The sequence below is a fragment of the Mirounga angustirostris genome, unplaced genomic scaffold (genome assembly GCF_029215605.1).
Source record: "Mirounga angustirostris isolate CCGP_5_RB_7025 unplaced genomic scaffold, mMirAng1.0.hap1 SCAF_7, whole genome shotgun sequence".
Taxonomy (NCBI): domain Eukaryota; kingdom Metazoa; phylum Chordata; class Mammalia; order Carnivora; family Phocidae; genus Mirounga; species Mirounga angustirostris.
This window is the reverse complement of record NW_026991715.1, coordinates 18,306,284-18,594,641: the sequence shown is the minus strand read 5'-3', so window position 1 is coordinate 18,594,641 and position 288,358 is coordinate 18,306,284. Positions and strand designations below refer to the sequence as shown.

Genomic DNA, 288,358 nt, shown 5'->3' with positions numbered 1-288,358 from the left:
AAAAAGACAGTGGTCAAATGTCTGCCAGGTTTTATACAGTCTTCTCTGGGGTTTCACAAATCGAACTTACCTGAATCTGGTAATAATGAACACAAGAGCAGGCATTTATTTAGTGCTTATGAATGTTGTAGATACTGGGTCATACACTTGGTATTTAATCTTCGTAACAGGCTTACAATAGAAATCTCCTTATTTCCATTTTATAGATGAGTAAACTGAGAGGCCGGAAGCCAATGGCAGAGACAGCGATGAGACACATATCTAACTCACTAACTCACTGTACTACAGAGCCTCCTATGAAAAACATCAACAAATCCTCCCCACTGTTGGCTTACAAATGACCTGTAAAGGGAATTTTTTTGGAAATTAAATATACGCTTTTGGTTCAAAGCAAAGACTCATGTATTTTATGCATGACATGGGAACTTTGGTGCAGGTTAACGTGGTCCGCCTGATATATACAGACGTGAGAAATACACATCAACTTGCATTTATTGCCAGAAATACACAGAGAAACTCTGAATACTCAGGGGAAAATGTGAGACTATGGCTGTGTGCTGGTGAAAACCACATTGTCTGGACAAGCCATCTCTGAAATAGGTTTAAATTACACTGTCCATGTCTATGCTGGGATGGAATGGTGCCATCTGGCTGACGGCTGACAGTTCTCAGTGCAGAGCCAAGGACTGGGTCCAGCACAGGGATTTAGTAACGCAGGGAGTAGGTTCTCTCTAATATAAGGACTCAGTGCCCATCCATCTCCTTTTTAAAGTTTTCCTTCAATGAAAAGGACACAACAAAGCACAACTCCCCACAATTCTTTTATGACCCCCCACCTCTACCATTCATATGTTCTTTTCTCTTTTTAAAAACAGTTAATCTCTTGCTGGTTGAACCAACATCCTATACTTTTTCAGTGTTAATTTGGTATACGCATCTTCCTGAGACAAGGCTGAATTTTGTGGCAATGTAAGCAGCTAGAGGTTCTGTTGCTGTTTGGCTTTGACTAGAGTAGATTTTCTAGAGGTCCATTGCTTCACACTATAATTGCTTTAAGGGTTTAGCATACACCAGCTCTTACCTTTGCCCCATAGGACCATATATCCCAAAAGGCTAGACATTTGTACCCCCAGCCTCCCATCGGTTCCATGTCTTGTATCAGGGACCAATAAATGGTAAAGGACAGGTACAGAGTAATTCCATCCTGCAGTGAAATTTAGCTCACTCTCTTGAAAATAGTCATACTATTTTGGGATTTTACAGTAAACAAAATCCAGACAGCAGACCAGAGGGGCCATTTATGAGTTATAAAATTGCCTGGGTGAGATAAGGCGGCTCATAAATGATTCAGCGAAGTGCACAGGATAAATCTTGCTTCTCATGCACACGAATCCAAGGAAGTTTCTCTGATGTTCTTAGCCCCTGATAATGTAAGAGTAGAGCACACGTCACATTAAGAACCTGACATGGCATTAGAGTGCTATAAAATGTTCAATTAAACATGGCAACTGCAGGACAAATGGTACCCTGGATACAGTTCTTTGTTTGCCTTTAAGAACGTTAATGCGTGTTATTTATTAAGGGCAGAGAACATAAGGATAGTGAAGTGACAGGCTCCAACCCATCTGAAAATATTTGTGTTCGTGTCAAGACAAATAATAAATGGGCCTGCCTCAGGATCTTAGCCTTTTCAAAAGATGGACAGAGTTGCGTTTGGTGGATTGCACCTTATGGAATTAGAGCCAACTTAAGGAAAACTGCTCCAGCATCTGTCTTCTTTCAAGCTGAGTGTCAAGAGGAAAAAAGACTGGGGTTTGGGGGGGGGGGGGGTAGGGTGGGGACGTAATGGGGGAGGGGATGAGAGAGGAGTGGGAGAGGTGGGGTTGGGGAGGAGACAGAAACGAGCAGGGACAGCTTGCATGTTTTAAACCCTCAAGATAAGCTGTCGCTTAGAACCTTGACGGCTCCAGAACTTGACACACGCGTTTGCCCTCTGGGGGACCTTTCTTGCTGCTCTGCGGGCAGATCACGGCCACTGAGCTGTGACGTCCCGGCACTTGCCTGACCTGATATAATGGGCAGCTATTTACTGCAAACAAGGTAGATGGAAGAACATAGGCTTAAATGATGCTCTGGTGTAAGCAGGAATCCACTGGGATCCCTTGCAAACCAGTCAATCTTCTGGGTTCCCCCCCACTTCTTCTAGGTGGGGACTATTTATTTCTTTCCCTCAGGACCAAACCACAGAGGCCGGACTCTGAGCAATGCCCCTCTTCCTTCCAACCCCCCTGCCTCCCACTCAAGATCAATAGAGTGGGTTAAAGAAGCAATTGCATGACAATAAATAAAAAAGAAAACTAAGTTTGGATACTACCATTTCCAAACTGACTATTTTCTGGGCTTGTTTTTATCTATTACTAAGAAGAAAAAAAAAAAAGGAGAAGAAGAAGAAGAAAGAACAACCCCAGGAGGCTTCCTGGTTAGGCTGTCAGATCGCTTCAATGAGAAACCCAATCAGACTTGATTTGTGAAGAGTGTCAAAAGCTATAGTGAATCATGCAAGCTGAAGGCTCCTCATGCGTGTTTCTGAAGCTCGTGGATGTTTATTTTTCCTGCATCTAAGAACACACATTTGCGCTCTACATTTTCTGATCAAGGGGAACCATCAAAACGGGAAGCCTTGGGTAGTGAATGTGAGTGAACGCACACCTGGGGGCAACAGGCAGTTTTTGCTTCTGTCTCCTGGATCTGAGCCCATCAAGGTAGAGGAAATTATCTAAAAAGTCTTTCTTCCGTGGCTTCTTGCATTTTCAAAGAGCCAAAGGGATTTTATTTTGGGTATAGAATTTATTTCCTGTTAGGTGAGGTAAGGCAGGCAGGTACCTACAAAAAAAATCTGAAGGTCAGCGACGTTGGTCATGGCGCCAGGAGCGCACATTGAGGTTCACATTTTCCAGCTTCCAAGTTGGTCTCTTTCTCCCCTGGACTGAAAAAAGAGAAGGCAAATCCCTCCCTTGAATCTTATAAAGATTTAAATGGCACAAGTCAGTTTAAAAATCCTTCGTTTGGTCTCGGCACCCGGAGACTTAGTGCATACCCTTCTGTCTGTGAATTTCCTTACATAATATAAGAAGCTCAAACCAAGAGTCTCTGCTCCTTGGATGTTTGCCATGAATGGAGGCCAGGTTCCTAACGGAAACAGATACTGGGTTTTTTCCTTGTAAGTAAAGCCTACATTAGCTGTAAAGGAGAGAGACACTCGACAATTTTATTATCAGATTGTAATAGCTGTGTTGGACCTTTACACTGTGCGAAGTATAAGGCCATACTTGGTTTCCAAACAATCTCATTGACCAAGAAAAGTCATCGTAGAACTCTGCTAACTCTCCTTACTCGTTCTTCTGGGTACTTTTACAAAACTTTCATGTCTCTTAATGATTACTTATGATAAAGAGGAACACGAGTGAAACAGACACTTGAAATCCACAGATAACCTCTACCTCTCGATTTCATTTCATTCTTCCCAACGCAACACTTCTTTCCCCAGAACTGTTTCGTGACAATGAAATTTCTTTGCTTAAGGATCACCAACTGCTCCATCACCTGTGGGAATCAGTGCAGGCTGGAGGCAGGGGATCGAACAGGTTTTCCTTTCCTTTCCTTCTTTTAAAAATTTCTCCGTGTCTGATTTCTTCCTACAACCTTCAGCCGAGCTCTTGGAAGGCTGGGCATGGTTTTGCACATTGTGAGCACAATGGTCAATTCTGTTTCTTTTTTTTTTTTAGGCTGCCAAGAGTGATCTCATGTGTTGGGCGACTTTCATATTTTCAAATCAATTATTTCCAGGACTCTTATTCTCCTATGTGCTCTGAGAAATTTCACTCTTGGCTGTGAGAGTGTTCTATCATCTCAGAGTGTATTTTCACAGCTACAATTTTGCCCTGGAGAAAGGGAATAAAGAAGACAGTGTTTGGGCTCCTTCCTAGGAATGGAAAATGGGGGTTTTGTTCCCCCACCACCCCTAAACTAAAAATTGTGGAACAATTATGTGTTAAATTAGAATGGTAACCCTATGAAGAATATGGCATGTGTTTCATGGAAAGATACAGTTGGACTCTGTTTTCTTCTCTTCTGCCAAAAAATTTATCATTCCTCCACCGCGCAGTCAGTGAGAACGATACATGGGACTTCTATACCAATGGCTGGTCGACGAGGCAGGCGTCCCGGGTTTGTGTGGCATTCCGCCTCCATGCTAGCTTCTCAATGTGTGTGTGTGATTTATTTCACAGAGATAGGAAATGAACAAGGTGCGAAGGTAGAGTTTTGAGCTTACAGGGCTGTCTGATGAGCAATGACGAACCACCTGTGTTATCTGCTGGCCCACACCGACCACCTGTGTTCTTTTATAAATATGGTTGATGTTTTAAAAATCTGTGGCAAAGTAGTTTTCCCCAACATGAACATTACTGACTTTTGAAGCTAGGTAGAGTTCTACTCGGGGACTATTGTAGGTTTGGTCTCAGATCACTGCCATAAAGCGAATCTTGCAAGAGTGAGTTGAATGAATATTTTGGCAAGAGCCAAGAGCCAGTGCACATAAAAGACATGCTCATACTATCTTGTAGTCTAGTAAGTGTGCAATAGCATGTCCAAAAAAAAGTACATACTTCAATTAAGAATACTTTATTGCTAAAAAATGCTAAGCATTGTCTAAACTTCCAGTGAGTTATAACCTTTTTGCTGGTGGAGGATCTTGCCTCGATGTTGACGGCTACTGACCCACCATGGTGGTGGCTGCTGAAGGCTGGAGTGGCTGTGGCAATTTCTTAAAGTAACACGACAATGATCTTTGCTGTGTTGATGGACTCTTCCTTTTGGGAAAGATTTCTCTGTATCATGTGATGCTGTTTGGTAGCATTTTACCCACATTAGGACTTCTTTCAAAACTGGAGTCAATCCTCTCAAAACCCGCCACTCCTTCACCAACTAAGCATATGTCATGTTCTAAATCCTTCGTTTTCATTGCGACAATCTTCACGCCATCTTCCCTCTCAAGGCACCTCTTTCTCTGCTCATCCATAAGAAGCAACTTCTCGTCCATTAAAGTTTCATCGCGAGATTATAGCAATTCAACCACATCTGCGGACTCCCCTTCTACTTCTAGTTCTCCTGCTATTTCTACCACATCTGCAGGGACTTCCTCCACAGAGGTCTTGAAGCCCTCAAAGTCATTCATGAGGGTGGGAATCCACTTCCTCCAAAGTCCTAGGAGTGTTGACATTTTGACATCTTCCCATCAATCATGGATGTTTTTAACAGTGCCTAGCATCGTGACTCTTTTCCAGAAGGTTATCAGTTTACTGAGCCAGCAGCTGCCCCAATTTAGTGTAGGATTTTCAGAAATGGTAAATGAGCTGTGAAGTCACCAGCTGCTTTAGCCTCTAACAAGAGAGTCAGCCTGTCCTTTGAAGCCAAGGTACCAACTTCTCCTCTCTAGCTATGAAAGTGCTAGGTGGCATCTTCCTCTAGTTTGAGGCTGCCTTATCTCCATTGAAGATCTGTTGCTTGGTGGGGCCACCTTCATGAATGATCTGAGCTTGAGCTTCTGGAGAACTTACTGCAGCTTCTACATCAGCATGAGCAGCTTCCCCTCCCACTTTTGCATTACGGAGACAGTTTCTTTCCTTAAACCTCATGAAGCAAACTCTGTGAGCTTCAATTTTTTTCTTCTGCAGCTTCCTCACCTCTTTCAGCCATCACAGAATTGAAGAGAGTGAGGGCCTTGTTCTGGATGAGGCTTTGGCTTGAGGGAAGGCTGTTTGATCTTCTCTCCAGACTGCTAAAATTTACTCCCTATCAGCAATATGGCTGTTTGACTTTCTTATCATTCATGTGTTCACTGGACTAACATTTTTAATTTCCCTCAAGAACTTTCCCTTCGCTTTCACAACTTGGCTAACTATGCAATACAAGAAGCCTAGCTCTCAGCCTATCTTGGAATTTGACATGCCTCCCTCACTAAGCTTAATCATTTCTAGCTTTTGATTTAAAGTGAGAGTTGTGTGACTCTTTCTTTCACTTGAACACATAGAGGCCACTGTTGGGGTATTCACTGGCCTAATTTCAGTCCTGCTGTACCTCAGGGAACAGAGAGACTGAGGAGAGAGGGTGAGTGAGAGAGATAGGGGAATGGATGGTCTGTGGAGCAGTCAGGACACACACCACAATTTTTGGTTAAGTTTGCCATCTTCTATGGCTGTGGTTCATGGTGCCCCAAAATATTTACAGTAGTAACATCAAAGATCACTGAGCACCACAACAAACATAGTAAGGATGAAAAAGTTTGAAATGTGAGAATTACCAAATGTGAGACAGAGATACGGGCAAATGCTGTTGGAGAAAGGGTACCAATAGACTTCCTCAACACATGGTGCCTATGAACCTCCCATGTGTAAAAAATGCAGCATCTGTGAAGTACAATAAAGCAAAGCCCAGTAAAACAAGACATAAATCTAATTCTTTGTTGTGGAGGGCTATCCTGTACACTGTAGGATACTTAGCAGCATATCTGGCTTCTACTCACCAGATGCCTCCCCCCCCACCCCAAACACACTAGCTGTGAGTCGAACTATCTCTAGACATTGTCAAATATCCCTCAGGGTGGGTGAGTGGGGGAACATTACCCCCAACTGGGAACCACTGAAGTCAAGTAATATAGCACACGTACTTTAAGATTCCCTCTTCTTGGCAGATTGGCACTGAGTTGCTCTTCCAAGGAAGTTCTGAGGCCACTATGTCAGCTAAGGAGGGGTGCCACTCAGATCTCCCTTCTAGAGAGAACCTGCTGGCAGGGGGCTCCAGCTGTTACCACAGTCATGCTGAGGCCATGTTCTCCCCCATGCTGCTCTCAGCTAAGGACTCAGCATGTCAGGGGCACTGGAGCTGGGCCATTTGTGCCCCACACAGAAGCCCTCAAATGGGTACTGTCTTCCCAAGACCCCCACAACCTGGCTGCATGGGAGTCTGAGGCTCTTCCCTCTTTCTCCTCCTCCTTCCTTCTCTCACTCCTCTCCCAGGCATCAGACCTGCATCATGATCTGGGGAATCCCACAGCCTCCACCTGCTTCTTCTCCACTCTATATTTCAAGGGCAACACCCGCAATAAAGATCACTAGACCCATCGACCTAACCATCAGCTGACCGCTGTAAGTGCAGTAGAGATCACCCAAGGCTGGCCCAGACCCACAGAACCATACCCCTGACCTGCAGACTTATAAACAATGGTTGTTGGCAGATGGTGGTTGTTTAAGCCACTAAACATTTTGGGGTGGTTTGTCATGCAGCAGTAGCTAACTTATCATTATTCCACTGTACTCTCTGTTACACTTGCAGTCCTGTTGGGGAGGTCAGATGAACACGCTCTAACCAGAAAGGAGCAAGGAATTAGAGTAGGCTGGGTAACGAAAGGATATACCAAGGAGAAAGGGATTTGGGTGGACCCTACTGGCCTGCGGGGTCTAAGTAGGTAGGAGGATGTTCCAGACAGAAAAAACCCCACATAAATACATGCAGATGGGAAGGAGTACATAGCGTGGGTGGTGGACAGTAATGAGTTAGGCTTCTCTGGAATGGGTGGCTTCTGAATACTGGAATGGCATGACAGGTATGGTGTGTGGAGGCCAACATCTGAAATTTGACCAATCATATAGGACACCATGTGGCTTGCTGCCAAAGGTGTGTTGCAGATTGAATCTCTGTTGAAAGTATGTTCTGATAATTCAGTCTCCTTCTGAAATGTCTTATCAGGCAGACTTGTGAACTGTCAGTTCCATACTCTCTGGTTGGAGGATGTGGGGGAGCTCAAGCCCCATGCAGCTCACTAACTCACGGCCAAGGGAGGCATGACTCTTTGCACCAGGAGGATCCCCGCCACGGGGATCACATTCATGTTCAGTTTTCTTTTTCAGGACTTAATTCCAAGTCACAGATGACTTCCATGCCTTTACATTTTGCTTTTTGTGGGTATTCAAAGTTGACAGTGGGCAGAGCTGCTGGTGCTAATAAGCAGCTTCTCTCCAAGGTACTGGGACTGTCCACCACCCCTGCTCTTTCTGTTATTGCTGTCATCACAGCCAAGGTACCAGCAATCAGTGATGGCTGAATCTTGTTCTTCTGCCAGGAGAGCCTTTCTAGAAGGGCATCGGGAACAAGGATTCCAGAAAAAGTCTCGCTCCTTATATTATTTCTTAAAAACCAAAAGGGTTTTGCTCCTTGGTGGTACGGAGAACACATCCAAGATGGCGCTGTGTTGCTGCAGTAAAATCACACCCATCTGGCAAATTTCTTCATTGTCCAGTTAATCTGAATCTTTTTCCAAATTGAAATGAAGGCAGAAAGTCAAAGCTGTCTAATGATAAGGGTTCATTTCACTTTGAATGGAAACAGCGGATGCATTGCTAGCCAGGATTCCCTGGGCCACTGAGAGCATGCGTGCTCCAGTTCCCTTTCAACCTCTATCCTTGCTCTGCCTCAGGCTAGAGCAGGTGTTTTTAGGATGCTTTGGGAAAGGCATCCTCCAGACTTCTATTTGGAAAGCCTATTACCACTAGTCTAGATCTCAAAAAACAACAAGAGCAAAAGGTCAATAAGGAAGGGAGAGCTTGGGAGAGGACAACATACCTATATGGTACCGTTAGTTTAAAGGTGTTGGCCTCAGCGTGGTCCAGCTCCTGTCTACCCTGTCCCTAGCTCACTTGGCTCCTACCACAAGCCAAGGTGTCAGCCTGAATGTCAGCCATCCTGGGTGTCAGCCACCCCGGCTTAGTTGAGTTCCTAGAACTGAAGTCATCCCTCTTGCCATGTGTTGGTGACTGAACTGTCCTTTTCCTTCCTGCCCCAACCCCAACTCCTCATGTGTAAGTAACTCGGTTTTTCACACTTCAGGTCAGTCATTATTTCCTTAGTGAAGTCTTCCCTGAACCCTCAGTTCAGGTAAAGTTTCCCAGTTATAAACTCCCATAGGACCACTTACTTCTCATTCAGAGCACTGCCTCATTTGAAACTTATTTTAAATTTACTTACATTTTCTCATCTGATTAATACCTGTGTCTTATACTAGACTGAATGATCCAGGAGAGCAGAGATGACGTTTTTTCCCCTTAGGGTTATACCCCCAGTACCTGGCACATAGCAGGTGCTCAATAAACATGTGGCAGAATGAGTAAATGGATGCATGCATGAATGCATGATTTCATGGATTTTCTCTGAGAAATATCACGAAATACCCACTATGACTAAACCTTCTAGATATTTCTCCTGTATACTTGCCACAACCAACTACTGATGCCTGGAAAAGTAGGAAGATTATCTGGATTTGTTCTGGAAAACTGAGTTTTGCTTTTTGCTCAGGAAGTATTATGGAAATTCTTCTGGATGAGGTTTATAAAATGCTTTCTTGAGACATTCTTGGAACAACAGTGAAGAGTGGGCTTCCACCCTCTGGGAACTATGCATTTAGCTAGAGATAATGGACATTTTCCTTTAATCCTTATCCCCACCCTCCCACTAAATTTTATAATAGTGAATGATGCAATCCAACATTTAAATGACAAACAACAGAAGTTATGGAAAGTGCCTGATGGATGCATTCCATCAGCTAATGGAATTAAATGTTTTAATTAGGTGGATTTTCAGAGTGTGAGCGAAAACACAGTTGCACTGTGCATTCAGGATAAACTCAGACAACTCAAGGTGATTTACACATGGGAGATGATGCAAGCAAGACTCAAGCTGATAGCGCACAACACCACGTATCTCAAATGAGCACAGAATATTTTCGCAACCTTCTGGTAAGACTTCTGCAGACAAAGAAAGGACTCCTTCCTCTGGGTCTCCCTTTTTCAGTATTCAAGATCCTCTTTGAAGAGCTCTATCCATGAGTAGTCAAAGTAATTTCAGCCCTGGCACGCTCTTGCTGAGCCATGTGGCTCTACTCTAACGCATCATTGCCACGGTCACGGACTCTGAGAAATGAGCATCCTGAAACCTAGAGCTCCCCTTGCCCGAATAATTTGGCAATACTAGTCCCAGGGTGCCCCAAAGCCTGCAGGGTTCCCTCGGTCTTCCATCCTGGCACATAAGCACTTGGGACTTTAAGAAAACTCTTATAATCATTTGCTGCTCTGGGCAAAGGAATTAAAAAAACACACACACAAACTGGGGCAGAACCTCCTCAAAGGCAGTAGGAGTAGGGGCGTAGATGTTAAGTTCAAAATTTTGAGTTTGGCTTTGATTAAACGTTCATCTCCAACGTAGCCTTGGCACCCTTACAAACGGCCACCTCCAGGCTCTGCCTCCTTCAGGTGCTGTCTTACCTCTTCTTTTGTTCTCTCTGGCCACTGTTCATTCCTTGCACAAACAAGCGCTTATGCTAATAGCGAGATATAACCCAACCTTAAAAAGGGTGCAGTGATCAGTATCCATCATCTTTCCAAGTGCCTTGTCACTACATCAATTAATACAATTGAGCAAAAAATGTCACGGCCGGGTGGAAAAACCTTTTCACAGCCTTTCAGGGGGAAGTTTACTTCCAGCTTTTTCCCCTTGCATTAGTTCCTGTCATCTACAAAACAACAGAACCCAGTGGTGTCAATTATATTTGATTGACTGAGTAAAGCACACACACAAATAAGCGAAAACAATGGACACAAAAATCTATATATGACTCCCCTTGTCAGAGAGAATGCCTGTCTCCTCCATTTTCATGCGGCACGGTGTCCTGCCAGTGCAGACTTAAATGTTTCCTTCAGCCCCCAAACTATCACCAATTAAGTTAGCAGGGTCTTCAAAGGTGTCAAACGACTCCCTAGGCAATCGGCTCTAACTGCTGTTCAATAAATGAGGTCTAATTTATCAGTTTAACTTCACTTCTAAAAACCTAATGCTTCACAGTGCTGGGCGCCATCCCCCTACAGGCTCTGCCCCAACCAGCTGTGTGGGCAAAAAGTTAGGGCGCATCTCCTCACAACCGCGCGTTTCGTCGGGTGCGTAGTTTTCCCCCTTTTCCAGAGGTCAGTGTGCCCGCGCCAACTTTGTACCTTTTTGCATGTATCACTTTGCACACATGCACGTGCAAAATCCCCATGGGCCAACATGAAACCTGAGTCTGGCTTATCTTTGGGGCCGGCCCGTTTAATAACGGGTGAGGAGAAGCAGAACCCTTTTTTTATGTTACGCCTTTGTGTTGTCGCTATGTAGAGAGACTCACATTTTTAAAAAACTCCAGGAGGTTAACTTTGGCAGCAGAACAGGAAATTAATGCAAAGGCTCTTGTTCTTAAATAAACTGAACAGGTACAGATGTGGCAAAGGACTATTTAAGTAGAAAATCTTATAAATAAACGGGCCAGAAATTTTAATTAACAGCTCATGAGTGGAAATCATTCAAATCCATCGATGAGACAGAAAAGCTGTAATTTAAAGCTCAAACATATTAACCACATTAGAATGGCTCATAATTAATCTATCTCAATATCAAATAAAGACAATGAGCAAGACAGATTAAAATACATTTCTTGATGGATATGGACAGAGACTTAAATGGAGACTTTAAGGTTATATACATATCCTTATACAGGTGCATGTATATATCCATCCTTATAGAGGTGCATGTATATATCCATCCTTATAGAGGTGCATGCATATATATCCTTATACAGGTGCATGTGTGTGTGTGTATGTATATACACATATCTTTATATAGGTGCATATACATATCTGTCCTTATATATGTGCCTGTATATATCCATCCTTATATAGGTGTATGTATATATATCCTTATATATGTGCATGTGTATATATACATATCTTTATATGTGTGTGCATATATATATTCTTATATACTTGCATGTATATATATCCTTATATAAGTGCATATATATCCTTATATAGGGGTGCATGTATGTCCTTATACAGGTGTGTGTGTGTGTCTATATCCTTATATAGGTGCATATATATCCTTATATGGGGTGCATGTATGTCCTTATATAGGTGCGTGTGTGTATATATCCTTATATGGGTGCATGTATGTCCTTATATAGGTGCATGTATGTCCTTATACAGGTGCATGTGTGTATATATCCTTATATAGGTGCATATATATCCTTATATAGGGGTGCATGTATGTCCTTATATTGGTGCATGTGTGTGTATATATCCTTATATGGGTGCCTATACATCCTTATATAGGGGTGCATGTATGTCCTTATACAGGTGTGTGTGTGTGTCTATATCCTTATATAGGTGCATATATATCCTTATAGAGGTGCATGTGTGTGTCTATTTCCTTATATAGGTGCATATATATCCTTATATAGGGGTGCATGTATGTCCTTATACAGGTGTGTGTGTGTGTGTGTGTATATCCTTATATAGGTGTGTGCATATATATATTATTATATAGGTGCATATATATCCTTAAATGTGTGCATACATTCTACATACATGTGTGTATATATATCCTTATATGTGTGTATACATATATCCTTATATATGTGTATGTATGTGTGTCTATATAAATCTTTGTAAGAATCTGGGTTTATTTGTGGAGTAAAGCTATGAATAAAACTGGGGCTGAGGTAAGCAGGCAGCACCACATATTATATTGAGAAAGTGTGACTCAGTATATAGCAACTGTGGAGATGCTTTCATTTTAATGGGAAGACACGATATTTGCAAATATTCCTAAATCTGCAGCTCCATCCCAGGGAAGGGGTAACTGGAATTTGGATAAAAATGACATTTTTAAGTAAATTTATATCATTCGGGAGTCTTGGCATTTTTCCATGATCCTAAAATATTTCTTAAAGACACCACCCATGATCGATACCGGGGGCAAATTTTTATAATTAATAGGCTTTCTTTGCCACATCTGTGAGCACATTTTCCCCTAATCCACCTGAGGAATCCATCTGCCTAGAGGAAGATTAAGATTTGGTTACAACGAGAAAGCCAGTAGAGACAATATATTCATCTCCCAACATGCACAGAATTTTCTAGCAGGAAGGATAACCATATCAACCAGCTTGGGATGGTAATTCATAGATTTTTTTTTTGTTTCCCCTTTAACATATCAAAAACCAGGAGCTTCCAGCTCACAGAGGTCTCCCATGGCATAGATAAGATTCCTACCTCCCAGTCCCTATTACCTTCTCCTGCCCCCTCTCCATTCCTGGTTAGGGAGATGGTCAAAGCAAGAAAATCTGAGAAGAGAGCAAGCAAACCCTTGGACCAGGACAGGGGGCAGTGTGGGAGATAAGAATAGAACAGCGAGGGAAGACAGCCGATACACAGATTAGGCTGAGTGGGGCAGCATGGTCCACGGGCTTTAGCACTCTTGGATTCAGTTCCCTCAAGCTATCCTCACCTTCCAACTGCAGTCCCACACCAATCCCATTCCTTCCATGCAGAGGTCTCTGGCTGCTCCAGCCTATAAAGATTCCCATCCCCACCTACCACCTCTGTTGTTCTAGTCAACATTACACAGCATGGGGCTTGGTTGCTGGCCATTTGCTTTATCTATAGTAGACCTAAATCTCTAATTAGCTTATTAATGTATTGATGACAGATTGGTTTGGCTCCAGACTCTGCCACTTGTTAGCTGTGAAACAGTAAACCTGATTCCTCACCTCAGCATTGGGATACTACTCATCTCATAGAGCTGTTTTGAGAATCAGGTGAATCAATTTATGTAATAGGCTTAACCCAGGAACTGATGCTTTCCCCTGCTCAAAAACATTTGACGGCCTCTCATCAACCCAGAGGAAAAGAAGTCCAAAAACATAAACATGTGAGGTCTGGCCCCTGCCTACCACTCCAGCACCATCTGCCTACTTCTCACAAAACTAAACTCCAAGCATATTAAATTTCCCATAGGTCTGTGAATATGACATGCTTATGGCATGCTTCTATTCCTTTACTGTTCTATTTCATCTGTCTAGAAAATCCTTTAAGAAAATCCTCTATGTTGGGCACCTGGGTGGCTCAATCAGTTAAGCGTCTGCCTTTGGCTCAGGTCATGATCCCATAGTCCCGGGATTGGTCCCACATCAAACACCACATTGGGCTCCCTCCTCAGGAGGGAGGAGAAGAGCCTGTTTCTCCCTCTCCGTCTACCCCTCCCCCAGCTCATGCTCTCTCTCTTTCTCAAATATATAAAATCTTAAAAAAAAAAAAAAAAAGAAAACCCTCTATAAAACTGCAGCCTCCGCAAGAGAGAAGAGATCCTCCTTTTTGGGAGCATTCCTGTAGCCCCTAAATGCTTCATAGAACCTGATCACATTACAGTTAGTTACATGCCTTGTTCTGGTAAGTTGTACCTCTTTGAGGGCAGAGACAATGTCTTCCTCATCTCTGCATCTTGAGTACACAGTACCTGGCACATAGATTTTCTGTAAATGTTGTTTGCGAAATGGTCATTCCCCACAGCTAGAGTAACCAGAGCATACCAAGTTCCCAGTAAGTATTTGATGGACAGGCAGGTAATCCTTTTTATTAAACTTACAACTGAGCTGTGTCATCAAGAGGGACATAATCAGACACTTTTTTTTAATCAGACACTTTAACAGCTCAGATTTCAATTTCCTAGTATTTACCCTCTATCAGTATTTCAAATATTTCAGGGATGTGCACCTTGTTCCTCCATAAATCAAATGGCACTATTTGAATAAATTCTTATAGGAGACCGTTAATTAACCAAATAGGTTATTCATTTGGAATTCTGATTTAGTGTCAACATTAATCATTTTTGGGTTGGTGCTCTAGTTTTCTGCATCCTCTGTGTAAGGATAAACTGACTATTGGTTAGCACTGGACTATGAATGGCAAAACACAAGGACGCAGCTGTTACCCATTTTCACACCTGTATCCAGCGACTTGAGATCATATCTTCTGTTTCATGAAAGCACAGCTTTCATGGAATTTTAAGCCAACGGCTGTCTTCAGAAATGTTCTGCACATTTAATAGCATGTCCCTACTACAAGGCCAGCACAACCCAGCTAGAGATGATCCCGGTGCAAACAGGCTAGAGGAGGACCATGTCGACATTAGAGATTTTTGTAGGCAAACAGTAGGGTATAAAGCAAGAGCTCAGCTTTAAGGGTCCAGCCTCCATCCTTTCTATGGTAGAAGAAATGGGCAGGCCCAAGCCTGGAGGGATTTAGAACTACAGAGACCTTCAGGCAAAGATGCTAGCCCAGAGGAGCATGGCTTAGGCTTAACCTATAAAAACCAATTCGGCGCCTATCAGAGATAGAGAGATAAAGCAGAACTTCCCCAACTTTAATGCGCCTGCAAATACCGTGCGGATCTTGTTAAAACAGATTGTGATTCGGTAGTAGGTGAGGCCCGAGGCTGTGTGCTTCTAACAAGTTCCCCAAGATGCAGATGATGCCAACGTTCTTTAGAGGGACAAGATGATAAAACCCCCACTGCGGCTTGGGAAAACCTGAATTCCCCTATCTGCCTTAATTCAAAAGGCAAAGCGAAGATCAGAAAGTCAGAACTGCTAAGAATCCTCCAAGAGTCTCCTGGCAGTTCTAGACTTGTTCAGGGAATTGGAATCTTCTTTTTTTTAATGTCGAGGGAAGGGGGTGGTGGAGGAGAGAACTTGCTGCAGGTTCTTTTTGGGTTACGTGCCAGTAAGGTGCACCATATATGGAGCTTTAAAAAAAGTATAGATTCTCCTAGACCAGGAATCAGAATATGTAGAGAGAATATGCATGTTTAAACAGCTTCATGGACAACTCCAATTACCAGGAAGCCCCACCCGAGTAGGGACACCTGGAGCTGAGGCCTTGGTCCTGATGCTGGGGGAAAAAAGGGTCGGGGTGAGCGAGTAAAAGGCAGCCTGGTATTGTAGTATTTTTAAATTTTACTTTATGCACACTATCACTTAACGCCTGCAAATAATTATTGCAACACTTGGGTTTTACTGTTTTTTTTTTTTTTAAAGATTTTATTTATTTTTTAGAGAGCGAGCGAGAGAGAAACAGCATGAGAGGGGAGAGGGTCAGAGGGAGAAGCAGGCTCCCCGCTGAGCCGGGAGCCTGATGTGGGACTCGATCCCAGGACCCTGGGATCATGACCTGAGCCAAAGGCAGACGCTTAACCATCTGAGCCACCTAGGCGCCCGGTTTTACTGGGTTTTAAGACTGAGTATTGCCTGTTTCAGTTTCCTTCAGTTCTTGGTTGGCGTGTGTATGTGTGCGCATGTGCGTCCTATAACCTCACCTGGATCCTATTTCAAGCTCTAGCCAAATGACACTGGAAGCTTCTCATTTATAGCTTCAGGGAAGACTCTGAAAACCTAGAAGTTACCACCACATCCAAACTCTTTAAGGAGGAAACAACGGATCCAAAAACTTCCAAAGCAAAAGCATGGAGTGTCTGGTTTGTTTCTTACCTGCAATTCCCATTGAGTCCAGAAGCTGATTTCCTGGGTCATAACTGAAGCCTAATTGAATCAAAGGAAAAAAAAAAAAAGCCCATCACTGTGGAGCAGCTCATGTGAATTGAGGCTAAGTTGGGATCCAGGAGGCATTTTCTCAGGACTTCTTTTTATGAAGCCATTACTCAATTTTTCACATTAAAAGACATCCCCTAGACAGTCTCAGCAGAGACAGGAGAAGACGAAGAAAAATGACACTGCATTTCTCGAAGAAAACAAAACCCAATTCCAAATGCTGCCCATCAGCTCAAGCCATTCATCTTCTCTGAACTTTCCTGTCATCCGATTTTATTGCCATCGAAAATCCACCAGGCAGGGATATACCTCTTGAGTGATCTGGCCAGCACTGGAAATCCAACTGTTGACCAGTGATTCTAGGCTCTTAGCCTCTTAATAAAACCGAAGGAAAGGGAAGATCCAAAGACCTGGCAAATTAGGAGAAAGGTCACCAGGTGCTTATTGAAGCAAACAAAGAGTAGATGGGGCAGGAAAAAGAGATAGAAGCTGAATTGCTCGAAGATCGAAATATTTACATTTCTATGCCAAGATGCAATGTGTTTCAGATACGACATTGTACTGCTTCCGTTGCAAGTCAGGTGAAAACTCAAACCAACAGAACATACAAAACCTCTACTCGTCAATCCAGTAAATTGAAGGGAATGTCTACTCTGTGTTCTCCTCTTTAAAATGAGAACTCTGAGTGTAGTCTCAAGGATTAAGCCAGGTATAGATAGCACTTAGCATGGTTCCTGGCTCAGGGTAGGTACTCAGTAATTGCTATGATTGAAGCCATTCAGAAGGACTGCTTCAATGCACACAAATAACTAGCAAAGATGAATTTAAATTGCCAACTTTTTCAGTATTATAAAGCGTAATTATGCATAGTTCAGATATATTCATACATTTTTAGGATCTAGGAAGCTAAATTGTAAACCTGTAGACAAGTATTCTCAATTCGTATTTTGAGCACAAGTTATTTTGTGGAGTTCTGACTCAAAATGCCTTGTATCCACTCATATCATGCCCTGTGCTTTGCATAGGTTAGTAAACTAAGATGAAATATATAGTGGGATACAAGCAAAGAAAGACGTATGTGTGAGAGGATAGGGGACCGTTGAGAAGGGGCGTCTTATTCAAGTATTTCTTAAAGAAAACTTAAGCTGAGTAAAGTCTTGACAGGAAAAAAAAAAACAACTTACGGGCTGAAGAATCAGCATGTGGAAAACACAGAAGCATAAAATGCACGATGCGTTCCAGGAAGCAAAGTAATTGAGCACGGTGAAGAAGAGGCGGCAGGAGGTAACAGTGGAGATGTGGGGGGGGGGGTGGGAACATGCAGCAGTGGGATTCCTGAACCAAGCCACAGTGCTTGATGCCTTTAAGTCACAGAAAGGACCCGTTCAGGTTTCTATTTCAGAAAGATCACCTGGCCACAGTATGCAGGGTGGGTGGGTGGTAGCAGTCCCCGGTATGAGAATTTAGTTATGTATCTGCGAATTGCCATCCATTTGTATTGTGGCTCAATAGAATATAATCAGAGTGAGTGTTTCTAAGTTGATTCTTTAGCAATATAGTCAAAGACTTCCACATAATATGAGAATTCAGCTGGAGACAAAGACATAGTGTTTAGGCGGGAGATGGTACAAAGTCTTACCCCACATACTCTTTTCTCTGAGATGTAGGTGGTGAGGTCGTTCATTAGTAGTGAGGCAGGTGGAGTTTCGGTTCTAATTTCAGGGTTTAAAAGTCTGATTAAGTCAGTGAATTAATCACACCGGGAAAGTGTTCTATCATCCATGGTAACAGAATTATGGGGGATTTCAGTGCCATTATCATCAGGGTTATTCTTGAGTAAATAGCCCAGAGTCCTCTGGGGATAGCCTGAACCCTAAGACCTTTAGGAGGACCCTTATGGTTCCCTAATCCTGAAGTGGACTGCACAGCACTGAACAGGCCAAGGGCCTGCTTTAGCAATAAGTTGAATCATTTGAAATCGCTGATGTTGACAGATGGTAAACTTCAAAACAGGCAGTTCTGGGCACCTGGATGGCTCAATCGGTTAAACATCTGCCTTCGGCTCAGGTCATGATCTCAGGGTCCTGGGATCAAGCCCCATGTCGGGCTCTCTGCTCAACCGGGAGTCTGCTTCTCCCTCTCCCTCTGCACTTCCCCCCTATGTGTGCTTGTGCATGCTCTCTCTCTCTCTCAAATAAATAAATATCTGGCAGTTTTGTATGGTTCCATCTCATAACGTTTTATACATATTAAGGGGCTCGATATCTTGAAAAACGATTTGAGGCAAATTCACACTGAGAGATGGCGACAGCCCATCTCATCAGCTGGGGGAGCTGGGGGTTTCTGTCAGAGGCCCCTGTTCTGAGATTGGTGGAGATATGTCTACTGACAAAGATTTTCTCCTGCCCCAGAGTCTCATCAGATTCCTCTGGGCTCTTTTTAACTAGGCTTCAACTGACGGACTTCCATGTTTGCCTCCATATTGTCCAATTTTAGCAAGAATCCTGCTAAATCAAGGTAGGTAGAATCTCATGCCTTTGATTCCTGATCACCTGGTTATTGGATGAGGTTCCTCATTCCTTAACATCCCCCCGCTGATGTGTGATCATCCTGGCCTACCTTCAGCACGAATCCTGTCTGGTCAATTTAATCAGAATGTCTTCTTACTTCTCGTGTTTCCTTAGTGATTTCCCATCTACTGACCCCCATTCTGCTCCTTGACTATAAATTCTCACTTTTCCTTGCTGTGTTTGGAGTTGAGCCCAATCTCTCTACCCTATTGCAAGACCGCACTGCAGTGGTCCCTACACCTATCCTGATAATCTCTCTAGTCTGCCTTACTGCTCTTTAACGAGTGTCACGAATAATTCTTCTTTACACTGCTAACCGTGGAGAAAGGCAATCCAGCCCAGCCAGCAGCTGCTGCCGCCAATCCCACAGTCCCCCGTGAGAATCACATGCTTCTGGTTAATTGTTTTCTGCTGTTGACTCTTACTTACCCTCCTCAATGTGGGATGCAGAACCAGCCAGGGTTCATTTGCCTCCTGCCTGCCCTCAGCTGGACCCTCTCAGGCCTGGGTGCAGAGCCCTAATTTTTGTTAAAGTCAGACCAAATTCATTCTGCCTCTTATCTCTGTTCCACAGTTGACTACAAGCCTCTCAGGTCATCTGTCATTTCCCAGACTCTCAACCTCTCACGTTTCTGCCCTTCCCTCCATGTACCCATGTCCCTCCCCTCCCCTCTCTCCCAGACCCTTCCAGGTGGCTCTGGGGAACTCCCTTTCAGACAAGTCATCCTGCAAGTGGATAGACAAGTCAGTTAGTCTGAAGCAACTTAACTGGCTGTAGATCCAAGCTGTGTTTCCCAACCCAGCTTGATTCGAAATTATTCTGATATTTGAAGTCTATTTCTTTTAAGATTTTATTTTTAAGTAATCTCTACACCCAACGTGGGGCTCAAACTCATACCCAGAGGTCAAGAGTCACATGCTCTATCCAGTGAGCCAGCAAGTTGTCCCTGAAGTCTATTTCTGAGCCTGGTTTCCCTGGTAGGAGAAGAGTTAAACCCAGCACCTCCATGATGCCAACACAAAGGGCCAGCCCATTGGACATGGCCTCACCTCCTGCCATGTTCTATCTTAAACCCCCCTCGGACTTCCCTTCTTGTTCTGTTTAAAGTCCATGGTACATCATTCTCTTAATTCTTGGTTAAGGAAAGATTAAATCTAGGAATTCTATTTCTCCCTCATTTGAGAAAGAGAAAAATAGGCAGATGATCAGAGACACACATGGTAGCTGAAAGTCCCTTTTTCTTTCTGGGCGTCGTAGCTTTAGATACTATTTTCCATCTTCACACCATCTACTTGACGATGGGTGGTTTCACAATTTCCTGAGGTATTGTCTTTCAGTGAAACACCAGGTGCTGCAGCCAAGACTGACTTTCTTCCTTCCCAATGGTCTCTCCACTTCCAGAGCAGTTTGTGGCTAAGTCAGGGATCACCTTCCAGAATGATGAGAAAAGTAGGGGCATAACTTAAATTGGTTTTGGGCCCAAAGGTCTCAATGTCTAGAGTTCCTAAAACTCTCTGTGGTTGAAAATTGTGCTCATTGAAAATCATTGCCAAGGTATATAAACTTTTCAAACAAAAAGTTCTAGGAAGCCTATGGATCGGTCACAGGGAGTGGATCTGCCCATATTCTGGCCAAAGACCTTTCTCTAATGCTATCAGAAGGTCAGGAGACCTTAAATGGATCCCTTCTGCTATTAGTGAAGTATGAGACAAAGGATTTGCCAGTGGAGTAACACTCTATCCCTAGTTCATACTTTGTCAGCTCTGTAAAAAACTGGGGCCTCTGTTGGGCACAAGGTCGCAGAGAAATCTATGAATGGAAAGTGGGTCATTTTGTAGTCCATGTCCCTTCTTTGTCTTGCTTCCAATCTACTGCTGGTCCCGGTACAGAATTTAGGTCACTAGAAATCTTATCTGTTGCAGACAGTGCTAGCTGTTTATAAAAATTCACGCTCTTCTTCTCTTCCCAACTACAGCACCTTTACCAGACTCTTTCGGAGTTGGGCATGGCCATGAGCTTGAGTGCCAGACAAATGAGAGGAAATGCTGTGTTGTTTCTGGGCGATGGCTTACTAAGAAAGCCTGTGTTTCCTCCAGTCTTCCCCCTTTTCCCTGGCTGGGTGGGCTGGATGGCTGGATGCAACTGATGGCAAGGCTGTAGCAGTAGGCGGGGCCAAAGAAGGGAGTCCCTGTGCCACTGTGTGCAGATCTCCCACATCCAGAAGCACCTGCTTAGATTTTTCCATGAGCAAAATATACACCTCTGTTATATTTGTCCCTGCAAATGTTTGTCTCTGTGGCCTAGCCTACCTGACCTCATTCAATATGTTCACCAGATTTACTTAACTCCTTATAAAGGTTTTGAAAGATCTCTTGTATTTATTCAGTAAGATGTCCAGCTTGCAAACAAACACTGGCCCATCTGCATAGGGCTTTTCAAGACTCCATTTCTTGCCATGTCAGTGCTGCCATTTGCAGGGCTCATGCTAGACTCCAATCTGTATGACTGTGCTCATTTGGAAACCTCAGATTTCACTCTCCACTTTAGAGTCCTTGTTTCAAATGTGTTCATGTATTCCTGAGTCAATGTTGCTGAACCTGTTTAGGTTTATAGTCACCCCATCTCAAAATGGAAGACATTTGTGTGACCATGGCGGCTAGTATCTTTTATAGATATGGCCTCCTCAGCCCAAAGTGGAATGTGTGTAAAGCCCTAATTTTTGTCCACTGCCTAATTACCATCTGTTATTTATATTTGACCTCGTGAATTCTGGGGGATCAGAGAGGGGAGGAATAGAGACCTGTGAAACCCGAATCAGGGTCCCCTGTATTCAACTCAAAAGGGCATGGAGAATTTTTGCCATGTCTACATGGTAACATTAGACCTTTTTCCTTAGAACATGGGCTAGGCTAGTGGATGTGTCCCTAACAACAACAAAATCTACAAAGCCCTTTGTAGCTTATGTGATTTTATTTAATCTTCATAACAACCCTGGGAGACAGTCTGGAGGGTCTTATGATTCTGGGATTCCATTTGAAGAAACTGAGGTGCAGAGAAAATGTGCCTTAGGAACTCTGCCCACCACACAGTGGTGCATGTCCATGTCCTTTGTTTTGTGCATCATATAATCCAGTGATTCCCATCCTCCAAGGGCACCATTCATATTTCTGTCCTGTGGCATCGTTTTCCCTGAGATGCAGCATCTGTACGAGCTGACTTCCAAGGTTCCTTCAGCTTACATATTTTATGACTCCTGCTCCCTGCTTTCATAGAAAAAAGTTTCTAGGTGCCCATGATGCTGAAGGCCTGGGGTTTTTCTCTTCTGCGAATTCTGTCTTCATAATGTTGAAAAGGCTTCAAGTTTTATTTCCTGAGGAGTCCCTTCTTCATTTCTCTTCTCTCAACGTTGATTTCATGCCCTTAAATACATTATGTTTGAAGCTGTGATTTGGCCCTGCAATCAAGCCAGGAACGAAGTTAATCTCAGCCCATTACACTACTAATGCTTATCTTCACCTCAGGATGTTTTCCAAAGTACTTAGAAGTCATTATGCCTTATAGGACCTAGCGGTTTGCTAAGTTTCCAATTTGTTTAAAATTAGTGTGACCATATAATTTATTACCTTAACTGGGATACTTTTAGTGGGAAAGTATAATTATTAATAATTACACTAGGACAGGTGGCATTAAATGGGACTACCCCAATCAAACGGGCACGTACCTTAGATGCCCAGTGAAAAGGTATCCTTTGGTGGGCAGAGGGGTGTGCTCTGGCTTTATAATCCAACACTGGTACCATTTAACCAACCCCCCCACCCCCTGGCTTATTTTCTACTTTAACACCCAATGCATTTTTTCTCATGTATCTTATCACAATGTATAAGAACACATATATTTACATACTTTAAGAGTATCTGAATTCCTCACTCAACTTTTTTGTGCCGTAAGGCAGGATCTGACACAAAGCACAGCATTCAACATGCAGCAGACTCTCAATAAATGCTCATTGGACGAAGGAATGAATAAGCCTACCACTCAGAGGCATCTGACTGATGATTCAACAAGATCCCCAAATAAGTAAGGTTTTTGCAAAGGAAACAAAAAGCAGAGACTGGGTTACTTTGGTAGAATTCAGACCTAAACATGGTGGCTTTGTATTTTTGCTCTCTGGGGGTAAATCCCACCCTTTTCCTGGCCAATGGGATAGGAATAGATTTTGTGTTGGGAAACATTTAAATTTAATGGCATTCCAAAATGTTTTAATAGTGAATGAAAAGGTGTAATGAAGTTGTTTTTTTTTTTTTCCTTCAAGTGAAATGGAGCCAAAGAGTGGTTTTTTGGTTGCTCTGGGAGCCCACAGGGGGCAGACTTTTGGGTCCAGAACAAAGGCTTTAGGGGCCATTCATCACTTGCACATGATCAACAACAAAATTCTACCAGATCATTAAATTGGTAAGGTTTTAGAGAACTGACTCATGTGATTCAGACTCAGAAGAGAGCAATAAATGGGCTGGAATGACAGTCTTTAACATTTACAAAGAAAATTAGGCCAAGCATCCCAGAAGACTCATGCCTACTGGTCAGCACAATCTCCCTGTGGAGCAATGTGAATTAATGCCCAAAGGCTGCTCAGGAATCTAGACTCTAGATAGGCGGTCGCATGATCTTAATGCTGTTGGAATCGAGCTTTGAGAGTCTAGAGTGCTCAGGTTCTCTAGGGATGTGAATAATGTCAGGTGCTGAGAGTCACCTTACAGAAATACATCTGCTCTTTAGAGAATCCCCCTTCTGTATAGAACTGGATAAGCACGAATGATTGTAATTTTAATGGGTGATATTAAATTGTTTGTCATAATGCATACAATAAACTATGAGAAGATTTTTAAGATTTTAAATGGTGTAAGAAATAAGAAAATAAGAAAGAAAGAAATTAGAAATATGGGATTCAAGGAAGAAAAAGAAGAGGGGAGGGAAATAACCTGATTTTTGCATGGAAAATAGAGTCTGCGAAGTCCTGTATGCTTGATGGTGGAAGATTGTAAATCTGAGTTTAAAATTTCCAGTAGCCAGGATGGAGAAAAAAATGGATCGATTCTTCCTCTCCAGGTTCCATTTATCATCTCCTCAAGCCCAACATGTTACCAAATAACTGGGTGATTAAGTTATATCCTGGTTTTAAAGATTAGATTGGATGGGAAACTACCTAGTTTTTCCACGTGTAGATTTAGATATCATCTCATTGGGATGATACTTCTACATATGGATGACATATGGTGTCAAACATAGGGTGTTTGTTTCTTAAGCTTATTTCCAAACTTTGTAGGATGTGTCCTACTTGGAAATAGAGTGCTGTGTACTAACTCCAATATATCACTGAATAATAATCATAAAGATATGGTGTATTCTTAGGTTAAGTATGATCAACCAAACTTTCTAATATGTAAATCACAGATTTTGTTTTTTAAAGAAAGCAACACTTTTATCCCCCTGACACATACATATTATGGCCTACTATAATTGAGGCAATACTTTCACTCATTTCCCTTTCATGGCATGGCAAGGAAATGAAATTCCTTCCATAATTAGCCAATATCTTATGTTCCTTCTTATAACATGGCATGGACCACAAGAAAATACTATTTTGCTACAGAGTAGTGATTCTTAACTGATACCTCCTCTATTCTCCACCATCTCCCAGCCAGATGAGGGTCACTGTTGGGATGCTGGACACGTGTTGTAGTCCTCAAGTCACAACTGGGTTGGAAACACTGCCATAGAGAGCACTATTTGAGCAAAGACTGAAATTTTTCATAACGAAGTCACCTGAACTTAGCCATTAGTTGGAACATGGTAATGTTTTCATTTTAGTGACCTTGTTGTTAGAGCCATATTTATTTTATTGTGATCTGTGTTGGAAAAGAGAATTACCAAAAATTTGCATTTGTCCAAACTTTAGGAGACTGAGTTTTATAGTTGTATATACATACATATATACACAAAGAACACAAGAAAAGTCCAGCAGCAGAAAACTCTATGGCATGAACATATTTTAAAAACACCATACATAATAAGTCCTGTAGAAGGTGACATATTGCTAACTTCCCTAGACAAGGAAAGATAACAGCCTTCATGGTGCTCAGGGATTGCATTCAATTAAGCATCCAATAATTCCATCCCTCATTAGAGATAATCAGTGTCTAGAAACTAGATTGATAGATGTTTCAAAAAATTTTGGCTACGATTACATAGAAGAAATTATACTGGAATTAGAGAAAAATCATAAAGAAATTATTTAGTAAAATATTCACAACATGTAAAAATACTTCTTTCTTCCTACCTCACTCCAAGATTAGGTCTTACTTATTTATCAGGATTTTTTTTTTTTTTTACTCTAAAACATACTCTTACTGGAAGCAAAATGTAAAAACATCTTATTTATAAAAAATATAACGAACTCACGGGCCAAAATAGATTTTTACAAGTTTAATATCCTGATTTAGCTAATGTTGATACTACAGCTTGGATAAATAAAAAAATGTTTTATCTTCAAAATTTTAAACAAACATCACTTTCTTTTGCTCCTGGCTGGAGTCACACCTGTTCCAGGTGAGAATCATCCTGTTTGTTACAGGCCACATAACAGGCCCCCCCCCGGAAGGGATAGAACTTGAAATTCAAATCTTTGAACCCTAAGCTCTGAACTAATCTATTATATGGCTATAATGAATACAAAAGAGAGAGAGAGAGAATGTGTGTGTGTGTGTGTGTGTATTTTCCTAGAACTGGGGTCTTTGTCAGATTCTCACAAGGCTTGTAACTTTCAAAAGATTAAGATTTATTTTACAGGCTAATTTTGAGCTTTGTATATAGCCACAAGGTTGATAGGATAAGGTAAGAGCAGGACAAATATAATTTAAACTTCAGAGGCTTAGCTTACTAGTAACAGAGACAGATGTGTATTATATAAAAAAGAAAGCCCGATGTAGACTTAGAAAATAAGACTTAACAGAAAGTCCTTGGTTATAATTTCATTAAGCCCAAACAGGAAATTAGTGAGTGAGAATTAGCTGTGGAACTTCCTAGATTTGGAATAAAGAACTGTAGGGTTTCTTATAGTCTGGAATGTTTCAGTTCATGACAATGTTCTGCATTACTCTTGTTGAGATTGGGATTTGCAAGCACCATTAGAGCATCTGGGTAGATATTAGGAAAATCGGGACCTTGGAAACCTGTCAAATTACTATCTCTTTCAGAGTCTCACTTGAAACTGTTTGGAACTCAAAACTCTGCAAATATTTATTGGCCTCTGATTTACGTACCACAGAATAGGACTAACATTTTCAGAAGCATTTCTGTAAGCGAAGAGTTACAGTGGCTACTATGTTCTGCAGGTGCAGTATTTGGCCTTGCTGATGCAATAAGCAAGAGGAATTTGGAGCCATAGGAATTAGGTCTGAAGTATGAATTAACTATGTCTTTGATTCATAGACTCATATCCGCATCCAATATTTGTCTTAGGTGTAAGTGGGATTAATTAGATGAGAACTAAGTGTGATTTGGGCACTAAGTACTGGGATACTAATTCCACAATGAGATGAGGCTGAGTTGAGACTAGAATTCCATGTGTTGGCCCTTGTATGGGTTCCTTGTCCTCATGGTTTCCATGTTCATGCTCACAGATAAAAGGGGCTCCAAAGAGATTGATGTGTCACCGTTCACAGTAAAGAAAAGCATCAGGTCATCTGCTGGCTGATTATATGGGGCCAAGCCCTCCACACATCAATTTGTGGGCCCCTCGGACACTGTATTAATTCAAATCAGTTTTTACAACTGAGACTTCTCTTTCTAGTTCATGGGAATCCTGTGAGTTACACCTTGCTTCCCCTGCTGGGCTTCCTTTTGTAGGGAGTGAAAAGTAGACCTTCTAGGAGAATAAGAAAAGCCAAGATCTGCCATGGAAAATATGACTTAAAGAAAAGAAGGTGGCGGGAAACCATCACCTGTATACATCCATATGCATGTGTATTACCCGTGTGTGAATTGTATGGCTATACGATATACAAGCATATAATTTATTAAATGATTATTTTTCATTAAGAGGGAAGTCAACTTTTAGTTCTAATTTTTCTGAATTCTTTTTCATTGTATAGTTTTTTTAATTAAGATTTTATTTTTTAAGTAATCTCTACACTCACCATGAGGCTCAAACTCACGACCCCAAAATCAAGTATCACATCCTCTGCCAACTAAGCCAGCTAGGCACTCTTTCATCATATAGTTTCAATTCCATCATTTCTGAAGGATTTCTTTGTTCATTATGTATCATAAAGGTAACATTGCAAATGGTATTTAGCAAGATGTGCGCTTTAATGAAACTCATAATATTCAATATATTAGTAAGCATATACAAGAGCTACACATATATAGAGCAATAAAAAAATATTTTATCTTCAAATTTTAAACAAACATCACTTTCTTTTGCTCCTGGCTGGAGTCACACCTGTTCCAGGTGAGAATCATCCTGTTTGTTACAGTGCCACCTAACAGGCCATGAATAGCTACACAAAGAAAAAGATGCTATTGTTAAGGAAATAGGCTTTGTGTTATGTTATGAATTTATGAGTTACAAAATTTTTTGTGATTTTTTTTAAGGATCTGTAGTGAAAAAAAGATACACTGAGTTTGTATCCCTTATATACTGTAGATTTATGGAATAAAATTAGTGAGGAGGCACTGAAATCATCATGGGTGTTAAGGGGTCTATTAAAGTTCAGATAACTAAACTCAATTTCCTGTTAGAAGCACATCAACACAAATTTCCTACAAAAACATGTAATGCAATAATATCATTTCATGCCTCAATGGATAACGTACGGTCTAAGTTTAACGTTACTCTCTATAGTAGATAGGATTAACTCTTTCTAAAAACGCAGAACACACAGGAAAATTCATCATCCTTCTCAGCAAACAGACTAACTGAAGACCAGATTTTTTGGTGACAAAATATAGAGTATGTGTAGATGTAACCCGAACAGGACCTTCCTCCCACCTGGCTAGTGATCTTTAATCTTTATGCTTTTATGGTAACTGGTTTGTAAATAGTCACTAACCCTTGGTCTTACATTTACAAAATTGGTTAATGACTAGCCCAGTGCTTTGCACTGTTAAAATATTTGAGTCTTCCAAAGTTGCTCATTAAGTACCGTGATGACTTGGGGCTATATGGTTTCACATACAATTTTAACCCTGGTGGAGTCAAAATATCCGGGCTTACAATTTTTGTTTTTTACACTCTCTGTCTTAGAGGAACCCCACAGAGTAAATCCTCAGGTGATACTGGCATTTGCCGTACGGAATCTGCCATCATAACGCTGGTTGACCTCATGGAAGCCCAGAACCAACTGAACAGCAGTTACAAAGGAGTTAGACCAGTTTACTATTGCTGCTGTGACAAATTACAACTTAGGCAGTTTAGAGCAACACAAACTTATTATTTTACAATTCTGGGCGGCTGAGGTCCAAAATGGGTTTCGCTTGGCTAAAATTAAGGTGTAGACAGGGTTGTTATTGCTTCTGAAAGCTCTAGGGGAGGATCTGTTCTCTTGTCTTTTCAGTCTTGTAGGGGTTTCTGACACCTCGGTGGCTCGATCAGTTAAGTGTCTGCCTTCGGCTCAGGTCATGATCCCAGGGTCCTGGGATTGAGTCCCACATCGGGCTCCTTGCTCAGTGGAAAGCCTACTACTCTTCATTTCTTGTCTTACAGCCTCATAAGCTATGTCTTATCCTCAAAGCTAGAAGCACAGCATCTTCACATCTCGGACTCACACTGCCCTACCTCTCTCTCATTTTTAAGGACCCATGTGATTACATGGAGCCCACCTGGGAAATCCAGGATGATCTTTCCATCTCAAGACTCTTAATCATATCTACAAAATCCCTTTTGCCAGGTTAGGTAATAGGCATTGGTTCCAGGGATTAGGCCATGCCTGTGTTTTGGGGAGGGTCATTATTTGACTATCACAGGAGGGTTGACAACATTAAATTATCTTTAAAATTAAAATAAATTTATCTTTAATTATAAAAATAACAGAAACATCCACTTATATAAAGGACTATAGATAATTAAAATTCCTCTCTTCACTTTTTATTCTCTTCTTTTTTTTTTCCTCCCTTTCTTTCAGTCCTTTAGGATTTTGATATAATTACTTTGGGATTAGAAATGAGTTCCCTACTGACATTAATATCTTTACAATATTTAGTCTTCCCATCTGGAACATAGTTTATTATTCATTTTTTCAGATCTTATTTTAAAACTTCAGAAATTTTTATACTTCTCTGTTATACTGTTATCAGATATTGTTGTTGTTTATATGATGAATGTAATTATTTTTTAAATTGCATTTTCTAAAGGATTATCACTGGATTATAGGAAAGCTATTGCTTTTTTTGGTATATTATTTCTATATCTAGCCCTCTTCAATAAACTCTTTAGGTTCTAAATGTTAAATATATTCTCTTAGTTGTTTTACAGAGCCAAGGAATTTGCTTGAATGATGAGAATTTTACCATTAAACATACCTTACCAGAACTATATTCTTTAATAAATGCATTTAAGAGTATAAATATACCTGTGGGCCCCATATTAGCTGCATCTCACAAGTTTTAATATGTAGTATAAGATTATTGTTCAGTTCTTAATATTGCAGTCTACATTTTTTTTTTATTGTGCTAAGAACATAACATGAGATCCACCCTCTTAATTTTTTAAGTGTATGGTATAGTACTGTTAACTATAAGCACGATGTTGTACAGCACATCTCTAGAATTTATTCTTCTTGTATAACTGAAACTACATCTGTCGAACAGCAATTCTCTATTCCCTCAGCCCTTGGCAACCACTTTCCTACTTTCTGCTTTTATGAGTTTGACTATTTTAGAAACCTCATAGAAGTGGAATCATATAGTATTTGTCCTTCTGCGACTAGTTTATTTCATTTAGCATAATATGCTCAAGGTTCATCCATGTTGCCCTATATGGTAAGACTTATTTTTTATAGCTGAATAATATTCCATTGTATGTATGTAACACATTTTCTTTATCCATCAATGAACATTTGGGGTATTTCCACATCTTGGCTATTGTGAATAATGCTGCAACGAACATGGGAGTGTGTAGATCTCTTCAAGATTCTGATTTCAATTCTTTTGGGTAAATACCCCAAATTTCCTACAAAAAATATGTAATGCAATAATATTTTTTTATTGTGCTAAAAATATGTAATGCAATAACATTTTTTTTTGAAATGTTTCAAATGAAATGAAATAATATCATTTCATGCCTCAATGGATAACGTACGGTCTGAGTTTAAGGTTACTCTCTATAGTAGATAGGATTAACTCTTTCTAAAAACGCAGAACACACAGGAAAATTTATCATCCTTCTCAGCAAACAGACTAACTGAAGGTTAGTTATGGTAATTGATTTGGATCTTATGGTAATTCATTTTAGATTTTTGGTAATCTTATGGTAATTCATTTTAAATTTTTTAAGGAGCCTCCATACTATAGCAGTTGACATTCCCATCAACAGTGTGCACAGATTCCAATTTCTCCACATCCTTGTCAACAATTATCTTTGTTTGTTTGTTAATGGCCATCCTAATAGGTATGAGATCGTATTTCATTGTGCTTTTGATTTGCATCTCACTGATGATTAGTGTTGTTGAGCAATTTTTTTTTTCCTATATACTTGTTGGCCATTTGTATGTCTTCTTTTGAGAGATGCCTGTTTAAGTCCTTTGCTCATTTTTCATTTGCGTTCTTTGGGTTTTGTTGTTGTTGTTGTTATTGAGTTGTAGGAGATCCTTATATATTTTGGATATTAACCCCTTACCAGATTCACGGTTTGCAAATATTATCTCCTACCCCACGGGTTGTCTTCTCACTCTGTTGATGGTTTCCTTTGCAGAGCAGAAGGTTTTTAGTCTGATGGAGTCCCAATTGTCTGTTTCTGCTTTTACATTTATGATTACTTCTTCCAGGCCCTCTGGGGCTCTTATTCTAGAAACAGGTGGTGACATTGAAACTATCAAAGATGCCGTCACCATCCAGCAATTTCTGTGTCTTGGACTAGGTCTTTGTCCTCCTACCTGCTCAGCTGCAGCTCCAGACAAGGTACTTCAGCATCTTTTTCCAGCTTCCTTTGCCTCCTCAGATGAGCCGCGTAATGCCCCCTGGTTTTAAGGAATAAGCCTAGTTTGGACCCCAGGGAAAGCATAGTTTCCAGTACCTCACCAGAGCTGAACTACTGTGTTTCTGGTGTATGGAGTTAGAAATACTGTTTTTGAATTTAGCTGGTGTTACTTTTTTTTTTTTCTATTTGTTTTATCTATCCATTGGAGCTGAGAGGTTACATTAAGGTATGACTTTCCTCTCTGCTTCTCTTGGTCAGAGACTGCGCTTCCTGTATGCCTTGCTGGTTCTCCTGCACATGATGTCATCATTACTCTGGATGTTCAGAGCTCCTTGTTTCTTGTTTTCAGAGGAAGGCACACTCTTATGCTGAATGGCTGACTTGCTACCACTATTTCTAAATGTAGTTCTTTCTGCTGTTTGGGGATCTTGCTCTATCAGTTACTCTCTGATCTTTGAACTCTTTCTCTGCTACCTTTCTTTCTGAATGAAAATGTGCTAAGGCTTCCTTTTGATAGGAACAAACAAACAACACAAAACAAACAACAAATATTCCTTTCATTTATTCTGCTACTCCCTTGAAAGATAATGGCTCTTTATTTTCCTTTAGTGTTTAAACATTTTGGAAGAAAGAATATTACACATTAGCTAAGTCTCGTGTTTCCTTCCCATCTCATTATGCTGCTTGCAATCTGGCTTCTGTTTTTACTACTGAAAGCAAATCACCCCCTCAAAAGTCACTGATAAATCCTTATAGACCAAATACAATGGGCATTTTTCAATTTCCATCTTTCTTACCTTCCCTGTAGCATACCAAGTTGTTGGCTACCCCTCGTGGCTTTTAACTCTTCCCTCTTTTGTGTGTCTTCCCTCATAATATTTTGCCTAATCTTTAGTGACTTTCCCCCTTGGCATCTTCATTTGCTCCCATTTTCACCTTTTAACAGACGATCTCAAAAATTTCTTGGTAAGCAAGTGCTTCGTATCTTTTTAGAGGAAGTGAGTTGCTTTGGAAAAAGTTTTAGAGCCAGAAAGATCCTACTTCTCTGCCACCAAGCAATGTTCTCACTGTAAAATGTAGCTAAGAATATGTGTTGGTGGGTTGTTGTCACAATTAAATGAGATAATATGTAAAGTGTTCAGCATATTGCAGGCACTGGATTGGAGCTCAAAATGTTAGTTCCTTTTTTTCGCCTTCCTTATACAAAGAGGCAGATCTTAAATTCAGTAAGCTCAAAATGTCCAGTCCCATATTGTCTATACCCTATCTCTATCTAGTATTTCCTACTCTCTGTTAGACATCTAAGCTAGGTGCCCCAATAGTGCCTCAAGCTCAGTGTCCCTAGGTGAATTTATTATCCTCCCCCCAAATCATTGTCTTTACCTGAAGTTATGTTTCTAGTAATCATGGCAGCCTTCTCCTGGGGTGTTATTTGACTTGGCCCCACTGTGTAATTTGGTCCTGATTCTATACCCACAATATATTGTGTACGCATTTATTATTTTACTTCTAGGAATCACCATCCTAGTTTAGAGCTTTATAGTCCTTTTCAAGGCTACTGCAATAGATTCTTATCTACTTTCATTTCTTTTTTATTTTATTTTTAAGATTTTATTTATTTAATAGAGAGAGAGAGAGAGAGACAGCAAGAGCAGGGGGAGTGGGAGAGGGAGAAGCAGGTTTCTGCCAAGCAGGGAACCCAATCTGGGACTTGATCCCGGGACCCTGGGACCATGACCTGAGCCGAAGGCAGATGCTTAATGACTGAGCCACCCATGCACCCCTCTAGTTTCATTTCAAGCCCTGTTGCTAGATGTATCTTCTTGAAGCATTGCTTGAAACTCTCTCTCTTATATAAAAATCTTAAGATGCTCCCTATCCTTTCCTAAATAAATCTCAGAAGTCCTTTTAGGTTGGTGTTCAAGGCTCTTGACTAGTGTGGCCCAACATCGCTTTCAGAGTTAATATTCTCCAATGTCTCACTCAGGGGTTATGCACCCAATTTGCGTGTGTGTGTGTGTGTGTGTGCATGTGCTTTGTTTTTAAGCAGTGGTCCCACTTTTTCAAAGCTAAATCATAATATAGGGACTCTCCCCACCAAATATGAACTAGTTAAACTAGGTAGGACTCTTGCTCCAGTCTCAACCAATTTTACCCTCATGCTCTTGGTGGCTCCCTGGAGTGACAAACCCTCTGAGTTCTGGCACAGCCAGTGTACCCCTTCATTCCCCAGAAATGTCTCAAAGTTTTCATCCCCTGGGCCATTACTCCAACTATTGCCTTTACCTTCAAAGAGCTGCTGAAATCATACCCATCCTCTGCGACTACCCATCTCAGCTGTGGGATTTCCCCCAATTGTTTTAGTCCAGTGGGATCTTCGCCTCTGCCTCCAGCATCCTGTTAATATCCAGCCTAAGGGCACTTTAGATTCTGCTTCATACTATAGTCATGTATGTTTACATCTGACTTTCTATCATAGATCATAATTTCCCTGAGGATAAGTTTTATTCATTTTTAATTTTTTTTATAGAGTGAGAGTGTGAGCAGGGTGGGGGGCGGGGAGAGGGGTGGAGGGAGAGTGAGAGAGAATCCCAAGCAGTCTCTGTGCTCAGCGTGGAGCCCCATGTGGGACTCAATCTCACAACCCTGTGATCATGACCTGAGCCAAAATCAAGAGTCCGACGCTCAACTGACTGAGCCCCCCAGGCACCCTATGAAAGTTTAAAAATTTAAAACTCCTTTGACGATTCCTTTGATACAAAATGGTTTGATAGAGAGGACACTCAATGAAACATCTGTGTGATTAGTTTGTATGTATTGCTTACAGCTTTGAAATTCCTTGAAACTCTAAAGAAAACTGTGATTATCATACTTCTAATTAATTTCATATTTATTATAGCTGGAAAATACATGTATGTATGTATATATATGGATGTAAAAAAATCTGAGTAATATCAGAAAATATATAAAAATTTCAGAAGGAATTATTCATTTATAACAGGGTTCATAATTAGACTTATCTTTAAAAGAAAAATTTTCACCTGGAAAACAAGGAATAAAACCCAAAGCAGGCACCTGGGTGGCTCAGTCAGTTCAGCGACTGCCTTCGGCTCAGGTCATGATCCCGGAGTTCCAGAATCGAGTCCCGCATCGGGCTCCCTGCTCGGCAGAGAGTCTGCTTCTCCCTCTGACCCTCCTCCCTCTCATGCTCTCTGTCTCTCATTCTGTCTCAAATAAATAAATAAAATCTTAAAAAAAATAAAAAAAAAACAAACAAACAACCCAAAGCAATACCCTACTTCCATAGGTTAATCAATTGCTCCGTTTTTGTTCAAGTAGCCAGTTGGATCCTGCGTCCAAGGGCCTGTGGGTGGTGCTTTTGTTTTGGTGAGTCAGCAGCCCTGCATTCTATATTCAGAGGGCACAGTTGCTCCTAACTATGAAGAGTGTTGATATTTCCTAAGAAGTCCCAGACAGTTTATGGTATTCTGACTCTCTGTGGTCACAAAGGCTTCTTCAGAGAAAAAGCTTAAAGGCTTATTAACTGCCATTTGAAAAATCGCTTTCAGTAATATGTTTAATTACATCTCTACCTTAAGAATTAAATTTTGCTCTTTTTTTTTTTTAAAATGCAATCAATGCTCTGCTGCTTTTTAATGCACAACCCCTAGTTATTTTAGTGTCATGTAATACAAATAACTTGGCTTGCCACCAAAAAATATCGTTTTGAGGAACCCGAGGTGCTCATCTTTGATTTTCTCATTTTCCCTCCCAATACATAAATGAAAATGAGTTCAAAGTGGCTGCCTGAATTCCCAAAGTCTCTCAGAAAAAAATGAAATCTTCTTTTCCCAGACCACAGTGTGGTGAAATAAATTAGTATAATGATTTATGTTTACTGTTTTAGTCAATTCTGATAGAGATTATAGAGACAAAATGACAAACTGCCTTAGTGGTAAACTTAAATCATGTCAGCCAATCTTTAGTTTTTCCTTACCCTAATTGCTCCTCCTGTTCATTTATCTTCCCAGACAATCTTTGGAAGAAATACTAGTTCAATCAGTGCGTGCGCAAACCACCCGAGATAAAAAAAGTTTAGTCTAATTTGTCTCACTGCATTGTAATGCCTCTCTAGTAAACAAATCTTGGTTTGAAGGAGACTAAAGAAATCTGAATAATTATGGTGCAAAATGCTCTCTCTTTGCATTTCTAAAGATACCATTTATATACGGGTTGTTCATCTCTCTGCTCCTCCCTCCATACTTCATTTCCTTGTGTCTTTGAAAACACTGACAATTTCCAAATTAGAACCAAGAATTGCATGCAATATTTTTATTCACACAGTTCAGGACCTGTTCAATACAAAAGTAAAAGTTATAGACTTTTTAAAGGAAAATATCCCTCCGTACTATCCACACTGCAAAAGAATATGTTGAGAAATGACTTTTAGAGGGATAATGAAGAGATTCGTGTTTAAAATGGAGATAAAACCTCTAGCTACACAGAGAAGGCTTGGAGGCATGTAACCTTTCAGGTGATGAGAACAGGTTTAAGAGTTTCTGTTCTTTGTTTCACCAGCAAAACTTTGTTTATTTTTATTTTTTAAAAGATTTTATTAATTTATTTGACAGAGAGAGACACAGCGAGAAAGGGAACACAAGCAGGGGGAGTGGGAGAGAGAGAAGCAGGCTTCCCACCGTGCAGGGAGCCCGATGCGGGGCTCATTCCCAGGATCCTGGGACCATGAGCTGAGCCGAAAGCAGACGCTTAATGACTGAGCCACCCAGGCGCCCCTCACCGGCAAAACTTTAGAATGGGTGTACTATGTGCCCCAAACAGCTAGGTAATCCAGGGAAATTGGCTTGTATCAAGTCTCTTTGTGTTTCTTTTGAAGAGTTTTTGTTGAAGAGAATGTCATCTCCATGTTAGAAAACCTATCAAACTAGGGTGATTATGATTACAGTCTTTTAATTTTTTTCTTCCAAAACAGGACGAATCTGACATCTCTGACTTCTCCCTGGATCCATCAGAGAGTAGATTCTAAATCTGAGCTGGTAAGTGATGCCAAGGACAATCTGGGTGCCCTTGTCAACAAGAGTGGGGGAGAAATGAGCAGCAGACCCAGGAGCCCCCATCACTCTTGCCTACATAAGAAGGAGAAAGACCACTAAGGCCCTTGGTGGTCTGTGGAATCACAGCGTTCACTTGGATGCCCACCATCCAAATGTCTGATGTGATACCTTAGGAGCTCCAGATGAGGGTCCCTTGTCAGGCCGTGGCTCAGCAGTATCCCTCAAACCCACAAGATGGATTTTCATGCTTGTCATGAAGCGTTAGATCTAAGGGGTCTTAGAAACCATCTCTAAAATGACACACAAGAATATAATGGAGACACTGTGGTCTAGAAAAAGTAAGGCACTTTCTTAGTATCATACGGGAAAGAAGGTGCAGAACTCGAATGGGGAGTTGGGTCCTACAAACCAAGAGGACTGCCTAGACTCTATAGACCAACCCTCAACACAGAATAAAAATGAAGCGAACCAAAGAAACACATTTAAGAAAGAGAAGACTTAAAATGTTAAAGCAAACTTGAGTCTTTCCTGGTTAGAAGAGTCACTTCTATGCCAACGTACTTGGACTTGGGCACCTAATAAGGCTGCTTTGAGTTTTCTCTTTTAGAAGAGTGGCAGAGGGGCGCCTGGGTGGTTCAGTCGTTAAGCGTCTGCCTTCAGCTCAGGTCATGGTCCCAGGGTCCTGGGATCAAGTCCTGCATCAGGCTTCCTGCTCCACGGGAAGCCTGCTTCTCCCTCTCCCACTCCCCCCTGCTTGTGTTCCCTCTCTCACTGTGTCTCTCTCTGTCAGATAAATAAATAAAAATCTTAAAAAAAAATAGAAGAGTGGCAAAGTGATTAATTAACCACTGAGCACAGATCACTGTGCTAGGAGCTTTGCAGAGAACACAGAAGACCACTGCCCGACCCCAGGAAGCTCACACGCTGGGGATGAGATGGGTGGGCAAATGACCTTCTGCAGTGCAAAGTTGAGTCAATCAAGAGCATACCACAGGTTATTTGTAGCTCAAGAAATACCGTGAGAGAATAGATTACTCGGATATAAAACTTCTCTTCATTAGTGGATCTTAATTGTGAAGGGGGAAAAAAAGAATGGTTCTATATGGGTGGACAACACAGCTGGGTTGAGGTGTTGCAGTTCAAGTGACAGTCAAGTCATACACGTGCAGTCCTGGCCTTCCTTTTCCAAACTCAAAAGAGAAAATAATGTGCAATTTGTACAAACAAGAAACAAACAGACCCATAGTTTTCTTGTACTTTGCAATTCAAGTGACCAATTTAATATACATGTAATAGTGTTACCATATTTCTCCTCTGGGGGACTTAGTTATGGGGAGAGGCATGTGCCCGCCAGGGCAGTGATTATGGAGGAACTCACATTGATCAAGTACTACTGTGTGTCACGCGTTGTCACGGGCACTTTGATGTATTTTATTTCATATCCTCATCACAGCGGTCCTATAAATAATGGTGACTATCTCCATTTTAGAGATGAGAAAATTGGATTTTAGAGAGGCTAAGCAATGTGCCCAAGATCCCATAGGTAACAAATAGCAGAGCCAGAATTTTAACCAGATCCGAAGACCCTGGTATCCATGCTCTTCTTGATCCCACTACTAAAGCATGACTCTTCAGAGCAGAGAAAAGGAAATGAATGATTTCAAACACAAGGAAGAAGAACTTTCACAAAAGAGGAGTACATTTTGGCAGTCAGAGAGGCCAGAAGAAAGAAGGGACAAGGGAAATGGTGTGGCCCTCAGAGGCACACACACGATGACTGACCACGCTCCTGTCTTTTTCTTTCTCTGCCAAGACCCTCTGTGCTACCTGAGAACAACGTGAACAAAGGTGGATTGGAACTCTTTCCTTCTGCAGGCTCCAGCAGGAGAAAACTGTGAGGGGGTAGGTTTGAGTTAGAATCCACGTTTGTGTGCAAGCTGAGGACTTTGGCGGTGAACATACTACCCAGTCATGCTGGATTACAGGGAGAAAGGGAGAGAGGAGCCTGGAATCTTTACAAAGGTAATTCATGCTCCTGATGCCGGTGTTAAGATGGCAATCTGTGCTTATTTGCTACTTTGGTAACAAAGTATTTCTATTACAGGAAAACAGCTTCAATATTTAATGGGGAATGTTGGCTTTCACAGAAAACCCCATCAACAACCACAAAAAGAACAAAAGAACAAAAAGTCATGAACAAGGAAGGGATCTGAGAACAAAGTATTTGGTATCAGATAACAGTCACAAATATTTTTGGGAACTCTCTCTGTTTAGATGCAAAATATTTTTTTTTGTAACTAAGAAATTAAAGAGAAAGATAAGAGAATCTTGACTTCTGTATGAGCGAGGACATAACTCACGCCAAGCCTTTGAATTCTTATCACTTTTCCCATGATCCTCATTTATCATGGTCATCTAAGTGCTTATCAGGCCTGCAAGAGGTAAGACATCAAAAAACACAAGCAATCTCGAGCCCTTGAAGAAACCACGATATTGGGCATGACCCTTCAAAAGGCATCCTCATCAAACAGAAGCTATGTCAACTCTTTCGCATGGCAAGAGGTTATAATGCTGAAGATTAAAGACTTGATGTTACCAGGAAAACAGAAGAAGCTACATTTTAAAAAAAAATGAGATAAATTTCCTCTTTTTTTTTTTTTTCTGAGCTCTTTTCATGATTGTTCTCTGTAATTCGCGTTATACAGAATTGCTTGGCAACAGTTTTCCAAAGGAAAAAGCTTAAGGGAAAAATATGTGGTCAAAAACTTTAAAAGAATTATTTATTTGTGTCACTTTATCTGGGATCTCACAGCCTGTCTGCCTGGCTGTGATGCTAAACTTCCAAGACACCAGAATGAGAAGGGAATTGGTTGGGAGAAAAGGGGTGGATGTAGGGATTCAACATGGCATCCCTGGACACGTCGTAATAAAATTTCACAGCCTCAAACCAGTCCTGACATCACAGAAACCAACAGGGTAAGTAGCTGAGATTCTCAGCTTTCGTTTTAGGGAGCACCTACCTGAGGCTATCTGTGCATAATCCAGATGGACAGTGAGTAGACAGTCATTGAGCGGCCACATTTGAGCTGTTGTGACAAAGGGAATGTTCTGCGGCTTCCCTCAGGAAGTACAATGGTGCCGCAGATTTATCCCTAGATTTGGCTCTAAACAAAGATGATAAAATCTTTGCTCTTTCCATTAGCCTATGGAGGAACTCTCATCCTGCAGTGAGAGATGGTGGGCACAGCCTCACTGATGGGAATGCTGCAGATTGGCGTTTGCAGAATACACTGGAAGGAAGCTTAGCCTTCTGTGGATAACCCCTGTAGGAGCTATGTATTCACTAAGTGCACAAGCAAGAGAAATAGTATGAAACAACAACGGCAGGAAGACAAAACCTTGGACACAAAGGAAGATCTGGATTGAATCAGAATGACCCAGAATTATCCACTGGTCATACTAGGCAAAGGTCCTTTGGCAGGCTCTTTAGTGCAGAGGAAAGGGAATCTGATATCAGCATCGCTCTCTCTCTCTCTTAGAGCATGACGTTCACAACCAAGACCTATGAAGCCCGAAGTTTCTCAGATGGGCTCAGCGGGACTAGAAACCTTTAAAATTGCTTGAAAAATTTGTGATGGTGTATAAATGTGTGTTTTTTTCCCGCAAGGAATTGATTCTCAGATGAGGGTTGAGCACTGCTTTTGTACTTACCATATATGCAGGTAAATGCATTGCTCTTATGCATGGTGGATGTGTCCTAACTCAGTAAATCATTCTCAACACATCTTTCTGTTGTCTTAGTTTTCACAGTCTTTCATTCAAAGACTCTTCTAAGTTTTTCCACATTGCTACATGAAGTAGGGCAGATGCTGCCATGTTATGGGCGCCAATGGTTTGATTCTGAGTGTGTACAAAGCCAAATAAGCAGCCTCCTTCCGGAGTTGACCAGATGAGGTTTAGTTCCGTCTGGATATGAATAATCACAGACAGAGGCTTCAAACTCAGATGTCTATAGGGGCCAGCCGCTCATAGAAGGTCAAGCCATAAGGTGATAAAATGCACTGAAAACTCATCCTTTCTCTTGGGAGACTGTGGGGAACTAAGGAGTGTATGTCAGAGGAACCACAACTCAGTTCCGGTGAACAATTATAGTAAAGGATCCCATGTCCAATATATTGCCAGATCTTCCCAATTTCTGAGAAGTTCTAGAGATCTGCATTTTTCACAAAAATTTCTGTTATATCAAGAATATCCATAAAAATCACTATTAAGATTTACTTGATGCAAGACTGAGCTATAAACCTTAGTTTTAGGTAACATGGATTAAGTGCCTTAAAGTCTTCTGAAATGTATCTTTAAGATTTATGAAACTCAAAATATTTTAATGTAGAACATTAATATGTAAGAAGAGGTAGACAGTTGGAAGCTCATTCCTCTTTGAAGATGTAGTTGATCATATTTTCCCCACGTATAGAGTGTCACTAGAAAGAAGCCCAAGAAGAATGAATGTTCTTCAGGTGTTTGGGGGAGACATGAACTTGAAGCATGTTGTATGCAGCGGACAGATGTAACTTGTTACTAATATTGAAGAGTGGCTGATATTTGAGAAAGGAAATGTTACTGCATATGGCTAGAGAAATGAGGTAGCAAAGACGCAACACAGAGGGCAATGAAAGTTTATGGAGCCCAAGCTGCAGGTCCATTCCTTCCCTCCTGAGATGAGAAGAGCTAGTCACGAGTCAGAGCAGCGGCATCCAGGCATCGAGGGCTCGCCACCTGGTGGGCTACTTGTTTCGGCAAGAGAGACGCCTCTACTGAACAGGAGGGTTGAGTTGCTATTTTGCCCTGGGACACATACCAAGCTGGGAGACTCAGATATACCAAACCTGATTCAGACACACCCCTGAGACACCGACTCTCTCAAGCACAGTAGCTAATGGGCAATGTTGGACAAGAGCCCTCAGGGATCACATGAGGTTTACGTTCAGTTCTTGCAGAAATTCAATGCTTACCAAAAGGGCTGATTTCACAGTTGGCTAACTTGTAATCCCTATTGCTTTAGTTCCAGCCACAAGAGTCAAAGGGCGTTTAGTGTGTTCTAAAAGGCTTCTCTTTATGGAGGGAAATAGGGTATTATTTTATATGCATTAGATCTCTATTCTTTATATATATTTTATTTATATATATATGCACAGTTGACACACACTATTACATTACGATGTTTCAGGTGTACAACAGTGATTCAACAACTCTGTATGTTATGCTATGCTTTCCAACTGTCACCATTCAAAGCTATTAAAATACCATTGACTATATTTCCTATGCTGTACCTTTCATCCCCATGATTTAGTCACTCCATAACTAGAAGCCTGTATCTCCACTCTTCTTCACACATTTTGCCTATCCCCCCAACCACCTCCTCCCTGGCAACCATCAGTTTGTTCTATATATGGGTTTGTTTCCACTTTTTTTGTTTTATTTTTTAGATTCCACATATAAGGGACACCTGGGTGGCTCAGTCGGTTGAGCATCTGCCTTCGGCTCGGGTCATGATCCCAGGGTCCTGGGATCGAGTCCCGCATTGGGCTCTCTGCTCCACGGGGAGCCTGCTTCTCCCTCTGCCTCTGTCTCTCATGAATAAATAAATAAAATCTTAAAAAAAAAAAGATTCCACATATAAGTAAAATCATATGCTATTAATCTTTCTCTGTCCAACCTATTTCACTTAGCACAATACTCTGTAGGTCCATCCGTGGTTTTGCAAATGGCAGGGTTTCTTTCTTCTTTATGGCTGAATAATATTCCATCATATATATGATTATATATATATATATCACACATCTTTATCAATAGAAGCTTGGATTGCTTCCATATCTTGGCTATTGTAAATAATGTTGCAGTAAACCTAAGGGTGCAGGTATCTTTTTGGATTAGTATTTTCATTTTCCTTACAGAAATACAGAGTAGTGGAATTACTGGGTCATATGGTAGTTCTATTTTTAATTTTTTGAGGAACCTCTGTACTGTTTTCCACAGTGGCTGCACATCCCCATCAACAGTGCATCGGGGATCCTTTTCCTCCACATCTTCGTTTAGGCCTCTGTTCTTAAGGATACTTACAGGTGTCCATTGTGAGGGCCATGCCTAAGAGAAGGATACTCTTTAAGATTACTCTGGACTACCATGAAATAATCAAATGCAACTATTTGAAAAGCTATATAAAAGCTCAGCATCAATTTTAACTGCTCTTTTTCTTAAAGATTTTATGTATTTTTTTTAAAGATTTTTATTCATTTGAGAGAGAGAATGAGATAGAGAGAGAGAGCATGAGAGGGGGAGGGCAGAGGGAGAAGCAGACCCCCCCCACCGAGCAGGGAGCCCGATGCGGGACTCGATCCCGGGACTCCAGGATCATGACCCAAGCCAAAGGCAGTCGCCTAACCAACTGAGCCACCCAGGTGCCCCTATTATTTTTTTGAGAGAGATAGATAGTGAGAGAGAGAATGAGCAGGGGGGAGAGGGACAAGCAGACTCCCCACTGAGCACAGAGCCCAATGTGGGGCTCGATCTCAGGACCATGAGATCATGACCTGAGCTGAAATCAAGAGTCAGACGCTTAACCAACTGAGCCCCACAGGCATCCCAATTTTAGCTGCTTTATAAGCAAAACTAAGCTGGAAAATAGGCAACCCCATTAGTTTAGTTTCTATGTAATTTAGCTGTTATCACTTCAAACTCCAATGTGGGTTTCAAGTTTTCACACATTTCTTTCTGCCCTATCAAGATGTGATAGCCAGACAAAATCTTTCTAATAGTAAGGTTCATATTTTATTTTGCCCCCAATGGCTTTTTGCCTAAAATTCGTACCCTCTTAGGAGTCTCAAGTTAGTAGAAAAAGAGAGATCATTTATTTTGTGACTTTTAACAGGAGAATGGTTTGGAATGTTTATTTCTTATCAACATAAAATTAAGAGAGTTTCTTCATTTTGTGTTGTCATTTAAAGGAACCATTCCTTAGAAAAATAAACATTTTACAGGGCTCCTGTGTGGCTCAGTCGGTTAAATGTCTGACTCTTGATTTCAGCTCAGGTCATGATCTCAGGGTCCTGAGATGGAGCCCCACAGTGGGCTCTGTGCTCAGTGGGGAGTCTGCTTGTCCCTCCACCTCCCCTTCTCCTCCTCCCCCCACTCGCACTCTCTCTTTCTCTCTCTCAAATAAATGAATAAATAAATAAAATCTTAAAAAAAAATTAAGAATTTTAGATCTCTGAATGTACTGTATACCCAGATTAACAGAGAACACTTCTTTGAACTCTGAAATACAAAGACCATTATTCATGATATGGAAATTGATGGATTCTAAGAAAATTTTAAAGAAAAAATAATCTATTTGTAGAAAGAAAAAGTAAACCATTAAAAATCTGTTTATAATTATCAGTCTTAAACTTTCTACAGAAATTGGAGAACTAGCCTGACTTTTGGAGGGCCTTTTGTGTGAGTGGATGTATGAAATTCTGGAAAGAAGACCTGCCATGGGAGAGGAAAGTCTAAAGGAAAAGTCTATGGCAGAAGAGTTAAAAGCATGGAAGTCAGAAATCAGACTGATTCTAATCCCAGCTCTACCCCTTATTATCCCCTCTGTAAAATGGGAAAAAATTATAGTATCATCTCATAGGGGTTCTGGGAGGGGTTTAAATAGGATAATACCTGTAATATACTTAGAACCATGCCTGGCACATGGTAAGAATTCTTTTTCCTTTTTTTTTTTTTTAACATTTACCATTCCAGCAAGTGTGTAGAATGATATCTTTTTGTTCTTCTAATTTGTATTTTCCTGATTAATCATATTGAGTGACTTTTCATGACCTTAATTGCTACCTGTATGTTTTCTCTGGTAAACTGGCTGTTCCAATGTTTTGTCCATTTTTTATTCCAGTGGAGGAATTAAATCTTCTCCCTTCACCATGGCCTGTAGAAAGAATAGTCACCCTGCACTGGCAGGGCAGTCTCAAGAGATATGGTAAACATGAAACGTTCACAGAGTGACTCAGAGTTGCCTCGTCGCCAGCCACTAACGGTGATGATGTACAAGACTGGAGAGAAGTTGGTGAACTGAATCTTTGTGCTCTTAGGACTTGCTGTTGACTTGTCACTGGAGAAGCTTCTAGGAGAATTTGGTTATGGTGCTGGTATCAGATCACAAAGATAATATCCAATTTGGGGGGCTAGTGTGAGAGAAGTGACCTCCAGCTTCATGGACAAGGAGACACCTGCCTTGACCTCCAATAGTGAGAGATCTTGCTCACTGTGATGATCTTTTTGATATATCACAGGCCCCAGTTATTCAATCAAACACTAATGTATGTGTTGTTCTGAAGGTATTTTGTAAATGTGCTTAAAGTCCATAATTAGTTGACTGTAAGAGAGTCTCGTAATTAATCTGGGTGTGCCTGAGTCAATCAATTGAAAGATCTCACAAGCAGAGCTGAGGCTTTCCGGAAGCAGAAGAAACTCCCCTTATGTCCAGCCTGTGCCAGAAAGTTACACTTCCTGATGTCCTGCCCTATGGATTTTCATCTTGCCTAGTTAGCCTTGACAATTGCATAAACCAACTCCTTGTAATAAATGTCTCTCTCTCTCTCTTTTTTTTTAAAGATGTCATTTATTTCTTTATTTGAGAGAGAGATTGAGAGAGCACAAGCAGGGGGAGGAGCAGAGAGAGAGGGAGAAGCAGACTCCATGCTAACCAGGGAGCCCTATGTGGAGCTTGATCTCAGGACCCTGGGATCACAACCTGAGCCTCAGGCAGATGCTTAACCGACTGAGCCACCCAGGTGCTCCAAATGTCTCTCTTTTAAAAAATAGCATTTTATTTTATCTTCTTATCATTATTATCATTTAAGTAGGCTCCATGCCCAACATGGGCCTTGAACTCACAACCCTAAGATGGAGAGTCACATGTTCTACCGACTGAGGCAGCCAGGTGCCCCATAAATCTCGTAATATAGTATCCTACTGGTTCTGCTTTTCTGGTTGAACTTTGACTGATATAGTCACCCACTGACAAGCTTCCTCTTGGACTATGTAGCCTCAACCTCATTTTTCATAAACCCGTTTTAGCTCACACAACTTTAAAAAAAAAATTAGTTTCACGTTGTTTCTTTTAAAAAAGATGTAACCACCTTTAAAAAATATATATACTTCCATAAACGGTCTTTTAGTAGAGTCAATAACCTATTTGAATTTTTCTGTCTAGTGATGTACCTATTTATACCATCTAATGTTTTGTTTACATTTATTTTTTCATTTGTTTTTCCTCCTCTTTTTCTGCATTTAATTAGACTTAAAATTTTCAACATTTCTGCTGTTCTTTTTTTTTTTTAAAGATTTGTTTGTTTATTTTAGAGAGAGAGAGTGCATGAGCTAGGGGAGGGGCAGAGGAAGAGAAGCAGACTCCCTGCTGAGCACAGAGCTTGATGTGGGGCTTGATCCCAGGACCCTGAGATCATGACCTGAGCTGAAATCAAGAGTTGGTGGCTCAACTGAGAGAGCCACCCAGGTGCCCCTCCTCTACTGTTTTCCTTTGCTGGTTTGAAACCTATACAATACATCCACATTCTTTTAGTGGTCACTATTATTTTATAGCCATATTTATTTATATTTTTAGTAATAAAACATCAAGTTAGTCCATACCTATTCCCAAACATGCCATAAAACTTAACAGGTTTAAGCCATATAACCCCAAACAAAATATTATTTCTTTTAGAGCTTTAGTATCACTCTTCTTATATATCCTAAAATTTATTTTGACTAATTTTTATAGTAGATTGTTCATTCTTTTCTTGACCATTTCTGTATGTTAGATGCAAGAGAATGTGTGAACCTAAGGAGCCATCTTGACCTTGAATTTACTTTAACTTTTTATTGTAAATTTTCAACATTTGATATGATCTTAGCAAATTAAAATTTTCAAGAGATGTCTTAAACTGTTTAACCTAGAGATACTCTAAAATTTCACAGAACACAACCAAAACATGAGGAAACTAAACTGTAAGAGTAATTCATTACATTTTCCATGGGGCCTCTTGTCCCTTTTTATGAATTTCTAGAATCTTGTGCCATCAAATAAGAAAAGAATAATAAGGCATCCACACATGCCTTCAAAATACCTGGAAGCAAAAGGTTAACCTCTAGTGGTATTAGATAAAAATTTAATATAACTTACATATGGAGATATGGATTATGCAGCGCAGGAGAGCATTTAAGATTCCAAAAAAAGCCTTAAACTTTTTTTAGACATATAAAATTGCTTCTTAATTAAGAGTCAAATTTTTACACTCCTACTAATTAAACCAATGTTGTTATTGAGAAAGATTGTGGGTCTCGATCCATCGATTCACACAAAGTAATAGCCATTATTACACTGAATTCAAACCTTCTGGGAAAGCAGAACACAAACCCTGAACTTAAATAAGATTCAGAGTGGTTCTAAAAATGTTGTAAGTCAATATTTAATCAATCAGAACAAATGTGTTTTTGTATAAAAATTTAAACACACAAAATGAACACCTTGAGACACTTTTGGAATATATAAAAGCAAAGAATTTCCAAATAAACACAGTCTTTGCTTATGAGTAAAGCCCTCCGTTGTTATGGGCTACAGAATAGCAGGGCAGTATAGACAAAGCGTGATAGGGCCATAGATCACAGTAATAACATTTGCAATAAACAATAACAGAACAAAGCAGACATCTATAAGAATCCCACGAGGAATTTACGTTATCCATAATTTTTCTTTACATTTGAGAAACTATGGCAGGAAAGGCCATTACATTCAATGGCACCAATTAATTTCTGCAACTTTTAATGACATCTTTCTGAGTAAAAACCTCACATAATGCCCTGGGCACATGATTGATAGCAGCTTATGTTTGATTTGTACTGGATTCCTGATTTTTTTTAGTATTTTTAAAGAGTCCCTCTGCAGCCAATCAAGCAATCAACATGAAATACTCAGATTCTCTCTTGAAAAGTACAAGAAAAAAGAAAAGACAATGTGGCTTCTTTCCTGGGCCAACAGCTGACTGGTGATGTTATTTAAGTAGTTTTGTGGATGATGGATCACAGAGAATTTTATTCCGAGAGAAAATGATAGTCAAGGAAAGCATTTAATGGTTGTTCCATTCAGGGTATCAGAGTATTTAACACTACTCTTAAATATGGGTTTGTAATACAGAATTCCCCTTTATTGAACTTCCTAAACTTGAGCAGAAAGTGTTTCTTTATATCCTAGAAAATATCCAGAGTTTGTAATATCAATGAAAGGATTTAAACCGAACAAAGAGGACCACACAAGAACTCACATACGTCTTTAGTGGGTCTGATCACAGGAAATAAATCCTTGATTAGCATGGGGTTTGGGGGGAGCCTCTTTTCGTTAACCATAAAAACTCCAGTTAAAATTTGGTTGTGTGGTTTAAAAAATAAACATGCTGCCTAAGATAGCATGTCTATCTGTGGTGTGCTGGTAAGTGCAAGTTTCCTACCCTCAAGGTAGGTACGTACTGAGAAGGGTCTTCTGAATGGAAAACAGAGAAGCCTAGAGACAGGCAACATTACATGTGTGCAAGCCACACCCTACAAAGGAAAAATGGCCCCATGGAGACTAAATCCTGCTCAGAACCATTTATTGGTGATGATCATGAGGAGAATATGGAGTGTCTAGGAGGCAAAGACCTTGACTTCATTCCATAAATAGTCATTGTCGATTTTAGTCTGGATACTGAGACAAGTTTAGAAAGGCCCCACATGGGTGGTAGAGTTGAGGTATCTAGCTCGATTCCAAATCCTAGTTTGTTAACACTTATGCTTTAGTACGTCATGAAAATAAACAAGAATAAACAAGAATTAAAGAATAAGCAAGAAAATAAACAAGAATAAACAAGACATTGGATTTCATGATTTAGTTGATTAAAATGAAAATTAGTAAAAAATTTTCCTATTAGTTGGTGGCTTAGACATTAATCTGATTTTAATCATAGATTAAATTTAATTGATCAGATTTTAATCATATCAAAAGATGATAGTTCTTATTCAAGCGCTCTATTTAACTGTTAGCATACTTATGTTCAAAGTGAAAGAAGAATAATGCCCAGGTACTGAGGGAATGAAATGCACCCTGGCCTTTAAATTCTTACAACTTTGCCAAGATTTTCCACGGTTCCCAGTATGTTCTTTAACTAAAAATTCCAGATAACCCAGAAATCACCCACACTCCATAACCACTGCTGAGAAATAGGGTTTTGGATGAGAGGAAAGATGATAAAATTCAGATTTTTCCACTATTATTAATATTGTCACAAAACAGTTCTGTGGTTTTATACCAGAGCAAACCATGGGCTATGTTCCAATGTGTGTCTTATGTGATCTCTCTTTCAATCCACAGAAAGCTACATATGATGGAATAATTTCTTCTTAATGAATGGATTCATCCAGTTCTACTTTTTACATTGCTTTGACCTATAAGATTGCTGCCTCTTTACTTCTCAAATGTTATCCCTGTAGATAACTACTGAAGATGATCCCATATTAAGGGGGGGGGAGTCCCAGACCTGGAAGTGACCTCAGAGGTAATAAACTCAAATATACGCCTTTTACAAATTCAGAAATTGAAGCTTTGAAAGTACTTGCCTGATACCACTGGGAATGTCAGTGGCAAAGCCAGGACAGAACCTTAGTGACCACAGTCCTAGTAAAATGCAGTGGCGCTCCCTGATTACTGTTTGTAACATCAAAATCAGGGTAAATAACACATAGAGCATTGTCCTGTGTTCCTCAAAACACTCTGTGAGGCTTGTCAGAGACTGGAATAGTCTTTTGCCTCCCCTCTCAAGGAGACACAAACTTAACCTTGCTCAGAAAGATCAAGGTCGCACTTAAAATTATTCCCCTAAGTTTAAGTGCAAGTATTCTGAACATTCGATACTGGTCATTGTCATTCCTCTTAGCAGAGACTGAGAGTTATGCATTGCCATGTACCGGTCCTCCCTGTGAAGCAAAATGTACTCAGTGTATTTGAAAAGTCTGTTTCTTATTCTACTAAAGAAAACAGGAGAAACGGGAAAGGAGCGTGGAGAAAACCAAATAAGAGGCGAAGTGGGGAAAGAAGATAGGGCAAAGTGAAATGTCTAACTTAGCCCTGGGCCACCACTTCAGTCTCATTAGGATGGCGATTATAAAATAAGACAGGGGGCTGGTTGGTTGGCTTGGTTGGTAGAGCATGTGGCTCTTGATCTTGGGGTTGTAAGTTTGAGCCCCCTTGGGTGAAGGGATTATTTAAGAATCAAATTGTTTTTTAAAAAATGCATTTAAAAATAAAGTAAAACAGGAAATGACAAGGTTGGTGAGGATGTGGAGAAATTGGAACATTTGTGCACTTCGGTGGGAGTACAGAATGGTGTAGCATCTGTGGAAAACTTGATGGTGATTCTCAGAAGTACACAGAGAATTATGATATGATCCATCAATTGCACTTATCGCTATATACCCCAAAGAAGTGGAAGAAGAGACTTGAATAAATATCTCTACACCTATTTTTCACAATAGCATTATTCACAATAGCCAAAACATAGGGGCAACCCAAATGTCCATTGATGGATGAATGGATAAAACAAATATGACACATACATGAAATAGGATACTACTCAGCCTTAAAAAAGAAGGAAATTCTTGGGGTGTCTGAGTGGCTCAGTTGGCCGAACATCCCACTCTTGATTTCAGCTCAAGTTATGATCTTAGGGTCATGACATCAAGCCCTGTCTCGGGCTCCATGCTCAGCTGGGAGTCTGCTTGAGATCCTCTCTCCCTCTTCCTCTCCCCCTCCCCCGCAGTGCTCTCTCTCTCTCTCTCTCTCTCAAATAAATAAATAAATTTTTAAAAGAAAAGAGAAAAGAATTCCTGAGGAAATTTATGAAAAAATGTAAATGACCCTCATACTTCGTATCCACTTAAAAAAAAATCTCTCCAAAGTAATATTCATTATTTTCAGCAAAGGCAATTCTTTTCATTTCCAAAAGAAGCAACTGTTTTTCAATGACAAGTAGTTATTGAAACAAGTGGTGATTCCACTTTCTTTCCCCATCTGCAGTGTTTAGAGGCAGGTAAGCTAGTGTGCTCTTTTTAACTTAGAAAAGGTATCAGGGATTTCCAAAGTATATATTCTATGGAGCCAAAATATTTTTTTCCTTGTACAGTACAATATTCGCTTTGATTACTTCTATTTGAAAATAAATAGCCAAGTCTTTACTTTTCAATACTCTTTCTGATCGATCCAAAGGCAGCAGGAATGAAATATTTGTTCTTTCTACTCCTTTACAGTTAGTTTTTCTTTAATTACAGGAAACTCTCATTATAAATATGCTCTGTGTTATCGGGCAGCATCGGCTCTTGGATACTTAGCTTTGCGGCCAAGTTTATTTTAGTCTTTACAGCTCCTACCTTGCAAGGACATTCCAACTTCTCCCATATTCTTTTAGAGATTGGGTAAATGGCCAAACTGCAAAGGATCATTATTTATTCAATAATAGAATACTTCCCATGAGCACAGATAATATGAAGCAACTAATTTAAGATATTTAAAGCGGTGCTCATTTTTATTGGCAAAATATGTGGTATCTTGAGATGAATGTGTGCTTAATCACCACCACAAGAATGTCATGTTATTATTACTCCTTGAGACTTTAGGAAGCTGTTACCATGTGCTAGGTCATTTAGGATATTGTGATACAAATGGCCGACAGATACGGTTCTTGCTCCCTGGGATTCTACCATTTATCAGAGGCACTCTATGGATCGACCTTGGTTAACTTACTTTACAGAATTTTGTGGTTGGAATGGTTCAAGAGCTCTTCCGTCCCCAGTATTGCCAGAAAATGCATCCTTTCGAATGTATCTCCCTCTCTTGTAGTGTGAGGACTGCACAATTTAGTATCTATATTAACATGACTTTAGGATTCCATTGTTGTCAAGAGCAAAATTTTACTATTTCAAGAGTCTCTTGTCCAAGTAAATAACTGGATTGTTTATTACAGAAATTTCCCAGAAAGATCCGTCAAATCTTCAACTGAAAGCGTCAACGGGCAGTTCACAATCCTAAGACTCCTTAAGCTTTTGCTTCAAAATGTTTGCCGTTTCTAGCACTCTCCAACTACTATACAATAATCCTCACCCAGTCCTACTCAAGTCCTGGCTTTGAAAAACCAGCCTTGAACCCAGACTTCAAAATTCCAATAAACCAGAACTTGCCCTTCCCTCAAGTCTGTGGTATTCACAGCAACCAAAAGATGAGACAGCAACAACTCAAAGTCAAGCGTCTATCAATGGAGAAACAAAGTGTGGTATAGCCATACAATGAAATACTATTTAGCCATAAAAAAAAAAATCAAAGTACTAATATATGCTGTAGTGTGCAGAAACCTCAAAAAGATTATGCTAAGTGAAAGAAACCAGACACAAGAGATTACACGTTGTATGGTTCCATTTATATGAACTATCCACAGTAGGTGAATCTATAGATAAAAAAGGCAGATAAATGGTTGCTTCAGATTTGGGGTAGCAACAGGGGAATGGTTAGTGCCTGCTTAATAGTTAAGGGATTTCCTTTGGAGGTGATACAAATATTTTGGAACCAGATAAGGTGATGGTTGCACAGTATTGAGAATTTATGAAATGCTACATAATTGCACACTTGAAAATCGTTGACTTTATATGTATAACTTTATGTTATATGAATTTTACCTCAAGTAATACAATTTTTTAAGGATATGGAGTCATGTTCTTTCTTAGGTTGATAAGGAATAAACAGGTTGTTCCATTGATATTTGGGGAGCCAGCATTTGACAGCTGTAATTTAAACCAGAGCCTTGTTTGGGTTTTGAAAATAGATCATAATCTCCTTGGTTGGGACCATCAGTGACTTTCAAAGCTGGAATTCTGTTTCCCTTGAGTTTACTCCCCTGTGAGTAAATGGTCCCCCTTTTGCCAGCATGTTTTATTCTTGTATGTCTCATCTTCTTACACTTCAGTGATCTTTCAGTTGTCATTCATTTCAAGGCACTCTGACTTGTAAATTCTAACCCTGTTTGTTAGCGCTGCATTTCTCCGGCATCATTATGACGTCTCAATCCTTAAAAAATTTGTAGTATTTATATATATCTCCATTTTTTGGTTTGTTTTTGCTTGTTTGCAACCTTTGAAAGAACCAGTATTTTTTTTTTTTTAAGTTTAGTTTCTTATGTTGAGAGCACAGAGACTCTCTCAAGACATCTTAAACGAGAAGATCTGGTGCAAAGACCCTACATTCAGTTGAACGGGAACAGGGCTGGAATGGCAGCTGCTGGGCTTGGGCTAGGCTATGTTTCCCTTGGTGCGATCATGAGAGGTGTGAGCGTGTAGGAAATAGTCCCCATCCCTGTCTTACTTGTCCAGGTTTTGTTTTGTTTTGTTGTTGTTGTTGTTTTCTCTGCAGATATGCTTCTCCTGACTCATTCCATTTTTTTTTTCCTGTTGGCTTTCCAATTTAATCAAAATATAACACAGCCAGCAATGAGTTACCAGTCTGAGGATGCCCATGCCACAGGTTTGGCTGTTTTGCTGTCCATTTCTTCCCACCCTGCAGAATATACTCCGATCTAAACATGTTCTAAGTCACGGATAATTCGTATAAGTGTGTGTCTGCTTTGTTCAAAGACAACTGTTTCATCCTAAAGCCCCAAATCACTAGATTTATCTTCGACAATTACTGGGCTTTGATCACTCTGGAATTGGTGGTGTCATGCGGTATGTAGCTGTCCTTTTCCAGGGCACTTCCCTTATCAGGATACATGTCTGTTGATTTGTGGGAAGCTGGCTGTTTTTCGTTCCTGACAAACCCCAGTGATTAAAATGTAGTGCTTGCTCTTGCGTTCCTGATAAAGGTGACAGCTGCAGAGTTTCCAGTGCTGGTGGATGGAGTCCATGCAGATTGCTTTTTAATGAAAGCAATATATTATCTTACCTAGAGACCCCGAAGCCTTACCTTGTTAATGTATTCTGGTTTGGCACCACATTTATCTAGAAATTAGTTGTATTAAACACACTCCTTACTACTTATCCAGCCTTAAGGAGTTTTTCTAGCGGGAAGATTTTGCCCCTTTTCTTCACCTCAAGTATTGTTATGCCCAGTGACAACCCCACCCATATTTTTAAAGTGGAGTTTTGAATAAAACGTTCCCAGGAGGGAAAAGTATTCCTACCACTGTGCTCAATAACTTGATAATCCTTCTCCACACATAGCCATGAAAATAAAAGGGAAGATGGAATTCATTAGAGAACACGCCTTGCAGGTGAGTCTCCTAAAAATGTGCAATAATTCTGAAATCAAAGCCCACTAAATAAACCAAAAGGAAGACGTCCATTTAAAATTGAGATTGTTGCCTAGGATATTAATTCAATGTCAGTAAAAACAGAAGAAAAAAAATACAATTGAGACTGTAGACATTCCAAGGTTGATATTATAGGAGCCCTCCTATCCATAAGGAGAAAAAGAAAATCCTGTCATACGTTCAAAGTCAAACAATCCCCCAACATGCAATTCTTTGTCATAGCCATCTCTCACAGGGGGTGTTTATAACAGCGTCGGGTCTACTGCAAGTGGTCACAATTCTGCGGGAAGTAAACGCATCTATTGTCCTTTTGGATGAAGACCCCACAGTGAGGTACAAACTTCATGCTGTGGCTTTGGAAATAGTTACAACGCCCAGGCCTTGTAATGACCCATGAACTGAAATTGGAAACAAACTATTTTGCTGAACGTGTCCTCTCTGACCTAAACCCGATATTAAACTTTTTACAGAACTATAAATCAAATCCATTAAAAACAAAAAACCCAGTGAACCAGTCCGAGCTAAATCCAAACCTACATATTATCTAAAACAACTGAACTGTAACAAAACTAAAACATCAAAATATTCTCCAACCTGAATCGATATTTCATTTAGTTCAAGTCTTGGAACCATATTTTCTATTTCAAGATAGGATTATTGTTAAGTGTTAACCAGCACTTTCAAGAGGAAATACAGAAGGGAGGTTAAGGCCATAGTTAGCAATGAGACTGAATAAGAAAAGTATACAGTAAGATGTGTGAAAAACATCCATTTTATAAATTATTGAGCTAAACACACAGTCATTTAAGAAGAAGCCCAGGAAAAAATTGTTGCGAAGAAGCCAATGCAGTAATCAAATTTGTGAACAATGGAGAAGATATGGAGGAATCAATACAGATCACCTTTAGGAAGTGGTCAGTTCAATGGGGAGTGAACTGATTCCATGGTGTGGTAGAGGAACTCAGCAAGAAATTACATATTAAGCACTGCTGACATCAACTTATTTTTTAGATTCCAGGGAATTACATTCATTCTTGTTAGAATTTTCCTTATTTACTGACTACTTTTTTTGATTATGAATTGTAGAGAAATAAATAGTGAGTGGAAAATAATTTTAGAGTAACCTTTGGTTCTGTATGAATAAGAAACTACAAAATTCAAAAGTGAAGTATTTGAACTTTTAAGGTATTCTAGACAGGTAAAAACGTGGATGATTTTCAAAACAAATTTATGTTTCAGAAAAGATTCTCCAACATCCAAAACTTTTGTGAAATGTCCTTTTGTGGTATAAAAACATGAATGTCTCTAAAAATAACCCAAATGTATTTTCACATTATCTTTAACTAGGTTTTGGCATATACATACATAAGTATGCACACACAAACACACACACATGCACACATTTATCTAGAAGGTCTAGCTTTTCATGAATGGAATATCATCAGGAAAATGATCACAGGACAGAGAGCCTGTGGATCCATGATTTTTCCAAGTAAAAGGAAACCAGGGTCCCCGATAAGGATACTAACATATCCAATCTATCCATCACTTAGGGCTGCATTGAAAAGCTAGAAGGCTAACATCTTGCTCAAAATACTTATAAAATATTAAGATGACTCTCCATTTCTGGAAATTTCTCTTAAAGAAATAATCATGAACATGAGATTTACTCATAAGGATTATCTACAACCACTATGTGGTAGAAATTATTAACTAATCACCAAACCCATTTCCTCATCTTCCAAAGCACATGGCTAATGCACATTTCCCAGCCTCCCCTGTAGTCAGAGGTGACCATCTGATTAAGTCCTATCCAATGGAATGTGAACAGAAGTGATATGTGATGAGTGTCACTTACAGTCTCACTGCTGATTGTTTATGCTCTTTCCCTTTCTATGTTGACCTTGAAAGCCACATGTTAAAGATGGTGGAGCCTTAATATGGAAGGATACTGCATCCCTGAATCACTATTTGAAGATGATCAGAAACACTGGTTTGGATTTTATGTGAACAATAAATAAGCAATCAATCAATAAATAAGTGTGAAATCTATGGAGATTTCAGGGATTTATCTGGAGTAGTGTCACCTATAATATGCATCTTTTTTTTTAATAATAACAAATAATTGGAGATAATCTAAATACCTAACAAAATTGTAGTGACTATTTTATTTGGTGATCATTGATAATTTTCATTTTCTTCCTTGAATGATTCTGGATAATCTTCATTTCCTATAATTCATACATAAAACATTTATAATTAATGCATAAAATTTATAATATTGCTTTATAAAAATCAAATTAAATGTGTATAGTGATGGTATATGGTATTGATGGCATCCAGAGTGATAGTTTTAATAGAAGGAGAATATATTGTTATGCTCATCATATGTTGTAAGTAGTTGGGAAGAAGAAAAGAAATTCTTTTTATTTTTCTCACAGCTTAATTTGATTTCATTCAATGGAAAATTTGTGATTTTAAGCGGAAAAAATGTTATTGGTTGACTCCTGCATACATATTGTTAAAAGTCTGTGTGTGTGTGTGTGTGTGTGTGTGTATGTGTGATATCTACTAGAAATCAAATCAAGATATGACCAAGCAAACGTCCCCGGGATGAATGGATTCTTAGTACTCCTAAAGATCATATTGAATGGGAGCTTAACTGCTGTGGAAAATATAATGGATCATTTACCATTAGGTGACTAATAAAAGGATAGGAGAGCATGTTGAATTTTCTTTTATATTCACTAACTTTTATTTTAGGTATCAATTATGTTGTTTTTACCCCTTTCATTATTGTTATTATGTATATTATATAATCAGCTTTAACTCATTACTTTTATTAAAGCTAGGTGCATGTTGTCCTTTATTCACATAGTATGTGCTATCTTTTTTTTTTAATTTTTTAAAAAAGATTTTATGTATTTATTTGAGAGAGAGAGAGAGAATGAGCATGAGTGGGGCAGGGTGGGGTGTGGGAAGAGGCAGAGGGAGAAGCAGACTTCCTGCTGAGCAGGGAGCCCGAGGTGGGGCTCAATCCCAGGACCCTGAGACCATGATCTGAATCTAAGGCAGACACTTAACTGACTGAGCCACCCAGGCGCCCCTAGAATGTACTATCTTAATTGACTTGTACATAACCAGCTTAACCAAAATATCCATGTCCTCTTTGCACTGAAAAACCAACATTCTGATTAAAGTTCATTTCATATCCTATGCATGTAGTTAAGTACCTTTGCATATTTCCAGAACTAACAGTTGAGCGGTATGCTTACTGAGGGCTGTTGGGTCTGAGATTTGCTTTTTATTCTACTTACAAGATAATAAATCAGCCTGTTATTATTTCATGGATGCTGGCAGAAGACAAAAGACTCTTGGGCCAGAGACTTTAATTACTCATGGTGTAGCAAGCAACAGGAACATCAGCATATTTACAGGAGTTTTCATTCCTTCCAAGAGTCAGCAGGACAATGTGAAAGACTATACATGCAGTCAGTTTGCGTTAAAGCCAAGAAGCATTAGAGTTGGGGAATCTACCTGTCTTATAGCAAGCAGTAAGCAAACCTCCTCTGTGTCTGGGGAGCGATTTTATCTCATCTCCCAGTGTTGCTGCAAAAACAACCCTAAGCAATGATCTGAATGGAAGACCAGTCAAAGTCTTTTGGTCTTGGCAAAGTAGTTTTAAAAAATTGCCCTCAAATAAATTGCGAGGGAAATGGTTATGAAATACTGGTAAATACCGCATACAAATCTAGCTGGCTCTTACACGAAGATGACATCACAAATTTTAAAAAAGCTCTCACTGCATTTTAAAGAAACTGGAAATAGAAATCATGGATCATGCATTCTCGTTTCTGAAACAAAGAATTGCAATTAGTACAGACACACTCAAAGTAAGGGCATTAAGTGAAGAGATTGGCAAAATAAATGCACATTTATGCCTTAAGTTAAAGAATATATTTAAGAAAGGTATGTACAGGCATACCTTGGAGATACTGTATGTTCAATTCCAGACGATTGTAATAAAGTGAATGTTGCAATAAAGTCAAATAAATTTTTTGGTTTCCTAGTACATGTATAAGTTGTGTTTACACTGGTGTTTGTTAAATGTACAATAAGCATTATGTCTAAAAAAACAATGTACATACCTTAATTTAAAAATACTTTATTGCTAAAAAGTGCTCTCCTCTGAGCTTTTAGTGAATCATAATCACTGATCACAGATCACCAAAACAAATACAATAATAAAAAGATCCGAAGCATTGTGATAATTACCAAAATGTGACACGAGACACAAAGGGACCAAATGCCATTGGAAGAACAGCTCTGACAGACCCCTACACAACACACAGTCATCACAGACCTTCAATCTGTAAAAAAGGCAGTGTCTGTGAAGCACAAACTAGTGAAGCGCAATAAAACACGATATGCCTACCAATGTGTTTTTGACTCGGTCAGTTGCTTTAACCCATCTTTTCAGTTAATTATAGTTCCAACTATTCTACTGCTCTTCCTTTCCAACAGTTGTTTATTATCAAATAATACCTACTGATGGCCTCTGGCCTTGCTAGTCGTAAAGAACTAGACTCTCCCTGTGTATTTCAAAGAATGTGTCTAAGCAAAGAGTATGATAGTTACACAATGCCCAGAGCTACATTACTCACTTTTCTAAGGGATTTCCTTTCAGAAACCATTTTTCCTCTCTCAGAAAACATGCACCTTTCAGGCTGTTGCAGGTAACGGCAAACCTAGCTACCTTAAGAGCTAGATTCCAGTTTATGAATCACTCATGAGAAGACATGTGTTGATAACCAGACAATTTCCAGAAAGAAGATCCAATGCAAATTAAAAGGAAAGAAGGGGTCTTAGTGGCTAGACTATGTATCCTAATGCAATTATTTATGAGATGTTTTTCCAGAACTTTTCATGAATCACCAGCTACCTTTGGCTAAGCTGCTGTTTTTCCCTTGGACGTATGATATCAAGGTTCACACCTATCCTGCATGGGGCTTGAAGCCTGGGACTGAGAAAAGGGGTGTGGATGGCCACATGTAAAGAGCCCCAAGCCGCAGTGATCAGTATTATTGCATTTTAGGAGCACCTCAACTATGGCAAAGGGTATTTTTATTTTATAAGCCTATAGGTCCCCTAATGGGGCAGTAGGCCCATAAACACAGTGACCCATTCACACTAATCAAGTTCAAAGCTTTTAAAACTTAATCTAGTGTACTACATCAAAGTGACTGGCAAATAGCTTACTCTCAATGCTTATGGAAAACAAATTGTGTTGAAAATGTTGCAACCGGGTCTAAGTTTGACAAATTAGTGCTTTGACCTGAGTTTATATGATACTAAGAGGTATTAGGACATAACAGAGCTTGCTTTGTGAGAAACAAATTTGGCCGTGCCTTCTTCCAACAATTACAGAGTTCCACAAAACATATGCAAGCAGATCCCTGAAAACCCTGAGGAGCCCATTTATCCTGTGCACCTGTAACCCCAGTTCTCACTTTCTGAACTGTTAACATGCTGGGACGCTTCCTTTCTTCACCTCTGTTTTGGGCTCCGTTCCTGTTGCACCCGGATAATGTGATTGACAAAAATGACCTCCTGATGCAAGAGGAGTGAAAAATTTCCAGATTCAGATTACTGGGGAAAAAAAGGAGATTATCAAAGATCTAAATAATGCAACTGATAGCAACACAACCTAGTAAATCATGAAAACCCAGCTAAATTAGATAGCACTGTCCATATACAATTACACTGTTTGGCTCCCATGACAGCCTTTAAATGTGACATGTTATTTGACATGTTTGCAATTAGAGCTGAGAAAAAAAAAATCAATCTTTTTCTATTCCACTTAAAATAAAAAATGTACTGTTTTCCAATGAAATGCACCTTTTTTAAATTCAAGACAGACAAAAAAAGTAATACCAGAACAAACATATCACAGCTGCATTATGAAGATAGACATTTAAAGTCCGATTTTATTAGATTTTATGAAAGGGCAGAACCTAGAAGTAATTACCAGCATGTTGTATTTACTTTCACATCATTATCCTTATTCACCTCGCCCCTAGACTCTAACAGGCATTGAGGCAGACAGTAACTGGCTGTTACTGGGCTGTCCTGGGCAAGCTTCTGAAAAGGCTATGGGAACTGTGCCTTTTACCATCTCAAACAGGGGCATGTTCCTCCTTCCATCAGCCTGAGACCCATTAGAGGACCAGAGAAAGTTGCACTTTCTCCTCCACCTTCTGCATTCCTTCAGCGTTGGTTTCCAACCACTCTGAATAATCCATACATGTTGGATATGGATATTCGAAGGTGAGATTCTTTTTTTTTTTAAGTTTTTTTTTTTTTTTTGAAGATTTTATTTATTTGACAGAGAGACACAGCGAGAGAGGGAACACAAGCAGTGGGAGTGGGAGAAGGAGAAGCAGGCTTCCCGCTGAGCAGGGAGCCCGATGTGGGGCTCGATCCCAGGACCCTGGGATCATGACCTGAGCCGAAGGCAGACGCTTAACGACTGAGCCACCCAGGCGCCCCTCGAAGGTGAGATTCTTAACAGAATGAAATGCTTCCAACTTCTTGTTATTCTTCCTTCTCCTTGCTCCTTACTGCTTCTTGTATCCTCTGAAGATCTAGAATCAACATTTGATATTTTTTCTCTTTCAAGGAGACATTTTGACCTTCAACATACTTTGCCCCATCATTAAGTATCAGATAAATAATAGTAATAATAACAATAATAGGAGAAATTATAGTAACAATAAACTAACATTATTTGTGTAGTTTCTATGCACCAGGCACTGTTCTAAGTGATTTATAGGAACTGTCTCAGCTGATCTTTACAGCGACCCTATAGTTGTTATTACCATCATCAATAAATATATCTGCCATTACCAATAGATTAAGGAATCCCAGCAATCATTCTGGGATCATATAATTCTTGTTAGTTACTTTAACACAAATGGGGGCTTATGGTATTTATATAAACTCTGAGATGAACTTTAGATAAAATAAATCAAGCATTATGGTAGGCAGAATAATGCCCTCCTCCAAGATAGCCACCTCCTAATTCCCAAAAACCACTGAAGGTTACCTTATATGGCAAAAAGGATGCTACAGGTGTGATTAAGTTAAGACTCTTGAGATAAGAAGGTTATCCTGGATTACAAGAGTCCTTATAAGAGCTGGTGGGGGCTGTCAGAATTGGAGACAATGAAAGATGCTAGACTTCTGGTTTTAAAAATGGAGGAAGAGGCCACAAGGCAAGGGATGCAGGTACCTCTAGAAGCTGGAAAAGGCAAAGGAACTGATTCTCCTCTATAGCCTCTGGATGAAACATGGCCCTGCTAACACCTGATTTTAGCCCAGTGAAACTCAGTTTGGAAAGGTGACCACTGGAAGAGTAAGATAAAAATGTGTTTCTTTCAGCAACTAAATCTGTGGTAATTTGTTGTAACAGCAGTAGGATGCTAATACATATAAGAATCCTCATACATTGTATTATTATGTGGTATGAAAAAATGTGGAGCCCCAGAGGAGGGCCTGGAGGAGTCTAAGAGTCTCTTCAGAGAAGGTCCCTCTGCAAGAGCTGGTCACGTTAGTGGCAGCACCAACCACAAAAGATTGCTTTCCCTTCTGACACCAACTTTAAGTTCAGGGAGTTCCTAAAACCACTCTCAGTCTTAATAATCCTGCAGAAGGACTCACAGAATTCACTGAGAGCTACGATACCCATCATTGCAGTTTCTTACAGGGAAAGTATACGGATTAAAATCAGCCAAGGGAGGGCAGAGTGTGGGCAAGTACCCAATGCAGATACTCTATAGTTTTCTCGCTGCTGCCTTGGGGACAGCCTCACTTTGCTGACATTGATGTGTGACCAAATTGATGTGTAGCATGAAGCATTGCCAAGCAAGGGCGCTTACCCAAGGCTTGGTAGAGTTTTCACTGGGGCTCCATCCTGTAGTCATGACTGACCGATTAACTGATTGCTCACATGGTTAACCTCAGTTTCCAAGTAACTGATACCACTTTACTCAAAACCTCCACTTTATCTTCTATTATTGGTCTTTCTGGCCAGTACCCCACTAGCTACTGTGGACAGCACCCATCTTAAGTCAGTGTTAGCCTATCTGGCATGACTGAAAACCCCCAGTCCAACCAAGACCGTCCTAATAGATATGGCACTTACAAGAGCCCAGAGATTTCCTCTGAGAACTTGAGGGCAAAGGCCACACCTTTTCTTTGGGCAAGGCTAAATTCCTTATAACATGAACACCAAGCTGTGTTTAAAGCACGAGTGGGATTGTTCCCATTGGAGCAAAAGAAAGGGAGAGAATGGCATCCAAGATGTAGAAAACAGCATGAACACAGGTACAAATGTTTGGGGCATTTCTAAAAAATACCACAGACTGGGTGGCTTAAATAACTTTTTCCCTCACATTTCTGGAACCTTGGAAGTTCAAGATCAAGGTGGTGGCAAATTCAATTCTTGATGAGGGCCCTTTTCCTGGCTTGTAGACAGCCACCTTCTTGCTCTGCCCTCAGTGGTGGAGAGAAAGAGCTCTGGTGTATCTTCTTCCTCATATGACGGCACTAAGCCCATCATGGGGCCCCACCCTCATGACCTTATCTAAACCTAATTACCTCCCAAGGGCCCCACCTTATAGTACCATCACACTGGGGGTTAGGGCTTCCACATACGGATTTGGGGAGGGACACAAATATTCAGACCATAACACTCAGCATTTTCCTCTATTTAGTTGAGAAGGGCCCATAGGGGCTTCCCATATAAAGGCACACCATTATCTCATTTGCTTTTAACAACAGGCTTGTTTCCAGGTAATTTGAACGTTTCTTTCTTCCTTCGTCCTTTCTTCCTTCCTTCCTTCCTTCCCTCCCTCCCTCCCTCCTCCCTTTCTTTTTCTTTCTTTCTTTCTTTCTTTCTTTCTTTCTTTCTTTCTTTCTTTCTTTCTTTCTTTCTTTCTTTCTTTCTTTCTTTCTTTCTTTCTTTCTTTCTTCTTTCTTTCTTTCTTTCTTTCTTTCTTTCTTTCTTTCTTTCTTCTTTCTTTCTTTCTTTCTTTCTTTCTTTCTTTCTCTTTCTTTCTTTCTTTCTTTCTTTCTTTCTTTCTTTCTTTCTTTCTTCTCTTCCTACTTATTTATTTTAGAAAGGGAGCGGGGTTGGGGCGGGGGGAGAGGCAAAGGGAGAGGGAGAGAGAGAATCCTAAGCAGACTCCACACTCAGTGCAGAACTTGACACGGGGCTGGATCCCACAACCCTGAAATCATGACATGAGCTGAAATCAGAGTCCGACACTTAACTGACTGAGCCACCCAGGTGCCCTGAAGGTATTTTTTAATTGAAAAAATTATACTACGTGCTTCCTGTGGTAAGGAAGGAACGCAGGATTTTAATGCCTGAGAATATGACTTGAATATCTTTGTGTGATCTTATGTATATCTTCTTTCTAATTTTAACCTGTTAAATAGGAAGAGCAATGATTTTTTTTTTTTTTGAGGAAGCTTATTTCACAGAGTTTTTGGGGGACCAAGGAATACTGAGTTAGTTATATGCAATCGTACATGTTACTTTTCATCTACAGGACACAAAACATTGCTTTCATTTTCTGGGAGCTTTGTGGCCATTCAGGGTGTGTTCAAAGACCCCTCAGTTAGAAAGCACTGCTTCCTGAGGAGCCTCCGGGGAAACAAAAAATTTGAAAGCCTGGGGCCTATATTCTCAAGGACCTCATGATCTAGTTAAGGATTTAAGTTACATGGGCACAAAGATGACCCCAGAAATAAGTTGCTAGACTTAGCAGATAAAAATACAAGATTTTCAGTTAAATGTGAATTTCCGATAAACAATGAATGATTTTCTTGAGATAAGTGTACCCTAAATGCTGCCTGGGACATACTTGTACTTAAAAATTACTTACTGTTCATCTGAAATTAAAATTTCATGATGTATCTGTTAGTTTACTTGGCAATCCCACTCAGAAGCCAAATGTGTAAATGTATTCTCCTGGGAATCAAAGGAGGGCACGTCTGGGTAGGCTCCCCAGGAAGCAGATTGAGGTGGAGCTGGGAGGACAAAGGTTTCAGGCACACTGAGGTCTGTGAAGGGACAATCAAGAAGCAGGGCTGGACGAGGGAGACATCAAATAGTGATGTGGACCTGGCCAAGTCTCTGCCAGCTCACCAGGAGCTCTTCATGGAGTGTCCGTTAGAGGAGTCCACGGGGGGTAGAAACAGAGAGGCTTTTCGCACCAATGAGTATCTCATTCTCCTCTCATCTCCCACTCAAAGCAGCTTCCTTCTACACTAGTCACTGATGCCCCAAATTCTAGAAAGAACATGGCACTGCCACCCAACAACAGAGCCCTGGTTAAATCCCCTACTTTGCACATGGGCATTCTATGGTTTTATTCAATAAAATCATAGAAAATTGTTTACAAAAAATGGGTTAAAACTCAGGTGTATGTGACAAGACATAAAGTATGATCTCATTTTGTTAACGCATGTATTGGAGTCCACGTTTATACACACGTAGACACATGCACACACACCCATGGCAGGGGGATGGAGAGAGTAGAAAGAGAGAGAGAGAGAGAAAGGGAGAGACAAACTGACAGGACATGCACTAAAATATTAACAATAATTATCTCTGAGTAGTGGGATGATGGGAGATGTTCATTGTGCTTGTAGGTGTTAATATTTTCTAAAATTTGTACAGTGAGTTAATGTTCTTTTTGCCTTATGGAGGCTAAGTCATTATACTTTTTTTTTTCTTTTCTCAAAGCCACTAGAACACTTCTTGGCCTTTCCTTCCCTTCTTGCAAGAATTAAATTTTTTCTACACATTATATTTAAAGCATCACTGGAAGTTGCCTTAGGAAAAGATGTCACCCCTTACTTCTTTCTACTGGAGAAAGTGATCTAAGTAGTTTCCAAGATTCTCCTTTCTAGAACCCTATACATCCTGGTAGTGACACCAGGCACTCCTGATAAATGCTGGTGGTCACAAGAGAGATGATCTTTGTCTACAGAAGAAGGGAAGAAACAGCAGCTTCCCAGTACTACCTTCCTCTGTCTTCTTTTTACATTTCATCTCTTCTTCCTTCTGGGGAGCAAAAACATCACTTCACTATTAAAATACCTTGTCCTCATCAAGAAAGCTTTCAGAGTAAAGAGCTGGAAGTGGAGTTGAGGAGGTTACAACAATTTTATTTATTGGGGATGTGGATGGCTGTTTCACAAAATACCAACACTTTGACATTTGCCTTAAAGCTACACTGGTTTTCTTGGACCATACGAACTACCGCCTTCGGCAACATTATAGGAAGGAATTAAATACTCTTGAGAAGAAGATAGAGAAAATAAGGTCTTATTGACTTTGGATGTTTGAAGTTACTTCTTTGATACTGTGAAGCCTGTGATTTTTTTTTTTTTTCTCACTTTAGGCAGAAGACGTAAGATAAGACACAGTGGAAAGAAAGAAGAAAATGCCTAATTCATTCACAAAGGATATTTTCTTTTTTTTTTTTTAAGATTTTATTTATTTATTTGACAGAGAGAGACATAGTGAGAGCAGGAACACAAGCAGGGGGAGTGGGAGAGGGAGAAGCAGGCTTCCCGCTGAGCAGGGAGCCCGATGCGGGGCTCGATCCCAGGACCCCGGGATCATGACCTGAGCTGAAGGCAGACGCTTAACGACTGAGCCACCCAGGCGCCCCACAAAGGGTATTTTCACTGGAGAGATCAGTAGAAGAAAAACTGAAGATCTTTTAAAAGCCAAAAAAATCTCCTAGCCTCCTTTTTCCCTGGAGGAGAGAGGCTAAGTCTTCCTAAGGGTCCGAAGAGAAAGTTCTCAACCTGCCTACTCTTGATTTTCTATTCTAACCGGGGTGACAATTGGAGGAGACACTGGAAGGCATCCTGCCAGAGGGAATGACTTGTCTGAGTCTTGCAGGGCAAGAAGGAGGGGACAGACAAAGGACAGCAGAAGGGGCAAGTGCGCAGAAAGGCCCTGCCGCAGTGTAGGAGTCCTCGGTGAGTTTAGGAACTGGAAATGGGTTGATAGAGCTGGAGGGTAAAGATGGGTTTGCCAGAATGATCACCATGAGCGCAGAGGTAGAGAGGAGCTGATGTTGATGGCTTGACACAGAGAATTAAGGCATTTGGGGAGCCAGTGAAGGGTTTTCAGGAAAAGGTTGTCTTATTCCAATTTGAATTTTAGAAAATGACCCTGATGGCAGTTCAGGGAATGGGTTTGAGGCTGGGGGTGGATGGAGAGCGGGAAGCCAGAACAAGACAGAACTGAGGCCGTGGGCATAAAAAGAGATGTGTCCCAGATACATTTAGAAGGCAAAATTGGGAGAACTGGATCACAATTAAATGGGCTGGGACTAGGGTTCTGTGTGATGGGGTATGATCCAGGATGCTGGATTGACTCCCAAGGTTCTGGTTCAAGTGACTGGGGGATAATGGTCTTAGTCACTAAGGTAAAGAATAAAGGGAAGGCAGATTTGGAGGGCAGGAGAGATGATGATTTGGGTTTTGGACACTCTGAGTTTTTAATATGTGGTAGATAGTATTTTCCAGAGATGATCCCAACCTTATCTCCCATATCACATGCTCTTATTACAATGTGACTTTGATACGTCCACCATCGAGAGATGGGGGTCTATGTTCCTTCCCTCCACCCCCACCCAGGACCCACAAAACCTGGGTGGGACTTGTTGACTGCCATGACAAATATAGAATATGATGGAGTTGATGCTATGTGACTTAGAAGGCTATATCATAAAAATTGCACGCACATCTACTTGGCCCTCTTGAGAGGCTTACTCTCAGAATACAAGCTGCCATATTGTGAGGAAGTCCAAACTAGCACCAGGTGGAGACACAGCATGGAGAGGCCATGTGCAGGTTTTCCAGCAAATAGCCCCACCGAGGTTCCAAGCAACAGGTACGTCAATGATCACACATGTGAGTGAAGGCATATCCAGATGATTTTAGGCCCAAATGATCAAGTTGTCTGAACCTTGAATCATCCCAGTTGAGGTGTCTGACATGGTGCATCACAGATCAGTCACCCCTCTTGTATCCCCTTTGAATTCTGTGAGCACAGTAAAATAGTTGTTTAATACCACTCCATTTTGGGGTGGTTTGCTACTTTGCAACAGTCTGTGGAATAGGATGCATGGGAGATATTCATATGGACATGTTAATGCAGATCTGACTGCATGTACTTGAGCTCCCAGTTTAGGTCGAGGCTGGAAAGGCTGAACTGGCCATCATTGGCATGAAGATTAGGACTGAAAACACAGATGTAGGTGACATCCCAGAAAGTGTCATAATTAAGAAGACAGGAAGGGAAGATCTGGAACCTGAGAGTGCACTTAATGTTAAGGAGGATTTAGAAGACAAGAAGCATGCAGAAGGAGCTAAGAATAATACTGGTCAGGGTTTAGGCAGGAAGCTAGAAATAACTAGAATTATTTCAAATGCAGATTCAGGTGTTTACCAAAGCACTGGCAGGGCTAGGCATCTGATAGAAGCTTCTAGGCTCATTGCCATAGGTGTGGTCCAGAGTCATAGCTGCTACCACCACCCAGGGGACAGGGACCACTGGAAACCGCACAGAGCCACCTCAGCACTGAGCTGATGACAACTAGGGGGGTGTGGAGGCTGCTCTGCTCCGTAGCCCCCACCTCTGTTGCCACTGTCGGGGGAGAAGAATAATTTCCACCTTCCAAATGCAACGCAATGCCTCTCACTGCGTCCAGAACACAAATTTTACCCAGAACCCTGGGGCAAAGGGATAGAAAGAAATGTATCCCAGGCTACTACTGGGTAGAGAGCCTACAAGGCGGGTAAGAATGAATGCTTATGACAAAACTCAACCAAACTGAGCCAGATTACAGCCCCATGACTTTCTAAAGAGATGAGGTAGCTTGAGGTGCAGAAGAGAGCCCACTTCTGAAGCCAAGCCAGGCAGTGAAGTGGAGCGGCAAAATGGCAGTGGAATTAGGAATCCAACAATCTTGAGTTCACATCCCTGTTCGGTCACTTACTATGGGGTTCACCACTCCCCCAGGCTTCTGTGTCCCCAGCTGCCCAACAGCGAGGAAAAGACAAACACTGCAGTGTTATTGGAAGAACAGAGAACAGGACGTGTTGGGGGCTGAGCACAAAATGGAGCCCAGAGGCAGACGTCAGTGGTGGCTTGTGTTATTCCTAAGGCGGCAAGTGAGGTGTGAGGCAATCCAGCAGTGGGAAGGTCCTTGTCCGTATTAAGGGGGAGGGTTCCATCCACGTTAGTGGATGAAAGGCAATGAATTGGTGAAGCAGGAACTTCCTGAATAGCGTTTTGTCAGACTTTATTCAAGAGCCCTTGGTTTAACACTGCTTCAGAGATCTTTAGATAAAAGGTGGCTTCTATCCCCTTAGAGAGTTAGTTCCAACACATATTTTGAAGGGTGGAAGAAAGTGGCCCAAACAACAACAAAAACTGCTGAGAGATCAGCTTAAATCAGCTGGTACCAAACTGGTACCAAACTGGCCAGTTTCAGTACCCCTCCGTACACTGTAAGCTTGTTCTGATCCTGGGTGGGACTGGCTTAGCCTCCCACAGCTTGTGAATGCCCGTCTGTCTCCCATTCCACCTGCAGTATTTCCATTTGCTAAGTTAGAGTCCAAAAGATGTTACAGTAGAAAATACAGGGTGTAAGATCTAAGAACGCTTAGCATAGCGTAGTGGAAAGATCACAGATGGCTTTTGATCCAGGTGATGCTCCTTCTGAGCTGGGTTGCCATAGCTACATTCCAACCCTCTCTGAGCCTCAGGGGTCTTTACCTAATAGCAAAAATGGACTCACTCCCTAGCAGGGTGGCAGCGAGCATGAAATGAAATCAGTAATTGATGATAGCTGCCATGTAACTTGCCCCAAATCACACAGATGCAAAAATGCCGCAGAGGCAGGATTTGAATCCCTGCTGATGGAAAGGCCCAGCACGGGGGTCTGGTATGCAGGAAGTACTCAGGAAATGGAAAATGGTATTTTTTACTGGTCCAGCGCACCCCCCTCATTTGACAGACCCCAAACTGATTCACAGAGATTTACCAAGTGTGTAGGGCTAGGGTTGTATCTTATATCGTGTATCTTCTGATTAAGGGTTAGGGTTGTATCTTATATCGTGTGTCTTCGGGTAAGTCCAGTGCTTTTTAGGTTAACCTAAGCCGCCTTTCCCCGTATCAAATCCCATTCTGGGAAGACTGTAACGTGAAACTTGGATGGGCTGGCGATGAAAGGAAACATGTGCATGCCAACAGCGCTCTCTGCTGGCCTCTTGGGGAACTGCATGGGAGTCTGCCGGACGTTGACTAATAAGGAAAGGTTTATGTATGGTAAGCTTACTGTCTCAGTGGACTATGTTGTCCTCCTTGACTTTTTAAATTTAAATTTTTTATTTTTATGGGAACCCTTGTGTCCTTAAATCTTTTATTTTACTAGAAATTCATCCTTGGTCTTTGAAAACCCTCCGATCCTGCCCAGAAGGGGCGGGACCCAGTCTTAGGGAGTTCTGTGATTTTCCTCTGAGATTCTAGCATGCTCGCGCCAACCACTCCCAGCTGCCCCTTACTGACAATCACTACTTTGGTGAGTACTCTAACCAATGCCATTAGTTTCAGGTGTGCTGGTGAGTGAGCGTATCATGAGCACGAGCCTTGCAAAGATAGGTCTCTCTCCTCTCAACACTGCAAAAATCATGTGGGAGAACCAATCTGCGCCTACAACACTGCATTCGAATCCAGCTTTGGTTTTGTGCTTCTCTGTCCGCCAAGCTAAATGAATGTTTAGGAATATATTCTGTAATGAAAAAAACCCAGGATCTTTTGGCACCTGATTCCGGAGATCAAATAGATGATATTCAATGACCACGATGTATTCAGTTACTAATATTTGGAGCAAAGGCTGGTGTTTCTAAATGATGAACACACTGACAGTCAAATCCCTGCTCTCACTGAGAGTTTAAGGGGACGTCGTAAGTTATTTGCATTACATGGTACCTGCCACTCAGAAAGCAATTAATACAGAATTGCCAGAACAGACAAAATGAAACAAAACAAAGCCATTATGTTCACAAGGCCAGCACAAACTCTCTAATCTCCTAAATTCTTTCTAGAGATTGGGCACTGACAGGCTCTTGGAATGAGAATCTGATTGCTGGGTATTCCATTCCGAGCGCCAATCTGCTGCCCTCATCAGCCTGCTGCTGGCATTGGAAACAGTTCCTTCCTTCCTTCCTTCCTTCCTCCCTCCCTCCCTCCCTCCTCCCTCCCTCCCTCCTTCCTTCCTCCCTCCCTCCTTCTTCCTTCCTCCCTCCCTCCTTCTTCCTTCCTCCCTCCCTCCTTCTTCCTTCCTTCCTTCCTTTCATTCATTCATTCATTCAAAGTAGGCTCCACGGCCAGCTTGGAGACCACTGCGGGGCTTGAACTCACGACCCTGAGATCGAGACCTGAAAGGAGATCAGGAGTTAGACACTTACCAATGGACCGAACCACCGAGGTGCCCCACAAACCTGTTATTTTAAACATCTTCCCCTTTAATCCTCCTGCAATTACTAACAGAATTTGCTTTTCTGCCCTTTATTTTCAAGTTAAAGATAATGCATCCAAACTTTTCCTTGATAGCTCTCTTCCAGAAAGAGAGAGAAGATGGGGCTGCAGGGAGGAAAGGAACTCTCAATTATAGCACTGACAGAACCTGCCGATACTGGCCTGGATGTCAGTCCCTGTCTTATCCACGTGGCATTTTCACCAGTGGGGGCCAGGCAAGGTCCTACTGACGTATACAGTGTGACAGGAGTTTCTGTTAGTACCTCAAGGCTGACTGTTTGTATAAACATTTCATTGAAAGAGGTCAGTTGGCAGAGCACAGACTAAGACAGTCCTGGGCTCACAGCTACATCCGTCACCCACTCACTGGGCAGTCTTGGATAATTTAACTTCTCTGAGTTCAACTCTCAGATAGCGGTAATGGGAACAGGATCTCTCCCGGCAGCGCTTGCGAGGGTTATAGAAGAAAATGTACGGAACTGCGGGGTCTTGTGTGTGGCAAAAAGGAAGCTTTCGATACTTATCTATTCAACAAAAGTTGACTGAGTACCTACTGTGCGCCAGGTGCTGATCCAAGTTCTAGGGATTCCCTAGGGAATGACACGGCCAGCTCCCTGCTCTCTGAGAGCCCACAATCTAGCTGGGGGAGACAGACGCTAAACTTTAAGATAATCTGGAGTGCTGTTCTGTGAAGAAAAATCAAGCAGAGTAAGGGCTAGATGTGGCTAGGGTGTTTTTTTGAGAGAGGGAAAGCTTTTTGTTATTTTTTTTTTTTAAAGATTTTATTTATTTATTTGAGAGAGAGAGAGAGCACATGAGAGGGGGGAGGGTCAGAGGGAGAAGCAGACTCCCTGCTGAGCAGGGACCCTCATGTGGGGCTCCATCCTGGGACTCCAGGATCATGACCTGAGCTGAAGGCAGTTGCTCAACCAACTGAGCCACCCAGGCACCCTATTTTTGGTTTTTTTTGACAGGAAAGACTTCTCTGGGAAAATGCATTGGGGAAGAGACAGTAAACGAACTACGAGAGACAAGCCTTGGGGATGATGACCCCGGAGGAGGGCGGATCGGTAAGCACCAGGCTCCGACGCAGGTGTGCACTTGAACTTGAACTTGGAGCGCAGTGGGGAGTGTGGCTGGCATGTGGAGACAAGGTGGAGGAGAGTCCAAGAGATGGCAGGTAGTCAGCTCCTAGGGGGCAGGTGGGACCTGCAAGGTCATGGGAAGGACCAGTCAATGAGTGGTGATGGTGTTTGGGCCAAAGATCCAGTGAGGCCACCTGGAAAATCATTCTACTTCCTGACCATCATGTGACCTCTTCCATGATTCTGGAGAACTTAAAGACTCATGAGAACTGGAGCTCGTGTTGTCTGGGGTAGGGAACACCTATGAATAAACTCCATCCTGGGATTCATTCTGCCTTCTCGAGTCAGTTCCGGCATTAAAATCATTCTCAATATTAAATGCTTCCTAACAATAGCTTATTTTATTGGCGGCTCAGGAAGGTTTTATAATTACACATTTGAAAAATCCACTCATGAGTGTTGAGCAAATTAACCCGGGTGGCTTGCTCATCCCACTGACATGAAGGTCGCATTTGCCTTTCCAAGGAACAAAAACCAAAGCTATCGATTGCTTCTCTCCTTCAGGACACAGAAGTAAATATTTTATTTTCCAACTTGAGAAATATCGCAAGGCAGAGAGTCATCCTGAAAATGTAAACCTGTCTATCAAGAATGTGTTTAGTGACACAAAACAGGCTCTCGAAGCTACAAGAATATTTTCTCTTATCAGAAACGAATCTTGTTTTGAAGGATATTTAAGTTTAACCCCTATGTGTGGGGTGTGTGTACACACACGTATGTGCATAACAGATTATCCTGATGCTTAGTGACTTAAAACAACAAATAGGTCTTGTATATTTGGTGGCCCAGGCATCCGGGTGGCCCTGGCTCATGGTGTTACTAAGCAGAAACCAAGCTGTTGGCTGAGGCTTTAGCCATCTCGAGGCTTGGCTGGGGAAGGATCAGCTTCCAAACTCATATACATCTTCAGTCTTCAGTCATGTATGCATCTCAGTAGGCAGCCTCCAAGATGGGCTCCGCATCATCCCCCCTTCCCTGGATTTCTTGCCCCTGTGTAAATTACCCCCTCTTCAGAGTGGGCTAGCCCTCGTGACTTGATGCCAACAAATGGAAAAGTGAGGAGACATCACTTCTGAGATTAGTTTGCTGAAGGACTCTGGCTTCTGTTTCGTGTGCCTTCTACTCTCTAACTTGTTCCCTCTGAGGGAAGCTGGCTGCCATGTTATGAGCTGCCCTGTGGAGAAGCCCACTTGGTAAGGGACCAGTGTCTTTAACCAATAGCCAGTGAGGATCGGAGGCCCTCCGAGGGAGGGGGGAAGCTGATCCTTCCCCTGTTAATCCTCAAGATGGCTAAAGCCTCAGCCAACAGCTTGATCTCAGTCTACTAAGAGACCATGAGCCAGAGGTCCCCAGAGGAGCTGTGCCTGGATTCGTGACCCACAGAATCTGTGAGATAATATTTATTGTTTTAAGTCACAAAGCTTTTGGGATAATTTGCTATTTAGTGATAGAGAACTAACAGGTAGCTCATACAGAATTTTTTTTCTTTTAGCTTTTTCTTGACATCCTGGTTCAAAGAAATACTTGAGGAATATGATGCTTACTAAGAGCACTAGGTTTGCATTATGACTCCAGAGATCTAAGTCCAAAGACTATGTAAGGGTCTAGGAGCTTTTACTACAGAGACTGGAAAGCACATAAACAGTCAAAGCATTTTAAGCCAAACTATAAAACAAATGCTTTAAAATTCTTTCCATTATTATTCACTGCTCTGAAATATATTAAAACATAATTGAAGAGTACATTCAGTTCAGCACTGATTGACGTACCACAAGTCACTTGGGGGCAAGTGCAGAGGGTACAAGATGACACTCGGGCCCACCTCCAGTAGCTTGTAGCCAAGTTCATAGCTGCCTCACCAGATAATCTCCATAGTGTTACCACCACCATGGGACAGACCCTGAGAAAGTTCCTGATGCCCTCTAAGAAGGTTTCTACTATTTGGATTAAAACTTGATCAGTTCTGGTATCGGCGTTTGCTCTTATAAAAAGTCAGACAAGCAGAATGAGAAACCATGACTTGGGTCTAGATTACGAATCGGGGGCGAAATAAGGACTGACATACCATCTCTTTCATTTACCTGGAAAATTTCACCAGGTGCAAAGTAGTTATAAATGTTGTTTAAGATTCCAGAGCTAAGTTGTTACATGGGGCTAAAGAGAATGGTTTACTGATGAACAGCTAGAGGTAAGACAAAAAATATCCCCCAGAAACATTGAAATGGCAGCAAAGCAAATAACTCTGTTTATGCAGGGAAAAGGGCCTCTGATAAACATACAAATAAACCAAAAATAAGAAACACTGACATAATCATGAGCACTTCTCAGATAGAGAGACCTGGATTACTGCAAATTATATTTACTTTGCTAAATGTGAATGCAATATTGCTAAGGCTTATTTAAAGAGTCAGGAAGAAACGAGACTAGAATTAAACCAGATGCGCTGGCCAGAGTGCCTTTAAAACTTGCTTTCCAAGTCATAAAAATCGTTTGGAAATCCAATGACCTAACAACTGTGGAAAACCAAAACTCATAGTAAGTATTTGTTTATCTCTAGTTTCAGCTCCTAGTCTGTAATGTATGTGTACATACAGAGAGTGGTCTCAGCATCAAGGATTTGCTCCCAAAGAGGACTCCATCACTTTCCTGGAGTGTTTATAGCTCTATATGTGTCCTCTCTAAACCATGAACACCCCTTGAAAGGAGTCTAATTCATTTCTTTAATCCTCAGGTAGCCTCACTGCTGGCTCACAGTAGTTGATCCAAATCTGCCAGTTGGATCAATGACAAAGTGAAGAAGCTGAAGAACTTGTTGGTAGCCTTCATGTCATAATCCTTCATGAGAGGACAATCTCATCAGATCTTTACTTCCCCCACAAAGGACCACCATCCATAGTGTGAACTGAAGGGGGCTCCCCTGTGGGCAGGAACTCTACTCTAAAGATGCAACCATCACCCTGAATCTTGGATTGCTCTTTCTACTCTGTCTCCTTTACCCACTTCTTGTATTTCTTCTGTGCTGGCGTGGAGTTTCCAACAGAGCATGGCCATGACACGGTGAGCAGACAGAGGCTTCCCATCCATCCACCACTGAGTGGTGGTGGTGGGGGGTGGTCAACGGCTACCCGGAATCATGATTATCTTTTTGCATGACTCGAGAAAAATCAATCAGAACCCAATAAACTCAACAAGAAATAAACACTGATTTAGCTTATCTTATTTAACTTAGTGTGTTCAGAAGATTTTAATTGGTAAGGAACTTTTGTAATACTGTCTTGAGCAGGACATCTTGACTAAAACGAAAAATCATTTACCATGGGATCATTTACAAAGGAGGGCCTATCATATCAATGGAGTTGTTGACACTTGAGCACTTTCTCAACTTTGGCTCAAAGCACAATCCCACAGCCACGCCCACAGCAATTTTATTACCCTTCCCTCAAAAGTCTTAAGACATACCTTCTGTTTCTTACATGACCTCTGAAGGAGGAAGCCACCACCTTACAAACTGGAAAACTGAACTACCATTGCTGTTTTCTTAATCTGGGACAGAGATGGCAAATAAACAACTCATGCATGGCACACTGTTGTTAATCAGTCATGGAACTCACTTCTGTTAGGTTTAGGCAGGATCCAGATTCCTTTTCAATACAGTTAGTACAGCGACACCATTTGGGAGCATGTGGGAAAATATGCACTTGCCATCCCTGAGGACACAGGGCAAATGCTAGTTGTGGCCATGGAGAGATTATTCTGTAGGTATCTTGGCAATGGGGACCTGCAAATTTGTAGATGACACTCAGGGAGTTTGTCAACTGACCAAGCTTATGCAGCAGGTGGAAGGAAGGCAGGGTATAGCTTGAATATGGAACGTCTAACCTGAAATTCTTCAACAGTAGTGGGTGGCTTTTCTTTTTACCTCGATATTGCATTTCATGTTCTTAAGGGAGAGCATCTGGGTAAGACAAATAGAGCTAAAATCTCAATTTTTTTCTTGATTATACATTGCCCTTTTCTAACCTCTTGGCCAAGTTATGGTTAAACAACCATTGCTTTTCCTCCAAAGTCCTTGCTGCCTAGAGCCTGAAGTTCATAGTCTTATATACTCCTCGCCCCACTCTCGACAGGTGCTCTTCTCTGTTTTCTCAGCTATGGATCTGCAAAAGTGTTTTCATCATGAAGCTTTTTTTTTTTTTAAGATTATTTTTTTGAAAGAGAGAGAACGTGAGTAAATGGGGGTGGGGAGGGAAAGAGGAAGAGGGAGAGAATCTCAAGCAGGACTATGAGATCATGACCTGAGCCAAAAATCAAGCGTCAGAAGCTTAACCCACTGAGCCACCCAGGTGGCCCCATCATGAAGCCTTTCATAATAAGCTTTAGACTCTTACCGAACATATCCCCAAAATATGAAGGATTAAAATCAAGAAGTAACATGTGAATCAAGAAATAATTTTGGAAATAGTTGAAAATGTAGTCAGAGTTTTATAGGAGAGGATACCAAATATGCATTTGAAAAACCATTCCAGAGCAAAAGAAAAATGGAGAGCTTCTCACCTTATTCTATGAGTTGAGACAGAGTTCCTGCTACCAAACTGAAGACAGCAAAACATGCAAGCAAACAAACAAAAACAGCAAAACAGCCTGAAGCTTCCTGGTCTACTTGGAGGGCCGTGATGAGGAAGAGAAAGGGGACCAGAGCTCGGTTGGCATCTCTGACCAACAAGGACAATGAGTTACTGTTTTATTTTTAAAAGGATTTCATTTGAGAGAGAGAAAGCATGAGAGAGAGAGAGAGAGAGAGAGAGTGAGAGAGCACGAGCAGGGAGGAGGGGCAGAGGGAGAGGGAGAAGCAGGCTCCCTGCTGAGCAGGTAGCTCAGTGCAGGACTCCTGAGATCATGACCTGAGCCGAAGGCAGACATTTAATGACTGAGCCACCCAGGCACCCCAATTAGTTACTGTCTTAATGGGGAGCATTGTCTCTGTTAGAAAAATAATTCAGTTGCTGATAGACAGGACCCCTTTTTCCCAACAGGAATTAGGACACCAAATAAATATTTTATGTGGCAAGACCTGCATTTGCTTCCATTAAGACTAAATTTTACTTCAGGCTAAGGAGGCCCTTGTCCTTTTAGCAAGCTGACCACCAGAAGGTCATATTAGATTTGTGGGTGAGTGGCAATAACCCTGAACAGGAGGAATCAGAGACCCTAGTTGGAGTCCTAACTACATCCCTTACTAGCTCTCAGAGCTTTGGGGAGTCATTTGATATTTGGGATCTCATCTGTTGATCTGTCAAGAGGAGGTGAGGCTCATGGAATACTGAGGATGAAAGAGGATCACAGGAAAGGACCTGAGAATTTATAATATACTATTAAAGAGGACTGTTTGGGGAGGGGATACTTCAAAAGATATCAATACAATATACTCTGATTACATTATTTATTAAGCTACTCATTAGCTTATGACCTTGGGCATGTTATTTAACCCATCTGGGACTTAGTTTCCTCATCTGCAAAATGGGAAAAGTACTACCCATCTAATAAGGTTGTTGTAAGGATTAAGTTAGTGCTTTTATTTTTATTTATTTTTTTAAAGTATTTTTTTTTAAAGATTTTATTTACTTATTTGAGAGAGAGAGCTAGCGGGGAGATGAGCAGAGGGAGAGGGACAAGCAGACTCCCCACTAAACGCAGAGCCTGATGAGGGGCTTGATCTCACGACCCTGAGATCATGACCTGTGCCAAAATTAAGAGTCAGATGCTTAACTGATTGAGCCACCCAGGGGCCCCAAGTGCTTTATTTTTATTTTTTTAAAAGATTTTATTTATTTATTTATTTGAGAGAGAGAGAGAGAAAGAGCATGAGAGTGGAGAGGGTCAGAGGGAGAAGCAGGCTTCCCACTGAGCCAGGAGCCCAATGTGGGACTCGATCCCAGGACTCTGGGATCATGACCTGAGCCGAAGGCAGTCACTTAACTGACTGAGCCACCCAAGCGCCCCCAAGTTAGTGCTTTATTAATAGCATTTATTATTTATTAAAAAAGTATTTTTATTTATTTAAAAAGTACTAAATATTTGTTAAGATAAAAATCAGATTTAATGAGGTGTTTCAAACGTTGTCTCTCATAAAACTATGGCTTATTGTATGATAAATGAAACAATGAAACAAGATTTTATGCAAATTATAGCTCATCATTTTTGATGATTTTGACCCAGTTTGCAGCAGTCATTTTAATTTTGGGGTAGTACCTTACCCTTGGATTTGGTGATGAATGGCTCACAAAAGCCTATCTTGAAATGCCATCCACACAGCAATATGACCCATAGGTAACATACCACTGGCCTAAGGCTTGGATTGTAAGATGGACTGCAGAAATCTAGCCTTTATTCTATTCCTGAATGTTCATTTGTGCCAAATTTTCAGTGGTCTAGGTGCTTGCCATTGGATTTGTGTGTTTTTATGTTGATCAGATAGGTGACAATGCTTTAGGATTCCTACGTGTGCTTTAGCTCTTTTGAGATTCACTGTAGCTTTTGCGCTGCACCATGAAGAGATTTGAAGTGTAGAAATCCTTCAGTGTCAACCAAACATCCTATCACCTTGGACCTGAGGCCATCTTGATGAACCACTGCCAAAGATCCATTCTGTTTGGCCTCAACCACTCCTTTGCCTTCAATTTCTCATATTTTACAACCGTTGCTTTCTCATTCAAGACTTTTCCCATTTCCCAGAAGAAACGCATACATTCTGAAATTGTAATTTTGTGATCACATGTTCCAGATGCTGCAGAAATGAAGTATGACACAGATATATGGTCACGAGGAACTTGAAACGTGCCTCAAGATGATGCCAGACTTGTTCATATGCAGTAGGAGTTGCGTACGGCAAAATTAGCATCAACCAAATCATCTGTTTACAGGAAACGCTTTTTGAGCCAAATTTAGTAATTTTAAATACAGGAGTCTTAACTGGAGACACAGTCATGAAACTTTTCCTTCAGTGTTTTCATCCTATTCCATCGAGGTTGACCAGACCAGAGTGAAGGATGGTACCTCTTAGGTCCATCAACCAGGAACATCTACCAAGAAGAGGCTCATCTGCTCCGTAGGCTGTCTTTAAGAAGGTGGGGTGGTGGGTGCTTGAATGGGTAGTAGGGGAAGTGGTCTCATTCCTCTGGCCAGAGCTTTCTAGATCCAAGGTTAACACTTGACCCAACCTGGGCCAGACTCTGTGTTTGGGGAAAATGGAATTGGGACTCAGTGACAGTCAGGATGCTGAGTTCAGAGGACATGCTGGGTTGACTAGGGCAGCCATTTTTCTACCTATATAGTGGAACAGACAAAACCAATCCATGGAAAAGAGAGAAAGAGATGTGCAGGGAGGAGACAGGTCCTTTGGCGAGACAGTGAAAAGCAGAGGGAGACTGAGGTTGTTTTGGTCCCTAACTGCTCTGCTGTCCTTATTTCTAGGTCTTCCAGAAGGCTGAGCTGCTTCCTGCCCTTACATTCTGTGAAAGGTTCTTGAGTCCTCTCAGTATAATGTCCTTCCTCCCCTTTAGCCAACGTTGAGTGGGTTTGTTATTTTTCACCAAATAATCCCTGACTAGGTCAAGTGAGTAGGCAGAACCCAGTGAGGGGAGGAACTAAGGGACCAGCTACTGGGTTTGCCTGGGTCCTGCTCTCCAAAGCTGTCCTCTCAGATGGGCTTTTCTTTTCAGGTGTGGGTTCTGTGCTGAGGAAACCAGGTAGTCACAGATCTGTCATTCATTAATGAATTCAATAACTATCTAGAGAGCATCCTTCTCATGCCAACACGCTCGAGAGGTGTGGGAGAAGTCTAGATTAATAACATCAAGTCGCCCCTCTCTAGTAGCTCGGTGTTAGGAGACTAAACGTCTTCTTCAGTCAGATCTGTGAATCAAGAGAAAATTGTTTCTTAATTCTATCAGTTTTAAGAAATACTTTCCCTTCCCGTGATGCATCCCATTCTAAGGAGAAGCCCGAAGAAAGTTTAAAATCCAGAAATTAGAAATCAGTTCTTTAAAAAACGAGGACAGATGGTTACCAGCATAGCTTCCCGGATCTGTTACTTACACGGAATATTTTGGTAGTTACGAATCTAACTTACAGTTGTCAGGCAAACAGTCCTACAGATGAATCCCAGTCAAACTCCCCTTTGCCTTGGCCGTGTTCAATTTCTTCCCTCAAAAAAGAAATTATATCTAGTGTTGCTCTTGTGTCTCTGTCAAGAACCCCAGGACCTGACCAAGGAGCTGTGGAAACTGTTTGCTCAGGCTGCAGGTGCTGATGCTCTGGGTGGAGGGCGGCGAGCTGGTCCCCCCAGGAGCCTCCTTGGGCACCATGCTCTCCTACAGCTGCTCCCTACTGGTTAGAAATGCACCAGGACAAGGGCGGGGTAGACGAGGAGGAGGAAGGGAAGGAGGAAGGACAAACAGCAGTAGCAGAGGAAGAAATGGAACCAAAACAAAGAATTCCAGCCCTGGTTGTTCTCCTCCAGCTTCTCTGCACTTTGCGGCCGAAGCAGATGCGCCTGCTGATGTCTCAAGCTCTGTCTCCCTCTGGTGACCACTCTTACTATCTCCCACCTGCTGCAGCGTCTGTGGCCGTCCTTGTTTTTCTAGAAGCTGTAGCCTGCACGGATAAAAATGCTCCCTCTTTCCCTCCCAAGACTTGGGAGGTTCGGTTGGGGTGGCCGAGTAACGGGGCTGTGGGGGGCCAGCTCTGCCACCTGTTGGGAAGCATCGGGCACATTGCTGAAGCTCTCTGTGCCTCTTTCCTCATCTGTAAAATCAGGGTGTGAGCTGCACCACCCAGGGGTTGCCTTGAGGACTGAACAAGACCCTGCCATCAGCATTTGCATGGCACCTAGCAGAGGGAGCCCACGTTACTCTGGTTCTGGGAACCCTGAAACTGGGATGGATGAAGACGCCCTTGTTTTGGGGGAGCACGGCTTTTCCAACAAGCCAGAAGCATTTGCAAAGGAGGCATTAGCTATGAAATGCTGGTGGTGGTGGTGGGGGGGGGTGGGTCTGTATATTAAGAGTCTGTTTCCTTGTGGGAATTCACAGGATTTTCAAATCAGATCATAGGCGGTACAAAACATATGAAAAACATCTAAAAAAAACCTCCCCAGATCCTGGTCACTTGAATTCAGAAATTTCTATTTCAGAGCCTGACTCGTGGGGTCAAATGCTGATCCCACCACTTTTTAGCTCGTTTGACTTCGGGCAAACGATTTGGCTTTTCTGAGCCTTAGCCTCCTCCTCTCTAAAATGGGAGTAAGATTGCTCCCCGCCCCCACAGTGTTCTTGGGAGGATTAAATGAGACCATTCACAGGAAGCATCAAGGATATGCTTGTGCAGAGGAAGCCCTCAGCATATGGTACATATTATCAACTCCAATGCAAGCTGAGCTTTTTCACTCTCCAAGGAAGATTGAGCCCAGCATCGAGGGAGAAAGCTTGCTAACCATACAGTAATTTGGGAAGCAATGGGTTTAGCAGGAAGGAAGCCTGCGTTTCTTAAAAAAAAAAAAAAAAGTGGTATTCAGATTTAGCTGCATATTGGAATTGCCTGAGGAGTTTTAAAAAAAAAAGTCGGAACACGGGCTCCGCCCTCTGAGCTTCTGATGAAACTGGTCTGGGGTGTGGCCTGACATTGAGATTTATAAATGCTCCCCAGATGATGAAAACATGCAGTCAAAGTTGGCAACCCACTGCCTTAAGAGTACCTTTCTATATACCTGCATGATGTTATTTTAAAAAAATTTGTATTAAAAAAAAACACTTTTTTTTTCACCTTCATGCAAAATCTGCTAAGGTGTACAAGCTAAAAAGCTATTTTATTTTGAAGATTTATTTATTGGGGGGCAAGTGGGGGGAGGGAGAGGGACAAGCCAACGCCCCACTGAGCGCAGAGCCCAGGCTCTGACCTGACCCTGAGATCATTACCTGAGCCGAAATCAAGAGTTGGACGCTCACCCGATGGAGCCATCCAGGCGCCCCTAAAAAGCAATTTTTAAGAACAGAATATTTGTGAAATGAAAGCAGCTTGACTGGCTTTCAAGGATCAGGTGAAACAATGGGAACAGACACGTAAATTGCACCAAGTATTTTTGTAAATTGTGAGGCTCTTTAGGATCATAAACATGTCCCCATTCCCTCTGAAATCCCCCTCACTGACAGAGGGCCGAAGTCCACTGCTGTCCCTCGGGGAGCTTAAACCTGGGGTCAGTTGTATTCACATGTGCACATGTGAACCTCAGTCAACAGCCAGCACCGAGAGATGCTTTAAAGGGGAAGGGTCTGTGGAGAGGGTGGGGTGGGGGTCAGTGGGAAGAATGTGCCTTTATATCTGCAGCACGGAACCGAGAGTTCTGTGAGTTCAAGGCCCAGAGCTGATCTGAGAATAACTTAGGGTCAGGCAGCCGCCATCAGCCAGCCCTCAGGGATGAGCGTCTTGGGGGAGTGGGGGTTTCGGGGTGGTGGGGAGAGTACAGCTTTCCAACTGAGCGGGTGCAGGAATGTGGAAAGACACCCACCCCGGGGGGACAGAGGGACACATATCTAGTGAGTCTGGGGACAGCAATGAGCAGTTAGATGGAGAGAAGCCTTCGAATACAAACGTGAGCTGTCCCTTCTCTCATGGGGCATGGACTCTGGAGCCAGCTTACCGGAGTTTGAATCCCAGTTTTGCCCCTTACTCTGTGACCCCAGCATGCTGCATCACCTCGCGAGGCCTCAGTTTCCCCATCTGTAAAATGGCAACAATAAAGAGCACTCACCTCACAGAGGGGTTGAGAGGGGGAAGTCATCCAAGTGACGTGCTTTTAATGGTATTTAGGACATGCCGAGGGACATATTAAGTGTTCGCATTTTTACGATTTCTAATTCAGCTCTGAAGAAACATTTCTTAAGTCTTCCAAACGGAAAATCTGATGAAAACACAGGTGGCTGCCATGGGAGGGGAGTACAAAATAACGTAGTGATTTTTGCTGGCTTGTGGAGAATTTTTATACCCCTGCGACCAGGACCCTTCCTTAGCGTCGGCGAGTGGATGTGTTGGGAGGGTGGCACGGCTGGAACCAAGCTAGGAAGAGAAGGCTGGTCAGGCCAGAGCCAGCAGCTGTCCTCGAAGTGACCGCCAGGGACACGGTGGGGCAAATGCGGACAGAGCCATAAACTTTTCGCCTCAGGCCGAACTTCATGAGCGGAAGGAGAATGGCCCCCAGCTACCCTGGGAAGCAGGGATAGGAATTCATTTCCAAGCTTTGTTGTAGGGGTAACTAAAAATGACTCTCTCCACTGTGAGGTCTTGTAACCCCTTTCCCACTAAGGTGGGTGTCAGTTACTGACCAGATGGTCACCGGCTATTCCCTGAAGCACGAGGCCTGTTACGTTGGGAGGCAGAGAGACTCCTCATATTGTACCATCTTTGGGGGTAATTGTGCCACACCAAAGTTCAAGAGCAACCCCAGGGGTCTTGGGAACTATCTGAATGTGAGATAGGATGAAACCCACAAGGAGACACCCGGGCCCCCATCTGTGGCTGTGACAAATCCCCAGACTCTAGGACTTTCTTCATGTTGCTCTAGAGTGAGTGGCAGGTCTCTGCTGATCACCAGAGTCAGGCCAGTTAGGTATTTGATCAAAGGTGTCAGAGTGACCAATTCCACATCTACTTAAGCAGTGATTTAAGGGTTAACGAATTCCCCAAACAGCTGTAGTCCAGAGAAGAGTCTAAAAATGGTATCAGTCAGATTCAAAAGGTAGCATGATAAAAGAAAAAACAAACAAAAAACCAACTCTGTGAGGGTCTCTGTGAATGAAGCCCTCATACAAAGTTTTCTCAGAGAAGGTTTTCCAAGAGGCTTCGAAGTTTTTCAAATTAATTAACATTTTATATTCAGCATCCCATGAGCTTCACATCTGCCACTGATTTTCTGACTAATTAGAAAAGCTGTTGGTGGAGGGACTGTTAGATGTTTGCACAGTACAAATTAGGGCATAATTACAAGGCAGGGTGTATGCTAATGAGAAGCAAGGCTGATAAAGCAGTGTTTACACCAACAGAAGAATCTTCCTTCTTGTGGTCCTTTGAGCTCATTTCTGTTAGACTCCTGGATGAGTATAGGTACAAATACCTTTTGATAGTTAGGTGGGAGTTGTTTGAAAGCATACAATTTTCAGAGGAAGACCTGCCCTCAAAATCCCATGGACAATATTGCAGTAGCATACTACCTGTTCTCAGGTGTCATCAGGTGAGACCTAAGACTTCTCTTTCTATCTGATAGTTACTTTGGAATGTTTCCATATATGCATCTTAAAGAGCCTCTTCTCTTTGGGGGATCTCCAGCTTAGCAGGGATCAAAGAGGTCCCAGTTCCCATAGAGAGCTAAGGAAGGCCAAGCTGATTATTGTATGACCCCAGCCTTATTTCCGCCATTACTGCTCTGCCATTTTGTCTTCGTGATCTTGTGCACTGAAGACAGCCTGCTGAGTCAAGTCAGAACAAATAAGGAGCATGAGCCATTTGACACAGTAGTTTGTCAGAGGTGGTAACAGGTGAAATGTAAGGCATTTCACCTGCTCACAAGTAGCTATCTTACTGAAGAAGTAAAACATACACTGAAAGCCAATAGCAGATAGGATATGAGTGGTTGTCCAAATGGGGCTTCTGTGAAGATTTCTGAGGCCAGAACCTCAGCCTCAGAAGACAGCAGTGACACTGATGAGAACCTTCACCCCATGAATCATGGAGAACTCCTATGGGATTCCTGCTATCCTGTGGTTCTGTAGAAGGAAATTTTGTCAAGGCAATTTCCTTGGCACTGTTGCTGATGATACCACCATGTTGCTGATACAAGCCATTTTCTCCTCTTGGGGGATCCCTGTCCCCTGTTGGCCAGACCCTCCTACAGCCATCTACAACCCCTATGGACATGTCCTGATTCGCTCAGCCTGGGAGCCTTCCCTGCAGCTTCATGGCTTTGGCCATACTCACAACCAGGCTCTTCGATCCAGCACTGGTGAGGAGGGTCTCAGCAATCGACTTGACCTACTTACCCACGTCCAGTGGGTCTGCACCAAGGTTGCATACACCTGGCCAAGCCCTGGGGTTGAGTTGCATATTCAAAGTCCACAGAGGCCAGAGAGGTCTGCCACAGGACTGTAGAGACACTGGCAAGCCAGAGGGCACCTGCTCTTTCTACAGAAAGTAGCCATCCCTTGGCTTTAGCCGCACAGGAACGTGGACTGTGCCTTACCAGATCTTTCTGATCCCTCAAGAGAACGGAGAACACTGGATTCATATAAGAAAATCGGCCAGTTTTGGAAATGTTAACACATTCAAAATTTTGTAACACTGCAAGTCAAACAAAATAACATGCACACACAAAACTCTTACTGTATTCATTCTACATGTGGTCTCGATGGAATCTGCCTTAGGCTGGTCATCTCAGTCTCAACAAATATCAACAGGACGTGCCAACAGAATTCAGAGGTGGGGGATTCAGGCAGAAGTTGCAAGAGTCACGGAAGACCGTGAGAAGGACCGTGACAATTCTGTCACTTTGTACCAAAGATATGATCTCTGGCGCCTTGTGTATTATTCATTTCTCCCATTCTAAAACATTTTTTTCTTAAATTATGGAATACTTTTAATTTCCAAAATATTCTGTTAATATAGTGCCATATTAAGTCTCTGTGTCCCTAGAAAGCTGTTCCTGGCAGTTCATGCATTTACTTTATGATGTAATATGTTAGGATACAAATAAATCAATCCTTCGGGCAAAACACAATTTTTACAACTCAGGAATCTTAACACACAGCATTTAAAGAATCTAGTCAAGTTACATTCTACTTAAAGAACGTTGACTCTCTAAAGACATATTTGTAGCTGAATGTTGCCATCAAGAACTGGAAATGCCTCATTTTCACCAAGAGCTTGTATATGAAATAAGATTACACTGACATTCCAAAGACAGTTGTGAAATATTCCTTTTTATACACCAGTCAAGTGCTGCTTCTGTGGTAATGTTTTTTTTTTTTTTTTTGCTGTAATGTTTTTAAGAGAGACAATTGTTTTTAAATTTTATAATGGTCACCTGTTAAAGGGATTTATTTCCCCTGGTCTATTTCTTATATTCGCATTAAAAAATTAATTTAATACACGGCAAAAATCCCTCCTGTTTGTGCACGGTTTTGTGGGTCTTATTAGACATAGACCACTGTGGTATCTCTGGTGCCCGGTTTTGACACTGGAAATCAAATACAGAGACACTCTCAAACCTAGATTCATCAGTGGCTTCATTTTACCCTTTGTGGTCAGTGAACTGTTTTAGCTTCTGTTCCATACAGGTAGTGGAGGTACAAAGGAGAAAAGACTTGGCCCCAGCTCTCAAGGAGCTTTCCGTTCTGTATGTGACAACAGGCACGCAAACGTGACAACACACTACGATGACTACTGCAAAGGACGTGTGCCCAGATATGACCCCCATTTGTTCATTTCACTAATGCAATTGGATGTAGCCGTCAGGACCAGGCCCTCTGCTGTTGAATGTGACAGTAGGTGACAGAGCTGGGAGCAAGCTCACAGGCCAGCCTGGAGCCCCTAGACACACAGAGAGGGATGCTCTGCTGGAGAGGGATGAGAGCCCTGGGCCCTGGACAGAGCCACATCTTGCTCTGGGAGTGGAGGGGAAGTGTGCCAGGCAAGATGTGAGACTCTTCTTGAACTCCCTGTGCAATTCCTCCAACATGGCCCAATTCTAGAAAGGGCTGAAGAAATCTACAAGGAGAGGTACAGAAGTTGTTGAGTAGATTGATTTATGACTGGTTAATGGTGAAGAAAATGAGAGACAGAGCATCTACATTCAACTACAATCCAAGAAAGCTTCTGCTTTTCATGCTACAAGCAGGTGTAGAAAAATGGCTCTCTTGCTGACAGAGATTCCATGAGCCCTGCATTGGCAGCAGTGGAATGCCATTTATTAGTAGAGGGAGGACAGAGAATGGGCCTGCCTGTCCAGGACCAGCCACCCTGGCTGAACCTCCATTCCCCCAGCTCCAGGAGCTGACGGTCAGAGCCTGGGCGGTGGTGAAGCAGACATTGGTGGGGCTCACTCCCAGACAGCCATGGTGCCAAGGTAAGTGGACCTAACGGGCTGCTTTGATTACTCTATCAATCTCAAGGCAGGCAGACCATGGTCAGGAGGCATCCACAGTTATGGTTCCCTGGACTGGAATGTTTGGTTTTGTCCAGATCCATTGGCTGGTCTTCTGTATCATCTACCGTGCTGGCTGGTGCTCATCCACTGACAAAGGGGACAGTTCATTTAGATGATGGGCAATTTCTTGGCTTGAGTTCTTTTCCCTGCACACTCCCCTGTCTCCATTACCAATGAGTGGAAATCTCCACCTCAAGTCAATGTCTTCCCTTCATCCTCTTTGGCTCTTGGCCATACCCTCACAGTCCCATCTGCATTTCCCTGTGCATTCAGATGCCAAGCACAAAGTCAGCCTTAGAGTCAGGGAGACAGGGAGTTCTCAGCCTCAGCACTACTGACCTTTTGGGCTGGATGGCCTGTGTGGTAGGGACTGTCCTGTGCGTTGCAGGATATTTAGCACCATCCCTCTGCCCAGGAGATGCCATGAACACTCCTCTAGCAATGTCAACCAAATACATCCCCAGATATTATCAAATGTTCCCTAGGGGGCAAAATTGCCCCTTGTTGAGAAACACTGAGAGAGGCCTGGGCTCTAATCGTGGTTCTGTTGCTTATTGTTACTTAACCTCTCTGAGTCCCAATATCCTTGTCCATAAAACATTTCCTATGGTCATTATAAGAATTAGAAAAATGTACAGTTGGTTAATTCCTGGCGTGTGGTAGGTCTTCCAAGGACAACCCTTATTACCATGTCAGGACTTTGTGAATTTTCCTAGACAATTTTTGTTGTTATAGTAATTTCAGATTTGTGGTGACCAAAAAGTTCAAGAAGAAGTAGAACTGACAGAAATGTCCTTGGCTCTATCTCTGGCCATGTAAGGAAGCTTGGCTTGGATTACATCTCCTAAAAGTATGGTTTGGGGTCTCTCTCCGGGAAAGCTGGTGTTTTCAGCATTCCTGTAGAATGGGATCAGCAGCCCCATGAGCTTAGGGATTATGGCCTTCTTATTGCCCGTTCTGGGGTTTGAACAGACTCTTTCACTTCTCATTATGAGTGTGTAGGTCACTGATGGTTTCTGAAGCCAAGGTTTGAATCCCCAGACTTTGGGATTCGGGGCTTAGACCTGATCCAAACTAATTTAGGAGTAGAGTTTTTAAATAGTTTGTAAAGAGGGAACCAGTTCTTAGAAATTTATAATTTTGAGAAATTGGCCTTTTTAGGGTTGCTGATCAGGGTTTATGGAATGTTCTCCCTCTGCCTCCACCACCCCAACACATACATTCTTGGATATAGGAACATTTTTATATAATTACATAGAAAAGCATTTTAAAAAAAACTAGTCATCTTCTGATGGCTGATTTATACGAATAGAGAAGGGAAAGAGCATATAAAGAGGACACCTATTTTGCAGTTTATCAAAGTAGGAGATATCATGTCAGTCCTTCTCCAATCTCTCCTCCCTATTCCTTCCTTTTCTTCCTTCCTTCCTTCCTTCATTCCTCCCTCCCTTCCCTCTCTCCCTTCCTTCTTCCTTCCTTGTTTCCATAAAAATCTTTATGTTTGTTTTAGGGCCAGCCATGCACTGATGATATTTACGGACCTGAGACATAATAACTGAACTGATGAAGAATGGAAAATTCTTTTTTAAGTTATACTGGAATTAGAGACATGTCAAACTTAAGTGGACTCTAGTACATAGATTTTGGTCAATTATTCTTATTATTTTGGATGAATAAGAGTCTTCAGAACTTAAGATCCAAAGAGGAATAAGACAATATCTATACCCAAGAATTAGAGAATCTAATTGGGAGAGATTAGATAATAGAGCTGTTGAGAAGATTATATTTGAAAATTGACTGAAAAGAGATAAGAATAGTGTTCAGAGAGTAAGCAGTCAATAAATTTTAGGTGAAGGAGAAGGGGAAGTGGAAGGAAGGAAGGGAAGGAAGGAGGGAGGGAGGGAGAGAGGGAGAGAGGGAGAGAGGAAGGGAGGGAGGGAGGGGAGTGAGGGAGGAAGGAAGGGGAGGGAGGAAGTGAAAAAGGGGAGGGAGGGAGGGTCTTATAGAATAGTATATATTAAATGACAAATGAACGGCACAGATAGTTCTTTAGGAATTTAGAGAAGATTCCGGGTCACAGGCTAGACTAAGAAAACTCCCGAATCATGTGGAGAGGCATATGACATGTCAAGTAGTTGAGCAGAAACAGAGATCTCCATTTAGCCAACAACAAATATTGCTAAGAGATAAACACTCCTCAGGCAACAATCTACGAAATGTGAATTCTTTTGAATTGCTAGAAATCTCTTCTGAGCTCCTTGAAGTATGAAGATAATATAAGACCCTAAAAACCACTGCCTCTTGGTATCTTAAACCATGTATTTTTACCACATAAGCCTAAGATTTGCCTATGTATTGGGTACTCTGTGTCCGAAGGAGACACCAAGGCATGCCCAGGGAAGGGGCTCAGCTGCCCTCCTCATAGAACCAGGAAGACAGAGAGACACGCCTTGTTAACCCCCTCCATGCTGGTGGCCATGCATTTCTCTCCCTGCAGGATTGTGAGTTCTTAAACTACCTGCTATGTAGTAGCAATTTCTTAGATTGCTACTAACTTCACCTCTTTTGGACACTCATATTCATATCTGAATCCCTAAATATTCCAGGTCCCATATGAGGAAAAACATCTCCAACTCTAAGTCTTCCATTTACCTATTGGCCGGCACTGTTGGTTCTTGTCCAAATACGTTTTTAGGATCAACTGGGATCAAATACTCATTTCCATTTAGGGCAAGAGAGGGGCAGGCTTCCTAGATCTCATCACATTTGAGAAAATGAGATGAGAGTAAAGCTGGGCTTGGAAATATGAGGCCCCGTGGAAGGTATGTCATTTGGTATCCCTTCAAATGGATATTCTTTGCATATTTGTTTAATCTTTATGTAGTAGGGTATGGAAATACTGATTTTTGTTAATAAAAGTTGTACCTCTCTTTCTTAGTGCTCAATTAAGACTTGATTACATGTAAAGTATATAAAATTACTTCTTTCCCCCCCTTTTCTACTTATTTGTAACTGTCTTGGAATTTCCCCATTCTGGACTAATTTCTTGGGAAGCATATTAAATTATCTAAGCTTCAGATAAAAAAAATAATCACTTATTCTCAGGGAGCAGCACTCTTGGGTAGTGGTACTGGGCAGACAGCACTTTGGGAGGAGTGGTTTTGAAAATTCACTTGAGAAATTGTCTGCTTTGTGGAAAATAGGATCTGTTTATATTTTACCAGTGTGAACTGTAATCTGGATAGCAACCCAAGTTAAGACGTGCCAGATTTACTAGCTCATTCTGCCCAGTTGGCCCGCCACTGGTGCCCCCCCGCCCCAAGGCTGACAGACCAGGCTCCCCTCTGACCATGAGTTCCTTGAGGGCTCACCATTTGGGAATTGCTCACGAGCGACTGGCCTTCCAGAGGCTTCTTTTTACACATCTGTAAAAAAAAAAAAAAAATTGACTCTACCTCTAGTAGGAAAACCTATTTAAAAAATGATAAAGATAATTCCATGAGGACCTGGTTTGAAAAATCCCAGATTTCATGGTTTAAAAAATCCCAGTTACATCTCTCAATGTGTACCTTTCCGTTTAAATTGTATTAGTCATCATAATCCCTTCGGGGATGACTCATCCTGCTCTCAATCCGCTTTTCCTCTGGTAATCTACTTTATCTTGTCCAATGACTGGGACTGTATGAGATCATAAAGACAGAGTTTGACTTCAGGAATTTATAGTGACTTCAAGTTACCTTTGGTCTGGTAGGAGCAGGACAAATTACACCTTTACCCTTGGAAAATCACTGGTTATTCTTCTGTTGCCTTCCAGGCCCTGTACCTGTACATGATCCGTCCTCTTTTTATCTCTGACATCACTTCCTATCTGCCTCGTTCACTCTGCTGTTTCTTCAGTATGCCAAACTCATTTGCACCTCCGAATTTTTGGGGGCCTGGAACACCAGTCCCAGATTTCCACGGGGTTCACTCTCTGAGTTCACTTACATGTCTGTTCAAGTGTCACCAACTGGGGAGGCTTTTCCTACCTAACCCCTCCATCTAAGCACACTGCTAGCCTCTCAATCACAATCCTCTTATTTTTCTTCTTTTATCATCAGTGTCTGATGTGTAGCACATATGTATTTAGTTTTGTTAACTGTTTTCTCCACTAGAATATGAACTCACCTAGGTCAGGATTTTTATCTGTTTTATGCACAACTGTATCCCTAGGACCTATCGCTAGAGTCCAAAGGAGATGAACTGAGGAACAAGGCAAGGAATTAAGATAAGGAATATGGCACGTAGTTACCTAAAGAACTTACAGCTCCACATTGAGGGAAATTCAGAGCCACCAATTAGAGGGGCTAAATGAGGGACGTGGAGGTGTTTGAGGGCAAGTTTCGGGCTCTTTCTGATTCCTGGCTCCATAGTAGGGGGCGTAACAATCTATATTTTTATGTAAATGATTAAATGCCTCAAATTAAGAGTTGGGACTATTCAATTTCCAATGTCCTTTCTAGTTCTAAAATTGTATGAGTCTATAAAATCCTACAGGCGTCATCAGTTTAGTAAAATAGGACGCCTTGGGGATTCCTAGGAGATCCTAAACTAGGGAGAATTCTGTCCAGAGCATACTGATAAGACGGAATGTTTAGCAAAGTAGTAGGCTTGTTTTCTTTTTTCTTTTCCACTGGAGAGAATCAGAAAGACATAATAAAGACTCAGAGGGTTTCTTCAATAGTGGAAACTAGGTTAAATCATGGAGGGTGTGCTCCCTACTTTCCAAAGCGCCCTTGTTGGCAAACGTGTAGAGAAGTTTGAGAGTGAAGAGCTGTCACCAGGGTGCCAGGCAAACCTGCAGAGAAGGTCAAGCTTGCATTCTGCATTCCAACCCACCTCTTCCTTTCTGAGTCCACTTTTCACCCCAGTTATTGGACTGTAGCTATTGAATTTCCTCGTGCTGCCATTCGCCTTCTAAATCTTTCCCCTCCCTGACTGCCCTACTGCCCCGCACAGAGATTTATTTTGTTGCCTTCTCATCCAGCTAGAGTTCCCATTCCCTAGGTGCTCATGGCAGCCCAAATGATGAAAAACACTTCTATTAAAGGGTCCATGAGGCCTACAGAACATCTGCAGTTTGAAAAAAAAAATGGTCCAGTGTCTTACCTGGTCTTCTAGGACCTGAAATGGATGGAATAAAAACTGTGGTCTCAGATACATTCTTCTGTGTATACCCATATGTGCGTGCACACACACACACACACGCACACACACACACACACACACACCCTATGTCCCTGTAAAGTTACTCTGGAAGCTAGGAGGCAGCAAACAAAACCTTGCTTTGGTAGAAATCCCAAGTGAGCAGCCTCATGCCTATCCTGATATTCGTGGGTTTGCAGGTACAATCTTCAACAATCTTCAAGATTTTTCTAATCAGACCAGACTAACAAATAAAGGTTTTCAGACAAAGCAATTTTCTAACCAGGGTCTTGTCGCACAGACTGCAGAAAAACGTCCTCTGATTTAATACAACAGTTGAGTAGTAAGAATCCCTTAGGGTCACCTTGACATGGAGCCAGAGCAGAGACCCTCATTTTCACTGTGCCATTAAAGGATTTTATCCTTAATATGGGATCTCAGGGGGAAGTGTGAGTTCCCAATGCCCTGGCAAGCACTTGCTGATGAGTAGGCCTGATTCCTGCATCCATGTAACCTCCTCCCCTAGAGAGTCTTGGGGTTACTGAGGGGGGAGGACCCTACAAAAAGACTGAGCTGTTAATTTGTCTCGGAGCCCTCATCATTTGCTGTATAAATGATCAGAATGACATCATTTTGTCCCCTAAGATGGTGAAGCTTGAGAGAGGCTGTTATTAAAAAGTGAGGCCAGTGTCCAGTAGGGCCACCCTGGACACAAGGGGGAATTGAGTTTCCACAGAGCCTGCAGCAGACTCAAATCTAGTGTGGTTGGGAGTGCGAGCAATGAACACAGGACAGCACTGTATCATTTGCCTTGGATTTAAAGTAGACCTATGATCAGACTTTGCAGGGATAGGACCCAGGAACCTGCATTTTTTAATGGATACCCCAGGTGACTGTGAGGCCCAGCCAGCCAGAGGTGAGATCACTTCCTATATAAAGGCCTCTTCTAAGGGAGTAGACAAGGGCTGGTGGATGTATGTGCTGATACCTGGAAAACAGAGAAAAGCTTTCTAGGAGTTTGCAGGTGGAGATTGCCGGATGTAAGAGGTCTTGAGCAGCTGTGGGGCAGGAGTGGGACAGTCTTAAGTGAATTTTTTTTTTTAAGATTTTATTTACTTGAGAGAGAGCACAAGCGGAGGGGTGGGGCGGAGGGAGAGGGAGAGAGAATCTCAAGCAGACCCTGCACTGAGCAGAAAGCCCGATGTGGGGCTCGATCCCAGGACCCTGGGATCATGACCTGAGTCGAAGGCAGACACTTAACCAGCTGAGCCACGCAGGTGTCTCATAAGCAAATGTTTTTTAAAAAAATTTACTTTATCAATTATTAAAGTATAATTTACATGCAATAAAATGTATCACTTTTACTGTACAAGTTTGATGAGTTTTTGAAAGAATATATACATCTATGAAACCACCATCCCAGTCATGATACGGAGTGTTTCCAACACATGTAAAATTTCCTGCATGCTACTTTGCAGTCAAACCCCTTACTGCCCTGATCCACCCACCAGCCAACGCTACTCTTGTTTGCATCAGTATAGATTAGTTTGGGTTGTTCTTGATCACACAGTGTATGTCCTTTTGTGTCAGGCTCCTGCCACGGATTTGCACAAATTCATTCCTTTCTATTGCTAAGTAGTGTTCCACTCTTTGAATGTATGATGATTTAACCATTCACCTGTTGATGGACATTTGGGCTCTTTTATTTATGAATAAAGTTTCTGTAAACATTTTGGTCTAAGCTTTTTGTGGATAGGTTTTCACTTCTCCTGAGTTAATATAGTTGGTGTATGTTTAACATCACAACGAAGTGCCAGTTTTCTGTGCCATTTTGCATTCCCACCATCAGCGTAAGAGAGTCTCAGTGCTTGACGTCCTTGACAACACTTGGCATTATTGTCTTTTTCATTTTAGCCATTCTAGTGACTAGATGCTGTTTCAATCAGGGGAGTCTCATGTTGCTTTAATTTGCGTTTCCCTCATGCCTGATGATGGTGAGCACTTTTTCGAGTGTGTGCCACGTGTTTATCTTCTTTTGTGAAGTATGGGTTCAGATACTTTGCCAATCTTCTTAAAACTGAGTAGCAGTCCTTTATATATTCAGGATTTAAATCCCTTGTCAGAAATATGTACTGTGGATATTTTATGCTGTCTATGGCTTACCTTTTATTATCTTAGTGGTGTCTTTTGCTGAGGGAAAGTCTTTACTTTGCTTAATTCCGAGTTATCTTTTTTTCTGTCTAGAAAAATCTTTGCTTACAATCCAAGGTCACAAGTATTTTTCCCATGCTTCATTCTACAAATTTTAAATATTAGACTTAAATTTAAAAAAAAATTATTTTAGAGAGAGAGAGAGCACAAGCAGGGAGAGGGACAGAGGGAAAGAATCTCATGCAGGCTCCCTGCCGAGTGTGGAGCCCAATGTGGGGCTCAATTCCACAGCCCTGAGATCATGACCTGACCGAAATCAAGTCAGACACTTAACTGACTGAGCCACCCAGGTGCCCTCAAATATTAGACTTTTATATATAGGTTTATGATCCTTTTTGAGTTCATTTTTATTATGCTCTAGCATTCAAGTTTCAGAGCGTCTGTCTCTACCGGGGGCACACCCAGGGGTGGACTGGCTGAATCACAGAGTGAGCACAGGTTTCCTTCAGGAATGGGTTCATGTGGTCGTGGAGGTTTGTTAAGTTCAAAATCTGATGCAGAGGCTGGAGGACTCAGGGAAGAGTTGCAGTTCCAGTCCAAAGGCTGTCTGCCGGTAGAATTGCTTTTTTCTCAGGGCAAATCAGTTTTTGTTCTATTAAAGCTTTCAACCAATTGGATGAGGCCCACCCACATTAGGGAGGGCAATCTGCTTCAGAGTCACCAACTGAAATATTAATCTCATCCAAAAAATGAAAACAAAATCCCTAACAGAAACATCCAGAATAATGTTTGACTACTTACTTGGGCACTGTGACCCACCCAAATTGATACATAAAATTAACCATCACATCCACACAGATATCCAGCTGTCCTAGGGCCACTTGAAAATTCTATCCTTTTCCCACTGAATTAGGTTGAGAATTTTGTAAAAAATCAGTTGAGTATATTTGCGTGGGTCTATTTTTGGACTCTATTCTGCTTCACTGATCTATATATCTATATATCTATCCATATACCAACACAATGGTCTTAATTTTTGTAGTTTTGCAGCAAATCTTGAACTTAAGGAGTGTAAATCCTCCAACCTTTTCAAAGTTATTTTGGCTTTTCCAGGTCCTTTGCATTTCCCTATATATTTTGAAATCAACATGCCAATTTCTGAAAAACTAAAATCCTTTCAGACATTGGAATTGTATAGAAACAACAGGCCGATTTGGGACAACTGACATCTTAACAATATTGAGTTTTTTAATCTGTAAACAATGTTTATTCCTTTGTTTCTAGGTCTTCAAGTTCTCTCAGCATTGTTTTGTAGTTTTCAGTGTGTAAGTCTTACATGTATTTTGTTCAATTTTTTTTCTAAGTAGTCTCTTGTTTTTTTTTTTTTAAAGATTTTATTTATTTATTTGAGAGAGAGAGAATGAGAGAGAGTGAGTACATGAGAGGGGGGAGGGTCAGAGGGAGAAGCAGACTCCCTGCCGAGCAGGGAGCCCGATGCGGGACTCGATCCCGGGACTCCAGGATCATGACCTGAGCCAAAGGCAGTCACTTAATCAACTGAGCCACCCAGGCGCCCCTCTTGTTTTTGATGTTATTGTAAAATATTTTTAAAATTTCACTTTGCAATTATTCACTGCTAATACATAGAAATGCAATTTATTCTTGTTTCTTGACCTTGTATCCTGAGACTGTGCAAAATTCACTGATTAATTCTAGTAGCTTACTTTGTAGATTCCTTAGGATTTTCTATGCACACCATCATGTCATCTGTGAATAACAACAATTTTATTCTTTTCCAAGTTGCAAACATTTTATTGCTTTTCCTTGCATTAATATATTGGCCAGGATTTCCATTACAATTTGAATTACAGTGATTAGATGGCACATCCTTGCTTTATTACTCATCTTAATCTTAAGGAAAATAGTAAAATTTTCACCATTATGGAGAATGTAGGATGTTCTCACATACCTTATCATGTTAAAAATGTTTCTTTTCTCCTTGATGGCTAAAAGTTTTTACTCATGAATGGATAGTAAGTTTTGTCAAAAGCTTTTACTGTATCTATTAATATAATCATATGATTTTCTATTTCATTGTCTTATTGTGGTACATCATATCAAATGATTTAAAAATTATAAAAATCAACCTTGTGTCCCTGAAATAAACCCCACTTGGTAAAGATGTATTATTCTCTGTATTGCTAGCTCCAGTTTGCTAAAATTTGATTGAAGATTTTTGGCTTCTATTTTCACAAGGAATATTTATCTGGTTTTCTTTTTATGTATTTATCTGGTTTTAAAATCAGGGACATAAAATAAATTAAGAAATATTCTCCCCCCCTTGATTTTCTGAGTTTCTATGAAATCGACATTTAAAAAATTTTTTTATTATGTTAATCACCATACGTTACATCATTAGTTTTTGATGTAGTGTTCCATGATTCATTGTTTGTGCATAACACCCAGTGCTCCATGCAGGATGTGCCCTCCTTAATACCCATCACCAGGCCAACCCATCCTCCCACCCCCTCCCCTCTAGAACCCTCTGTTTTTCAGAGTCCATCGTCTCTCATGGTTTGAAATCGACATCATTTCTTAAATGTGTGATAGAGTTAAGCAGTGAAGCTATTTTTTTAAAAGCTAATTTTCCTGAAGTTTTAAAAAAATCATTAATTTGATTTATATATTAGATACAGGATTCTATGACATAAATATGGTTATTCAGATGTTCTATTTCTTCTTGTGTCAATTTTGGCAATTTATGTCTTCCAAGAAATTTGTTCATTTTTTGTAAAGTTAAATTTATTGTCATAGAATTGTTCACAGTATTCTCTTATTATCATTTTAAATGGCTATAGGATCTATAGTGAAAATGACTATTTCATTGCTGATACTGATTTTTAAAAAATTTTTTCTTGATCAGCCTGGGGTTTACCAATTTTACAAATCTTTTCAAATAACTAGCTTTTTTCCCCCTGTAGATTTTTCTCTTTTATTTTGTTTTTCTTCGATTTCTTCTCTTTTAAAAAATTTTAAAAGAATCTTTATGTTTTTATTTTTTAAATATTTCTAAAATATTTATTTATTAGATTTCTGTTCTTATTTTCATTATTCATTCTATTTACCTTGGATTTAAATGCTTCTCTTTTTACAGTTTTTTTTTTTTTAAAGATTTTATTTATTTATCTGAGAGAGAGAATGGGAGACAGAGAGCATGAGAGGGGGAGGATCAGAGGGAGAAGCAGACTCCCTGCTGAGCAGGGAGCCCGATGTGGGACCCTATCCCGGGACTCCAGGATCATGACCTGAGCTGAAGGTAGTCGCTTAACCAACTGAGCCACCCAGGCGCCCCTCTTTTTACAGCTTCTTAATGTGGAAACTTACATAAGTAATTTAAAACTTCTCTTCTTTTCTAATATAGCACTAAAATTTAAAAGTTTGCCACTTGGCATTGCTGTTGCTGCATCCCACAGATGTTGATATATTGTGTTTTCACTATTTTTTTTTAAGATTTTATTTATTTATTTGACACAGAGAGAGAGAGAGAGCACAGCGGGGGAGTGGCAGGCAGTGGGAGATGGAGAAGCAGGCTCCCAGGGAGCCTGGGATCATGACCTGAGCCAAAGGCAGATGCTTAACCGACTGAGCCACCCAGGTGTCCCTCACTATTTTTCACTTTAAAGCTTTTTCCTAATTTCCTTTGTAACTTCTACTTTGAGCAGAATATATACACATAAACATATAAGCATATAATGAAATGGAATTATACTCTATTTGTAACCTGCTTGTTGACTTAACAGTAAATCAAGAACTTTCTGATAATTTTCTGCAGCATTTTTTGTGCAGAGTTTAGTACATTATGGATATATCATACAAAATTTATTTAAACTAGGCCTCTATTGTTGGATAACTTAGTTGTTTCCATTTTCCAGTTACAAATTGTTGTGATAAATATCCTCATATATTAGTTTTTGTGTAGTTAAGAATTTTCGTTGTATAGTTTTCTAAAAGTGGAATTGTTATGTAAGGGGATCCTCTTTCAAGGTATGTTCCTATTTTGATACCGACTTCTTGGACCTGAGCCTATATTTTCTACATGGTTTTTTCCCCCAGAGTAATTGTGGTCTTTGGGCTGCATCAGTCCTTAGGCATGGCAATTTGGCATTCATAGAGGTGGAAAATAGTCAACTGCCAACATCCAAGATTGCAGGGGGAAGGTCTTACATACAGCATGTGGATTTTCATGTTCTCCTGGATAAGTGGGAATCTGGCAATACTAAGCCAACATTCCTACATGATAAGAATTAGTGGGAAAGGAGTAATTACTTTAGATAGGGCAGGCTCTTTCCATGTTTCCTAGCTCCTACCTCGTCCATGCTGCTTGATTAGGACATGGCTTGACTCTTATGGAATTTGGGTTCACCACCTCTGATATGGTAGGACAGAACCTATGAGAAAACTCATGTCAGTCACGTACAGGCAATTCCTGACTTACTACTCCAAACTGTGTGACCTTTCGCAGTGCGCATGACACCTCCTTGCACTTCTTTCTCTAAGAAATTCTAGACCTCCCCTTGGTAACCTGTCAGATTTGTCCTTCCAAAACAAAATTCCATTCTTTTGAGGAATAGAACAGAGATCTTCTTCTCTGTGCTTTAATGCCCATGAATTTTTCTAGGCGAACATTCTCTCTAGAAATATGCAAACACAATGTACCCACATCATGTCTCTCAGATTCTTTGGGTCTCAGTTTCAAGGATATACTGAAGATATAGGCCTCCCTTACCAGTAGTTTTTAACTCATGACACAGTTACGTTGGGATAAATTATGAATGTGGGATGATTGCCATCTCTTCCCCTCCCCTATCCAGCGAAAGAGAATTCTCCAATTACCAGATCAATCTCCTGATTGTTTTCCTTCTTACAAAGAGGAATTTTGTTTTCTGCTATGAGAGAGGTAAGGTCCATATACATGATGAAGTGATACAGAAAATCGTGAGGACAGGCAGAAAGAGGAGCATGATGTGTGGAGAGCAATTACGGGGAATTGTGAATGGAAGGGCTCTGGATTGGCACCCAATGTGATGGGGAGAGGAAGAAGAAGAAAGGAGGTTTTCATAAATATTGTTATGGCCTTTGAATCTGGATCCCCTTTATGGTTCTCAGGAAACCTAAAGAAAGGGTTTGAGTTATTGAAATTACTTTTGGTTATGAGAAGCTATTTTCTTGACTGCAGTCCTGCTCTTAAGACCAAACTGTGTCTGGCCCAGGTTTATAAGATTACACAGGCTTGTGGATAGGTTTTCCTTGTTCATATCCTTCTTAAACTGTGCTATGGTTATATTAATTTGCTCTTCGTGAGACACTAAGTACTGGACACCTGTTTAAACAGATTTAAGATTGTTCCTTCTGGCTGGGAGTTTTGTTGTGTACCCTCTTCAAAAAAAAAAAAAAAAAATCCAAGACGTAGACAATTGAGACATAGATTTCTGTTCTCCTTTTCTGTTTATATTTCTCCTTCTATGGTTTTTCTGAGGTGGGGAGTCTACATTAAAGGTCATAATGCTTCTGGCTCTAGGGTTGGGTTTCTTAAACACATCCTCAGGTCAACTGGAGTCTAGAGTTTATTACTTTTTAAAAACGAAACCCCTGCCAAGTGAAAGGAGAGAAGGGCATGTTTAGATGAAAGTGCTTGATGTTCAAATTCTGTAGTTTGTTGACATTTTATTGCTCAATGCAATTTTTCCTATCCTTCAGGGCATTTTGCTTAATGGTTTCCCAGGAACACTGTGATGAGGCTTCAAAGCAAACCCTAGGTTTTAGCAACAACGCTCTTATTCCAGTTTATATGAGTCACATGTCCAAAACCTTGTACACATCTCAAGTTTTTCCCATAAACGTTTATGCCCTGAAAATATGGGAAATCATGTTACCAAGCCGTATTAGATGTCACACACTAATATGGAAACAAACCAGGTAATTCCAATGTAATAGATTTTTGTGGTAACTGGGAGGCAGAGAGGTGTACCTAAACTAGATGTTAGCTGTACTATATATACTAAATTCATTCAAGAGGATCTGTCACCAGGGGTCTGATAGAGCTGGCTGTTGAGTATGAATTTGTCAGTATTGGCTAGGTAGGTGCGATGTCTTCAATATTGAATTATTACAAACACACCAACAAAATGTTGTATGACCCCAAGAAGTCTGTCCTTCACGATTATTTATTCCCTGGGTCAAGAGGAATATGAGCAATTTATTACCTTTAAAGTAATTCTCATCTGATTGAACCCCATATATGCTAGTAAAACATGGCTTCCTGAGGGGATATATTTTGGTACTTTTATGGTTGAAAAATGAAATGCCAATGCTTAGACTTAGCACTCGACATGCTATCTAATTTCTCTCTTCCAATTATCTACTTCCAGGGCTGATTCTTTCTCTCTCTTTCTCTATTTGCACTGTATTGGGTACTTGTCATGGTCAACTGGGTCAGTCTGAACGGGAACTTTTCTCAGAAGGTGGGCCCACTCAAATGAGTAGAAAGAAGTAGAAGAAATGGCTGCCATACACTTAACTCTGAAAAGTTCCTTAGAGGTATGGTGGAATCTCCTCTGGAGGGTTAAGAAACATAGTCCATGCTTCCCTTATCTGGGATGGTGTGCACGTGCCCCTTCTAGCAAGTGCTGGGAGGTGGCCGACCTCTCAGATCTCTCCTCAGAGTACCATGCTTTTCCTTTCCAGGTGTTCATTACTGAAAAGCAGAGGAAATGGTGCTCTTACCTTCCATTAAGAAGATACCTTCGCAGGCAGCATTGGGAAAGCCACTTCTGTGGTGATGGTTTCTACCAGCATAACCCTCCAGGAACGAACATCACCCAGACCTGCAACATTGAAGAAGACTTCAGGGTCTGAGCTTGTGTTTTGGAAAATGCTAGTCTGTGTTTGAAGCTTCATCTGACAGACTTCTGCAATATGCATTGCACAAGAGAGGGCATTTTCAGCCGTGATTTTTAATTTTTTTCTCTTTTGCAGGTGTAGGCACGGACCTCAATGTTATTTTAACCTCATTTCCTCCAGGCAAGGAGATTTACTTAATTAGGTAGCCAGTCAAGAAATTCTGTTGCTGCACATTTTGTGTCGTGCAGGCTGTGGTGTGTCTGAAAAACAGAAGGGACACAGGAGAGGAAGCTCAGCCTCTGAAACTTGTCTGGAAGGAGGCTGAAGGATATTCAAATTAAGTATTTTTAAAGGTCCACAGGGCGAAGACAAATTCTAGCAACATGGCGCTGAAATCAGAGGTGTGATTTTTCCTAGTTTGTCACAATGTCAGCCTGGGAAGGAACAATGGTTCGGAATTCCCTTGGAAAGCTGCTCTTGTAGATACAAGCAGCAAGAAGGGCTTTCCATCCTCTCCTGACCACTCTGAAACTTAAGGATAAATTGCTTCCTGCTGGAGACTTGTCATAACAATCTAGCAAGTGTTGGGAATGTGACATCACAGGGCTTTTCTCGCAGGTGTGTGTGCAGATTCAGATAAACCTGGAAGTTTGCAGCCAGGATGCCAGGCATCTATTCAGATAAGGCACAAATAGAATGGTGCTTTTCTCCTCGAAGTCTCTACAGGTTTTGGAAATTGGCTGTGACTATACATCTTGCACGTGGGTTGGGAGAGGCAACCACCATTAGGAACATAACAACCAGTAACTTCGCAATTTAACCAAATATTTACTACTCCCTGTACCTGCAATTTACTGCCTGTAGCAAGTTTATGAAAATTTTAAATATGTTTCTGTTTAAAAATACATCTCTTTCAATAAAGATGAACACAAGGGAAATAAATTCTACAGTGATGAGTAACTTGAGTAATTCGCTTATGTGTTCTTCGTGCTAAATTAACCTACATAGGGAGACTGATGATGTGAAGGAGAAACCTGAGGTGAGAGAAGGGAGTGTGAGTTAGTCACCTGTGAAAAGCAAGTTTTTTTTAAAGATTTTATTATTTATTTATTTATTTATTTATTTATTTATTTATTTATTTATTTATTTATTTATTTATTTATTTATTTCAGAGAAGGAGAGAGCGAGTGAGTGAGCACAAGCAGGGGGAGGGGCAGAGACAGAAGGAGAGGGAGAATCTTAAGCCAACTCCATGCCCAGAGCTCAGGGCTTGATCTCAGGACTGTGAGATCATGACCTGAGCTGAAATCATGAGTCAGACGCTTAACCAACTGAGCCATACAGGTGCCCCTGAAAAGCAAGATTTTTTGAACCATGGGCAATAGATGCAAAGAGAACAACCAAAAAACACTGGGGAGGGGAGCTTCATGTGAAACAGAAGTTCTCTTCACCTCTCAGGGACTCTAATTTTCTTCGAACTCAGATAATGTGCTTTACCTGTATTACAGGGTAAGTTTTCTCCCATTACATACCACCTCTCCCTGCCCCACCAGCCACTCTCTTTCTCCCACCAAGCCAAGACCTTGTCCTGTGTCTGGAACTTACGGGGCCCAAGAGAATGGAATATGGCTTTTTGTGATGTAATTCATGGTATGGAAGGAAATCAAGACTCAGCATAAGTTATAGACAATGTCCATAGTAGCACCAAGTTCATCTTTGCTATGAGAAGACCCGTTGCCTTACCTACTACCACCTGTAAGATCTTAGGCACCATCCTCACCCCACACTGCACCCTGCCTAGCAGGGCAAAGAGAGGAGGATAGCCCATGCTGAGTGCTAAAGCCAAGAGGAAACTGAATTTGGAATGGAGTGCCAGGGGAAGTAAAAGGAAGACATAGGAGGAAGGTGAAGGAGTTTGTCAGTTAAGGCCTGAAAAGCAGCCACCAAAATGGGATTAGATGTGCAAGAGCTTCCTTGAGGGACATGCCTCTGAAAAATAAAGGGGAGAGGGAAGGAGGTGGCAGGGAGAGCCTTCAGACTGGGATGCAGGGCTGACACATGGGGAAGGAGAGAGAGAAGGAGGGAATCACATAGGAAGAGCCTCGAACCACACCATATTGTGGAGAAATGGTGGCAAGGTAAAGGGGAGTCCCAGGCCACCACCGTCCCTTAGAAGAGTCCCCCAGCTAACTGTCCAAGAAAACATGGGGAGAAGTGTGGCCCTGGGGTGATCGTCAAATTGGAGTGGGAGGCACGTCCCATAGAAGCTCACAGGCAGGGTCACAGTGAAGGCTCTAGGACCGTGGCCCTGCATCTGAGAGCAAGAAGACAAGTGGAATTATACAGAGAACTCACTTCTCAATCTCTGCTCACCTGCCTCTGGGTAAGAAAATCCTGCTTGATCAAGTTCGGGGCAGACTGAACATTATACAAGATTCTCAGAGTTGGACAGGCTGCAGTCAGCCCGTTTGGCTGTGGATATGTAACGTTGTGTTCAGATGTGTATCATTTTGATAATAGCATTCCCTGGGGACTAGGGTAGCCAATCACGGCACCTGAGTGTATTTGTCCACCTTTATGAAAAGCAAACCTTACAGGGCACCTGCCTGGCCTCAGCCAAAGTCAGAGTCAAAGTGATTACTCCCACCTCTCAACAACATTGTCTCCTAAGCCTCCACCCCACATATTGTTTCTGTTTTGCCCTTTACATATGTGTGTCTAGGACTTCTCCCATCATTGAAAGCTAATGTGCAACTTGAAGCTAAAAGTTGTCTTATGCTTTGAATCAGCATTGTATTGCACATATGTTGTTTTGGGTTTTCACATCAGGTAAATAAAGGGACTGAGCAGCCAGGGGGGTAAGGTGAGAAAAAAAACCCAAAGAAACATATATATTTCAGCCCACTTACTTTTCAGGACTAGCAGGGACTTATAATAGAAGACTCAGATGTATTTCAACCATGAAAAAGGATCAATGTATACAATGCTTTCAATTTATATGATGCTATCTGTGAAATATATTTCAAAAAACAAAGCATAAAGAATTAAGGACAAAGGAACGGGGTGAAGTTGGCATGGGTACAGCTAGAAAAAACGAAGCTAAGGATTGCTACTGAGATTGAATACAAACTTTACTTTTGACCTTTTCCTGGCAGCCAAGACAAAAAGGAAAACACAAGTTATATAAGGTTCTTATTAGCTAATAAAAAGAAGCATGCCAGCTTTTCTATACAAGCAGATTCCCCCCCCTCCCCCAGAACTAACTTTAAGAAGAATTTCTTTTATGGTCCCTTATAAAGCCACTGACTTTTAAAATATATGATGGTTTCAATAACAGTTTTATAAAAATGTAGATAGCAACTTCTTTTTTCTGTATGGCCATTTCTTATATTGATTTTTGATAAATGTCATAGTTCAGAGAGGACACTTCCTTGGGGACTTAGGATGGAGTTCAACCCCCAGGAGTGAAATGAGGTTGATGGATGATGTCTGGGCCTGTAGCCTGTGGAAGGGACCCTGGGAATGGAGTGATCCAGTTGTAATGCCCATGGGCTAAGTATCAATTTGAGATTATTAGCATACAAACAAAGTTGTATTAGAATAGAACATAAGTTTGGTTGTATTCTTTTTTAATTTGGCTCAACAGTCGTGCCCCAACACATACATTTTGATGTAACACTGGCCCTTAATCATAATAAATTCCATATATGTACAATGATCTAAAATTGACCCCACTAGGACCCATACTCCTATTAAGAGAAATGGAGAACGTGACAAGCATTCCAAAGGAAACATCCTCTGGTTTACAAATCTGTTGAAGCACCCAACACAATTGAACGAGTCGCTTTTGTATTCTGAGATTCTTCGAGACTTGTCTAGGCTAATATGCTGTCACAGATTGAGCTCCCTGGTAGAGAGACTCTGACCTGGTGATTAGTGTGTAGGAAGTTTACTACAGATGGCTCCTGGGATCAACACCTAAGGAAGACAAGAAGAGGGGAGGGCAGGGAGAGAAGGAGCGCAGGATAAAGTGGAGGAGGAAGTAGGGTGAAAGCCATGGGGAACACTGGACCTGGGATGGCTTTTTGGAGTTGTCTCCCATTGGGTGAGGGGCTGGGACCCTACACCCCGACACTGATCACTCACTGGATCCAAGCTGTCCTCAGAAGGGGTGTGCTCTTGGGCATGGTGGCTTTCTCCGCCAAGGGCAATTCCCTGAGGAAGCTAACACCTGAGGGCTACACCAGTAGCCACCAATGAGGGGGATTAAGTCCCAGACTTTGAAAGTGGTCCATCACAATCGATCAAGGGATTTTCTAGGCACTGTTTGCCAAACTAGCAAGACATACTTTAATCCTGAAGCACAGCTAAAATATCTCCCAGACCTGATGGTCAACAGAGTATCATTTGTGACATGCTGCTTTATTCCCATAACCTGGATGTATACTCTTTATTCTGTAGGATGAGTCCATCAGTTTGGTTTTATATTTGGCTGCTCCTACCAGAAGCCAGCTACAAGGGACTTAGTCAATGAAAAGGGCTTATTTTTGTTTGCCTTCGGCTCAGGTCATGATCCCAGGGTCCTGGGATCAAGCCCCGCATCGGGCTCCCTGCTCAGCGGAAAGCCTGCTTCTCCCTCTCCCACTACCCCTGCTTGTGTTCCCTCTCTCACTGTGTCTCTCTCTGTCAAATAAATAAAATCTTTAAAAATAAAAAAAAATAAAAAAAAGAAAAGGGCTTATTTTACTCAAATAATTTGGGAGACAGTCCATAAGCCTGCACATCTTCTCATGGAACCAGGGTCTTTCTCTTTTCTTCTAGTCCCTTTTTGGCAGGTAACTTCTGTTCTCATGGCTGCAAGAGGCACTGCTCTGCCCCAGAGGGGAAAGCAGAAGCCACAAAAGATAAAGGCCAGGCAAGCTTCTTTCTCTCCAACATTTTCTGAAGTGCTATAGGATCTCTACTGACTTTTCATTAGCCAAACTGAGTCACATGACCGTTCCTAATTTCCAGGGCATTTGGTAAAGTCATTTTACCTGAGAACATTTAACTGGCTTCTCTTAATTGGGAAGAAAGAGAGAAAGGATATTGAGAAGACAGCTAGCTCGGCCAACCACAAATAATAGAATTTAAATCCTTCCTTCCTTGTTCCTCATGCGCTGAACAACTGCATGAAATGGATTCCATAGAAAGACAAGAAATATAGTTATAAAATATTAATGCGACTATGGGCACAACATCACAAAAAATTTATCCAGTTGAACTCAGACTTTCCACATTTCATCAAAAGCAATATGCATTCATTACCCTAGATTTATGCTTGCCTTTCTGCCGCTTGGGACAGAGCTGTGCACAAGGCAGACATTCACTGTGTGTTCATGTGTGTCTGTGTGTGTGTTGTGTAAACAAAGGAATGTCTTTGGCATACAGTATAGCACTGCACTGTGTCTTGAAGTCATAAAATCATGAAGTCGTGTGTCTTGCTGGCATATATGGGAAGCCCCCACAGTGGTGGTTGAGGAGTGGTTCTGGGAATGGTTTTAGTCATTGCTTGACTGTATTTTGTCTTCCTTATGCCCTTGCCAGATGGGTAGCTTCTTGGTGATTTGGTTTCATACATCCAGATTTTAGAGAACTTTGAGAAATAACAATGGAAAAGCTACCCTCAGCATGATTTAAAAAGTGCAATGGCCTCATCCTTTCTTGAAACATTATGGTGCTCTCTTTTACCTCTCCCATCCAGAAAAAAAACCTCACTTTCTATAATTATATGATTTTGAATTTCTGCATATGAGATTATAGTATGGAATAGGATTTCCATATATACACATTAAACTTATGGACACACTAAACAGAAGAATATAATGTGGTATTTCCAGAAAACACCTAATACCCTCTTCAAATCTGACTCTAGGTTTAGGGGCTCATCATCATTCTTCCCCTCTCCTTGAGGAAGGGTCTTTTTTTGTCTCAATAGACAGTTCACAGCCTCACAAAATTAGAAGTAGAGGCCATGGTCAGTGTCAGATGATTCTGCATTTCTGATATGCTCCCAGCTGATGTCAATGCTAATGTTTTCTGGCCACACTTTGAGTAGTGAGGTGTTAGTGTTAAAGCTTGGTTGCCTTTTTGGAATTGTGAGGGGAGTTTTTACAAATACTGATGTCTGGGTTCTACCCAGAGAGTTACATTTATTATAGGGTTGGCATGGACATAGATTTTTTATTTTTTATTTTTTTTTAGCAGGGAGGGAAGGGCAGAGGGAGAAGGAAAATCCCAAGCAGACTTTGCACTGAGTGCAGAGCCCAACACGGGGCTTGATCCCATGACCTGGAGATCATGACCTGAGCCGAAATCAAGAGTTGGATGCTTAACCACCTGAGCCACCCAGGTGCCCCTGGACATCAGATTTTTAAAAGCTCCCCCAGGTGATTCTAATGTATAGCAAAGTTTGAGAACTGTAAGCTATGAACCAATTACAATACTTTTACCCATGTGTCCCTCCAAATACACAATTTGTTAACTTATGTATCCTTGTATGCCCCCACCGTGGTTAATACCAACTTCTGAGTGGTTTTTATTCCAAGAGAGTGCCTAGCCCGGGGCCCCATCCTTGGCATGGGCTCAATCAGAGTCTGATGACCACATCAGCATATAGAAAGATGCCGTTCTGTTTACACACTGTGGCAAGAAGGGAGAGAGGATTTTTCATTGTAAGTATGGGTCCAGTACATTTCTACTTACTGCAATTCCTTTGCCAGGCTTCTTCCAAGGAAACCCCATAAAAAGGGTTTCCAGATCTTGGGAACCTAGGGCAGACAAAGGGGAAAAATGGAGAGTGGAGGTGTCAGCAGAGGAAAGAGAGTAAGGGAGGGAAGGAGAGAGAGAAAAAGAGAAGAGGAAGAGGAAGGGGTAGAAGAATGGGGAAGAAATGAGAAGAAACTAAGATGGATATAAGGGTAGCAGAAGTTGAAAAATATTGACAAAAATTGACGATAGGTATTTACTAACCACCATCTATGAGAGGCGACAAAGATTCTTGTGGAGATCAATGAACATAGGGTTTTGTTAGGAGACAGGAATCAGGCGCTCAAAAAGTTACATTGAACTATGCAATGAAGAATAAAGGGAAATAAAATCAGAGATAACATGGGACTTATAGAGAGAGACCCATCAACAAATTAGTTTCAGGGCAATAGACAGCACAAACTCCATTTTCACATGGGGACATGGTATCACCTCCATTGCCATGGATCCCTTATTCTTACTTGGCTGTATCAGTTAACTCAGATTACACACATAGGTGGCTCCTGAAGAGAGAACATTTAACGCATTTCGTATCAAGGAGTCCTTCAGGGAATTATTTAAATATTTTATAGTTATTTCCTCTAGCCTGTACCATCCAGCCTGCAAATATTTGCTTTGAGAAAAAAATTTTCAAAATTTACATGAAGATAGATACCCTTTGAGAGTCTTCATACCCACTCCTAACCCCATGATGCACATCTAGAAGTTTCTTCTTAGAGTTGAGGTCTTGGTACTAATGTTTTATAAGAATAACGAATGGGCATTCAATCCATTCAAAGTGGTGAAGGTTTGGTATTTTGTTATCTTTTCTAAGAAATGTTCTTAATTTGATGTGTTGAACTTTGGCAAAATGAGTCCCTTTAGTGACATAAAAGCAGCCAGTCTTTAAAAGACGTTGACAGATGCTGAGAGAGTTTTTTTTTACAGTGGGGCTGAGTTTCCAGCTCTGCTGCATGTAATTAGGCAGGCAGATAGAGCTTCACTCATTTTACTAGCCCAGTGGGATGGAGTGGGGCAGGGGCCCCAAAGTTCCGCTTACTTGAAGGAAACACACTCTCTCTTTCTTTAACATGTGTGTCTTCATTTCTGTGAAGAAATAAGAGTCTGTGTTTTCATTTTATAAATTCTGCACACAACTGAGCTTGTGGTAAGGAACACATCATTTCTATTTATTTCAAGCAAGCATAATTTATCCATTTCATAAAGAACTTGGATGGTAAAGATGGTGTACATGCGTGATTTAAGGATCAGCATTTTTAGTGTCCTAACAACATCAATAAACACAGAATGCATTGTCTCGGCAATTTGGCTCATCTGAATGTACTTGAATTTTCCTGTTTTGCCTTTTTTTTTTTTTTAATTATTTGCTCTGCAGGGCCTAGTACTCTTAGTACTCTTAGTACACAAATGCTTGTGTCAATAAACAATCGAATTGCCAGTTTTCTATGTCAAGGTAGCATCCTTTTCTTTCAAACTCTTGGTTTTCTCTGCTACGTTTAATTGGGAACTCTGTGTTTGGCTTGTAAAATCTCTGCAGAACGCCACCCCACCCCTTCAACTTTTAAGTTTAAAAACCCAGTCTAAGAACAAAGCTGGGGCTGCTGGGGAACAGAGAGAGCACTCTGTGGGTCCCTTTCCCTTGCAAGCCTCATTCTATAACTAAGTCCAAAAGCTTGGCTCACGTGTGGCGTGAGTGTCACCTCTTCTGTACCAAGCAGAAAGCACGAGAATCTTCACAGATGCTGGCCATATATTCTCTATTAGAATTGTAACAGTAGGACCCAGCAATGAAATGTGAAGAAGCAGAGAGGGTCCTTGAGGCCAAGGGGCCAAATTCAGAATAGGGCATCTCATTCGAGAAGACAATGTGAGCAACGCAGAACCACGCAGGGCACTGGGCTCTAATGACAGGAACTCAGAGGACCCAAACATGGACAGAACAAATTGGTTGAATTCCTAGACATGTTGCTCTGTAGGTCGAAAGGAACTTACCTCTGAACTGTGCATGCAGGCCAGTCTCGCCCTTTTCCAGATTTCTCGAGGAGGCAATGTTCCTTACCCAAGACCCAAGAGTCACCCAGAAGTAGAGCCAACACAACTCATGATCCCTGTATACTAGTCCAGTGGGTAATGCACTAAAGATATGGCATTGTGCAGGACCGATAGGCTAGTCCAGTGGGAATAATGAGCAAACCTGGGCCCGAGCCAAGTCTGCTATTTACAAGTAGTATTACTTTGGACATAGGATTTAAAGCTTTCTGAAGTTTAATTTGCTAAGCTATAAAATGGTAGTAGTAATATCTCTACATAAGTGTGGCTGGTACCTAAAAGGTACTTGAATATTAGGTCCTTCTTCTATACCTCACTGCATCTTGTCAAGCTCAAATTTGTCAGGCCAAGTTTGTCACCCATATATGCAAGATTTCCTCCTAACTCAGTACCTTGGCCTCTTGTGTCCACCAGGATATGGAATGGTCCACATTTGATGGCAGTAACACTGCTCATAACTGTGAGTAACATATAGGGCTCCCTCCTACTGGTAAGAACACATTCAATTTCCAAACTAAGATTTGACAGGCCTCTTATGGGCCGTGCCAACACTTTGAAAATAAAACTCTTGAAGTTTCAACAGAAATATTTTTTTACATGATAGGACGAAACCATCTGGAACTTACTGCTTACATGGACTGAAAGAGCTATATCAACAATAGGGTTGTTATAAACTCAGGCTCCACACTGTCTCCTAAAGGGATTAGACAGGTCTCATAATGTGTTCTTGACAGAAAAAGTGACCCAAACAGGGGCTGAATCCTTAGATGTCATTAGTATTTTCTCATGTCAATGCTGGGATTTGAGAAGACAGAAGGAATTGACTTACTTTATATACTTGTCTGATCCTTTAGTGCTTAATGAAAACTAGAATGTTTTATTTCACCCCTATGGGAAAATAGCTAAACCGGGCAGTTTGTTCCTGAAATAAAATATCAGCAATCAAAATAGTCTCAAGGTCTCTTAGAAAGCAGAACATCACAGGCTTATTAGAAAGTAGGTGCCCCAAGCTTCTAGGTGCTGTTAACATTGTTTTATTTCCTTTATACAAAAAGTAGAAATGACAGAAAAAACACTCTTGACAGAAAACAATACCACTGACCTGGTCTCATTGAGGAGCTGAGCCCAAACTGCCCATTTTACTGGGAAAGGAAAGTTCAATCAACATTAGCAAACACTCATGCAACTGACGAAAGACAAGATGGTGCCAGTGGCTTTAGGTGGACATTGTGTGGGTAAGCTGAACCAATTCAATCTTAAAAAACATACATTGGCCCAATCATGCTTTTAAACGTCATCTCTTTAGAAACAAGTTCTATATACAAATATCACCCAAAAATGTGTATTATATAGTCTACTACTATAAATTTAAGGCATCCTGATATTGTTCTTCTGCTGGTGAGGCATTGGTTCTCATGATTCTATTTCCACAGTGGATAGTCCAGAAATTTCCAATGGTGTCCAAAGGGGGGCAATGAGAGATAAGAAAAAAGTGATTTACAAGAAGAGTTCTTTTGACTCTGGCTCAGCATTGTGCTTTATGCTGTAGGATTTCTTCATCTTTCTATTGATGTCATTATGCCTAAGCAGAAGAAAAACCATAAAGACCAGAATTAGATAAAACTATGGTCAAGTTACAAGACAACAGCACTAAACAGCTCACCAAACATGGAAACTATCCTCATACAAACCACACTGAGGAACACTTCATTCCAGTAGGCAAATTATTTTCTTTTCATACAAACCACTCTTTAAACAATAAAAGCTATAGTCATGTAATAACACACACTTAGCCAACACTTTTTAATTCAGCTCTGGAAGTCATTTCTCAATCATGCTGATTGGAATCCAGGCAAGATTCTAGTCAAGCGAATTTCATCAAATTCAAGTTAAAGTCGCGTCAAATAAGATAGTAAGTATAGTAATGCTGGTCGAGTGGAAACAAGAGATGTTTATATTTTATTGACATGGATTCGTTGGTGACATCTTTAATGTCCAATAAGCTCAAGTCTTAATCGTTCAAAGAAGACACTTTTTTTGGGTGATTACTGTTGGAAGATCATAAGTAGGTAAGTCTAGGGGAAAAAGAAAAAAACAGGAAAAAGTAATGCTGTTTGTTGCCCCCAGGATCTGATACCTAGTAAGCCTATGTAAAGAAATACCAGCTTAAGCCTTGGAACAGTTGTGCTGTGTAAGTGAATTCCCTTCTGGGTAGATGCATTCGTTTTCATGAGATATTACTCACATTCTGGGTACAAAAATGTTCCAGAGAGGAGTCATCTCCTGAAGGTGGGCCAGCCTACATATTAATAAATTCCTTCTTGTTGCTACATCAGACAAAAACAAAGTGTTTCCGTTAATGCTACTTGCTAACATGAGGACATATTTGGATGGAGAGCCTCAAGTGGGATTTTATGGCCTCAAATCGTGCTTGCTTACAAAGACCATGTAGTCTATTCTCAGTGTTCCAGTAAATATTTGATCCTCATCCCAGCCTGAATGTTCTAATTCTTACTTTATTCTTACTTTATTTATTCCTCTGAACAGAACCTTATTAATTTTTTTAAGATTTTATTTTAAGTAATCTCTACACCCAATGTGGGGCTCGAGCTTATGACCCTGAGATCAAGAGTTGCAAGCTTTAGCAACTGAGCCAGCCAGGTGCCCCTGAATAGAACTTTAGAGAGTGTCTACGGGCAAGAAAGGGAAGAAGGGGCAAGAAAAACCTGGTTGGCTAAAAGATGTTCTAGGGACTTTCAATTAAACATGGTGGATTAAATACATACATTCATCACCCTATTCTTACAAAACAACACTAAAAGGAAAGTAAAGAAATAAGAAAGGCATAAACCTAAATGAATAAGGGAAGTGAGAGGGGATGATAATAGACAAAATACCAACACTATTTCAGAAACAAGAAGGTGAACGGGCATGTGGAGTTGATTTAGCAGAGTTGAAGATGCAGAAATCTAAGCCTATGGGCAGGGAACGCAACAAACTGATTTGTGCTGCAAGATACAGAAACCAAAAGCATCATGTATTTCTGAAGGTGACAGTGGGTGCTGAGTGGGTGCTGAAAATGGGAAGATTATTTGAAAAATTTTTGGAAGTAGCAATTCATATCCCAGATTACCTCCCTGACCAAATGTAGCTAGGTATATATCTCTTTCCCACTGAAAGAAGACTGGAGGTTACAATTTACAAGGCATGAGCCAGAGAGACTCTGAATTCAGCTAAAGGGGGTGGAAACCAGAAGATTAAATGAAAGTCTCCCGAAGTGAGAAAGTGAGAATATGATTCTCAACCCACCTCCCTTTAGTCTGACTCATGAATGCTTGGCACTCAGGTTATGGGCCCTAGCAGAAAACTGGAGTTTCCTTAACTTGAGAAATGAACTGGCCAAGAGAAAAGACCTACAAATACTGACAGGGACTTCCCCAACAAAAGAGCCCCGTCCTCACCAGTTCGTGTGAAACAGCATCTACCAGTCCATAAGCCTCACCCATAAAGTCGGAGCTTCCATTCAGCTTTAGTGAATATAAATGAGTTGGAGATCATCAGATATTTGAGGAAAGTGCTACTATGAAAGACAGGACCAAAATAAACAGAGAAATGGAAGTCAAAGTGAATAGAGATAACATAGGGAGACAATGAGAACTTTGAACATCTTTAACAAGAAAAGAAAAACTGGGGAAATGTCTGCAATTCATATTATAAAGGGTTAGTCTTCCTAGTATGTAATATATAAAGAGCTGTTATAAGTCAAAAGAAGGCGAGAATCTCAATAAAATGAAAGGTTAAAAATAAGACATTCATACAGTGAAATAATATGTAGCTATGTAAAAGAATAAAGAAACTATATACTAATACATAAAGACCTTCATTGTGTTAGATGAAGAAGAGCAAGAAGCAAAACTGTATCACACACCATTTTTACTGCAAAAAGGAAGAAAAGAAAAAAATATACATTTGTACTTGACTGTAAAATTTAAGTAAGTCCTGCATGTATAATGCTACAAAGAGGAAACAGAGAAAACCAACGAAGTATTTTAGAAATTAACACTATTATAGCAAAAATAAAAAATTAGAAAGGTTGGAAGGTACAGGTCAGTTCTTTCCTAAAAGAACTAGAAAAAGCAAAAGTATGGATAAATATAGAAAAATAGTTAGCAAATCTGAGGATTGATTCAGTGTGTCCAACATTACAATAACATGATTTCCAGAAAGAGTGATCAGAGAAATTGGAATGGAGAAAACTTTCAAAGAAATTGTACAAAAACATTTCCCAGAACTGTAGCACATAGCTTTCCAGACTGAAAAAGCCTGCTGAGTGCCCACATGTCAGGAATGAAAATAGCATCATGACAAAGCATCAGGAAATCAAAATACTGGGGATAAAGAGAAAATCATAATAGCTTCCAAGGGATTTGCAATTAGAGAGGAATGGAGCTTTGCAAAAGACACATTAGAAGCAAGAAGAAAATGAAACAATGTGTTCAAGATTCTGAGGGAAAATTGTTTCCTACATAGAATTCTATACCTAGCCAAACACACCTAATTCAGGATGAGGGCAAAATGAAGATCCTTTCAGACAGACAAGGTCTCAACAAATTTAGCACCCATTCACCTAAAGATGGGAAGATGTGTTTACCAAAACAAGAGCATAAACCCTAAATGGGAAAAGACAGATTCAGGAAATAGGGCTCTACACAGGAGAGAAGCAGAAGCAATTCCCAGAATAATGTATGGGAGAAACACCAGGAAGACAGCTGTATAGCCCTGCCAGATAGCAGCAGTCCAGACTGGGGCAGGAGGAAAGAGGTTGCTCCTTGAACAAACTGAGAGACACCTGATTTGTCTGAATGTGCTGAAGGAAGGATTCTGTCTCCTGTGAAGTGTTTAGAAATGAATTGTAAATTCGAGAAGCAAAAATTACTTTCTCCCCCCAAAATGTAAAGTTATAATTAGAAAGGAAATGCATGGACCTAGTGTGATTAATATTTAGACAGCCATAGTAATAATAAACACCAAATACTAATTTAACCCAAGAGAGATAAAACTGTATTAATAATGGTGGGAAGAGGAAGCAGGTGTGTGTGTGTGTGTTTGGGGGTAGGGGGCAGTGCTGAATGCTACAATAGAGCTAGACAAGTTTGGTTCTTTGTGGAGAATATAGATTTTTGGAATCCTGGCTCCCTAATTTATTTTTATCATTGCTGTACAAACTTGGGCAAGATACATAATCTCTCTGTGCCTTGACTTCCAATCTGCAAAATCTGATAATAATAGTATCTACCCTATTGTGTTACTGTGAAGGTTAAAACAGTTAATATGCATATGGCGCCTAGAATATTCTTTGGTACACTGTAAATGCTTTATAAGTGTTAGCTATCATTTTACCTTCTATAGTGGAATGCCAATAGGTAACAGAGAGAATATCTAAAGTTGAATATCTGTATGAGCATGTGATCTGGCAATACAGAATACTAGAGAATACATCTGAAAGAAAGCCAAGTGGTTGATTCAGGGGAGTGGGAATACAGAACAGGGTAGGTTGGGCAGTGGAGAGCCAATTTTTGTTAGAACGCTAACATGACTGTTATAGATACCTACAGCACTTCGACAAAAAAGTAAATGAAAAACCAATAAAAGTTAAAAAGAACGCTTAGGTTGTAGTTTAAGGATGATATCATCATTTAGACATTAACAGAGTATTTTTGCTTTAATATAAGGGGTGTTGTGGTCAAGAACACTAAAAAGGAACACTTTCTGCAGGACAAAACCCAGCATGATTAGAGCCGAGTGTATACTTGAGGCATTTATTTGAATAATATCAGGATAAGCCTCCCTGAATCCCTCAATTGCCTAGTCCTGAATTACCAGTATTCAAAGGAACAAAAGTGTTTGGGTAATTCTGGCATAATTATTCAGATAATTTGCTGTTCCTTGATTTCATTTTTGGATATGAAATCACATTCTCAGTGACCAAAATTGGGAAGAAGAAAAGGCTTAAATTTAAATAACAGTTTTGCAATTACTTGCTGATTCATCTAGGCAGGGATTCCACATTTCCATAGCCCATCGTGACCAGACAGCAATTTACTTGGAGGATTAGTTTAAAAGGGTCCATGGGCATGCATTACACTTCCACTGATAACCAAAACAGGGAGATTTTGTTACTTTCATGGTCTCCTTCAGAACTTTACTGAGAGCAAATCTCTAAATCCCATCTACTAAAAAATGGGATTCCGGTTCAAAGAATGAACAACTTGCCCTCCAGGTACCCACACTAAAAACTCATTGTAGGTAGGGAGGCTTGTCATCAAAGGGCCTAGATTTAGATGGAGGACACCATTATTTCTTGGGATAACAAGCTCAGTCCTTTTTATTTTGTTTCTCCTTTTCCCTCTTCTTTCTCCCTTTCCTCTCTCCACTCTCCCTCTTGCCAAATATTTATGAAGTCTCTAGCATGTGCCAGGCACCAAGCTGGACACTGGGGGTACTGATGGGGGGTGTAGGGAGGCTGTCAAGGGTCCCCACTCTCATGAAGCTTCTCTATGTTTCATGGAGTTTACTGTGTTATAACTCTATCCTCTTTTAATTCTCCCTGGATTCTGATCTCTTTTGGGAAGCAGCATGCCTTGTGCCAGCACAGCAAAATGCCTGGCTTAGAGAGAAAGACGGTGGTGCAGTGAGTGCACTGGCAAACCAGGGATGTGGCATCCAGGAGGCTAATGTATCCGCACGGTTCTCAGTGTGGAAAGGAAAATCCAAGATGACTGTGGTGAAAGTACTGGAAGTTATCTGGGTAAAGTCTCTAGCTGGTACTTATATTTTTATTTTGTTTATAATTTTTTTTTTATTATGTTATGTTAGTACCATACAGTACATCATTAGTTCTTGATGTAGTGATCCATGATTCATTGTTTGCATATAACACCCAGTGCTCCATGCAATATGTGCCCTCCTTAATACCCATCACTGGGCTAACCCAACCCCCCCACCCTCCTCCCCTCTAAAACCCTCAGTTTGTTTCTCAGAGTCCATAGTCTCTCATAGTTCATTTCCCCCTCTGATTTCTGCCCCCCTTCATTTTTCCCTTCCTTCTCCTGATGTCCTCCATGCTATTCCTTATGTTCCACAAATAAGTGAAACCATATGATAATTGTCTTTCTCTACTTCACTTATTTCACTTAGCATCATCTCCTCCAGTCCCATCCATGTCGATGTGAATGGTGGGTATTCATCCTTTCTAATGGCTGAGTAATAGTCCATTGTATATATGGACCACATCTTCTTTATCCATTCGTCTGTTGAAGGGCATCTCGGCTCCTTCCACAGTTTGGCTATTGTGGACATTGCTGCTATAAACATTGGGGTACAGGTGCCCCTTCTTTTCACTACATCTGTGTCTTTGGGGTAAATACCCAGTAGTGCAATTGCTGGGTCATAGGGTAGCTGGTACTTTTAAACCTCAAATGAATGGCTGCTTCTTGGAAACTCCAGTCTTCCTCAGAGCTTATAGACAGGAACTACTCTTTTAATGTTTGGAGACACCCCCGTGGTGGCAGAGATGGTGCCCATAGGACACTAATAGGACAGCTTCCCCAGGGGCATTTCACAGTTCAAACCAGGACCGCAGAGGGGAGGGAGGAAAGGAGGGTGGAAGTGGGAAAAGGGAGTAGTCTGTTCTTCAGTTTTGTGATTGCATTTAAGCCAGGATTCACATGCTGAAAGAATGTATTTCTGGTGGGATGGTTTTGGTTTTGAAGGAAGGTCTTCTCTCTGTACCCTCCTACTTCTCGTTCATGGCTCTTCCACATGGTCATTTCCTGCCTTCCAAGGGCAGCGCTTGAAGACTGAACGTGGGATCTTAGTTGCAATAGCTTTTTCTATGTCTCAACTCCTCATACTTGGAGACTAAACTCTGTTTCATTGTCTTCCTGTGGCAGCATATGCTTTCTCCTTTTCCCAGTGGGTGTATGGCATGTATGGAAAGAAACTCCATTTGTGAATCATGCCCTGGTCAACCTTGGGAACTCTGGCAGCTTTTATAAAGAGCTTGTGAAGTTGTGCCGAGACATTGGGAGGGTCTGGTCATTTTAACTATCCCTCATCATATGAGTATTTCCCTCCACACACAAGATTCTGCTATGTGACAGCCACGGACAATGCAAAAACTGTGGCCTGAGCAAAGGAGAACCTGCCTTTGGAGAAATGTTCAAGATTGGGGTCTCCTCTCTCCTCTAAGTCATAGGGACAAAGCTCCAGTATGAAATATGGGTTTCCCCTCTGAAAGTAATATAAACACTAAGGAGGCAGAGGTGAGGGTGGGAAGGACAAGAGTTGTACAGGGAACACAGAACCTGGGGACACATGGAGGAGGAGTGGAGGGAAAGGTGAGCAGGTGGGTTCTAGGGGTTTCTGGAGTAGAGGAAGGCACCTCAGGGACCTGGTATCAATTCCTGCTAATGGGCTGGCTCTAGACCCCAGAGCTAGTATATTACAAATGAATATCCACTTCAGATCAGGGCTTAGAAGCCAAAACTATAGTTTTTGAGTGATAATGCTAATGTCTGTAATTGCTAAATCCCCTTTTTGTATTAGCCCTTGAACCAACTTTGCTGAACTGTTATACTTAAGACTCTGTCTGCCCCCGGGGAGGTCGCTCTAGAACTATGTCCTCGGCATGGATCAGAGAGCCGTGGTAACATAACAGTGACCAAAAAATTACAGACATATCCCATAAAAAGCATATGGGTTAAAAAATAGATACTTCAAGGTAAAAAATTAAAGACAAGATTAGAATGTGGTTATTTTCTCATATCCAGAGAAATGATGGTGAGGATGCCTTTGTTCAGCAAGACTGGGGGCTCCTTTTTGGCGCCGACTGGATTTTTCCATCATGAGTCTGGAAGTGCTCTTCAGTGGGGCTGAGGGTACACACTGTACTTGGGAGACAGCTTTCAGCCAGGGCCTCACCTCTACTTTTCCAATGGCTTCCATATCTTTGATCATTTTTCTGATTAGCATGATATCCTGACAGTAAGGACCTAATATGTGTGTGTGTGTGTGTGTGTGTGTGTGCTGGTGGGGGTGGGCACCCTCAACTCTGACCTCCTACTGGGCCCAGCAGGTGAATACCACCACACCTCATATCATCTTAGGCCAAACCTACGACTCCTGTTGAAGTGGTTAGTGAACATCCTTGACATCTATGCAAAATATCGGATACCAGAGCTCTTGGCCCTGCATGTATCATTTCCCGTGTGGCTAATTCCTTGGCAGTAAAACCCACACTAATGGTGTTTATTACTTAATGTGTTTTGAAGCTGTCTGCTCTGGTGTTGGGGCTAGGATGAGGGTTTCAGGCCACAGCGGCACTGTGGTCACAGAGGGGGTGGGTGGTGGTGGCCAGAGAATGATACCCTCTGCCTCTAGCTAGCTGGACGCAAAGCTCCCGTCATGTGTCCCAGGTCTCACTAAGACTTAAACTCTGGGAAGTGAACGTCTTATTGGCATTTTAAAACAAGTAATTGCAAACATTCCCTTGGAGTTGTAATAACTCAAAACCAACTTGTCCTTGATAAGAAAAAGTAAAGATAAATCTGCTTGTTATAAACAAAGTCATCGTGGGCTGTGGAAACACTCCGGGAAAGCTGTCCAGAGTAATGGAGTCGAATCTAATTTTAAAGGGCATTGAAAAGAAATTTAGATTCTTTGCTATCAAGCTGTGACCAATTTAGGAAAATAAATAGCAAACAGAAACCCCACACAGGAGGTGATGTTCTTTCAAATGTATTTACTGCCTGTATTTTCCCAGGAAAAATAAACATTTCTTAGGAACTAAAATGTGACTCCAGCGTAAGTCTGCAACTAGGTTCTGGGGACCCACTCTTTCTCCTAGCGCCATAGAGATGGGGTAATTCGGTGGCATTAATATTTGGAACCAACCCCAAACCAATGACTGCCATTGGATTCCAAAGTTATATAAGCCTGGAGAATCTCTGCTACCCGAGAGGAGCCGTTTAGCTTTCAAGCAAATTCTTGGGCCAAGATTTGAAGGCATCACTGAGGGATGAACACTTGGGTTCCTTTCTATATTGTATTTTTCCGTGGGATGTTCCTTCAGTGGGTCCCCCAGGCAAAATGAAGCAAGCACTTGAGTCAATTAGGTGTTTTTCATGCCCACGATCTCATGCTGATGTTAATTTCTCTGAGGAATCTTCATTTCCACTATAGCCGTCCACCCTTATTTTATATAAGGAGTGAACTTGGCCATGTTCTCTCTGCCTCTGTGTCATTATGAGTGAATCCGAGAAACCTCCCCTCTCCAGTGTGAGCCAACGAGGGACTTTTCACTTTCTGTGGAACGCATGCTAAACGGAAACCATGATAAAGTAGAGGCTAATTTATAAGGTACGGAGGGGAAGGGGTTAAGATGCTTATTTAAATACACTGAGTATTTTTATTTTGGGGTTTCTAGTTTATCGCTGAAATCAAACTCTGTTAATATGTAAACCCAGTGACTCTGAGGTTCAAAACTGAGCCTTCAGAAGGATTGTTCCCTCCGCTGAGTAGGAAAGAGTTAACCTAGAGTCGGATAGCTCAGGAGCCCCAAAGTCTCATTTGGTGCTCTGACTTTTGTAATTATATTATAGAAAATTGTTCAGCTTTGTTCCTTTGCTTGTAAAAAGGATGAAATATTTCTGGCAGGACAATCCACTGTGATACTAACTAACTGTCTTGTTTCCAGGTACTGTAGGAATCTTCGAGAGATGAGAGGTGTTCTCCTTCTCCCTCCCAAGAGTTTCTCAAGTCTTTGTGCTGCCTTTCCTGCCTTCTTAAACAGAAGTTGGTGACTTCTGTTTAAGGACAGGAGCAGAACTTTCCAGGTACCAGAAGACACAACCCAACCTCACCTGGGACTGAGAAGGGTACGGGGGTGGGGAGGTGGGTTGGGAGGAACAGAGGGGGTCCAGTACCAATGTCTGGGAGGGGAATGGACGTTTTTTTTTTTCTTCTATTTCCTTCCTACCCCAGGCCTTGGGTTCGAAGAACTAGTTGAGATTCTCTGCCCCAGGGTGGCCGGAAGCAGCCCAGACTCAGGCACCGTGTGAGCCTGACCCAAGTTGCATGCTGGTGACCAGTAAATACCTAAGCTCCAAGGTGCTTCCTTCAATTTACTGAATTAATGAGACCCCTAGGGGCACTCCCTGAAATGCCTGAAATTTACTTCTCCTCTGGGCTGACCAGAGACCTGGAGCAGATTAAATTTGATTTAAAAGGTCAAGAAAAGGACGTTTCTTGTGCCTTAGTATTCTGATCTAAAAATTTATACTCACAACACGTACACTCTTATTTGGGTGTGTTTATCATTATATAGAAACAGACGCACATTCACAAAACAGTGCGGAGGATTTTGGAAGGGTGCTGCAAGGTGTAACATATTTTTCTTTTAATCTAAATAATTATATTAAAGCAAGTTTGAATGATTTAAAAGTGACAGCCTCCCTTAACATGAATTTGGGGCTTTCTTCTGAAAGAAGCCAGTCACCGGGCACCGAGTGCAGGAAGTGGCCCTCCAGGGGTCTTCTTTCACTCCTCCCGTTTCCTGCTTCGTCCGGGAGTGGGAGTTGTGCACATTCCCCAGGGGAGGAAAGAAAGCCCCGATGCAGAAGGACTTTGCCCAGAGAGGCGCCTGAGCCACTGGGGACCTTCAAAGATGATCCTTTTCTCTACACAGTCCATGCATTTTGAAGCATAAACATTTTGTTTGGGAAAGCCCTGGATGTGACTGGTGGGCACACACAGACAGGCTGACTGCTGGGCACTGGGGTTCTGAGCATTAAGCAAGAGCAATTTCAGAATGGCAGGGCCTTGCTTCTCCCCAGCACAGTGATGAAAGGAGCTTTCAGTCTAGGATCAGCAATGAAATAAAACCTCAGCTCTCCTTCACAGCTCTGATTCTGATCAGAGATCAACTCCGTCCACCCATGACAGGAAATTTAATTTCTATACTTACTTGGTACTTGACTCCATTAAAACAAAGACTGAAACCCAAAGTCAACCGGGAGACTCAGCATGTTTGTAAGGTGAGTAGATTCCTCTGCCCTCTGCGGCTGGAATAAAGCCCCGCCAATCAGGCACTTGATCCCTTTCTAAAGCCCCGTTATAAGCCTGGCTGCTTCTATTGGGGTGTGTGTGTGGCGGGGGGGGCGGTGTCATTTTCTTCTTTCTTGGTATCAGCTCCTGCTAAGGGTGCTCTGGGACTGTGGCTTAAAAGGGTGCTCTGGGACTGAAAGGAAAGGCATGGCCTCACTGTGCGAAGGACCCACTAGCTAGCACCACGTACCGTGCATGGTTATGCAGAGGCTCTTCGGTCAGCAAGTTAGAAGAAAGGGTGATGCAGCTGCCATACATCTCCTAGAGAGGTGCAATTAAACATCATCTGAAAACATGCAACAAAGCTCAGCACGTGCACATGTCTCAGTCAACAGGAGGCATGCAGGAGGCAGATTAGCGGACAGAAGCTTCATACATACTTTAAGGAGCACGGGGAGCTGCTGAGATCATTCTTCCACTCCTGAGTGACAAAACCCAGTAAGTGACTTGGGAAAGTCTTATTTGAGCAAGGTAAGGCTGGCCGTGTGAAACCCAAAGGGGCTGGGGCTTGGGGCACGGGGGTGACTTTTCTAGCTGAAATACACACAACATGGAAGTCCTTTACGACAAAGACAATTCACGTTGGAAATCAATGTATAGTTAAAACTGGCGTTCGATTAATTAGAGCGATATTAACGGAAACTCGATTTCGGTATTGCAAAAGGAATCTGGACAGGTCTTAAACCTCACCGTGATGGAATTTCACCTTACAGCTAATAATCAGTTATGCAGGTTGGGGCTCTCTAGATTGTAGGATGGATATTATGGATCCTTCCATTCCTTAGAGTTTCATATTTTGGATGCTATACCATTTTTTGGGGATGGCACGGCATGCACAGAACACATGGCAAACATCGTCTAAAAAGATGTTCCTATCTCTTATTCACTGGTTTTATTTATTTATTTATTTTTTTAAAAGATTTTATTTATTTATTTGAGAGAGAGAATGAGATAGAGAGAGCATGAGAGGGGGGAGGGTCAGAGGGAGAAGCAGACTCCCTGCCGAGCAGGGAGTCCGATGCGGGACTCGATCCCGGGACTCCAGGATCATGACCTGAGCCGAAGGCAGTCGCTTAACCAACTGAGCCACCCAGGCGCCCTCTTATTCACTGGTTTTATTTTTTTTATTTTTTATTTTTTATTTTTTTAAAGATTTTATTTATTTATTTGAGACAGAATGAGAGAGAGAGAGTACATGAGAGGGGGGAAGGCCAGAGGGAGAAGCAGACTCCCTGCCGAGCAGGGAGCCCGATGTGGGACTCGATCCCGGGACTCCAGGATCACGACCTGAGCCGAAGGTAGTCGCTTAACCAACTGAGCCACCCAGGCGCCCTCTTATTCACTGGTTTTAAACCACAGATTACAGTGCATGGTTTTCCAGGAAATGCAATTATAAAATGTAGTTCATGGCACACTCCGCCATCCCTCATGTACTGAGCACTCCAGACTGCCCCAGCATTATCCTGATTAACACTTACTGGTTTGTGTCATAAAATGCCAATGCGGAGGTCCCTGTGGGTGTATTCCTTTCAAAGGTCATTCCAAAGTTGAGTGGTTAAATCTTTAGAAATAGAGTATCTATTTATGTGCTCTTTCATTGGGCTTGAGAATAAACTAGCCAGTCATCTAAGGAGAACAAATTCTTCCTGAGGAAGAGTCAGTGCCAAGGAAGGAAGGGCCTGGTTTCACATCAACTGGTGGTCTGATCTTGTAGAAATGCCTCCCAGTTTAGGACTCCTAATACTGAGGGAGCAAACTATTCAGGGCAACTGGGGGACCAGCGTATAATGTCCTGTGAGGTACTTAATCTTTCTCTCTTATTTTCCAAAGGAAGAGCAAAGTGTCTATACTCTAATGTGACATATCTCATTAGAAAGCACACTGATTGGGCTTCCCGTGCATCCCTTTGGACTTTTTCTGGGGATTCCCTGTGGTGGCAAAGGTCACCAGTCTGTAGTGTGAGGAACAGCACAGAGAATTCAAAGGCAAAAAAGGGACAGTCTCCAAATAGCACTCACCGCCTTATTCTTTCCTTTGCTAGCAGAGCTCACGGGATTTCCCTTGGGGTCTGTTGTCTTCCTTCCAAGTGAGGTTAAGGGCAGTGTGGACGTCTTCAGCTGGTTGGCCGCCTGGTAGTTATTATTATTGTTCTGGTTGCCGCTGAGCGTCTCCATGATAGACCGGAAGGTTCCAAAAGGCCTTTTCAGTTGGTCCCCCGATTCACTACTTGTGGAGGCCCTCTGGAGGGGCCTGCCTTTATCTTTGTCCTTCTCCCCATTTAGCTCAGGGCTAGTTTGCTCCATCTGCACCACAGGCTCCTCAAAGGTAACTCTGAGTTTCAAGTTCTGGGAGGTCCGGCGCTTGGAAGATGGAGACTTGAGGGCGCTCTTGGGGCTCATGGCCACTTTCTGGGCAGCAGTGCTGTTAGGGCTGGGCTGAGCGGGGTCTCCAGAGGGCTGGCTTGGGGGAATGGTCCCTGAGCCAGGACACTGGGATTCCAAATCAGGTTCGCTGCTCTCTGAGGTGGGGGATGGGCTTTGGCCATCCAGAGATTTGGAGGCCTTGATGCCAAAAGGAAACCTACGTCCCGATGCCAAGGTGTGTTTCTTTATCATCAGATGTAAGCTTTCTGCGCTGTCCACACTCTCCACACTTCCCACGATGGGCTGCGGCCGGGGCCTGTCGGCCTTCCTCACAGGTGTGCTCTTGGGGTCCTCAGAGGTGTTGGAATCCGTGTCGGACTCACTCAGGGACCGCTGCATCAGCTGCCTCAGCCGAGCTAACTTCAGTTCCCTCTTCTCCGCAGGGATCTTCTTGGAGTTTCTAGAGGAAGCCTGAGCATCCTGGAATTCCAAGGACAGCTTTTCCTGGGTGCAGACGTTCTCTGAGATATCTTTTCCCAGTAACTGGCGTAGGATTTTGTCAGAATCTTCGTCTTTTGCTTTGGCCCTGGCCCGGCTGGATGCTGACAGGCTTCCAAGAACCTGAAGCCCCTCTTGGACTCCAGGTTTGCTTTTGGCTACAGACTCGTCATCCGCATCTGGAGATTTCCACTGGGACCTCCTGGAAGCTGGGGAGGACGGTGAACTGAAAGATGATGAAGAACATATGAGGGAATTTCCTATCACTGAATTCCTTCACTGCCACGAACGACTTAACAACAAATCGACAGGACTGGAGTAAGAATAATCCCTTAATGTCTGTGCAAATCAATCTCCATAGTGGCAACTATGACCAAAGTATAGTGCCTCATACCTAATGCCATGACGATATAAATTTGTCTACTCTTTTACTGTTTACACATCAATTTTGCTCTAATTCTATTATTCTCATCTTCAACAACCTTACGAACCTACATATCCTTATTTCCATTTCACAGATGAAGAAATGAAGGAGTCCGAAAGAGTACGTGACTTGCTTACAATCGGGGAAAGAAGAAATGACAGAGCCAGAGATGAACCCAGGTCTTTTGACTTTAGGCCCAAGGCCTTTTCCCCCTGAAATGTCTCAATTTTATTCCTCTTTATAAAAATAAAATATTGTGGTCTTCTTAAAGATATTTTCCCTAGAAGTCCAAAAGAAAGTTCAGAGATTAAAAGTAACTAAGAACTCTAACCACCCATGTTCTTGGTATTACCTGGGTGAAGAAAGGAGTGACTCTGATTTCTGGGCTTCCAGAAGTTGCTGGAGCTGGTTCTGCAATGTGACGCGTTCCATTGTCTGTCTAGGAAAAACAAATGGAGACACGTGAGCTCTCTGATACATGGCCGCTACTATAAATGAGTAGCTATAAACTTTTTCATGATTATTTCAATAAATTGCAACAAATCCCAAAGCCTTACAAATGTGCATATTCTTCATTTTGCAATGCAGAAACTTTCCTAAGGACACAGCCAAGTACCCAAAAGGATGCTTATTATTCACACTAACAAAAAAACTGTAAATAACCTAAATGCTCATCAGTAAGACTAAGTGAATAATTTAGTTATTTCCATAAAGGCAGCTATTAAAAATGAGAATATATTTCAGTATCCATGACATAGGAAAGGTTTCCCTAATACATGTGCATAAAGTACACTTTATGTATATATACGTATATTAAGTAAAAAAGGAAATTACAAAATACTGTGTGTAGTATACCATTTTTAAGAAATCTCCATATATAATGTATATATATTATTTATAACGTGTATACTTATCTAATTTACTCTCTCCAAATTGTTTAAATCTTTAAAGTAATTGAATTAATTTAGTGATCAGAGAAGAGCAAAATAAAACAACACAGCTATTTCCGTATTGGGTAAAAACCATGAAATAACTTGGTATTTTCTTACATGAAGGGAAACACGTATGGCAACACTCATTTTCTTCTGGAGATAAGAGCATGTGTTTCAAATTTAAGAAAATCAGTTAAAAGCCACAGGTCACAGAAATTGAAATCAGTTTAGAAAGCATATTACAGAACCTGAGAAAAGTGAAGCCAACTGATTCTGACTTTAGAAGAATAGCAGTATTTACTGAACTCTAGGATTAGTGTGCTGACACCCTCACCTCAAGAGGTCTATCACATTCTAATCCCTGGAAGGTGGGACTATGTTACCTTTGGTGGCAAAAGGGAATTAGTGTTGCAGACAGAATCAAGATCCTTTATAATCTGATAGGAAAACAGGGAGATTATCCTGGATTATTATTATTATTATTATTATGGTTTATCCAATCTAATCACGAATCTTTAACAGTGAGGAGGAGGTAGAAGATGAGGTCAGAGCCACTCAAAGTGTGAAGACTTCATCTGTGGTTACTGGCTCTGAAGACGAAGGAAGGGGCCATGAGCCAAAGAATGCAGTGCCCTCTAAGGACTGGCAATGCCCCTTTGCTGACAGCCAGCAAAAGAAGGGGACCTCGGTCTTACGACCACAAGGAACTGATCCTGCAACCAGACCCATCCCAGAGCCTCCAGAAAGGAATGTGGCCTGTGGACACCTCGATTTTAATCTGGAGACCCATGCCAGTCTTTGGAACTATAGAGCTGTAAGGGGAATATAAGAATATTAGACACTAACTGACTGAGCCACCCAGGTGCCCCGAGTTGCAAGTGTTCTTAAAATGACCACGGGACCTTAGATCTGGGCTTGAGGAAGCCCACTGTTCTCCTTGCCAAGTGTCACTGCACATACTCAACAACCATTGGCCACCTAACTCTAATTCTGTGAGATCAGACTGGGATGACACCCTTCCATCTCCCCGAGTACTCTGTTTTTCAGACATGGTCAGTCTTAGTCCTAACATTGTATCCCTAAGACAAGAAATGTCTATGATTTCAATTTGTCTCACTCATTCTGTGACTCACCTACTGAAAACTAATTGTCTAAAGGAGGAGCCAGCAAACTTTCCCCTAAAGGTCAGATAGTAAATATTTTAGGCTTGTGAGTCATATGGCCTATGTCATAACTAATCAACTCTGCTTTTGTAGCATGAAATCAACCCTACATGAAAGGTAAATGATTGTGTGTGTGTGGCTGGGTTCCAATAAAATTTTATTTACAAAAACAGACAGGCTGGATTTGGCCCATAGTCTATAGTTGGCTAACCCTTATTCTAAAGAAAGAATAAAAAACTAAAGTACATTCTACTTTTCCCACTTTGCAAGCTGGTACTGCCAGTCAAATTTTTAAGAACAATAGTGAGGAGCTAAAGTAGATGAAGCAAGATTACAGTCTACTTTTAAAGGGTTTGTGAAGTGTCAAAGTGAATTATGGTACAGTTAAGAAAACTATTTGGGGGCGATTGGGTTGACTGATGATTGGAATTCCATGTATGAATGGGGAAAAAAAAAAAAGGACTCTACTCTCTAGATTCTAAAGAAGACCCTCAGCAAGGACTGCCCAATTTTAAACACATGATCATGTGAAATATGATTATGTAAAAGCATATGAAACATGAAAACATAGATGGGCATATGCCATGCTGGGGCTGTTGTTAACCTAGTACCATCAGTTGGGTGGCTAAAACAACAGAACTTTATTTTCTCACAGTTCTGGAGGCTGGAAGTCTGAGACCGAGGGGTTGGCAGTATTGGTTTCCTCTGAGGGCTGAGAGGGAGGCTGTTCCCTGCTTCTCTCCTTGTTTCTGGTGGTTTGCTGGCGCTTTTGGCTTGGGGACGCATCACTCTGATCCCTGACTTCATGTTCACCCAGTGTTCTCCCTGTGTGTGTCTGCCTCCACAGCTAAATCCCCCCCTTTTTAAAGATTTATTTATTTATTTGAGAGAGAGAGTGAGAGAGATCACAGAGGGAGAGTGAGAGGGAAAAGCAGACTTGCTGCTGAGCGGAGAGCCCGACACGGGGCTCAATCCCAGGACCCCGAGATCATGACCTGAGTCATGACGAAGGCAGATGCTTAACTGACTGAGTTTCCCAGGCACCCCTAAATTTCCCCCTTTGATGACAACGCCAGTGATACTGGATTTGGACACACCCTCATGACCTCATTTTAACTTGACTCCTTCTGTAAAGACCCTATCTCCAAATAAGTGGATAATCTGAGGTACGAGGGGTTAAAACTCTATCCTATTCTTTGGGGGCGGGATGGCATAATTCAACCTGTAATATCTAGGCTTGTACATCAGGACCTCTAACAGAGCTGAAGGTCGCCACTTTTTAAACAGTAGTTAACGTTTATTAACTGTAAAGAGTTAGTAGAAAGGCTTTCTGGCAGGAAAAGGCACTCTGGACTGTCTCTCACTCAGAATTTTGGACTGGAAAAACTTGTGGTTCTCATCCCTCCTCCTGTACCTTTCTGTGCTGGGGGTGCCCTGGAGCCTGAAGGGCACAGGCTACAGTGCCCAAACCCAGTGGACTTCCCTGTTCACTTCTAGTTCTGCCAATCTCACTGAGGCACACAGTAAGTAAAAAACGGGGGTCTCCAGCCTAACCTCTCATATTTTATCTTGTCACTGGCCTCACCATAATTGTCTACAGCATTCAGCTTCGGAGACAATGGAAGAACTGTTATCTATTAGCGTACTTGTGTATTTTATTCTGGGCCCATCAACAGAGAGGGCAGCCAAGACCCTGACCTTGAAGAGTTCACCAATAAAACAGTATTATAGCTCATGAACAGCTCACAGACTCCATGGTACAGGATGGAGGACAGTGTTTTGTGATCTTTCCTCTGAGTATGAATCTTAAGGAAAAAAAAAAAAAAAATTCTCTTGGACTATTTTAAAGCTCCTCTGAATGGATATGTCCATACACTACCCAGGGGGGAAAGGATATTGCCACATTTCTGGAAGGGTATCAGGCAACATCTATCCACATTTTAAATGTGTATGCCCTGTGTTTTAGCAATTCCCTTTCTAGGAACTTAACTTTACAAATACTTACACATGCACATAAAAACATATGTACAAGTGTGTTCGCTGTGGAAAGGCAACTTATTGAGTTGTGAGTTTGTGTGTATTTTCCCTTCAATTGCATTAAGTCCTTGAAGCTTATTTAATTCACCCGCCCCAGGGGAGTTTTGTATAACAGGGCAGAGGACGCTTGGAGGGAACCCCTTTTATATTTAATTTTTAAACCTTATTTGTGTCTAGTAAAATCCTAACCAACTCATTAAAGTGCGTACTCTAGTAGGGGGAGGGTGGGAGGGGACAGAGACCTGGTCTCCGGGGTGAGAGGGTGGAAGTGGACAGATGAAGGTTTCTCCCAGCTTAGAGAAGAGCCCGAGGGTCTAAGGGCTTGTCATACTGTTGCATGATTAGCGAAGGCCTCCCAGCCATCGTAGGTCTCTTTTCAAAAGGAAACAAAGTATTTTTTATTTTTTTACTTTTTAAGATTTTATTTATTTGAGAGAGAAAGAGCGTGAGAAAGATCAAGAGCGGGGGGGAGGGGTAGAGGGAGAAGCAGACTCCCCGCCGAGCAGGAAGCCCAACCCAGGGCTCCATCCCAGGACCCTGGGATCATGACCTGAGCTGAAGGCAGACGTTTAACTGACTGAGCCACCCAGGTGCCCCAAAAAGAGTATTTTTTTTTTAAAGATTTTATTTATTTATTTGACAGAGAGAGACACAGGAAGAGAGGGAACACAAGCAGGGGGAGTGGGAAAGGGAGATGCAGGCTTCCCGCAGAGCAGGGAGTCCAACGCGGGGCTCAATCCCAGGACCCTGGGACCATAACCTGAGCCGAAGGCAGATGCTTAACAACTGAGCCACCCAGGCGCCCCTGAAAAGAGTATTTTTAAAAATAATTTAAGACACTCCCTATTTTGCTTCTAAAATTTAACTTTTCGGGTTTATCCTCTTAAAATCGGTCAACATGACTTTGAATACCAATTGGGATTTTCAGTGAATCCCTCTCCAATATGCAACTGTACTTTGACTGGTGTGTTTGCTAAGGGCTGACCTTAGTCCTCTCAGGTGGTGTCGGCTCCTTGATTCTTAGGACCGCTAGAGACCTACCTGATGACTTCTCCTCTGTTCCCCCGTCGTCAGGCATATCATGACAACCTCCCAGAAATGCTCCCTGACATCTCCATAGGCAATGGCTACCAGTTTGATAATCTCATCAAGAACAGAACTGACTCCATCTAGACCAAGAGGGTTTTAAGTAACATCGCGCTGTCTGAACGCTATTTTCCATTCCGAGGACTCAGGAATCGTCGGCTTCATTTTTGTAAATCTTAACATTGGTGACTGTTGTCAGATGGCCTGTCTGTAATTCCCCAAATACACATTTTTTGTTGAAAACCTGAGAAACTGGCCCATGTCTAGTTTTTTTTTTTTTCCTTCTTCTCTCTCAGGCTTTTTATGATTTCTTAGAAGGTAAAGGACAGAAGTTTGGGGACGATGCGTGTGTGTACCTAAGTCATCGGGCCGTGAGCTGCGCACGCGGAGAGAGGCTGTCTCTCATCCAATGTGCCTCACATTCCCTGCTCACGGAGTTTGCTCTGCACTGTCTGCTTGTGGAAGCATCCTCCTTCCTCTGCACAGATGCACCCATCATGTGGATGCCGGCTGGCAGGACTTGGGGTGGAAGAGGAAAAGGAGATGGGCAGAAGGCTAGGAATTCTCCAGACAACCGGCACCGGGCTCGAACCTGAGCCAAGTGAGGACCAGCCCGACTTGGTTCGCAGGGACGGAATGGGCCACTTACTCCTTCAGCTGCTTGGTTAGCTTCACCACCTGGGAGGCCAGCGACATGCAGGTCTCCACCACCACCAGGTACCGGGAGCACAGCGTGTGCCCGTGGTGCTCGGCGCTCTGGGACGGCTTTTCCCCCGCATGGTTCTGCATGGTAACGTTTGCTCCATATTCCACCAATGTCTGTGGGAACGTGCAGAGGCAGGGGATCGTTACAAGAGCTCCCTGGCGACATTTTGGAATGACGGGAAGAGAAAGGTGAATGGAACTTTTCCTGCTAGTCCAGTACCAGTTACCAGAGACCATGGCAGGGTGGGGAGGGGGGCGAAGGGTATCATCACATACAAAAGAGAGCCTCTGGTGGCTTTGTAGGGGTTGGTATCAGATACTTCCCTCAGAGCCTTCACACATGCAACAGATCCTGTCCCAGGGCTACCAACCCACCCAGCCTTGGAGGAGCCAGCTGTGAGGGGCAGACCCTGCTGCTGTCCTGAGGGGGCTGTCTCCTGGGTGAGCTGCTTTGTTCCTTTCAGTGGGTGGGCCCAGAAAGTTGGGGACACCTGCAAGGAGAGAGTGGGGTTTTGTTTACCTGTTCCTATTTGCTTGGGAAGCACATGTGGCCTGTTGCTGAGCCTACCCCATCAGAAATAAAAAGCACTGGAGAGAAATGACCTGCAGGGGCTGTGTGTGGGGCAGCCCACACTCCCACCATGTGTCTGGCAAGGATATGACCCATGGATTGAGGAGACGTCGTAGAAGGGGGCTTGGGGTGAGCTTGCTATCATCCCACTACGGAAGGAGAGGGTTCTCGGCAGAAAGAGCAGTGGGTGTGATATAGGCAGGGGGGCTGTATGGGAGGAGGAGGCCGTAAAGTGGGGGCCAGATCTCCCAGGTCAGGTATCAGTGGGGAGGGAGGCTCCAGAGAGCCCTCTGAAGACCTCACCCATCAGGCCCAACAGAGGGTCAGCACCTGAAGGCTGCCACAGAGGACATCAGTGGCCCACCACCGTGAGCCAGAGAAGGAATTATAGTTTTCAGGGAGAGTGCCATGACCTCTGCCAGTTAAGCAAAGAGACGGTTAACTTTTCTCTCCTCCCTCCTCCTTGTCTCCAACACTGAGCCCAGCAGAGAGAGGAGAACAGGAGTTAAGGTGAGGTGTACAAAGCCAATCACGGCTCGGTCCCTTAAACCCCGAGTCTAATCTGGGCTGGAGAGGAGAATACTTTGATTCAGCAGTAACGCCAAGATTTTAAACTGGTTTGGAGTCAATGTTAAGGCACAAGCAAGCAGAAAGTTATGGAATCTGACCAAGGCATCGTTAGTAAGGAAGAGAGACTTGATGGACCACGGTTGACATCGCTAATTAAAAAAAAAAATCAAAATTCTTTTCTATTTATACTGTGGTGACATGAGATGCCACAGAAAGCTGTTACATCAATATTAATCAGCTGCCACAATCTGACACATCCTTGGACACTATCAAGATGAGACTTGACCCCTGGGTTTATATGAGTAAAAGGTACTATTGTTCCCAAAAGTTACACTTAGGATTTTTAAGTTCCCAGATTGCTTAAACTCAGAGGTCACAACAGCCTGCCCAGAGTGTCCCTGTCAACACTCACTGATCCCACTCCCTTGACTCTGGCCTCCGCCATTTCCCTTCCAGAGTTTCCTAGACTCAGTCTCTGCCGCCTCTCAAAAGGGCCTTTGCTCACGTCCTGTTCTACTCTCAGTCTCTCTGTGTCTTTTCTTTTCTTTTTTTTTTTTAAATCTCACACTCAGTGGATAGACCCGCTTCCAAGATTATCCAAGTTTCCACAGCCACGGTATCTAGTGCCAAAAATATCATTTGTGTTAAGTGGAGAGATGAATGGCCCAAAAGCACAGATAGCCTCTCTTTGCATATAAAAGAAAAATGACTGAAATCTCAAACAGAATTAGTGCTATCAGCTGGTTTTCTTTGGCTTTCAGTCACTTATTAGCTGATAAAAAAAAAAGTTCAAGACTAGTAAATATTAGAGTGTTTTGTTAAATGGAAAAAAAAGTGAAGTTTTTGGTTATGTTCAATTACTTTTCCTCCACAGAAAGTCACGCTACTCCTTTCATCTTCCGTAGATCCTGGTAATAATTTAAATTTCTCTCTTTTCTCGGCTCTGGGTTCTCATCACTGCTTTTACAACGTGGTGCCTTAAATGAGAAGATGCACGTGTTGCCAACATTAGTGGGGAAACGTCCAGACACGTGGAATATTTCCTATCCCTTCGTTCTCCAAAGGGCAAAAGCTCTAGAGAGCGTTCTGCTGTTACCTCTGCCTTTTGCTTTTATTAGTCTCTTGCCTTTCACGCCGACAGCTTTTCCAGATCCTCTCCTGTCATCTTCAGAGTCTCTTCTACCTTCCTAAACAACTGGTTCTCACTGCCCGATTTTCTTTTTTGGATACAGTCTACCCTGCGCACAGTAGGACGTCAGTAAGTGCCTGTTAAATCAGCACGCTGAGTTGTAATAAAAGAAACAACATATAGTAAGGCAACAAAAGATGCTGCTCTCTTAGAGTTGCTGTATACGCATAGCTTATTCTGAACTGCATGAGCTCAGTGAGGTGAAAAGCAGTTTCTTTTCTCACGGCCTTCGGCCCTACGTTGTCAGTCAGGAAAGGGCTTTCCTACACCTCAGGCAGATGTGGGAACACGTCCACAGATGCTGGGTCATTTTCCACGATAACAATGGTGTGATTGTTCTGGCGCTGGTAATGACGCATTCATAAATCAAATTCCAGGCTAAATCTAAATAGAGCCTTTCCTTCCCGCACACGGTCACTCTTCTTGCTCCTCCTCCTCCTCGTTGGTCACCTTCTCTCTTTGCTTTGTCATTCAGGGCCTTAACATTTTTTTTTTTTTAAGTCAAGGGATCTATCTGCTTTTTATATTCACATGTTCCTCATACTCCTGAGGACCCTCGTTGGGCTTTCAGCCACATGCTATTGTGATGGCGGCACTGGGTTTGGCTCAGCTTCATTCACCAAAGCACTGGGTGGAGGGGAGAGATTCCGACTCTTCTTGTGGGAACTCCACATGATCTAAGCAGCATGTGGATACTCTCCCAGGTGGCTGGCGGCAGGGGGCAGAACCTACCCCCCTCTCCTGGGGCTCTGCTCCCCAACCCCACATCCTTGCACACACAGACCATGGTAACACCTGTGAGGCAGGTAGGACTACAAGGAGGAGGCCACCTGAGGCTGTTGGTTGGACAGGCTGGCCACCCTGCCTAGCTGGCCCGTGGGCTGAGGGGAGCAACAGTAATACCTGAGGCCTCCCTGTAACCAGTTCTGGGGCTTTCTGAAGGCATTCTAGAAGCTCTGCCCTGCCCCAGAGAAAGGGGGGAACCCACAGCCCTCCATCTGCAGTCCCTTTCGACATCCTGCAACACTCAACGAGAAACTCGTACGGCTCTTTATGCTGACATTTCTGTGAGTTTCTGGAAATACGAGTATATCAACTTAATTCCTTACGATCTACTACAACAGAAAAAGCTGACTTAATCCACACATGTCTTCCAGTACACAAAATTTCCAATTTTTTGGTTTCATTACTTGATAAACTCATTTGTCTCCTCAAAGCAGCAGGGCCTGTGTACCTGGATGCACCCGAGAAAGCCGTGCTGGGAGGCTACGTGGACGGCACTGTTGCCATCTTGGTCCACTTCATCCAGGGAGATGCCCTGTTCTTGCATAAACTGGAGAAGCCAAAGAAGAATTTTTTCCTATAAACATAAAGATAGTTGCAATTAATGGAATATTATGCAGCAAGTCTGAAATAAAGACAGAGGGAAACAAAACTCTGACGTGGGAAGCTTACATACAACCAGGTTTATCGTATCAGCAGAAAATACCCTTCCTTCTGAACTGAAAATCCATGCATCTCTCTGACTCAAAGTCCATGAAAGAGGAACGCTCAGAGAATTTTAAGAGCGGGGAGTTATGTCAGAAATGCTCTCGTTTTAGTTATTCTATAGATGTAAAAGTAGAACGTTTGAGTAGTTCCTCAAAGTGACACAGCTAGACAGATTGAAAGCGGGGACCAGAATCTAAGTCTTTTGATGACAAGGCAATGTTTTTGCTACTTTGTTATACTATCTTTAGGGTGCAGGAATATTATTATAAAACCTCAGGCATTAAGAGAACCAGCTTCTCCTTTGAAGTTGATAATGCTTCGACCATGCCTTCGTGATCCCAGACCTCCTGCAATCAACAGGCTGACAGAGAGAAGCAAGAGCTTAAGTGGCTAAGTATAAGATAACCTCACCGAGAGAAAACCAGGACCCTCCTGATTTTTCTGACCAGATGTTGGTGGGGTTTTAAAGGTAAAGGCTTCCCTTATTCCCTGTTAAATGGAGGGTGCCCGACACTCTGAAGGCAACCTTTCAAGAGCAAAGACATAGTGCGCTCAGCGTGTTGTCAAAATCCGTTTGCCTTTTACCCACTGAGTATTTTGTGGTATTTTCATGTTATGTTTGGCCTCAGGAGAAAGCAGGGGGATGGGATTTCACTGTTTTAAAATAGATGAATTAAATATAATGTTAAAAAAACATGAGAGTGGTAAAAACAACAGCATGAAGTTTAGTGAGTGGAATTTGACATTTAAAAAGATGATCATGTGTTTGAAATAGCCTTGAATCTCTCCTTAGCCTTTTAAAGGTTTCTCTTTTTTTTCCAGTTACTTGCTCGGACTGGTCATGAACTTTTATACTTTTCTGGATTAAATTTGCCTTCACCTTCTGAACATGCCAACTAATCTGCTAAAAGAATGTTGGATAAAAACAGCCAACCCCTTTCATGGTTCACCCCTCGTGGGGGGAGCAGGGCACTGTTTATGAAGGCATTGGCAACATCAGGGACAGAATGAACATTTGCACCACACTCTTCCCATGTGAGCGAGCAGGGAGTAAGACCCCCAAAGAACAAGAAGGGAAACATGTAATCAATGCCTATCACCTATCAAGAAGGTACCCAGGGAATGCAGGGTGAGTGTCAGCTGCAAAAGCAGACAGACCCTGAAGAACATGAAACCCTCAAGGTCCCTGGAGAATGAGGTGGAGCAGAGCCTGAAGGCCAGGGTTGGGAATGAGAATCTGGATCAGGGTATGCTGACATGCTTGTCCTCTTCTTCTGAGGCAAACTTGGAGAAAGTTGGGGCTGATATTTGGACCAGAGTGGGTGGTGATGTTTCCTATGCACAAGGTAGAACAACTTTCTTTATTTTTCCTAATTAGGAAGGGGAAAAATGGTATGACTCTGACTTGGAGACAGATGATTCTACCATGGGATCTTAACTCCTTAAAAGATTTGGGTGAGTGGACATATCTCAGAATAAAAAACATAACCCCACAGGTTTGAAGTCAATGGCGAAGATCTGGAAACAGCAAGAGGGCAGGTCGCCATGCCACAACCAGTGACAAGGACAGTCCTGCCACCTCAGTGGCTTGTTCTCAAGCGTGTGGTGACTTGGCTTGCTCTGTGATATAAATCATAGAATCTTAAAATTGCAGAGTGGGAGAGACTTCAGGAATTATCCAATTCAAACACCCTTGTTTTACATATCAGAAAGCCAAAGAAGACAAGTATATATTCTCTGCTATTCTAGCAACTCTATTCTTCAGCAAGTCAAGCTCAAAGGAATGCAAGATAGTTAGGAATATTCTATATGAACCTGCTTGTCAGGCATACTTTCATATTTTTCAGACTCAAATTAATAGTGTAGTGGATAATGGTGTTCTACCTGGACAGAAAATGCCCTTTACTATCATTCACATTGTTTTGACTTGTAATAACAGGGTTGTAGGAAATGGAATACTGCATTTCATAAGACTAGGAATTTTCCCTGTGTTGAAATATGGAGAAGAATCTAGAGACCTGGACTTTGCAGGGGCTTGAAAATCTGGGCAAACAGGCCAAGGTCTGTATGAGGCCAAGAGCTACCTTAGCTCCCGATGGTCTTCCGAGTCAGGTTCAGCCCGGATTGTTCAATAACCTGCCTTTTTTTCTTCTGATGGCATGAAAAACTCTTCCTGATAATTAAGGATCTTACCCAATTCAATATGCAAGACTTACATAAAGTAAAACCATTATTCTACTGTTCAGAACAGGCATGTCTTTGCCCAGCACCTCAAATTCAGTTTCGCGTTCTGCAGTGAGCAATTTACTTTAGTAAGAAGTGACGTAACCAGCCTGTTCACTGATAAACTTCATGGAAACAAAAGATCTTGAATTCCTGGGTTCTGATAAGAGCATATTTAGCATCCCCTCTCAGAGAAATGCTGCTTTCTGCTCTGATTCTGGAGAACATGCCAGCAGAAATCGATGGTCCAAAAATTCAAACAGCGACTTACCAGAGAAATATCTAGTAAGGAGAACAAATACAACTATCTTCTCCAACCAAGAAGGGCCTTATGAATGTATATGTGTAATAAATATACATGCAGTGAGGTCTACCTCTCTCCTTAGACATTCAGCACTCTCTTTCTGTGTGTGCATGTGTGCATGCGTCACGGAGATGTTCAAAGCAGAATGTAATTTCTGATTTTCATTTTCCCTAAGTATTGCTTTCAGAGAACATCTGATGCAGTCACGTGGATGGAGAGGCCCTTCTCTCTTATTTCCGTTTTACGGAATGCCTTAATAAGAATGCCTTTCCAACTTAACATTCTACCCATCCACCCACACACTCATCAGTACATTCAATTTTCACCTTTTGACTAAAAACTTCCTTCATGTCCTGGTTTCCTCTTCTGGGGATTTTCTGCTCTTTGGGGAACCTGCTTTATTGGAGTATTTTGTGTGTTCTTAAAGGCAATGTAATTTGTTTAATGAGGCGATTAACACATGTAATTCACAAGATTTTCTGGACAAAGTCTAATAAAAAACGTAATGGAAAAGGGTGCACGGGTTTATTACTGGCATCAATAAAATCTCTACAGTTTTCGTTACAAACGTTAAGTTCTAAAGGAGGCAGCTTTTTCTGCAATCATATGTCATCAAATCTAATACACCATCAATTGTATGATTCAGTCTGGTTTTTGAGATGGTAAAGTGTAAGAAAGTGGCCAGCCATAATTTCATGGTGTCCTTTATTATAAGATAAATGTAGAATTCAGAGATAGTAACGTGTGAAAAAAAAAAAGTATATCCAAGGATGTCTTCAATAGGTTAAGGCCTAAATATTTTTTTGCCAAGTTTCCCTAATGTTTTATTTATGGTGAAATAAGTAAATTGAACAATATTGATATCAATAAAAATAGGAAATTGGGAGACATCCAATAATCCAAAGAACCAATATTTATGTCTACTACGTGCCAGCAATAGGCAATGCGTCATGTGGCTTTTTTCCACTTAGTCCCCAGAGCTGCCTTGTGAAGTAGGTTCTTTTATCTCCATGTTAGAGATGAGGAAACTGAGGTTCAAAGAGATCATTTCTTAAAAAAATAAATGTCTCATATACGGTAACAGTCACCTTACAGGCAATACAATGGCACTAAATTCCTATCTTTCAATAGTTACCCTGAATGTAAATGGGCTAAATGCCCCAATCAAAAGACACAGGCTATCAGACTGGATTAAAAAACAAGACCCATCGATATGCTGTCTGCAAGAGACTCATTTTAGAACCAAAGACACCCCCAGATTGAAAGTGAGGGGGTGGAAAACCATTTACCATGCTAATGGACACCAAAAGAAAGCTGGGGTGGCAATCCTTATATCAGACAAATTAGATTTTAAACCAAAGACTGTAATAAGAGATGAGGAAGGACATTGTATCCTACTTAAAGGATCCATCCAACAAGAAGATCTAACAATTGTAAATATCTATGCCCCTAACATGGGAGCAGCCAATTATATAAGGCAATTAATAACAAAAGCAAAGAAACACATCGACAACAATACAATAATAGTGGGGGACTTTAACACCCCCCTCACTGAAATGGACAGATCGTCTAAGCAAAAGATCAACAAGGAAATAAAGACTTTAAATGACACACTGGACCAAATGGACTTCACAGACATATTCAGAACATTCCATCCCAAAGCAATGGAATACACATTCTTCTCTAGTGCCCATGGAACATTCTCCAGAATAGATCACATCCTAGGTCATAAATCAGGTCTCAACCGGTACCAAAAGATTGGGATCATTCCCTGCCTATTTTCAGACCACAATGCTTTGAAACTAGAACTCAATCACAAGAGGAGAGTCGGAAAGAACTCAAATACATGGAGGCTAAAGAGCATCCTACTGAAGAATGAATGGGTCAACCAGGAAATTAAAGAAGAATTAAAAAAATACATGGAAACCAATGAAAATGAAAACACAACTATTCAAAATCTTTGGGATGCAGCAAAGGCAGTCCTAAGAGGAAAGTATATAGCAATACAAGCCTTTCTCAAGAAACAAGAAAGGTCTCAAGTACACAACCTAACCCTACACCTAAAGGAGCTGGAGAAAGAACAGCAAATAAAACCTAAACCCAGCAGGAGAAGAGAAATAATAAAGATCAGAGCAGAAATCAATGAAATAGAAACTAAAAGAACAGTAGAACAGATCAACGAAACTAGGAGCTGGTTCTTTGAAAGAATTAACAAGATTGATCAACTCCTGGCCAGATTTATCAAAAAGAGAAGAGAAATGACCCAAATCAACAAAATCATGAATGAAAGAGGAGAGATCACAACCAACACCAAAGAAATACAAACAATTATAAGAACATATTATGAGCAACTCTATGCCAGCAAATTCGATAACTTGGAAGAAATGGATGCATTCCTAGAGATGTATCAACTACCAAAACTGAACCAGGAAGAAATAGAAAACCTGAACAGACCTATAACCACTAAGGAAATGGAAGCAGTCATCAAAAATCTCCCAAAAAACAAAAGCCCAGGGCCAGATGGCTTCCCAGGGGAATTCTACCAAACATTTCAAGAAGAATTAATACCTATTCTTCTGAAACTGTTCCAAAAAATAGAAATGGAAGGAAAACTTCCAAACTCATTTTATGAGGCCAGCATTATTACCTTGATCCCAAAACCAGACAAAGACCCCATCAAAAAGGAGAATTACAGACCAATATCCCTGATGAACATGGATGCAAAAATTCTCACCAAAATACTAGCCAACAGGATCCAACAGTACATTAAAAGGATTATTCACCACGACCAAGTGGGATTTCTCCCTGGGCTGCAAGGTTGGTTCAACATCTGAAAATCAATCAATGTGATACAATACATTAACAAAAGAAAGAACAAGAATCATATGATCCTCTCAAGAGATGCAGAAAAAGCTTTTGACAAAGTACAGCATCCTTTCTTGATCAAAACTCTTCAGAGTATAGGCATAGAGGGTACATACCTCAATATCATAAAAGCCATCTATGAAAAACCTACAGCGAATATCATTCTCAATGGGGAAAAACTGAGAGCTTTCCCCCTAAGGTCAGGAACGCGGCAGGGATGTCCACCATCACCACTGCTATTCAACATAGTATTGGAAGTCCTAGCCACAGCAATCAGACAACAAAAAGAAATCAAAGGCATCCAAATCGGCAAAGAAGAAGTCAAACTCTCACTCTTTGCAGATGATATGATACTTTATGTGGAAAACCCCGAAGACTCCACCCCAAAACTGCTAGAACTCATACAGGAATTCAGTAAAGTGGCAGGATATAAAATCAATGCACAGAAGCCAGTGGCATTCCTATACACCAACAACAAGACAGAAGAAAGAGAAATTAAGAAGTCGATCCCATTTACAATTGCACCCAAAACCATAAGATACCTAGGAATAAATCTAAGCAAAGAGACAAAGGATCTGTACTCAGAAAACTATAAAATACTCATGAAAGAAATTGAGGAAGACACAAAGAAATGGAAAAATGTTCCATGCTCATGGATTGGAAGAACAAATATTGTGAAGATGTCAATGCTACCTAGAGCAATCTACACATTCAATGCAATCCCCATCAAAATACCATCCACTTTTTTCAAAGAAATGGAACAAAGAATCCTAAAATTTCTATGGAACCAGAAAAGACCCCGCATAGCCAGAGGAATGTTGAAAAAGAAAAGCAAAGCTGGCGGCATCACAATTCTGGACTTCCAGCTCTATTACAAAGCTGTCATCATCAAGACAGCATGGTACTGGCACAAAAACAGACACACAGATCAATGGAACAGAATAGAGAGCCCAGAAATGGACCCTCAACTCTATGGTCAACTCATCTTTGACAAAGCAGGAAAGAATGTCCAATGGAACAAAGACAGTCTCTTCAACAAATGGTGTTGGGAAAATTGGATAGCCACATGCAGAAGAATGAAACTGGACCATTTCCTTACACCACACACAAAAATAGACTCCAAATGGTTGAAAGACCTCAATGTGAGACAGGAGTCCATCAAAATCCTAAAGGAGAACACAGGCAGCAACCTCTTTGACCTCAGCCGAAGCAACTTCTTCCTAGAAACATCGCCAAAGGCAAGGGAAGCAAGGGCAAAAATGAACTATTGGGACTTCATCAAGATCAAAAGCTTTTGCAAAGCAAAGGAAACAGTCAACAAAACCAAAAGACAACCGACAGAATGGGAGAAGATATTTGCAAATGACATATCAGATAAAGGGCTAGTATCCAAAATCTATAAAGAATTCATCAAACTCAACACCCAAAGAACAAAGAATCCAATCAAGAAATGGGCAGAAGACATGAACAGACATTTTTCCAAAGAAGACATCCAAATGGCCAACAGACACATGAAAAAGTGCTCAATATCGCTTGGCATCAGGGAAATCCAAATCAAAACCTCAATGAGATACCACCTCACACCCGTCAGAATGGCTAAAATTAACAAGTCAGGAAACGACAGATGTTGGCGGGGATGCGGAGAAAGGGGAACCCCCCTACACTGTTGGTGGGAATGCAAGCTGGTGCAGCCACTCTGGAAAACAGTATGGAGGTTCCTCAAAAAGTTGAAAATAGAGCTACCATATGATCCAGCAATTGCACTACTGGGTATTTACCCCAAAGATACAAAAGTAGGGATCCGAAGGGCTACGTGCACCCCGATGTTTATAGCAGCAATGTCCACAATAGCCAAACTGTGGAAAGAGCCAAGATGTCCATCGACAGATGAATGGATAAAGAAGAGGTGGTATATATATACAATGGAATATTATGCAGCCATCAAAAGGAATGAGATCTTGCCATTTGCAACGACGTGGATGGAACTGGAGGGTATTATGTTGAGTGAAATAAGTCAAACAGAGAAAGACATGTATCATATGATCTCACTGATATGAGGAATTCTTAATCGCAGGAAACAAACTGAGGGTTGCTGGAGTGGGGGGTGGGGTGGGAGGGATGGGGTGACTGGGTGATAGACACTGGGGAGGGTATGTGCTCTGGTAAGCACTGTGAATTGTGCAAGACTGTTGACTCTCAGATCTGTACCTCTGAAACAAATAATGCAATATATGTTAAGAAAAAAAAAAGAAGAAGAAGAAGAAGAAGGTAGCGGGAGGGGAAGAATGAAGCGGGGGAAATCGGAGGGGTAGATGAACCATGAAAGACGATGGACTCTGAAAAACAAACTGAGGGTTCTAGAGGGGAGGGGGGTGGGAGGATGGGTTAGCCTGGTGGTGGGTATTGAGGAGGGCACATTCTGCATGGAGCACTGGGTGTTATGCACAAACAATGAATCATGGGACACTTCATCTAAAACTAATGATGTAATGTATGGGGATTAACATAAGAATAAAAAAAAAAATAAATGTCTCCAAGGCCACCGAGCTAGTAAGTGGTAGGGCTCGGATTTAAACCCAGACATAGAGTCCACATTCTCCAGGTCTCTCCTTTCCGTCTACTGAGTATGAATGTCCGCAACCGCTCACTGACCTGCAACCCTTGATTCCGTAATGGACACGCTCATTTTGCACGGTGACCACCCTTGGGTCCCAGAAAGCATGGTTAACAGCCCCTCAGTGTGTGGGTTCGCGGAGCCAAGTGTTGCTTAGGCCTTTTGAAAGAGCTGTCCTCGGAGAGCAGATGGATGCCCAAGCTAATCAAAGATTTTTCTATTTTGCTTTCATCTGCAATCCCAGCACTTTCCGGGTTGTTTGCTTATTTCTACCCCATGACGGTGAAACAGTGAAGTCAACAGAATATTCTGCCTTTTGAATCGTGGAAAAACAGTAACACACAGCCTGTGGAAGGAAGAATCCCTCTTGCTAGCCTGCCTGTCACTGTTCGTGACCATTTATAGGAACTGCTGAGTCTTTCCTTTTTTTCAGAAAGTGTCCACCCCCCCCGCTCCCCCGCCTTTTTGTTTTTTTGTTTTGTTTTGTTTTGTTTTTTTTGGATCTGTATTAGGGCAAACATTTAAAATGGGAGAATGCACACAGTACAGCCAAAGGTGTTCTTGGTATATGCCAAATGCTACGATGGAGGTTGTTTCTGTAGCAGGATCTCCTTACTCAGAGTCACAGGGAAGATTCGGGAGCAAAATGATCAGCAGGTTTGATGCTGAAAGTAACACAGAGCCCACTGAACTGATGTCCAGCGTGGAACAGGCCGAAGTCCCCCTGAGCAGCTGAGGCCAACAGCTTTGCTGGGAGCAGGGACGAGACCGTCAGAACCCTCGTGTTGAAAGACAACAGCCCGGGTCCCACCGCTGGTGGCTCTGACTGCAGACAAGTCTGTCTCCATTGTTGGGCCAGCAACATCTCTTTCATGGGCCAGCAAAGAGGGCCGACTGGAGGACATCCCTGCTTTATGCCTGAGTCCCCCCATGGCTCTCGCCTTGGCGCTCCCTGCAGTGAGCTCTGCTCGGGACACTCAGGCCATGAAGTAATTGCACCCTCTGAGACTTCACGTGTCACGATGAGGAAAATCAATTCCTATCACCCGAAGAGGTATCACTCCAGGAGACCACTAAAAACTGCGGGCTGCCCTGCGGTACCGGAGTCTTTAAGGTAATTTTTACAAGGAAAGGGACACAAATTGGGAGTCAAAGAAAGCACGTTCTTTAAGAATCTATATAGGGGCAGAGGGCAATGAAAATAAACCGAAAGAGGACTTTTGCTCGGCACTATCCTTTCCAGAGGTATTTACTCAAGGAACAAAACCAGAGCACACTCGAGTGCCTGCCTGATGGAGGAAAAACTTGCATGTGCTGAATCCATTAGAAAACTGTTCAGTAACAGTCTTCCTTGTGAAAATATTAGCCTTGTCCCGGTTCCAAGTTCAGCATCGCCACAGGTTATCTGTTACGTAAGTGCCTGCAGCCGATGCAGGATGGCTGGACAGAAGAGAATTCACAGTTCGGAAGGGCTTCTACGCTTTCCACTTGGGTAGGAATGCTCTCCTACGGGCGCCGCTGGGCTGGCCCTGCTCACAGCTGGCCTCGAGGTCATTAACAATGCTTGTCAGCTTGAAATAACAACCTGGAGACTGATAACTGGCATGAGGCAAATGCCTGACATGGCTCTTCGACTAGGTCACCCGTTTCAGGGTTTTCCTCGAGTCCTGTCAAGCAAGCCACGCCATCACCCAACCAGTTCCAGAAAGGGCACTTTGCTCTGGTTCTGTCCCAATGCTTCACAATTATGAGAAACCCACTGTGAGAGCTGAACAGAGAAACTGGCAGGCTTTAAGCAGCATTTCCCGAGACAAAGAAGGCCCGGGGGCCCAACTGTTTCCTTAGAGGCTCAGAAGGGCAACGCAATCCTCTCCTCCTTTTCTTCGGCAAGCTCTATCAAAAGTACAGTTAGCCTTTCCATTGGTATCGAAAATTCCTCGTGAGGAATAAGGATAAGCAAAATGAAGCCAGGGACATGAGACAATTATTCAGACAGTTCGGGAATAAATAACATTCTGTTTTAGACTGCAAGTGATTTATGAAGATTATCAGTGATGACATTCTTCTGGTCATTCAAAAATTCTATTCTCCCCTTTGCCAGTGTAAGCAAAAAAAGGGCATCCTTTGCAAATGCTTATTAACTATTATGGTTGTTGGTAGGAAACCATGGCTGGGGCTCTCAAGGACAGTACACAGAGAAAACGGAGTGATTATTTCAAAGACAGTGGCTTTGACAAATTTTAAATGTTCTTCCTGCTCCTTTCTTCATCTAATAAATTTAGTACCAGATACTCCCTTCTTCAATGAGCTGTGTATCACAGTGTGTTGTTAGCTAAAATTGTAAAAAAAAAAAAAAAGCCTTCCTCGGCTAGATCAATGCTGCTATAAACACGCCATACAATTATCTACACACACAGGCGGACACAAGACAGGATCTGATCCTGAAGTCACAGGGTCTGAGCTGAGACACAATCGTTCCTTACTAGGCACTGGAACATGTGTAAGTCACTTAAATTTCTTTCTTCACTCTCATCTACAGAATGGGTAATAGGATCCAACAGGGTTGTTCTAAGGAATAAGTCAATAGGATCCAACAGGGTTGTTCTAAGGAATAAGGAATGTATGTAAAATCCAATGGCCTGGTGCCTGGCACATAAAGGAAATATTACATATTAATATGACTATAATTATTAATATAATAACATGGTAACTATAATTAATATGTAATTATATTATATATTAATATCACATATTAATGTAACATATTACATATTATACATATATTACACATGAATATAATATTAATACATATTACATATTAGTATATATATAAACCGAAGTTACCATGGCACAAAATAAGCTATCACCTAACATGGACTCCCACTAAAGAAAGACTGTAGTAATACTCTCCACGGGTATTTTTTGAACTTGAGATTGTCATGCTCGAAAAAGCATAATCTCTTGTTGACAATACCACGATTTACTGCCACTGGGAAAGTTTATGAAGCCAAAGGGGATATGGTTATATGCATGAGAAGCAATTTTCTTTGCCACAAACAAATATGATTAAATCTATTTTAATACAGTGCTGACTTTATTTATTTATTTTTAAGACTGAGATTGGCATTTTGTGGTTCCAACTTAAAAAAAATATGTAATTTATACTTATCCTTCTCAAAGGGAGTTACTGAGGATTTTTTCTACTCCATACCCTGGACTGTGATCTTTGTACATCAATTACTCACACAGGGATTTCCTAATGTAGGAACTGGTTGTAACTGAGACTCATCCAGTTAGTGTGTCTGCTCATCTTTAATAGAGAGAGACTTCCTTAATTAATCTTACTGAAGATTTTACTGAATTAATTCTAGTTTAATTTAATTAACTTAATTAATTAAATAAGATTTTACTTAATCTTACTGAAGAAAATCTTACTGAAGATTTTCCTTTTAATGCTGGGTACAAGAAAGTTTATCACTTTCCCTTTTGACAAAAGTTAAATGCATTTATTGTAGAAAATTTGGAAAATACTGAAAAATATAAGGAAGATAAAAGCGACTTCTAATTCCACCCTGAGTGATAACTCCTATGAACATGTTGTGACACAGTTTTTTTTTTTTTCCCGAGTCTTATGACCTACTTCTTTTCTTCTCTCTCCAGAATTCAAAGTTGGTACCAAATTAATATGAATGGTTTTGTATCATACATTTTAATATTATATAATGACCATGTTTTCCCATAAAATTCCATTATAGGTATATAGTTTCGTTATTTAGCCAATATCTTATTAGGGAATATTTAGGTTGGTTTTTTTTAAAGATTTTTTAAATTTATTTATTTGAGAGAGAGAGAATGAGAGACAGAGAGCACGAGAGGGAAGAGGGTCAGAGGGAGAAGCAGACCCCCCGCTGAGCAGGGAGCCCGATGTGGGACTCGATCCTGGGACTCCAGGATCATGACCTGAGCCGAAGCAGTCGCTCAACCAACTGAGCCACCCAGGCGCCCTATTTAGGTTGTTTAAACATGTTTTTCATTAAAAATTACTACAAGGAAATGATGGCTTATAAACCTGATCATTAAAAATTCTTCCTACCTGGCCAAAGCAACCTGCATAATGAATAAGGCTTGGGAAATCCTTAGAACAACTCAGCTCTGCGATGGCTTCGGTTTCACTCACCATCCAACGGACACACTCCAACTGACCATTCTAGATTGGAAAAAAGAAGAAAGAAAGAAATTCAAGGTCACTCAAGTTTGAAAAATACCTCATAGATGGTAATTTTGCCAAGGGAAGAAATCACGTGAATTTTGGTTCTTGTTATTTGGCTTCATTTATTTGCAGTCTATCACCTTTTTTGTCTCTGGTCTGTGCTTTTGGCTCAAAATCAGATGGGGAATTTTTACTGAAATGCATTTTCATAATTGTAATCAGTTAGTTTAAAATGACTTTATTGAGGTATAATTTGCATACTATAAAATATACTCTACCCTTTTTAAGCATATAGTTTGATGAATTTTGACAAATATATACTCTCTTGTAACTACTGCTCCCATCAAGATAGAGAACATTTCCATTCCCCCCTTTCCCCAAAATCTTTACAATTCCTCTGGTCTCCAGAGGTCTTCACCTTTGCCCCAGGCAACCACTGATAGGATTTCTATCACAACAGGATAGAGTACGGAGTCTTTTGGGTCTCACCTTTGTCCCTCGGCATTCATGCCTCTGAGATTCATCCAAGCTTCTGCTTGTATGAAAGGTTTGTTCTTTTTTACTGATGACAAGTATTCCATTGTATGAATATACCAACATTTATTTATTCATTAGCTCTTAGAATAGGCTTTTACCCTTGAGAATTTGAAATGGTAGGATTCCAAAATAAAGAGAGAGAAAATAACCTCATTATTCTATTGGTTCAAATGCTATGTTCCCTGAAGCCTTTGGTGACTCCATCTCTACACTGGCTTTTTCCTCCTGTGCTGAGATCCCACACTGTACAAACCAGGAAGGCAGCTGTGAAACATATAACCTAGTCATTAGGACCCAGACTTTGGAACGGATTTAAATCTTCAATCCACTACTTAGTTACAAGACCTTGAACAAGTTGCTTCCCTCTCTGATACTCAGTTTTCTCATCTGTGAAATAGCAGGGATAGCACTAACTGCCTCATGAGCAGCAGATGAGACAAAGCATCTGAGCTTACTCAGCACCCAACACTTGTTACCTTTTACTAGTAGTGCACTCTCCCAGCTCCTCTTTAACACAAATGAGACATTCAGCTGCCTTCCTGGTTTGCCCAGTGTGGGGCCTTAGCCCAAGAGAAAAGAGCTACCATGCCATGGAGTCCAGGAAGCTTATTCTAGACACAAGATAGAAGGGGGGTAGTCTACTCCTTTTCCATCTACACCTATTTGGATAGTGGAATTTCAAGTAGTCAACTCTCAACTGCTCACAGGCAGAGACTATCTTTCCACTGGGGGAATCTAGCCAGATCAGGTGGGTGGTGAATAGCTTCCAGGTGCCACTTCAGATCTGTCTCCTCCTTCCTCTGCAGTCATTGCTGCCAGGGGAGGTAGGTCTGTATGGGCTGGCTCCCTTGCCCCCTGGGTTTGGCTGATGGAGAGCGTTGGCAGGACACCAGGAAAGGAGAATGAGTTTGAGGTCCCCTCTTTTCCTGGCTTTCCCAATTCCCATGGGGTTGCCGTTGGCTGCTGTGTCCCTCCACCAGTCAAAGGTCAAAAATCAGCCAGTTCTTCCATTTGGCCATCTCTAGCTTGTGCCTCTCCCCAACCCCTTCAGGCTCTCAGGTGGTAACAGTGCTCTGCTCTTACCCCAGGATACTGTACTTTTCTTCTTGGGCTCCCTACACCCCACCCATCACCCTTTTGTACATGAATCCTTCATTATAGACGTTCTTCAAATTGCATAATTTGAGCATGCCAACTGTTTTCTACCAAGATTAAAATAAAACCACTGATACTATGTGCTTTATTCCCTCTGAATAAAAAAAGGAATAGGAACCATAGTGAGCACCTACTAGGGAAGATAGTTCATATCAACTGGCATTTACACAGAACACAGAGAAGAGGCAACATTTCTGATTTTAATGATTTGAGTCTTGTCTCTTTTTTTCTTGGTCTAACTAAAAGTTTACTAATTTCTTTAATCTTTTCATACAACCAGATTTGGTTTTGTTGACTTTATTTCTTTTTTCTGTTCTCTATTGCATTTATTTCTGCTTGAATTTTTAAATTTCTTCTCTTCTGCTTGCTTTGAACGTAGTGTGCTATTCTTTTTCAAGTTTATTAAGGTAGAAGATTAAGCTATTAATTTTAGATCTTTCTTTTTCCCTTTTTTTTTAAAAAAAGATTTTATCTATTTATTTGAGAGAGAGAGCACACAAGCATGGGGAAGGGGTAGTGGGAGAGAGGAAAGCAGACTCCTTGCTGAGCAGGGAGCCCAACGTGGGGCTCTATCCCAGGATCCTGGGATCATGACCTGAGCCAAAGGCAGATGCTTAACTGACATGAGCCACCCAGGTGCCTCTCCTTTTCTTTTTTTTTTTTTAATACTGGCATTTATGGCTATAAATTTCCCTCTCTGCATTGCTTTAGCTGCATCCTTAAATGATAATAGAATGCATTTTATTTTCCAGTTTCCCTTGTAATTTCTTCTTTGATAAATGATTATTTTGGCGTGTGTTAATTCCAGATACTTGTGAGTATCCCTAATTTCCTTCTGTTTTGATTCCTAATTGCATTTCCTTATGGTTAAAGGACATACTTTGTATGATTTCATTCCTTTCATATTTATTGAGACCTGTTCTGTGGCCCAACATATGGTCTATTCTGGAGAATGTTCCATCTGTATTTGGGGAGAACATGTATTCTGCTTTTGTTGGGTAGAATGTTCTGTTAGATATCTGTTAGGTCTAGTTATTCAAGACGGTAACGTTTGAATAAATGTATTAAATAATAAAATGCTGCTATAAAGGCGGAAGGAAATATATTGCTACTATGATCTTGAACACAACATTGCTTGCCATAAATAGAAATACCAAGAAAGCAAAAAAATGTTATTACATTTCAGCAGGAGATTTTTGCCTGCTGGAGTCTCTGAAACTGGGATCACTCATACTGGATGTTAAAAAGGAACGTCAGTAGGTTAGGTCTTTGAAGTCATTTTCTCATCAGACAAATGTGCTATCTTTGAGCTTAATCAGAAGGACTGCGTGAGAAATAAAAAAGAAATTAAGGTTATTTCTCTCCAAGTCTGCTTAACTCCTAAAACAATGTATTGTGTTGGCCCCCTTTTAGAAACACACTGCTCTCACCGTATAGAAATCTTTCTTTTCAGTTATTTTGCTTAACTGTTCCCAAAGGGCACTCAGTAATGTCCTGAACTGCCACAGTATCTAGTGTTGGGTTGCCCAGAAAACTCTCAATAAATTCTGCATGTAACTGGTAAGAATTTATTATGTTCCATTTAAGGAGTTTAAGGGTAGGGAAGAGGTGTTCTTAAGCCTTCAAAGCCCCTTTTCTCAGGTTATCTTTTTATTTGATACCATATCTCTGACTCTGCTTCCTGTCAGCCGAGTCACATTCTCTCAGCGACTTCTGCTCGTTTGAACCAAGTTTGTTGTCTTTAATGACAGCAGGGCTCTCAGAACTATGCTTAATGAGGTGAGACACTATCAGTTGGTCGCTGGTGTTCAAAACAAGGTCCTAAAACAGAAGAATGATGACTTAGTAGAACTCCCTCAACTTCACCAATGTCTATCAAATGACACTGAATGGACTGAGGCCAGATTCCCAAAGGGGGTGGCACTTACTATAAAATATTTGTTTTGACTTCTTTTGTAAATTCTAGATTAAATGAAGAAATAGAAGAAGAGTTCCATTTCTCATATCATTGTCCAGAAGTAAAAATATGAAAGGTCTGAGACCCCCAAATCCATAAGAGCTTTTGAGTCTAGTGGGTTTGATATGCGTTCTTCATTAAAACAAAGAAACAAAAACCACTGCAGTTCAAGGTTACATGCTGATTATATGATAGCAGTACATTGACTGGAGGAGTTTAAGAATGAATTACCAATATGGATACCATAGAAGGAATTTATAGCCAGGGTTGGTCTAATGACCACCAAGTTTCTTATGTACTGTCCTACTCTGAACATTCTTAATCCATGAAAACAAGCACTAAGGTATATAAATGAAGAAAAAGCTTTCTCATCCAACTATGTGGCTATGATATACTCCATAATTTAACATCAGTTAGGAAAGCTAATGAGCACTGTATTTTATAAACACTAAAAGAACAAGGCTAATGTCAACATTTATTGGCATTGCAAGAATATTTTATTCATCACTGACCCACACCCATTGATGACCAGATCTGACCCCTGTCTTCCCACAGGACTCTGATATAGGACTAGATCCTGAATTTGCCATCCTGCACTTGAGTTACTGGTAACTTACCTGCCCTATCTACCTGGCTATCAGCTTCTGAGGAAAAGCGACTAGGTCTCATTCAAATTTGTATTGTCATCACCCAACACAGTACCTGGTGGACTTGGTACACATTGTTGAACTCAACTATACTGCACCTTGACTTCCCATCTAATTTCTCTTCATGATGGATGTTTGCAGTTCAGTGCCTAATGTGACATAGCAACATTCACTAAAGGAAAGCAATATCTATCAGGGTCCTGGATCTCTTATTTTCTAAAAAAAAAATCATTTTCTATACTACCTTAGAAATAATACACTATCATTGAATAAAATTAAATAAAACAAAAAACAACTTTTAATACATAAAACTTCACTAAATGGTAGGGCACCTAGGTGGCTCAGTTGGTTAAGTGTCTGCCTTCACCTCAGGTCATGATCTCAGGGTCCCGGAATCGAGCTCTCCTTTGGGTTCCCTGCTCATCGGGGAATTTGCTTCTCCCTCTTCCCTGCCCCTCCCCCACTCATGCTCTGTCTCTCTCTCTCTCTCAAATAAGTAAATAAAATCTTTAAAAAAAGGTTCACTGAATGGTAAATAAATTAAAGATGCAAAAATTCAGATTTGCATAAAAGATACATTAAGGTAGGCCAGCAATCACTCGTTTTTCAAATGTAACATGTTCTTCAGTGAATACACAAGTGGATCTCTTTAACTAGCAAGTTCCCCTAGTAAATTTCAAAAATAATTCCATTTCTAAAAATGATTATTCAGCTTTTAGAAGACATAACTATTATGTAAAGCAGAGCACATATGCAGAAGCACAAGATGTATTATATTTCCCTGAACTTCGCTTCTGGCCTCTTCATAAATATGACTGAATTCTACACTTATTTGCCAAAGATCTTAAAAGTAATTGTAGTTTAATGGCTAACCTTCTAGCGATGTGTTATGTTTTACAGAGGCACTCACTGCAGTGAGCTATAAAAGACCATGTTTCCTTGACTCACAATTTCTAAGTTTTAACTCCATCCCAGTTGACACTACACACAAAACTAGGCCCTGACATTCGAAACAACTCTTGGTACTGAAGACATTTACACTTCAGATGTGATCTGTTAGAAGCCCGCTTTATTATCTGAAATACTCCTGAGAGCTATCTTTCCTTAAAATACACCTTTTCCTCATTTGTCTCGCTCATTATACTCACATTAGGAAAACATGAAACAGTCGCAGATAAATCCAGGTGTGGTTAAAATCTAAATTGCAGTCACCATGAATAACGAAAGTTCTGAGAACCACAATAGATCATTTTCCTTCCTCTTTATTAGCTGACTTGAAGTTTACCCTCGTTGCACAATAAATTGGAATGTAGTCGCCAAAGCTCAAAGCAGTTAGTACCTGAAATGATTACTCTCTTAAATGTAGTAGGCTCATTTGCCATTTGCTTGATGTATCACGCTACTCTCTTCCTGTACTCATCTCTCCAACTTAGCTCAATAGGAATCTTCAAAAACAGAAACTTTTAGCGGTGGCGGGTCCAGCCCCCAACCCATCATCACCTTGATGGCCAGGCCCGCTGGAGTCAACTTCTCTATGTTTCGCTCACTGAGGCAATCTTCTCCCATCAAAGAGGTGAGGTGCTGCAGACATTCGGCGTGTCCCTGCGATGCGGCCACATGTAAGAGATTGTTGCCATTTTCGTCGTGAATTTTGTCTAGGTTGTCGGCAGCGAGGTGTGGCTGTATAGACGGTAAGATTAGAACACTTAAGTCAAGAATCAGAATGAGATGCTATGGGGGTTTCGCTGTGGGCCCTGGGAAGAGGAGATGAGTTTCCAGGAGCTCTGGTGGCCATCCTGGGGATCTAATAAGTCAGAAATTCCCTACTATTAATGCTAATGACTTTCCATTACAGTTTTTGCTATCCTATCCTTTAGAACCTGAGTCCTCAAGGGACTTATCTTCATGGGAGACATGGTGACCGGGCTCGGTCAGTGAGTTTGCGGAGGCGCCAAGATGGTTTTCTAAACAACTGCAATGACATTTATGGTAATTGGCAGGTTCCCTCTCTGTCTCCTCCATTCAACTGCTAAGTGCTGACAGCCAGACTGTGTTTTATCCTCTGTTGTAGGTTTGTTGAATGAAAGAACTACTTCTCTCCACCATCTGGTTTGCCTTGAACGACAGAGAACTGGCTTTGATTGCAAGCTATCTGATGGCTGCCACATCTAGAGCTACCACAGGATTTTTCCAGACACTTGCACCCCAAACAGAGTCCTGGGGCACCTGGAGGCTATACCTGGCCTTTAGTGTTCTCACCTCTAGTGAAGCTTAGTTCCCTGCATATGACATGGTTGATAGAGACTGTTGGGTGAGTCAAGAGGTGTTACCATCTGGGAAACATGAAAACATGGGATGGACAGAAGAAAAGAATAAACCAGAGAGAAAAAGAGAGGAAGAGCCAGGAGAAATAGAAAAGCTATTTTCAGGAGAAAAAAAAAATATTACTTTTTTAGTAAAAGTGTTCAATCCTATCATCCTATGACAACAGTCAGACAACAATAGACCAGGCACACTGTACTTATCTCTGCATGGCTTTACCCTAAGTGGAATCACACTGCCAAGCTGTGATGCTTTCTCAAGTGAGACTTTAATTAACATCATAGTACCAGCCCAGGCTTGCTACTGTTTGATCCAAGTCTGCAAGCCAGAAAAGAACAATGCAGGCAGATGGAGTGTGATTTCAGTTGAGCTCTCTCTGAGCCTAAGCAGAACAGACTTTTCTTACATCATGTTAACTCTGTGACTCAAATCTTTGGAAAGCTTCTTCATGTTCCCTAGACACGAAGCGCTGGAACTCGGTAAAAACTCCATGGAGGTCAGAGGGCAACCAAGCTCTAGGGTAAGCTTCTATCTGCAAATGTTTTCCAACTTCCTGGTCCAAGTCTTCTGAATAATGATCAGGACAAAACAGAAGACCCTCTGTTCATGTATCTGGCAGGCCCACCACCAAGGGACCAACATCCCCACAAGTAACCAAGTGAGAGCACTGGGATCCATTTGAACAGGGAAAAGAAAGACATTCAGATTCACATTAAAGCAAGGGCTGGACTTTGTTTTGTTTTTGTTCTAGATTATGGTCAGATTCGTGCACAGATTCGTGCACAGTTCAAGTGGAATAACACTCCCTCTGTAGCCGTTTGTTTTCTCCCTGTACTGACCTCCTAATTTTGTATTTTAAAATTCAAGAGGCACATCATCTAACTCAGGCTATGAGTAAAGATGAAGCAAGAATGGGAAGAAACGCTCATCATTCTGTTACTCCTAATGGAGCTGACAGAACTGAAGTCTCTAGATGATGGAACGAGATCATACTTACCAGGAGAGATATCTGTCCTTCCTTAACGATGTTCAAGATGCTTTTCACTTTTTTCAGGTACTCACTCCTTTCTTCTGGGCCTTGGGTGCTGGTCCAGTTCACGCCCCCGATCGGTTCTTCTAGTTTGGGTTCTGCGGCTGCAGGCTGAGGATGGAAGGCCCTGAGCTGGCCGTCTGGCGTTGCCTTCTCGCGTTTTCGACTCGGAGGATCATTAAAGGTCTTGATGAGGAAGTCCTTAGTCTGGGTCTCGGGCTCATATGCAGAGCCACACTTCACCAGAGGCGGTGAGCTCTCAGACTCTTCCCCGGAGAGCTTTTGCTGCTCGCGAACGGCCGAGGACGCTTTTCTCAAGTGAGGGCTTTTCACGGGCGAAAGAACACAGAACGGTGTCAGGTTGGCTGGTGAGCTCTCAGCGCTTCCGGGGGAGCAGGCTTTGCCAGAAAGGCCATTGATGGTGGTGCACAAACCCAAAATTCTCTTCTCTGGAGTCACCTTGGTGAAAGAGGCAAGCTGTTGACTGGATTTAATGTAAGGCACATCCAGAATCTCATCCATGTCAAGGTCATAATGCTCCAGCTCCCCCAGCAAGGTGCTGGGCTCGGTGCTCTTACTCTGCGGACCACTGTCTCCATCTCCAGGGCTGAGCTCCTCGGGTTGGGGGCCTGGGTCGGGATCACCCCCTTTCTGGTACTCCACCTTCTGGTTCTTCTGGTCATCGCTTTCATTGTTCTCCAGAGTCTCCGGCTGATGTTTCAGCGGGGAAACTCGCTTCACAGGACGGAACTTACTGTACACATCTGCGATTCCTGTGGGCTTTTGCGTGTTTGTCATGAGAGCCGACACGTTGCAATTCCAGCTCGAGCTAGAAACTGTTTAGAAATAAATACAAGAGGAGAGTATTACACTGAAACGCCGAAGGTATCTTGGCCACGCAGGCAGGTGTAGTCCACTTACGTTATGCTCAAAGAAAGCTCCTGTCTGAGGGATGACTTAGAGAGACGTGTATCATACCAAACAGTTCATACTTACCACTGGAAAACTGAGGGATAAAAGTTATGGCCTATTGGCTCAAAATTAATTAAAATAGTATTCATGGAAAAGCAGACAGCTAAAACAAACAGATCCAGACAGATTTTTAGGTTCATTCCCTGGATGGCTATACCTCTTTGGAAGGATTAGGATACTTGTCACCACCTTGAAAAACAGAAATGGGAGGTCAGATCCTCTGGGTTAAATGAACTTCCAAAGTAGTTTGGGGAGAGAAGGGATGGACACACACACGCGCATGAGCACATGCATACATACATATATGTATACCCCTAAAGCTTAAGAAGTCCCACATAAAAAAATGGGTAAATTATTTAATATTGGGCAAACTGAAACTGTGACCCATTGGGTGACTGTCCACCACAGATGGGTATCCCAGGGAAGCATCACTCAGGGGCATTTCCCAGTGCTCTCTGGCGTATGACACAGCAACATCATGTATTAACACTTCACAACGGAACATGTTGTAAGAGTCAAGGAGGCCCTCCAATGTTGGCAAAGCTGGGAGCAGCCAGGAGGAGAAGGAGTTGCAAAGGGAGAGCGAGATGCACAGGTTGATGCATCTTCTTCTTCTTCTCCTTTCTCTGCAAAGCTTAGATAAAGATTGTCTGGTTTACCTTTGAGTGAGCGTCTGGTAGAGACCAAGTGCACAGTGAAACAGCAATGCATCTGGAGGTTAAAGATAAGAACACCATCTCTCCCCGTTAGCCTCATGGAAGGCAACCCTGTGCCTTCTCCTGGTGTAGGATGACGGACCACAGTCTCCTCCCTCATGATGACCCTGCTTCCTCTCTGGGATACTCCCCTGACTAGACAGATGACCCGGCACCTTTGGAAACTTGTAGGCCACTGGTGTATGGACTCTTCCCTTTCCAATTACATTTATACCATCCCCCTTCAAAGGGGGAAGGTTTCAGGACATGCCCTCCATCTAGGGGCCTCCCATCCCACTCTCCTCTTCTGGAACAACAACAGTTAGGAAGAATTTAATCTAAAAGCATGTGCTTGTGTCCATTCTTTGCTACTGGACACGACCAAAGAATAAAAGAGATGGGGTATATTCAGGTCTGTAACTTCTAGGACAGTCCCTGGCTACCACTACTTTTAGGGGTGAAAGTTATTAAAAGTTCCCCAAATTTAGATCACTGGTCAATCTTGTTCCTATTGCAATGTGTTCTAAAAAGATTCAGAGGAGTTCTGGAAGCGAGCTAAGGAGGTGAGAGTAACTATTCTGAGACTGAATGCTATGTAACTGCTGGTGGGTGGGGTCTTTCCCCTCAAAGAGACCACAGTTTGCTATGGGCTTTTTCAGACGGTCTGCACTAAGTGGTCTAGTTCCAAGACCTTTAAAATCTATGAAGAGAATACTATGAGCTGTGAAGGGAGGCCTGGATTCCACCCAGTAAGGAACAGGTATTAACAAGAATGTTCCAGAAGGGAAGGAAGGTATCTAGATGCTGTTAAGCTGCTGCCTCTCTTCCCTTTCGTTGGCTCTGGTTCTAAACTGTACACAGTACTTGGCACAGAGCAGACAATTAACAAATGCTAGTATTTGAATTTGAATCTCACTTTGTGCAATGCATTAAATCTCCTTGTAAATGCCCAAAGCGCATCCTTCTGAGGGATTTACAGCTTGATATCACAGGGGACAAAAGTCCTGTTAATAAACTCAGAGGAGTGATAATCACCAATGAGAGCTGGATTTTCTAAAGTTATTTATGAAATGTAAATATGCAAAGGCAAAGACTAATTCCAGTTGGTCCATTATAAATTTAAAAGATTTCCTATCCTTTATAGGTCTATTTTTCCTCTAAAAATGTGAAGCTATGAAAAATTGTCTGCCAGAAATTTCTGCCAAGCTTTCCTCTCTTCCTTTCAAGAACACATGGTTACTTATTTAAAACAGCAGAGAGATAGCGGATGTAAAGTTTATAATGTGTAAATATGCCTTTAATTTTATCCATCAATTTTTCTGAAAAGCTTAAAATACAGTGGCCAACGTGTGTGTGTGTGTGTGTGTGTGTGTATACTCCATGACATTTCAGAGATACATATTTATTATTAGGGATGGTATTTGCTAATATTTTGCCAATTACCTTGATTCCTTTGGAACTTCTTGAAAATGTGCATCTCAGGATGTAATAAAAAAATTTTAAAGTCACATAACTTAGTGGACCAATACAACGAGTGCATTGTACCTATATATTTATGTATTGTATAAGGTCGCGGGTTCAAAGGGTTACTCTTTTATGTTGGCTTTATTTACATGTGAAATTTTTTCCAAGTGATACAGGGAAATGGATACCATATGTTTCCCAGCTGTTTTTACTGACAAGAGCCATTAAGAATGCTCTATGGAAATGAATTCTGTCTGAGTCTTATGAAAACACTTCTTTCCACAGAAGGGTCTAGAAACTAAAGAAGGGGCATCAACATTAGTCTTGTTGTCCTTCCTCTTCTTCAAACCTCACTCTTTTTTTAGGCTCAGAGTGAAATCTATGCTTTCTAGTCTGTGTCTTGTTGACCAGGAAAAAAAAAAAATCCCAGTTATGTGAAATTGATTATTCAAGAGAGTCTCATGAGAATGCTCCAATTTATTACTACATATACTCATCTGAGGGGGAAGGGCAATTTTATGCTACACATAAGACAAAACTTTAGATTATTTCTCCTAAGCTGGGAAAATGAACATTTTAAGCACAACATAAGAAAAAGGGCTACACTGACAAGGTTTTAACTTCCAATTCTATAAGTCTACCCCAAATTTCATTTATATTGTTGTTCTACCCCAACACCATCATCAATTTCTAATAACACAAGAAAACAAAGTTCAGACTATGGTTAATAGAGAGATTTTGAGGCTAAATTTGTTTTCTGGAAATCATGAATAAAGGCCTCATACATTAAGCTTTAAATCCCTGAAAATCTTATCTATTATCTTATTAGATCTTTACAAGCTCTATGAGAACAGGGTCTGTGTCTAATTTATCTCTCCATCCCTCACAGCACTTAGCAAATTGCTTTATATAAATAGGTCCTTAATGATTTTTTTGTTGAATGGATTCATTTTTAACAGCTTACGAAAGTAAAACATGTCTAGTATACCTTAAAACTGTCTACCTGATTATGTCACAAATTTTCTGAAATGGTCATGAAGTAAATGCAAGTGTTTTTGAGGCCGACTTATAGGCCACGGTGATCTCTTCCAATCTAACTGTCATTGGAAATGTCTCTGAACTCCAGCAAGGTGGTTTCCAGTGGCCCGCTGACCATCCACACTTAGCCCATATCTTCAACAAACATTTAATGTGAGCCTAGAATGGGTGCATATTTGTCACAGGCAGCATGTTCCAAAGCAGGGGTCTTACCCCTCCCTTCCCTTACTTGCTCCCTCCCTTTCTCCTACTCATCAAGCACACATGCTCTACTATCTCTTCTTTGTAATCTTGGCCTGGGTCAGATGACCACTCATGCAGTTTCCCAAGCAATCTCCCTGCGGAGCATTGCTGGCCCTTCTCTTTCCTTGACCTGCATCTCTCATCCCTCCGGGCACCAACTCCTGCTGTGGCCTGATCGAAAATTTTTCTCAAATCTGGTCCCTCTTTTCCAGCCTTATTATACTAACTGGACCACATGGGAACCCTTGCATATCCTCTACAAAGTTCTAGCTACTTCTCTGGTCTTCTTTTCTAGTCCTGAGTTATCCCTCTTCACATAGGTCTGATTTTGTCACTTCTTAGCTCAGAATCCTCAGGTGGCCCTGTATGGCCTATGACATTTCCCCCTATGTAGCATGCATATCCCTGCAGTATCGAAGATGGCACACAGGAACCATACTGAATACTCCTGACTTAGAGAATAAGGGAGCCATATGCCGTTCAACTCTCTTTCTCCCACCTAACTCATTCAAGGAATCTCAGTTTGGTGCTACAGTGAATTTAACTCCTCTCCCAAACTTACCATCTCCCTTTAAAATAATGAGACTGCAGGCCTCAGGCTGGGAGACTTTCAGGAGCAAAGAGTTAACAGGAATGTTTTATTTTCATCACATTCATTTTAATGATGACCTTGAATTGACTGCAAGTGACATTGTTTTTTTTTTTTAAGATTTTATTTATTTATTTAAGAGAGCGAGCGAGCGAGAGCACAAGCAGGCTGAGGGGCAGAAGAAGAAGCAGACTCCTCACTGAGCAGGGAGCCCGATGCAGGGCTTGATCCTGGGACTCTAGGATCATGACCTGAGCCGAAGGCAGACACTTAACTGAATGACCCACCCAGGCACCCCTGACGTTGGTTTTATATTTACAATACTGATGTGAAGTTTCTTTTGAAAATAGGTATGTTTTAAAGTAAGACATTTGAGGAAAATGTTAAACAAATAATAGCACGAGTAGTTTACAGGGAGAGCAAAAATAATATAAGGTGGCTTTGGATTTAACACATATTGTGGAAATAATATTTAAATTACTAAGGTTTGGGAAACTGGCTTTCAGGATAGTAACTAAATTCCTTAGCATAGATGTAGCAGGTTTTTTTTTTTTTACACAGGCATACCTCAGAGATCTTGCAGATTTAATTCCAGATCGTTACGACAAAGGGAATATCGCAATAAAGTCAAATTAATTTTCTGGGTCCCCAGTGTGTATAAAAGTTATGTCCTCGTTATTAAGTATGTAATTGCATTAGGTCCAAAAAGCAACGTACATACCTTAACCAAAAATACTTTATTGCTGAAAAATGCTAACCATCATCTGACCTTTCAGCGAGTCATCATCTTTTGGCTAATGGAGGGTCTTGCCTTGATGTAGATGGCTGATGACCCATCCCAGTGGTGGGTGCTGGGCTGGCTGTGGCAATTTCTTAAAGTAACACAACAATGACATTTTGCCACATTGACTCACTAACGATTTCTCTATAGCATGTGATGCTGTTTGATAACATTTGCCCAAAAGTTGAATTTCTTTCAAAATTGGACACAATCCTCTCAAACCCTGCCACTGTTTGATCAACTAAGTTTATGTCCTGTTCTAAATCCGTTGTTGTCATTTCAGCAATCTTCACGGAATCTTCCCCAGGAGTAGATTCCATCTTTGCTCATCCATAAGAAGCAACTTATCATCCATTCAAGTTTTATCATGAGATTGCAGCAATTCAGTCCCATCTTCAGGCTCTACTTCCAATTCTGGTTCTCTTGATGTTTCCACCACGTCTGCAGTGACTTCCTTCATGCAAGTCTTGAACCTCTCAAAGTCATCCATGAGAGGTGGAATCAATTTCTTCCAAACTCCTGTGAATGTTGGTATTTTGACCTCTTCTCATGAATCATGGATGTGCTTCATGTTATCTAGAATGGTGAATCCTTCCCAGAAGGTTTTCAGTTTACCCTGCCCACAGCCATCAGAGGAATCACCACGTATGTAAGCTATAGCCTTCCAAAATGTATTTCTTCAATAACAAGACTTGAAAGTCAAAATGACTCCTTGATCCATAGGCTACAGAATGAATGCTGTGTTTGCAGGCATGAAAACAACATTCATGTCATTGTCCATCTCCATCAGAGCTCTTGGGTGACCAGGTTAATGAGCAGCAACATTTTGAAAGAAATCTTTTTTTTCCTGAGTGGCAGGTATCAACAGTGGGCTTAAAATATTCAGTAAACCATGTTGTAAACAGATGTGCTGTCATCTGGGTTTTGCTGTTCCATATGCAAAGCACAGGCAGAGTAAATTTAGCGTCATTCTTCAGGGCCCTGGGATCTTCAGAATGGCAAATGAGCATTGGCTTCAACTTAAAGTCTCCAGCTACATTAGCCCCTAACAAGAGAGTCACCTGTCCCTTGAAGCCAGGACCTGACTTCTCCTCTCTAGCTATGAAAGTCCTAGATGGCATCTTCTTCTGACAGAGGGCTGTTCCATCTACATTGAAAATCTGCTGTTTGGTGGAGCCACCTTTGTGAATGATCCTAGCTAGATCTTCCGGAGAACTTGCTGCAGCTTCTACATCAGCACGAGCTGCTTCCCCTTGCACTTTTCTGTTACAGAAAGAGCTTCTTTCCTTAAATTTTATGAACCAACATCTGCTAGCTTCCAACTTTTCTTCTGCTTCCTCACCTCTCAGCCTTCACATAATTGATGTTCTCGATGAGGCTTTGGCTCAAGGCAATGTTGTGGCTGCTTTGATCTTCTAATGGGACTACTAAACTAAAACTCTCTCCATATCAGCAAGAAGGCTGTTTTGCTTTCTTATCATTCGTGTGTTCACTGGAGCAGCACTTTTAATTTCCTTCCAGAATTTTTACCTTGCCTTCACAACCTGACTGTTGGGTGGAAGAGGCCTAGCTTTCAGCCTGTCCGGGCTTTGGATCATGTCTTTCTCACTAAGCTTAATCATTTCCAGCTTTTGATCTGAAGTAGAGACATGCAACTCTTCCTTTCATTTGAACCCCGAGAGGTCCTTATAGGATAACTGACTGGCCTAATTTCATATTGGTGAGTGAGTCTGAGGGAACAGAGAGGCCAGAGGAGAGGGAGAGAGATAGGAAAATAGCTGGTTGGTGGAGCAGTGAGAACACACACAACCTTTATCGATTAAGTTTGCCATCTGATATAGGTGTGGCTTATGAGCTCCAAAACAATTACAAGAGTAACAGCAAAGATCATGGATCATCGATCAACCTAACACACATAGTAAGAATGAAAAAAATTGAAAAATTGTGAGAATGACCAAAATGTGACAGAGACATGAAGTGAGCAAATGCTGTTGGAAAAATGGCGCAGACAGACTTGTTTGACACAGCACTGCCACAAAACTTCAATTTATAAAAAAAAATAAAATAAAAAATGTAGTATTTGAAAAGTACGAGAAAAATGAAGCACAATAAAAAGGAGGTATGCCTGTATTTATTTTCTAATTTATCTTCTCATCAAAGCACCCATCATCCCACATCACTAATTCCCCCCTGCACCCTCCATTGCTAAACTCCCCAATTCTGGACACACCATGTTCTTCCTTCAGTGCTCCTGCCTTTGGGCAAGATCCCTCTCTTCCGACAGTGCCCTGACTGCTTTCTCTGCCTGAGACAGTGCCCTGACTGCTTTCTCTGCTCATCTGAGGAGATTCCCCTCAGGGTTACCTCCACGGTGCACTTCGCCCGACTCTCCCAGGAAACCATTACTCCTTGCTTCTCAGCGCCCTGAGATATACTTGCCCGTACGCCCGTACCTAGAGTTGGATATTTATGAAGCTCTTTTTGCAACTCTTCACGCATGCATCTGTCTCACCGTCTGTCTTGAGAGTTCCTCTAAGGCAAAGATTGCTCATGAACCTCCTTGTGTTTATAATCAGCCATCTGTCTAGCATAGCATCTCACAGATATGGGGGCCCAGTGGCTTATCTTTTAATGAATGAATGAAGGGAGGAGGGTGGGAGGAAAGGAAGAAAGGAATATGCTAGCCTAAAGATGCAAAGTATGGTCCATAAATATCAGTCATCTTGTAACAATGAGTCACCCTTGCCACATTTGGGGCACACTGTGTTGAATATTTCAAAGGCAGTGCTAGTAATGTACTGAAGATAGACATTTAGAAGATGTGCTGCATATGGAGATATTTTCATATATTTCCTACAATAAGTTCCAAGCCTTGATTTCTTCATGTGTAAAATAAAAGGGTTAGACTATATGATTGCTAAGACCTGATCCATCTCTAAATTTCTATGACTATATGGAACGTCTACAAATAACAGGGCTCTCTCTTCTAAGTGACTCACTATGAAACACTATAATTCTTCTGGATCCATGTCTTTCAACAGATCCTTACAAATTTATAATTATGAGGCTAAGCTGATTGCTGACACAGAACAACTCGTTGGCTCTTGGGACTGATAAATTAGTATTTTCTTAGGAAGATAATGTATAGTTTGGTATTGCAACGGTGGATACAATTTTCGAGACCAAACGTCAATGCTGGCTCCCCAGATGCCTATTTATTTTACTTCTAAATATGGAGTTATGTGTCCCTATTAGAAAATTAGCTTTAGACATCAAGAAGAGAAAGAAAAGAGTTATGTCTTTAGGATAAAATAGTGTTTTCCTACTATTGACTGTAAAAGCTAAATGAATTCTATTTTCCATGAGAAAGAAAATAATCAGTTTTACTCACAATTGCCTTAAAATGTACATAACAACACACTCCACATCTATAGCTACCAGAAGTCCAGGCACCTTCAAGGACATACCTGCTAAGTTCTCCAACATTCCATATCCTTCTATTTTTACACTTGAGGGACATTATGAAAGATTGGGAGTGTCAGCATTAGTCATGAGTTTCGTTAAGCCACTGTAAACTTAAATCTGCAGTGGACCCACTTATTGCAAACACTTCAGGCTCTGGAAGGAATGGTGACAGGTGACTTATACCATCTCGTGACAGTGGGAGGAAGGGTCTGGAGTCTGAGGGTGGATGACCTGATGGGTGCTCTTCTGCACCATGCCAGGAGACTAGAATGTAACCTGATCCAAAACAAAGGTTGAGTTAACTCTGCATTTGGAGAATTGCGTAGGGCCATTATGTTGGGAAGAACCCATGTGAGGAATGCATGTTTCTGGAATGTTCCCACGGAATTGCTTGTTCATCTCTTTCACTGATGCCATAGACCCTTTATTGAGGGTATTGTGAGTCTGAAGGGGGGAAACAGAGCACTTTCTCATTATAAAAATAGCAACCAATGATTTATTTACCTTAAGACATTAAATACTATTGGGAAGGATTCACTGCTTTGGTTCTCAAGTTCTGACTTTAAGTGGCTATTGGTATCAGGCAGCTGTTGGAAGTGTCAGATTCACATTTTGCTATTTCCAGCTCTACCCACTGTTGTCCAGACTTGCTCATATAACTTTGTGTCCTATCTGTACCCATTTCTTCGTTCTGTGAAAACTCCCAGAAATCCTCAAGCCCTTACTGCACTAGACAGAAAAGATACTTCACCAAAGAGGCACATTCTGTCATGAAATCAGACTCAATATTTTGACAACTTTAAACCTTCGAGCTCTGAAAGCACAGTTTATGTAGAAGAGCAGTTGGTGGGTCTGAAGAAAGTCCACGGTTTCAGAGTCATTCTATCATCCAAAAAATTTGCTGACCTTCGCTTTGCCATTAGCCAAACCTCTTGAGTGCATTAAGTCTTGTATTCATTCCAGGCCCCTGTTCCAGGCTCCTTCCTTTCATTCACTCCCTCCCTCTGCTGAATTGCAGAGAGAGAGAGACACAGGACAAGGGACAGTGAAGAAGCTCATCAAGCAGAGAAGCACTGAAAGAGAGGACAGCTTGCTCTGGGTGGTATCTGGAAAGTGTTAGGAGGCCCGGTGTGCTCTTTGCAAAGTGCAGACACACACCAGTTTTAACTGAAGGTGGCGATGTTTTACAGTGTTGATCAACTGCCAAGGACAAAGAACACCAAGTTACCGCTCTTCTGTGAGGGAGAGAAGGAGAGGCAGGTGGAGGACGTGTGGGGGTGGGAAAATCCTTCCTCTCTACCCTCTACTCCCCATTTCTCTATTCTCCATCTCCAACTGCTGACTCCCCCAGTGTCTGAGGATTTGATTTCTAAATATGGAGCGAGGTATTTCCATTAGAAATAGAGCTTTAGACCCAAGAAAAAGAAAGAGAAGATGGGTATGCCTTCAGGGTATAAGAAGAGTATTCCCTCCTGTTTTCTGGTAAAAGTGAAATGAATTCTATTTTCCATGAGAAGCGAAGTGGTAAGTCTGTGAAACATGGTCTCATTTTTGAGAGGAACACAGTTTAAGGTCTGGCGGGGAGGAGAAAGGGGAGCGAGGCCTAGAGTTGGCCTGTAGCTTACTCTTCTCTTGACAGCCCTCCTGGGGTCTGTTCCCAAGAGCTCCCACCTGGACCATGGTTTTTAGTTACAAGGCCTCTGAGAGAAAGAGCAGGTACAGCTGAACAAAAGCAAAGTGCAGACAGAGGCTTTTCCCAGCATAAATGGCAGAGTTACTTTCTTCTGTCTCCTGGTGCAGTATGGTAGACACTTCACAAGCACCACTATTAACAATGGAAAAAAAAAAAACAACACTTCTGCGTATTTTACGAATTTCTCAAAATGATATTTTTAAAATTGGAATGTTCCTAAAATTTCCTCCATCTAACATTTTTTATTATGTTATGTTAGTCACCATACATTACATCATTAGTTTTTGATGTAGTGTTCCATGATTCGTTCTTTGCGTATAACATTTTAAAATTGCTAATACCATATATTTGTGTAAGGCTTTCTAAGTTTCTGAGTACAAGGCCGAGGGTATGGTTTCCTTAGGGGTTTGTGCAACAACTCTGCAGGATGGATGAGCAGTTCTTGCATAGTCTCGCTTGAAATAAACGAGAAGTCTGGGAATTTTAAGTGTTATATTGCAAATCGCAGAGCTTGCTGACTCTTCCGCCAACACCGAGGTTCCCTGACTCCAGCTTTCTTTCCATGACAGGGCATAACTGCCTTATCAAAATTACAATTATTCCTTATTCATATATATTTTTTAAGATTTTATTTATTTGAGAGAGAGCGAGAGCATGCAAGCATGAGTGGGGGGAGGGGGAGAAGGAGAAGCAGGCTCCCGCTCTGAGCAAGGAGCCCAATGCGGGACTCGATTCCAGGACCCTGGGATCATGACCTGAGGCAAAGGCAGACGTTTAACCGACTGAGCCACCCAGGTGTCCTCATATTTTCTCTATTTGGGTCACATATAGGTAACGGAATCCCAGAAACCAGTGGTAAAACCTGGTTGAGCTCATTTCAGATTCATGTGGACCTAAATCCCAAACCCTGCTCCCTGCCTTGGTTTTGGTAACCACTTGCTGAGAAGCTTCCGGATGGGAGCAAAGTTAGGAAAATGGTTTTCCATAACAACTTTTCTTAGAAACAGTTGAGTGGAAGAATTTCCCTACTTTGTTTATCATTAGTGGCATTAGCTTAAATTTAGGGTCATCTTATCACCGAGAATTTGTTCTTTCAGCTGCCAATTCTTTCAACTGGTGAAACATGGCAATCTCGTATGTAAGCAAGAGATACAGGAATATGATAAAGCCTGTTCAGAAGGGTTAAATTGACAGAATGCTAAAATACCCTTATAGGGTCCATTCATTCAACACATAGTAGCACATGGTTCTGTGCACATGGTTCCAGGGGTGCAGAGGTGAATGAAATAGACATAACCCCTGTCCTAATGAGAGAACCAGACAGTAAAGCAAGCATACAGATGAATAAGAAATTACAAAATGCAAAGTGCTTTGAAGGGAACGCAGAAGGTACTAGAAGACAGCAGCTGAGAAGTCTCATCACAGAGGTGACGTTTAAGCTAAGACCAGGGTTCACGAGAAGCCAACTATGTGAAAATCTGAGGGAAAATGTAAGAGATCATTTTGTGGCGATCTGGGTAGAAGGGAGCACATTTTCGAATGCCTAAAGTGGGAAAGAATCTGGCAGGTTGTATAGCTCTTACATCTAGAGCACAGTGAACCAGGGCGAAAGCTACCAAAGATGAGGTTGGGGAAGGTTATCAGGGGCCAAACTCATTTGGGCGTTTCCTGGCCACAACAAAGAATTTTAACAGAAATGGGGTGTCCTGGGGGGATTTCACAGAGAAGTGAAATGATCCACTTTGCAAATTAAAATGCATCCTTCTTCCCACTCCGTGGAAACAGAGGGTGCACAAGGGTTAGTGATGAAGAAATGGGTGAGGACTAGTTCATGCTGTTAACCCAGATGAAACACAAAGGTGGCCTGTCCTAGCTGGTGGCTGAGGAAGGAGATGGAGAGAAGGGGGCAGATGGGCACATACTTTGAGCACAGATGACTCAGGACCTGGTGATAGGCTGATGGGGAGTGTGAGGGAGAGAGAGAATTCTGGCTGCAGTCCCTGAGTGGATGTATCAGTAAACTGAATGCCCATGACTGAGGGAGCGCCTGAGGAGGAACAAGTCGGGGAATGGGATTCAAGGATTCCTCTTAGAATTCCACAAGACATCCAACATAGACATGCGGCCGGTACGTAAGGAGGTGGCTGGAAGCCCAGGCAAGCAGAAGCAGCATGTAAGTGACATCTGAGGCCATGACAGTGGATGAGCTCCCAACCCAGAGAGACTTGGAGACTGAGAGGAGAGAGGGTCCTATTGAATACAGAAGTCCCACTTGGATATTTGAAGTCCAAGTAAAGAAGGAGGAGGACTTGCAAAGGAGATAAGGAGATGTCAGAATATTGGTAGAAAAATGAGGAGATAGGTGGTATCACAAAGCCAAGAGAGGAGAATGCTTCCAGAAAGGAGCGGTCAATAGTCTCAAATAGGGGCCAAGAGAGAGGAGAGTATCCGTGTCAGCAGATGTGACAACATGGAAGTCGTGGCCTTCCCTAGGGAGGTGGAGGTCAGGCTGGAGATACTTCAAGTGAAGGAGGGGGGAGGGCTGGAGATGGGGGTTCCCCTAACTCTTTATAGTAGGTTGGCTGTACTTGGAAGTGGTAGAGGGGGCTGGGAGAGGAAGGAACAGAGAACCAGGGTGGGAGTCACCAGAGGGGGCATTGTTTGTTTGCTTTTTTTTTTTTTAAGAGAGGGAGAGAGTGAGCACGCATGCAGGGGTGGGACGTTGGGGGGGGGGCAGAGGGAGTGGGAAAGAATCTTAAGCAAGCTTCACACTCAGTGCAGAGCCCTACGTGGGGTTCAAACTCACAACCCTGAGATCATGACCAGAGCCGAAATCAAGTCTGATGCTTAGCCGACTGAGCCACCCAGGTGCCCCCTGTTTGCTTGCTTTTTAAGACAGGAGATGATCAGAGAGTGTTTGTTGGATGAGGGTAATGACCCCGCAGAGAGAAGGATACTGACAGTACAGATACAGATAAAAGAGGAAAGCTGAAGGATCAGGGTGTCACACCAAATGAAAAGAAGCAAACGATCAGCTGGCTCATACCTCAGTTATGATACAAAAGCCAAAGAAGGGAGGCTTTCTTTCGCCTCGTCACACCTTCATTTGCTCATCCATCCCTCAGATACACAAGGCTCCAGCATCAGGCGCTGGGGATTCCATAATAAACAAGAGACATAACACTTAGTCTACTAGAGAAAACTGATATTAAACTATCGTATTGTTAATAGTTTTTTGAGACGCAGATATTTGAAGAGGAGGAAGCTATAGGGAGCTAGGAAATAATAGAGGAAGTTGGGAGAGCAGCGCTAATATCATCTAGGCTCAAACTGTCCCAAATGGGAACCACTAGACCTGTGGCTCTTGAGCAGCTAAAATGTGGCTGGTGACCCACGTTCAAATAACAGTTTTGATGTATTGGGTTAAATTAAAGATATTAAATTAATCTCATTGGTTTATAGTTTTAAAATGTGGTTCTTAGGAAAAAAAAATAAATCATGTCAGTGGCTTGCATTGTATTTCTATTGGAACATGGTGGTTTTGGCAGTCAGGGAAAGGGGTCCTGAGGAGAGGTGAGGCGGGAGGTGGAAGAAGGAAATGTCACATGGAAAACAGAGCACAGTGGAAGAACTGAAGAAGGTTCCCTGATGTGGCAGCAGACTGTGGGGGGAGGGAGCATGCGAAGAAGCTCGCTGAACCAGGAGAAGATCACTCAGGGCCCTAAAGGCCACAGGAGTTTCCCACTCTATGTCTTGAGAACCCCCTTGGGGAACTATTGCTTGGTTTTGAGCTCGGAGTGACACTCATCACGGACACTGGGTGAGCACCAGCGTGTCCTAAATCAGTGCTCCTCAAACTTGAATATGCACCAATCACGTGGAGAGCTTGTTACAAAATGCAGATTCTGATCCGGGGGTCTGGAGGGAAGGTCTGAGAGTCTGCCTTTCTAAGCTCCCAGGTGATGCCCATGGTGCTGGCTCTGGCCCTGGGCCACTCTGTGAGGTGCCCCCAAAGGGTCTGGACTTCTGTGTTCACTCTTGACTCTTTCCAAGGATCCTTCAACTATGAGATTCCAGGATTGTTTCTATGACTTGAGTTTCTTTTATCACTTTTATTTTTTTAAGGGAAGAGTCAGAGCAAAGGAGGTGTGTGGACAAAGAGGGCTCATTTTTTTTAAGATTTTATTTATTTATTTGTCAGAGAGAGAGAGCACAAAGCAGGGGGAACAGCAGGCAGAGGGAGAAGCAGACTCCCTGCTGAGCAGGGAGACCGATGCGGGACTCGATCTCAGGACCCTGGGATCATGACCTGAGCCGAAGGCAGATGCTTAACTGACTGAGCCATCCAGATGCCCCAAGGAGGGCTCATTTTAAATGGGAAGATAGAGTGCATTTAATTTTGGGAGACAAAAGGAAAAGGAGATGTTTCCAGCCAGAAGCGGGATGCTCTCAGAGATGCTATGAAGTTCCAAAACTGTATCCCCGCCCCCACACCCTTAACACACACTCACACTTCTGCCTTGGATTGGGAAGACAGGACTAGGAAACCAGTCTCCCTTACGACAGGAACGAACTTTGGAGGCCATGCAAGGTACAAGGCACTTGGCTTCGGTATCACTTCTTCCTTGTCGCTCAGCTTCAAGTCTTTCCCTTCCTGCCTAAATGATGCTTATCTCCCTGCTTCCGAATTTTCATCCTTGCCTCCTGCACACTTCCTTGAAATCACTTCTACCAAGATTTCTGTATCAATTTTGAGGGTGCGAAACATGTTTCTCAGAGTCCAATAAAAATAAACTAAATCAGGGGAGAGGAGACTGGGTCCCCTTCCCCTAAGGTTCCTCTCCCTTTACATTGTCTCATTTCTTTCTTAATTCCCCAATGCTAGTAAAGTTTTAGAACACCAGGGAGCTGTGGTACTTGTAGCTATGGCTAAGGAAAGACAAGAAATGTGCAAATGAAGAGAGCAAGGGCCAAGCGTGCGATGTATTGATGTTCTGCTCCTTCGAGCCCCTTACGTTACTTGCAACATTACCAGAGTTTTACTTTTAACTTTTCAATAGCCCCCCTGCTCCTGTCTTGCCCCATACTGACTTGTAGCCTTTCTCGCAGAAACATAAGCTAAGTGTTAATGGATTAAAGGCAGAGATGGGGGCGCCTGGGTGGCTCAGTTGGTTAAGCGACTGCCTTCAGCTCAGGTCATGATCCCAGGGTCCTGGGACCGAGCCCTACATCGGGCTCCCTGAAGAGCAGGGAGCCTACTTCTCCCTCTGCCCCTTCCCCCTGTTGTTTTCTCTCTCTTAAATAAATAAAATCTTTTTTTTTTTTTTTTTTTTTTTTTAAGGAAAGTTATGGACGCCTGGGTGGCTCAGTTGGTTAAGCGACTACCTTCAGCTCAGGTCATGATCCCAGGGTCCTGGGATCGAGTCCCGCATCGGGCTCCCTGCTCCGCGGGAAGCCTGCTTCTCCCTCTCCCACTCCCCCTGCTTGTGTTCCCTCTCTCGCTGTGTCTCTCTCTGTCAAATAAATAAATAAAATCTTAAAAAAAAAAAAAAAAGGCAGAGATGGTCTCTGCGTCCGGACAGAGGGCGCAGGTGTATGCTTTCACAGATAAGTTCCGGGTTTTACTCGACACGATGGCCACGCACGTTCTGTAGCAGCAGATAAAACTTTCCCTGCGTGATGATTGTAACCGAAACAAAAACAAGGCCTCGGGAAAAGAAATTCTAGAAAGAAATAGAGTCACATTTTGTTTTGGTGGCAGGATTAACTGTAATTTTTGCTTTCCATTTTTTATAATGAATGATAAGTAGGATTTTGTTAAAGAGAAATAAAAATAAGTGTTTCTCTTGATAACATTCTCATCTAGAGGTTTTGCTGTGGTTAGATAAACTGGGATTTTTGTCATAGGTGTTCGATTCTTTGCTGTCCTGGGTTGAAGTGTTCGTTTTTTTAATCGAGGTCTTAGAAAACGTGTTTCCCTATTCTTTGGAGTCCATTTTGCAATATATCACATGAGATGGAGTCATCAGAAGGCTTTTCAAATTTAAACTGCCCCACCAACCTTCACTTATAAGCTTTTAGCATTAAACCTTAATAAAATCGAAAATAGAGGGTTTACATATTTGGCATCATCAGCTATGTTACAGAAGGGTTAACAGGATAAATTTCACGTCAATTTACTATTTTTGGTGCTGGCTGAAATCCTTGAACATCTTAGAGAAACCACATATTTTCAAAGGTTCAGAGTTTGTCACAAAATCTGCATTCTGAGGGGCTAAAAATATAGCAAATCTGCAATGCTTTTACATCTACCACCAAAATGCCTTTTACCAGATAGGTATCAGATATGAAGTTCAAAAAAGAATGGCTCTCCTTTACTCACTGTCATGCAAATTTTCGTCCATGTTATATAGGTATTAAAATTCGTTCAGAATTTCTTTTTTTTTTTTTAAAGATTTTATTTATTTGAGAGAGAGAATGAGAGAGAGAGAGCACACGAGAGGGGGGAGGATCAGAGGGAGAAGCAGACCCCCTGCTAAGCAAGGAGCCCAATATGGGACTCGATCCCGGGACTCCAAGATCATGACCTGAGCCGAAGGCAGTCGCTTAACCAACTGAGCCACCCAGGCGCCCTCGTTCAGAATTTCTTCTCAAACACATGCCAGGGCCATTTATTACTGTTACATAACTTAGTTTTCTCTCCTTGGCGCATCTCGTTCTCGGAGGCCGAGCTGCATTAATATTGATCTGCCTTCTTTCATGAGAAAATTATCCACTGAGCTTAGCAGGTACATATTTCCAAAGAATCACAAGACACTTAAAGCACCGTGAATTGAAAGGAATGTGTATTTGAATGTCCAATTAGTTAAAGAAAACTCGAAGTCAATGAAACTGAGTATGTTGGATTTGAATACCGTATGTCGGCGTATATTAGCCCTCATTTGGAGAAGACCGGAGGGCAGAATTAACAGTCTCTGCCTTGCGCTGGCCCCTTCTCCTGCACGAGCAGCGGGGATTAAGCAGAGAATACTTGCGAATGTTTCACAAATGACTTCCTTGGAGATGTGCAAGTTTTTCACACATAACTTCCTTGCTGCTAATCCCTGCTTCGCGCTAGTAGCCACACGTGGCTCCTTGGACGACAATTACTCAGTTGACTCAACTTCATAAGGCTCCGGAGTCAGCACGGCTGGTTTTTTTTTTTTTTTTTTTAAAGATTTTATTTATTTATTTGACACACAGAGAGAAAGCACAAGTGGGCAGAGAGGCAGGCAGAGAGAGAGGCAGAAGCAGGCTCTCCACTGAGCAGGGAGCCCGATGCGGGACTCGATCCCGGGACTCCAGGATCATGACCTGAGCCGAAGGCAGTCGCTTAACCAACTGAGCCACCCAGGCGCCCAGCACGGCTGGTTTTAAAGATGTGCCAGCTCCAGGACTCTGGGCAAGTTATTTATCCTCTAGGCATCTTGGTTTCCTCATCAATGAATTGGGCATAGTCATGGTCTTCCCTCAGAGAATCATCCTGAGGACAAAGAAGCTGTTTACGGAGGACTGGAAGAACACCTAAGAAATAACGAGGAAATCTCAAGAGAGGCCAAGTCTGTTCTCAAGTGTCCAATTTCTAGCTCTTCACTTCCCTCTCCTACCTTCTTGTGGTCTCTGCAATACCTTCGCAGGTCTTTTCAAAACTTCTCTCACAGAAATGTGAAGCTCGGTCATAGTGCAGTGTAATGGGTAGAGGACAGTTTAAAATATCACTCCTGTCAGAGGGAAGTGCAGATTTCAATAGGAGTCAAAGCCTTCAGCTAAAGGAAGCGCACCTCTAGGGCACACTCGTGTGCGTGGGACAGCCGGTGGAAGGTAGTGGGATGCTGCCCCAGGCTTCTGACCACACTGCCATTTTGCTTTCTCGGACCCCACCATAGCGTGGCCCAGGGTCTAGGGATGAAGGGGGGTGAGCTCTGGGCTGGATGTCTCACAGAGAGGCTTCTAAGGCCACCAACAGGCTCCTCTGACGTTCCTGCTCCTCTCAGGACACTTGAGAAACAGGCAGAAAGGACAGGCACGAGCGTTGTCTCTGGAGCTCACTTGGGAAGGCAGGACAGCTAGGTGGGGAGTCCTGGAGGGTGACCTGTGGGGCTGGCAGGCTCTCCTCAGACCATGCAGGGAGCAACCTCGGGTTCAGTTCTGAGGGTTCCACTTTAAGGAGGACGCTGGTCATTTGCAGTCATCCATGAGAGAGCAAGAAGGATGAGCAGGATAGACTTAAAACCATGGAGGGAAATTTCAACCCGGAGAAGACAAGACCAAGAGTGGCTGCCATCTTTAAACACGTAGGGGCACCTTGTCCAGGAGGGGTTGCCCTTCTCCATGGATCCAAAGGAAGAACCAGGGATGAGGGATGGTAATTTGAGGGACACTGATTTTGACTGAATGAAAAAATGAGCTTTTATGGATAGGCCGCGCCTCATGAGACTGTGAACTCTCTGTCACTGGAGCCATGAAGTATAAGCAGGATAATTAGGATCCTCTTTGAAGATCTGATGGATTTTGGACTATGGATTTTGGACTAAGTGATTATTATTAGTTTTTTTTTTTTTGTCTTTTAAAAAACTTTTTATTTGTAAATAATTTTTTCATATGTAAATTTATAAAAGTGTTAAAATATATAATCAGCACAAAGAACACCTGTATAAATTTTATCCTTATTCAAAAATTTCTAGCACTTCACCCATTTACTTTATTATTTGCCCTCTCTCTCTCCAACTGGATGATTTTTGGGTCACTTCTTCTGTTGAGAGTAATGATTCTACACACCAAGGCTTCTTTCCAAGTAATGAGATTTTAGAAAAATTGAAATCCTGCTGGCGGTGCTTTTTATGGCACTTAGCATAAAACCCAAATCCGCATACATGATCGATAGGGCCCTACAGAGTCTGACCCTGACCATCTCCCAGACCTCATATCTTCATTTTAATCACCCTGCTGAGATTGGTTTTCTTTTTCTTCTTCCTCATACATGCTAAGCTCATTCCTGGCTCAGGGCCTTTGCACTTGCTAGTTCCTCTGCCTTCAGTGATCTTCCCTGGTTATCGACTGGCTGGGTCCTTCTAACACTCTCAGACCCCCGCAAGTGCCCTCCTCCAACTCCTACAAGTTACTCTATCACATTGCTTTGAGTTACCTCTTATCACTGGGTGAAATGATCTGGTTTATTTTTTTGTCACTCCCTAGAACATAAACATCACGAGAACGGGGGCCTCGTCTATGTCTTATTTGTTACCACGTCCTGAGTGCCTATGACAGAGAAATATTGTTATCTGCTGAACGAATAAATAAAAGAACAAATGGGCCCAAGAACATCTGATCAAGGGCTTGTTAATGCAAGGATGAATGGTAGCATTTGACAACCTACACAAAATAGAAATTGCTTAACAAACTTGAGAAAGATAAAGAGGCAGAGTATATTCTAAGTGACAGGAGGTTTGGGGAAAAGTTTTTCCAGTGGGTGCCCCATCCAAAAGAAGGTGTGGACTCTTCTCAGAGGCCAGTGTGCCTTCTGTTTCCATCTGTTTGAAAAGATTACCGTAAAGATGGAAATTTGCAAGCCCTCCTGGGTGGTTGACATGGGAAGACCGGAGGGGTGCCAAGGGTATTTCTACAGCTGCATGTCCTAGGAGTGAATCAAGAATGGCTCAGTTCTTTCAGAAACTAGCTATGAAAAATCTTTACCATGTTGAAATTTCTTTTAAAGGAGCTCACAGATAATCTACAGTGATGCTACAGAGATGGATTTTTCTATGTGTTCTTTTTCTAGAATCACTCTGGCTCTATTAGAAAGTGGTTTGACAGCCTCCAAATGAAGTGTCCATGTGATTCCATTGGAGGTGTACATATGATTCCATTAAGAGGCCTGAGTCTTGCCCACAGGCCACAGGCATCCATTTCTTGTCAGGTCTAATTATTGCCAATGACCTTGAGCACTGGGTCTTTGCTCTGAGTGAAGTTTAAAGGCTTCTGCCTCCTTCTCAACCAGAGAAGAAATGTCCAATATCACCTATTGTGGAAGTGGCGAGAAGTCACATGACCTGGAGAAAATGGGATGAACCAGCCCCAGGAAAAATTATTTTTAAAAAGCTTTGCTTAATTTACTTACCTTGGTAAGCAAGAATAGCTACTGAACAGAGAAGAGAAATTCACCACTTAATCAATGAGGGAGAATGCTGATTTTTAAATTTTTAAAAGGCTAATACCATAAAACTAAATGAATGCCTCGAAATCAAGCTATCTGAGGGGAAGTGTATGCAATGGATAAGAGAACCCACTCCAGAGACAGACTTGCTGCAGTGTGAATCCCAGCTCTGCAACTTAACTGCTTGTGACTCTAGGCAAGATATTTAACTTCTCTGCTCTGTGCCTCAGTTTGCCCACCTCTAACATAAACATCATAAGTACTCAGCTCATGGGGATTTTGGGATTAACTGAGTTAACGTGAGTGAAGGGTTTACCATAGGACCTCCCACACTGAGCACGATGCAAATGGTTGCTATTATTTCTTCTCTCTTACTCCCCACCTCTAGTTAAAGAAGAAAATCCTGTATCTACAAAATAACTTCAGATACATCACCTAATTTTCACCCTAACAGTGCCTGGTAACATTGGCGGAACAAGCTTCTTCTTTATTTTGTAGACAATCAGTCTCAGGCTCTAGGCTGTATAGCTGATAATTGACTGAATCCTAACCTGAACTCAAGTCACTGCCCCCAGTCAACAATTCAACTTGGAACCTGGCAATGCCTTGTTAGGAGGCACATCCCTAGAGCCTCGTGGCCAAAGCCTCCGTTAAACACGACAGAAACTTGAGTGTGTTTGAAATTTAAAAAACAGAAACAACCCCCAAACACTGAAGCATTACTTTCACTCGCAAAAACACAGAGATAAACAAACCTAGAAAGACTGATTATTTGCCCCATCTCATCTAAGCAAAATGTCAAAAGAAAGCGAGCCGTCCAGGAGACAAATAAATTAGCTTTGTGCAAGTCCTTTCAGTGAGAACAGCCTAGAATTCTAGTAGCTGTCCAGGTAAGGGCCATCTATTTATTTTGAAACACGATACACATAATCGGAGGATTATCTTGAGCCTTCCATAGCCCACGGTTCTCAGGATTCAAGCTACTATCAGAAGAGGCCCAGCTTTGGCACGATTAATGGCGATGCCTTACAGTAATTACTTCGAGAAATGATAAACATCCTTCCATAGTTTAACGCCATGGTATCGCCCCCATCGACATCCTTTTTCATTTTCATTTTTGCCCATCACGGAGAGAAAAGGAGAGAGGCTTAATTTGATTCACAGAGGGAAAAACAATGCTGAATGTCCTTTTTTTTTTTTTTTGCCAGGGGGTGGGGGTTTGTGTAAGGAGAAAAGGTCAACCAGCTGGTTTTCATCTATATGCCATAATTCTCTGTTTAGTTTACACTATTAAACTCCAAAGCTTTGCTTTAATCTTAACTGTTACAGTATGCCTTCTTGCAGATCCTATCATGTCGCATCCCTGATAGGGTTTCAGACTCTGGCGAAGCACCATTCCCCAAGCTGGTCCTGGCCATATGGGTAGTGAATGCATCCAACATTTTTTCATTGGCGCCTGCATCATTATGTTTTGTCACCAATGGTTTCTCGGGTTTTCAGTAAATTGCTGCGTATACTGTGGTTTGGAGCTGTCGAAATGATGGCCTCCATCTAGCTGTATACAACCGCGTCCTCATTAGGGCCTCCCCGTCCTGTTAGCCTTTGGGGGGTGACCTGACATCTGTTTGCAGAGGGCGTGTGTGTAGGGGGGAGGAAGGGAGAGGCCATAAGAGAAAGACAGAAGGCAGGAGCAAGGAGTGTGAGGGGGGAAACAGCTCCCTGGAGTCCTCCACTCTCTAAGAGTCCGGGGCAGGAGGGGGGATGAGGAGAGAGACGTACCTGATCTGTCTTCGCTCTGCGAATCACATCTTCGGCACAGTTCTGGGATGGTCTTCAGCGACGTGACTGAGTACTGAATGGCAAGCCAGAGGACAAAGGGAAGAAAACGACACTTTAAAACGAGAGCGTCACATTCACTCAAATTGGCCAGAAAAAGCAAAACACAAGAAGCGATCCTTGAGTACACCACGGATATATCCAGAAAGTCTGTCTAATTTTATCTGAAATGGGCTGCTTTAGGGATCTGGCTGCATCCCAAGCTCCACCTAGAAGCATCGAAGTAGATGCACATTAAAAGGGGCTACATGCCCCCCTCCCCGCTTTCACATGCAAGGTGTGGCCAAGCAGACATTCTCTCTCCCATTACTTCTACTACTGATGGAGGATGGAAGAACTTTCTGGCTCAAGAGTTTCCAGAAGGTGTCCAGAATATTTGCATTTGGAATCCGGGTGTGAAGAGCCGAAGAGAGAAGGCCCCGGCTTCTGGCAGCACCCAGGGCTGCCAGGAGCCTTACCTGTGCCCACACTGGCTGGACTACGTAAAGGTCCCTCATGTTACCACCTGCCAGAGATGTCACTGGGTGGCATCTGTGAGCTCCATGGGAAATACCGGGGGAAATGTTATGAGAAGCAAGAGGAGCATGGTTCTGTGTCTGCAAACTAATCTGTTTCATGTATAGATTAGTCCGAACTGAAAGAAACCACCTCCCAGCATCAACCCAGTACCAACTCAGGGACCAGCTCTCAGGATAACAAATTACAACACGAGGGGTCATAAAATCAGATGAGCTAAAACAAATGTAAAATCAATAGCTATGATTTATGGGGACTATGCCTGATGCCATTCCATCTTTAGAGAAGTATGTTTTAAAACAAAATAGATAGGATGAACTATTTCTTTAATCAAACAACTGTCTTGAATCACACATTAATCCCTAAAAGACGGCTCCCTAAAAATATCTTGCTCTGTACCTTTGAGAACGATGTTCTTATGGCAATGAGAATGTATTATAAATTACTTAGACTGCTGCAAAATTTGGGGGGGATTGAGAACAAATCTTTAATCTGAAAGAAAAATGATCATGGGAAGCTCATTAGGATTATTCTAGCATTACAAGTGAGGAATGTGTAATAAGGACACATTTGTCAATAAGAAGGTACTTTAGTTAGCTTGATGTTGATAAATGAAGCCAAGTGTCTACATCGAGACCCCCCAGTGCTTCCTCCATGATGTCAGGACAGCAAAACTGAGGGAGGGGCAGTGGTAGCTTGCCAATTGCCTGTCACAAACAAATTAAATTTCCAGTTCTTCCAAGTGAAAAATGAAATCTCAAATGACTAATTAGAGAAATTACTCTTACCTGTCTGATGCAATAATATCCTGTTTATGGTGCCCATTCCTTAAAGACTACAGTGCCTTTAGTCAATCTACTCACATACTCAGAAGGAAGGAGGGCTCTCTCTTAAACCAAAAATGAACTTAAGGCATTTTTCCCCTTTTGCTGTATGCTCTTTGGGGGCTGGGGTTAACATAGGTACAGAAGGTGTTTTTCTTGTTACTAATAAGGTACCTTATGTTCCTGGCCAAGTACAAGCTCTCCAAGGAATCTGGTAGCTTCTTGAGACCAGCTGGTATGGGTTAAATAATTACACAGTTTATAATTCAATTAAAATGAGGCCTTGTGTTTCAGCTGCTATGTGCCCCAGGAAAACACCCCTTGGCAAAGTCTCACCCCCTCTCCTTCTGTTTTGTTCTGTTTTTCTTCCAAGGCAAAATGTTAGAAAGAGGGAATTTAAGATGGATTGTGTTGAAATATAGTTAGTGATAAATTCAGTAAGGTCGCTCACTGGGCTTAATGATATATATTTGATTAACCTGGGTGTATTGCTGTCTGCATTTTCAGCCATGTGCATCCTAACTGCTACCTCTCGCCCCAAAGTGAGGCATGTCAGAATCTCTGAATTATTAGCTGTACATTCAGCTCTTCCTCTGTGACCTCAAAGGTCCGTAGCATGCAGTAACTGGTCATGTAATAAGGTTTAAATTGGAGCAGCGCAGGTGGCCTGGTTGGTGTGGGGACTGAGTTACAGGCAGAAGACTAGCCTCGCTGAGCCCCACCCACTGCCTCAACCTCCATCCCACGTGGCAGCTTTGCCTCTCCACCCCCGGCATACAGAAAGTCACGTTTGTGAAGTCAGACATCTTAATTCACTGGGAATAATGACCTTGAAGAAAAAGTCATACGCCGCTCCTGGTCATGAAAATTACAAGGGTGGTACAGCAATCTGAGAAAAAGATGACGCATTGGCCAGAAAATCAAAGTTCTGGATAACTGTAAGGGTATAGGGAATGTCGAATTCAGCAAAGACTCCAACCTACACTGTGAACAAATCCACCATCCTTTATAAAGACACAAGGAAACATCCGTTTGTGTATTTGCTTCAGTAAGCACACACACTGCTCTTTGGATAGAACATAAAGCTTAAAGAGAATGCTGTATGGTTAGGTCATGATGGGAAGTGTAGCCGTGGAAACACCCAATTCACAAAACCAACATGCAAAAACATTTTCATATGTGCACATTCAGGAATAAGCAAATGACCCAGGAAGTCTCCCTTACATAAGTGCATTGTATTACCATCTGGGAGCTGAAAGGGAGGGCTTCCCAGGCCCTCATCCCAGTGCAAAGGACAGATGGCCTTTCATAAGGAGCTGTCTGATCGCCAACCCACCTCACTCCTCGGACAATGGCCAGCTCCCTGGGCAACAACTACTGTCATTTTGGCCCTACCAGAACCAAAGCCAATGTGTCTTCCCTGTCTCTTGCCCCCAACCCATGCCTTTGTATTCTGTTACCTTGATAGCTATTATTCTTGGGTGATAAGAGAGAGGGGGCTTGCAGATGATTCAGAAGCACCATATTTCCTGGCTCTGTGTTGCTCTAATTTATTCTTTAAAAAAAAAAGTCTTCCAGAGGTTAATCCCACAGAAATAGCCTTTGTGAACCAAACTTCATTTCCACTCCTCTATCATGTCTCAAGAAAAGCCCCCTCTATGGGTTGACCAGCTGCCTCTGCTTCTTCAATGACCCTGTGTGTTCAATGTTTAGTTCCACCTTCTGTACCTTTACTCCAGGGTCCTGTTTGCCTGCAAAGCCTTCCTCTGGCCAGGCAAAAGCTACTGTTCTGCAAGGCCAGATGGTGCTCTGCTTTCTGCATGAAACCTGGCTAACTGCTTCAGCCCTAAAAGATTCCACTCTTCTCTGCCTTTGGTAAAATACTGCCTTGCCTTGTGCTCTGTTGCTTCCTAGGTGTTAGTGTTGGCTCCCCCAAGTGCCCCAGGGAAAGGATGGTGTCTTTGACTTGCATGAATGCATGGCACAGAGCGTCTTATTAACTATTTGACTGAAATATCAAGGCTAGCACATGTCTGATTAATCCCTGGGCATAATATTATAGATGTTCAAAAGAGCTCTTTCATATTTAGGTACTAAGTGGGAATTTCCTCCATGCTTCCATACTTGGACTAGAATCAATTAGCTTTCTAAAATGCAAATTTGACTAAGGTGCTTCTCTGTTTCAAACGGGCTACAGGGTAAAGCCTTAGCATGGCACGTGAAAGCCTCCACGAGGTCAGGCTTATCTCTTATCATTGTCCACTTCTCTTTTGACTACAGCCAAGTGAAATTTCTTATTGATCCCCTGTCTACTGTTCTACCTGTTTATACCTTTATGCATGCTATTCTGTCCACCTGAAACGCCATTCCACCCATTCCATTAGGCAAACTCTTTTTAATTCTTCAAACTTTGTTTAGGAATCACTTCTACAAAATCTTCCCCATCCTCCCAGATGGAAGTAATTCCAGCTTTCAAAGTGGTGTCTGGACCAGTGGCATCAACCCTATCTAGAAACTTGTTAGGAATTCACATTCTTGGGCCCCATCCTTGAAACTCTGAGGGCAGAGCCCAGCAATCAGTATTTTTACAAGCCAACCAGATGATTCTGATGCATGCTAACATTCAAGAACAACTGCTTTATATATAGATTTTAGGCACATGTCCATTACAGATTCCATCACATGACATTTAGCCTATATGTTCCCATCACTGCTTTCTCTGCTTTCCGAGGGTGTGGGCAATATATTTGTCAAAGATACTGGGCACTTACTGAACTGAATAAAATGAATTTCCCAACGTAACCATGATTTTAGTGGCAATAATAAAAATAATAATAGTAGAAGTTAATATTTATATGGCACTCATCTTCCTAGAAAGGCCCATTATTACAAGTCTAGTGATGCAATCATGGTATATCTAAAAGAAAAAAATTACACTTCTAGTAGATTAATAGTATGGGTACTGGCTGATGTCTTAGTCTTTTGTATGAAGAACAATGGATTCAGAGCCAGAAGATCTAGATTCAAGCCCCAGATCTGATATTTATTAACTGGGGTTCTGGACAAATAAATCATTTCATAGCTCTGGGGCTCACTTTCTTTACAGATAGAACACAGGTGATCATATGAGATAATGCAAGTGAGGTCAGTTTGCAAGCAGTAAAGTGATGCTGAATGTTTTTGTCTCTTCCCCTTGACCTGTTCTCCATGTATGTACACAGCCCTTCTTCCCTCCCCACCTTCATTCCTGATTTTAAGCTCAGTGGATCAAGATGTGCCGGAAGAGGGGGCTGAGCTGGGACTGGAAAAGAGGAGAGCCCAGCCTGTCCCAGTCTGTTCTTTGGCTTCTCTTTGGTCTTTCCTCCTCCAAGAGAGTCCACGGCCAAGGGCTGACACTGAAACTTAGCTTCGCAAACTACAGAGTCGATGTGACACAAGACAATCCTACACATCCCAGCCTGTGCCAGTCACTTCTGTCACTCTGCCCTGCAAAATAGTTTGAACGTGCATGGGATTCATAAAAACAGTGCGTGATTTCTACACAGAGCCATCCTCTACACAAGCCATCTCTGACCACCCTAGATATTGTTCAGTACTGAAAGCCTTTGGCCCTGACTCCAGAAAGCTGGAGCCAGTTGGGTGAACAAGCAGACATTACTCAAACAGTAATGAGCCACAGAGAATAAAAGAATGAAAATCCCCAGCACCTTTTGAAGTTTAGAGACTTTTAAACAACTAAGGTCTCATTAAGTTTACAAAAGAAACAATTAAGCCAGCCATCCAAACAACTCTCCTGAAATTTATGATTTCTCACAAAGCTTTCCAGAAGTGAGGCACGCGTCTCAACAGGCGTACAAGGCAACGGGTACACGCCAAGCTGGCCGCGGAAGCAGACACACCCTGAAGTGAGATTTTCAGAGACACAGTGGGTTTCTGCAGTTTGGGCCCCCTCTCTAGCAGCCTGCCCTTCCAGTTCAGGAAGGCATGTCTTGACTTCAAGCCCTCCCCACAGATGGTGTCGAGGATGCAGCTCTAACAGTCCACCCCTTTGCCACTAGCCCTCCACTTGTGCTCAGGTCTCTTCCTCTCCTGTCCCTTCAGAACTGTGGCTCTGCCATCGTCCCTCTTCTTTCTCTTCAGCCACCCTCTCCACCTCGGCTCTCTCCTCTGATCCTATAAAAACAAATAAGCGCCCCCGCCACCTCAAGATATGCTGCCTCCCCAGGTGCCCATGGGCTTTCTTGCTCTTGGGTTCACCACCATCTTTTTTGAGAGAATTGCTGTGGTTCTTTTCTCTCCTTCCTCGCTTCTTGCATTTACTCCTCTAGCCACCACAACATGGCTTCTACTCTGCCATCCCAAAGGCCCTACTCTTTTTTTTTTTAAGATTTTATTTATTTATGTATTAGAGAGCGCGAGAGAGAAACAGCATGAGAGGGGAGAAGGTCAGAGGGAGCAGCAGGCTTGCCGCTGAGCTGGGAGCCCGATGTGGGACTCGATCCCAGGACTCCAGGATCACGACCTGAGCTGAAGGCAGTCGCTTAAGCAACTGAGCCACCCAGGCACCCAATTTTTTTATTCTTATGTTAATCTCCATACATTACATCATTAGTTTTAGATGTAGTGTTCCATGATTCATTGTTTGTGCATAACACCCAGTGCTCCATGCAGAATGTGCCCTCCTCAATACCCATCACCAGGCTAACCCATTCTCCCACCCCCTCCCCTCTAGAACCCTCAGTTTGTTTTTCAGAGTCCATCGTCTCTCATGGTTCATCTACCCCTCCGATTTCCCCCCCTTCATTCTTCCCCTCCTGCTATCTTCTTCTTCTTCTTCTTTTTTTTTCTTAACATATATTGCATTATTTGTTTCAGAGGTACAGATCTGAGAGTCAACAGTCTTGCACGATTCACAGCGCTTACCAGAGCACATACCCTCCCCAGTTGTCTATCACCCAGTCCCCCCATCCCTCCCACCCCACCCCCCACTCCAGTAACCCTCAGTTTGTTTCCTGCGATTAAGAATTCCTCATATCAGTGAGATCATATGATACATGTCTTTCTCTGTTTGACTTATTTTGCTCAACATAATACCCTCCAGTTCCATCCACGTCGTTGCAAATGCCAAAGGCCCCACTCTTATTATGGCCACCAATGGGTCTTCACTGGAAAATCCAACACTTCACTTTATAATAAATGGTCTATTTCCCACTATTGGCCACTTCTTTAAATTCTTTAGATCCCTCTCTCCCTTTTAAGCTCCCTTAGTATTCCTCCTATATTTCTGAAAACTGTTTTCCCATCTCTTTGGTAGAAGCCTCTTTTTCCCCATACCATGTGGGACATACTTCTGCACCGTTCTGTCCTTGGACTATTCTTCTTTCCACATTCCATACTTCACAGGTGACCGTACAGATGCCCACAGTTTCAGCCACTGCCTCTAGAGAGTGCAGATACTGGTGATCAACATTTTCATATATTTATCCCAGACTGCTTTGTTACAGTTCTTTCTACCATTTAGGCTTTGTTAGAGAAAAATATTACAAACAATCCTATTTTCAAATGCATTTTTGTTCTGGTTCCTTGTTTTTATTCCATCAAGAGGGTTTTTAAAATTAATCATAATTGAATTCTTTTATGCTAAGACATACTTTGCAATTGGTATTTGGGAAACCTCAGTAGCTGTTTTGACCATTTTAAGAATATACCACATGTAGCATTATAATGCCAACACGTAGTCAGGCAAAAGATGAAGGTCCACATTGGCAAAGCTGATGAGATATCACAGCACTGAATGATCTCCTTCTGCTAGGAGGAGTGGTCATGGATGAGAAGAGACCTGGATGAACCGAGCTGACCAGAGGTGACCAACGGGCCCAGCAGAAGTCATTTCAACAGAAGTTACCTACATGGTACCTAGAGCCAGACTGCCCGTGTTATACCCCGGTTTCACCATTTTCTAGCTAACTAATAGTAGTTCCTTAATCTCTTATCAGTTTCTTCATCTGTAAAACAGGGTAACAATGGTACTTCTATCAGAGTATGGCTGTGAAGATTATGAGCTAATCACATAAGACATAGGTGATCCTGTCTGATGCATAGGAAGTGTTCACTAAACGCTAGCTATTAATATTATTTACATTAACAAGTATAAAAATGAGCATTTAGAAGCAAAGCCAAAGCAATGGCAACTATTGAGGCAAACGTTACAAATTACAAAGGAATTACAAAAGAAATTTAACTTGCAGCGGGGTACATGCCTGGCTATAATCTTGTTCAGCTTCAGTGATGGTCTAGTTTTAATTATGGGCCAATAATCAATCACCACAGAAATATAAAGACTGTCAAGAGCAGAGCTTGAAATTGTGATTAAATCTGACCTTCTATGAAGTTAACCTGACATTTCATAATAGGCTCAATTGTTACAATGGGGTTCTGTAAGCTCTGAGAACATAGATCAAGCCTGTGTCGTTCACCAAAGCCTAGAATTGCTCTTGGCACACTGTTAACATTTAATACGTGTTGTTGAGTAGATAAGCGTAAAATCTAGTGGTACATAAGAGGTAAATGGTTTGTGTAAATAATCCGTGCTATGAATCTAATACATGCTATAACTAGCAGGTAAGATAAGATCTTTTAGGGCTATCTGCAGAGTAAGGGAAGAGAAAAAAAAAATCTAGGGGTAGTTCATTCTTGGAAATCATTCTATAAGGCTGCTCTCCACCTTCTCAGTAAGAGGTATCGAGTCCAAGACGTGGGGCCCAGGTTCTGGTCTCGGCCTCTTATAGTACCTATGGGACATGAACATATGATTCATCTTGTCTGGATTAGATTATTACTAATTCCTTTCCTGGCAGGTGTTTGGAAAACAAGAGAACACAGATGACATATGATAGCAGAACAAGGCACGAGGCTTTCGATAATGGGGGCCACAGAAGGGAGGAGTGTAGGGTAACGTAGACTTGAATACAGGACATTTGCAAAAGAACATGTGAACACCCGACAAAACTAGATCATACTGAGAAGCACTAAGAAAAGTTTTAATGTGGAAGAGCGCAGGTGAGTGCTGGGAGGGACAGGGCTGATGGACGGGACAGTGAAGAAGGGGCCGAGGCAGCCCAAGGCCACGTGAGAGAGTCTTGGTCGCCTTCTAGGAAGCACATAGGGAAGGATGATAGGATCTTACTCAGGTAGACCTCTCGCTAGAGAGGACAGGCAAGCCAGGTTCTTTGTACCTTGATTAACTTCATTCTTTTTCATTACTAAAATCAGGGCAAAAACTGTACTCTTGACCCACTCAACTCTCTGAGTCCACTTGGTGAGTTCCCTGTGCCCTTCCTTGGGGCCTCCCGCTGCTATGAAATGGCTTTGTGGGAATATAATGAAATCTCGGAGGTGTCAGCGGATTGCTTTGAGTAAAAATTGGTGCATGCAAACCAGAGAGGGTGGCAGGCATTTTAGTGCAAAGATGGAAAAATATGAAAACCCACTGAAAGGAGATTTGTTTGCCATAAGAAGTTATTTTCCTACCAGGCAGTGGTTCAGTCACTTTAGGAAAATAAATCCACAAAATTCTGTGGGTTGGCTTAAAGGGGATAGCGAAGTGCAAGGACACTTGTTTGTCTTGATCTCATGCAAACTGCACAAAAAATAGGCTGTCAAAAAATGTCATTTTTCACCAAAATTGTGGTCACGGTGGTATAGAATGGTGGCAAAAATTCCTGAGTAGAGGAATGGAGTATATCCTCACTTCTGTCTGTGTGCGTGCATGTGTGTGTGGGGGGGTATTTACATGTATATGTGTGTATGCATATAGGCATGTGTGTATACATATGTGTGTATTACATAAATATGTGGGTATGGATTTATATACATACATACATAAAATTTCATATTTTCTCCATAAAATCCAGGGCAATAGGTAGCTGATGATTACCATTTTACAGATGGGGGAGCCCAAGGGCAAAAAAATTAAGAGATTTGCCTATGTTTGCTTCAGCTTGTTTTACATTTTATTTAGAATACATACCAACTCCATTACTTCCAAACAGTGATTTGCAATTGCATCAGTACCAAATGTGGAAACTGATGGCATCTTACAGACTGGTCCAGAGTCCCTACTCTCAAGTCGCTCAGAATGGGGAAGAGTAACGTGGTCACGGAGTTCTGTATTTAAATCCTGACCCAGCCACTTATGTACCTATAACCCTGTGAAAGCCAGACGATCTCCCTAAGGCTCAATTTTTTTCATGTGCCAAACGGATGACAATAGGAGCTGATGGGAGGCTTCAACCAAGTTACCGGACCCACAGTGTGGGGCACTGTGCATGGCAGAGCCCACGCCTGAGCTAGCGGTGAGGTCCCTCCATAGATCTATAGTTCAGCCTCTGATTTGTTCGGTCCTGTGTCTACTACTATTTTTGGGAAAAGCAAAATGGCCTTTCTTAATAAAATAAATACACCTACGGCTAGTAAGAACTAATATCCCAGCACATTTTTCTTTTTTTGAGAGAGGGGTCTGGCTTCCACAGGAGTAAAGAAAGAAATCTGCAAACCCATTTGCAGAGACAGAAAAGCCCTGCTTTGAACTGTGGTGTTTCTGTGTGTCCTCATCTCCCTCCCCGACCTGCTGGGATTGGGCAATGTTCTCTCCTTTGAGATGGCAGGGTTACAAGAACGTGTAGTTTAAACCCTGCAGTTTGCAAAGGATGAACGTTATTTTGGGGTCTGGGAAACTTCAAAATAATGCGATTGCCTTCTGGGTTCTGTCTCATTAGGTAAAGGCAAAAAAGTTCTAGTTGCTGTCTTGAACCAATATGCAGCTCGGGTTTTAATTAAAACAAGAACCAGGCTCATGACTGGAGGCGAAAATCTTGAGATAGAAAGCGCGGACCACGTCATAGGGCCACAACTAGAGAATAAGAAGGGCAGTTGTGAATTTGGGCATCTTGGGTGAACCATCTTTTTCAAATATATTGGGCATTTTCCTCCCTGCTCCTGCCACTCAACCAGGGAAGAGGCATTAAGGGCTGTCAGAGACAGAGGTTATGGAATCCTAAAAGTGAAGGCATGCTTATGGGGGACTGACTACATTCTTTTTACGCCAGTGAATTAACAAGTTGAACACATTTTCATTTTTAAATGTCAGCATCCAAATAGCTTCCATTTGGCTCTTAAAGCAGTTGTAACATTTACTGCTCCTGGTTTACCTAAAGAGGCTGAGAACAGTCATTTCAACATTAACGAGGTCACCACTGCTTTCCCCAAGAAGTTATTATCTAAGAACAATACAATTCTGGCACATTTAAGGACTGAACCTGGATCTGACGGAACTATTATAAAATAATCTGCCATGTTATAGAGGTTGCCATATTAGAGCTTCTTTCATTTCATGTGGTTTAAAAAAAGATACAGGATGGCTTAGCCTCAGTATGACCAACACGTTAGGTCAGGCAGTTCTTTGTGGCAGGGGATTTTCCTGTGCATTTTAGGTTGTTCAGAAGCATCTTTGGTGTCTACCCACTAGATGCCAGTGGGACCCTTCCCCAACCATAACAACCAAAAATGGCTCCAGGCATTGCCAAATGATCCCTTGGGGTGTGGGTAAAATCAACCCTGACAAGGACCACTGCAGTAGACTGTATTCATCTGGAGAGTCAGTCAAGTACTGTGCAGAGCAGGTATTTCAGAGACAGAGTGCTCCCAACGAGCTGGGTGGCCCTGGACAAGATGGGTAACACCTCCATGCTTTGGTTTGCTCATCTATAAAACGAAGATCATGAGAAATTCCTGCCTCACAGGATTGTTTGAGGATTAAACAAGATAATGCCTCTGCCCAAGTGAGCACCCAGTGAATGTGCGCCATTACTGTTTCAACCATTCTACCCGCTGCCATTTTTTTTTTCCCCTTCTGATTTAAGCGTAAGGGCGTGTTAAAGATCCAAACAATAGAAACCTATTTAAAGGGGTGGGGGAAGGCTTGAGTGCAGCTACACAATTACAGATGGGCAATCTTTATTTATGTTTCCGAGGGGTCAACTTGTTGAAACTCGACTCTTACATAATCCGGTATCCCCGATTTGCTAAACAGTGCCGGCTATTGCCTAACGCGCTTTATTATCGTCCAAGCAGAGATCCCTAATTCATCAAAATTACAGGCTGCTGCCAGATGATTCTTCTATAAATACAAACGCTCTATTGTATTTAAAAAAAAAAAAATGTCCTGACATAATGCCTGGTTTTTTTCCCCTTGAGTTCTTTCTTCACCATTGGTCATATAAACATTATTGTTATTATTCACTGAGATAATAACACAAGCTACTTTAAGAGCAACTTACTATGTGCCAAGCTAAGTGCTCCCTGTATTTTATCTGGTCACTCAATGCTTAAAATAGCCTTAAAAGTTAGGTAGGTATCTCGGAGAGGAGAAGTTACTGTGCTGTAGTCAGCAAAGGTCAGAGCAAGGCTGGAGCTCCCTTCCAAAGCCCATGCTCTTAAAATGCAGCTTCATCAAAGCTAAGAGAGCTGCCCTCAGCTCCTCATCATAATGCCTGTTTCCCGTTCTAAGACGGTTTCCACACTCCCTCCACCTCCCCACGTGATTCTTTCCTTGCTTCTCCCCACTCAGCTCAAAATACCTCGAGGTGAGTGCCATGAAAGAACCATGCTCTGAACACTTTTAAGTATAGTAACTTAAAAAGAGAGAGAAGAGACAAAAAGAAACTGTGGAAAGGAAGAAAGTCACTTCACGTTGGTCTTAACGAGGATTAATAAAGACTGTCTGGAAGCTAGGATAGGGAGAGGCTGAATTCGCATTCCCTGGGTACACAGCACTCATCCAAGGTTGTATAAAGCAGGTCATTCCTCAAACTCGCCCTAGTAATCCAGTGCTGGTATACCGTATGCAAATTTTACTTCAAAGTGAATGGCGAAGTAGAGAAGTAACTCCCTTGCCAGAGGTGTGTGAAAAGAGCTTATCTTTTTGAGACCATTTCTAGCAGTGACCCAAAGCTACATGCCCTGAGAGAGTGATGAAAATAGGGTGGGAAGCTGTGACCCCAGAGGTGCTGGGAAGAAAAGTTAGACGGCTAGCTCAGAAACAGCAACCTCCTCTTCACATACTCCGAGAGCTCAGTTTGGCGGGGGGCTGAGGAGCCAACATGGCTGCCGGCTGGCTCTGTGGCAGAACTGATCGTGTGGCCCGGGGTACGTCACAATCAGCTCTACACAGGCTACGTACGGATGACCCATCAGAGCCACCGTGAGGGAAGCGGGAGGCAGCAGGAAGTCGGCGGCTGTTGTGGGAACGAAGCTGCTCATCAGCCCACAGCTTTACAGGATTAAGTAGGGCCCTCAGAGGGCAGCTGGTCCAGTCCTTATCAACGCATGACTCGTTCTCAGTATTCCCCCAGAGCATCCAACCTGTGCTTTGACCCCACAGGGACTGGGAGGATTCCTCTTATTGTTCATCAGTTAATAACTTGGCCATCCGTGTCCTTGTGAACGCCAGAGAATGCTGGCTGTGGCGAAGCCCGTCACATAAAGGGAATTATCCCTGATAGGGTTAATCGTGTGCTATACACAGGCACTTTATACATTCACTCAGTGAATGATTTTGACAACAAGGAAACAGATTAAGAAGGGGAGGCTCAGCGAGGCCAAACCCCTCCCCCACCACACACACCATCAAGTGAGATTCACTTCTTGGTCCAGGAGACCCCGAAACCCCACTTTGTCTGCCACATGGGATTTCTGCTGTCAACTGCTCAATGCGACTGGGAGGGTTTAGGATATACAGATTACAATAAAGCGGCCCATGGAGGCGAAGGCAGAATCCCCTGAAGTATTGCTTGCAAGAAGGGCTACTTACGGATATATCATCACTGAAGTCAATCTCATCCAAATCAAGGTATTCGGGCGCTTCCATTATTCCTCTTTGCACATTTTGAGTAAAGTCAAATACTTATAAAAGCCCTGGAAAAGACAGAGGCAAAAAAGAAAAGCAAAAGGGTTAGCTGTTTTATAACCCAAACTCCCATCTATATTTAAACAAACAAAAACAAGCAGGGTAATTGGGTGCTAGTGCTACCTTGGAGCACATGTTCGCTCTTTGATGGCCCAGCCTGGCTTTGCAGCTCCTCAGGCTCCCCAGGGAGCACCCAAATTCCTTTGCTTTGCTTCATCTGTTTGCTTGTTTTTTTGCCAGGACAGTAACTCAGGTCAGCCGCTTCCCCAGGGACTAATATTAGGACTGACCCAGCCCACACCTTGCACTTACCACACCCTGGGGGAAAGCAGGGCTTTGGGGATGGGGAGCAAGCCTCAAAATCTTAGGGTATTCACCATATTCCACTGTTTCCGGCAGGCGTATCCCTGGAAGCCACGCTTGGAGCAGTAAATCCTGGCCCCCCGTGGAAATAACCCAACTACAAGACAGAGACCAACTAACCAACAGTAATGGCTACTTCAGACGTTGGAGGACAATGTCCAGTTCACCCTCCCCCCAAAACAGGATCCAGGCATAGCTGTAAACCACAGGGTTTCCGTCTGGCTCGGGCTTCTCACAGCTTTGCCTGACGGTGCCACAGTGACCTGACGCAGGCGCCAGAATGTCCTCAGTCAGCACTTGCCTCGGGGCTGCCCGTGGCAATCCTTTAAATCTGTCAAGGAAGATACATCACCTCCCAGTTCGCTTTCCCATCACTTATCATCATCACCATCGGCGGCGGCAGTGGTACCTACAGATGTCAAGAACAGAAATATAGATCTCCGGGCAGTGCCTGAGCGCATAGTGTCTCCCGCAGAGCCGACTCCGAGAGCAAACAAGATGCCCTTTCCTGGAACTTGGCTTTCTTATTATAGAAACTGTCCTATGTATTCAGACTTGAGCCTCCGAAATAATGTATTCTCTCCTCTTTCAGTTCTCTAATCAAGGGGGTATCTTGATGAGGCCAAGAAAGAAGGAGACTAAGGAATACGTTATTGAGAAGTGAAAATAAGTCTAGGCTGATGAAAATGGGTATAATTAATGAGGAAAAGGGGTTTAAGTAATATAAGCTCAAGAGTGTAAAAATGACTCTTTTTGAAAAGGAAACTCTTACTCTAGAGGCATTGCTTTCCCATTTTGAGATCGTTTCTTTTTTTAAGCTACACAAATTGCTTAATTACAATAAATGGGGAAAAAAATCACTTGCCACACATACCTCAAAACCATCAGTTGATTTAATTTCCAGTGTTTCTTCTTCTCATCCCACATGCATATACCATTTTTATATATTTTTAATTATAGGGCATACAGGGTTGATCCAAGAAAGGATTGGGAGGCTACTACCATGTTCAAATGAGATTATCCATTTAGAATAAATATTAAAAGTTCTTCTGGGGGCGCCTGAGTGGCTCAGTCAGCTGAGTGTCTGACTCCTGATTTTGGCTCAGGTCATGATCTCAGGGTTGTGAGATCAAGCTCTGTGTCGGACTCCACACTGGGCTTGGAGACTGCTTAAGATTCTTTTTCTGCCCCTTCCTCCCCTCTCTCCCTCTCTAAAAAAAAAAAAAAAAAAAGTGATTTCTTCTGAAATCACATTAAGGTTTAAAATGAAGAGAAAATCAATTTGTTATTTGTTATATATATATAATATTATATATCAAGGTTACATATTACATATAAAATTAATTATTACCGTAATATTAATAATTATACAATAATTATATTAATCATGCCAATAAATAATAATAAATATTGATATATGTTATATATTTATATATCTATTATTGTATTTGTTATATATTTTCTCTCTATATAAATATATCTAGAAATTTTATTATTTACAGAAATCTAAAAAGAGGTTCTTAAGCAAATTGCTTGGTACAAAAATATGTCACTTTTCCTCTAATCCTCACAAAGATTTTCAGAGGAAAATAATGCACACTCATACTTGCAAATTACACAAAATGACTTTCTCTTCCATTCTGGTGGATTCTGAGACAATCCAGACTATTTGGATTCTAGCTCGTCAGCTGACAGACTTTCTTCAAATCTAGTTTCTTTTCACTACATCTGTACTCCAGGTTGAATTGTTCACCTACAGGCTCTATTCCCGTGGTCTTGGTGAACACAAGATGATAGTGGGTGTCAGGATGGGGTGCAGACAAAAACAATATCACCAGAAGCATGGATTCTTGAAGAGATGAATCAGGAAAACATGTTTCAAGACGGGATCGAGCGCATCTTTAAATATAAGGACATACAGACTAAATATAAAATACACATGGACACGTCTTAATGAAGCAAATTCACAAGTACTCATCGAGCCCCTGTTTGAGGTGTTCTGATAATACATTCAGCAATATCCACTCTAGTTCAGCTATTCTAACGGGACATAGCTAGTGGATAATATAAAGCATGACATTGAAGCAGATGATCTTCATGGTTAGACTTGGAGATGGTAGTGAGATTCTTTATTCCATAGGCCAGAACACAAAAGTTACAACAGTTACAGCTCATGATGGGAAGAGCTGGGCCACTGCCCATATTTATCTCAGTGGGCTGGGTGGTCCAGCCTCAGATGAAGGGGCCCAAGGAGTCCAGGACCCTCCTCTCCTCCTAATGGGCTTCCACATGTGTCCATCTCCTTAAGATGCCTCATTCTCTCTACCACCCAATTCCTCTTGTCTGGTTTCAGGGCTTCCCTCTTTCAAGGTGCCACTTTAGAAGTGTTACCTCCTCAGTTATAAAGTGCAGAAATCCCCATGGTTCACTAACCCGGCCACATTCCCGATATTCATTGCTCCTTTTCAGTAGAGAGTGAGACCACAGCTGTCCCAGGGGTCATTACATTGCCTCCGCATCTGCGCTTGCATGGGGCACCTGGCATGGGTGGGCACTCCCTCCCGAGGAATGGGGGAAGGGATGAGGTCAGCTGGGAGCAGCGGCTGAAAATCATCCAACATGATAAGGAAACTGAGCCAGGCTGCCGGTGGTTTTCTCGGCCTGCTCCAGTGGCACCATCCTGCAGCCCCCCACGCCAGCCCACAATGGAAACCAGCGGGTCCTCTTTCCTGACCACACGCTCTAAGGGAATACACAGCTACAGAGGGCACACACCGGAGGCCCAAGAGCAGAGTCCGGCCCACAGATGTGTTGTGTCTGGCCCTAGCAGTGTTTTATAAAAACCGGAGTGAGTTGCCAATTTGTAGACCTTGGGTGATTTCACATAAAATTCTGGATTTCTGGCATTGCTTTTAAAATATCTGAGGCTCTGGCCAACACAGATCCACATTCCCCATGACAACAATTGGCTGGAGCTAAGCTGCCTCATGGACAGGCACGTGCTCCCCAGTTCACCAGCTCCCCTTCTTCGGCTCCCCTCCCTGAGAAGCCCTGCCTGGCCCTGGGCGCATGCGAGTGTTTGATCCATTAAAGGAATTCAGCATTAAACAATAAGTCCCATCACCCCCCCACCCCCTTTTTGGTACAGGTGCCTCCTGCCAAACACTGTTTACTTCATTTGTATTCCAAGATCAAATTTGTATTCTAAGATTGTTTTAAATTCTCATGCCGCAACAGCAACAAAAAAATTTCTTACACATAAATTACCAGCTTGTTATAATTTGTACTTTCACAAAGCCTCCATTTTCTCTCCTAGGACTAGAAAAAGAAAACCTTCACACACATCATCAAATGTCGCAAGGTGGGGATTAGGTTTCCTTCACTGTACAACTGGAGGAAGGAAGGTTCTTGCTTTGTTGTGTTTGCTGCTGTAGATTGATGTGGTGCCACTTTGCTGTTGCAACCAGAGGGAAGGGCACAAGCTGTGTCAAGTGCAAGCCCAGAAGAAAACCAAGGCTACCCGCCATCTGGCCAGACTAGCAGCTTGGACGCAAGAGGGCTAACCTTACACAGGGCTGACAAGAGCGGGTTCACATGTCGGTGAAAAATACCTTTATATGAGATTTTTATTGCTAGGTTTCATAGTTGGCCTTGGGCCCCTTTGAGATCTCAAAACCCAATCATTTATAAATTTTTACTGTACCCCGTCCCCATCAGCCCTGACCCTACAAGCTACAGTCACTTGTCCCAGGTTCTCTGAGGTCCCAAGGACTTTCTTTTGTATTACTGTCCCCCTTCACCCCAATATACCTCTTACAAGATCTGTCTACCTTAGATACTGTTGACTAACTGAAATCATTTCATTTCGAGCTCAGCTGAGCTTTTCCTTTTTCTTCATGGAGGTTAGCAACTTTTCATTTGTTATTCACTTAGGCAGGTATGTTCTGTGTTTAATTTTTTTTTAAGGGTGGGGAGAGATGAAGATGGAAGCTAGTGGGAAAGTAGAGAAAGGTAAAGAAAATATTTTCTAGTGGTTAAGTGCTACCAATTTCAGTAGGAAAATTTATAGGAAGGAAAATATTAGAGTGTGGGGACACAGGGCTAGGTGGCTGGGACCTATATGCTGTCTAGAAGCTGTTGGTGACATAGTCTCCCCGTCTTTTGGTGTGCCTGAGGTATTGGGAGAACTCCATCCAAGCTCTGAGCGCATGCTCAACTAGAGGAGATAAAGGACAACATAATGAGCACCAACTGTACACAAAGTCTGTAGGATTTTTTCCTACTCTCGTGGAGTTTTGATAAACTGCCAAAAACAGAAGTCCCTCCAGTGCCTATTAAAGTGTACAGAAGGGGCTCATGGCCCTAATGGGTCTATCAACACCATGTCACCTTCTCATAAGGGACCTCAGTGATTGCGCAACTGCTTCCTTCGAGGGAAAATTCAGTCTGGGGAAAGAGCTCAAAATAACGAAGAGTCCAGCTGGATAATAAAAAGGAAGCAAGCAATTTAAAAAAAATAGCCTTCCCCCACTCTAGTATTATGCTGATCTTCAGGTGATATTTCTGATGTTTTTGTTGCAACTTAAAAATTGACTCTAAAGGTCATTCCAAATGAAGACTTCCAAAAATCTGTTGGCTAATGGCATCATCAAGTGGAAAAAGCTTGAAATGGCCAACAAAATTTCTGTGAGAAGCTCCACTCACTTAATGTACACATTCTGGCATGCTTGGCTCATAAAAGGCTCATGGATTTGTGACTACAGTCACACATTACCTAAATTGCTCTACTGAAATTTTTCTCAAAACGAATTGCCTCACTCCCTTTTACAAGGAGTCAGCATGGACTCACTCTGAAGGCTCATGTTACACACATCTCTCCTTTCCTGCCAAAGTCACTATTGCTCCATTTACCAGTTGCCTACGAAGGCCTGGTAATTAAACCTAAGTTGGGCTTGTCAAAATAAATGAGCAGAGTACTTTCGGTGATGAGGTAACCTCAACTGATTTGCATTACAGCTTCTTTCTTTGCTCTTTAATTCACCAGTACTTGGGAAAACATAGCATCCTATACCCCTGTGTGCATGCTCATGCACGCACATGCACACGCGCGTGCACACACACACACACACACACAAAGAGCCAAATCTGTACTGGGATACATTTTCAGTTTGCAAGCTTGCACATAGATACTGGATTACTGCCTTTAATATAACAAGAGCTCCAAAAAAAAAAAAAAAAAATCACCAACTAAGTACTGGAAGGCATGGGTGGAAAAAAGTGAAATATATGAAATGTCGTCCCTAGTTGGCTCAGTAGCTTGGCTGGCAAGGAAGCAGCTCATTCCAAATGTTGGATTCGGTTTCTTTTACTCTTTGATTCAACAGGGGCCAGAAGCACGGCAGTCACTAAATGCCTAGTCCTGAAGCAGAAAAGTGATAGAGACAAGACATTTCTACTGGAAAGAGGTAACTGAAGGAGAGCCAAGAAGTACACACGAGGGGTAAGGGGGAAAGCACGACCTCTGGAGATTTCATCCCCTTCTTCATGTATGGACTATCCTCGCGTGTACATTCTCCACACAGGCATGGGACATAGAGTACAAAGGGACAGAGATAAGAAAACAAGCCATTACAATAAAATGTGGTCCTTGCTAAGAGAAATGAACCCACAGGAGCCTGAGACACCCAACCTAGAACTTGGAGATGAGACAATCTTCCTGGGACGGGGTGAGGTCTAAGCTGAACACTGAGGGACAAGGGTGTGAGTGGTGAGGGGAGCTGGAGGGCTGGGGGAGGTGTCCCAGGCAGTGGTGACAGCATGGGCAAAGGCTGAGAATGCTCAAGCAGAACTTCCAGAAAGATGGATAACATTGATTTCATACCTACCACTGTTTTTGCTCCAAAGAAGGAGTCTTGAAGGGTGAAGGCCAAGGTGGTAAGCTGGGGTGGTCAGGGGATTATTTCCAAAGCCAGAGTGTAAACACAGCACATTTTCTTGGAATATCACAGTTTCAGCTTGTTTGGAGAAAATACAAGTAAATGTTTGCTATCAAACAAGAGACAACATATTGACCCTGCTCCAGCTCCCAGGGAGGGGGTGTGGTTCTTCCTGTGTGACTGCCCACAGAAACAGTGGTGAAGCAAAGCTCTGTACTGGGGTCTGGGTCTGGTGCCTGATCTGGAACAAACTTTATACCCAGGGTCTAGGTGTTTCTACATACAGTCTCCCATTTATGTTCCACAAAGGCTCTGAAAGTCTTCATAATTTCTTCAAAATTTCTTTGGTGGAGATAAGGAAATTGAGGCTCAGAGAGGTTCTGCAATTGCCCCAGAGACACATAGCCAGGGCTTTTGATGTTAAGTTTGCTTTTATCCCTTACTCCAGCTTGCCCAAACTGCAGGGGTCAGAGTAATGCTTTGCCATTTGATTTTTTCAAGTCACTTAATTTTTTTATCTGACTTTATTACAACTCTGTGAGGAGGGAGAGTGTGTGTATCACGATTTGCAGTCATTTCCTTTCTATTTCACAGATGGGAAAACACAGGAATGTTTTGGCCCAAATTAAGTACAACTAAGTAGGAGATAAGCAGCTCAGACAAGCCACTTCCCACTAATTCTGGGACTCTACCGGTTTGCCCTTCAGATTGCTCTGAAACATGGGCATATCTTTGAGCCATCTGGGTCAGAATTCCATAGACATCCCTGGTCCTTAATTGTATCGCTTTGGGTTCTTACAAACTGTAATGCCAAGCAAACTGCTCTTTCCCCTCTCCAGCAGAGTCCCAATAGAAAAAACGGTAGGCATGATCATCATCATGAGAGAAAAGTATATGGATCTTTGTGCACCTTAACATCTCTTACCCAGAGAGGTCCCTGAATTGTTCCATAAAACATCATGTTCCATAGCCAGTTGGTTTATAATACTTTGACTTCATCTTCAAAGAAAATGTTGATGACAATCTTTCCTATGTTTTATTAAAAAGGCAAGTAAGACAGCCCTGGGCTGGAAACCTCATTCTGGAGATCAAAATTGCTCTGACAAACCCCTACAAAGGTTGGTCTTTTGGTAGTTTTGAGCTCTTGCTTATAGTTTAAAATTCTTGCATTCTTTTTTCTTCTAAAATCTAAATGCTGACCATGAACCAACTCATACTAGGACTTTAGAGCTTGAAAAGACCTTAATAGTTAAGCCTAGAGGAAGAGGTACTTTTAAATTTGTGTGTGTGTGTGTGTGTGTGTGTGTGTGTGTGTGAGAGAGAGAGAGAGAGAGAGAGAGAGAAAGAGAGATTTAAGATAAATTTATTGGGCCCCTGGGTGGCTCAGTCGTTAAGCGTCTGCCTTCGGCTCAGGTCATGGTCCCAGAATCCTGGGATCGAGCCCCGCATCAGGCTCCCTGCTCAGTGGGAAGCCTGCTTCTCCCTCTCCCACTCCCCCCCGCTGTGTTCCCTCTCTCACTGTGTCTCTCATTGTCAAATAAATAAATAAAATATTTAAAAATAAAAAAAATAAATTTATTATTCAAAATTCTTTTTGGAAAGAGGAAGGAAAGAATCCATACTTACAGGAGCTTCACAAGACAAAAGAATGTATAATAGAAAAAAATAGAGACATGCCCCTAAACACAAAAATAGTATACTGTGTTTGGTTCTGGATGTCACTTCTTATGAAGGTCAGGGGCAAACTGTTATGTACCAAGGAAGAGTAAGGAAGTCAGGACAGTTGGTGTTTGGAAAGCTGTCTCATGTGGCACAGCTAAGGAAACATCTAATGTAGAGAAGAGAATCTCCTCTCCCTCTATGACCATAAAGAGCCACCACATAAAGGCAAGATTTGACTCCAAGGGTCGATCTTAGAGGAAGTTTCGGGTACACCAATCTCAGCAGACTTCCTACTAATGGCAACTGGAGTGGGCTTAAATGAAACAGGTTGCTTTATGAGATCACAACCATGCCAGCAAGAAATTGCTCATCTAGAGGTTTGGAGGGATCCTTCGAGGGCAAAAGATGGGACTCCTGCATTTGCAAGGAGGAAGAGATGGCCTCCTAACGCAAAGATTCTGTGTGGTCTGAGATGGCAGTGGGAACATGCCTAAAACTGAACCAGGACAGTCTTGACCCATCCGGACCCCTCTCCTCAGTGTTGCCATGACAATCTCTGTCGAACCTTCCTAATCCTGTCTTATCTGATCCCACAAGGAATGTGAAGGAAATATGGAGGTTGAGAGAGAGCAACAGAGTTAAAGAGAAAATAATTTTTAAAAGAGAACTGGGATGTTGTTCATTCAGTAAGAATATGATGTACTCTCTGTTGTAGATGAAAACTTATCAATTCTACAAGGACAAAACTATGATCTAATGAGGCCCAAACAAAAAGAAAATATCTGGGAAGAAAAAGGAAACATTTCTAGCACTGGGAAGTTGAGCCTGGACCTTAGCCAGTCACATCTTGCACTGGCTTCTGGAAAGGAACTATGGAATAATTTTGGAACTGGATCCGTTACTCCGTTATGTACAGGAAACTATCCAAATCCAAGTTCCAAATTTTTGGCGCACCTGAAGTGGTCATGCTTTACTCCCGATTTTGCAAAGATTGTTTGATTTCTACAGTGGATTTGCTTGGCAATTATTATTGAGAATGTATGGAACACAGATGACAATCTCGATTCCTTTTTAGACAGAAGTAGACATAACAGCAATATGTACGGAGAGCATTCAAGACTCCATCAAGAGTTGGCCATCTTGGCTGTGTTCTCCTACTTCTCAGCATTTGTAAAGATTAAACTCCCAAGCAGCCTTAGACCAGTGTTCTCAAAGTTCAGCCCACATGAGAATCCCCCAGAAAGCTTATTAAAGCAGATCGCTGGGTCCAACCCCAAGAGTTTCTGATTCAATAGGCCTGGGTAGAGGCCTGGGAATTTACGTTTCTCACAAGTTCCCAGGTGATGCTGAATCTGCTGGTCCCAGAACCACATTTGAGAGCTGCTACCTAAGATCAATAGCTCATCCCAGCCCTGGCTACATCTGCACTTAATTAAAAGATGGTGACCTCTTCCCCACATCCTCCGTGTCCACAGATGTTAACTTCATTATACAGGATCCATGCCTAGTGCCCTTCTGATTAAACTGCCTCTGTGGACTCCACTAAGCGTTTCCCATGAAGACCACCCAGAAAACGAGAAGGCCTTAAGTCTCTCTGTGTGTGTGTGTCTGTTTTAATTCCCGGTGCTATATAAGGGACAGACGCCCGCCTACAAAACCCTACAAAATTTAGGCCTTGGTTACTTTAAAATTTCTTTTCTCCATAGCACTTCATGGCAACAAAGATGTTCTAAGTTTCTCCTGTTAATGAGATCCAGGTTTATAATTTTAGATGCAGCCTTTTTAGAGCAAGAATCTCAATACAGGGATATCCAGTCACTAGGACTACAGTATAATAAGTCCCATGTCTACTAATAAAGAAGGAAAATGAAAGAAAAAATATAAGAATCTAATGAGAATTAGCTTAAAATCCAACACTTATACAACATGTGCGCATTATAAGATATTTAAAATAATTACTCACTGAACCTGAAGCAGTCCAAATAGCTATACTGGCTTAACTGTGAAAAATAAAATCCTGGCCATGTATTTTTTTTTTTTAAGATTTTATTTATTTATTTGAGAGAGAGAGAGAAGTTAAGCAGGAAGGAGGGGTAGAGGGAGAGGGAGAAGCAGACCTCCTGCTGAGCAGGGAGCCCAAGGTGGGGCTCTATCCCAGGACCCTGGGATCACGATCTGAGCCGAAGGCAGACACTTAACCAACTGAACGAACCAGGCACCCCACTGGCCATGTATTTCTAATTATGGTTATAATTATTATAATGTGCTTATTTTTATTGAATCCAAATCCAGAAATCAGATTACCTATGGAGATTTCATCAATTCCTCCAATTAAAATGTACTGACTTAATAACCAAAAGGGGAAATAAACTCTCTATAACATAAACGACTCCTTTTTCTGAAGAAGAGTATAGTTTGATATGTAGGTAATTAAACAAGCATAGCTCAGTAACCAAATATTCGCACATCTATGCATACACACAGAGCATGATTAAGCAAGCACTAATTCTTTGATCCAATGCTTTCATCTATCCCTAGTTTACTAAAGACACTTAGAGAAAGGAAAATGAACGCAATCTGCTTCCCGCTTAGCTGAGGTACTATGACTAACAGTGCAAAACTGAACACTGCATACTTAACGAATGATTTTCAATGTGGGGCAAAGCATGTTAAGAAAAAACATAAGATGAAAACACAAGATTGGCGTCAAGTACTGTTAGCAATTCAGCTAGGAAGTTATTACCCTCAGTTTCAACAATACGCTGTTTTCGAATACAACACCTGGCAAAGAGTAAATACTTAATATATTATTTGTTACGTGGAGTTTATTTCCAGACTGTGACCCTTGTTCAGTCACTTTGGAATTTCTACATTCAAAATCTCGGTACTGTCCCCAATGACAAATGTCGTGATGACCTGTTTTCCTGCAGCTTTTAATAACTTAGTGTTCATGTTATCTTTTTTTTTTTTTAAGATTTTATTTATTTATTTGACAGAGAGAGACACAGCGAGAGAGGGAACACAAGCAGGGGCAGTGGGAGAGGGAGAAGCAGGCTTCCTGCCGAGCAGGGAGCCCGATGCAGGGCTCGATCCCAGGACCCCAGGATCATGACCTGAGCCAAAGGCAGATGCTTAACGACTGAGCCACCCAGGCGCCACTTCACGTTATCTTCTTGCCATTTCCCCCAGTGCTCTGTTTTCAGAGAGGAGGGGATCTTCGAGCCCCCTTGCAAAAACTGTCTAGTGATGAGAGCTAGGGAACCCTCAGCTGCACCTTCCCGGGCCAGGGCCCGTTTCCCAGAGATTAAAAGCAAGTTCTCCAAACCGATGGTTACCAGAGGGGAGCGGGGTGGCAGGGGGAGGTGATGGGTGAAATAGATGATGGGGATTAAGGAGTGCACTTATTGTGCTGAGCACCAGGTGATGTATGGACCTGTCGGATCACGATATAGTACACCTGAAACTAATAGAACGCTGTATGTTACTATACTGGAATTAAAGTAAAAACTTAATTAAAAAAAGAAACCGAGGTCTTTGCCATTAAGCGTAGGGATAAAGAATAACCTTTGCAGGCTGAGGGGTGGGTTTTTCCTCTCTGGCACCACAGAAGGATACGAACTTCATTCTGTAATTCACCAACATGAGCAGGAAAGGACTCAGAGCCGAGAAGCCCGAAGACAGTGCTGTGAGAACGGCTGGAAAAAAGACACAGGCTGCCAAGTCTTTTAAGAAATAGACTAAGATAAAGTGAGAAATCCAAAGTGGAGTGATCAGCCACATTAATAAAATGCTGAACTTGGCCCCTCTAAGGATTTCAACTTCTGAATCATCATCTCCCATCCAGATGTCGCCATATGTCATTTTCTTTCTTTCCAAAAGGAGAACAGACATCCAGAAACAGACAAAGACTAAGGTGGCTAAAGGAAGAATATCAATCAGAACTAAAAATATTTTCCCATAGTAAAACTCTACCTGCCTGTTTCCAAAGTCAATGAGGCAATCCACATAAATCCGTGAGGAAACGAGGGGTCTGTATCATTTCTGGCACTGCGGTGTTCTGATTTTCTAGCACAGAGTAAAATGGGGAGGTACGCCACCACCCCAGCAACCCCAAGGGCACACACCACCCTCCAAGGACGCTTCGGATGATCCGGGTTGGGAGCCTCACTCAAGGGGTGGACAGTGAGGTAAAGCTTCCGGTGGTAGAGCAAGGCAAAGTGTAACATGAACCAGATGGCCAGCGAGGTGGTCAGGGAGGCCGTGAAGTGCACGACTTTGCAGCCCGCGGAATCCAACACAAAACCAGAAGAATAAACAATTTTCATGACGTTCACCACCAAGTTTTTCAGGAGGTGGACAAATACAAGGCTGAAAATCAGGAGAAAGGATGTCTGTAAAGGCCCAGCGATACATTTCCTTGTGGAATAAAATAAACACACATTTCCAGCCACGCTCACGAGGATTAGGGTGGTGCAAGCGATGATCTCGAGCACGCCGGCAGACAGCTTCATGGTCAATGACCAACTGGTTATCGCAGATGTCTTCTCTTCAGTTCAGTCATTAGGTGTTTGGAAAACGTCTTGGCAGGGAGAGCTGGGTTTCTTAATCCACGAGGTTGACAAAACTGGTTGGTGGTAGAACATCAACTGTTATCATCCTAACAGTTGTGAGGTGGTCTATAACAGCATCTTGCTGGCTCCAGCGATGATGGGTGGCTGAAACAGAACAGCTTCCCAAGAGGAGTCTGTTTTATCATCTCTGGGGACTTAACTACGATGAAAAAGTTCTAGGTGTCCTCACTTAATTAAAAATTCTCGGAAATCAGGGCGCCTGGGTGGCTCAGTCATTAAGCATCTGCCTTCGGCTCAGGTCATAATCTCAGGGTCCTGGGATCGAGCCCCACATTGGGCTCCCTGCTCCGCGGGAAGCCTGCTTCTCCCTCTCCCACTCCCCCTGCTTGTGTTCCCTCTCTCACTGCCTCTCTCTGTCAAATAAATAAATAAAATCTTTAAAAAAAAAAATTCTTGGAAATCTATTTATAGCCACCGTAATGCAATTTCCTAGATGCCACGTGGTATAGTTTTCAACAACCGTAGGGGCGAGAATGATGTTAAACTTGGGACCGCAAAGGAAAGGTGGCCAGTGGCTGAAATTACTATCTCCACTTGTGGAAAAAAAAAAAAAATCAAAGAAGTGGGGTATCTCAATAATAGTGAGGATTTGCAAATAACAAAACGACCAATGACCAGTGACGGTAACAAGGCAGCTTCATGAAGTATGGCAGTTTTCTAGTACCTCTACCAGTCTTTACAAAGCAGGTATACTATTATCTATTCTGAAGATCTCATGGCATTGCTGACTTATGAAGGATATGTTAGGAAATATTCTCAATTATAGTAGGGAAGGTAATAAGGAAGGAAGGGAGGGAAGAGGGGAGGAGATAAAGGAGACGGGAAGGGGTGGCAGGAGGAGGACACTTTTAGAAACATGGGCATTATGTCCATGACCAGATTTCCCAACTACTGGTTAAAGAAACGTTCTGACAGTTGGAAGTGATTAAGTGGACCCTCCCACCTCCCCACCCCCCAGCACGGAAGACTAGGAAAAGATTTCTGTCCTCAGAATGTTGGGAGAGTAACAGAGCAAGGACAGAAAAATAGCACTGAAACACGTCGCTCAAGTAATCAGGCATTAATTCACTTTCTGAATGAATTCTGTTGGCTAGGTATATCATAATGCTCCATGCTGGGGACAAACTACTTTCCCTCTGCTGTATTTGCTCGTAAGTTCTGCTGCCAAGCATCCCACTCTATACTGTCCCAGCTCATGCTTCTGTCTGCCTCAGTGGTGTACGGAACCCAGCCTGCCCTCACTTGAGCAATGGGTGCACACCTCTTCCCAACTCTGTATTCACTGGCTTCATGTTGGGAGCTTGAAATTGGGTATGCTGGGAGTACTGACACCACGCCAATGATCAAATGCTACAAATCAGTGCTTTCAGTGAGGGGAGAGAATTGTATACTCCCTATATCTCTACTAAACTAGGACAACACTGGCCTGAGCAAAAAATACAGATCAGAGAAATAAGAGATGGGCAGATATTTTATCTATGTAAGGATAAGATCGGTATTTGGTGCACATTAACTCCTTTAGTAAGGATACGTGTGAGAGGTTTATGGCAGCATTGGCAGGGTAAGAAAGCTTCCAGGGGTTGGGGGGGGAAAGTGGTGTTTGGGGGGGCTGACCCTTCCTATTAAACCCCTTATCCCTAATTGGCTACGAAGACAGGTAGCCACCTCAGAATTCCCACACCACCTTTTTCTTCCTAAAACATATCCGTTACCTCAACATTATTTATACTCCGTCAAACAGGCACCCCTGAGTTTCTTATGATGCTAGTAATAATAACAATGATAAAAATAACTGATACAAATAACGGTAATAACACAATAATAACGCTCACACCTACTACCATTTATTTGACACCAACTCGAGCCAGACACTGGTGGGTTGGTGGGTTCCTTTATAAATTTAATCTGATTTAATACTTAATATCATTCTCATTTCACTGAGTAAATAGAAGACCAGTCTAGAAAGTAAATTGCTCAAAGCTACTGAGTAATGGAGACAGGAGTCAAAGCCACGTATGATGGATTCTCAAGCCACTGGTTCTTGGTCACTGTCTCCACACATGCTGTCAGACTAGGGATTCTCTGTGGACTATTCTCCATCTTCCCCTAAGGATTTACAGTAGATACACCCAACATGTGGTGCCTCTAAGCAACTCCTTTTGAGAAGAGTTTCCTCAGGTTTATAATAGACAAGTCATGCAGGGTTTTGGCCATAATGGTCCTCCCTCCTCCAAGGCTACACATTTTGGGCACTTAGACTTCCAGATCCATAAAGATCTCTGAATATTTTGCACATCGGTCTCTGCTCCCTGACTGAACAGAGAAAGGCTGTCAACCCCCGCCCCCAACCCTGTTTAAAGAGGCACAATGACCACCTGGAATGAATGTGGAGAGCAAGGAAGAACCACTCTAAACAGCAGATGAAATTTAATCATGAGACTATAATCATAATTCAAGATTTGACTTGGGGATAATACATTAAGAAACTGTCTATGTGACGCCATTTCTCAAACATGCCCAAATAGTAACAATTGATGGCCAATAATACTGACTTTTCAGAGCCGAAGGCTAAGGGTAAAAAAGTGTCTTATAAACCATCCCCCCAAAATAAAGGCTTCCATAAACATTTTTTGTTTTTCAAAGGATTAGCAAACATGTAATACGCTCCTTTGCATTAGAGTGAAAGTGTAAAACACGTGTCATTTTTTTTCCCCTTCAGGGTTATTTCTACACCAGAGAACTAGCATACATTAAAACACAAGGGGATTAAAATTAATTTTTGTGAATATTGTCTTGACGGATGGATAGCACTCTTCTTTACTGATGGCACAGTAGGGCTGAAGAGATGCCTTCCCAAGACAGAACTCACTATGCTGAGAATGAATGCCACTGTCCCTGCCTTCAGTGCACCCCAGTGTTTATAGCAGCAATGTCTACAATAGCCGAACTATGGAAAGAGCCTAGATATCCATCGACAGATGAATGGATAAAGAAGATGTGGTGTATACATACATACAATGGAATATTATGCAGCCATCAAAAATGAAATCTCGTCATTTGCAATGACATGGTTGGAACTAGAGGGTATTATGCTGAGTGAAATAAGTCAGAGAAAGACAATTATCATATGATCTCACTGATATGTGGAATTTGAGAAACAAGGCAGAGGATCATAGGGGACGGGAGGGAAAAATGAAACAAGATGAAACCAGAGAGGGAGACAAACCATAAGAGACTCTTAATCTCAGGAAACAAACTGAGAGTTGCTGGAGTGGAGGGTGGTGGGAGGGATGAGGTGGCTGGGTGATGGACACTGGGGAGGGTATGTGCTATGGTGAGCGCTGTGAATTGTGTAAGACTGATGAATCACAGACCCGTACTTCTGAAACAAATAATACATTATATGTTAATAAAAATAAATAATTAAAAAGAGGCAAAATCTGGTGTAGTCATATATAATATATATGTTATATATATATATATTCTGTTGTATTACATATACATACACACATATCTAATAATTTGTTAGGTCATTTGTGGGAAGACATATTTAAATAAATAATTATTAATCGTGAATAAATATCACACCATGCAAGGTAACAAACTGGTCAGGAGGACAAGAATAAGACATTCAGGGTGCCTGGGTGGCTCAGTTGGTTAAGCGACTGCCTTCGGCTCAGGTCATGATCCCGGAGTCCTGGGATCGAGTCCCACGTCGGGCTCCCTGCTCAGCAGGGAGTCTGCTTCTCCCTCTGACCCTACCCTCTCTTGGGCTCTCTCTCTCTCTCTCTCAAATAAATAAATAAAATCTTAAAAAAAAAAAAAAGAATAAGACATTCAGAGAAAAGAGGGGCTCCCGTGGGCAGGGCTATTTTTTATCAATCTCCAGTTCACAAAAAAGGAGACAGGAGTGGGGAGGAGCAAAGTGGCTTGCGGGGACTGGGGGGGAACCAGTGGGCACTGCGCTCCAGACCTCGTGCTTCCAACAGCTCTTTCTGAAAGGGACAGAGGGGGGACAAGCTGCCCGAATTGTGAGGCGGAGGTGCTAAGAGGCCGGGGGGCCAACTCCAGGGAGCCCCGCGGGCCGCAAGGAGGAGCTCCCAAAGTGTCGTGGCCAACGCGGGGCGGCCCGGCTGCAAGCCGCATCCTCCACCTGCAGAGGGACCTGGCACGTGAGCACTTCAAGGAGGGAAGGGAAAACATCTTCCTGTGGAAACGCATCGCTGCTTCTGCCAATCCAGCCTCACTGAGGTCACTGGAGAACTGAGGAGTTCAAAGGTTCTCCATGGCTCCCAATTACTTTGGCGGAAGATTTAACAGACAAAGAACGAAGGGGAAATTTATACGGTCCAGGCTGTTTTCCAAATTGCAAACTGCTCGAGTTATTTAGATTTTACTTGAGCTCACAATCACATGTAGAGTGGTCCAGATGTCAATGCTTTCCGTGTGGCTTAGGGCAATCTAGGTTTCCTCAAACGCACATGTGCAGTTCTAATATTAAAGATGGGGATTCAGAAGTCTCAGAATACTTCGGGTTCCCCTTGATTAGAGACTACTGTTACTTTAGGCGATGTTAGGTCGGAGGAGGAGGGAAAAAACCACGCTGCCTTCAACTGGACGTTAGGTTCTCAACAGTAGCGCTAAGATAAACAAACTTTGCAGGCTGAGGGAAGGGCATTTATTTCTTTAAATTGAGTATGTAATATAAATAAATGTCTTCTAAGAAGAGATGCCTGAAACTTGATTCTAAGTCTGAATCTATACAAGGGCACTAAGTTATTTCAATGAAGATCGATAGAGCGCATATGGGGAAGGGCGTGCCTTCTGGAAAGCCGGGGCTGGTCTAACCGAGCAGCATAATTCACTAAGTCACAGCAAGACGGTGCTTGAAATTGTCTGATTTGTCCACTGGCCAGGAGCAAACTGATATTTGCATTTTTATATAGAGCAAAATGGAGAGAATTACCAAATCTTTTGCCTTGTAATCAATGGCTGCCTGAAGTTACGTTCAGTTCTCTGTAAGGCAGTGATTTTGTGACCAGTCGGGGTAGGACTAAAGCCCCCTAGCTCCAAATTAGAAGTGAATGGAATGGAACTTCAGGCTGGTTGGGGTCAGAGCAATTAAATGGTAATTGCCTTTTAGATACATTAATGTTGCTAGTTATATTAGTGTGCTAAGTGCTGGGAAATGTGGGTAAGAGCTCCAGGCCACTCGGGTGGGGAAAGGGAGCGAAGATTGATTAAGCCTGGCACTGAGCTGGATTCTTCATACACGTTTTCTCTTGAAATCTTCCCAATAACCTACAAGGCATTATTAGCTTCAATAATCCTAAGTAACCTGCCCAGCTGGTTCCAGCTGATACGTCCCTGAATCAGGAGTCCACCAAGGGTGGTGTGGTTCTAAAGAGCAGTGGGTTGGCAGGGCCTTGAGTCAGAATGCAGAGAAATACTGGATTCAAATGCTCAAAGAATTTTGGGAGCAGGGCAAGGTGAGAGAATTTGAGAACTAGGCCTTGATGAAAAAGTCCGCAAGTGTAAAGCCCCCGGTGGTGTCTTTCCTTACTGTATGTGGAAAGGAAGAGGCCGGGGTAGAAAGGCTCTGTGGGCAGAATCTGGGGAAGGCATGACATGAGAACACAGAAGGCTGGCTGGTAGTGGAGAAGCTACCAATATAAGAAGAGGAGCAGCTTTCTGGGGCCCGGGGAAGCCGCTCAGCCACTCAACACCAGAGGTGCCAGAGAGAGGCCCCCAGATGTCTGAGACAGAAAGGCCTAGTCAACCAGGAAGCAGCGTGGAGGGGGCAGTGCCTCTATCTGATGCTTTCCAGGCCAATCTATGAGAATCACAAGGGCTGTCCCTAGGAATCCGAGGCCAGAAGCCCTGGGTTCAATCATGTATGGATCATGAAAGCTTTGTTGAGACATATCCACTCTGAGTCTCAGGCTCCTAATGAGGAGTTTCCAAGAGACATGAAATATATCTAGCCGTGTGTGTACGTGTATGTGCACAAGTGTACATACCTCTATGTTTGTCTGCATGTGTACACACACAGCTATGGGGCGATCGTAGGGTCAATGAAATTGTGAACCCAGTCTGAAGGTGTTTTACAGCCGCTGGTTTTGTATTTATGTCCTAAAATCATACAGACAGTCACCAAGGTGCTTGCTGCTTGTAAGTGGAAGGTGCTACACGGGCTCTTCACCAAAGGCTGAACTTCTGGATGCATGTTTTTTGCAGCATAGGGCTCAGTTTCTTGGCAAGCAGCTGTGGAAAATTCCCCCAACCTTCTCCAGGCCTGACTCCAGCCCTGAGACCCTGGGTCTCTATCTCTATCTCTATCTCTACTCAATTCTTTGAAGATAAAGCCTATCTCCTGACCACACACATCCTTGAGTCTCACTAACACTACAAATAAAACCCATCCCAGCTCTGGATTCCACTCCACCTTTTCTCCCCTCTCGTCCAAACTTCTCAAAAGAGGCATCTACTTTCACACTTGCCACTTTCCCGTGTTCTTTGACTTAACTCCCCACAAGTGAGTTTCTACTGCTTTTTCCTCTAAAACTGATTTAGAACAAGGTCAGCTCCTAAATACTAAATCTGATAACCCCTCGACCTGTCTGACATTCTTTCTCTTTTTCCTTCACAGCTCCAATATTTTGCTCCCTGTGGGTCCAAAGTCTTGGTTCGTGTCCCACTCAACCACTGACCCCTACACATACAGCCAGCCATCTGCTCCTTGATATCCCTCCTTGGATGTCCTACAGGCTCCAACTCAACCTTACTTGGGACACCATCATCCTCTGCTCCGCTAAGGATAGAGACTTGGGTATTATCCCTGGTCCCTCCCTCTCCCACACCTGACATTCACTCATCCTGTCAGTTAAATTTTTATCCTTTCCATCCTTCTGACCACTTCTTATTACAGCTTCCTCTCATTGTTTCTTGCTTGAATGAATAGAGAAGGACAAAATTAAAGGCCAAAAAATTAGTATACTTTTCATTCTTCAAAATCATTCTGTCTACACAACTGTCCGAGTGACTTAAAACATAAAGATGGCCTACTGAAAACACTTGGGTGTCTTCCCACTGCCTAGGAGACAGAGGGCCAGTTCCTCCACCAGTCATAAGGAGCCAATCACGTTGGGGGCCTCCTACAAACCTCTGACTCACGTTGGAAACTTTAAAGACACCAACTGAGATTCCATGCACATTCCACGCTGTTCCATGTCCTGGGGTTTTGGCTCATGCTGATATCTCTGTGTACATCCTCCTCCTCTTGGGACCACCTCAAAATGTCCAAACCCCCACCTCTGGCTTTTCATTTGCCAATGAATAGTGCAATCATTTGCCTATTTATTCTCAGATCCATTCTCTCAGACAACTGTATTTCTTAAACTCTTTGCCAGCTGACTGACTCCCTGGTGGGTCTGGCCAAGGGCAGGCTTGGGCAGAAGATTAGAGGGTAGAGAGAAGGACTTGGTAAGTGTTTTTCTGTCTATCTATATATACCTATATATCACATGCACGCATGCATGCGCGTGTGCACACACATGCACAAACACACACACTTGCTCTGCTTGTATTTCCTACATGTCATCAGCTCCTAAGGCAGGCATTATTAGCATCATTCACATTCTCAGTTGTGCTAGAAGGCACAGCCACCCTAACTTGAAGGTGATAACAGACCTCCTTCTTTTGCCCTTTCAGCCCTAGCAGTGGTGGTGGCTTCTCTGCCTTTGCTAATCTCAGGACAGCTTTATCTTGCTTAGTTTAGTGTTTCAGCTCTTCCAGCAATGAAGAAACTAATGCCGTATTTTAGTTTCCCTCTGTTTGAAATATCTAGAGTGGTTTCTGTTTATTGTTGTTTGACTAATTCACCGTGTTTACCCTTTAAACATACTTTTAAAGACTTACCTTGGGGGTGACTTAGGAAGTAACTCCTAAGGAAGTGTCCAAGTCTACACCTGACCTCAAGTTTAGAGTACCTCCCTGCCTTTTCCTCTGTGCAAAATTCCTGAGCAAATTACATTCAGTGTACTGATAGTAACTTAATATTATGATCTGCTCATATATCTGCCTCCTTTATGATGAGATCATTTGTCTTGTCCACCATAAGCCACAGCGCTCAGCACATACTGTGGCTTATGGAAGGCACTCAAAAATTTATTGAATGAATAAAAAAGTCCACTGAATGAAGCAGTGAAACCAAACAGGGATATTTTTATAAGAAGCTAACTTTAGTTTAGCCACAGAAGGCATCCAAAATTTTCTGTACCAGTATTGCAGAAAGGTCTTACCACAAAACAAATCATAGTTTAATATAGTTAAAATAAATATAGGGCATAATTGCATTTTGGGGAAGGGCATGTATCATAAAGTCTAAGTCATTATTCCAAAAAATTTAGGGCTCATGGTTTGAAATAGTTTACAAAGAGAATTGGGGAAAGTAAGAGAAAGATGGAGATTTGACAACAGTGAACATACCAAACAAGGCTGACCAAGGGTCAGGGGAGGGCAACAAAGCAGGCAGGAATCAAAGGGGAAAAAACACTGCCAGTAAGAATGACCAGTTCTTCTGAGAATCATTTTAAGTTCAAACTCTAGTCTTATCCAAATGTTTTACGTGTACCTCTTTTTACTACTATTCTCTTCTTTGTTTCCTTTCACTGGAGAATACCACTGAAAACTATTACTTTAAAAATTACTGAATATAAGAAAACTTCCTCAACTTAATAATATTTACAAAACTCTACAGTTAACATTATATTTAATGATGGGAAGCTTAAAGCAAAGATGTCCTCTCTCACCACTACTTTTCAACATTGTACTGCAAGTCTTACTTAATGCAACTAGACAAAAGGAAATAAAAGTTATACAGATTGGAAAGAAAGAAAACTGTTTTTGTTTACAAATGACATGATTATCTATTTAGAAAATCTGAGAGAATTGACAGAAAACTCCTAGAATAAGCAGTTGTAGCAAGGTTGCAGGACATAAGGTTAATATACAAAAGTCAATAGCTTTCCTACACACCATCAATGAACAAGTGGAATTTGAAATTAAAAAGACAGTATTACTTACATTAACACCCCTAAAATGAAATACTTAGGTATAAATCCAATAAACTATATACAATATCTATTTAAGGAAAACTACAAAATACTAATGAACCAAATTAAAGGAGAACTAAATAAATGGAGAGATAGTCCATATTCATGGAGAGGAAGACTCAATATTGTCATGATGTCTTCCCAATTTGATCTATAGATTCTATACAACCACAAACAAAATTCCACAAGTTATTTTGTGGGTACTAACACACTAATTCTAAAATCTATATGGAGAGGTGAAAGACCCAGAATAGCCAACACAATATTGAAAGAGAAGAACAAAGTTGGAGGACTAACATTACCTGACTTCAAGACTTATTATTAAGCTATTGTAATCATGACAGTGGGGTATTGGCAAAAAGAATATATAGATCAACAGAATAGGGAGCCCAGAAATAGGTCCACATAAATACAGTCGATCTTTGACAAAGAAGAAAGGCAATACAATGAATCAAAGGTAGTCTTTTCAACAAACTGTGCTGAAGCAACTGCATATCCACATGCAAAAAAATTAGTCTACATACGAACCTTACCCCTCATAAAAATTAATTCAAAATGGATCATAGTAAATGTAAAATGTAAAACTATGAAACTCCTAGAAGTTAACAGAGGGGAAAACCTAGATAACCTTGGGTATGGTGATGACATTTTAGCTAAAACACCAAAGGCACAATCCATAGAAGAGATCATTGATAAACTGGACTTCATTAAAATTAAGTACTTCTCCCCTGGGAAAGACTGTTTCCAGAGAATGATAAGACAAGCCACACACTGGAAGAGAATATTTGTGTAAGACACATCTGATAAAGAACTGCTATCCGAAATTGCTGAAGCGCACCTGAAACTCAACAATACAAAAAGTAAACAACCAGTTAAAAAATGGACCAAAGGTCTTAAAAGACATCTCACCAAAGAAGATAGACAGATGGCAAGTAAGCATATGAAAAAATGCTCCATATCATATGGTACCAGGAAAACGACATTTAAAATAAGGATGAGATACCTCTATACACCTAATAGAATGGCCTAAATCCAGAACACTGACAACGCCAAATGCTGGTGAGGATGTGGAGCAACAGGAACTCTCATTCGCTGGTGGTGGGAATGCATAATGGTACAGCCGTATTGGAAAACAGTTTGGCAGTATGTTACAAAACTATACGTATTCTTACCATGAGATCCAGCAATTGTGCTCCTTGATATTTACCCACAGGAGTGGAAAACAACATCCATGTGGAAATCTGCCTGGGCATGTTTACAGCAGCTTTACTCACAATTCCAAAACTTGGAAGGAATGAAGATGTCCTTCAGTAGGTGAATGGATAAATAAGCTGGGGTACATCCTGATAATGGAAAATAATTCAGCACTAAAAGCAAATGTGCTATCGAGCCAACAAAGGACACGAAGGAACTTTAAATGCATATTACTAAATGAAAGAAGCCAATCGGAAAGTCTACATGTACTGTATGATCCTAACCATATGACACAGTAAAAAAGGCAAAACTATAAAAAGCTCAGCAGTTGCCAGGGGTGTGAGGCACAGGGAGATGGATGAATGGGCAGAGCACAGAGGATTTATAAAGCAGTGAAAACAGTCTGTATGATTCTGTAATTGTGGATACATGTCATTATACATTTGTCCAAACCTGTAAACTATACAACACCAAGAGTGTAAGGTAAAAACCATGGACTTCGGACGCTTAACATGTGTCAATGTAGGTTCATCAGTTGTAACAAATGTACCACTCTGGTGGGGGATGTTGGTAATGGGGGAAGCTAGGCATGTGTGGGGGCAGAGGGTACAGAGGAAATCTCTGTACATTCCTGTCAATTTTGCTGTGCACCTAAGACTTTTCTAAAAAATTGAAAAAGTACTTAGAAAAATAGTGATTATTTAGCACAATTTATCAGCTTACAAGTTAAGGAAATTACATCTAAAAGGAACCAGTGATTTGCTTACGGCCCTACAACTTGCTAATGGTGTGCTGGGTAGAGAAAACACATCTCCTGAGTTGTTCTGTCCACTACATATTTGGAATTTATTGAAAATTAAATAAATAAATAAGTAATGGTAACACAAATGAAATAAAATTTGTGGGGAAAAAAATTATTTTTTGACATTAAAGCAACGTGACCTAAAGTTGGTTGCTGCCCATACATCCATACCAAGGCACCTAGTCCAAATGACTTCATTAGCGAGACACCCATAAATATAGGGGGTCCCATTCTCATTACAAGCCGGCCCAGGACATGTTCGTACAAATAATACATCTGTTTTGAATACAGTTTTTTAAACTGTGCATCAGAAGTCTCACATCTACATCAATTTCTGAGTAAGAAGTTGAATGTAGATGCTTACTTTTTTAGATACATTTTATGTAGTGTTTCTTTATGAAAATTTTCAGCTTCAAAGCATTTTAAATTAATCAAGAAACGGTTCTTAACTCATCAGTTTCCAGTACTGTTCTAGGTGTTATGGAAAATCGGGATTTCGTTTTCTTTCTTCCTTTTCCTTCTGTACTTCAGTCATGTTGGGCTTCTCAATTTCAACGCCCATTTTCCCTTTTCCTGGGCCTAACTCTCCCAGGTGAGGTACAGCAAAGGGAGCTAATTTCAACTACTGGGGTCCCGATCAGTCTCAGCCACCTTCCATGGGGTCTCAGGAAGAGCTTTGTCACTTCCAGACCAAGACCCTTGCAGGAAGCAGGGCCACCTGGTAGAACAGGCAAGACAACATGGACAGGGGACTAATTGGATTGCTGACATTCTGTGCAACCAAATCAGTGAAACTAACAACAAAAGCCATGGTACCTGGAAATCCGATGTTTTAAACATAGATTCCTTCCCCCTTGGACACGTCTTTTGTCTGGGTCTCAAACCCTTGTTGAGCTTTTCAAACTCTCTCCCCCCAAGGTGCAGCCAGCTGGAGCACATGCAACTGCATGTGTTTCCTATATCATTGTTAGGGAAGGGAGGCATTGCCAAGGACGCTGAGTATGGTTCATGCTCCGTTCAGCCTCAGGTGGAGCCCTACTTTATTCGTCAAACTCTAATTGAGTCCTTCCTTGGTTCACCTGCACGTTGCTGAGCTTAACAAAGGAAAAACCTGGCTCTCCACCATCATTCTTTCCATTCGCTCCATTTCTGGGGTCAGAAAACACCAGATTCCTGAATTTCCAACACCATCATCCCACAATTGTGATCCATACTGGTATACCTTTATATCTCAGTAGGCAACAACATCCATATTCACTCCATACTCTTGCTAGATTTCTATTTTATCACCCAATGTTCACAGGCTTTTAAGTAATGGGGACTCAGTGTCTTCATCTATAATATAAGCATATTTGACCTTTGGGGATATTGTGAAGATTAAATGAGATCATGTAGACAAAGTCCTTAGAATAGTGCTCAGTAGATGTCAGTTGTAACTGTTTTTATTTTTATTCTTAGTATAGATCAACTACGTATCTCCAGTGATAAGCAAAATTACTCAGTGTATCAAGGTCAGTGATGATTTGGAAATCAGGACTCTGCAGCTGGAATTCAGAACATTCACACATTCTTGGCTATTTTTAGTTGTCCCCAAACTGCATCTATCCTCCAGTAGTAGAAGATTACAAGGGTCATTTAAAAAAAAATCATTACAGGCTAGTTTTATAGATGGTTAAAAGTTGATTGTGCTGATACAGGGCTAAGGAAGCAAGACAGATCTCTCCCCATTTTTCTGTGTCTGGGCTGTCATTACGAACTGATTATGTGGAAGCAGAAGATCAAGTGGTACTGATGGAAAAGCCATTCTGGAAAACCCAGGGGCCAGCATGAGCAAACATGCTGAAAAAGATCATGCTGGGGACCTTTAGGTCAGTGATACAGCTCTTCTTCATCAGGGGATGACAATCATTCTACACAGGGAAGCCTGGTTATCCAACCTCCCACAGTTTCAAGGGTATGCAGTGATACAAAAGTCATCATAACATGAAAGTATTCATGAATTGACGGTTTCTAAAAACTGCCCCCGCTCAAATGTCCCTCCCCTGCTTAGAAGTATCAAGACTGTATATCCATTAAATCAACATCTTTCGAAGTTGATCCTGCTCTATGGAAGGTTTTAAACCCTCCCTCAGTGCAACACAGACACAACATAAGTGGGTTGGAAGTAAAATTGCAAAGCTTACAAAAGATGCAGCATTCTTGAAACCAGAAACAAGATGCTGAGTAACTCTTCGAAATATACATCAGGTCACTAGAGAAGCTGAAGCAGTTAGTAATTTCAGAAACACATCAGCAAGGATGGTGGTCTAATAGATGTTTCGCAAGAGAATGAGTCGACTATCAAATGATAAAGAGAAGCGGTGGGCCAGCTGATGAAGCCCAAGGACTATCTCTCTCTCTCTCTCTTTTTTCTGTAAAGATGACCATTGTTATATACTGCAAAGTCAAACACAAAATGATGGATGTCATGTTATACGAATGTATTGTTCAAAGACTTGACTGCCGATTCATTCAAAGTTCTAACCTAAATCTCGTTAATTTTGTTTGTTTGTTTTACTATTTACTAGGAAGACATGTTCCAGTGTTTAGTGACTTCACTTTAGGCGGTCTTTTATTCTACTCCCCGACTACTCTCAGATAATGAGGAACTCTGGTACAAATAATCATACCTTTTTTTTTTCACGGAGCATACTTGGAGACTTTACAAAATAAAAGTTAAGTGCTAAGTGAATGCGATCCAAAAACAGAGTTCTCTTCTCCAAGAGGAGTTCCAGCTAATGAATTTCATGAAGCTAAAGAGACAGTACTGTTTTCTGAGCAATTAATCACGCGCCGAGCCCTTTACATGCCTGACTTCTAATGCTTAGAACAGCTCGGCAAAGCTGGTGGAAGCATCCCCATTCTAGAGGCAGGAAAACAGACATGGGTGAAGCGACACAGAGCCAGTGACTGGTGGAGAAAGGATTACAATCCCACAATCTACATGGAACAAGAAAGCCCAAGATTACTCCACTTTGTGCTAAGGAGACAATATATTTGATGCAGGATGCCGGAGCTCGTGGCAACCAGAGAAGTTTTCAGTTCAGTCGCTAATACAACACTGTTCGTTACCAGCCTCCATAACAAAGAAACTGAAATGTCGTTTCTGGAAGACAGAAGATGCACAGCTTCAAGGTGGTTCCAGGCATTTTGTTCAACAGGTGCTGCTAGAGACAATGAAGCACTTCCAAGCATTCTCATGTATGTGCCTGTTGTGGGATGATCTTCTGAGTAGAGAGGCTGGCTGTTACTAAATATTCAGGGCTCAGTGAGCCAAGAGCAATTCTGACATTAAAATGTTAAAATCCAAAAAGAACTTTGAAAAAGTGGTTACAGGTGCTCCTTGGAACAATGTTTCCCCACTTCGGCGTGAAAGAGCCTCACCACGAGTGTGAATAATCAACTCTGTCTGCATAAAGAGGTTCTTAAAATCCAACAGGTTCTCGAAGCTGGAGCACGTTCCATACATAGGATCCTTGCAGCATGAGATGCCCCTCCTCTTGAGGAGTTGAGGGCAATATTATCTGTGGCCAGTAATGCATGTCAGAGACCCAATCTTTATATCTAAGCCTATAGACTCAGGCTGCTTAGCACTCAGCTTTTAAAGGCATTTTATGCTTTACCTTCTCCAATAAAAATAAAATGAGTACAGCTTTCCACTAATAGCTATTATACTGCTCTCGTAAGATCTTATTAAATAAAAGTATTATTCACTAATTCATTAGGTTTTCTGGAGAAAGAAAGGCACAGGAGATCTGCAAAGTGTTTTTTAGTCGAGATCTCAACATCTCATATTTCTCAGGGCAATGGAAACTTCGACATGAAACTTGCTCAAAAATTTAAAAGTTCTGACATTATTGTGACAGTTCAAATCTAATAAACTTCTGGTTATCTAGGCTTCAGAACATGATTTACTAAATTGTTGTGGCTGTAAATGATTTCTCTGTCTTAAAGCAAAAACGACAAAAACTATTGTTTTTGAACCCATCCTAATTTGAAAATAATTTTCATGTCTACTAGATGGAACGATTTCCTATCTAGGCAATTGTATATTAAGATATATTTTAAAAACCTTGTATGAAGTATATTTAAAGGTTTTGTGTAAGTTTTAAAACATTAAATTATAAGAAAATCTTAAAAAGCCAAGAATCAAACTTATTTTTTTCCTAGATGTGATTTGTTACGAGGAAGACACAAATTCTTAGCCCAGGATTATCTTACTTCTTCTTACATATATTCAGAAGTTTCTCTGAGTTCAAAAGTTCACAGCAACAATTTATAAGGGTCTTAGCGCTGAAGCAAGCCAGAAGGAAGGTGCTGCTTTTAATCGGCACTCAGCGACAGCACCCAGTCTCCCCCAGCCTGGCATAATACAGAGGGTGGCAAATCCATACCCTGTCAAGATGCTTTCAAAAAGATAAATTCAGAAAAATTACACAAATAACCTGCAGGTAAACACATTCCAGATTTCTAACTTTGGGGAACTGGAGCCCTACTAAGAGAAAAAAAAAAAAAAATGTGCATACATCCTGGAGACAAAAGGAGGAAAATGGTTTATTGTGCTGAAAAGAGACGAAAAATATGCTTTTCTCCCGGAAGTTGTGTCTTAATATATTTGTAGGTTGGAGTCCCCAAAGTGAGGCTCTAAGGAGATTAGGTGAAACATGATCAACAGAGGTGTAGTAAAAGGGATTCCATTATGATGGTTAAATATTCCCCCTTAGGAAACACAATTATTTTAATCCTGAAATTTAAGTCGATTTAGGGGTACGGAAGGATTGGATACATGAAGATATCTCTCCCTGAAAAATATAAGGCTCTCTCCACCCCCTTCCTTCCACTCTTATCTACTGAGCGGCATGGATGGGACACAGCCATTTGGCATTCAGCAGTGAACAAGCCAGATAGGCTTGGTGACCTCAGGGAACTCGTAATTTTAATGCACTGCCACCCAACAGAACTTTCTGTAATGATGGGAATTTTTTTTTTTTTTAAAGATTTTATTTATTTATTTGAGACAGAGAGGATAAGAGACAGAGAGCATGAGAGGGAGGAGGGTCAGAGGGAGAAGCAGACTCCCCGCCGAGCAGGGAGCCCGATATGGGACTCGATCCCGGGACTCCAGGATCATGACCTGAGCCGAAGGCAGTCGCTCAACCGACTGAGCCACCCAGGCGCCCGATGGGAATGTTCTTAATCTGCATTTTCTGATATGGTGGCTACGAAGCCTGCGTTGGGAGGCTAGTGCAACTGAGAAACTTAATTTTAAATTTTGTTTCATTTCAGTTTCATACATTTAAACTTAAATGGCCACATGTGGCTAGTGGCTACTGTATGGGACAGATTAATCATACAGTAAACAGATAAGTAGACTTAAAATCTTTTCAGGTTTGGATGAGTGCAATAAAAACAAATAAAACAGCAGGCTGAAGGTGACTGTGGGAAGGAGGGGCTCTTTTAATTCCGGTGGGTCAAGAAAGGCCTCTTTCTGCATGACAAAAGGCATCAAAGCCACACAGAACATGGGGGAAGAGGATTATAAGCAGAGGGAAGGGAACGGACAAAGGACCTGAGGTGACAGTGACCTTCAAGGAGATACAGGAAGAAGGCCGGCTGGAGGACAGTGGGAGCGAGCCTAAGGGGACAGGGTCGGGGAGGCAGGCCGAAGCGTGAGCACGCAGGGCCACAGGGCCCACATAAAGGGGTCTGGAATCTCCTCTGATGTGGAGGGAAGCCAGGGATCGGTTTCAAGTGGGAGCGTACCCTGAGCTGATTTATGTTCAGTAAGATCAGACACGTGGCTCGCTGGAGACCAGACTGCCAGAGTGGAAGGGCGGACACAGTGGTCGGTTAAGCAGGAACCAGAGAGTGCTCCTGTGGCTTGTCTAGCACCATGCCAGGGCCAGGCTCAGAATGCATGGTGAGGGTGTCAGCAGCAGGCCTCGGCTTGGTGACGGACGCCTGGGGCTGACAGGATATGTGGATGTGAGGAAGAAAGGGGAAATGGAGGGGGAGGATTCCCAAGGTAGCTGTAAAGGTTATCCCAACATCACCAAACTCCGAGGAAGGCATGACCTTTGAGCCCTGAACAGCAGGAGAAAAATCTTGGATCCTCCGAGATCTAGTCAAACTAGAAAAGCCCTTATTGGTAAAGTGAGGAAGCCTGTGTGTGTGTGTCTGTGTATATGAATAACATTTTAGGTAAAATACGCCCAATTACTGATCAGTCTTGATCAAAATGAACTTCTTTTAACGTTAGGCACATAAACTGTGTAATGACCTTTTAAAAAGGAAGCCAACTTGTACAATGTTCTACTGTTGCCAAATTACACTTTGGCATAGTATTAAATATAATCTCTATATATTCAAACATGCATAAATGCCACCTACCTTCAAAAGCAGTTATCCGAAATCATAATCAAATGCTATCTAGTAGCAGAGCCGGGGTCCGGACCACTGAAATCTCTCATTACATGTGTTCTTTTCAGGTGTTGACAAGTGACCTGGCCATTGGTGTGTTATGCACAGAAAAGCCCCTTAGGGGCTTCATAGTCACCGCATGGAGGCATTTAACTTAAACTCAACTCCACAGAGAAATGGGGGAAGAAAGCAAAGCAACTGACCTAGTGTAGGAAATTGCACTCTGTTCCTTTCCATGAGTCTGGGCCTGATAATGAACAAGGGAGTCAAGACAGGAAATTAGCTGTCCCACCCACTGACTTGGTTCCCATGCATTTCATGGGGTGGGGATCTCACCCTGTTGGGTGCCTTTCTAGGGTTACTTTTTCCTAGAGTGTGGGGTTGTACCTCATCGGACGCTCAAACAAAACGCCAGGCTTATGGGAAGGTGGATTTCATGGGCAATTTAACGGGCGTTCAAGGGTCATTTTCACTAGACCTAATTTTGGCCTCAGGCACTGGGTGTATAACCTAATCACTGTAGAGAAAGGGGGTTCACTGTGTACCATTATTGACACAGACTTGCTTCAACTTTTCTCAGAAGGAAGATCATGAAAGATCGTCTCTCACCATTTGCAGTTTGAAGATTTTATTTATTTATTTGACAGAGAGAGACACAGCAAGAGAGGGAACACAAGCAGGGTGAGTAGGAGAGGGAGAAGCAGGCTTCCCGCGGAGCAGGGAGCCTGGTGTGGGGCTCGATCCCAGGACCACCTGAGCCGAAGGCAGACACTAAACGACTGAGCCAGGGCGCCCCTCGTCCTGCAGTTTGAATAAACTTGAAAATCAAGCTCTCTCAAGAATTTTTCGAGGAAGTCTCCTACATGAAGGACATTAACACAAATAAGAGAATATAGACATCTTACCTAGTAAACGTGTGGCCTCTGAAACATAGTTTTAAATCTAAATTGAATTTGTTGTGTGTTTATTTTAATAACCCATGGCGAATTAACAGGATAGTCTTTGCATGGAATTTGCTTACCTTTCTAGAAATGTCTCCGGTATGAGGCGAAACTTGTGAACAAAGAACATATGCACCCCCTCACACCACAAACTTTTATTCTACTAAAGATTATATGATCTCAAAACCTAAACATTCTTTTGGAACATAAAACCAGAATTTATATCCTGGCACTTGAAGATTTGGGAGTGATGCCTACAAAAACAAACATGTTTTCTTTAATTAGTCCTAAAGGAAAAGAAATACAACTGGAAATTAATATTGTTGGTTTAAAACTGCAAGAGAAAACACGGCTCATAAACCGAAGGAAATCTGAATTTGTCCTAGGCTTTAATCTGAATAAAAAAAGCATAAAAATAAGTAAAGGCCAGTTGATCTACTTTAAAAGGGATGTTTCATTTACTGTTTTTGATTAGTTTGTGTTTTTGCTCATGTTTAAACTCCTACTAGGCTGATCATTGAAAATATCATATAACCCGAGTCACATAATATTAACATGATTACTTCACTATATCTCTGCTCCAAGACAATCAGCTCAGTCAGGGCAACTTTCCTTTCAATTGCCTTTGCTGAAAATTTGCATCAATATCCCAACCTTTCCACAGGGTTTTAAGCCTCATTGACATGCAGATGAGAGCCTGCTCATATGAGGAGCCTGGGAGCCAAGTGATGTGAGTGAGTTTACCCACCCAGAAATAACGGTGACTCCAGTGGGCAAGCCCAGAGGCCTGGGCAAGAGTTCTCTCTGCTCTCAGCACAGTTGCTGTGGAAGACCAGTGTCTCTTGTAAAGAAGAGACTACCTTTGATTTCTCAAAAACATTCTTCCTCGAACACCATGAAACAGGCAGCAAGTAGAAGTGGGAAGGAAATTCTGGTCTGAGCCTTAGGAAAAGGGAATGTCCCATTTTCTGAAGTAGGAAAATTAATGTGAGTCAAGGAAGTGCAAACTCATACGTCTACTTGGGTGGGCCAGGTCGTGCAATGGGGTCAGCTGGAAACCCTGAATTCTAAACTCTGTGAGGGCAGGGTCTGGCTGGGTCTGCCTGGGTCAGTCTGGTTCTCAACTATATCCCAGTATCCTGGCCCATACCTGGGGCATGGTCCGTGTTCTGTATATGCATTGAATGAATTAATGTATGTTGTCAGCAAATAGCCTGTGAAATCTGGTCAACTTAAGGTCTCTGGGGAACCCTCCTTCCCTCAGTTCTTCAATGGGGTGGGTAGGTTACACCAGTGATTTTCACACTGGCTCACCCTCACGTGACCCCCATTTGAGTCCCCTGTACTACCCCTGCTTTAACTACAGCAGCTATCCCCCCCCCCCAGATTATATCTCATGATTGTTAGAATTATTTTAAGCTTTTGGTTGTAAAGTACACAAATCCTAATTGTAAGGTTAATGAATTTTCACAAACTGAAGTTCTCTCCTTGTCCCATTTCAGTCATTGCTCCCTCCCCGACCCTAGGTAATGGCTCTCCTGAATTCCCACACAATCAGGTGGGTGGCTTTGTTAACTTTACATAAATGGAGTCACACTGTATTCTGGCTTCTTTTGCTCAACATAATGTTTGGAAAACTCATCCACACTGTTGTATGTAACTGTTCATTCCTTCTAGCTCTAAAATTCTACTGATGCTAATTACTAACCCAATATACAAGAAAAATAACTTCTGAAACCATCTAGGGCAATACAACTGATCACAGTAATAAAAAAGAACTATAAGCCGAGTCTAGGCGATGCATCTTTGTTGACGTGTATTAAAGGATTCCTCATGGAGATGGGCTTCTGTATCCACTGGTAACGAGTAACTGGAATCAGGGGATGATTCCAGAACTGTTCTCGATACAGTTCCCAACAGTCCACGGTTCTAATCAGTTGCTCAGTAAGAGCTATGGCATATCAGCCCATAGTTGACCATATTACTTATTCGTAAAGCGGGGTGATTTTGAGTAGCCTGTAATTCATTCGCACGAAGATTACTGAAGGAAATATTTCTTGGAAGGATGGACCAATACCCTCTTTTCAAGGAACCCAAAGTTGTCTTATGTTCTGTCATCTGCCCACAGTGATTTTTTTTTTCTTGTCTTCTACCTGTGAGGACTAAAAAGCTTGATTTTTTTTTCGCAAGGTTCAGAGTGGGCAAGAAAAACCTATGTGGAGGGAGGAAAGAATAGGCAGAACACAGAGATTTTTATAGGGCAGGGAAACTAGTCTGTAGGATACTGTAAGGGTGGATATATGTCATTATATGCTTGTCAAACCCATGAACTGTACAATACCAAGAGTGAAGCCTAATGTAAACTAAGGACTTTGGGTAATAATGATATGCAAATGTAGGGTCACCAATTGTACCAAATGTACCACTTGGGGGGGGATGTTGATAATGGGGGAGTCCATGCATGTTGGGGGCAACAAGTATTTGGGAAATCTCTACCTTCCTCTCGATTTTGCTTTCAATCTATAACTATTTTAAAAAATAATGTCTATTAAAAATATGGAAAGTGGGGGAATTGACAAATATCCAGGGACTTCCCACGAAAGCATAAAATTCAGAAATATTTATATTAAAAACAATTTATCTGTACAGCTATAACATAGGGAAGGCTGAGAGGCTAAGCTTGCTACACAGCTCTTCCCATGAACTTTTACAATAGTAACATTTCAAAGAAAACTAATTATTTCTAGTACTTCTCTTTTACAAGATGAAAGTATATATCTTTGTGATATTTCCCATGACTATGAAATCTCCAAAGTTGATTTAGGTGTAAAAGATATCCTGGCAATTTATTTATTTTTCTCTATTTCAAATCGGAAGGCAAAATTCAAAAAGTTGTCTCAAAGGAAATGTACACATTTCATTAAGATAGGATCAGGGTGACTTTCCAATAATATTTGGTTCCTTAATCTAAGTAACAAGAAACATTTAAAAATAATCAAACATGATAAATAAAATTAAAAAGAAACTTAGCTCTTTCAAAAGTGAGAAGCTTTTGTCTTTTATTTTCCTTAAATGACCAGATATAATAAGGTCAAAATAAAGTACTTTTTAGACAAAAAAAAAAAAATTGATACATAGGAAAATCACAAAGACAGTGAAGAATAATCTTTGATTTTGTAAACGAGAGTGTTAATTAGTTTAAAAAAAAAGGAAACAAGACATCAGAATTAAGAAAACTTATCTAAAGCTTAAACAAATCTCTGAAACTTTGTTTTCAGACTCGGATATTATAAACCAGGGTAAATAATATTTACTTTCCAACTTTCGTCTTTCATTAGAATAGGATTCCATGAGGTCAAATCTTATCTCAAAATAATAGTGTATATTGTTTATGCAATTGTTATGCAATGTATTAATGTCAAATAACTAAATTTTTAAAAGCTATCTGAAATTTTAAAGAGATTAAAAATGTTTTTTTTTAAATCTCCAAAAACCTCTTTTGTGATGAGGAATTATTTTCCTACACTCCACAGAGAACCATGAAGAAAGGTTTCTCTCTCTCTCTCTCTTAAGATTTTATTTATTTGTCAGAGAGAGAGAGAGAGAGAGCAGAAGCAGGAGGAGTGGCAGGCAGAGGGAGAAGCAGGCTCCCCCCTGAGCAGGTAGCCTGACGCGGGGCTCGATCCCAGGACCCTGGGATCATGACCTGAGCCGAAGGCAGATGCTCAACTGACTGAGCCACCCAGTCGTCCTGAAAGATTTCTCTTTATTGTACAACAGAATCTTGCAAATCAAAAAATTGCTGGAATCTCATATTTGCAATTTGTCCTTCAGGAAGAGAAGTAGAAAACTTGTTAATCAGAGAAGACAACTTTGCCAAAAAAGTAGATTTTAACCCTATTAAAGAGAGCCCAATAGAAACTCCAATATTTTAAAAGAAACTATTAAATCTTGGACATTTTTTAAAAGAAGGCTTAATAAAAACATATAGCTTTTTTTTAAGCCCAGAAACTGTGTAAAGACCTTTGGGATTTTCATACAAGCAGTGGTGTCATTTTTGATGACAAGGTAGAAGTGATATACAAGGACTCATTTTTCTCGGAGGGTTTGGGTGAAATGTGATAAGAGGAGCAGAGACAAGATAACAAGGGAGTTTCACAGAAAATACAAAATGTACCAATTTAATATGTTTCTGAAAACATCATTAACAAACAATGAGCATCCAAGATTTTGAAAACTGCACTTTGCTAATCATTCGTAAGCCCTGTTGCTTCCAACACAGCCATTAGATGAATCAGATGTGGCCGGCCTCTGAGAGGGTATCAGTGGGTGAGATCACAGTGTCTTGCTTTTTGGGAAACAAGAGGTTATCCTCGCTGACAGACCCTGCTTTCTGAGCAAGGCAATCTTCTGGTCTTCTGGTACGTGGCCAACATACTGTATACAAACTCTTTTGGCTCAAGTTAGGGTTGGCCAAGTTTGCTAAGCAGCCAGCCCTTCTCCACGCAGTCAGTACAAACATCCCAGTTACAGCTGGGTCCAAACACAGAGAGAAGATGTTGCATACTGCTGATTGGTGCCCTTTGTTCAGGCCTGTCTGGGTCCTAATGACATTAAATGCGAAATATAAAAAGCTGCTTACTGGTTATGTTAAGTGCAAAACCACTACAGAACAAATGCGATGTCTTTCATTGGTTCACATTCTTAATTAACCTCTGCAATCAAAACGCACACCTATTAGTGGGGGAAAAGAAGATATAAAAAGAATAGAGAAGAGGGCGCCTGGGTGGCTCAGTCGTTAAGCGTCTGCCTTTGGCTCAGGTCATGATCCCGGGGTCCTGGGATCGAGTCCTGCATCGGGCTCCCTGCTCCCCGGGGACCCTGCTTCTCCCTCTCCCACTCCCCCTGCTTGTGTTCCCTCTCTTGATGTGTCTCTCTCTGTCAAATAAATAAAATCTTTATTAAAAAAAAAAAGAATAGAGAAGATATCAGAAAACAGAATTTAGGCAGGGTAACAAAACATGCAAAAGGGTTAACACTGCATATTCAAGAGAACACAAAAGTAAATATGCCGAATCAAGAGAAAGATGTTGGAGCTACAGCAGATAGAGTAAAACAAGATCTGGGTTACTGTAAGTGATGCACTAGGACCATAGTTAATGTGTTTAACAAGGCTCTTTAGTATTAAAGAAAGCAAACAGCACTCAACACTATAAGCAAGAATAAATACTGAATGTCTTAGCTATTACATGATCTCTGGTGTTCTGGCTTCTGTTAAGCCTCAAGAAATCCTTTGGTACCACCCAATCTATTCTCCCTACTTCACCGTGGGAGAACTCATCTCATACCTTGCCTTCACTCCACATTCTCATCAGGGGTCCACCTTTTCGTCACAGAGTGGTTTGGAGACCTGTCTCCTAACCCCATCGTACATATTATGTGATCTCCAGGATTTGTGGCACAGATAAGCACAAAAAATTTAAGATAACATGATTGTTGCCCAAAACCCATGCAATTAAGATTGGTCGATGATGAGCTGTGAGTCAGAATCTGAACTAAAATACAGAAAGATGATTTGTAAGACCTCCCTCATCATCAACAATGATTCAAGCTAAACTCTAAACCTTATCAGCCCTTTGTAAGGCATTATTCTTTGGGCAGGAAAGGAATGCACAAATCTAAACTATCAGACCCACTTAGTGTACACTGAAGAAAAATGATAGTATGAAAAAATTATGTCATCCCAATTTTTAAAAAAATCCGTTAGCTGGAACTGAATTAAGAAAGAAATTACTTTCTGTATTCGAAAGGAACTTACACAATTACCTCTGATATCTCTTTCCTCTAAAACATATAAATCAGCCACCTTATTTATGTATTTACAAGTCTTTAGCTGGGACAGACCCCTGGATTCAGACACTGCCATTCTTAAGTTGCTCAAAATGCAGAAATACAACATGACCAAGACACAGAATATTCTTCTATTATAGGTGGATGCAACTTTGAGATTCCCCCTTCCCCCCATTACATCCTCCTCAATAATTTTCTAATAAAGAACTCACTATCTCTCTGGTATAAGCAAATTGGAAAATCCGTGTAGGGAAGAATACAATGCAGTTGATCTTTCTAGAGAACATTCAACTGATGTGGGTGGAAAGGGCTTTGGAAGTTGGGAGATGTTCTACAGGCCGACTGGGAGGACGGGATAGGCAGATGAGCAAGACAGCCATGGGCAGAGAAGAGTCCATCAAAAGCATTACGGCTGGATGAAGCACCACAGATTTAGGAAACAGGGTACGCTTGGGTGGCTAGAGGAGGCTGCATGATGGGATGGCAGAGGAGAGGGGATGAGAAAGGGGGAGGTGTGAGGAGTCCGCAGAAGTCCTTCCTGAAGGGTCCTCAATCTCTCAGAAATACCAGTATGAATATGATACTTTCTCCAGAGAGAGCAAACACAGGAGAGAAGATCAAACTAAAGAAATAGCTTTTAAAATACAGAAATGAGTTCCCTTGCTTAAGAATATTTCTCTTTCTGGTCAAAAAAAGACCTAATAAGCTCTCATTACTTTTTCAAATTTGACTTGTAGGGGGAATAGTAGTAGGGGAAACCTTAGAAGTTTTCAATGTATTAAAAAAAGGTATGAAGGGGAAAGAAATGCTATCATACCTTTTCTTTGGTTGCGAAGCTAATTGTTGGAAGTTTTAATACCTTCTTGATGTCCTATCAGCAGCACTCACTGGCATCTCATGGGAAATTTTCAAAAGAGTTCACCTCGAGCACCGCCCCACTGAGGTTCGGATTTAAATGTTCTGGGAGTGCACCCAGGCCATCCATATTCCAAAAGACTCCTCAAGTATTTTTAAAGTGTGACTAGAGTTGGGAATCACTGTGCTAAATTAATATTCTGAGAAGAGACAAAGAAATAATTAGGGTTTTAAAGGCAGGGGTCAACTAAGGCACTATTCATAATTACTGGTGACGGATAACTCAGAGTGGTGGCTTTATGCAGGAGGTTTTTATTATTAGAGGAAAATTGGTAACAGGAAAAGGCCAATCCACTTTTTCAGAGAAATAGTGAAAAAAATCATGCTGGGTTATTACCTTAAATAAATTCATTAAAATTATATCATAAGGAATAAAGTTTAGTCTGTTCTTGTGGCTATGAACTGGAGTAAAGATTGAATCAAGGGTTGATTTTTTGGGACAAAATTTTTCTTTTCTTTTTTTTTTTAAGTAGGCTCCATGCCCAGCATGGAGCCCAACTCGGGGCTTGAACCTATGACCCTGAGATCAAGACCTGAGCTGAGATCAAGAGTTAGATGCCCAACCAAATGAGCCACCTGGACACCTCTCAAATTTTTCTTTTCTGACAAAATTACACAACAGTTCTGCTTAAACTAGAACTGTATGCAAAGAATTCTCAAAAATGTCATTAATTTCCCCAAGTTCCTCTTATCCCTTGATTCCGAAATAATTCTCTTATGAAACATCTAACTTATGTCCTCATCCATTTTAGTTCTCTCATTTTAAACTGTTCATTGGTATAACTCTGATGGGTCCTCATTTATCAATGGATTTATGTCCACTGATGTCCTGATGCTATTTTCCAACATCAATTTCTTTGAATTAAAGAATATGTAGAGGGATGCCTGGCTGACTCGGTTGGTAGAGCGTGACTCTTGATCTCAGGGTTGTAAGTTTGAGCCCCACATTGGGTGTAGACATAACTTAAAAAAATGAAATCTTTACAAAAAAATAAAGAAATGTGCAATCAATGTGCTTTGTTATATGGATTGTATGTGCACTGCATTTTTAGCATTGCATTTTTTGCATTCAATTGCTGTAAGCATCTTATAATCAGCCCAAAACTGATGAAAAGAGACATTAATTTAACATGGTTCTTGAAGGCTATTTTTTTTTAAAGATTTTATTTATTTATTTGACAGAGACACAGCGAGAGAGGGAACACAAGCAGGGGGAATGGGAGAGGGAGAAGCAGGCTTCCCACGGAGCAGGGAGCCCAATGTGGGGCTCGATCCCAGGACCCTGGGACCGTGACCTGAGCCGAAGGCAGACGCTTAACGACTGAGCCACCCAGGCACCCCTCTTGAAGGCTATTTTTATAACTAGTTGTTTCTTCAATGAACATTTTCCTCTTATGACAGCTTACCTTGTAACTGTACTTGAGGACTAAGACGCTGAGGGCTTACCACACCACTTATTTAAGAACATCAAGGTAATGAAAAAAATCATAATTCCCTAACTAGTGTCCCAGAAAGTGAAAGCCAGGCTTACATATCTTTTTTTCCTTTAATGAACAAAGATATCTTAATATGAATGAATAAACTTTGTAAATAGTGGTTTCCATGTTTCACATTTCTTTAAGCAACATATAAAATACATGGGAATATAAAATTTTTCAATTGTATCCCAATTGTGAAAATATTTTGAATGACATATATGTCCCTTGGAATTTGATACAAAGGAGGGAATCCCAGAAACTTAACAAAATGTACATATAACCAATGATTAATATTTGTGTACTACTTTACATATGGAAAATAATTTTTAATTTAAGAGGTAAAAACAAATTAGCTATAATTTGGTTTGCTCATTACATACTTGGTAATATTGAATATTCAAAGACTGGGGAAAAAGGAGAAATAGGAAGAGAAACACTTTTATTTTTTATATTTTAAATAAAAAATTGATGTCAGGGAGAAAATGAGGATGAATGTTTCCCAAATTCAACTTTTCCCCTCCCTTAAAAAACTTCAGAGTTCAATTTCAGGCCAAAAAAGCATAAGATACTTCTTTTCACAATATTCTACAAATAAGACAGAAACAGAACTGCCTGAATATGGTGCTCGTTATTCCAAGGTACCACTGTGAATGCATCATTTTAGTTAAAAATGTGAGGCATGTCTAGAAATTGAGAACTTAATTACAAGGGAGACAAAGGAAAATTAGTATTATTATTTTTTCCAAATTGAGGGTATCTACCCATATGGGAAAGTACCAAGGACTTCCCACTTATCTACTGAAATGGAACGTATTCTTTTGTGGCCATGCTTCGGATTTCAGCATGCTCTGCACGTATGCACATACACATACACACAAACACACACACACACACACACACTACTGTTATCTTCACAGTCTGGCCTTGAGCACAGAAGCCTGTCAAGACACAAAAAAGAAATCATTCCCTCAAGCACTCCTACAACCAGGCAAAGAAAGCAGACCTGGTAAACAGATGTTCTTTGCCGTCAAGATGCTATGATTGCCACTTTATCCCAACAAGCTTTAAAAAGCATTTCTCACACAGTCCTTCCAGAAAGCTGTAGTGTATTATGGATGACAAAGAATTCATAGTCTATCTTTTCAAATAATTTGTGGGTAAAATGAAGAAAGTTAAATAACACCCAGCTTCTTGAAGGTTCTACTGGAGTACTTTTTTCTTTTCCTCTAGATGCATTAAAATGTCACCTCCAATCTAATGATAAAAATGAGCTCGCTCACATCTGGGAATCATTCCTGGAAAGCTTGCCTCAAACTCTGTTCTAATTATTTGGTAATATAGTTAATGTGATTAAAAAAAAAAACTTACACAATCCATTGACAAGTGCTTTCATTATATCCATAATTATACCCGTATCATTAGTTTCGCTTACAACCCCACAGTTCAAATACCTCAGTAGTCAATAAAATGATTACTTGCTGTGTGGCTACTAAAAGGTTTTAAAATTGACCTCTTGTCTTTATACTACCATGGACTGGACATGTCGGAAGGCCTGCAAATAGATCATATCAACCCTACTTTCATTTACCCAAATTCCAGGAAGTTATTAGGAAAGAATGTGAGAGTCCTATTATTCAATGGCAAGAAGGAAGACGTGTATTTAAGTGGCTACTGATTTAGCTGTCTAGGTCATCTCTAATAATTTTACAGCTCTTACACTGTATTAGTCCATAAATCTATGCTTTACAGGAGACAGGATGTAGTTGTACTTACTGGTCAAATTGCCTTCTACTTGAACAGAGAGAAAAGAGGAAATTTCATTTCAGTTTTGGAAAAATCATCAGCTATTTGAGACAAGCTCTATTCCCTCATCTCGAACACTGGAATCCTACTTTTAACTTCATTTAGTGATGTTAATGTACTTAGAAAATAAAAAGCCAAACAGACCCAACCATGGGATAAATGAAATGCAGTTTTGAGTTTAAAAAAAAATCTCTGAGAGGTTGAATTCTAAAGACCTACAAAAATGCTACTAGCCAAAACATACGGTGTAATTCTGTTGGGTCTCCAAAAGTCACAGGGGGCATGACATTCTTGAATCTCTAGCACTTCCAGAAAGGTCTGTGATGATGGGCTGCCCTGGATGGACTCCAGGAAGAAAATCATTAGAAGGCATGCTTTTCTGGAGGGCAGGGCCAGATCATATCCATCTCTGGATCTCCCATATCACCGATTTTGATAGTTTGTACTGAACAGAAACTTAGCATGTCTGTTGAGTGCACATACTCCTAAAATGTTCTGCCATCAGATAGAATTTAAGGGAATGGCAGCTCTCTCTTGTTTCTTTGCTCCCCGTCACCTCCGCTCATCTTATTATCATTACAAAACTCTACCAAAAATCCTGACTCCAGGGGTTGAGCAATGTTATAATCCACGAGGGATAAGTCACAGTCACATGATACTGTAAGTGAAGGATGGGAGTAACACTGGACAGAGATCATGAGAAATCAGGTGTGATGGATCTGTCAGTAACACATTGTGCGAGACTGGGTGGGTCAACTCCTCTCTAAGTCTCAGCAAATAAAGGAAGAGGCAACAAACAGGTGCCCAATCCACAGCCCTAGGGCTGTCCTCCCAGACTCTTCAGCACTTCACATATATCTCCGGAAGCAGATGTAGAGAAAAAACAAAAACAAAACAAATCTAGCATTCTTAATAATTCTATTATCCTTTGTTTGAAAGTAAGAAATATTAGGTTCTTTGAAAGAACTAAAGAGGAATAATTACAAAACACCGAGGGCACTCTGATCAACAACAAATTTGATATTAACACTTTTGGAAAGATAAATGACCACAGCCCCTTTGTGGACAATACTGGTGAATTCTGGCCTCTGCCCAGGGCCAGGGTGGTCATCTTTGTTATATAAAATTTCAGTGGTGTTCAGGGCACAGCCTGAAGGGGCTGCATTCTTCACCTTGCCAGGACACATGTCCATAATTTTCAAGACTAAAACACATTTGGTCAAACTTGTATCTTTACTCTTTGCTAACCTTAGAGCATTTTTGCCCATTCATCTTGGGGCCTTATAACTAAGCCCAGGATTTTGTGTTCCATCTTTATGATGAAATGCAGATTTCCTATTAAAGGCAAATATTTTAATTCAAAAGGCCGAGTGTAAGGCTACTTAAAAATAGTTGGCAGTTGGTTACACTTAGGGAGCTGAAAAAGTAAGTATGAAACAAGAAAAGTTTTGAAAATATGGAATGAAAATTTTAAACTCTCAGTGGAGAAATTATTTGCTTTCAATTCCAAACTTCGGTTGTTAATTCAGCGAGGAAAAAACAAGCGTTCAAAGGAATATTGTATTTGTCTTTTTATTCCTTCCAGTGAAACCACCTAACTGCCTTTTCCTTACTGATACATTTTCAAAGACTGCTTGTATAAGAAATGTTGGTATTTTCCTAGTGTCTTCTCACTTCATGCATCATCTAGGCTTTCTCTCATTCCCTTACAGCTCAAAGCTTTCTCTTGTCTGAAGCCACTGTTTTCTTGACATGAAAAATAGGCTCCAGTAAAACTAATTACATCAAATGAAGGAAAAACCCAAGTCTCAATTATGGAATAATTAATTATAGAACTATTAGGTAGAAGTGTCATACGTGAAGCCATTCTACCTCATTAAAAATTTTCTCAACAATTTCTTTTAAGCTGTATTTGTGATCTTTAATACCATGACTCTTTACATTTTTGCAGTAAGTGTCTCTAAATAATCTACTCATTTAGCCAATAATTAGTCATGGATTGCAAATTAAGTGCCAGGCATTGAGCTATGCTCTGGGGTTACAGTCCTGAATATAACACAAATTTCCTGCTCTTGTGTAGCTTACATTTTAATGGGGCAAAAGGTAACACAGAGTTAAATATATAATTTTAGATTGAGGAGGGGGCTAGAAAGATGGCTGGAGCAGAGTGAGGGCAATGGGCACGGTCATCAGAGTTGTGCTACTTCTCAACAGAGTGGTTATGGAAGGCTCGGTAAGATGACAGCTGGGCAGAGGTGTCTGAAAAGACAAAACAAATCCACCTCAGTCTCAGATGTTAGACATGTTCTCCACCTCAGCTTGGCCATCTAAAGAGTGGATATTTTGATCCCTAACTGTGGTTTCTCATGTGGAGAACCAAAAAAACAATGGTTCTCAATCTGGAGTAATTTGTGTCCCTATGGAATGCCAGGCAATGTCTAAACATTTCTGATTGTTACAACTGGGAGGAAGGGGCTGCTGACATCCAGTGGGCAGGGGCCAGAGATGCTGCTAAATATCCTGCAATGCAGGAGGACAACCCTACAACGGCAAATGATCTGTCCCAAAATGTCAGGAGAACCGAGGCTGAGAAAGAAATCCTGTCATTGAGAACAAGGCATGCTTGGCCTCTCCCAAACCCTCACTACCTACCTCAGAGAAAACAATAGAACAGCATCCATTTAAGAATGTCCACGTAGAGGTTATTTACACAACACTCTCAGTGGTGGATTAAAGCAAGATATAATTACTAACATGTCCTTATTCAGAAAAAATAACTGCTTCCATATAAAAGCCAAACTCTTATTCTTTCAAATATCCTGTAACTGAACTTCACATGAATTTCGGCAGTCCCCAGTTCAAATTATTGAATTTTTAAAAATGTGTTCCTACTCTAATGACAGAGGGGAGGGGAGATCAAGAGGAACTCGAGAAAATGACTTTCTGGCAAGAATTTAGTTCTCTAAACAAATACTTCGCTCTCTACAACTAAGAAGCAAGCAGAAAATAACACTTGGTTGACTGAGCTTGAGAGCTAAGTGCCCAAGTAGCTTTCCACATTAAAAATTCAGTTTTTATTGTGTCACTGGCAAATCTGGTTGGTATGAACAACTTCTATAATTTTAGCTCCTGAACATATTTGCTAACACTATTTTAAGATGCCACCTGCCACGGCATCTCTTACCATTCAAGTGTAATCACAAGTATAAGAGGAGGGAAGAGAAGAGATTCTATTTTGTTTCTTACTCGAGGCAAATATGGAGATAGAGTTTCACATATCCATTGCGAAAATCACTTATAACCATCTCTAAGAACCATGTATCTTAAACATTCTGCCACTGGAAAAAGAGCAAGGCCTGCTGTCATCCTGTTGCCGTGAAAACAAGTGACAGAGTAGGGGGGTTATACCATGGAACGCATTTACATCCCGGTGAGTGAAAGAGACAGTTGGGAGGACACATGGCTGCGTGAAGCGCCTGGGCTCTGAAGCCAGGGTTGACTCCACTCACCTGAGGAATAACCAGGGGCAAGTTCCCTGACTTCTTTATAAGCCTTGTTGGCTCACCTGTAAATTGGGGGTAGTGGCCATCCAAGTTTCCCCGAGGACTAACATGAGGATAAATGAGACACCATCTGCAAATACTTGGAACTCCACTGGGCGCTCTGTAGGCTTCAATTATGACTAGCAGTTGCAAGTGGATTGAAATGATCCTGCCTTTTCTTTAGCATCCAAATCCATATCCAACAATCTGAATCATGGTAAAGAGATGCCAGATCTTGGCTTGCAGGAGGGCCTGGAAGCCTGCAGTTGTCCTCCCTGTAGACACTACATAAGGACCTATGAGCTGGGAGCAGGGAGTCCCACTGGGAGGGAACAGGGCAGGGCTGGTTCCATCCCCCAAACCATCCAGCTCTGATGTAAGTACTTGGGCAACCAGACAAGAGTGGATCAACCCCCGAAGAGTAGAAGAGGAGGAAAGGAAAAACCAAAAAAATGCTAACTTTGGGTGTTTTAACAATGCCAGCCAGAGCAATGTGAGAACATGCAGCCGGTGGGCACACACAGCTAAAACCCAAAACCTCCCACACATCTCCATCCACAGAAGTTCATTCCAGTCTCCGAGAGAGAAAGGTGACTTGGAGATAAAAAGCATGTTTTATTTAAATTTGCTAGAGAAATGTCTTCGAGTTTATGTTATACTCCTTTAATTTTTGAGCTATGACATAATCAAGAAGTGAATTTATGAGAGACAAACGACCCTAGAAATTCAGGATGGGGTATTGTTGATTTAAGTGCTGGCTACTTTCACCACACCACCATGTATCTCTTCCTATCCAGCATTTCCAAGATAGTAGGGCTGGGTTTCAAATGGTGGACCCTGCCCAAAGACCATGGTTTCCCACAGGACCCAAAGAGACAAAGGTTGTTACTACTCTTCTGAAGAGGTCCTGAAGGCAGCAAAATTTCAAAGTGATAAGAGGCATATGCAATCCTACTGTTTTCCACATAAAAGTGCAAAGTAAATTGGGAGGGTCATTGCACTTGTGAGAGTACAGAGTTTAAGCAGAGTTCATTTAAAACCTGAGATTGGGTTCATTCCCAAAAAGATAAAATCTGAGTCTTTACATGCTTTGCCTTTTTAATATAGTAAACAGCTCACAGGCTTACTGAACTGAGAAACGGACTGTTCCTTTTAGAAAAGGTACCATTAAACCCAACAAGATGAACACTGCCATGAATAAAGTCGATTTTTATATTTCAGAGTATGCACTTCCAATTTTTCTGTATTAGCTAGAAAATACCAATGCGTCAAGTAGCCCGATTCATTAACAGTGAGTTACCCTGACAACTAAAAACAACTGAAGTTTCAAAATCTTCACCAAGGCCAGGGAATTGAGACTGCTCAACCTGTGAGCTCTGTATACTTCTCTTTCAACACTTTAAAAATGTACACTGTCAGTTTTAAGAGAGACAAGGTGCTGATTATCCTCACTGGTTAGCCAAGACATAAAGTAGAAATTTCTGGCACTAGAGATTGTAACTTTAAATGTGTCCTTCCTTATGGTAAAGCAGGCTCCTGGGGTTGAAAGAAAGGGAGGGGTGGTGGGCCAAAAATGCATTAAAAAACATTTTTCTTTCGTCTTAGACCATGATCATTTGATTCAATTTATGAATGCCTAATCTCTGTTTAAGCTTAAGTTCTAAGGTACTAAAGCTAATTTATGGAAGCTCTCCTGTAAGCAGCCTGAAAATCAGCTTAATAAACAGGTATTACTCACCATCAGCAAGTGCCTAATAAATTTGTCTAGACACAGGTGACAAGGCAGTAAAATTTACTTCAAGATTTCCATGGCATTGTAGGAGCATGCGCTTCCTTGGGATAATGAAATGTTAAGTGTTCCTATGTTTTAACAAATGGGGTCATCGAAGTTATGTTTGTAGGACAAAGAAGAGTAAATACTGAAGATAATATGCGCCATGGACAAAGTTTAAGGGCAGATCACCTGACATTCTGAGTTACTTTCATGAGCGTTAATATTTTAAAAACCATTCCTCTGCTTGGAGATGTCAACAGTCCTTGCTGGTCTGTTGCCCAGTGATTCTTAGTACTTACTGAGCAAGGGAACGAAAGCTTCCCTAGTGAGGGAAGGAGAGGTCGGTGTTGGAAGAAATCAGAATGTTTCATCACTCCTACTAATTCCCATTCTCATCCACCATGTAATTACCAGGTAACTTAGTACAAATGAAGGAGAAACATGATGGATCCCTGTATTCACATATACAAGGAGGAAACAGCACTGCAGAGGACTATTTACACTTGGCTCTTCAGTATTTAAAATAACTCAATTGCATCTTGACCCCTCCTCATCCATCACATGCGGGAGAAGCCCAGCAGAATTTCCATGTTCTCCACTGAACAACCAAAAGGAAACTCAACACATGGAAAAAATATCTCAGGTGCAATAGGGAAAAGAATCTCCCCAGTTTCCAATTCTAAGTAGGCTTCATACAGTGTCCTTTTCTAAACTGCTTGTAAGGGCAATTTATGAGCTCCTGATGACTCTAACATATTGTGCTCTCAGAAAGAAAAAGGTAATCATACTTTGGCTCCATGTTGGCATTCCATTTTTTATAGATTATTATATGGTCTTCAAGCTGGGTTGAGTCTGAAATTAATATAATTAACCTCCTGCTCAGTGACACACATCTATTTTCCATCCCCATTCATCTTTTCTCTCTGCCACTGAAGACAGACTTGGAAAGGAAAGAAACCCATGTTCAGGGGTCTAACATTCAGGGCTAGTTCTCAGACTTCTGTTCTAGAAGCCAGTATTGGTTGAACGTGAAAACAACTTGAGAAATCACAAGAGACCCTTCACAGCTGACTGGCTTTCTTTCCAAAAATAGCACTTACATTTTCTGTAAAAAATGTTATAAAAACATATAAAGGATATCAGACAAATGATCAGATAAAAACAGGCCACAAAGGCTTGAATCAAGACAGGAAATCTCATACTGAGATATAAATGGGAAAGAGGAAATTTGGTATCTAATTTTGGACCAATCAATAATAAAAGACAATATCCCAAATAAAACAGGATTCCACCCCTTCTTTCTTTAGTTGGCTGAAAAATACTTACATATACATGGCTTAAACTAGAAAACTGGAGAGATGCTTTTTTTCTCCTTTTTAACACTTGAAGAAGAAAATTTAAACCTATCCCAAATTGGCTTTGATTCTATTTTGAAGATTCTATTATTTTTCCTACTTAAACTATATTGGCATCCCATGTATATAAAATGGAAGACAACTCAGGTTTCCATGACTTACATGAGAATATGAACACCGGAGACCTTTGGGCCACACGTAGCCCACATAATGGGTTGATTGGGCCCACTCGGTCTTCTAAAAATAAGGCATTTTACAAAAAACATCCATATTTTTGTCTTCTCTTAAAAATCAGATGTGGAGAAACTCGCACTACCTTCCCAAGTGATCACAAACCCAGCTGCCTCCTTCAGACCATACCTACATTCAATTTGCCAGTTTCCACCACTTCCCACTGTATGATACCCAAATCTCCCTCCAGGTCTCCAAGTACCCTCCTGACTCTGTACTCACATGACTTTAGTGTACTTGCCCCTAAAAGAAGCAGAAGTGCCTGTGAGTCCTGCTATCAACTCTTAGGCTTAGCCCATAAAGAAGTTTTAGGTAATGAGCATTCCCTTGAAGACGTGGGCCAACAAACTCGAATGACGCACAAAACATCATTCAAATACTACAGGGATCTAAAATAACATTGTGACCCAAAGGTCTTTATTAAATCGTGGTACATTGTATATGAATTTCCAGGTATTTTATTAGTATTTGACTTCTGACTTCACCGTAGGAAACAAAAAAGACAACTCAAAGACATCTTTAATGTGGTTCTCATTCATAAACCTTTATAAATTGTCAGTGTCAGCCTAACTTCATGATACGCATGTATAAATATGAAACAGTATTACTGCAGTTCTGTGACCATTTTAATACCCAGAATAGTATAAAATGAGTAATAGATGCTCAGCTGGGTCTTGACTGCTAGGAGTGATAGTACAGTTTGCAGATGTTTAGATTAATATAGAAAAATTGTGAATGTGTATTTTTAAGTGGCTGACTCGCGTTTGTTAATGTGCGCACCCGCATGTGCGCGTGTTCGTGATATATTCAAATCTCTGTGTGTTTATATAAAAGTACCCTCCTTTCTGCATTTCAAAAAGCAAACACATTGTCACCTGTTTTTAATACTAAAATCCCTAATAATTTATAATGCAGAGTTACACAATATATACGGAACACTGCATCCATCATGGGAAAATATCTGTTCCATCCAGCTGTTCCTGAAACCCTCCATTAAATTAAAATCTGAGCTGAAACCAAAGACATACGAATAAAGTAACAGGTGCCTGAGAAAAGGCATAAGACACTTTACATTGAGATTATTTGTCATTTACTTCATTACATCAAAGAATATATGTGACGAAAGAGACTACAGTGACTCTCATTCCTTTTTTTTTTTTTCTATAGAGGATGAAAAATGATACGAACATCTGAGAAATGTCTTAAAGTCCTCTTGGATTGTCTGACATGAGCAGTACCCTATTAAAATAAGCAAAGGACCAAGAGAACTTTGTCTACTTCAATTGTGTTGTCAGACCAACTGGAGGAAGTCGACTGTCAGAGAGTAATAGGGGTGTTGCCTCATTTGTAACCTGAGGCAACTGTGGGGAGCAGTCAATCGTATTCTCTCAGAATACAGAACACGGTGTAAGAGAACACAGTTCAGGCGTTCTCATCAAATGAGAAGCCCACAGGACGTTATTCTAATTTAAATGAGGTTTCGATTCATTCCAAAAGTCACATACTTCAAGTCTATAGGCTTCTATTTTTCCTAGTGACCACTCTAGTGATTTCTTTCTACTGGTTCCAAAATTTCATCATGAATGAAATGATTATAATGTAGGGTCGTTTAAAGGTTGGTTTGTTTCTGTACATACTACACACACACACACACACACACACAGACACACACTTTTTTCTGTGTTAATCCCACTGAAGGGGAAATCAAGCATGGGCTCTGGAATGAGTACACCCAACTTCACCTCTGACTCTCACATGTTTGCATCACGAATTTCCCTTACCTGCTAACTCATCTACTCAGTGGGTCAGAAGTATAGGGCAGAAGCCATCTTAGAAGTGACCCTTTCACAGGAGGCCAGGCCACTGCCATGGTCTCTTCCGTCTGGATACGTGGGGATAAATATACTTGCCTTTTATCTAGAGAAGTTGTGGCAAGGGTCAAATGCGATAAACACTCAGTTTAAGTATCAAATTTCTGCAGTTAGGGAGAACAGAAACCTAGACAAGGAGACATCATTAAAACAAGGGTAGAAAGTTATCTACTGAAGCAGAAAATCTCTGGCAAAAGTTCAAGGATTAGAACTAACGATGGAGCATAGGATCAAGAAAAAGGGCTTTGATTTGGGCAGGTTTGATGTAGAGTCATGACTACACCATTAATTAGCTGTGTGATTTTGGACCAGTCACTTGACCTCTGTGAGTCTGTTTCTTTATCAGTAGAATCAGGACAACAGTACCTTCCTCACAGGAGAGTCACAGATTCAATTCACTGAGCTCCTGATACGGTGGCTGAGACTAAAAGTGGCTCGATCTTTTACACACACTCTCGCGCACACCACACACATTCTCTTGATAACCAGGATGTAACTAAAGAGAGGGCCTCTTCCCCGTTTCCCGTGCAAAAAAAGACTTATTCAAATAACAAAATTTCTCTTAGCTTTATTTTCTTTGTAAAATGAGGTTTCTGTGATAACGCCATATATAACCTCAATGTCAAGGATAAAATGTAGATATTATTTTTAATTATTTCCAGTGTTTTCCTAAAATTTCCAAATAGTTTGGCAGTTTGTAATAGTTCAGTAATAATAGTCACAGTTCACGATTGTGTGTTACCCAGAGGACTCACTTCCCTGGCTGCTGGAAAGGATGTTGCCCTCAGCTGTCGACTTTCTGTGGGAATTGTCCCTGGCTGGAGAGAGCCACCCTCCAGGGGTAGCCTGCATCCAGCGACTGGCTGGCATGGAGTTATACACGCCAGGCTTTTCTATCCCAACTCGATACCCTTGAGGGGGCCCTCCTGGCTTCAGAGCTCCTCACAGGTCAACTGAGGCCTTTGGCAAGCCTGCATAGGAGCCCCACTACTTCTTCTTCTTCCTTTTTTTAAAAAAGATTTATTTATTTGACAGAGAGAGACACAGCGAGAGAGGGAACACAAGCAGGGGGAGTGGGAGAGGGAGAAGCAGGCTCCCCACGGAGCAGGGAGCCCGACGCGGGGCTCGATCCCAGGACCCTGAGATCATGACCTGAGCCGAAGGCAGATGCTTAACGACGGAGCCACCCAGGCTCCCCAAAGAGCCCCACTACTTCTAACCACCTGTTTCCCTCCCTTCTTTCCACAGGGGTTGATCTCAAGAGAACTCTCTAATCAACTTCCTACACAGTGTTTCCAGGGGACCTGACGTGCAACAGTGTAGCCCAGAGAAACCGTCCACCAAATCTCAGTGTGCTTTAAAGGTTTCTTCTTTTTTTAAAATTTAAATTCAATTAGCCAACATATAGTACATCATTAGTTTCAGCTGTAGTATTCAATAATTTATCAGTTGCGTATAACACCCAGTACTCATTACATCACGTGTCCTCCTTAATACCCATCACCCAGTCACCCCATTCCCTACCCATCTCCCCTCCAGCAACCCTCAGTTTGTCTCCTTCTCTGATGACTTCCCATTCAGTTTTCCCTCCTTTCCCCTATGATCCTCTGTGCTGTTTCTTACATTCCACATATGAGTGAAACCATATAACTGTCTTTCTCTGAATGACTTTATTCACTCAGCATCATACCCTCCAGTTCCATCCACTTCAGTCTAAATGGTAGGTATCCATCCTTTCTGATGGCTGAGTAATATTCCATTGTACATATATACTACATTTTCTTTATCCATTCATCTGTTGACTTGCTCCTTCCACGGTTTGGTGATCATGGACATTGCTGCTATGAACACTGGGATGCAGGTGCCCCTTCGGATCACTATATTTGTATCTTTGGGGTAAATACCTAATACTGCAATTGCTGGGTCACAGGACACCTCTATTTTTAACTTCCTAAGGAACCTCTATACTGTTTTCCAGAGTGGCTGTACCAACTTGCATTCCCACCAACAGTGTAAGAGGGTTCCCCTTTCTCCATATCCTCACCAATATTTGTTGTTTCCTGTCTTGTTAATGTTAGCCATTCTGACTGGTGTGAGGTGGTATCTCATTGTGGCTTTGTATTTCCCTGATGCCAAGTGATGTTGAACATTTTTTCATGTGTCTGTTGGCTATTTGTATGTCTTCTTTGGAGAAATGTCTGTTCATGTCTTCTGCCCATTTCTTGACTGGATTATTTGTTCTTTGGGTGTTGAGTTCAATAAGTTCTTTATAGATCTTGGATACTAACCCTTTATCTGTCATTTGCAAATATCTTCTCCCATTCCATAGGTTGGCTTTTATTTTTGTTGACTGTTTCCTTTGCCATGCAGAAGCTTTTTATCTTGATGAAGTCCCAATAGTTCATTTTTGCTTTTGTTTCCCTTGCCTTTGGAGACATGTGTAGCAAGAAGTTGCTGTGACTGAAGTTGAAGAGGTTGCTTCCTGTGTTCTCCTCTCAGATTTTGATGGATTCCTGTCTCACATTAGGTTTTTCACCCATTTTGAGTTTGTCTTTGTGTATGGTGTAAGAAAATGGTTCGTGTGGCTGTCCAATTTTCCCAGAACCATTTATTGAAGAGACTGTCCTTTTTCCATTGGACATTCTTTCCTGCTTTGTCAAAGATGAGTTGACCATAGAGTTGAGGGTCCATTTCTGGGCTCTCTATTCTGTTCCATTGATCTATGTGTCTGTTTTTGTGCCAATACCATACTGTCTTAATGGTTACAGCTTTGTAATAGAGCTTGAAGTCCAGCATTGTGATGCCACCAGCTTTGCTTTTCTTTTTCAACACTCCTCTGGCTATTCTTCTGGTCTTTCCTGGTTCCATACAAATTTTGGGATTATTTGTTCCAGCTCTGTGAAAAATGTTGATGGTATTTTGACAGGGATTGCACTGGATGGGTAGATTGCTCTAGGTAGCATAGGCATTTTAACAATATTTATTCTTCCAATCCATGAACATGGAATGTTTTTCCATTTCTTTGTGTCTCCCTCAATTTCTTTCATAAATGTTCTGTAGTTTTTAGAGTAAAGATCCTTTACCTCTTTGGTAGGTTTATTCCTAGGTATCTTATGGTTTTTGGTACAATTGTAAATGGAATAGATTCCTTAATTTCTCTTTTTTCTGTCTCACTGTTAGTATATAGAAATGCAACAGATTTCTGCACATTGATTTTATATCCTGCCATGTTGCTGAATTCTTGTATGAGTTCTAGCAATTTTGGGGTGGAGTCTTTTGGGTTTTCCACATAAAGTATCATGTCATCTGCAAAGAGTGAGTTTGACTTCTTCTTTGCCAATTTGAGTGCCTTTTATTTTTATTTTTGTTGTTGTTGTATGATTGCTGAGGCTAGGACTTCTAGTACTATGTTGAACAACAGTGGTAAGAGTGGGCATCCCTGTCGTGTTCCTGACCTTAGGGGAAAAGCACTCAGTTTTTCCCCATTGAGAATGATATTAGCTGTGGGCTTTTCATAGATGGCTTTTATGATATTGAGGTATGTTCCCTCTATCCCTACACTGTGGAGAGTTTTAATCAAGAAAGGGTGCTGTATTATGTCAAATGCTTTTTCTGCATCAATCATAGGATTCTTGTCTTTTCTTTTATTAATGTGATGTATCACACTGATTGACTTGTGAATGTTGAACCACCCTTGCAGGCCAGGAATAAATCCCCTTGGTCGTGGTGAATATTCCTTTTAATGTACTGTTAGATCCTATTGGCTAGGAGCTTGGTGAGAATTTTGGCATCCATGTTCATCAGAGATATTCAGCTGTAATTCTCCTTTTTGATGGGGTCTTTGTCTGGTTTTGGGATCAAGGTAATGTTGGCTTCATAGAACGAGATTGGAAGATTTCCTTCCCTTTCTATTTTTTGGTATATAGCTTCAGAAGAATAGGTACTAGTTCTTCTTTAAATGTTTGGTAGAATTCCCCTGGGAAGTCATCCAGCCCTGGACTCTAGTTTGTTGGGAGATTTTTGATTACTGCTTCAATTTCCGTGTTGATTATGTGGTTGTTCAGGTTTTCTATTCTTCCTGTCTCAGTTTTGGTAGTTTATAAATTTCCAGGAATGCATCCATTTCTTCTAGATTGCCTAATTTGCTGGCATATAGTTAATAATAGCTTCTTAAAATTGTTTGTATTTCTTTGGTTTTGGTCATGATCTCTCCTCTTTCATTCATGATTTTATTAATTTGGATCCTTTCTCTTTTCTGATAAGTCTGGCCAGGGGTTTATCTATCTTATTCTTTTGAAGAACCAGCTTCTAGTATTATTGATCTGTTCTACTGTTCTTCTGGTTTCTATTTCATTGAGTTCTGCTCTAATCTTTATTATTTCTTTTCTCCCACTGGGTTTAGGTTTTATTTGCTATTCTTTCTCCAGCTCCTTTAGATGTAAGGTTAGCTTGTGTATTTGAGACTTTTCTAATTTTTTGAGAAAGGCTTGTATTACTATGTACTTCCCTCTTAGGACTGCCTTTACTATATCCCAAAGGTTCTGAACAGTTGTGTTTTCATTTTCATTTGTTTCCATGAATTTTTTAATTCTTCTTTAATTTCCTCATTGACCTATTCATTCTTTAGTAGGATGCTCTTTAACCTCCAAGTGTTTGAGTTCCTTCCAAATTTCCTCTTGTGATTGAGTTCAAGTTTCAAAGCATTGTGGTCTGAAAATATGCAGGGAATAATTCCAGTCTTTTGGTACCTGTTGAGACCTGATTTGTGACCTAGTATGTGATCTATTCTGGGTAATGTTCCATGTGCACTCGAGAAGTTTGTGTATTCTGTTGCTTTAGGATGGAATGTTCTGTATTTATCTGTGAAGTCCATCTGGTCCAGTGTGTCATTCAAAGCTCTTGTTTCTTTGTTGATATTCTGCTTAGGTCATCTATCCATTGCTGTGGGTGGGGTTTTGAAGTCCCCTACTATATTGTATTATTATCAATGTGTTTCTTTAATTTCATTTTAATTGGTTTATATAATTGGCTGCTCCCAAATTAGGAACATACTTATTATTCTTAGATATTCTTGTTGGATAGACCCTTTAATTATGATATAGTGTCTCTCTTCATCCCTTACTACATCTTTGGTTTAAAATCTAATTTGTCTGCTATGAGGATTGCTACCCCAACTTTCTTTTGAGGTCCAATGGCATGATAAATAGTTCTCCACTCCCTCACTTTCAATCTGGAGGTGTCTTTTTTTTTTTTTTTAAGATTTTATTTATTTATCTGAGAGAGAATGGGAGACAGAGAGCATGAGAGGGGGAGGATCAGAGGGAGAAGCAGACGCCCCGCTGAGCAGGGAGCCTGATGTGGGACTCGATCCTGGGACTCCAGGATCATGACCTGAGCCGAAGGCAGTTGCTTAACCAACTGAGCCACCCAGGCACCCCTGGAGGTGTCTTTAGGTCAAAAATGAATCTCTTGTAGACAGCATATGGATGGATATTGCTTTTTTATCCAATCTGATACCCTGTGCCTTTTAATTGGAGCATTTACCCCATCTACATTCAGAGTAACTATTGACAGATATGAATTTAGTGCCATTTTATTACCTGTAAAGTCCCTGCTTCTGTAGATTGTCTCTGTTTCTTTCTCATCTTTGTTACTTTTGGGCTCCCTCTTTGCTTACAGGATCCCCTTTAATATTTCTTGCAGGGCTGGTTTAGTGATCACAAATTCTTTTAGTTTCTTTTTCTCCTGGAAGCTCTTTATCTCACCTTCCATTCTGAAACAGCCTTGCTGGATATAGTATTCTTGGCTGCACATTTTTCCCATTTAGTACACTGAATATATCATGCCAGCCCTTCCTGGCCTGCCAGGTCTCTATGGATAGGTCTGTTGTCAGTCTAATGTTCTATCATTTTAGGTTAAGGTGCTCCTGCCTTGAGCGGCTTTCAGGATTTTCTCTTTATCTCTAATATTTGCAAGCTTCACTATTGTATGTCTGGTTGTTGATTTATTTTTATTGATTTTGGGGGGCGTTCTCACTACCTCTTGTACTCCAATGCCTGTTTCCTTCCCCAGATTAGGGAAGTTCTCAGCTATGATTTGCTCAAATATACCTTCTCTCTCCCTCTCTCTCTCTTCCTCTGGTACCCCAATAAATCTGATACTGTTTTGCTTTATGGTATTGTTGATTTCTCGAAGCCTCCCCTCACGGTCCATTAGTTTTCTCTGTTTTCCTCAGCTTCCTTCCTTTCCATCAGCTTGTCTTCCATGTCACTGACTCTCTCTTTTGCCTCATTTACCCTAGCTGTTAGAGCATCCATTTTAGATGGCATCTCAGTTAAAGCATTTGTACATTCAGCCTGAGTAGACTTTATTTCTGCACTAAGAGATTCTCTAGTGTCTTTTACACTTTTTTTCAAGCCCAGCTAGAAAATTCATAATCGTTATCCTGAATTCCAGCTCTGACATTTTACTTATATCCAGATCAATTAGATCTGTGGCAGAGAGTATTCCTCTGGTTCTTTCCTTTCTTGTGAATTCCTCTTTCTAGTCATTTTTCCCAGAACAAAATAAAAAATATCAACCATGACCCAAGTGAAATACACACTAGACAGATCTGAAGAGGTAAGAAACAAACAAACAAACAAAAGGGAATAAAGAGAGAATATAATCTTCCAGGTGGACAAACAGGGTGATCCACTTGGTCCTGGGTGTAGTTTGATCTGTTTGTTAGAAGACACTAAATCCCCAAATTGTAAATAAAGCAAATCTTATATCTATACAAAAATAAAATTGAATACAGTGAAAGGAAGCCAAAAATGAAGAATATATCTATAAAATGTAAATGTGAAACTGAAAGTTAAAAAAAACACTTAAAAACAAAGGTTCATAAAATAAGAAACTAGTTGAAAAGGAAAGAAAGAAAAAAGAAAAGGAAAATTTTAAACTGAAAGATAAAAGAAACATGAGAAAAATCTTGAATTCTATATACTATTTTCCCCTAGTGCTGGAGTTTTGCAATTCTGTGTGCTCTGTGTTCCCGCTGATTATCTGGGGGAGGGACCTGCTGCACTGACTCTCAGGTGTCTTTGCCTGGGCAGAGTAGCAGTGCCCCTTGCCAGGGGACCAGGTTCAGCGTAAGCTGCTTCAGGTTGTTCTATGTGGCTTTTGTTCACTGAAAGCTTTGCCCACTGTTTCAGAGGATGAAAATAAAAATGGCAGGGCCCCGATCTCCAGCCCCAGAACTGAAAGATCATGGTCCCCTCTCTTTAGTAAACCCTCAGGGAAAAGCAATCTTCACTTCTGTGTGCACCAAACTCTGCAGACTCCTGGAGTCTGCACGTGGGCTGATTCTCCTGGGAGAGGGAGGAGGGTCACCAGGGGCCTGCCCTTTGCACAGCCCTGGCAAGGAGAGTGGTCACCTGATCCTGAGCACACCCACGCCACCCCCCGCCCCCCAGGGGAAGGAGCTAGATCTCTCATTAATTGTCGCTTGCTGGGCCCCTGCTTGGAGGGCCATGGCTGGATCATGCCACAGTTCACGGTTTATGGCAACACCTAGCTGAGAGGCCACTGAGGGTTCATTAATTGTAGCCAGCTTCCCCGCTCCAATGCTTGGGAACTCTGCCACATTCAGGCACCCCTGTTCTTTCTGTGACTCTGGGGATCCTGAGACCACACTGTCCCATCTAGTATCCTGCCCCGCTTTGCCACCTGAGCACCTTTCAGGCAGGGACATCCCTTACAGGAGCAGACTTCTAAAAGTTCCTATTTTGTACGCTGCTATATCACTTTCTGGTAGCCGGCTTACAGAGGCTCCTTCGCTCCATCATTTAGCTTCAGATATGTCCCCTCCGATTCACTTCCCCACACCTCCTATCTTACAAAAATGTCGCTTTCCTATTTGTAGAGTTGCAGCAATTCTCTTCTTACATCTCAGGTTGAATTCATAGGTGTTCAGAATGATTTGATGGTTATCTAGCTAAATTCAAGGGACCATATGAAACGAGGTCCCCTACTCTTCCACCATCTTGCCTCCCTCCCCTGCTTTAAAGGTTTCTGACATCAGGTGTCCTATACCCATCATCACTGAGACATCTTTTATGTCTCCTAAGACCTGGTCTATCTGTAGTCTCTACAACCTCAAATGGGTACATCTGGTTGAGAAAGATGACAGAAAAGAAGCCCAATGATTAGTTTTGCTTATATGTTCACAAACTTGAATGGTTAATAGAACTGAACGTTTATTTTGACATTGTAAAGACAAAACCTTAGATATGAGCAATGATGAAGCTGACTGTTTGGGTCCTTGGCAATTGTATAACTCGAACTTCTCTACAGAACTGTCCCCCCACCCCTACCCCAACAACAATATTCCACTAAAGATGAATGCTAAAACATTAGGTTTTGTTTTTATTTGAAATAAGATTCAACAGTATCTTGGTTGTTAAGAAAATGGAAATGGGAAAAATGCTTGAAAACAGGTATTTGAGTTGCCTTGAAGTCTTCCTCTCACCCTTTCAACTGTGGTAGTTGTTAAAAGTGAAGGCACTTTGTCAAATGCATTTAAAAGTATCTTCTGGCCAAACCTACACTGATTTAATATTATCTCTGGCAATTTAATAACATTTCCTAAAAACTGCAGTAACTAAATCCACACCTTTAGGGTCTGTATCCCTTTCACCCAAGGGGCCTAATTTGAAGGAATAATCCACAAATTACTGGATTACCCAAAATCAGTGTTTTATACATTTGAATAGCAGTGACAATGAAATATTGCATGTACTACTTCATCTAGAACTACTGCAAAGGTGCATAATATTAACATGTTTTTTAATATTTCTCAATTGCAAAACAGAACTTGTACAAGAATTTTTCTAATATGAATCCACATTTTCCAGATGAGGCTTTGCTATTAACATATTTTCTCTAATACGCCCTATGTTTTCCCTCTCTCAGTTTTACTACCTGATCCCACTGAGATGAACTCATGTGCCCTCTTTAACTCATCACCTCTCTGTTGGCCCTTTCTTGAGTATGAATTACTCTGGTGTTAACCTTGAACAAAGATCTGCCTGCCAACTCATTCATACAATAAACAGTTAAACTCTCCATAAATCATCTGAATTTGTTACCCATGTCTGAAAGAGACAATACAGGATAATGATTAAGAGCACAGATTTAGATCTAAGGTCCCCAGGTTCAAATCCCAGCTGGGCCTTTGTTAGCTGTGTGACCTGAGCAAATTATTCTAACTTTCTAAGCTTTTTTTTTTTTTTAATCTATACAGTAGAGATGTTAATCATTCCTACCTCACTGGATTACCATAAAGATAAAATCTGCTAACCTATGTCAAGCATTTAGGTCGGTGCCTGCACATGGTACGTACATGTTTCCTATTATTAGTTCGCCATTGTAATTTCATTTTCCTGATGTTCCTCTTCTTGTAACTTCTTTGGAGAATGCAAAGCGTGCCACAGCATCCTCTCATGGTGTTGCCTGACTCATTCTCTCTCTTTTTTTTTTTCCTGACTCATCCTCTTGATTGACTTCTCTTCTCTTCACAAAGCTCAAGCCTTCCACACTGATTTGTTCCTTCTTGGGGCTGCCAACTCCTCCATGTCCACCATAACATATATTCCGTCTTCCATTATTTCTGACTTCTTATTGTCATCTGTCTCTAAACATTTTATTTGCAGCCTCAAAGGACATGTAAAATGCAATTTACTAACATTGATAGTAGATCTCAATTCATAACCTGCAAGGTATACAATATGAAGGATGTGTGTTGGTTTTTATTAAATGAGTTATAGAGTAAGCTCTGCCTTGGTTAAATATGGTAGGGAGATATTATCATAGCTTGAGTGCTCAAGGGCAGGGGTAGAAAAACTAGAAAGTAAGATGTAAAGTTTCAAATCAAGCATGAACTAGAATTTTGAAGAGCCCATGGCTTTACTGCAAATGGTCTCTGTCAATGCAAAGCTCTTATATCTACTTCATTGAATATCATGGTCAACAACTTCAGCTCTGGCTTAAATAGGTCCTGAGATCTTCAGGGCTGTGTGCAATACAAAGGCCTACAGCTTGCTTTCACAGTAGTCACTGTGTATTGGCTATGCAAGGCAGGCAGTAGTGAAGCCTAGTGGGAGTCAATAAACTGAGTAGATAGGACTCGAACAACACCTAACCAACAAATAGGTTCCGCGATAATGTGACATTTTTATAGTCACATTTTTAAACCATCACAGCGCTTGAATGGTATGCATTATAGTATTTCAATTTAGTCATTTATCTAAAAATGAGTTTTATCTTGGCTCATAAATAAACAGTGACATTCCAGAAATTAGAAAAGCTCGGCTTCCCCTTCTGCTACAAAGCTCATTTTACAATTACAGAAACACATGCCTTTTTGTGCCATGTTGCTTAATCTTTGATTTATGGCTCCTATCTTTGTGCTAACCTCTTTCTGTAAACTACACAGAGTTTGTACAAGCTCAGCTCTTTCATTCTTAGTTCTAATCTTAATGGGTTCTTTTCTCCCTAGTGGTGATGTCTCTCTACCAAAGAGGTCAGGGGAAAAGTATTCACTCTTTCAGTTCACCATGTACTATTTAGTGTCTTAGCATGTTCTTGGAGTCTGAAATAAGTAATGAATTTCCCTAAAAGCCTGGGTTGGCTCTTCCAGAAAGGCTTTCTCTTCTGTCCCAAGCTCCTCCCAATGCTTGCTCCCATGTGCCTTGTGGCAAAGTCCTCCTGAGCAATGGCTGCCTGCTCCCTCTCCTTTCTGCCCTTCACTTTGACCAGGCTCCCTAAACCAGTAAGTGAGGGAGAGGAAAATTAAAATGGCACATCAGAATGGTTTCTCCTCCAGTTCCATCCTCTGCCTTTCAGTGGCAGACATCTGGGTGTTGACAGAGTCACTCCCAACTTCTCCCACAGTCTCTCTATAGCTCTCGGTCTTGTCCCACACCTCAGGGACCCTGGAGAAGTCGTTCACAGCAGTGCAGTGAATTTGAAGGAAGTCTGGGTCTTGCTCAAGGTCCAAGATGATAAGTGTAGGTTCTTATGTCTTCCTTCACCTCTATCCAAACATGACATACTTGGCAGGTATATCTCAAGTGCTCTGGGCTTGTTGCTAATGACTTGTTTCATTACATATGGATTGTCTTCTCTGTTTTTCATTATACCTGTCATTGTTTGGAAGGCGGTGAGAAATGTACTTTTCCTCCATCATTTTTAAATAGAAGTCTTTACAAAAACATTTGTAAAAACATAAAAAGATACTGACGATACAATACCAAATAAAAAGATGCAGGGTACAAAATAATATATCCAAGAAGACACAGAATTATGCTATCAAATACAGGAAGGGCTAATATACCAAAATCTGAAATCACTGCCTCAGAGTTGGAGAGTGATTTAAAATTTTTCCACTGACACTCATATTTTCCCAGTTTTGTTTTATGTTTTCATAAACATAAACAAGCATCCCAGTGTATTCAGCAAACAGTATTTACAAAAACACATTTACATGGCCACACAACCTGCCTAAGACTCTCTACCAAGCACAGGCTTCCAACTGTACACTTATTCATTCAACAAATATTTACTCAATTTCTGCTATGGTCCAGCCACCCTACCAGCTTTGGGGAATATAGCAGTGAACAAAGGCAAGTCTTACACATGTAGGTTTACATTCAGGTGGCGGATGACAGACAATAAAAAAGCAAGTAAACATAGGATAGGTTGGTGGTAAATATCAAAAGAAAAAAATAACACAAGGTAAAGGTACAGAGAATAAGAGAGAATTGAGGGAAGACACTGCATGTATGGAGTTGATCTATCAAAGAAACCAGGGAAAGCAAAAAAGCAGACAGTCAGAAGAACCTCACTAGGTCCATACTTCAAGGGGTTATCATTCATTCATTCATTTATTCATTGTTCATGGTTCATTATTGTTTAGGCAGTCAATCATTAAATCAACAAATGTTTTCTGACTTCCCTGGCTTCTCCCTCTCCATCTGCTGCTCACTCTCTCTCAAATAAATCAATAAAACCTTAAAAAAAAACACCCCATAAGTGAAACACAAATGCAGTAAATGCTCCCTTTCCCGCTACTGCTAACAATCAAGTTTGTACCCGGAGGTAAATCCAGACTTCAATGAGTGGCCACCACATCCCACTATACCACAATGGCACTCGCTTTCCTCTTTTCATTTCATTGTTATAACACCCTAATGGAGATGGTGCTGCAACTTTAGAGATTAAGAATTGGACCCAAGACCTACAGCTTGCACACGTCTGAGCAAGAATTCAAACCAGTCACTCTGACTCCAGGGTCCACGCTTTTGACCATTACCCTCTGCCTACAATCCCTAAGCTTAGGATTACTTTGCTCAAAGCTTCATTTTTGATTGAAAAAATTCTAAATTATTTAACAGACTCCCACACCTATCTGAAAAATTTTGAAACTAATAATTTTATACATAAAGTTTTAAATATCTATTTTTTAAGATTTTATTTATTTTTTTGACACAGAGACACAGTGAGAGAGGGAACACAAGCAGGGGGAGTGGGGGACGGAGAAGCAGGCTTCCCGTGGAGCAGGGAGCCCGACGCAGGGCTTGATCCCAGGACCCTGGGATCATGACCTGAGCCGAAGGCAGATGCTTAATGACTGAGCCACCCAGGTGCACCTTAAATATCTATTTTTAAAAGTCAGTCCATAATACTCTCTTACAACCTGTCTGCTTTTGACTTGGTTTCCTCTCAGGATGTTGCCACGCAGGCTGCTTCTGCACCTGCATCAGAGAGTTGCTGCTCTAGTCCTAATAAGCTTGTCACACCAAGGTTAATAAGACTCATAAGTTAAAGTCCTATGGTAAGTTCTAAGGAACATGTGCTGGGCTCTTCACCCATCCACCCACCCATCCATCCATTCAGCATTTCTAAGAATCATTATAATAAATTCTCTCCACTTAACTTCTACTGTTCCTACACTAGTAAAGTTCTCTTTTAAATTCTCAATTGCTAAAATAACCACCCTAGGTTGACTCCCTGTAACAAATCTCTTACCTAATCTGCACTTTTCTGCCACGTTCCCTTTCCAAAACAGAGCTTGATGTTGTTTTTCCCTTTTAAAGGAGATAATGTTTGTAAATAAATTAACACTTTGCCTGGTCTCTAATAAGTGCTTCATAAACACTCTTATTTTTGCTATAACTATGTGCCAGACATGAAGGTAAGCACTGGGAATACGACAGACATGAATGAGACATGGAGCCTGGCACTGAGGAGCTGTGAGTCTGTCTACTGGAGACCAAAAAAAAAAAAAAAGAAAAAAGTAAGTAATCACCACACAGTTGTGGAAACACCTTACCCCAATCTGGGTGGAGGCAGGGGAAATGAGTTCACAGGGTAAGAAGTCTGGGAACAGAAAAAGGACAATTCCTAGGAAACTACAAGACTAGAAACTATAGGAAGCTTCAAGTCACTGAATAAGTCTGGAGAGGGGTGGGGGATTGGCCTGGGACCCAGGAGGCTGGATAGGTGTGCAGGGCCAATCACGAGGGCTTGTACGTGATGCTAAGGATTTTTTATTTTATCCATAGGCAATAAAAACCTATTACAAATTTACTGGCACAAACACGGACACAATCAATTTTAGAAAGATCAACTTGGTAATAGTGCGGGAACTAATCAGAAAGGGGTAGGGTTGGGTTGAGAGGTTGCTATGGTAACCAAAGGGTAAAATGATGACACCTTGAATAAAGAAACTAGAAATGTGGATGGAAAACAGTCAATGATGTTGAGAGTAACTGATTAAACAAAGCAAGACTTACTGATTATTGGGATGCTAGAGATACTAGGGGATTTAAAAGAACAGGGGGTTAAAAATTACAGATAATTTCCTTGAAAGCTGGGGCCATTTACTCAATTAAGAAATGGATAAAGAGCCAAGATTTTGAGGGAAAGGGTGAATTTACTTTGGGGGTGTAAACTATGAGAGCCAATGAAACATCACAATATACATGACCAGAAGACAAAGAGGATCTCTAGCCCAGGACTAGAGAGAAAAATCTGAAAGTTACCAACACAGGTGATAATATAAGCCTTGAGAATGGATGACACAAGAATCTATGTAGGATTATTTATTAGCGTCACTCATTGAAAAAGAAACATAAGCCCCCTTTGTCCGTAGTGGGAAACAGATGAAGATTTGATGAAAATTCAGTCATCCTTTTGACATTTTCTCCTGCCACCCCACACCATCTATCTTACCGTGAAATCACATCAAAATACTTTAAACTTCACAAGTCTGTGAAGTTGCCCTCCCCTAAATTGCCCTCCCCTAAATTTTCTGCCTGGTGAACACACCCATTTGGCCTTGAACTCTAAATCAAAGGTCCCTTTGCCTGGGAAGCCCTTGATAATCTGACCACCTGCCTCCCCATCTCAGGTGGAGTTCACGGCTCCCTCCTCCTCCCTAGTAACTTGCTCACACCTCTACTCCAGACAAACAAGTTTCTCTCCTCCACGAGGCAGAAAGTTCATAGAAGGAAAAGACTGAGTCTACATAAGGAAAGGTATCAAAGCGTGTTTACAGAACAACTGCATAAAGTAATGTGTCTTCCATCTGTGAACACCATCAGTTACTCGGCTTTAAAGGACTCATGACTACTTCTGTTTGGCGAGCGGCCACAGAGGGTTCTTGGGTAGAGTAACGTGATATTTTTGGTACGATCGACTAAGAATTTAATTTTATTCCCATGTTACTAGTACTCATGTCAACACAACTGATGTGGTGACAATAGTGTAATCATTCAGAATAATGAACACTATGAATACACTGGTTCCTCTCAGCGAAAATGCCACTGCACTTAACTTGAGGCAAAAAAAATAGCAAGAGATGGAATCTAAGCACAAGTCGAGGGCTGAAATGAAGCAACAGGAAGCTTCATTAGGATCAACGGGGAGATCATGATGTCACTTTAACGTACTATTTCATCCAGAAAGGACAGTTTAAAGACAATAAATACCCAGATGATAGATAAGGAGTTAGAAAACTTCCTATTTGCTAAGTGCCCAATATATGAAAAGCATATTTTTTATAATGAAAGAAGGCAGGAAGCCTACCTAGGGTTGACTTTAAAGCCAAACGTGAAAGCATAAAAAGAGATCCAAATGTTCAAATGACAACCATTCCTTCCAGAACCATCAGCAATTCTGGCAACGGGAGATGTTTTTTCTCTACTCAGCTCCTTGAACAAAAGGGACAATATATAAATCCTTATTTGGACTGACATCAAAAGGCCCTTCAAATTTCTATGCCTCCCCTGACTCTACTTAATTGTAAAAATGAGACATTTCTGAAATTCACTCTCTCTAGTTTGAGAACACTTGCACAATTTTTCCAAGCCACTGAAAGATACATCCATCCAGTCCGGAATTTCAACAACTATGACAAATGTATCATCAAATGGAAAGAAGTCACAGGAAGTTTTGTTTTCACACTGGCCCCTACCTCTTCAGGGACTCCGTTAGTTTTCATTCTTGACGGACGGTTTAATCAGTGTACTATATGTTATAGACAAGATGACTCTAAATATCACAGTGACCTATTTTATGGGACTCAAGAATGAGAACTCGAAGACAGAAGTCAGAAAAATGTGTATGTGCAGAAAATCTACTACATGAGCATCATAATGCTGGTCTCCTATTCAGCTTTGATTATACAGAAGCACATCTACACCCAAGAGCCTAGAAGAAATTCAGTCCAGAGGACCATCTGTCCCGAAACTACCAGGAGGGCATGAGTGTGAAAATGCTCAGTCCCAGCCCTTATGGTCACGAAGCTGAAGATGCGGAGACATCCATGATTCAGCCCAATTATTACTTAGTGATCACAAATAGGGTTTGCTGCATGAAGCACACCCGATCATCCCAAGTAGGTGATGATTTAAGTGACTAAATACTTGGAAGTCGTCACTTTCTTTTCCAGACGTGTGGTGACAATGCAGTCTGTGCACTGAAACCAAGTCAGAAATCTTTAATTGACTTTTTAGCTCTGCTACGGGAGCACTTGCTGACCTTAGCCCTCACTCTCCCTCTGTCTTGCAGTTCCCATTTTTAACCTTTGCAACATGAGTTGTTTCCTTCTCACCTTTTTAAGATTTAACACAATGCAGTAATAATTATTATGGCAAACTCAATACTCCGTAAAAAAGAAAAATGATGATAATGATACGTAACCTTGTTGAGTACTCACTACGAGCCCATCGTTATTTTAAATTCTACCTCAATCATGTCATTCTCACAATGACCTCTGAGACAGGTTGTCACTTGGGTCAGGTTCCCAACAGCAAACAGGTGATAGACACAAATGCAATTCGAAGGTAGTTTAATAAAGAGACTGTGTGAAAAGGTGTGGGCAGGGTTTGGAGTAACTCCCGAGAGATGGCACAGTGAGCGAGTGAGTCTAAAGGACAGTGGTTACTAGCATGAAGCGTCGGCAGGAGGGCACAGTTACCAGAATTTAGAAAGTAGCCTGAGGGAGTTGGCTCCGTAACAGGAGCCATGGCCTACAGAAGCAAGAGATAACCTGGTAAGGAGGAAATCCAGGAAGTCAAACAAATCCAGAAGAGCTCAAACTCTCTTGCTACCTGTTGTTCATATCCTGATGATACCTCCCACTGGCCAGACCCAACCAGAAGCCAGAGAACAAAGGAGCCTGCTTATTTAGTTCAAACATCTCAGCACACAAAGCAGGTAGAGAAGGGAAGACAGTGAACCCGATCGTCCACTTACCCTGAATAAGTGATGTAATCAACAAAGTATCTGTTAGTAAGAGAAGAAATAATGTCAGGAGGTTCAGTAAGTACGTGACATCACACACAGTGTAAGAGAATGAGCCAAGCCTTGCTCTGAGCTGGAAGTTCAAGCTCATAACCGGTATGGGATTCTGCCTCCTACCCACCATCTTTATCCCACACCAAGTATAAGCATGCTGTCAGGTGTCTGGAGAGACAGAATGATTGTAAATAACTGCCACCCCCAAGAAGCTCGTAATGTGTGTGCTAGTTTTATCTCATCTGTCCATCTCATTATTGTGAAATCCCCAAATTCCTTTCTTGCAAGAAAAGTTCTGTAACAGCAGGTCTCTCACTTCTCACAATTCCATCACTCATTCCAACAGGGGCTGAGCAGTGAAACCTTCCATCACATGGCATTCTGCCCCCTCGTCTGATAGTATCCTGCCTCAGAAGAATGTTCTGAATATATATAACACAGGTGACATGACAATATCTTTTGAGGAGACAAGTCCTTAACCCCTATTGACTGCAACAGAGTAAGCCTTGGGTCTTATAATATTAATACATTTATTTTCAAGACATGTTGAAGGATTCTTGTATTCAGCCAACAGGTGCTGGTTATAGAGTACATACTTGAGACTGTGCTAGGTACTTGCCCGGATTGAGAAAACAATTCTTACCAAAAGCAACAACAGCTTTCTGCAGTAAGAAGCCAACAACTCTCCAGCGGGAAGTTACAAGTGTGTTAGTTACCAATAGAGGTCATGGGCGTACATCTGGGCGTGCACTCACGACCCTGCCTCCCCGGCAGCACCATCCTTTACTTCTCCCCACTTTGTTCAGAGCTTGGATATAGGCTAAAATCCTGTAATGAGGGCGCCTGGGTGGCTCAGTCGGTTAAGCGACTGCCTTCGGCTCAGGTCACGATCCTGGAGTCCCTGGATCGAGTCCCGCATCGGGCTCCCTGCTCGGCAGAGAGTCTGCCTCTCCCTCTGACCCTAACCCCTCTCATGTGCTCTCTTTCATTCTCTCTCTCTCAAATAAATAAATAAAATCTTTAAAAAAAATAAAAAAATAAAATCCTGTAATGAGCATCCTCACCCTGATGTCATTCCTGGAGACAATCAAGTATCCTACTAGTTTTCCATCTCTTAGGAAGGGACTCTAGCTTGAAATACCAGCTCCATAGATAAGGGGCTGTCTCAAACAGATCACACAGTAATTTGTTCCTGTGGGGTTTTTCTTTTCTCAGTTCTACTTTTGAGCTTGAGGAGGCCACTCTTTGCTGCCTGATCCTGACTGAAGTAGCACATAGAAATCTTTTGTCTTTTCAGGGACAAGGCAAGTGAGCTGGTCCAGCATCTCTCTTTCATGCTGTACAAGCACTAGCTTTGCATTTTTAAAAACTATTGTTCAGTGTGTCATGCAGCGATGTTTGCCAAAGGCAGGGAAAGGAGGAAAAAAAGAATAGCAGAGTGGATTTCCTACATGCGAGTTTTAATGATTCTGGAAAACCATCAACCTGTCTCGAATCTCTGTACTAATTTCACAGTTTCCCACAAATGGCAGGAATGCAAAACCATCAGTTGGCCTCCTGGTAATTATATTTTAAAGAGCAATCCTTTTTCTTGATAATTCCAACAAATGGAAAAATTCAGTTCATTAAAAACCCAAACACTTGATGATGTTTATTTCATCGAAGAGCTCACAGTAAAATCACCCTTTCAAAGATCTCCCAAATGTTTACTCAGGTGCGCATACCTGTGCTGTCTGTCGCTCTGAGTGTGCAGGATTTCTGCTACGTGACATTCATTTACATACATTATGCAACAGAAACTGAGAAGAAATCATCAAGTCCTTGCTGGGAGAAGCCCACATCCCTCTACTTACCAAATCAATCTGTAACTTACAAAGAGCTCTGCTATTTCTTAGCAACATGAGTAAACATTGTGCTATATCCAGCTCCCAAGATTTGTAACCATGTTAATCTGTGAGTACTCAATTTAATTAAAGATTAGACTTTTAAATTGTATTTTTAGTGCACAACAGTATTGCTAAATTATGATGATCAGCAGTTAAGTGTGCTTATGTCTGCAGAACTCGGGGAATGAAAATGAATCATTTATTTCCATCTTGATATGACTGCTCTTCTCCAAGGCGCTATTCTCCGAGTTCACGGGCCTTGGAGTTCATTGGAATTCGATGGTTAAAACACAGCTTGGAGACGTCATTTATGAAAATTCCTTTAAACCTTTCACCACTTTGACAGATCCAGTCCAAGTTCACCGAGCCAATTCAAAAGTAGCTCTCAGCCTTTTTATAGGTTTTCAATTACACCAACACAGCACAGCAGAGCCGTCATGTTGGGCGAAGTATATTTTGGTCACAGAGAGGCACGAGTTCCTTTCTAAGAGACTCAGATGAAAGCGGCATTCTCCAAACCGGAGCCAACAGATGTAAAGCTTTGTCTGTCTCAAACCACCCTTGACTTATTAAAGAAGGGATCTTCCAATTACTTAAATATGGCTGGTGTTCAGTTATCTACCATATGATGTCTATGATGTAGGTTATGATTTTTTTTTTAACTTTTTAGAATCTACTTCGCAAAAATACTGGCAAGCTACCTTGTCTCCAAACTGTTCCAAAGAGTTTAGCTGAGGAATTGGTCAAACATTTTCATTCATCCCCGCCCCACCCCCTCATGGCTTGTGACAGCAGGACTGATTTTTCCCTGTGTGCCCTCTGAGACACAAAAACCCCCAAGCAGGTCCATGAGCTTTCCAGCTTGAAACTGGTCATCAATGATGAAACGGAGGTTATGCCTGATTCCATTTTCTATTTCAAAGCACTCTTTAATTGGGCCTGAGGTTACCATACTCTTCTCTGGGACAAGAATCACTTCACAGATCAAACAGCAATATTTTCTGCCATTTTCAAACTTTGCATTTATCTGAATATGTGGTTAGTATGGGCTTTATGGGAGTGCCAATCTGTGAGACTTGGTTGTATGAATTATCTCAAGTGACATTTACTATTAGGGGTAAAGTGGACAAACAAGCACATGCACATTAGTGGGTCTGAAGCACTTGCAAAATTTCAAAAACTGTGTGTGCAAATGCTAATTTACTCAGGATATCAATCTCCCATTCTCCCCGGGGAGGCGTGATGACTCCAAAACCACTGGAAACAGGGAAAACTCTCATGACGATGACTCTTTTCAGCTCCCTGACACAGCAATTCCTTTCCTGTATATTGAATGTTCTGGGTATCAGCTGGCCTTTTTGGTGTTTGGTCTATCCTATATATTTGGGGGTTTTGTTGTTGCTGTTATCCTGTTAAATAAGACCATTAAGCTTTAACACACTGGGCTGTGTGTAAGCCGTCCTAGTACTCAATATTAAAAGAGATGAAGCCTGGAGCTCAAGCAGACTTGCAGGAGCTCAGAACAACTCCAGGCTGGGACATCCCTGTTCACTGTAGAGGCTTCCTGTCTGTTCAGTCTGACTCAAATGCAATTCTGTGGCACTGGACAGAGCCGGGCAGGGACAGGCAAAGGGAGGTCACGCGAGGCAAGCCCCCCACCCCATACACACACCAATCTCTGCAGTTCCTGGGGGTAACAAATAACCTTTCCTCGTCCGTTAATGAGTTCCCACTGTACGGAAGGCCAACTGTGGGCCTCCTACACACTGCATTCCTCACTGGGGGCAGAAGATGACAGATGCATTCCCTGAGCTCAAGAGCCCACGTTCGAGGGCACCGTCAGCCACGTCCCACAGGGGCAGCAGTAGAGGTTCAAGCTAACTGCTGAGGGAGCCAGAGACAGTAGTAGCCGAGTCTGCCCCTGGGATGCCCTGTGCCTCCTCAGAGCCCATGCCTGGAGTCCATTATGGGAGCCACAATCCACATGTGGCTCCTGAGCATCACAAGCGTGCCTAGCGTCTGAGTTAAAAATAAAATACATGCCAAATTTCAGAAAATAAGGAAAATAAGAATGAAAAGTATCTGGTTAATCACTTTTTATATTACATGTGGAAATGCTAATATTGGGGATATAGCAGGTTAAGTTAAATATATTATTAAAATTAATTCTACCTGTTTCCTCTTACTTTTCTTTATGTGCTTACTAGAGAACCTGAAATTACCTAAGTGGCTCACGTTCGTGGATCTATTATTTCTATCTGCCTGTTCTGGTCTAAGGAAGCAGAAGGCAACACTTGGGGAAAGAACCTGGGAGGGTGGCTCGGGGGCAGGTGGGGGCGCAGGTGGGTGAGCAGGGAGAAGGAACTGCATAGAAACAAGCCCCCAGGGGCCCCTCTCAGGGGCTGCAAAGACGGAGCAGAGGTTGGTATTGTGTTTGCTTCCTGAGCAGTGCACGCCTGCCAGATTCATGTGCAGCAGAGAGACCACACCATAAAGGCCAAAATGACAATCATCACATCACAGATAAATTAGAAGCAGCCTGTGGTTTACAGGGAGCCATGCTCTGCTGGGGACCAGGCCAACTAGCTAGCCCCGTGTCTCCACCCCATTTGGCCGGTCATCTGGTCACTCTGCCAGCTCATCTGCAAAGGGGTGGCTGAGAGGCCTGGGGCGCCTGGGGCCCCGTTACTCTGTCTACTAAAGTCTCTGGAAATCAGCACTCTTAACATCCCAGGGGAGGGAGGAAAGTGCTAGGGAAGGAGACACGTTTGTACCTAGAGTTGTAAAGCCGCAAAGAACGGAAACTGGAGTAGAATCAATCCTTTACACTTCCTTTTTCTTAAAACATTACACTTTATTTCTTTGTTCGCCCCCTTCCCGGCGAGATATAGACTACACGGAAATGCCATGAGCTCGGGAACCACATCTGTGTGCTCACTCCGGCTCTGAGAGGTGCCCGGCGTACAGCGAGCTCAAAATAACTGTCTGGGGAGGGGTTCCTACAGAGAATTTGCAGCCAGCTTTGCAGTGGAGGACCCGTGCAGTCAAGGTTTCCGGTGTGCTAACTGCACTCTGGAATGAGCAGGGGAGCTCACCTAGGCAGGGTCCGGCAGCAGGGCTGTATGTCTCAGATGTGGGTGTGAGCTGTTGTCGCAGGGGGAGGAGGAGAGGAGCTGAGACCTGCCCAGCCCTTTCAGCTCCTGCACGGGAGACATTCCCAGCAGCTCCTGCCGCAGAAGCAGCCGTGTGACCCACTTCCAACAAGGACGCTGAAGGGTGAGGGGGGGGGTCAGGGCTAACAAAGGCTCAGAATTTCCGGGGCACCAATCTCATGCCCAGTGCGCTAAGAGGATCGAGCGTGGAGGCCGAGCGAAGTAGCAGCGATGCAGGTGTTGGTTCTGCATTCGATCCCACTCTTGCCCCTTGCTAGCTGGGAGACGGGGTTCCTCCCCTAACTTCACTCCCCACCCCCTCCAACAGGGCTCAGAATCCGTGTCTTAGAGGGGTGCTTGGGGCTCTATACTTCTCCAAAAGGACTGGCACGGGGTAAACAGTGGATAAACCTGCAGGTGACTGGCAGGATGTGGTCAATATACGACAATGGCTATTACCTGTCTTCCGGATTACAGCTTTGAAACAAGGCTTCTGACCTGGAGTCTATGGAGCCCCCGCAAATCCACAAACGGGCTTCCACGGATCCTGTAAGCCCGTGAGCTCAGTGGTATGGGGGCACATCTGTTTTCTCTGAGGACAGTCTCCATAGCTTTCATCAGAACCTCACCAGGCTCGAGGCACCTGGGTGGCTCAGTCGGTTAAACATCTGCCTTCAGCTCAGGTCATGATCTCAGGGTCCTGGGATCGATGAGTCCCACATTGGGCTCCTTGCTCAGTGGGGAGTCTGCTTCTCCCTCTCCCTTTGCTGCTCCCCCTGCTTGTGCTCTCTTGCTCTCTGTCAAATAAATAAAATCTTGAAAAAAAAAAAAGAAAACTCTCAACAGGCTCTCAGACTGAAAACTGGTAAAAACCATTGAGCTGCTGTGGCTTCCAAAATGTTTGGCTCATTGTACCGATCTAGGGACTCAGTTTCTGAGTGATCCTCAGAACTAAGACTTCCCTCTGGCTATTCAGGATGCCTGCATTCTGTACACAGCCGTACAACCTCCATAGGAGCCCTTTATTATCTGGCAACAGCAGAACCATAGGAATATGACAAAATTTCTAAGGGAGACATTCGTCTTCGTTTCAACTATGGTACCGGAGTCCTTGCTGCTTTAGATACATCTTTCTCCATAATCTTTTTGACATATTCAAAGCCAAGGGAGGTAGGTGGCACGTTTTATTCTTAGGAGGTGGTCACTTCACATTAGAGCAATAACAACAAAAATCGTAATGGGTGAATTGGAAGAGCCCAATCAAAGCTTGATTCTACTCAACAACCTAGAGGGCTGAACAATCTCCGGGAAGAAGGACCTGAGTGGCAAGCAAGCCCCTCCAACTCTGTAAATCTTAGTTTCCTCATAGGCAGAAAAAGGATGGATAATGGTAATATCTCCTTCCTAGGGCCGCTGTGAGAATTAATAAGAAAATAATTGTGAGTCATCTGTTAAGCACCCAACGCAGAGTAAAGTGCCTCATAAATATTAACTATTAAATAACCTCTTTTATGGCAGGGGGAAAAAAAAAAGGTATTCCTCATCTGGTCTCTGAGCCACACAGTCTAGCTTCGAGACTGACTTTGGGCGGCTGATGGCTGATATTTTTCAGCTCCTTCCTTGAAGTAGCTGTTAGCGACCAAGCAGGCAAGGAGCATACCAAGGAGCTGGGAAAACAGCTGAAAAGTGTCTGAGCAGCAATTTCAAAGAGTACCTGCTTTCAGAGCCAACACTGTGAGATGCAAATTTAAGAAATCGAGTTAAAGGAAATAGAGTAAACCTTGAAAGTCACCAAGATGAATGACTCAGCACAGAGTTTTCATTCATTCTTCTACAGTAGAGCTTCTTGTGAGGAGCCCCGCACTAGGCACAGGGACGCACAAAGACAAAGCCCCAGGCAGCTGTCACTGTCAGTACCCCGGGGAGAGAGTCACATCCCCAGCATGTGAAACAAGGTTTCAAAGTAAACTATGATGCAGGGCAGGACCTGGCGTTCAGCAAAGGCTTCTTGCAAGAGCAACACTTGGGTTGAGTGTGGAAGGAGGAGTGGATGTTCAAGGGCTAGTAAGGCACGGCCCTCATCACGGGGAACCCCGGGAACCACGGAATTCAAGATCAGGAGCTTGGCCTTCCCCCCGCCCCCCAGGGTTATGAGGTTTTGAATGGCTCTTAGGCAGTTACCTGATTCGATTTAATCTATTTGTTCTTTAGAGACAAATGGTGGGGAGGACAGAGTTGAAGCGGAGAGACTGGATGTGGCATTTTCAGAGGGGACTTGTGCAGGGTGAAACAGGGAGTCTCTAACTCTAAACTAATGTGGGGAAAGAGTAAGATGGAGACAGAGCAGGCAGTCCTGGTGACTGACCAGGTGGAGGTCACATCGGGATCATTCCCAGGTTCACGGCTTGGGGGCAGAGTGGATGATGCATCCACGAGGAAAAACAGATGCAAGAGCAGACACCGGCCCCTTTGCTTGCACGGTATCCACTTTCTCTTCTTTTCCATATTTTCTTTTTAAGAAACAACCCCTTCCTGCTTTCAGGCCATTGGGTTTAGGAGAGTTTTGCTGACCACCCTCCCACGCAGCTCCTGCATTCACACATCTCCCGCCTCCGCACACGGACTGCTACTCCTGTTCCCCAAGGCTCCAGGCCTGGGCACGTCGTCAAAGACAAGCCAACACGTGTTCCAAACCCCTGGCCCCAGCACCTGGTTCAGGCATGGGCATGTGCCCACTAATTCGAGTTAATCCCAAATTATTCTCTTTTCCTGCAGGGGTTAAGCTTGAAGCTGCTGATGACCATCCTACCACCAGGAAGAAGAGGGGGAAATCAGAACTGGATTCTTCCTGAACTTCTCCCATACAGGAGCCAACACATGCCCCTTCCCGCCTGACCAAGTGTATGCTAGGTTTCTGTGACTTGTGGCCAAGAGCTGCTGATAAAGATAAGAAGTAAAGAAAACTGTGTCTCCACAAAGAGTCTACGTCTGTGAGTGGTGGATTATAAAAACCTCCATTACTGAGACAATAGTACCTTGAAACATTTGAATCTAAAAAATACATTTTAGGGGGCGCCTGGGTGGCTCAGTTGGTTAAGCGACTGCCTTCGGCTCAGGTCATGATCCTGGAGTCCCTGGATCGAGTCCCGCATCGGGCTCCCTGCTCGGCAGGGAGTCTGCTTCTCCCTCTGACCCTCCCCCCTCTCATGTGCTCTCTCTCATTCTCTCTCTCACAAATAAATAAAGAAAATCTTTTAAAAAAATACATTTTAGGGATTTTATAGCAAATTCTACTGTGACTAATAAAAAGTCAAACGAGACTGCTTTAGAAAATGTTACTGTACCAGATCATGGCACATTCACTCATTAAGTTAACATTTATTGAGTATCTTCAGGGTTCTTAGGCTTGTACAAAAGAAACTATAAAAGCGTGTGCTTGGATTTGAGTGGGGCCATCCAAGGCCCTTCCATAACGAGCAGCTGTGCGTGCTCTTCAGCCTAATTGTGCGATGCTAGAATGGCCAGGTGGTTCCGTCTGGCCCACAGCTGCACCTGATGGTGAGGACACCACCTGAATTTCAGACTGGCCATCAATAACCCAAGGCTGGTGAAGCAGCACCTCAACTGAGCCCTCAGGCGAAAAAGCGTTGAACGTGTTTTGAATTCCTCTCCCCTCTAATAGGACAACCACCGACATTTATGGAGGAGCCTGGAGGATGCATGATGTTGGGCCTTCTTTCTTTACTCTCCTTCCATGAAAAGACCCCTACACTAACATGGGCTTAACTCTTATTAATGCACCCACAGAGCTCTATGTAAGTATGCCTGAACTGTCAGCTCCTATCCTGTGGGCTTCTCAGGGGCTAGGTCCAAACAAATCTGCGAGGGTTCATTTCTGGTGGGCAGGTGTTGATTTTGCCACCCTGTGTCCACTCCCGCTTCTGAGAGCAGTACGCCCCTGTCCTCTGAGGAAGCACCTACTGACTCCCCATTGTGCACCATCTTAGTGGGGTGGTCAACCCATGGGCCCAGCTAAGCAGTGTGCATGCCATTCAAACTAGGCCAAAGGTTTTCTCTCTTTTTTAAGATTTTATTTATTTATTTATTTATTTATTTATTTATTTGAGAGAAACAAAGAGCAAGAGAAAGGGCAGGGAGAGGGGAACAAGAAGACTCCATGCTAGCACGGAGCCCGACCTGGGACCCCGGGCTCCATCTCACGACTCTGAGATCATGGTCTGAGCCGAAACCCAGAGTCAGATGCCCAACCGAGAACCACCCAGGTACCCCCAAAGGTTTTCTCTTTGCGGGTATGCTAAGTCCAAGGGCAGACCTCCAGCTTGCAGAAAAAGAACGTGAGTTCTTACTCCCCCAGCCCCCCAGTAGTTCCGTTTCCATCCTGAAAGTGGTTCTTCTGACTTCCTTTGACCCTTAGGATATCCTCCAGGTTGCCTTCTGGTTTCTGTTGCTTTACTCTAGAGACACTCAAGTCTACACAATTCACTGCAACTTAAGCACTAAGCAATAGCTAACGTTCATAGCATACTCAGCAGTTTATAAAGTACGTTCACATTCAATTTATCTCTTTCAATCAACCTTTCTGGAACTGAATTTTTCTCCTCCCCCCATATAAATCACTTATTGATTTCTCTATTTTTCACGACAGCACAATCGTTCATTCAGCCACTTAAGCTTTTTTAAAATTTCAGAATGATTTTGCTGGAGGCTTTCAATAGTGTCCTATCATCATCAGTCACCTAATCCTAAAATATGGGACCCCCCAGAGTGATCCCTTCCTTTTCCTTGTCTCTGCCTCCACCTTTGCCAGAGCCTTCCTCACCTCCCAACAATGGTTTGCTGACTCTGCCATCAGCCTACTGTCACCAAACCATCCTGATTCCACTGGCAGAAAGCTGTGACTCAACTTTTACTATCACTGCATTATTCCTCACCTACCCAAGGTTTATAGAACAAAGACTACAGGACAATGATGGCATTCCCTAACCTAAATCCTGGGCTGCCCACTGATCTCTCCTGACTCAGAGTAGACTCTTCCTTAGTAGAAAACATACACCAGAACAAGTATTCAAACATGTAGTAAATTGAAACAAACAAACAAAAAGACTACAATTTTGGGGGGGCTTCCTCTCCTTATAAGTGGAGTCTTTCTACACCCCTTGAATGCAGGGTGACCGTGTGATTTGCTCTGAACAATGGGAGAGTAACAAATAGGATATACTTGCTTTTTTGCTGCTCTTGGTACAGTGCTTGTCATGTAAAGAAGCCCAGTCTCATCTGCTCAAGAATGGGAGGTACATGTCCTGGTCACCTGTTAACCTGGCTAACAGCACGGTAACTGCCAGATGTAACTGAAGCCATCCCAGATCATCCTGCCACCAGCTCACCAGCCAGCGGACTGAAGATGCCCGAGGGAACTCCTGTCAAGAAAAGCAGAAGAACCACCCAGCTGAACTAAGCCCAAATCACTGACCATAGAATCATGAGCTTTCGTAGTTGCTTTAAGCAACTGCATTTTGGGGTGACTGGTTATGCAGCGACACTGTAACGGATAAAACATCTGAGCCGGTTTGGTCATTTTCTCCTCAGAACTCCTTTCCAATTACTATTCAGCATCTTGGGTGCTGGATCATAAAGTATCTTTCATGTGTCCTATTGCCAAGAGCCTTGTGAAGAGATTGTGTATTTTATATTTTTATATGCCACAAATGCACAAAGTGAATACACTATAACTATTTAGGGATCAATTAGTGTTTGTCCAGGGCCTAGCCATCAGTCTTACCAATTCATAGTCATCATTTCAACACATAACTTGATCATTAACTTTTAAAGCTTAAAAGAGAGCAAAGATGCAAACCATAAAAAAATGAAATCTAGTTATTTCATCCATGTGCAGTGCAAAATCATTCAAAGTATATATCATAAAAATTACCGATTTATTGATTCATTTTCAGTAAATTACTCCTTGTAACGAGATATGCCTATCAATCAAAGGTGCACAAGGAAACAAATATATGAGGGTAAAAGTTTCACAGAAGCAATTGTTTGATTTTCACCAGGATATTATTGTTCTCCCAAGACACATATTTCTCCTATGTGGTTTGCAACTGTAACCTGACTGACTGCCAAAAACAAGGCTTCTATTCTAAGAGTGTCACTGATTCTCTTGTTGCTTTTCAATTAGATTTTGCATTTAAAAGAGAATTCCCCTTGTGTTTCTTATAATGGTGCACCTGCTCCTTGGGAGATTTCCTCTTCTGACAAGCAATGCCTTAAATCTGGCAAGAAAAACAGCTCCAGGCTTTCTCTGATAATATCAAAGATCATTTGTTTGTATTAGATGTTTGTGTGGGTTTCCCTCCTCTTAAGAACAGTAAAGTACTACTACCATTCCTTCCAAAATAAGAGCGCACACAAAGTTTCTTGGCCTCTGTTCCACATTTCCACCGACACCTGAACCAACTATCTGGAATGAGCAAAGCTGCGACATAGTTTATAGAGAGATTCATCTGGCTAGTCATGTCCTTTTGGACATCAACACATGGTAAATGTCAAATCAATAAATGCAGCATCATTTCACATCTACTATCTCGTAACCTTTCCTTGTGAAACGCTTCCAATGGAGAAAATGAAGTTTACATTCAAAGTTATATCCCTTATTTTGTTCTATTTGATTTCCGAGATGTCCAAAAGATCCTTAAGAGAAGCACCATCTTCTTTCTGATTCTAGACTTGGGAACTCCTACATATTTGGTTATGAGTAATCGTTAGTGAAAACTGCCTTCCGGAGAGACTTCCGTGATTGACAGCAAAATGTCACACCTTCTTCAAATAGTTTTAAGAACCCCTTAAAGCTATCTCCCTTCCACTCGAACCACACTGAGCCTAAATTAACATTGAGCTGCATCGGGAATAGCCAATAGATGTTTTCTCCCAGATGTCAACACATTAGCATACTGCTTCCCTAGACCTTGCTCTCTCTGCCTTTTAAAATTTCAATATGTACAAATGAAGTACAGATTTCAGCCCATTCCCAATTGGGATGTCTGCTCCGTAATAAGAGAAATAGGTTTTTTGCCTTCCTGCAGATTCAGCGAAGAAAGTGGTGCTTGAAAATTACGTGTTTAGAGTGACACCTTGGAGAACTGACATACTCTGCACACATGTAATCCTCATAAACCTCCCCAGACAGCCCTTATTTCATTTTGCAAACTGCACCCTGGCCGGGCTCCACAGCACGTGGTGTGTGGCGAGACGGTCCTGCCCCGGCTCGCCTTCCTCTGGGCTCTTCCCTGCCTCCAGGCTCTTTGATGGGCACTTGTCAGTAATAGTCAAGAGGAGCCAGGAGGCCCAGGCACCAGCCAGGGTCAAACGGACACCGACAGTACTGCTTCCTCGATGAACTTTCCCAAGGAAAGCAACATTCCCACAGGAAAAAACAACACACGTCCCCCCCCCCCCGCCCCCCGCCCCCCCACCACCCCCATCCTCTCCTAGTGGTCCATTGAAAATGAGCAACAATGCTGTTGCCTTTTTGTTTCCTAAAGACTTTCTTCGCTGCAAGCAGTAGCGTGTTCCTCAAAGAATGCTAGTATTTCCTGTGGAAACTGTATGGCTGCCAGGAATGGCTCATAATTTTCCCTTCTTTTCTTTTCGTAAAAATGGAATAAACAAAACGTGGCATTTAACAATAGCCAAGATAACCAGTTCACCTCACTTACCACCTGCAGATGAAAGTCACCACCACGAGGGAAGGCCAGCAGAGGCACATTCCCGGCTCAGATCGACGCGGACCAGCCTGGGAAGCAGGACAGCGCCCGGGGCAGCTCTGAGCCCCGCGGCTGGACGGGGCAGCCAGGGAGCCCCGGGACGCGCGTGGGGCTCCCCGGGGCGGCAGCAACCCCGGGCGTCCCTCTTTCGCGTTGGTTATTGTTATTTGGAACTGTCGCTGTTACTATTACTTGGCCCCCCATTATCTGGGCTCTCAGGAGCTGGGGCACTGCCCATCCCTGCCTCCGAGACGATGCGAGGGGGCAGCACGGATCATAACCCCACCAAACGGGCAAAGGAGAAGAACAATCCTTTGGCAACCGAGGCGGGGGCTGTCTCCCCCCTTCCCCAGGGCAAAGCTGCCGCTCGGCAGCCGCCGCCGCCGCCGCCGTTACTATAGAGACCTTCCCCCAAACCCTGTCTGCAGAGGCACCGCCGCTGCCCGGGCCGCCGGGGCTCGCGGCACAAAGGGGGCCCCGGGGGCTGCGGGGAGCAGGGGCGACACCCGCCGGGGTCGCCCGGTGCAAACTTGGACAGGCTCAGCCGCCCGCGCCGCCGCCGCCCGCCTCCCCGCCGCGCCCGCCGGGGACCTGGACTCACCCGGGGCGCCCGGGGCGCCGGCGACTCGGGAGCGCGGCACCGACTGACGGACGCACGGTAGGCGGCGGCGGGCGGCGGGCGGCAGAGGCGCTGCCGCGGCCCCGCTACGTCACAATGCGGCCGGGCCGCCGGCGCCGCTCCCCCGGCCCCCCAACGGGCGCGCGCGGGGCGGGGGCAGCCCCGGGGCGGCCGGGCGCGGAGCCGGCGCGGGGCCGGGGGCTGGGGGACGCGGGGCGCGGCGCGGGCGCACCGCCGGGGCCGCGGGAGCCGCCGCGCGCCCCGCGCCCGCCCCCGGAGCCGCGAGTCCCGCTCCGCCTGGCTGACGGCGACCCTCCCCGGGCGGCCCACGCCGCTCCCGCGCCGCCTCCCCGCGCGCCGGCTCCGGTCCGCGAACCTGCGGTTCCCTCTCCACCTCTCGCTCCTTCCCCTCTGCCGCCGTTGCTTCTCCGCGGCTGGGCTTCTCCTCTCCTCCGCTCCTACTTTTTGCCCCCGCTTCCCTCTTTCTCCCCCGCCCCCTGCTTCCCCCCGCCCCGGCTCGGCGGCCTCTCCCCCTGGAAATGAAATCCCCGCTCACCGGGGTGCACGCGTCAGCCGCTGCCACCTCATTGGTGCCCAAACCAGTCCGGCGGTCCAGCCTGAACCAGGAGAAGGGACTCGGGGCGGGGAAACGGAAGGTGGGCACAGTCCTGGGACGCTGCCGAGCTTGAGAAGCCTTTGGCCGAGGATGCGGCGCTGGCGCGGCGTCCTCGCCCCCACTCCTCCCGCCCGCTCGCGAGGCTCGCCCCCTCCAGGACTTCGCCAAGGGGTGGATGGCAAGGGAGCTTGGCTCGGACTGTCCTTTGCTCCGGCGTGGGTGCTGGGTGGAGACTTCGGTCTGAAATAATGGCTTTTTAATTCGACAACGTTTACTGTTCCACGGGCCCTGCAGTAATATTAACTTCACTTTTACCGTCTTTTTCTTAATGGGAGGCGGGGGTGGGGGTGGGGGGGGGAGCTGGATGAGGCGTGTGAGCAAGCCGGCAGTGGTGACTGCCTCTTTCCTTCCTTATTTCCGAAACGAAATCAGGGAGAGTGGAAGCATTTATGGTAACATTGGCTCAGGACCATCTGTCTTTTGCCCTTTGGAAAGCTTTAAATGGTTTTTAAGAAATCTCTTTCCCAGGAGAGATGACTCGGAGAAGTTCACTCAGCAGAGCTATTGAGGGCCACTCTTTTGCTCCAGGGTGTGGCTGCTTGCCTGATGTTGCCCCAGAGAAAAGTGCGAGGAAGCAAGTTCTCTCTCGTCCATCCATCCTCTTTGTTCCCTTGCCAGTTCCAAGGGAGCGAGAGTGGCGCCACGATCCTGGGAAACTCAGCGCTTATCTGCGTTAATGGCACTGGGGATATGTAGCATGTGTGAGCCTGTCATTGAAAATACATCATCGATAATATATTTACTACACAGAATAAAGATAATGTGCCATATATTAATAGCATATAATGTATTGTTGCATATGTTAATAATAATATATATGTAATACATAGCAACCAGAAACGATCTGGTTGTTTAAAAACTGGAGTTCTCTGGGCGACTGGTGTAATACTGTACACAGTGCCTACAGAATCCTTGGGCCTCTGTTGGCAGGAAAGCGGCAAACTGTAGGATTAGGAGGACATGGCCGGCAATCCTGTCTGGACCTGTTTGGACACGTACAATAATTACTGAAATGAGGACTACCTTGAAGGCCTGCAGAAGACATTTCACATGCTTTTCATTTGATTTCCTATTGAGAAACAAAATTTCTCTCTCTCCGCTTTTTGACATCAACAGCCAAGATTGTGTCCTGCAGTGTTGTAATTTGTTTATTGTAATTGATCATGTATAAGACATCAAGTACATGCGTGGAAAGTGGCTTCACAATTTTAAAAACACACATTATCCCTCAGTAGAAAAATATAAAATCAGATGACATCATATGGCACTAAAAATACTTGAAAATATTGGGCTTAATTCATTCACATCTGGTTAAAATAAAAATACTGTTTTTTGTGTTTTCCTTTTTTTTTTTTTTTTTGCCTAGTATAAACTCTGAGAAAAGCACATCTTGCTTCCATCCAGTAGATATGGATGGAAATTGGTGTCATCCTTGACGTGGTCTATAGAGAGCCTAGTTCCACTGCCATCTTGTTAAGTATTTTGACATTTTTAAAATCAGATTTTGATGTAGCAAAGGAGTAATTTGTTGGAGAATAATAAATGGGCGGGCGCCTGGGTGGCTCAGTTGGTTAAGCGACTGCCTTCGGCTCAGGTCATGATCCTCGAGTCCCTGGATCGAGTCCCGCATCGGGCTCCCTGCTCGGCAGGGAGTCTGCTTCTCCCTCTGACCCTCCCCCCTCTCATGTGCTTGCTCTCTCTCATTCTCTCTCTCTCAAATAAATAAATAAAATCTTAAAAAAATAAATAAATAAATGGGCATCTTTTCCCCCACTACCCTGAACGTCTACTAGCTCTAACAGTGAGCCAGGTGTTAACTCGCTTTAAATGGTTCGAGAAGGGAACTGACTATGTCGCATGTACAGAAAATGGGTTGTCCCAGAAAAAAAAAAATTCTCTCTTGCTGTGTAGCCAAAGGAATAGCATGCCATAGTGTAAAAGAGCAATCTCTGAGATGTTGTTTCAGATAGTTTCCCCTGTTTTTTTATAGTTCTTTTCCCATGGTTTATTCTCTTTTCTAACATGTTTTTGATTACATGTTTACCATTGTTTCTGTGTGATTATTTTTACACTGTGATTTAAACCTGTGCATATATATACTTTCCTACATAGTCTATGAGTTTGCTTTTGCTTGGATCCTTTGTTGGTTTCCTTCTCCTGTGCAGTCTGTTTGTTGAATTCTAAACCCTAAATTGATATACCAAAGTGTGGAGGGAGTGAAGTAATTGGGTTGGAACAGACCTGCTAGATTTTAGATTGGATGGCAAGAAATCCAGCTTCTTCAACATCATGTTGACTTTTTATCAAGTTCATAAACTACTCTGCCTAGTCTTTTAGCTGCTTATTACCAATTACCAACCAGTCTCTGATACTCAGTTTTCCAATCAAGCAGCTGCCTCGGTAGGCTAGTTAGTACCAATGGAATGGCTTGGCGACCACAGCCACTGGACCATTTACTCCTTTTAAGAGTACTCCCCACCCATGCCTACCACTGCACAGGATGTGCACTTTTAAGAGCAGTTAGCGTATTTCTGCTTTGTGTCCATTTCTTTAAAAAAAAAAATTATTTATTTGAGAGAGAGAGCAGTGTGTGCTCACGGGGAGGGGCAGAGGGAGGCAAGCGGACTACCCCCTGAGTGGGAAGCCCCCATAGGGCTCCATCCCAGGAGCCCGTGATCAGGACCTAAGCCAAAATCAAGAGTTAGACGCTTAACCATCTGGGCCAACCAGGCGCCCATCGTGTCCATTTCTCATCCCCTACTATTCAACTGTCAGTTCCCATCAAGATGCCAGGGAGTTCGTATTACTCATATTTGGATCTTCAACACTGAGCACATTTTTATACTCAAGAGTTAGCTACTGAAAATAATTAGTACAAAAGTGCATTTCACTGTATATCATCTGCCAAAGAGCTGACATCTAATTGTTCATTCAATTATTACAATTAAACATCTGCCTCTATCCTTCTACCCAGTTTCCATAATATATCTTTATTGTGTGACAAACATTGGATAAACCTGCTATAACACTGTCAGTAATCAAGCAGAAAACCATTCTCTTTTTTCCCCCTATTCTTGAAATGTAGATTTTCTTTTATAAAACATCTCACTCTGTATTAAAGGCTCAAAGTTTTTATTCTTGTTGCACAGTTTAGGTTATTGAGGGAAGATCTGTTTGAAGTCCTTTCTGATTTCTGGTTGAGAACTATAATTTGGTTGGGGCAGACTATTTTATTCTGGAGTCACATTTGTTTCATTTGCTTGTACAAATGTATGTAAGTAATTACAAGGTATTTATATCGAGAATCAGACCATACTTCTTACATAAATGTGATTGTATCAGTCAGGGTAGGTTAGGTTACACTGTGGTAACAATCATGCAACAACTCAAAACTTTCATAGAATAATAAAAATGTATTTCTTGCTCTCACTAGAGGTCAAGTCCAGGTCAGCTGCATCTCTGTTTCAGGTCTTTTTGATTTTAAGACTCCAGCCAAATGGAACAAGTTGCTAACAGCAATATTGCTTATCACCCTAATGAGGGAAAGAGAACTCAGAAGGGTCTTTAACGAGGAATTAGATGCTGCAGCTTAGGAGTTAGACATGTCACGGCTGCTCACAACTCATTGGCTCCACCAATCACAAGAGAACAAGGATGATGGGCAACTGGATGGCTCCGTCGGGTAAGCATCTGCCTTCCACTGGGGTCATGATATCAGGGTTCTGGAACCCAGCCCCGCATCAGGCTCCCTGCTCAGTGAGGAGCATGCTTCTCCCTCTCCCTGCTGCTCCCCCTGCTTGTGCTTTCTGTCAAATAAATAAATAAAATCTTAAAACAAACAAGAGAAGAAGGACAGGCATCCTACAACATACCCAGAATATTTGGTAAATAATAAGATGGGGAAATGTGAACATTTCACATTTCACTGTAGATAAAACCAGAGAAAATTCTCTGTATATTTTGCCTGAAAGCCATAGAGCTTAAGTAGGGGAATAGATGTTGGACAGAAGTGTAAACACTAGCAAATTTTACTTTCTGAAATAATCACCAAAACCATGGTAAAGAAATGTGATTGACAAAAAATGGTGAGGAGCCCAGTTTTTTAACAGTTTTGAGTTTCACAGAAAAAGGACTGGTTATAGGACATACTCACTTGGTTCTCCCCACCTGCACACGCCCCACCCCCCTCACCTTCCACGTGCTCTTTAGAAGCGCTGATCTCTTCTGCATCCGCGTGTCTTCGCCTGCCTGCGCTGAGTGTGACTAGGAATTTGGCATTCCTCATCTGACCAGTTGTCTATGGTCATTTCTTCACTTCCTAGTGATTCCTGCACCCTTCAATATGTCTTTTCTCTGTTAGCTTTTTGCTTCATCTTAGACTTCTAATAAGGTTAGAATTAGAAGGGAGATGAAATTCAAGTCCGACAGCTTAGCTGCTTATAATATAGCAGCTTTAATAAAAGATTTGGTGTAGAAGGAAGTTTATGGATTGTTAAGCTGATTCACTGAGATTATCCTGGGGTTTCAATTAATCCTATTGCTACGCTTTTACCTATTCTTACAGATCATTGGAAGTTTCGTTGTTGGTATTTTTATTTATTTATTTATAGTTTTTTTTTAAAGATTTCATTTATTTGACAGAGACACAGCGAGAAAGGGAACACAAGCAGGGGGAGTGGGAGAGGGAGAAGCAGGCTGCCCACTGAGCAGGGTGCCCGATGTAGGGCTCGATCCCAGGACCCTGAGATCATGACCTGAGCCGAAGGCAGACGCTTAACTGACTGAGCCACCCAGGTGCCCCTCGTTTTTGGTATTTTTAAATGGAAACCATTAAATCATGTGAGAACATACGATCAGGAGAAGGAGTGTCTTGACATGTGGTTCTGAGGCAGCCTGGGGCAAAAATACAAAAAGACTCTACCGGGGCAAAGGGTTTTGTTTTTTTGTGGGGTTTTTCTGGTAAATCAACTGATCTGGGGCCATGGTCTTTCCTCTGCTCTCCTCTTCCATAGCGAGTTACTAGCAGAGAGCACAGTGAATTTGTAAAGCTGTTGAAATACCTAGAGGAACTCTGGATCCAAACTCTATTCAGGCAGGCAGTATGTAAGTTTCATGACTGGATTTAACTATACTTACTTTACTCCAGTGGCCAGATTTTTGCAGGTTAGCGCTTTCTTCTACCTTCTAGCGCTTTTGCAGGTTGACTTGGTCTCACCGCTTCACCTGCTCCCGGGAGAGACTCTCTGCCCATTCTTGTTAGGCTTCATCCGTAAACCCTCAGTTTTGAAGTGGTATTTCTTCAGCAAACTGCCCAAAGGATGGGTCTCTTTTCCCAGAGATCCTCCTCACGTCATCTTTATTAATAGGTCACCTTTTCCCAGATACTTTGTATGGAAGGCCCTTTCAAGGCCCTTTCAAGGCCAGCAAGGTGGCTTGTTGCCTTCAGATCTGTTGGAGCAGACTCCCCCTGGGTTAAATCCCATCTCCTTATCTGTCTGCTGACGCCACCAGTCTGAATCAGGCTGCCACTGACAGTGGTGAAATGTGCCTGAGACTTGTGCTCCCAGAAATCAGCAAGGAATGAAAAATGCCCCCACCTTCTTGTGTTCCAGAAAATGGCTTACCCCAAAGAGTCACTTCCCCATATGATTGATAAAACTCATGGTCCACTCTCTCATGACTCCGTAAGATTCGCAGGTGGCTCCCTTGTTTACCTATGACAAGGCCAAACACAGACTTGTCCCCTTCTGCCTGAACGTGCTGACAAGACTAGACACAGACCCTCCAACTTCCCTTTCTTTGTCTCATGAATGAATAGCCGAGATTAAACTGTTTGTCCCTCTGAAACTTGCTAGACACAGAAAAAACATTTCCTGTTCAGCTAACTGACCTAGACTTCCCTTGATTGCAAAACAATCCCAACCGTAAGTCACCCCACCTGTGACTTGTCTCTCCCTCCCTGTAAAAATCTAACACAAAATCCCGCTGCAGAAACACTCAGATACTCAGATTTAGGGTGCTCGGGCTATTACAAGAACCTGAATAAAATCAATCTTACTTGCCTGTGTTTGGCTTTGATACCATCCTCTTCCCCTCCGGATTCTAGTGCATTTTTTATCTTCATGAATAGCTACGCTAGTCACTGACGTGAATTGAGGCCGAGGACCTGTTATTTAACCACAAGATGGTTATTTCTAAGCAAACTTTTACATCCAACATTTTTGTCTGCAAGGGAAATTCCTAACACTCTACAACAACTGAGCAGTGTTTTAAATCCTTCAAATTGCACAGTCTCATTATTCAACTTTTCCATAGGTTTCTTTTTTCTGTTGGTGACGTGAATAGCCCTCCTATATCAGAGCATCCAACTTAGTAATTAGGGATAAATGAAAATGCTGTAAGTTGCCAAACGGTCAGCATACCTGCTTTCATAATATGACATGTGTACATAACAATATCTTAGTTATTAACTACTCAGCCAGATTCTTTATGCTCTACCATGGAATTAATATATTTTCCAGAGCTTCCACATTAGTAATTTGCCTACTGGGTTGCACTACTTTCCAACATGGACCAATAGGAGAGAGAAATAATTTCTAAGACTCGGGTGCAGGATGGATGCTTTCAACAATTGGAATATCCCATAGATTAAAGACCTCTTAAGAAAAGAAGGGGGAGGAGGGGGAGGAGGGGGAGGAGGGGGAGGAGGGGGAGGGGGACGGAGGGGAAGGAGAAGAGAGAGAGGGAATTCATTTAAGAATGAAACACTGTGGCTGGGAGGTCTTGCGAAATTCTGTAAACGTGCAGTCTTCGTCCTCAAAGGCACATGTGGACACTAGAGATTTCACACGTGTGCATAAACATTGATTAAATCTCAAACTGGAGGTTTTGGTATTTGAAATGAATTTGATTAGATGGTTATAAAAAGGAATGCAGGTCAGCGAGTGTGGTTAAATGATTTGAAGAGGAATGCAGGTCAACTTCCGAACACCATGCCACGTTCTCATGGACCTGCCCCCGATGCAGAATATGAGACTGACAAAAATGCGTTCCACTGATTACTTACCAATTGTAACCGCACTGTGTATTTAATTATGCCTGGTCCTCTGGGCAATAACACAGTCTCTCTTCTTCATTTTGATAATCATTTCACAATAGCACCTAATCTGTGCTGTGAATATTACTGTGATATATATATCCGCTTGGATTCAGAGTTTCTGTTGTCCTTATAAGTAATTCACCTTTATTCTTACCTCTTCTACCTTGAGACTAAACCCATGCATTTGGAGACGATTGGGTAGGTCTACAGCTGATGCTCATCCCTCTGAGGGGCAACAAAAGGAGTTAGATGCCATGGGGATTAAAGCTATAATGGACTGTTTTTTGGCTTTATCTCTAAGCAGCTTCTGGTAGGTTAATAGAACAAAAACTTTTTCTCCTTGGATAAGCCATGCAAAGACATTAGTACTGGTCACCTCTAAGTTGCAGAAGAAAGCCATCAGTGAATGGAATGCATAAGTAATTATAATCCCCTCTGTTCCAAACCAGAATAAATCCTATGTCCAAACAGCTTTTGGGAAGAAAAACTCTGAAAATGAAGTAAGGTTTTTAGTCTTCTTAGATATGACTCTGTTGTGAGTTTTATCTTTTTCCCTCTAAATTTATAGCTTCTGGTTCCCAAGTCCTCAGCCTGGGGACATACGGTCCTCTTTAGAAGAAAACAAGAAGAGAAAAGCTAAATTCATATTGAACTGGATGAGGATAGCTAATGGCCGATGAAAAATGTTCCTTGTAAATCATGGGAAATGATTTAAAGGCAGCTTGTGGAGAGAATAGAGAAAGATGTAATTGTTGATAGACTAAATGCTTTTAAATTAAAGTCTAGGGCAACCCTGTAGTGTAGACGTTAAGCACACTGATCTGGGTGTTAGACTCTCAAGTTTCAAATCTCAGCTTCATCTCATACTATCCTCAGGGGTGGTTAACGTGGCTAGGTCCTAGTTTCCACGACTACAAAATGGGACACTAATAGTCCCTATTTCTCCAGATTGTTATGATAATTGATTAAGTTAATATTCAAAGAGCATTTAAAGTTGAACACACTAAGAATATTAATAAGTATTTGTCAAACGAATGAACTCTAGAAAGCCAATAGCACCTGCGTGAATTCCCTGGCGATGTGGGTTCTAAAGCCCAGTGCTATGCTAGCTGGCTGTGAAGTTCATTATTTCTCTACCTGTGTCCCGGCATTAAATAGCCCTGGGATTCTTTACTCCTTAAAGCAGAGTAGAAGTACATTCTTGGATTCCTATGCAGTATGTGTATAGTTATCGATGGCCCTACTTTTATTATAATCTCTAAGATTACATGAACTGTTATTTGGGAAAACTTTCAGTTTGGGTTTAAGTATTGTCACTATTGCCCTGGCAAGTTAAGATTTTTAAAATTGTGGATCCTCTAATGTGATATTTAACTTTGGATTCTAAATGGCATTTAACATTTTTCCCAGACTTCCATTGGTGATTTGATGCACAATTCAGGAACAGATGAAGAGGAAGTATTTTGAAAAATGAAACATCTTTAGTCAGAGAAGCATTGTCTGTATCTTTAACTCCACGGCTGACAATATGATTTTGATGGGTTTACCATTAATGTGATTGAAATGGAAAAATAGCGTTCTTAGAAAAATACAAAATAACTTGTTATGCATTTATCCAACAAAGTAATATTTTTGAGCACCTGCTGTGCACTTGGCAATGTGCTTGTTGTTTAGGATATATTGGAGTGGATAGAACAGACACACCAGACTGCCTTGTAGATAGTCAATAAACAAGTATATTTCAGTGTTGCTAAGAGCTATGAAGGCAGAAAACAGATTGTTGTGGCAACAAAAATAAAGGTTCTAGGGGCGCCTGGGTGGTTCAGTTGGTTATGCGTCTGCTTTCCGCTCAGGTCATGATCCTGGGGTCCTGGGATCGAGCCCCACATCAGGCTTGCTGCTCAGAGGGGAGTCTGCTTCTCCCTCTGCCCCTCCTCCCCTCATGCTCTCTCTCTCTCTCTCAAATAAATAAATAAAATCTTTAAAAAAAAAAGGATCTAGGGCGCCTGGGTGGCTCAGTTGGTTGAGCGACTGCCTTCAGCTCAGGTCATGATCCTGGAGTCCCGGGATCGAGTCCCACATCGGGCTCCCTGCTCGGCGGGGAGTCTGCTTCTCCCTCTGACCCTCCCCCGTCTCATGTGCTCTCTCTCTCTCATTCTCTCTCTCAAATAAATAAATAAAATCTTTAAAAAAAAAAGGATCTAATGTAACACTGGGTGGTCAGGGAAGGCCTCTGAGATGTGAAGAAAGAAGAAGCCAACCCTATGAACAGTGAGAAGGGAGTCCTAGGCAGAAGAAACAGCTGGGACTGCTGAGCACCCATCCACCAACTACTAAGAAACCAAAAGAGCTTTCAGAGTGGTTCTCAAATAATTAAGTGATTTAAGGAGGGTCATATCAACCTACCTCTTGGACTGTCACCATACGCATACAAAAACAATCAACAACACCATTCCATTAGCCATACGTTCAGGAAACACAAGTGGAAATGCTGACCCATTAAAAGTGCTTGCAAAGCATCTGTGAGAACAGTATCACTGTGTATTGCTCATCCCCAGACAGTGAGTCCTCAGAGAAAGAAGAAGCTCCTCCGGCATCCTCCATGGTATAGAGATCAATCATTGTTATTGAACAAGTGTAGCTGAGGTGGAAAGGAGATGAATTGTTCCAAAACCTTGGACAACTGAGACTGGAACACAAAAGACTTTCCAGAGCAAGTTGGGTAGTAGGAAATCACGCAGGGGATGAAAACGTCTATGAGAATCATAAATAATGAGGGACATACATCAAAAAATGTTTGGTATCTAATGTGGAATTTAAGAACTGTGACTTCGAAATTTGGAGTACTTTTCCTCAGCTCGAACTTTCCACATTTTTCTAACATCTGTCATGACCTTGGCAATGGCTTTACTAAGCTGGATTGACTAGAGGAAAAGAACTTGGAATCTTGGTACAGATTCGAGGAAATGAGCATTTTTGAAAAAAACACAATTCTATTGTTCACAGCATCCTGAACTGCACAGAACTATCTAGTATTATATAAAAGGCATAACAAGTCCACAGCAAATACGTTAAGTATAGCCTACAGGGTCCCCCTTGGCTACGTTGTTCAATACAGTAGTCACTACCTAGAAGTAGTTATTGAGCACTTGAACTAAGGCTAGTCCAAATTGAGACGTGCTGTACATATAATATACACATCAGATTTCAAAGTCTCAGTACAGAAAAGAGAATGTAAAAATATCCCACTAATATCTGTATAATGTTCGCATATATTGGATTAAATAAAATACTGAAAATTAATTTCACCATTAATTTTTTTAATCCCAATACTTCAACCCTTAAACTCACACATTCTGCTCAATTGTTCTTGGACAGCTCTGTTCTGGGGAAAAGACCTCACCATACCTGCTCCCCTACACATCCATCCTAAAGCATTCTGTCAAAATGGATGGCAGTGTTGTCGGGGGGAAAAACAGGTGGCTAATCGCTTTAGGTTTAGGTGGAAGCTAACAGATGGGTGTGACAGTTACACCGTATTGGAAAAATGGATGCTTGGTAGAAAACTCATCAATAAGTGTTGGGAGGAAATTACTGAGGTGCTCTGCAGATGCTTCCAAAGAAGGAAACCAGGAGAGGAAAAAACAAAACAAAATAAAACAAGACACAATTTTATCCTTGTGCCCAGTGACTGAGGGTCCTTCAGATTGCTTGTGCTTTTTTAAACAGAAGAGCATGCATGATTCTCCAACCCTATACCCCACCTCCCTGTCCCTCCCTCCACACAACAACTACACAAGCAGAAAATAAGCCTTTGCAATCAGTGACCTAAGACATCCAGTGAATATTCTGCAAATTTCATGGCAACAGCCCCACTCCATGTAGACTATGCAACAGATGTTGATGATGCCTAGCATAAGCTGAGGACAGAGGAAAAACCTATCATATCTTCATAGTTGGCTGAAGGAAAAATCTTTTCCCTTGAAAAGATGTGTGCAACTGTACGCCATTAGCAAACTAGTTAATACGTCAGCCTTCAAAGTGACCAGACTGTACATTCACAGTTTTACTAATCCTCTGGCTTCCCCTGTTTTGAAATGGTTCTAGAAAAATACATTTTGGAATATTTTGCCCTTGGCTTTAACACTTGGCAGAGAAGTTCACTGTCCTCTGCTCTTCCTTGTGTTAGTTATAAAGCTGTTTGTCATCTCTAGTATCCGGAACACCTGCTTTTTTTAAAGGACTGCTGGCTTGGGGGAAAGAACATAAGTTATTTTTATGCAAAACTCACCAGCTCAAGAGTTTTAAAACGCCTCTCTGAAACACTGTATTTTCTTCCCCCGTAATCAAATAGGAAATCTTAAAAATCAGAATTTTTCATTTTACCAGAGTTTCCTTTTGAGATAAATCACAGGAAGGCAAGTGACAGGACAGTTGGGCAAGACAGAGAAAGAGCATTTTGCTCAAAACAGGATACCCAAGGGAAGAGAATCACAGGCAATCATGTCTTCCAATCCAGTGAGAGAGTTGTAAAGAACTTATGGAAGCCTAAGGAGGGAAAAGTTCCAAGAGTTTATGAAGATCAAGAAGATGAGCGAGGCTCTGTTACTTCTTCGTATGGAACGTGACACATTTTAAAACCCCATGTTTAGTGTATATCCATAGTTTTTGCCTATTTCCCAGACCTTATCCCCTCTGGTAAGAGCTATTATCTTTTTCTTCTGGGGAAGAAAAGGGGGAACTCAGCCTTCCTCTGTTGACAGATTTGTTTATCACTGACCTGCCTCCCTCACCATCAGGATGGGCACATGACCAAGACCAACCCATCAGAGTCTCTCACTCTAGCGACCCTAGAGATTGCACAGGGATGGGGGATTGGTTGAGTGATTGAAAGAGAGGCATTCTCTCTTGTTCTGTAGGGCTGTTAGCTTTTGGAGTGATGGGAGTCTAAGGCAGCCATGTTGGCCATTTCTGCTCCACCCCCATCATCCTCCATTAGAGCCTAATGGAGAATGGAGCCAACAGAGAGAAAGGCAGTACTGAGAGGGGTAAAAAGAAAGAAAATGTTGATGAAAAATGTAAGCCCCTGGATTACTTATTCACATGATCCCCAAATTCCCAGTCTGCTTTCCTTTTCATCATAAGCTAGTTTAACTGGGTTTCTGTTGCTTGTCATCAAAAGACTCATAACTAGTAGATTATATTCAAGAGCAAATAAAAACTGTGTAAAAAAGAGAGAGAAAGAAAGCAAAAAAGAGTAACACAGGCCTCCCAAAGTAGAGAAAAGCAAGAGGAAAAGTGAAAATGATTACATAATTTCTCCTTCCTTCTCTCAATATGTTAGCATAAGTTACACACATGCACTTGGAAATTCTAAAGAGACTATCAATCTTAACTTACCCCTGGAATTGAACACAGACTAAATCATCACCATGAAATGGACTATTCTTGGTGTACAAGGTGCTCTGCAGGCAAAAGCGCACATTTTGAACCATATCTCTCAGCTCTTTCCATATTGCTTTTCTGTTTTACCATTTCCCTCTTTTTTAAATAAAAAAATTGGCTATTAAAAAAACAAACCAGCTAATATCTGCTCATTTAAAAAAAAAATAACTACTAAAGAAGTCAACTCATTAGAAAATGAAAATCCAAACCTTACTTTTCAAACCTATTCTTCAAGTGTGTGTTTGAGTGTACTCTTCCAGATCCTTCTCCTTACCTATATCAAAAAATATCTCTTCTTTTTAACACAAAATAAAATCAAAGTTGGCATCTTGTTTCCCACTTAATTTTTTTTACAATTAAAAGCATCTTATGGACATCTGTTCATGTAGAAAGGACATCTTTTCATGTAGGACATCTTTTCATATAGAATATATAGGTCCACCTCATTTTATTTGGTGCCTGAGAAATATTTCAATGTATCTTGATGGACATTTAGTCTGTCTCTAGTTTTTTTGCTTGCTTTTGCTTTTGCTTTTGCAATTAGATCTAGTGATAAAACAAACAACCTTCAATATATTCTTCTCCCTTTTAAAATTATGATTACTTTTATTATTGTTACAGTAGTTTCCTACTCATGAACTATGACCTAGTGATCAGGACAAGGGCCAATTAAAATCTTCATCTTGCACGCATCCTTGTGGGTACATACACTGGGTCTCATGAGATAGGCAGCAAGGCGTGATTTGAAGTGTGACATGAAGAGAAACATGAATATAAATGATCTGGCCCAGGATGGGTGAGGTCTACACCCACAACCACACATGCATAGTTGCCTTTCCTAGGGTTACAGATGTTGGCAGATGACTGACCTCCTGACCTACATGTCTGCCATTTTTGTTGTCGGCTTCTGTCAATTACCACACAAGACAGTTAGTAAAACAGTTCTTCACCTTCCGGGCAGATGTCTGTGGTCCATTTGTCTAGATCAAGAGGCTTACAAGCATCTCTAATTCTGAATTCTATGGGGCTGAGTCCTGGCAGCGTTGACAATACGGTTGCTACTCTTTAATCAGCCTGGTGGACAGGATCCATTTATTTTACCTTCTGCCTTGAATTCCTTTCCAAGGAAACTTCTGGAGCTTTAATAACAGTTTAGACCTTTCTTTGTGCTTCTGTGTCATTATTAAACCTGCAGACAGTATCAGCCCTTTTTTTTGGTGGTGGGGGGGTTGGTTTATGACACTTCAGGCGAATGAAGCCTGAGTCAATTACCTGTAATTTTTTCCTCTACCTTCTCCAGGCAAGAGAAGTTGACAAAGCGATCCCTTCTTGGGGTGGTTTATCACCTGGCTTAATTTTCTTTGTGCTGTCATTTTTATGCCTGGAGCTGGGAGGTAAAATGTGCTGACCGACGTGTACAGCTTGTTCTCAGATAACCCAAGCTGTCCAGAATGTGCTGGTGCCTGGCCTGGGACCCCGGCGAGGCAGCAGGGCCCACATTCACTAGTTTTCTTTTCTTCAGTTCTACCCAAAGTAAGAAAATAACATGAGACGATTTTCTAGTGAGATCTCCAGTGGTAGCCGATTATTTGGCCAACGAACCCTGGCCAGTCAAAACAGCAAGCCTTGCCTCTTTGCTGACAAGAAAGATGAACTCCTGATGGCAGCTTCCTGTCCAACACTGAAATGTGGAACGGCATGTGAAGTGCAGATCAACCAGACTTCTGGGTTGTTCTTTTATTTTCCATTGGCAATCATCAATGAGTGGTCAATGGCTGCCATCGAAGCAGGGTCCTTCCTCACTCAAGGCCAGTACTTGACTGCGAAACTGTGGGGTAGGCAAAGCTTAAGTCGACCACCTCATTTCACTTTTCAACTGCCTTCTCTCTCTCAAAATAGGCCCTGACTTCCCTCGCCTCTAGAAATCCGCTATCTTCACCCTGGGCTGGACTGTCTGGGACCATACTTTATTCTTAGATCTGGACTGTGTACCACCGCCCAGGCTTTTCTGTCTCCAGTCAACAGATGCCACCAAAATATACTTGTCTTATGTCCCACTCCATCTGGGTCCTAATGGGATCTGGAGAAGAGCTGATAAAGTTACATAAGTGAAGGCTGATAGTGGGTACATTTCTTGGATTATGTGTGCAGTTAACAGGCACCTCATAAATCTGGTTAGACTCCCCTTTGTGCAAAAGAAATGCATATTATGGTGAGGCTTTCAGGCACTTTCTGGCGGGAGGTATTCAGTGACAGAGTGGCTTTCAGAAACTCCTTAAAGTACATTAAGAGGCAGCTCCCTACCACACCAACCTAGCCTGGCTTTCTGCCTTTGCCATTTTGACAGGAACTTCATGGAATATCTTAACAGAGCTGTAGCTATAACTTAGCAGTCATGACGCTCCTCCCCACAGCAGGCGAAGAACGCTCTGCCAGGGAACATTCTCCAACATAAGGCAGCCTCTTGACATTGCACGAGCCAGGCAGTAAAAGATCTTGTTGTTTGAAATGTGTGGATTTTACTGATGACTTTTCTCGCACTTCCCTCTTACTTCCGCCAGGGCTAACCTGCCCTTGTCTTTTAGAAGGCGCACGAGTTTCTAGGTGGGCTGACTGCTTCTGTTGAACCTCATTTAAATGCCTACCACGTTACGTTCAGCAAGGGAGCTCAAAAAAAAAAAAAAGAAAAAAAAAATCCAAACACCACATATGGAGTCTAATTGGGATGAAAAGACAGCAATGTTCCATAAAACATTCAGCAGTGGCTTTTTTTGTGTGTCTTTTCAATTCAGTCCCATATTTTCTGATACCTTCAGACTCCCCATTTCATATCATGATTATTTTTTTCTTTAAACAGCATACAGATGGCCCCAGACAGACTACGGTTTGACTTCACAACTTTTCTACCTTATCATGGTGTAAAAAGCAATATGCATTCAGTAGAAATGGTAGTTTGAATTTTGACCTTTCCCTGGGCTAGTGATGTGCGGTGTGATACCCTGTTATCATGCTGGGCAGCTACCGCTCCCAATCAGGCACTCGGTCACAAAGGGAGACAACAACACACTTACAACCATTCTGTCACCATACAATCTCTCTGTTTTTCACTTCCAGTGCAGGATTCGATCAATCTCATGAAATATTCAGCACTTGATGACAAAATAGGCTTTGCGTGAGACAATTTTGTCCAACTGTAGGCTACTGTAAGGGTTCTGGGCACGTTTCTGGAAGGCTACACTAAGCTACGATCGTAGGTATTAAACGCATTTTCAACTCACAGTATTTTCAATTTATGACGGGCTTATTGGGATGTGACCCCATCCGAAGCCAAGGAAGATCAGTAGACTCTATGTAGGATTTTGATCTTATTTTCTAAGAAGCAACTAAAAATGCTTCATAGAAGTGATTTTTGATTAGGATCCTAGGGAAGAGAATTTAATCTGAGGTTCTTAGGAAAAAGGTAATCTATTTGTCTTTCTTAAATATAAGTAAAAATTCACTTCATAGTCTGCAGTGTTTCCTCCAAATATGTCCTTAAACTCAATTAATTATTCTCTGGTCAATCCTTCTAGTTCCATTAGGTCCTTTTATAAGGTAGTTTGAAATATGACTGATGTTCTATTACCAGGAAGAGATTTTCCTGGCTACTTAGCTATTTTGAACATGGTTACATCTAAACACAGAATTTTCTAATTTTTCCATAG

General features: G+C 42.0%; 1 protein-coding gene across 13 annotated transcripts; it reads right to left on the bottom strand.

Moving 5' to 3' along the window:
- Positions 1-90,189: 90,189 nt before the first annotated feature.
- On the bottom strand, positions 90,190-272,340 carry SNCAIP (synuclein alpha interacting protein). 13 transcript variants are annotated; one of them, XM_064595820.1, is made up of 13 exons: positions 271,811-271,902; positions 191,130-191,233; positions 177,864-177,936; positions 154,920-155,788; positions 153,101-153,280; positions 147,188-147,301; positions 134,832-134,957; positions 131,212-131,381; positions 125,697-125,783; positions 124,078-125,146; positions 122,440-122,480; positions 122,250-122,320; positions 110,913-111,476 (listed from the first exon to the last, which is right to left on the bottom strand). In XM_064595820.1, exons 2-12 carry the CDS (start codon positions 191,184-191,186, stop codon positions 122,278-122,280), a joined length of 2,829 nt encoding a protein of 942 aa, XP_064451890.1. In that variant the 5' UTR covers positions 191,187-191,233; positions 271,811-271,902; the 3' UTR covers positions 110,913-111,476; positions 122,250-122,277. The 13 variants fall into 13 exon arrangements, 12 of the variants coding, with proteins under 12 accessions (XP_064451892.1, XP_064451890.1, XP_064451885.1 ...); XR_010412963.1 differs by lacking the exons at positions 110,913-111,476; positions 122,250-122,320; positions 122,440-122,480 and adding exons at positions 90,190-90,228; positions 100,922-101,022; XM_064595815.1 differs by lacking the exons at positions 122,440-122,480; positions 271,811-271,902 and adding an exon at positions 271,991-272,340.
- Positions 272,341-288,358: the final 16,018 nt, after the last annotated feature.

What these genes read in the sequence shown, in the direction of transcription:
- SNCAIP (XM_064595815.1), bottom strand. Translation starts at nt 191,186, where the DNA reads ATGGAAGCGCCCGAATACCTTGATTTGGATGAGATTGACTTCAGTGAT. An exon ending in CAGCGGGCCTGGCCATCAAG is followed by an intron (nt 147,302 to 153,100) that starts GTGATGATGGGT and finishes TTTCCAATCTAG; the next exon opens with AATGGTCAGTTGGAGTGTGT. An exon ending in CCTCTGCATAACCATGCACG is followed by an intron (nt 111,477 to 122,249) that starts GTACGTGGTGCT and finishes TCTTCTGCTTAG; the next exon opens with GCATAATGACATCAATAGAA.